The sequence below is a fragment of the Melozone crissalis genome, unplaced genomic scaffold (assembly GCF_028551555.1).
Source record: "Melozone crissalis strain CALT ecotype California unplaced genomic scaffold, PUWL_Pcris_2 ptg000027l_1, whole genome shotgun sequence".
Taxonomy (NCBI): Eukaryota; Metazoa; Chordata; class Aves; order Passeriformes; family Passerellidae; genus Melozone; species Melozone crissalis.
The window spans coordinates 2,506,721-2,792,766 of NW_026535805.1; the positions used below are offsets into that span (position 1 = coordinate 2,506,721).

The following is a 286,046-nucleotide window of genomic DNA, read 5'->3' on the forward strand; positions in this document are numbered from 1 at the left end:
CTTCAGAGTGATTCAATCATTATGTGAGATCATAAAGTACCCTGATATCAAAATAGTAGTGGTACTAAGGATCTAGTTACTAAAAAAGGGGTATTAAATAAAAATTCAGTAGTAAAATCCTGTTGACAGATATGACAATACCAGTCATCAGATGCCCATGTTTTCTAGCTCCATACCAGTTCAAAGTCACATTTGTCTGTCTCCACAGGAGAAGGACAAATCAAAGAACCACCTTGGATGGGAGCATTGTTAGTCCCTTTTGACCTTTTTTTTGTTTGTTTTTTTTTCCAGTTCCAAGTTGTTGTTCAAATGGGGTTGGCCTGCTGACTGAAGAACAATGCTGGTGACTCTTCTTCAATAAACAATGACTTCTTCTCAACAGTGCTGGTGACTTCCTTTTCAGGCAGCCAAAAGGGCAAACTGCAGTTCTGCCTCTTCTGCATTTTGCCTATAAGGCTTCTTGATCTGGACAGTGACAAGTTTTCCTCAGCAGCTTCCACAGCTGTGTGTGTAGACATGTGAGCATGTGCCTTGGGAACACATCCTTACTGTTAGATTCTGCTGATGGAACCAACAACTCTCAACCTAAAGAAAGCATTTGCCTATTTGCAAAAGGAATAAAATGCTCCTGCACATGATCCCACATGAAGCCACCACAGAGCTGAAAAGTCATCCCTTATGGTATTATCCCTCCTCCTTCATATCTTCAGCTCTTACCACTGTGCCAGGCCCAAAACAGTTTCAGTTCTTTCAATCAGCTCCCCAACTCCCCAGCTGAGTTCTTTTTTAGCAGCTATTCTGTGTGCCTGAGCCCAAATGCCTATTCTTAAAAAGTTACACTGCTATGCATGGCTAGCAGCGCTATTAGCTGAGGTATCCACAGGTATCCTATTTATTGGCATATGGTTTTCTGTGGCAGAACTTGAATGAGTAAATTGGAATGAACAAATGTTGCTAGCAGAAGGGAAAAACTTTGGTCATAAAGTAAGCTTACTGTATGTACACATTGAAAAGGTCTTTTCTAAAGTTTGGTTATAAGGGAACCCTATATTGACAAGACCATTTTCCCAACAAGATACGACAAGGCAGTTACCTTAGCATGGGTGCGCATAAAGAATATGAGCCCTTTAAGGAAAGGAAAAATTGACCTGAATGTCATGAAATTTGGTTTGCCAGACAGGGACCCAGTTTCAGCCTGGAAATTTACTGATGTGAACTAAAAGCAGTTGTTTGTGGAATTTCTGCCCTTTTGGGCTGGTCAGGGGCCACATTTGTAAAATTCACATATTGTTCAGAGGATTATGAAGGAATTTCAATGTTGGGGATTTTTTTTTATATGTTTACAGACACAAAAACTACATAAATTTGGATTTTTTTTTTTTGTTTCATCTTCTTATTCTGTTCCTCCCACCTACATTTTGGGGCTTTCACTGCAGTGTCAGGACAGTGCAATGAATTGAAGTAAGCAGGTGACCATAGGTTGACACTCCTTCCTCAGCACCAATTCTGACACTGCTCTTGCCACCATGGTCTATTCTATTGTATGAAGGTTCATTTTAGCTATTTCAGAGAATTTCAGCAATTCCAGCCTATCTCTTGGGAGGCTGTTTGGCAATGTAACAGATTTTTCCAATAAATTTTTTTCATGATGTGCCCTAAGTTTTCTATTTCTTATTTTCATTCCAGTAATCCTTGTTGCACTTTACTGTACTTTTATATAAATCTTTATTCCTCCAGTTTATCAGTCCTACAGACCATTGCAAACCATTAGCTCATCCTGCCTTACTTGTTGTTTAGCTAAGCTTTCACTTTGTATCTTCAGGCCTTTCAACCTTTGTTTCAGTGAAGTGCTACAAACCTTTCATATATTGACTTTGCACATATAATAGTTCTTTCATAATGAGTTACTCCATCCATAGTAGTTTGCATGAAAAGTTAATAATGATGCTTTATCTTCTATTTAGAAAAACAGTCACAGTCACAGAATACTTTTTACCAAACTGTAACAAGCTATTTCATAATTTGGAACAGAGTGAAACTTTCCAGGAAGACAATTAAATGAATGTGAGGTTTTTATTCTATTTTTTGTTCTCTTTGAAATCTGAATGCAATTGATTACTTGTCTAATTAGTAGTATTTCCTGGTTCTTATCAGACAAACAGGGTTAGCACTCCAGACAGTCTCCCCTCTCACAGTTAAGCACTTACAATCTAATCCTTTGAGTCCCTCCATGCAGAGAAAGCCTCTGCCTGCTCTATGCATCACCTTTCTCTATGAACAGAATTCACTGCCCTAAAAGGCAATGTGCTGCTGGCATAGACATTTTTCAGAAAAGACAGTCCTCCCTTCCTGTTTGGTATTGGCCTACATTCACCCTCTTTCTTGTGGAGATGCACATTTTTGGAGTTTCTACAGTACATCTGAGAGAAGTCCTTGGTCTCTGGAGCTAGATGCTGTGAGCTCCACTGAACTCAATGAAACCTAATGCTGAGCAGAGAGAAGGCAGAAAGGACTCGGAGCAGAAGCTGAAGCACAGGTGAAGTTCCTTCCTAAGGAACCCATGGTGTTCAGGGCCTGACCCAAAGCTTCTGGAAATCAGCCTGCTTCCCTTTTTGATGCTGTTATTATCTGTGGCAGCAGAGGAACTCCAGTCCTGGACCAAGGCACAGGCAGAAAGAGGCTAACTGTACCTAAATTACCTTCTCTGTACTTAAATTATGCTGACGCTAAAGTTTGTTCTCTCAGGATCTTCCAAATATAGACATGAGCCCCTGTTTCCTTTGGAAAGCTGAGAATATCTCCCCTCCAGAAGGTTAGTGCTCCGGTTTATAACCTTGATATATTGTCTGATCCTAACCTTGTTATTTAATTAAGTCTGGGCTCTGGAGCGGTGCAATTCTGAGGTGCTAATACCGTGTTCAGTGAAGACGAGGACATTGCTCTGCTTATTTCAGGGGAAAGCAGCAGCGTAAGGATGAGTGTTTAAACACAATGCTAATTAACAGCCACAGGAATTACTTTTTGTGTTATAAAGCCTTTTATTCTTCTTTGCTTCTCATAAAAAAAGATTCAGCTAATTTAGGTACCTACACAATTATCTTTAGCAGTGATTAATGGATTAATCTAACCATATGGAATTAGTGTATTAGTCTCAATATTGCATCAGATGTCAGATTATTTTTCTGGCTTAGAGTTTGGAGAGTTCACTGTTCTGGTGAGTGGGGAAGGGTTTTTTCCACCTTTTTTTCAGGTTTTGTTCTCACTCTTTTTTGTTTAAGCTTTGGATTTTTGTCTTTTAGTACAGAGTACTATTTTTGGATTATGCTTCAAGCCTTACCTCTCCTCTCAGTCCCACCATACAGATTTTTCCAGGGATTTTTCCAGTAATATCCCTGTTAAGAGCTATGGGAAGGGCTTTTCTTGTATTTTTCCACTCTTTTTTGCCATTTATGGCCCTTTAAAATGACATGAAATAGGTTAGCTGAAGGTTGCTGACATATCCAGCATTTACTATGGTTAGATAAACCTGCTTTATGTATAGTGGCAAGTTGTTTTGTGGTTTTTTTAAAGGGAGCTATTTGATGTTGATCAGATCTTTTAAATGATAGAAGTGGTCCCAGTGGAGATGGATTAGTAAGCAGAGGGTAGATGAGGCAGTCTAAAGCACAAACTGCAATTTACCACATGGTCTGTGTAATTTATCACACAAACGTCTCTGACACATACATGGTACGTGTGTATCCTACAAGTTTGATTGTGTGGTGCTTATCTACTTATTTAAGATGTTAGCCAGCCTTCTCCCAGTCCTGGAAAAAAGGCTAAGTTGCACTGGAAGTTGGCTACTATTTGGTCTACAAAGCACAGTGTAATTAAGAAAATATTTAAAGCAGAAATTCTTTGTGCTGAGGGTCACCACAAAATTTATATTAAGACAGATGCTAAAAAAAAGGCTCTCCCTCAGGTTAAATACAAATGCACAAGAAAGAAAACATAACCTTAAGAACCTGACATAGGTTAATTTAATCAGAAAATACTCTGTGTATGCCCACACAACCTAAAGGCAGTACTGCATAGAGGTATCTGTGCTAGCTAATGCATAGAGATGTATTTTTCGTGGTCTGCAGATAGCTGCATGGATATTAATGAGATTCAGGCATTTGTGCTAGAGGCAACATTTCTCCTAGATCATTTTATTTGTTCCATATTGTTATCTAGTGCTGCATCAAAAGGGTTTAGTTTGCTGGAGTTTCTTCAAAAATTACATCGTGAAAACAGTGCAGGCATCATGCTGTGTGCACCTGATAATGTTCTGCACCATCAGTAATTCCTACAACACTTTGTCTTATTATAAAAACACTGAACCAAAATCAATTCTTTCATAGAAAGAGCCTATTGTTTAAAAAAATAACACATATATGCTCTTTTTTTTTCTACTAGGATTATAGATCCCATATAACTCCTTCAACAATGAGAATATTACCAGTAAATTGTGAGTAGTCACTGCTTCTTGCTTTCACTTATTTTTAAGTGAAAAATACATTCTCTACATGCTAAGACATGTGTTCACATAAAGAAAAACATGACAATAAGATACAAGTTTAAAGATAGATTTTTAGTGATGACATAATTTAGAAGAGGATTAATAACATTTTGCTATTTGTTAACATTGCCCAATTATTAATTGTAAATGTTTTTATGTGCAGCAAGGAGGAATTAAAAGTTCTAGGATGAAAAATATAAAATATTTTTATTGTCTGAGGTTTGACTAAAGAGCTAATACCCAAGACAGATCAAAACAAAATAGCTTGAAAAATGCATGAATTATTACAACTCTTTAAATACTTAGAAATACAATAGCGAAAAAGAGGATGACTCCCAAAACCTCAGTGGAGGCCGACAAGAGGATTTGTTACTTCTTTCTGTGTGTACATGAGCAATAAGTCATTTATCATCCCAGCTAAATTGCTGCACCTCATTCTATTTTGAAGGAATTACATTTTGCATAATGTTCATATTCAATTTTGCAAACCATGGGAAAGTTGGATTTTAAGAAAAAAATTCACATTTCAGATGAGTTTTGCTTTGTGGAATGTTATGAAAACGATGTATGCCAGTCAACATAACTGGATTCCACTTCAGGTTTCTGCATAAGCCAAAAGATAGATTCCTTTATGAAAGTACTTTTTGTTAATTGTGGTACAGCTTGAGCTGGATGCTCCTTAAGAGGTATCCCCCCCCCCCCCCCCCCCAAAAAAAACAAAACAAAACAAAAACCCTGGGCAATTCTACCTTTACAATCCAAGTTCCTTGCCTCTCATGCAATAAATTGGATGAATAGTGATAAATAGTGATATTTAGGTCTGGTCCTATATTCATTTCCTGTTTTGTTCCTAAGCTGTTCTGCCTGGTTCTGTAGTTACCTGTTCAGTTGCAGTATGGTTGCTGATGAACTGGTACTTAAGAAACCTACTACAGTTGCCAGAGGAAGCCTGTGACATGCTGTAAGTTTAATTATGTTCAATTCATTAACACAATTAGAGCTGTGAACAAATCTATCGACACAGCCAGAATCACTTAGAAACAGCTAGTAAGTCATAGATTACAGGGACTTGTTCTCCATCCCTACATGTCGAGCATGATTCCCTGGCAAAATGCATCAGTCAGTCATTTGGGAACATAGATTTGATGCCAGAGGTTTCCTCTTTTCCCTGGATTAGATTAGTCATGTTTCAGCAGAAAGGCCTAATAATGAAAAACTATGTGAAACCAAAGTCCTTAATGTGCACTGACATCATGCAGTTGTGAATGATTCCTTTGCTGGATTTACCTAATGGTCTGTTTGTTGATAAGAGGGAGATGCATTTCAGGTACAGTACTTGGTTGAAATCAGAATTCACGCATATTTTGGGGGAGCCCCTCTGAGAGCTTTAGTTTTCTTCTGAGCATGCGTTTGTAACAAAATCAGTAAGGTGACATATAGGGGATTCAAGGGGAAATGTATAGGAGAGGTGTAAGGAGAAAAAAAAATCTTCCTGAAATTTCTGTTCTGTATGTTTGCCACAGTACCAATCCACTCCCAAAAATTTCTGCAAGGTCAGAATCCTCTTTGTGAAAATCTTTTGATGCCATTGAAACTTCAGCTACTTCCCAGCAACCTGACTGCACTTGGGCAGGATTGCTTATAAATCCCCTGGTTGTTTTCCAGGCCCACTGTGATAAGTGAATCAAGCAGATGGAAGGAACTTACATGAAGTATTTTTGGGCTGTCTTCCCCAGTGTAATACCATTTCTCTTCTTTTCCTCCACCTCACAGGTTAGGAAATTTAGGGAAGTGAAGTAAGGTGGAAAGTGTATCTTCACTTTTGGCTGGGACAAGCTTGTGTGAAGGGTCCCGTATAATCGCATGTTTAGGAAATATGTTCAGGTCAAGTCTGTGTAGTGCCAAGTTATTCCTAAAGATTGTTGAATGGTCCCATTTTTGTAACTTACAGATGATGAAAGAATCGTATGCTTATTGATCTTTTTCTTCTATTTTCTTTAATATAGCTTTAAAAGGTCTTTCACTTGAGCTTCAGGGCGTGGAATAATATGAGATAAAATAGTATGTTTCACAAAGGTTTGCTTTTATCAGGCAGCTAGGAACAGCCTAAAATTCATAGCCACTGGAAAATCTACTTACAGAGGTGAGTAGTGGGACATTGCAGGCATAAAAATCACGTAAACCTTTTGTAGGCACTTACAATATGCTAATTGCAGAGATGTATATAATGATATAGTGGAACTGTCTGATCTACCTTAATTGCACTATTAAAAAACATATATGCTGTACATACACTATTTCCCTAGCAATCCATAGAGCAACTGAGGGCTTTTAATAGCTACCATAAAAATAATAATAAAATATGTAAAGGATAAGCTACCATGAAAATTGCAGAGGAAAATGATGACCCGTGTATTTTGAGATGAAGTATCTTACATGTATGTTGTGGTATTACTTACATTTATTAAATAGGTTATTGAAAGGATGCATTTGAGAGTTAGGTAACCTGGTGGGTTAATGCACAGGCTCTCACATCAGAAAACCAAAGCCAAATTTTATTTTGGCTCTAAGTGGTTTGGGTTTTGGTAGGTTCCACTTCTTAATGAATCTTTCAAGCAGCAAAACTATGATGGATTTTGGTATAATTCATCAGAATTAATCTTTCCTGCACAGGAGAAATCCAGGGTAGGTGTACCTGAGGCCATGAATGTGGTTGCAGTGGAAAAGCTGAACTGCAATCTGACCACTTACACCTCAATGTTTTTAAGCAAATAAAAAATAATTCACTGAGTTGCTGCTATGAGCATTATCCCAGAACCAGTAATGGCCTGGTGATAACAGGCAGCCCTTTTTAGCATTAACTGAGAGACTGGAGAATGTGATTGTCTGTAATTACACACACATCCCACTGTGCAGCTCCAGGAAGAGGTCCCAAGTCAACTCCAGGCTAGTTGGACCTGGCACTTTTAGGTGCATATACTCTAGTGTAGGATACTCTAGTGTAGGTTCATGTGTCTAATCTGGGAAGCAAAGCCATACTCTGTCCATGCCATCTCTGTTTGTCACTGCACTGTGCTTTCTTGGACACACCTGCCTGATTTGTTCATCTTCAGGAATTTCTTCTACAGCGCTAAAATGCACCAGCACGAATCAGTGGTGACTCTAGAAACTGCTGTACCTGGTTTCTTAAAAAAACAGAAGGCTAAAAATGTTTTATATTTCTAAACAAACCAAAGCTTTCAATCTGTAATTATGCTTTTCACTGTCTTAACTCTCATATATTTCTTCCCATTAGCTTTGTGCTTCAATCTGTCAGTGCAGAACAGCAGAAAGTCACTGTGGATCTCCCATTGCCTTAGCTGCGTATGAAACTTCCCTCTCATGATCAGGGATAGAGCTCTACCCCTGGCTGCCCAAATTCAGGCTAACCAGCCTCTTGCCTACAGCACAAGAACTGTGTTTGCTTGGAGTTTGCATCAGCAGAGTGGCTGAGACCAACTCGCATGCACAGAAGCTGATTGATGAAGCATGATGCATCCCTTAATTAAGCAGAAGCTACTAATAAAAATGAACTTACTGGATGATTTGTGTGATTCTTGCAAGGCAGCCATATGTGCTGCACACTGGTAGTGGGAAGGGGTGGTATGCAGCTGATGCTGGGAAACTACAAAAGAGGAAACTTGTTAAGGGAGGCAGTTTGGGTGCTGTCACTATTCAGGGCAGTCCATAATTAATGCCCTCCTCGCTTATCCTTGTTTCTGTGAGAAGTTGTCCTTTCCTCTCTCTCTCTGCACCCTCTCAGCATTAGTCCTTGCCATCACTGCTGCTCCCACAACTGCATCTATTTTTACTTCTTTAGCTGTGACTGCAGCATTTGGGGGGGATAAAATTCCTTGAATCTGCACATCTGTTCCCCTTACCCTGAGCCATAAGCATGTGTGTGTTTGTCTCAGCAAACCTTCACAACAGTCGGGGTCCAGATGCCTCTTCCTGTGCTTCTCTACAACACTTCACTACAGCATTTTCCAAGGGAGCTGGAATGGGAGCACACTTGATGCGTGGGATCAGGAGGAGGCTCCTGGAAGTCATTCTCCGTGCCACTGGCCACCTGCAGTTGCTTTTCCTAAGTATGCTGTTCACCTCTAAGATCCAAAGTGGTTTCAGTAAAATGGTACAATCTTGTAGGGTTGTGTTGCCAACTAATCAACTAAGTAACAGCCTAGAGGTCAGGATGTTGTAAAAACATGGCAACACTTCCTTGGTTACTGTCCATGATCCGCAAGAATTCCTGCTGCGCACCAGAGATACAAGCACAGAATTTAAAGGGAGAAGTGATGTGTGACGCTCGTATCCTCAAGCTCCCCACTCCATATGTCTGAGAATTAAAATATTCCTTCCAGATGTGCGTTCCTCTAACAGGCTGAAGAAAACTGACTCTTTCACCTCATTTGCTTGGGGGACATGATCACATCTTCATGCGAATAAATACTCTTTTTCTGCAATTGTCTGCAGTAAAAAACAGCAAGGAAATCCTTTCTTCCATGTAGTCAGTCAATTTTTATTAAAAGCAAGCTGGAAATGAGCTGTGTAGAAAAAAATGTGAATTTAGCACAAAACAAGATATGCTGTCCTTAATACAGGCCTTTCACTCTGCAGGTGCTAAGGGTGCAGCTGCACTGTTCAGTTTCCAATGCCATGTTTGAGAGAGATGTGATCCTAACAAAGGGAAACCAGAGGGTCAGAAGTCTAAATGGCAACAAAATGAAAGAACTGAAGTTCATTGGTCTAACAATTTTTTTTTTAATTGCAAGGATACATAGGAGTCATCTTGCCTCATTTGTAAAAGGCACCTGATTGGAAAAAAGAAAAAGGAATAAACTTTTCTCCATGTCCTTGGTCTATAGAACAAAAAAAAATAACAAGATTAGACTGGAGCAGTGTTGATTCAGAGTCAGGCATTAGGAAAAACTTTCAAACAACAAGGATAGTTAAATACCAGAATAGATTGCCTAGGGATGTTTTGGAATCTCTGTGATTGGAGCTTTATAAGAACAGGTTAGACAAACATCTGTCAGGAATGATTTAGGTATAGTTGATCTTGCCTTGGGGTAGGGGGTTGAACTAGACGACCTCTAAAGGTTCCTTTCAGGCCTCTTATGATTCTATAAAAAAAAATATAGGAAATGATTGCATGTAGAATTGAGTTTGGGACCTTTTAGTAAATCTCATTGTTTCTGCTTTTCTGTTGTTCGCTTTGCAGCTCAGCCATGCTGAGGACTCCAGGTTCCAACAAGAATCTTAAAAGGCTGTTTGATGCCAAATAGTACTCTGGTTCTTTTACACTGTTACATTTAATTAGGGTTTCTAATTAATCTTCTCTGTGTATTACACTATATCCAGCCATCGATGTTAATAAAATCTTCGCTTAGTTTAAAGATTCTCTGAAAGTTTTCATTTGGAAAGTCAGACCATCTGGCCTCTCTACCTCACTAGGATTAGATTCTGGGTAAGGCATACTCCATCTGTTTCTGAGATTCACATACATATTACACAGGAATGTGTGTTGGGGCAAGGCTGAGGAGGGATTTCATTGCAAAGATAACTAAGATATAGTCAGATCTGTCTAGAGAGTCTCTTTGATACTCTTGATGCAAAAAAAAAGCAAATTTCCTTTTCAAAATGTTCTCAGCATCTCTTCAGCGAAGGGTTATTATTGCTTCCCATTGTGTGAGGCGAAGTCCTCCACTGAGGATATACTTCAACCCTGAACATATGTAGCACAAAATACTGAAATGGTAAACCCTGTTTGGTAATCACTGGGGGGTCCCAGGAAAGATTCCTCAGCCTACCCTGGTGTCACTGAGGAGTCCCTGACATACTGAGAGCTGCGGAACTGTTCTCCTGGCCAGCAGTACAGCAGTGCAGATCAAGCCCATACATTTAAAGCCTATATATTTAAATGCAGTTTGTGAGCTAGGATGAACCTGATACCACATCCTTCTTCATTCATTCGGATCTTCCTAGCACCCATATATAGTCTCTGGTGTTTTTAAACAACCAAATCAAATGCCTTGGTCTACTAAACTACTTGGTGTACTCATCCTGTATCTGATTTGGTATTGAACCACAGACTTTACATTGATATGCAACAGGAATATCACTTTTCCAGGTCTTTTAATTCAAATTTTTTTTCCACATCCTATAGCCTGTATTGTCAGAAAAATGCCCATGCTGTTGGATTGTCATACTTCTTGACTGAAACCCACTGAGAGAAGAGCTTTTCAAAATAAAACCACTTCATTAAAAATTGCTGTGAGTATGTGGAATTTCTTCCTCTTTTTTAGCATGTCCTGGTTTTCTTCATGTGCAGTTTACCGAAATACACAGCCAAAGAAGCAAACAAAAACTAAGCAAGAAGCAGAAGAGTTTTGAAAGGGGAGAGTATGCCAATCTAGCTCCCGGATGCAAAGAACCATTGCCTATGGCTTACCTTCCTTAGCACGGCCATTTAGAACCTCAGCAGATAACAGTGACTTTCATTGATACTGGCAGATTTATGGGGCCATCATTAAAAAAGAGCAAAGTGGCCTTGATCAATGTTTTCAATGGATGAGGTACATACTTGCTTTCCATCAATATCAGACATGCATCACTACTTTTCCTGCCTGTTCTTTTTTTTTTTTTTTTTTGAGAAAAGATATAAATTGTGGCCAAGGGAACACTAGATTTTTTTCTTGAGGCTCCCTGCTATAGTTTTTCCATGGAACAGACAGAGACCCACACAAAAATTTGCTCTACTCTAGATGTAACTCTTTTCTGATAGGTTCCACTTCAGGTCCCCAAGTAAAGATTTGGACTATTTGGGCATCGATACTGGTATTTTGTATTTTGGAAAAAATCAACATGATTATCTTTGATGCATAAAAACAGAGAGGCTATCTGTCTTAGAATCCATCACTGACTAAAAAATACAAGCAGGCTTCATGATCAGAAGGGGCATCACTGGGATCTAAAGGATAAATAAAGTATTTTCAGCTTCTGATTACAGTTGACATAGAAATAACTTTTTCATTTCTATAATGCTGGGGCATAGGTGAACTTTTTTAAAAGTTTGCTCTGTCAAAAATTGCAAAGTGTTAAGAATATCTAATTTTGCAAACACTTTCAGCAACCCACCAAAGCATTATAATGGAGAGCTGTAAAACACACACCTGCTCCCTCTGAGGTCCAAGGTGTTGTTCATAGCAAGGGGTGGCAAACAGTGCCCAAACAGCCCAGTGAACCAGGGCAACCACTAGATTGGGGCCACAGACAGGACCCTGACCAGGGTTAGCCCCATCACTCTGACATCCCTTCTTAGATGGATTTTAAATCTCTCTTGTAAAGCCACTTTTTTCTACTATAAAATTCTGAGTAGAATAAAAATAAATTTTGAGCAAAATACTTTTGCCATCTTTAACTACTTTCTCTTGTTAGTGAATATTACTCAGTTGTTTCTAAGAATATTCATTTAAAAATTCTGCATAGCAAGTGCCAAGACTGATCCCTCTAGTCCTTGCTTCTAACTCCTAGATAGCAATAAAATTCTTAATATTTGAATTGATTTGCTAATTCTATGTGACAATCTGAGTAACAGATGTATCAGCTAAATGTGTTCTTGCTGTGAAGAGACAGTTTATCAACATATTTTGAGAAAACAGCATGGCCAGACTCCTTTTATCAGTGTAAAAACTGGGGCAGCCTACTAGTTCTCAAGCTCAGCAGAAGGTTAGTAGTGAGTTGTTCAAGGTGAATCTTCTCTCCATCTATCTTCATGTACATATAATGAGGACAAAATCTGAGTCTTCCAAATTTCAGCTGTTTATATGGGCTCTTCATATTTATAATAGAATCTGAGATTGCCCAGAAGAAAAATTCTCAAGAATTATTGCCACAGACATTGTTATTTTCTTCCCAAGTGGACATAAACCAACAATTATATTTTAAAAAAAAAGTAAATTATTATTTCTGCCTAGCTGCTGGACTTTGAGAAAAATCTATTAATAACAAAACTATATCAAATATTCACAAGACTGAAACCCAAGTTTCACTTTGTTCTAATTTCTTAAATTATCAGAACAAATTTTTTTCACCTGTTAATATAATCAGCTTTGTAAATAAATACTTGTACATCCTTTGCCAACTCTGCATCTGCTCTTAAAAAACCCTATGATGTAAGAACACATTTTTCCAGCTTGAATGCTCTCAACAAGAAGAGCTGTGAAAATCTTTGTATCTGACCACCTTTACAAGTTCATCTGTACCAGTCAGATTTCTGCAGAGCAGAAGCAAACACATGTAAGAGGTGAGCAGGTACCGTCTAAATCTTTTGATATTTGGAGAAATCATTATTGAAGGAGAACCAAAAACGTAAAAGAAAATTACAGGGGACAGAAATTAAGATACTCAAAATAGCAAGATTTTACATTTGTCATTTGTGGGGATCTCAAGATGGTATCAAGGCAGAGATTTTCAAAAATTGTAATACTGTCTGAATTCAAGCAAATTGTTGATGTTCAAACCCTCCTCACATATACCTTCTCTTACTCAGAGCTTCTAAAACCTCCCACAAAATGTCTGTGGTTGCACAATGTGCTTCTTTGCATTTTTAGATAATAGATAAGTAGATAAGTAAGCCTGCCACAAATATTTTCAGTCAGTGGAGACACTCTCCCAGCCCAGATGTGGTCAGCTACCAGGCTGCTACTGAACATCAGATGAACTTCCACATGCTATCCCTAACAAAGCCATGAATTTTTAAGTCCATGCATGTGGAACTATTGCAGCACTGCTACCTCCTAGTCGGCCACAGATTTATAACCTTTTCTTTGTTATCATCGCAGAGATGTAAATATGTTAAACTTTGGTGCAGCAAAAGTACCTTGTCCCTTTTGGTACAATTATACTGGAGAAGGGATCATGCAGTTTCCACTGTAAAAATAAAATGTTCAACAAGAATATGTGAAATCTGAAATCTTTCAAACATCTCAAAAATAATTATTAGACTGATTATTAGGTGATTTTCATGCCTTAAGTTTTAGCTTTCATGTATTGCAGATTCTGTACTACATTAGTATGTAACTCTGAACTTCTATAAAGTCTCTTCACAGTTTAGTTGGACAAAACAATCCTTTTCCAAGAAGAAAGTGCCCAAGAACCAAAGGCACTGTGGCAGCTATGGGCTCAAAAAGTACAAACAATGGAGAATTGAGGAGAGCAATCTGGGAGGATGGGAATTCATAACCTGAAGCTGTAATTGGACATTAATCCCAATATGTAAATGGAACAAAACTTATAAAAGTGTGAAAACTCCTGATTGGTTGTTCACCTTGCATCCGTCTTGGGTCCATCTTGAGTAGAGCCACAGCCAGGCTCTTGTACTGCCCAGGATGTGTCTTTTGAAGGCTTTTTAATTAATACCTACTTTTTTCTTTTAACACTGTCTAACATCTGCTCCAGGAAGCCTCTTAAGCATCAATTGCTTCGCAACACATAGGAGCTCTGAGAAACTAAATAAGCATATTGACAGTTTTTATGAGAAATTAAATACACCGTTATAAACACACCATCTCTGTTTTAACATTTCTAGAATGTGCTGGTGATTAAAAAGAAATAAAAACTTCAGAGCAACAGGAGCTCTATTTTTTTACAAGAATCATAACTTGTTATTGTAAATGACCAGATCTCACCGTTTGATGATGCATTTGTATAGAGTCATCAAAAGCCTTTCCCGATTCTTGGTGTTCAGCAACAGCTGTGAGATATATGACCATGAACAGAAATGAATGAGAGCTAAATCATGTGTTAATCATTGCCAGAAGTAGGTCAGACAGAAGCTCTGTCTCGATGCTCACAGACACAGCTGTCTGTCACGGTCATCCTCCTCAACTGTCATCAGACTGCCAGTGACAAACTAACAACTTGCAGGAGCTGTGGCACCAGGCAATGGAAAGTGGCCTCAGTCAGAATTCCTGCCTTCTCATGGGCAGCATGACTTTACAGTGAATTCCTTACTCCAGAGATCTGGCTTTGAGTGACTGTGCATAGAATAAGAACTTTATTCTTATAAAGGCATTACTTCCTTGCACCAAGCCCTCTGTGACTCACTCCACTGCCCAGAGCAGTCCTTTCTCTTCCATTTTCCAGTTTAAAGCCTGGATAAAGTGTTCCCAGTATTTCCAATAAATGTCACTAGCTGGGTCTACATGAGCAAGATGGTTTCTACAGTTCTTCCAGTCACTACTTGCTTTGCTCCTTTGCAATGGCTCTCAAATTTCTACTCTCTTTTCCCTTTTAATTTCTTTCCTTTTTCTTTTAATATAAACAGGAGCAGCAAACAAGAGGCTCTATTCTGAATAAGACACATGAACATTTGTGAAACTGTAGCAATGTCTGTCCCGATAACAGACCCCTGCAAAAATGTAATGGGCAGAGAACTGGACAAGCGTGTATGGCTATAAACATATATACAGACATATATGTAACACTAAACCAAACCATAACCCTAGCCCTAACTCCCAGTACATCCCAGGTGCTCTCAGCATGATCAGTCCCAATCATCCCAGTTGCCTCCAGCACACACCCACCATTCCCACCTGCTCCCAGTATCCCCCAGTATGGTCCCTGTGTTACAAAAGAGTGTTTGAGCTCATTTAAAGATTCACCAATGAGGGGATTGGTAAAAACCTGATTTAATATTAAGCAACAGCATGACAGAGCTCGTTGGAAAGGTTCGCTCTGCTACTTATGAGATGGTTTAGGCACTCGGAGGGAAAAAAAGCAACAAAGAAAATCCAGTCAATCAAAACAGAAATAAACTGAGAACTCAGTGTGGGTGTGGATATGGGTGTGTTTAGGTGCACGTGACAAAAGGATAAAAAGGGCAAGGCCAAAAAGGAATATGGCCTAAAGGCTTAATGGCACTCAAAAGTACTTAAACTTGACTTAAAATTTAAATTTAACAGTTTAGCAAAGGAACACCCCTTAACAGCATTTAACTTAATTTATAACTTAAATTTACCTTACCCACAGGCCTAACTTACTTAGATAACTAAGGTACTTGAAAAATAAAAGTAATCATCTGGACTAAGTAGGATTTAGAATTATTCTAAATTTTAGAAAATACATAATAAAATACATAGATATATTCTGAGTGGGATTAAGATATAAACTTAGACTAAGGGTTCCATAATGATTATGTTTATGGCATCGTTAAAGGCTTTTTCTGGGGGAAGTCAGAAAGCCCCTTCTGTTCAAAATAAATGTCCAGGTTTTGTTTAAGAGCCACACAGACTGCTTCAGAATACTCCATTTGCTCTGCTGTCTAGAGCAGAAGATTGATGGCAAACCAATTCTCCTCTCATCCGCAGATGGCAACACTTGGTGGTGGAGGAGATACAGGATCTTAAGAGGGAGAGAAATATTGCAAACAGAAATATTTCAAAAAATTGAGCTTTTTACTCCCAGTTGATTTTAACTAACTTCTGTAGAACATTTTTTGTGCTGTTATTAGCATATAGTAGGAGTATCCTATGATGCAGGGGAAATGGATCCAGTGGGAAGATAAAAGCAAAGCTCAAACAAAGAAAGAAAACCATGGGGGTGAATGATCCCTAGCAGGTACACAAGAATCTTACCTATCTGACATGGATTTGAAAAATAAGAAAAATGAAGTTCAGAAATGCCTTCTGAAGGAAAGAGAGACCCATGTCAGCAACTCTTCGGTCAGCACCAAAACACAGGTGACTACTAGGCATGAGTGAAATTATTACAGCTGCAAAAACATAAAGTATGAGCAGCCTTTTTTTTTCTTCTTTCTTTCTTTCTTTCTTTTTTTTTTTTTTTACATGCTGTGCTTATTTTCTCCTTTATCAGTGATTCACTGGCCCAGATTTTGGTAAAAATACCAATGAGAAAAACCTAGAACAATCCTACTTGAGCAAGAGAAACTACATTAAGGGCACATTCAATAGAAATTTTGCTCCTGTTCTGCTTATGTATGAGTGATCCCAGCTTGCTTTCTTTTCTCTTTTCTTTTCTTTTCTTTTCTTTTCTTTTCTTTCTCTCTCACTCTTTTTTTCTCTCTCTCTCTATCTCTCTTTCTTACCACCAAGTAGCTCAGACTTTTTAAATCTGAAGAAATGTTAATAGAAGTTGACAGTAGGAAATGATCTGATGGAATCAAGTGAAGCATGTGGATGGGGAATCACCACTGTAGCATCCTACAAACTTTGAATAAGTGAAAAGGGGACTAAACTTGGCCTCACCTTCTTCTCACAACAGTATACAAGATGTATCTCTCTCAAATTTATAATCACTGTCCCTTCATAAAAACTGGGCCATTGTGAGCATGTCCAGACTGCAAGTACCCCTTATTTGTACCATGACATAGAGAATGTAAAAGGTTGGGATTTTGAGATTGATGAGTACCTTCAGCCAAAACAAGAACAACTGTAATTTTCATTAGACAGCAAAAATAAATTAAGTGTAAGAAACAGGGTTCAGTTTGGGGTAATTCTGATCTAGTTTGTACATGTTTTAGCTGTTAAAATAATCTAAACTTGCATTTGAGAGTGTGAGAATGTGGCCATGTCACATGTACAATAGCACCAGTAAGTGGATTTTTTTAAACTAAATGATGTATACATGGAATCTCAACATTTTTCTTGAAGTGGCTGAGTGATTCATCTCAACAGATTTCTGCACTTGGGATTTTCTTTACTCAAAGATGCTCAAAGGAAGCAGTTTAATGCAAACTCTCAATATGTCACATTTTGGCAGTGATTGCTTAATGCAGCAGTGCACAAATGAATTGCCCCACTGCATCCTCTGATCATGAATATGAATCGGAGCACTATAAACTGAACTCAATGTACTGATAAGTGACTGCATCTGATTGTGCCAGCAGCCAGATGATTTTCTCATTAATGAGCTGAACTATTAAAAGATGGAAGAATATGAAGCCAAGCCAGCATTGCCTGAGCCTCTTTGCTGTCATTTTTCCAGGCCTACCAGAAAGCTTTGCCAACCAGTGAAGGAAAATTCATCCCAAAAAATGTTTTATGAATGAAGACACATAAAAGCTTCAAGGCTGAAATTCTGTTTCAGATTACATGGATGTGACTCCCTTGTAGTTGCAGTGTTTCTGTTTTAGTATGGGGCAATCCAGATTTTGATATTAAGGAATTAAACTCCTCCTTTGCTTTTCAGCCTCTGCTATTTGTGTATAGCCCATGGCTGCTAGGAAAAGACAGACAACCTCATTCACCTAAGCAGAGCTTCTAAATTCATTAAACTGAGCGACACAGATTCATGGAAGACATGTAGCAAACACATCCTCTGCAATAACAATAATCTGTTAGAAATATTTTTAATTTGGATATTTTCAGAGTGTTATTCAATGTCAAGCAGTGATGTATAAAAATCCATTATTGTTTGCAAGCATCACCATGTTGCTTTTCAGTTTAAATATGGCCCCATCTCAGTTGGAAGCACCTTCAATACAAGTCCAGAATGAGGTATGTAAATCACTTGGATCTTTTCTCCTACAGAAATGTGACATGTGGCTAAAAAAAAAAAAAAAAAATAGAAAAGTAAAGAGCAGGTCTGCAGGTGCAGGCACCACCACTGCTACAGCAAATCTGCCTCTAGAGGGCATTGCAAGCCAAATGTTTTCCCTGACAAGTGTTGAGAACCTCTTGGATCAGCCCAGAAGGCAGTCCTTAACTTGCCTAAATTAAGAGATTTTGCTGTGTTTACAACATCAGCTATGTAGCAGTCAAAAAAACTATTGGGCAGCAACAGAGAAGGATCTTCAATCCACTGAGCAATAGAAAATATTTTTGGTAAGAATAGATGTTACCACACATTTTCTAATTTACCTGAAGCCTCTCAGGACAAGAGAGGCTGTAAGCCAATTTTTGCACATAACTCTTCCCTTTTAATGACTTTGCCTTCATCCTTGTACGAGTGCTGCCATCCCCACAGTGGCTGAATCCAAAGATCATTCACTGGTCATTAGCAAGGAGGTGCAAAGAGGCTTTGAATGCTTAGCACCTGGAATGTAGGCCAGTGCATCTGATACAAACCAAATAACAGTATTATTTGACTCTCTCAAGACCTATGATCTGTAAAACTTGCTGAGATATAATTATGTTCCAGGCTTTTTGTATGTAAGACAAAAATATCTAAGTGACACATCATGAGATGGTAGGGAGCTGGTAGGATAGGCTCTTCCCAGTATGGGCTGTTTTCTAAAGGACTCATTGAGCCTCTGCAGACATGCAGAAGGAAAAATCCAAACTTTGTTTTTTTGTCCTCTGTACACGTGAACTAAATCAGTTCAAATTACAAAAACTACTTTTCTGCTGCTGGAAACCAAGGAAAATTCTTGTCTTGCTGCATGCTGAAGGCAATATTTTGTCATTGCAGAGAATAGCAATCAGGTCCTTTGCTATAGTTTGGCTATGGATGTTTAACTATTCACATTTGTTCAACTACAATCAACTAAAATACATTCAATACATTCTTCTTTTTCTAAAGACTGATATTTGTCTATTTTCCCTACCATGACAGTGATTCTTTTTGGTTTTTATGTACCACTGTGAGAGTTTTGCTAAATGTCATAGTGAACTACATTACTAAGAGGCTACAAGTCTTGCAGACTCTTCAAGGTCCAGGAGTCCCTTACAAATTTTCTGAGTCCTCAGCTCATTTCCTGGTGCCATTCTGTGTGTTAAGATTTTGTACAGTGAGAATAGATATTAACATCCCTTAAAAGGCAGAAACGTCTTCCCTGAAACACATAGCATGCTATAAAACAACAATTTTAACAATAAGGAAAACTTATTGTTAAAATATAAAACGTTAAAAATATAATAGTTAAATATACTAGAAAAAGCAATTTGATAATTAAAACAGAAGGGTAAACTATATCAGGAAGAAAGTTATACAAGAGTAAAGTAAAACCACTTACACAATCAGTATTTTTACTGACAGTTGGTTACACAATGATAGCATCAAAATTCTTCCTGTCTTGTTCATTTTATTACTGCCGTGAATAGAAATATCAAAATTTCAGCTTTAATGGGCTTTGGCTGAAACTGTAAGTTTGCCACTTGTAAACATTTTGATTTAAGCAAGACAGCAGAAAAAAATGGTCCCTCTAGAATAATTATCAAATGGTTTGTGTAAATGTAAATAAATGTTTGATATACTTAATGAGAAATGAAAGGACTCTGGGATTATACTGTGGCTACACAAAATAGTTTGGATGCTATATATCCATGAATGCCCTAAATTCTGTTTGAACTCCAGATACAAAATATTGGATTCCATGTGAAATGAAACTTGAAAAAGACGCCCAAAATCCAAACCTCACTTTGTGGATGTTTATTTGTCTAATAAAGTAAACAGACCTGGTTTTGTCTAAGAACATTTCTCGTTATCTGCTTAGAAACAGAAAAGTTTTGGGCTTTTTTTTGGCAAGAGGAGGAAAAGCGTGTGTGTATCAAACAATTCCCATTGGAAGCATTGGTTTTAATCTCCCTCTGTGCTCTGGCCCCTCAGCGATGAGCACTACCACCCTGCAGTACAGGCTGCATGGGAGGCTCAGCTTTGTCCTGGGGGCAGAGACACTGAAAGGAAGAAAGAGAAAGAAAGATTAATCTGATAAAGGCATTGCCATTTCTAATCGGACTGATGGGAAACTGTGGTATGAAGTTAAAGAGGCAACGCAGAGTGAATTACTGTGATGAGCTACCTTAAAGCTGAAGCAATCAAATAGATAGCTCTCACATATAAAAATTACTGTGCCATCTTTATTCATCAACAGTTTTGCACAAGTGTCTCATGTTCAATCCCTTCCAGGAACAACTAAAGCACTCTGATACATTGCATCAGATTAAATCTTATCTGGGAAACTCAGCCACTGGGGTTGCTGCTTCCCGCTTCCCAGACTTCATTTCTCATAACAGAAATAAACCTTTTAAAGCTTGAGAATAACAAACTCCAAAAAGTAATACCAGTACAGCACAGTGCCTGCTCTTGCAATATGCTCGAATGGAATTGGAAGGGCTTTTACTCTGGTGTGTGGTAGCAGTAAAACTTTTTCACAAAGCCTGACAGGTGAAAACCTAAAGAAAGGAAATTTGTGACTCCTAGTTTATAGAATCAGAGAAAGGCTGGGGTTGCAAGGGACCTTTAAGATCATCCAGATCCAATGTCCATGACATGAGCAAGCACACCTTCCACTAGACCAGGTTCAGAAAGTATTCATACAAACACACATGAAGTTTTATTCACATTTATAGGGGCCATAAGAATCACATTTAAAAAATAGTACTAAAAAGCCTACCACTGAGTGACAGATAAACAATCAATATCTGATTAAAATATAGTCAAATGATATGAAAAGCAAATATGGTATCATAGAAAATTCAGCATACAATTCCTGTAAAAATCCACTCACATGATTTTAAGAATCATCTTGTAATTTGATCTTTAGATATGCTGAGATCTTCCCGTGATGCTGAATTCTTTGAGCCTTTTGAAGTGGATGGGCTCTGAGGATACTCAATATTTTGCAGGACTGTTTGATAATGAGCAGAGGAAACAAGCATAAGTTTTGTGCGCTCAAATGTGTTCTTCTGACCAAGCATCACACAATTTTGTACTCACAGCATACGGGACAAGGAGTTAATGCACAGGTACTGATAAAGACAATTAAATGGAAATAGAAAAACTGACCTAGTAATAAGGCATATATGTTATCAGAACTTTTATTTTTTAAAAACTGAAGTTCTTTCCCCCACAGAAATGCTAACAGGATTTAAAATATGTTATCTTCCATTTAATGCCTATCCTGCACTTCTGAAGTCACAGATCAGTCTAGCCTAACACTGAAGATGATGAATAACAGTGATGAACCAGATACATTTATTGTTGTGAGGGGAAAAAAAGAGATAAATTTTACACTTTATCCCTTTTTTAGTGTTAAACTCACTTACAAATGTGTAATAAATAAATGTGATTCTGAGTATTTTAGTCTGATTTTGTATTCTAAATTATTTATACTGAAATAAATACAGGTTTTTCAGAAATTATTACTTTAAGATAAAACTTTTTTTTTAATTCATTTTTGATAATTCTTGGAAGCCATATTGCCTAAAGTTCAAGCAAAATCAATTAAAACTACTTCAGACACAGTATCCATCACAAAAAGAGTATTTTATGGAACATTTAGTCAACATACAGTTGTATATTTGCTGAAATGTATTTATTGACTACTTTTCATGTGTCTCCAGGACAAACATACTGCTGTATATTTGCTGAAGTACATTTATTGACTATTTCCATGTGTCTCCAGGACAATTACAGTATTTGCCCAGTGCTGGAGTAAGTTTTTCCAAACTTTTCGAAGAGAGCAATTGATGAAAACAGTGTTTCAAAGTCCTAAAGGAAAGAGAGAAAAAAAATTGTTACGCTTAGGTGGGGTTGGCTTTTTTAAAAGGTATTTTAAAGTTTTAAATATTGTCTTCTAGTTACATTTAATTATATAGATAGAATGCAAATTATGCAAAATAGTGAATATTAAATATACATTTTTACATTATATGAATATTGCCTTGAAGAGGAGCAAAAGAATGGATTTAATTGAAAGCAAATATGTATTTCAAACTCTCAGCAACTAGAAGAACTGCAGAAATTTCTTGCTCTAGAAATTATATTTTGCAAATCATGGTATACAAAAGTTTATTCTCCTCCCTGGAAACCAGGCAGGTTAAAGAAAGCACAAAAGTCTTGCTATATTTAAACTTTTCTACCCTGGTTAACATTGAAATAGAGGTATTAAAACAGCTCCATAGGAAATATTTTCAAAAAATTAATACCTATTAATTAAGCACTAGTTGCAACAAATCGATTAGGAGAAGCAGGGTGATTCCTGAACATGTTTTTTTCCCCAAGGTAAATTTCTTGCTTTTTACATTCAATTTTTTAGTGCAAATATTTAAAAATCTAAATTGAATAAGGGAAACACAAGTGAAGCTGTGCCACATAAATTCAGCCAACAAACAAGATAGTAAAACAAGTGTTCTAAACCATATTTTTATTTGTCTACTTAGTAAAAAATACTCAGGTAAATGATTAGCAAGTCCATGGTATTTAAGATCAAGGTTTTAAAACCTTCTTAATAAAATTATTTCCTTGAACCTGAAGTACTGAGGATAGTATAACAATAGAAAATACTTGGTTTGCTTTAAAATGGTTTTTACTTTTAGAAAGTAACATGCCACAGATGAACTCTCAGCATTCTAGGATATGATGATTCATTTTTAAGGAGTTGTTCTGAATATTTTGTACTGTTTTCTATTGCCAACATGTAGCTCTGTGAAAGTGGAAGAAATTGAAACATCTTCATGGAATGTTTGAGGCCATGAGTTAAAGAAAGGGAAAAGTTTTATCTTTTCAACACATTTCCCAACCTGAAAGGTTTCATTTCATCTTTAAAAGAGAATAAATTTTTTTTTTTAAGGACATGAAACAGAATTATCACTGCCTGGACAATTTGGATTTAGCTGCTTCACAGAGCACAGTTCAGCTGTACCTCTATCAATAGAGCACCTCTGACTTCGAGTAAGCTTCATGCAAACACTGACTGGGCCCACCTGCCTTTCATCTGCATTGTACTTTGCCAAACTGAGAACATATAATTTCTTACATCTCACATTTAAATTTGTTTACTATGATTCCTCCAAATTTCTGGTGCATAAATCTTAAAATAGCAAGGTAGGCCTACATTCAAAATTAAATAATTAAATAATCCGTGTGTGGTGTGAAAGTGAGTACTATCCCATTCCCAAAGGATTCACAAGATTTACTTTTTAATGCTTCTCTATGCCTTATACTGGCCAATTTTTTATTCAACAGAAATAGCCTATTTGCATATTTTGATATTAAACTTTTAGAATGGCACAATATTCTAATTTTCAGTGTCTATTCAGCATCACAAGCAACTTCTTACCATAAGAAACTTTGTCCATATAATTATTCAAATAAATATTATAGTATCTCCAATACAACTGCAAATGGTTTCCTTCTAAAGCGAAGCTAGATATATTTAATTCAGTAAATTAACCAGACTAATTCTGTTCATGGGAATGGAAAAATCAACAAACCAGCTCTAGTTGCTGAGAAAGCAAGCAGATAATCCAGCAATAATTTAGGATTAAGCAGTAATTCAGAGCAGAACATGGTATCTATTATTTTTAAAACAGAAAGTATCTCATTAATTTACATGCAGGACAGTTACGTACAGCTTAACAAATTGTGAACAGTTTAGCAAGTGGTGAGCTTTGAGTGAGACAGGGAAATCAGTGAAACCTGTGCAGCCCCTATCAGGATGAAATCAGGAATGGGAAGGCTGAGCATTGCAGAGATCTTTATTTGCTGGAGCAGACGGCTTTTGCTATTAGGATTCCTGGCCAAACAAAAACAATTGGCTGCCAAAATTAGCTCCTTGGGACGATTTAGGAGCCTTTGAAGTGAACAGTGGTTTTGAGCTGGAACTAAGCCCAGGTCCAGCTTCAAACTCAAATCAAAATGACAAAGAGGAAATTTTTTGTGCCACACACCCCCTCAGTGTAAGATTACTTTGGTTTGGCAGCTGTACTGTTTATCTTGTTATTTAAAACTATTCCACTAGATACTCACAACTGAGCATTTAAACAACTGGCTCTGATTATGACGACAGCAGTTATGTTTGACCACATTTAGGGAACATTACAGAGTCTGGTGGATAAATAAAAGCATTCTTGTCTTTAGAGTTACATTAATTAAAGAAATTTAGGAAGTATACTAGGTAAAAATTGCATAGCACGCATTTAAATTCTAAATATATTTTGGGAAAAACATCTTGTTTCTATCTTTTCTGTATTTGAAGATAAAGATTTTAATCAGATTTCAATAGAGAAATAAAGTAAGGCCTGAAATCACCACCTGGCCTTGCAATATCTACCTCACATCACAAAGGGAAAGGAATTGGAGGCCAGGTTCTTACATCCATCTAATGGAATGGTGAAATGACCACTGAAAACTTGAAGAGAAGCATAGTGATGCACTGCTCATTGATTCTGATGGGAATCATCTTGAATTTAGGCTGTTTGGTACATAGCATAGAAGTTATGAAGTTATGTAAATAATCCTTTTGAAGAACATAGGTTGTGAATGGAGAAAAACAGGCTTCGGCAAAATTATTTTCACCATCAGTTCCTCTCTGTTGGTAGCTGGAATAAACAGACTTACAAATATAAATTCACACATATTGGTGAGCTCAGTCTACAGTTTTGCTCTTGGGAGCACAGCAGCATAGAGCTGAGCTTTATGGAATTTTTCCACAATGCATTCTTAAATCATGCCATATAACTCTCAGGATCAGAGAGCTGAAATTCTCAACACTGAGAACTACTTTGAAATTCCCAAACAAAGTTGATATAACACTTCCTTTTTAAATTTGTCCAGCTTTGACTCTTTTCACTCTAGTAAATTGTGAGTGACTCAAGTTCAGCTGACAGAGCTTCACAAGACCCTTTCAATGTATTACACACTTGAGCTTGTGAGCTCATCAGTTCGAAACAATGGAGTCAGAAAAGGTGGCATAAAGCCACCAAAGATTTGTCTCAATCAGCACTCTGATGTCATAGATTAGACTTGCCAAATGGTTACATAGTCTATATTTGGAATGTTATTAAAGCAAATTCCAAAGACATTTTTCATCTGACTATGCAGACTTACATAAATACAGATCACGAACAAATGCTGGCAAATGAACAAGACCTTGTAGACCTTCAGATTGGTTTGGAGGCCCTTGAAAATGACTTCTGTGATATTCTAGAAACAAATTTGTACTAACAGTGTTTCTTTCCAAGCAATTTTGAGAGTACTGTACAATATCCTGTAATATAAAAATGCAGTTTAAAATGAGATAGGAATTACCATTGAGTATCTTCTTGGAAATTTAATGAAGTAGAAAGTAGCTGCCTCAGACAAAGGCAAGAACAGACAAACAGCAGTAGCAGATTGACTCTCAGATTCTAAGGCCAGAGAGAACTCTTATTACCATTTATTCTGAGCTCCTGCATACACACTTCAGGGTAATTTCACTTATCAAATCTCTCAAGTCCATAATAATTATGAAACTGTTAAGTGTGATAAACTTGGAACAATAAGTGTACAATAAACTCAAATTATCTGGCTTACAGGATAGGATAGTTTTTCCTTTCTCTGTAATGACCAAACTTGTGTTTGCTGAACAACTAAAGATTTGGTTGCATGAACTGAGACTAAATTTGTGTTAGGCTGTACAAATATAGAACTCCTTCATGGGTTAGTAGAAGCAACTTGTGCAGAAGTTTCAAATATAAATTGCCTAATGACAAGCATTCTCTGAAATGTATAACATTCCATCAACAGCAGATATTCAGAGCAGTGATTCCTCTTCTGAGTCAATTGAAAAACACTAAAGGGACAGTGTATAAATGCATTTATCTCAACCATGGCACCATGTGCTGTGTAAAAGGCAAACCAATCCATGAAAAGTTTGCATCTGAGAAAAACTTTTTTGTAGTGCTGGAATTGTATCTGTTGCTCTTATAGGGACATTAGGCCTCTTCTGTTCTTCTCTTTATAGAATACCTATTCTGAAAGTAAATTCTGTTAGGAATTAATGGCAGAAGGAATAACTGAAAAACAGGCACAGCTGCTGGAATAATAATTCTATCTTCATGCTACTGGGTAGCAAAACCAGGAAACAATACTTTGAAAGTAATATCCACAAGTACACACCAAGACCTTATAGGATGGGAAATTCTGTACAAATGTCCCTGCAGCAGGAATGTTCTTAGTGTAGGGTAAACCATTGAGCAATCCTGCTTTCCCACAAAGTCAGGAGACATCCCATGTGCACAGCTCCTTTGGAAACCAGGCAGTACTGCCAAGTGTCACTGCTCAGCTCTTGTCCACAACCCCACCTGCTAAACACTAAGTGGTCATATTTAAGAGTTTCCTGTGATCCTAATGCTTGTAATAGTCAAATAAAGTTTTAAATTGAGCTGTCAGAGTAAGCCTCCTGATCTGCTAATATCCACAGAGGTCTCTAACATGGAAGCAAACCAGAAACAGCAAGCTGTTAGACAAGTAAAATGTTGATCCAGCTAACTTTTATTCTCAGCAAATTTATCAATACTGGTTAACAATACTTCCAACTAGTATAGGGCCCTCTGACATGATAAAATGAATGTAACAACCCATTCTGTCAATACAACACAAATGTCATTTCAAGTACTCAAAACCCACTAAGCTACCCTAAAAAAGATTGATTTATCTGCTCCAGTATTTCTTTGGGGCAAACTTTTCTCACAACTGAAACCAATTAGTGGGCCTGGCACTTGTAGTGCAAAATGTAGGTCAGCATCAAGTAATAAAAAAGTATTGACTTTTCTCTGTCTGTAAGCAGCATGAAAGGGGTGCCATGGCCTTGTCGTATATGAAAAGAGCTCCATTAATTTCACTTATTTCAACCAGGCCTGTCAAATACTAATGCTTCTATTGCACTTTTCACACAAAGTACATTGACACCAATCCTGGCCCCAGTGTAACAAGTTTACAATATTTCAGTCAGTGAAAGAGGTACTATAATTTTTAATTCTCTGTTGTACATTTAGTCCCTTTAAGCAGCACTGCTCATAAGACTTACTAAGAGATATGAGCTGGGACATTAATAACAGCTTCACACTACTTCCCATGGGCAACAGAACCTATTTCTTGGGCACAGCTTAAACAGCTAATTAGCCATTAAGTTCAGGACACAGTTGTTTGGCATAACTCTGTTTCTGTGGCTGGTGGGCACAGACTGCCAATTTTACTTTCTGCTGTGAAGAAAAAAACCCAAAATCTAGGAAGAGGTCTTCTATGACTTGAGGCCATAAAATTGAAAAGCTAATGTGTTAACCAATTGCGTCAACCAGCCCCTTCATACACGAGATAATAACAAAAGCCTGGATCATGCCTTAGGGACTGGATCTCATTGTGTCAGCACAGGGGTATTGACTCCCAGGGAAAATCCTATCAGGGCTCCTGCCCACAGCTGACAAGTAACCACTGCTGTGATGAAGGGAGTAGAACTGCACCTTTCCCTATTCAGCTTGCCAACACCATGCAGAGGAGGAAAAGGAGGAACTAAGCTCTGCCTCCTCCTGCAACTGTCCACTACTGCTACCAGGATGAAAATCTCTACATTTTGTTCTTTCTGGTAGGAGCAATAAAGTTTTCATGGAAGCATACATGAGTTTCTCCATATTGTGGATAGACACAGCAAAGGTCAAACTGACTCAAAATGCTATGATCCTGTTTCCCTCTAGTCTCTACAATTTGTCTTCTAACACTGATTTTTCTTTTTTTCAAGTGAAGTTTTATGGTTCTTGTTGACAAGCTTGAGGGCTCTGAGTGTGATGCCTAACCCATTCCTTAATTACCTCCTGCAAATGCAAACATCACCACCAACAATAAAACTCTTTGATTTAAAAAGACTGGGTGACTATGGTAAAAGGCAATTTTCTACTTGCTTTAATGACTTTGTAAGCCTTACCCTTTGAATCAACTTGCTATTAGATCTTAAAATAAAATGATATTGTATAGCCGTCATAAAAGGCAAATTTATAACCTTCTGTGTTACGCTTACATCAGGCAAGTTTCTTTCTATTTGTTAGTTTTAGTCTTTTATTGACATTATGATAATGTGTTGTAAAAAAGAATCAGGAAATTATGTTCACAGTAGGAAATTTAACAACACTGTTTTAATATCCTATCTTCCAAACAGAAAGAGAAAACATTAATTGCTATTTAATTTATGTAACAAACATTTCATTATTTTTACCCTTAATTTTTCATGGATATTTATAACTGTCACTGACTCTTACATGTTTTTATTTTATGAATTAAAAATGAGGAAGCCAAACTCAAACAGCGCTTGCTAGAAATTGTGGAAGATTTCTAATGGAGTTTGAAAAACCACTGACTTGATAATCACATGGGTTTAAATGCTTTTTTGTGGGATGTGTCAACTACGAGCAGCACAGCCACGTGTGCTCCCTTGGGACAGCCAAACATGGAAATTATAACTCCATTCCTCCCTTTCTGGAGTATTGGAGAAAGGAGTGTTCTGCTGCTAATCTGTGCTCACTGAAGTTTCCTTTCATTGCTCTGCATCTAAATTGTGCTAATTTGTGCTTTGGAGATAGTTGGAGGCAACTGACAATCAAGCTCTAAAACTTCTTGTCCTCATCTGTGCAAGGTAGGAGAGGATGTGTTCTAGGCTTGAAAAGAGCCTATTTTAGCTCCTGCATGGTTAGAAGCAGTTCAGAGAAAGGAACAAAAGTGTATCCCCTTTCATAGCTGCACAAATTAAGCTATGACATGTCAGAAAATAATGATGCTCTTCAAAATGCAATAGTTTAAGCCACTGTACAAGGAAAGCACAACTATTCCTAAACAAGTAAGATATTCTGTGATAGCCATGTTCATTAAGGACTACAAACGTGTCAACCCTTAATGTCCTTTCTCACAAGCAAATTATCTCTGGGATCCAATGAAGTTCTGCGTAAGGCAGGACAAAGGAAAAGAGAGGAAGGACTTGGTCCAGTAAATTATTTTTTCCTGTAAGTATTGCCTCTGTAAAATTAACCTGGGATCTGAAACTAGGCTGTCTTTTTGTCATGTGTAATATAACTAGCAATGAAGATTTGTGGTCCAAATTTGCATTTGTTACATTTACTTAGTACCCTGCAGTCATTGTGGTTGCCCAAGGGGAAGGAAGGGTGGAATTCCCAGCTGTACCCTCTACCTTCACTTATTCCATTTATTAATGATCTGCAAGACAAGGCACTGTCTGGTCCTTCCTCTCAAACATGGACGAGCTTTGCAATGCTTTAGAAAGAAATGCAGTCTCCCTTATAAATAACTGTTCAGTTAATTAATTTCTTTAAGTGTATAAAGCTAACCTACAGAAGAAGAATAAGTCACCTTGATGTAGACACTTTCCAGGTACTTTGAGACCCGTTCAGAGTCAGTTTCAACATTACAAGTATAGTTTCCTCACAAAGATACAGTGCATGCTCTACCATACTTTAGGCAATGTTATAAAACAATATCACCCAAATTCTATTCTGAATGTCTGTATATGAACCAAAATTGCCAAAGATAATACTGTATTTTTTCACTATGTAGCCTTTTTTTTACAAGTAAATTAAATTAAGAAACCAATGTGAGTTTCCCTGCAAGCTATTTCATACTTGGATACCCTTGAACTTTACTGAATCTGGGCTAAAAAACAAATGTGCAGTTGAAATAGTTCAGTAAGTATTCAGAATCCCAAGAGGTGTTTATTTGCTATTGTTATGCAAATATCTACCTCTTACAGTGTATTTTAACAAAATATCTCTGAAGAGGCGAGTAGAAGTTAATCTTAATCTATTTAAGATTTATAAATAACATTGTCAAGAACAAAAACACTCTAATGAGAAATATATCGGCATTTAAAGAAGTTGTTAAATCTGAGGTGGAGCCTAACACACATTCCTGTGTACAAAAAACCCACAGATTTAAAAAGCATCTGATGAAAAAAGCAAAGGACGTATTCTTACAACAGTATTTTTAAACCAGCTTCTTGTCCTGTCCATCACACACACTCCACTAGCAACAAGACTTGCATGAGAAACTACTGCACTTAGGGACAAACATCTTGACTTAGGCCATTTGTAAGCTGCCCCCTTCATTGTCTAATCTGTTCAACTACCACATTCTCTTTTCAGCTGAAAATAAGCCAGTGCCAAGTGTTCACTGCCAAGAAAAACTCAGAACCACTTTTAACCTGCTAGACTAAAGCCAGAAAATATTTAACCTGCCAAGATCAAGTTGCAACTCTACATAACTTGACAAAATCGTGCCACCAGGAGTTAAGAAGGAAAAATTCTGAGTTGAAATCCTCAAATGAAAGTATTTTTTATCTTATTTGGCTTCTGATATGTGGCAAAACCAGTACTTCAGCTAGACTTAATCTGGTTTCCCATGGTTCTGGATGACACTTTCTAACCTGATTATTTTCTGTGACTAAATTACTAGATATGCAGATCAAAGGAGAACAGTGGATGATGCTTTCTGGCTGAGCTTTAACAAGGCTTTCAACACAATGTCCCAGTGAATCCTTTTAACCAAGCTGGTAAATTATAGTCTAGATGTGCAGACTAATAGATGTAATTGCTGCCTGGAGTCTCAGATTCAAAGGGTAGCAATGAATGGCTTCTCCTCAACTGGACCTGGGTACCAACATATTTCCTCAGGTGCTGTCTTGGGGCCTATCTTAATATCTCCCTCAGAGACCTGGAGGTGGACATGGAGTGCACTCTCCTCAGGTTCCTGGATCACACCAACGTAATGGGTGCCATGGAGACACTGGAGGGCTGTCACTCAGAGCGATGCAGACAGGCTGGAGGAATGGCCTGACAGAACCCTACAAAACACAGGATGGACAAATTCACCTGGCACAGACTCATCCTGGAGGAAAGCAGGCTGGAGGCTCACACCCTGGGCAGCAGCTCTGCAGAAAAGGAGCTGCTGGTCCTTGTGGATGAATGGCTAAACATGAGTCAGCAGTGTGTCCTAGCACTGATGAAAGCTAAAGAGAAAACCAGCTTTTCTCCTCCAGAAATACAAGCTACCTTCAGAAGAGATAGAAATGATCAAACATGAATATTTCCTCATTTTGCAGGAAGCTTACTTTGCAGATGGGCTAACACTAGAGAAACTACTCATCTCTCATCCAGTGTTTACACATGCTCTCATTAATCAATAAAATGGGAACAAAAGCTTTTAGACTAATACCTATTGCTATTTTTTCTGTCTGTATTTACTCTTACATGATAACATATCTTCTTTATGTGTCATGTTTTCAGTGGCACTTCTTCTTCTGTGTAAATCCACCAGTTCTTTGATACAGTTCAGGAACAGCATCACCTACAGTGATTTTTTCACTCCAGTGCCGCAGACTTGTTTTGGCATTGACATGAAGTCAGTTTTGAAAACTTGCTGACTAGGAGCTTTGGGGAGAAGAACAGCTAGTATTTATAGCCAAACATTGCTACAGATTCAACATTATTCAGAAAAAATTACATGGATTACACTCATTGGCACAAATTTTAAAAATAGTTTGCTGAGCAATTCAAAAACTAAAGTCATGCTGCCTTGGTTCTGACATGAATACATGTTACGTAGATATTAAATGCAACAACTTGTGCAGCAACAGTCTGCGGGGTGCGTAAGCAAGTTTGTTTCATTTTTCAGCTGGATAACTTCTGAACTAGATTCAACTCTGCTGGCCATGCTGAGGAAAGAATTTAGCCTGAGATTTTAATATCTATGCCTTTAATGTCTATACAGAACTTTCAATGTATAGCTGAGTATGATTATATCTTATAAGTGAAGAGGAACTGGGAATTTTTACAATGTTTTATATGCTAATTTATTCATTGACAATGTAGTAGCAATGTAAGTTATACTGTAAAGTTTCCCACACTTCTCTGAGGACTTCAGATTTGAACTGAAGTGTGGAAATTCTTTAAATAGAAACACATTTTGGCCTTCCTTTTGCCAAAGGCTTGGGCATCTGCAAAAACTACAAATCATGCCAAACCCTTTGAGTGATATATGGAGGACCACAATCCACTAGGAAATAAGCTAAGACGAAGTCATTAATTTCATTTAGGTCTTTCAGTGGGATTTGAACCATCCAGTCCACAAACCATGTCTCAGGAGATTGCAGTGTACATCCAGCCCACAGTAATAATGATTCATATACATATATGTGTATATGCTTTATTGCTACCTTTAGCTGGATTAAAAGCAATATATCAAATTTTACATTTCTGCTTCTTTTATTAGCTTTCTAGCACTTGATCAGCTGATAGAGGCAATAATGAGAGGTTTTTTTATAAACTGGAGTTTGTAAGTCCTGTCCTGAGAATGCAATATTTCAAAAAATAGCCTAAGCTTTGGGGAAAAAACCAATTACAGAAACAGCATTAAAAATGCCAAGCACTGGGCAGAAGCAATTCTGGATCAGTTTAAAAAAGTGATTGATGAAACTCTAATCTGAGCTGAAGGAACAGTTTCACAACAAGCTGTGACCATTCCACACACTTCATTAGCTGCCATAATTAGCCTGGTGTTTCAATTTGTTAGAACTGGTGGGGACAATTTTACTCAGAATGCAAACATCAAAAAACAGGGTGCCTCAGACTTCAGAAGAGGCTGATGAGAAGCTTTTCTAGTCTTTGTTAACTAAAAGATTAATTACAGCTGATGGGAGGCTGTATTCTGATTGTCACTCTGTCTATGTGCATTACTTTTAGCATTAGAAGAAAGACATGGTTGACACTACACTGCTCAATCAAGCAGCTTTGCATTAGTGCACAAAGTCTGTTAATATGCAATGTTTTCATTATTTCTCCTTTTCCTTCCCCCGCCCCCAAAGTTTAAGGCTCTCACATCTAATGAGTTATTCTTTAAAAGAGCAGGGTGTTTGGTTGGTACATGCTGCCATTCCTTAACATGACCACAGGTGAGAAATCCTGACATGTCTCAAAGCTATAATCCAGGAATATTATTACTTTTTATTACCACAATCAGAATGTAAATACCTTCTCAAATAATCTCATTATGAGAAAAAAACCCATAATCTCATTATGAGAAAAAAACCCAGGACAGTTGTGAAACTGGTACTGTGTGCTTCAGCCTTTGTACCCTACCCCTCTACCTCAGGTGTGGTTACCTCTATACATTAACTCATCAAAGCTTGCAAGGCTGTTTATATGGACGTGAAGTTCGAATTTGAACTCCAAAGGTTAGTCCTGAATAATTCCATAACTTTCATTCTAGAACATTAACACATGGCAAATCACCTACTCATAAAAACACTCCTCATGTGGATATGCCTTTTACTTTCCCTACAAACATTATCAACAAAAGCTGTAACAGAAGAAATAATACAGTTTATCATGGTAGAATATCCTTTTAACCTGAGTTGGTAAAGGGCATGTTGAACCCAGCCCTTCATTGCATTAAATTAATAAGCACTGAAGCGTATTCCAAAGTGGATATCATTCCATGATTTAAAATGGGGCAAATTAGTCCAGAATTGATTCATAACATAAATTTTGAAGAAAGAAGCAGTAGAATCTTATGTCAAACCATTAAGACAACAAGCAGTCTGTACTACTTCCCATGTCTCATTCAGTCCAACATAACTGCACAAGCTGTGACTGTGGTTTTTCCTGTACAAGGAATGCAGGTTCCTCTAAAATCCATTTTTATGCACTGAAGTCCTACTGCTCTGAGAATAATGTACTTTTGCTCCCTAGAGAGAGCATCAAAACAAACAAAAAATGCGCAAACTTACAGACTTTCTTTCAACCTGGGCTCATATCTGGCATAATATCTTAGAACACCAGTAGGTGTTATTAGCATTTAAATTATAAAACTATACAATCATAATGAGTCAGTGTAGCAAAATCTCTAATTCAGACATAATTTCAAGATGCAACAGTCTGAATCCTATGTGAACCTGTTGCAAGAAAGTCATCAAAATATGTGTCTCTCATCTTCGACCTCAATTTTTCAAACTCACCAGCAATGTATGTTTAAAGATGAGATTTTACAAGTCAACTTTTCAGAGAAAATAGGTAACACCATTTTTCCTAGAACATTCTGTCTGAATGGCATGAATTTACATATTATGTTCATTATGGGTCAGATCCTTATCTGATGCCAATTGGCCCAGCTCCATGGATGTATCTCAGTTATGCTAGGGCTGAGGACCAGCTCTCAAACCTGAAGCTTTCCACAGTAGTATGGCCCATGTAATTCTCAGAGGATTGTGAAAAGCTTTTGGCTACTCTAATTTCAACTCCATTTAACAAGCACAAACAAGGTCTCGGTGAGTATTATCAAATAATAAGTAGCTTGCTTTTGCAGATAAATTCCATAAAGAATTTTAAGTGATTTTGAAATATAGCCTTTTTGATTCAATGTTTTGGCAAATTGAATTGAGTTGAAATACATTATGTTTGACATACATATAAAAAAAACCTACTTAATTCCAAGAATACTGAACAGTCTATGCAAAACTGATATGAAAAGGCAAGGCCATAGAATTCCCAGTTTAGTGTATGGATTTTGAACTCCAACAAACAAAATCATATCCAAACAGTCAACACCTAAAACCAATATAAATAAATTAGGTGTAACTCCAGTATCTACTGTTTCTAGATTAACTGATTTTTTTGCAATTTAAAGCTGTGCCACAAATTATTGTAATGCACACTAAGCATATATTGAAGGAATTGGGCAAGATACTCTATTTCTAAAGTGTTTCTGATTAAATAAGAGGCTTTAAAACATTTAAGCAATGTGTATAATGGGAATTATTTATAAAGCTTAAACATACATACATCTCACTCACAGAAATACTGGTTAAAGTTAACTCTTACTAAAAAATGCGAGGTTTTCTTTTATACCACTAAATGCAAGTTACATTATTAAATGAGGAAGGTAGGCAAAGCAAGACATTTATCATCCAACAGACAAATGACAGAGGATTGCTAGTTAGACAGTATAATAAGTGCCATCTAATTTTCTCCTTCGAATCAATTTATTCTTCAAAGCCTTGGATCATCATCAAGGGACTGCATTTTCCCGCTGAGAAATTACAGAACTGAAAATCAGGTTTTATAAAATATTCAACTAGTTGCCCACAAACCCTTACAAATAACCACTAGAATGGATTTGATTAGACTAGTGGTGACAGTATCTCTTCTTATGCAAATAATTGAATGGTTTGACTCTTCTTAGATACTACTTTGTAGCATTACTTCAAAATCAGACCTGGGTCTGTTACTATGCAATGTTTATATTATTATTTATTATTTTTTTATCATTACAAAATGATATACATCAGACCCTGTGACTCATCAGCAACCAATAGAAAGTTTTTTCAGCCTTCCAGTTATGCACAGATTCTTTTCTGCATTTAGTTGAACATTAGCCAAGGGTACATTTTGCATGTTTTTATTTGCTTCACAGTGTTTACCATCTTTCTACAACCAAGAATATAATTTGAAAGCTCAATGATAGTTAATAATAATTATTAATTGTATATCAAGAATAGCATTTTTCAAAAACAACACAACAGTGGTGATCTTAAGGATTTTCAAAGGAAACAATATACAACTCAGAACCTTTCCCGTGAGAGCTCTGAAAGTGATCTTCATAACAAAATGTAATTCTGTAAATAAGTCAGAGTCACAAGGAACCTGGAAAGATCATTATGTAAACTGTCAGAAGTAGGAATTGTCATTTGCTTTCCTGAAAAACTAAATGGGTGCATCTTATAAGATGCAGATTCATTCCAGCCTGTGAATGAGAGGTAATGTCTGCTGTTCCCATTTTTGAACATGGCACACTCCCGCTTCTGCTTTCCTCAATACCTTTCCTTCTCAACAGTACATTATGACATTTACAAAAAAATTAAAAAGAGAAAGAGATCAGAAGTAGAAGTTGCAAAACTGACTTTTAGATACTTTTTGTTACCCAGTTTCAAGGACCACCACACTGCTCTTTTTCTGTACTATCTAATCAGGGAGCCAAACACCTGAGCTCCACAGAGCTCACAGCTCTAAAGAGTAATGCTGTTGAGGGAATCAGCCTGTGTGGAGGAAGGTAATCACTATTTACAGCAGCATTCTGGCTCCAAGTAGTTCTTCTAAAAGCAGAAAATACATGTTACAGGGTAGAACAGACAGACTTTTCATTAATAGTACAGTATATATTGTTATTGGACCAGATCCTTAGATTTAAATTATTTGTTTTGGTTCAGAACTCAGAATACCAAAAGAAAAGTGAGAGAAATCAGTGTTTTGTTGGAAGCAGATAGTTGATAACTCAAACTAAGGGTCCACTTGGAGCATCTGAATAGATACATCAACACATGCCAGCAGTAATAACCATACAGGAGCCATGTCATGGGCTGGGGGCCACTGGAGTGCATCCCACTTTGGCAGCAACCCTTATTATCCCTGACATGGCTTATAAGGAAACCAGAATTGGGACAAGCAAACTCTTAAAGCCCATCTAATAATTCCCTTCTGGCTGCCACATTGTGTGAGATCTGTATTGCCTAGGAAAACACACTGAGGTTGGCTGGAGAACTAGGAATCTGATATTCCAAATATGTGCTAGCATTTCTTGTGTACATTAGTAACTCCTATCACAAAGCACACTGGTAAATATGGCCTTTAAAGTTTTAAAAGGTAATAAAGCTGACAGTTCAGATGCACATTCATTAGCCAGTACCACATCATATTAGAAAACGTTCTTGAATAATAGCTTTTTCTAATTAAAATGAAAACAAGCAAATTCCTTTGATAAAATGAAGTCACAGTTTGAGCAAGAAAGAATTTAAGACTTCACACAAATCATACCTATGATCTCAAGTCAAATGACTGGGAGGTTAGAAAAATGGAGTTAAGGTGGAATTTAAGTAAATTTCAGTATACACAGCGATGGAAAAGCAAAAATAGTGTATCAAAAATTCTGCCTCATAATGACATCATCCACTAGACATGACTGTTTTATGTGTTGGCCTTGCAAGAGATAAAACTAATTTTCAAACAGACAAAATCTCTTTCCCCCACTGTAAGAATTTTTTTCTGTTTTCTCTATTAACCCAGATTGAAAACCTGTCAGTTTTTGGACAAAGAGCCAAATTTATGCCTAGTGTAAAGCAATGAAACTATACTTTTCATTATACTTATGTTGTAACATTCTTTATATAAATTCTGGCTTGGAATATATAGTCGTTTTTATCTGTTATATGTGTCATGATTTAATTAAATACTTCTGCAACTTCATGCGATCACAGTTGAAGGCAATCACTGTTCAACAAAATCGACTGAAGCTTTTGATTGTGCCTTTATCTACCCTGGCTGAATCTGAGCCTGTAATTCACTGCCTCTGGTGACAAAATGGAAGAGATATAATTTATACATGGAACAACTATTGCCTGCTCTAATGGCTACACAGTACAGTGTGAAAATGCCAGCAGTGCTGACCACACTCCTGCTTCCATTGCTCCACCAGAAGTAGAATTGTGTTGGTGGTGAATTACAAGAGCTGTGTTTCCTAGCCCAGGCAAGGCCATAATAATCAGAATTATTTGAAGTTGATATTTGATTAATGCTGGCAATATCCTATAAGTGATTTCCACTCAGACAACATCTAATTATTTAATTATTTCCCATTATTAATGAAATGAAACAATTCAAAACAAACAGCTAGAATGAATGTTTTGTTGGAAGCTCATAAACATCAATTCATACATGTAGAAATCTTACTAAAATTATATCAAGCTGGCCTGTTGAACTTGAAAGGCATATTTTATCCCAATCAATGCATAAAAGTAAAATTATCTATAACTAAGGCATGTTTCTCTGCTGTACAGTTCAGCTGTAATGATCCCCACACGCTGCACTTGCACATCAATTATGATAATCATAATCACGGTCGTTAAGCTGAATGTTCATTATTATCAGGATGCTGGTGACAGCAGATTCAATCACCGGCTGCAATGGGCAGGCAGGCACAGTCCCACCCAAGTTTCTGCAGACAGCGTTGTGCCACATTAAATCTACGATGTGTTCCACATCCCACTCCATTCCAAAAGCTGTAGACGGTAAAGGTCAACTTTATGTTCTGTGCAATATGCTTAGGTTCTCTAAATTAATTCTTTGCAGTCCTGGGTATTTTTATGCTTTGTAGATAATAAAATCATGTTTCGGGCCAAAATGCCTGTGCAAATAATGAAACTGTGATTCACTTGTACTGTAATTCACCTATAATAAGGCATCAGAGGGAAGAATGGAACATCTTAAACTATCACTTCCTGATTTTCACAAATAAGAAAACATTAAATGCTGTCATTAAAGTCAGTTTTCTAAAATGCATATGCAAACTGATTCCAATACCGATTAAAGACTGTAAGTTATTATTTCTGCCTCAGCAAATACGAACATATGTGAGTGTTTTGATAGCTGAAAGACTATAGTTAGTGTATTTGATCCCTTGGCTGTCCATCTACACTGGAACCTATCATTGTACATTAAAGGCCTAGTGACTAGCAAATTTTTTATATTGAAGCTTCTTACATTAATCCTATCAGAGGCATTCCAATGTATTTAGATAGATGGTGTAAAATTTAAAATATATAAGCAGTTTTATGTTTTAAACTGATTTACTGAGGAAATGAACTAGATTCAGTTTCACTAAAGGGATAGTATTTCCTTCCTTGTTCATTTATAATGAAGAATTAGAACAGAACATTTTTTCCCTTAACTCGAACTTCTTTGAAATGTAAACGGAGTGAGATAAAAATTTTCAGATTATAACTAGATGAAAAAAAACTACTAACTTTTCCTCACACAGATATGGTAATTATTATGTTTAGAGGAAGCCTATGCTAATATCCTTTCATTTTCCGGAAGAAATGTAACAAGGTAATATTTTTCATTGTTGTTCATTTTGCTTCTAAAGTAATTATATAATTTACATACTAATCTTTTTGTGACTTGAATTAAATTGCATAGTAATAAACACATGAAAACCTCTGGAAAATACAACAAGGATGTGCTCGTGCACACACACACAAAGAAACTTTCTGTATTCAATATTAAAAAAGCCACCCAATATCAACTAACATTAAATAGTACCTCAGCAGCTCAGACAGGTCACTGATCAACTGACCACTGACTTGACTCCTTGGAAGAACTTACACAGCCTTGCCAGCAACAACACAAGAAACTTGTGTAGCATAAGACTGTCAGAAACTGAACGGAGATCATGGCAGTGTAATCAGTTATTCAGGTTGTAATAGAGGCTGCATCCACAAAGATATAACCTTGTGGTAAACTCAAAAGAGGGTTATGTTCAGCAGACAAGCTATTAAGCAAAAATCCTTTTTGTTTTCTACTATTTTTTACATGCCCGCCAGTCTTGTGATTCATTAGAACAGATAATTTTGTTCATTGCATTGATATAGGCAAAGGTTTCCTAGAGTTTAGAAATAAAAAAGTGACACAGAGTTCTGTCAAATTTAACAGTTAGGAAAGTATGACCTCGCACCTGCCTATAGGCCTTTGTCCATTAAACTGCCATGAAGAGCTTGAGGTTTTGAGGTTCTTTTTTGGGTTTTTTCCTGATAATAATGACCCATTAAAGAATTAGGTATGTCATAAATAGCCCTTTACTCCTCTTATCTCTCTGCTGGGGCAAGGGGCCCCTAATGGAAGCCTCATATTGATTTAGAATTGGGGTTGGAATGCTCTGTGTCATGTTGGGTTAATGTATACAGCTATTCACCACCAGAGATTTAGGTTGGTATCTATCCAAGATCACAAGTAAAGTGAGTTTTTTAGCTAAGCCCATGGTTTATATATGTGGGATATGATATACAGTATAAATATCATCATCTGAGCCTGAGCAAGAACTGCTAAGAACTGGAAAACAGTCTTTACAGGACATACAAGTCCCAGAAATAAGACATGTAGATAGTTTTTATGTATCATACTTATACTGTGGGACTTCAGCCAGCCATATCTTCCACTCCTTAACTTTAAAATTCAGAAATATTTTTGTTTGATTTTTGATGTTTTATTTGCAAGGAGATACAGTTAACGCATGTTGAAATACCAAAACTTTACTCTGAGCTCATTTTTAAACCTTAAAGTTTTGAGGAAAAATCTTTTCAAAATGTTCCTTTTCAAACTAAGATTCCTTGCAACTTGTTGTATATTTACAAAGGTTAAACCTTCTCTCAAGGAAATAATTAATTATATCTTACAAAATTCCATAATTGTTTAGGTAGGAAGAGACCTCTTGAGATCACCCTCTATAGCCCCTCTACTCAGCTAGAGCAGGTTGCCTAGACCATGGATATATCCAAAGATAAAGATTATCCAACCTCTTTGGGCAACTTGTGCCAGTCCTCTGTCACCCACACAGAAAAAGAAGAATAAAAAAAATAGTGTTTTATTGTGTTCAGATGGAATTTCATGCAGTTAACTTGTGTTCATTGACTCTTGTCAGTGGACACTATGAAGTCTGAGAGAAGTTTGGGGTCCTGTTCTTCCTTTGCTCTTATCAGGTGTTTTTGCACTTCAATAGGATCTCCCCTGTGCCTTCTCTTTTCCAGACTGAAGTGTTCCACCTGTCTCAGCCTCTGCTCCTACAAAAGATGCTCCAGTCCCCTAACTATATGGGGAGAGAGTGCAGCACAAAGCCAAAGTCCATTACCCTTTTTGTACTCAGAAATTTTAAAGTGAGATTAAGATACCTAATACAAATAGGAGTAATGCAAACACTACACAAACTCGTGTTCTTAGAAAAATTACCTCTTACAGCACTACAAAACCAGACATATATGAGATGCTCCTGACAAAGCAGGCAATTTACCAAGGTCTTCTTAAAATTAAAAACAGCTATTCACAAGTTTTAACATTTTCCCAAAGAATGTAAGCACTAAAATATTGTGCTGTTTTAATCAGGTTTTCCTATAATTTCCTGAAGTTTATCCTAATGTGTAAGATCAAATATACAACCTCTCTTAAATCAGAAAAGGCAATTCAAGCAGAATGAAACTTAGGAAAATGCATGTAACTGAAGCTTTACTTAATCAGGGTCTGTCTTAAATCCTGATCTTGTAGGACCAACAGTTGTTGAATTTCCTCAAATTGAATTTACCAGAGAGTCAAGGAAATTTCACATCTCATCACAGCTCTAACTACATGATTTTATAACATGCTAGAAAGAATCCTGTTGGACTCCATGATCACTGGATCATACTGAAATTCACTTAGTTCTAATAAAACATCAATGTAAAAAAGTAAATAAATTCTTGACTTTGCAGTGACTTACCTTGTCTGCTATCCACTTCTTAGGATATACTTCTCTGAAATATTTAGTTCCATAAGCTTCTTGGCCATATTTGCCTGATGTAAAAACTGATGGCTCATACTTCTCATGATTTTTATGATATGATGAAAATGGCAGAAACCTGAAATTCAAGAATATTTTTTAGAATCAGTTATGCTCTTCTCTAGATGCCACAGGATTCATGTAAATCAGTTCTGCAGATGTACATATGTTCATGATATTTTTCACTATCTTCTTATTGTTCCCTCTCAGTATTGTGAGAGGATTACTGCAATTTCTCCTCTAGCCTTTTGTGGAATAAATTTGGAGCAAAGAGACAGTGAGTTTCAACAGGATAAAATGAAGACTTTGTGCACAAGGATCTAACTTGGTTCACTTGCATGAGTAGATTGTTACTTTGTGAGTATCTGCACTGACAGCTGGTGGGATGTGTGCAGGACGACCCGGGGCCCCTTTGCTGGGAGGTGCCTGCTGATGCCTCAGGTCCCAGCAGAGAGTGCAGCCTGTGCCAGCTGCACTCCCCATGCACGGGGACAGACATCACCTCTGGAGACAGGCATCCTTGCTTTGTCAGAGCCAAAGATAAATAAACCATATTCTCATTAGCAGAACAGGAACTTCCTCATGTTCATAAACCACAAAACAGAGAAATTGTTTCTTCATAATTCACAGATTGTGTACTTTACTCTTAAGTTATAATTATGTCCTAATTAGCAATCTTTTTGGGCCAGGTTCTTTCATTTTCGGTGATAATGATGATGGACTTGCTGCTTAGACAGTGCCAGCGAACAGTGCAGCTCCAGCTACCTGCTGGATGGGGTTTTCAGATGGATGTCCCTAACTGCCAGGGACAACCACAGGGTTTTTGGGTAGGTTCCACAGCAAAATGTATGAAGGAAAGTGAAAAAACATCTTGTATATAGAAGATCTGCAAGACACCCTACAAACACATCTTAGTTCCATCTATTTCAGTTTCCAGGAGAGTCATGAGAGCAAACAAGTACATGTTACTGTACAGCAAAACACTGGAAATGAAGTTTATCATTGCTGGTATTCTGAAAAAAATCAACATGTGTTCTTAATTCTAGCAGTGCAGGAAAAAATAATTCTTGGTAAAATTAGAAAGATATGCTTCAGAAGTCAAAAATATCCCTTTTAAATCCTATGACAAGAAGTGTAGTTAATTAGAACCCTTCCTCAGCTGAACGCTTTTCACAATCCAGAGTCCCCATAAGAGTTAGGTAAACAAAGTTTTTATAAAAATGAGGATTAAAATACTCTTCTTTGTCTCTCAGCTGATACAGATGCAGAAAACTATTTATTTTGATTAACTGATTTATCAACAACTGTTTGAGTGGTTTTAAAAATTATTTTTCCTACTTTCCACCCCATAAAAAGAAATGGTTTGAGAATCTGTCCAGCTGTATCAACTTCTTCTACCACGTGCCACAAACAAATGCCATGTAAAGTTAGTGAAAGGAAAACCCTGAGTTAGCAGACTTTTAAATAATAAAAAGCTATAGTAGCATGTGTATACCCATGGGAAAGGACACCCTCACACAAGACAGATTAGGGTACTTGTAATGCTAATTTGCACATGGGATGGACATCACACACACACAAAAATTAATGTGGCCCCAGTGTCCCAGAGAATACATCGAAGGTGCTGTGAGCTGGCTGCTCCACTTGCAGTTTTTATCACTTCTGAATTGCATTTTAATAGTACATTTTTCTTTTGTTCAGACATGAAAGAAAATTGGCTTTCTCAGGGGATTGGATAGCTGAGAAGACAAGGCTTGCAGTTTTGGGATTTACCCATATATGCACAGAATTTAGTTGAGCCAGAGCATTCATAATTTAATATGAATACCATGTCTGTAAAATGCATTACAGACAAAATAATTTAAATCTTAAGGAAAGTAGAAGTAAATTATTATCATTTTCCTAAAATAAAAAATTCTACATAGAGGTTTTGATTTTACCGTGAATCAGTTAAACTTTGTCTTTTGGCAAAAAAATTCTCAGAGTAATGTAGGTTCTATGATTCAAAAAAAACACCCCAAAATTACCACTTTGAGACATAACAAGCAGTATTTTCTTTTAAATGAAAGAAAAAATATAATAGAGGATAATGGTATCAAGTAGAAGCTTTTTCTTCTGTTTAAAGTTCTGCTCTCAGAGTCAGGGGGCAAATCCTTAAAGGGATGATTCTCTAACAACATGCTTGTAAATTCAGTGTCTGCTTAAAGTAAGTGAGAATTTACCTCATGTGAATAAGTAATTAAAAGATTATAACAATTTTTTGTCTTAAGTAGGGTAACCAAATTAATGGGAGTGATACCAAACTCATTATATCCCCCAACCAATAATAATAACAACAAGAAGTAATAGCACTGCAAAACACTTCAGTAATGTTATTATGTTCTGTACCTCTTTTTATACACTTGATACATCTTGTCCCAAAATTAATGACAGTATGTGCTCTGAAAGTGACAGAAGAGAGTGATGGAAGAAGAACATTAAATTCAGACCAGGACACCATTATCAACTGTACAAGTTTAGATTTCCATGGTTTAGATTTCAAAACATTCCCTCATTATTCCTGCATCTAGTTTTCAGCTTTTCCCTGTGATTTAAGTGTAAATTCAGAAATTCTTAAATGTTTTCAGTTAACATGACAGAGACAGAAGTACCAATCAAAGAAGAATTAAATTCTGCTTTGATGTTTCATTGGTCTATAAGAAAAAGTCAGTATAAGCTGAGACTTCCCAAAAGATGACTTAATAGAAGGTGAACTTTCCCTAAATAAATATATTGAAAAATGAAAAATTATTTCATATCAGCCTGAATGAGAAATTTGTCAAAGTATACAATCGAAATGAGGAAAGGGTTGGAACCAAAAAAGATTGGCAGTTGGAACCAAAAACAAATGGCAGTATTACTCATACATAACCTGAGAAGGATCAGGACCAAGGCTGGCTGTGTCACTGGTGATGAAGGCCAGCTGCACTGCTGCCAGGACCCCAGCCTAATTAGCCTAAAAAGACTTAGAAGGCTTCACTTAGTAGCCAAACCAGGACCTGACAGCTGCTAGAGGCATTTCAAAGACACTACAGATATTTGTTGCTAACAAAAATAAAAATGTTTTTATCTCTCATCCTGTCCTGGACCTTCCTTCTACTATTAATTTCATCTTTCTAAACCTTTTTTCCCCTCACATGTTTACACTCCCCCTCCACGATTTTGTTCCTACATTCCTCACCTACCATTTCTCCCCTTTAGTCTGCCCCTTTTATTGCAATCTACTTGGACAGGAGATGGAAAAGACCTTTTACATGCTGAAGGTTTTTGAACTGTGTTGACAGAGATGACAGGAGCAGCAGCAGGAACTGGTTTCTGGTGTCTGTGGCAGTGTGAGAGGAGCACAGCAGCGCAAGCAGGAAGGAGAATTTCCCAGGTCCATCACTGACTGCTGGGCAACAGTGTCCCAGTGATATATGGAACCTACCAATAGGACACAGGACAGAGGCAGTGACTTTTTATTGAAATAAAAATGTCCACAAAAAACCAGAGTGGCCCTCAGCATGTTCTCTGAATCTGTCCAAGAGGCAAAATCCCAGCAGTCTAGTGGAGCAAGCAGGTAATCCTGATCCCAGAAAAGCTTCAAAACATTCCCAGGGTTCTGAGAAAGATCTGCCAGATCTACTGCTGGACTGCCACACATGCTGCACTGCCAGGGCACAGTTAAAAATATAAAACAAAAATATAAAACATATATGTTACATGGCTTTTCAAACTTTTACATTTGTATGTACTGTACATTTTTGTAATTTAGTAGGAAAAATGCCAGCAAAGTATTAGTTCTATGACATTGCTAAATTTTTATCTAAAGTGTTTTTATACAAATTGCTAAATTTTTATCTAAAGTGTTTTTATACAATACCAATTCAATTCTTTGTTGTTTTGATTTAATTCAAATTCATCTCGCTTTGAAGAATACCATGAACAATTAGCTCCAAACAAGCCACGCTTCTCTATCAGGAATCTGTGAATATTTTATCTTCATCTTTTTCTTTAATAAAACACGACATTAATTTCAAGCTTTCAAATTTGTATTATACCTGAAGTAATTTTTTCATCAAATCCAATCTTTTCACTTTGGGAACAAAGAAGGAAGCATAATGGTTTTCCATAGCAAAACAACTGCAGCAGGGCAGACATTATTTAGTTTATAATGCATGTATATTAAAATCAAAGTGTTATATACAAGAATAAAGATGGAATATTTTATTTAGCATATCTAGTGACATTATCTTTAGTGTACTGGTTTTGCCATGAGAAGCCTATTTGGGTGTCTTAGTACAAATATTGTTTCTGGTAATATACTAAATGCACAGTTTATTGAAAATGTATCAATCACTTTGATTGTAACATCAGTAAATCTAAAAATTCTCTGGCCATTTTTATTTAACCCCTGTCTGCGATAATGTAATGTGGCAAATAAAAGCACAGCCTAGTTCCTGTAGGAAGTAAAAGAGATCTCTTCTGCAGCAAATTTCGGAACTTCTTAATTATACACAGACTTATTATCTGCATTCCCAGTGTTATAAAGTACCAGAACTTCATTAGAAAAATTAAGATGGAAAAATGAAGGCGCTACTTTGTAAATTTCCAGTGGAAATTAGCTGGAAGAAGCAGAGGAATACTGGATCAAAAGAGGGTAATCATGCTTAACTGTGCCCTAGAGCACCCGCATGTATAATACGATTTGCACAGTAACTACCTCTCCTATTACTGCTTGTTTGGAGTATTCTGTGTTAATGGGGTTAGCTAATTTAGTATTTTAACTTAAAAAGACTCTGCTGATTAATAAATGTTGCACACTGTGCTAGTAATTAAAATAAATGGAAGAGTTACAAATAGAAGTTGAATTGTTAAGAAAACATTATCTGAAAATATATGATAATCCCTGTTTATCATAATACAATAACAGTCCGGAAAATATGCAAATTGCTGAAGTTGCAAAGCATATGACAAACTAAGTATAATTTGAAAAAAGTTTTCAGATGTGCTGTGTTTGTATGACAAAAAATTTAGTAGCCATTTTCACTGCAGCTAAGTCAGAGATACAGTAAAAGATTTTATAACTCTAGAAATTAAAAGATTTTTTAAAAACTCTAAACCTTGAAGTGGCTTGTATTTTAAGTTTTCCTACAATTAATACCAGGCAGCTCATAACATTGGTGCTCTCCAAGTACAGAGCTTATTTAGGTCACTAATTTCTCTGCAAGTGTATCTGTTCTGCCCAGCACAGGGCAGCACAACAGCACCTCAGCTGCTCTAAAGAAAACCACAATCTTGCTGGAAATAAGTCCATGAGGAGCTGGATGCTGCTGTATTCACACAGCACGGGAGAGGCAGGATGTGCAAACCTTGCTGCACACCAGTGGGCCAGTGTGACCAGGACCAGGCTGTGCATCTTCAGCACAGCACTGAGCACAGACACAGCCAGAGGCTGAGGTAATGTTTCTAATGTCACACCAGAAGCCTACAATAAATTAGGAAACCTAAGCCTTACACTCTTGCTATCACCACACTGCATTTTGTTCTGATGTTTGCTGACTTCATACAGATGTTTAATAGTATACTTTGAAGAATGAGGCATATTATATGAGACAGATTTCATCAAAGTTCATGAAAATAATTTACATTTTTGTTCTCTGGAAAATTATGCCAGCATGCGCCTGCACACAACTGAGGAGAGAACTTTTTATGCTTCATCTAAATCTGCTGGATCCAGCAGTTGTTGTCTCAAACTAGACACTATATTAAGTGGCCATCCCAAAGGAATGCAATTGTCATTCTTATCCAAGTGGAGGGGGAAATCACTTCATTTGTATGAAAAATAGCCCAATAAGGTAGTAACAGCTTCAATTATATGAGAAAAAGGAATCATTTTTATTAGGCTGGATTACTCAGTTGCTTTTCCATTACAGAAAAGGAAATTCCAACAGATGCTTTAAGTGAGAACAGTATATTCTATTTTGGTTTCATTTTTACTGCTTCTGCCTGCCTCAAACTCTCACAACTTTTCCAAATATTTTGTGCCTTTTATCAAAAGGAAGAACTTTCTCAGAGCTTGCAACACTCATCCTATCATCCTGTAAACAACCACTGATAATTAGAGGTTTGTGAGAATTCTGAATGTTGCTGAAAATTTCAGGTACATGCCAATAATCTTTCTGTCTTGAGAGACCCAACACAATACCTACTCTGGAAATATACATATCAATGCAAATGTCATTCATGCAAACACAAGCTTTCTCAATAAATGCCACATACTTCTGCTGCTCATTCTCTCTTTATTTTCTAAAACAGAAAAATAATCAGCATAGGAAGCACTACCAGGAAGAAATAAAGTCCCAAAGTACACAATTACATAGCAAGAAACAGAAATTTGTCAATTCATAATAGACACTGCTGAGAAAAAACTACTGTAGAATCTGAGTAACTCTTTGCTGGCTCCTCCCTGGAGACCAACATCCCACACAGCAGCTGCAGCATTACCAGTGAGCATTAGTCCTGGTGATGACCTGCAGCTCTGTCATCACCTTTTCAAGGTTACAGATGTGACCCTTGCATGGCTGGTTGAATAAGAAGCACAAATGGAATGATCACAGCCTGAAAATGTATAATCCACTCTGCATTTAGTGTGCATGAAGCTGAGAATCATTGATTATTGGGACATTGCTTCTGTGCATTAAGGATGGCATTTAATGCTTCCTTACCCATAAGGTAAATAAAGACCCACATGAAATAATATCTACCAAAACTGGAGGCTTCAAATTCAAACTGTACAAGACCAAATCTTCACAATTCCCTCATGGAAGAGTCAGTGAAACATTTATTGCAAGGTCTGACCTTCTGAAAGTGTTGACACAGTAATGTCTGGGGTAAACTTCATCAAATAAAGACTGGGCAATGTAGTCATGCCTATAAGTGAAGGACATCATCTAACCTCAGTTGAAATGCATCAATCACAACTAATTCAGTGAAGAAAACACTTTAAATGAGAAGTAGAGTATTAATTACTACCTAGTTATAGGGGTACTTTGAAATTTCACCAGCAGAAATTTTATATAAAAATGAAAATGAAAAAAAACCAGAAATTTACGTTGAGATGTGAAAATTAAGCTGTTTCCTCCTCTACACAGCAGTACATGAAAGCATACAGAGAGAAATAGAAAAGGGGAGAACATTTGTACCTGGAACTGAACTCACTTATGATTTTAGTATGAAATAAATAGTGTTATCTCTCACTAAACAAACAAACAAAAAAACACACAAAAAACCTACCAAACAAAAAAAACCCCACCAAAAATGTCGTCCAAAAGTGAAAAAGGTAGCCTAAATAAAATATTTTTTGAATTTCAAACCTGTTTCTGAATAGAATTTCCTTTCAAAGGTACTATTAATATTAAATTGAGGGAAATGGTCCAAAAATAAAAACATAGAAGTTAAACCATGTAAACACAATTGATTCTGGCACTCTTAAGTCCCAGTCCTGAATCTGACATATAGCAATATGGAGCTGATAAAAAGGCATGAAACAGATCAAAGATAGAAAAACATCATGTGCCAGTGACCACAGGCTGCTCATGAGGAAAAGTGATTCCCTTCTGTCCTGAATTTTGTATTGAAGGGCCAAAGGATTGCCAAGAGCAGTGAATTCAAGGAAAAGTTTGGCAAAACATAATTCTTTTTCTAGTTAACTACAAAGGCAGAGAAAGTGACTTAGCAGGCTTTTATTATGATTGGATAAAACAGTGTTTAACAGTCATCATGCTAAAAAAAAATTTAAAAAGGAAATATTTTGGCAACAGCCTTAAATCTTTTGAGACAGAAGCTTTAATCTTTTGTAATGGATTATGTCTGAATTTGAGATTTTATGGAAAAGAACTGGCCTGTTACAGGCACTATTACAGCTGCCATGGCTTAGGAAATCAAACTGCTTCAAAGATTATTCTAGTTTCTATGTCATGTTCTAACATGCAACATATGCTCCTTCCCCTTCCAAATGAGCTGTGGTAGAGAAAACAAGTCTTATTGGCATGCAACACCATTTTTTCTTTCCATAACCAGTAAGTTTCCAGAATATGAAGACCGAAACAGTGTTTTTTCCTTGGCAAGGTGCATGTGGCAAGACAGAATTTGCATTTGTTTTCTTATTCCCCATTAAAGCCATCTGTTGCATCACATATTATTACTACTACAAGTTCTTTTAGACACTCATAGATACGGATGGCACATGTCACACAATTACAAGATAGGGTCTCTGCCCTGAGCAGTTTATAATCTGAGGACACAGAATTTAGAAGTATATACATAAAATGTTTTCTAGTAAGCTGTCAGGTTTGACATTTCATTTTGTCAGGCATGAAAGGTTTCTGAAAGCAATGGAATAAAGAAAACATTCTCACAACAACATAAGAAGAGCCAAGAACTCACTGATTGTCATGGATGTGATCTCTCCATTCCTCCCCTCCTGTTGGCTCTCTGGCCTTGGGGGGTGATGAATACATGGACTCTCTCACTCGCAGGGTTGGTTCCATGGGCTTGTAGCGCTGCTGCAGCACCTCAGCGGGATCGCGGAACGGCCCCTGAAAGGTGCAGGAGAATACAAGAGCTCTGTTTGGGCTTACACTTCCTCTCTTTCTCCTCTGTTATTCATGACATATCACTGATGAAACAGGACACAGAATGTTTGGGAAGTGTAGCAAGACTCTTCTCCCAAAATAATCAAAGCTATTCCTTTTGATAGAGACTTACAAGTAGCATAAAGGTTGATAGCCTACTCTAAAGCTTCAAAGAGAGTGCACTCCAAATTTATTTACCTACTAGTAAATACTTAAAATTTTAAATAAATATATTGTTAGAACTGATAGGGGAGAACTTTGTTTTTACTTAGAAAAAAGTATTGGTGAAATAAAAAACAATCATTAACTATATCTAAATTCTGCTTAAGCAGAAAACTGAAGTATTTTACTTTGCATAGAACAAACTTTAAAGAGGATGCTCTTTTCAATGTAACTATAAACCTACCTTGAAGGGAACTTTATGCATGGATTAAGACATAATTCTTCTACACAGAATTCAAACACATGACTTCAGTACTATAGACACATAGTCCATTTCTAAAAGATCAAATTTCACATTAACTTTGTAATTCTAAAAAAAATACACATATACGTCTTTTTTTCCAGAGTATATTGTTTAATAACTGACTGTATCAGTATCTACCATTTAAAAACATAGATAAATAGGAGGAAGTCCTCTCCTGTGCTGCTGAAGTGACATATCCTATATGTCACACTTCTGGTATTAACCCTTAAGAACTTACCTGGAACATAATTAGTGCTCATGTCACTCATGGCAGTTTTATAACAAGCCTGAACTTAGAAGTATTAAAATTAATTTTTATTTTCATCATTGTTGATCTTGCAATGAACTAGTGAAACCTTTTGAAACTATGAACAGACAAAGAATCCTAATCACAGCCTTTATTCTTAAAGATATCCTTCTTTAAATAGGTTATCACTAACAAGTCACAGCTGGAGTTACTGCAAGCACTGAGTGAAGACTGTGGGGCTAATAAAAAGAAATGATTCACGCCTCATTTATGTTCACTTATGTTTTACATTAATAGAAACCAATAATAGGAACCAGTTACCATAAAAGTCATGGACCGTAAATAACACAAATGGCAAATAAGTATCATCTAGTACTTTTCACAGCTGGACAGGAGGATTGCTATATTTAAAAGTAGTTAATGGATTTTTATTGGAACTTTACTTTTTAAAGGCACAGCACCAAGATTTTGAGATCTTTTTAAAGGTCCCAGTAAGCAAATGAGCATAATATTTACACTTCTTGCAGATATTTTCTTCCTTCTTTTTTCATGGTCTGCATGAAAAATATGTTCATTTTAAAAGAATACAAAAGTCTGAAAACAGAATGAAAAGTGCTACTGCCCATGAGAGACTACTTACTATTAGAATAGGTCATTGAAACTAGTCAACAGTGTTCTAGTAATACATAACCTGATGATCAAGTTAAAAAAAGTTTAAAGTTTATAATAAAAATTGAATATTCTGTTACAAGATGGTTGCAGTAAGTGGATATATAGAGGAAGGAAGAAAGACAAGTACTATTACCAAATAATACCAAGAAAAATATGTTTAATTTTAAAAGAAGTCTTACAGAATATTGTATTGTTTCTTCACTGAAAATACTGACTCATATAATCTCCAGGATAAGGGCCAGATCAGATATCCAAGCAAGGAGTTTTCTCCATCTTTAATTTCTGAGACTACTAATGGAAGGAGAGGGAGAAAGGATGTAACTAAGTAAAGGTAGCTCAAAGCAAGGCTATGACATCACTAATGAAAGCAGAGTATATATATTAGAATACTGAGATAATTCTAAACATTCCCTGAAGATTTTTGTGTTCCTCTGAATCATGTATTTGAAGAAATTTAGTTAGCAATAGGGACCTCAAAAATGTATCTTAAAAAAAAAACCTCTACAAAGTCCATGTATCTATTCCCATTTTACAAGATTAAGATTCTGGAAACTCCAGTAGATTGGTGTTTAAAAAACGTTTTCAAATTTACAATGCTTGTAAGTGTTCCAGGTGTCCTTCTTCAAAATGGAAATCTTTATGGGGAGGTCAGGCTTAGAAAAGAATGGTAGGAGTTGACCAACAACGTTTACCCTGAAGGAAACTCACACAGCTCTATGCTCTATGTTTGGACTTTGTACTGAGCAGCATAAGTCTACTTGATGCCAACTGGTTTGCCAAATAAAGATTAGCAGATCAGCATTCTTACTACTTTATCATAACATCAGAAACTCATAATAAAAAATACAATCTGCATTAAATTACGCATTCCTCACTTTCCCCATTCCACAACAGATAACAGCATGCAAAAGATCCAAATGGTAATGTGCATTCTGTTATTAACGCCTTTTAATGAATAGATGACTAATTTTAGCATTATCTGTTTCTATCAAACTATAATTCTAGTTAACTCAGTAATAAAAATGATCGATCTAACTGATGTAGAAGCACCATTAAAACCTTTCTTTTAAATACACTATCTTACATACACAGACCTTACCTATTAAATGCTAAATACCCATTTCCCTAAGAGAAAACTGAAAGATAGTTAATTTTTTTTCTTTTAAACATATATAATTGACATCCTCATATAAAACATCCAAACCTAGGGGCAATAAAAATTTTAGATACCTGAAAAAAAGTAACAAGTGAGCCAGGCAGATATTAGAAAAGGAAGCTTGGTGCCAAAAAGTGTTACCACAAAGAATGAGGACACAGAGTATATCTAGTAATTAAATTTCTTATGGTCACACCAGACAACTTTCAGAATGATGTGTTCTGGTGGGTTTTCATTTCCAGCTGTTTCATCAGCTCAAACCAGTGTCCTTTTCTTAGACATACAACCCTAAATTGTCAAAGTGTTGTGCAGGGATTTAGCCGTGTGACTCCCATTAACATCAATAAGAGTCGGGCAGCTAAATCCACGCGCTGTGCTTTGAAAATTTACCCCACAGTGTACATCCCAGGGTGCTGAAAGGATTAAAGTATTATATAGTAAATTCCCTCTTTGAGGTGCAGAAAATAAACAGAACTCTTCTGGTTTGTTCTAAAAGGCTATCTGTGCATGACTGCTGTGTGTGCATCTGAACTTAAAAAGGTCTATAAAATATTCCAAATCCAAGCAGAAGCTCATAAGATATTTTGTGTAAAGCAATTTTGCAAGAGCACCTTAACAATGGAAGAACTGTGAATTCCCTATTTAAAAGCCTGATTCCTCACCATGCTCACAAGGCAAAAGCTTTCCTCTTTCCTGAGAGACAATGCAACCAGCCACATCCTGCTCAAGGACTGTCATAGCCCCTTGGTCCCAGAAGGTAAAGCTATAATGTCATGTTTATGTCAACTCCAAACTCCCTGATCACCCAAACTGCCTGTTGGCTCACACTTTGTCTCAATTCTAATGTGAGTCAATGAGGTCATTCTATGAGGAGTCTCAAAGCAGTCAGGATAGGGACAACGCAAGGAAGGAAGGACAAAGGTGGAGAACTGCCCTGAAGTTGATTCTTACTGTTACAAGCAGTGGGCTCACCTCTGCTTCTCCAGAGGCATTCTTAGAATTACAGAATCACAGACCTTCTTAGAATCATAGAATCATAAAGGTTGGAAAAGACCTCCAAGATCATGGAGTCCAATCTTTGACCAAACACTACCTTGTCAAACTAAACCATAGCACTAAGTGCCATGTGCACTCATTTCTTGAACATTTCTGGGGATGGTGACTCTACTGGCTCCTTGGTCTGCCTGTTCTAATGCCTGACCACCTTAAAGTGAAGAAATTCTTCCTGATGTCCAGTCTGAACCTTCCTTGGTACAGTTTGATGTTATGTCCTCTTGGCCTGATGCCTGGGAAAAAGAGACCACCCCCCACCTGGCTTACAGCCTCCTTTCAGAGACTTGTAGAGAGCAATATTGATTCAGAGGAGTAAAACACCATTACAGATATTTGTATATATACACTGCTTATTGCTCAGGTTGTTACATTTCTGCAGATAGGTGATAGTTTCACTGAAAATTGCTAAGAAGGACTCATTTAGAAGTATTGTCTTTCTAAGCAAGATACAATTAAGGAAATTTAAATACAGAATGGAGTACTAAATGGAAAAGTGTCAGAGGTTCTGAAGATGTTGTGTCACTCATGATGAAACCAGCATGGAAAGTGTATGTGTTAGCTAAGTAGAAGATTCAGTAGACTGGGAAAACTGAAAAATTCTTCAGAACAGAGGGAAACTCAAAATATTTCTATCCCTAAAGTACTTGTATAAGGCACCTACTGGCAAAAGCTACAATTCATTGTATTATCATCAAGTGTGGAACACAAATTTCTCAAAATTTTTTTCTGCTGTATATATTATTGGTCACATTCCCAGCAGGTTTTGATAATAAGGGAGCAAAAGCGGTTTTGCCATCTTGTGAGACATTCGCTTTGATGCATTACCCCACAGATGTCCATAACTCTACAGAAAAGGAAAAAATCTACCTGCCAGATACAGTGACATCAGCTGAAGTTAAAATTGAGACTATGACAGTTAATAATGGAAGCTGGGCAAATTGGTTGTGATGGAGCAGAACATGTAGAAATCTTTGTTATTAAAGCTCTCACACATCTAGTGGACACAAGAGAGCAGGAACTATTCTGAACTGAGAGGATGCCTCAGTCTTCATATGGAAAAAAATTGTAAACTGAGGACAAAGTTATCAACAACTGCTTAATTTTTCCTATCACCTTTAATTTCTCCCTTTTAAAAATGATTTAAGAATGGAAATTAAGAATTCTAGCTCTAATTAATCATAATATTGATACTCAATTATATCAGGTCATACCTTTGAAATATCATAAATTACACTTTTCTTCCCAAAGGACGAAAACAACATACAAAGAATTAATATTTCCCTGTTTCTACGTAACACCTAGATTTCTTTTTTCTTTAAGTCAAATCTGTGTCAAAGACTTTATATCTTCAATGCAAGCACTAGATTTATATTTTAAAAAAACATTCACAAAAGGGATATCCAGACTTGGTGATCCAAGTCAAGATATTCTGTGATAATCTCTGACGAAAGATGAGAGCAAAAGCTGCTGCAGAGTCACTGGAACATGTTACCTGAGGTTTCTGTCTGTCAGCAGGTAGCACAGGCAGTGATGCCACAAAAGCTGGAGGCTCTTTACAGGTTGGCCAGCCATAGAGCTCATCAGCAAAGGGACTCTTCCCTTGCTGCTTCCTGTGGGTCAGTGGCTTTGACTGCCGTAGCAGCAGCTCCATTTCATCTGGGGATTTCCTGAATGGCGAATTGTAGACACCTGGAATCTGAGCAGAAAATGGGATCGCCTTTGACTTCAACTCATTTAAATTTCTACATAAACTATGATCAAAATCAGACAGTGGCACCTGCTGCATTTTTAAAAGTAAATCAGTCAAGTTAGGAGAAATAGTTAAGGAGAAAGAGAAGAGAATTTTTGGAATATCAAAACAAATATTTGCTTTTTTCTCAACAAAATGTCCACAATAAATTCCTAAATAGCTATTACAATGTGTTTACACTTAACAGCAGAAAACATGCAAAAAACAAAAATTTAGCGCAATGATTTCTAAATTCTGACTAAAATAGAAGGGTTCATTTGCCACTGATTTTGATTTTTTTTTCTACATCACTAATTGTGGAACTAGTGTGGTATAATATAACAATTACTGACATAAAACACATATCTCAAATTCTGTTTTAGCAATCTACATCATTAACAATCTGTGAATATCTGGCAAGTCAAAATTATGTGACAATTGTTCCCAAATCATACCTATATATGCAGGCATTTTATCAGTTGTATATAAACAATTCCCAAATAGACATATGTGAGTTTACTGAATTAATTATGAACTGTTAAATATGAGAATTACTTTTCCATATTGCACAAAGCCACTAAATTTCCCATAAAACAGATGACAAATTATTAAAATATACAAAAATTTATTTAAAGATACAGGGTTGTTTAAAGATAATTATATTTTCTACAAAGGTATACTAAAACTTTTAAAGTAGACTACTCAGTTAAAATATATTGTCCTTTGCACTTATCATAATTCTAATTACTAGAATAAACCTTGAGTAAAAGTAGTAGGGAAAGAAATTGGTTTCAAGATGAGGGAAAAGTTAAAGAAAAGAGTAAATGTTTAAAATCTTGTATTGCTCTTTTGGACAACTACTGAGGACCCATGAGAAAACTGTGTGGGGCATCAGCCTCTTCACAAAGTATTAAACTCTTGGGGCTGACAGAACAGAACTCTCCCCAATGAGCTCTAATGCATTTTTCATTAACATATCCTACTGGGAAGTTCCAGTTTCTTCTGTCAAAGAATTAAATAAGGTACATATAAAACATATGGTCTAACAGATACTTTTTTTAAAAAGTATTCAGCTTATTCAAAATAGTGTTGGGCTAATTAAAATTTTAAAAGCTACATTCTTCATCTCTAAATTGTATGGGTCTAATGACAATTTATTTTGGTCCTCTGTTATTTGTTCCCCTCTTAGAGTATACACTAGAAAATATTTCATTAGTGGGTAAAATGTACAGTGGGAAAGAGGACTTGAATAGAGGTAAGTTGTGGAAACACAAGTATGCCAAAAAACCACTGGCTGTTCCTTCAGCTCCTCAGGATGCTGAATTAGAATGGCAGGGATCCATGCTTCAAACAGTAGGCAAGAGAATACTGGAGTGAATGGGAAATTCCAGGTCTGTCTCTATGATCTGTAAAGTCCAGCTGCAACTTAATCTTTTGTTCTGCAGATTTGGCTTGTACTCATATAAACATCTCATAAAGTCACAGATTCTCCTCATGCTGTTATTATTTTCATAGTACTTCATGCACTGTTATATTGCAATTTTCTTATCAGCCCAGTAGAGTTTTGCCTGTGACCACTCAGTGATCTGTAAGTGCTACATAAAGAGAAGTTTCATGGGCTGTCTGGGAATTTATTGCACTCTCCCACACTTGTTGAACGCAGTTACACCATATACTTTCTACACAAGTTCTCTCAAATATAAAATGCCACAGTCAATACAAATTCCATATAAATGGAATGCATTAGAATCACACAAATAAGATCCCTTGCTGGAGATACACAAACCATCTCTATGCCATGGTCATTGTACCACTTCACTCATTAGTCCTACCACAGCCTTTGGATCTGCCTACATTATGACAAATTAAGTTTTGCCTTCATTATGTTGATGACAGTAAATAGAAAAGTAATAACTTTTTTCACATATTCCACTGAACTGTTCACTGTGTTGTTGCTTCATTTTTCCACCCCTTCCTGCACCATCCATACTCAGCTGTGGAGATTGTTTTCTAGACATGCCATGAGTGTGCAGAGGTTCCCAGCCATGGGGAGAGACCCTGCTCTCATGGTATGTCTGTGAAACATATTTTATAGAAAGTGACAATGGCACTGAAAATTTAAATATTATCCAGAAGAGAAACATCTCCATGCTCATCACTGAGAATCAGGGTGATCTGGAAGAAAACACTAAGGCATAATAACATCTCTCTAAAGTTGGCAGGGATGGATTTGTTGATTGGTAACAAATCTTGATCAAGGCTGAGTCTTCCCATAATTTAGACCCCTTTTTAAGCCTTTTCTTAAAAAAATATTAAAGTATGCTGAAGAGCAAATTGAGGAGGAAATATTTAATTTTTTTAGCTGAAAGAAAAAATTAATTGTTCTATTATTTTGATCTACATAACACAGGTTTGGGGTTTGGGTTTGTTACTCCAAAGTCTAAAAATACAGTATCTGAAATAATTTAAATGTTCTTCTTCTGGAGAATGAAATGCAAGAATAACTTTAAATCGATGTTCTTTCTAGGTTACTTCTTTTAGTCACACTGAGAGATAGTGTGTCTCCATGAGTAAAATGGCTTTCTGAAACTGCATTTTGCAGTCTCTATTAAAACACTGTGTATATTCTATTTTGTGCTTCTTTGATTAAATGTTTGGTAGTAATAAAAAACTATAGTTCATAAAGGGTTCAAACACTGTGAAATGCTACTGAGTATTACCAAGAGTACTAATAAAATTGGCTTTTAGCACTTTCAATGAAACCAAAATTAGCCATAATAACTGTGGAAATCTATTGATTCAGTGTCTTTGGAATTATTATTGCTGAAAAGGTGTCTTAACAAAGAATCATCTTTTGTTCCCCTTTTTTAACATACTCTCATATTAAATGCATACAGATACCATATCAACTGTGAAAATGGATTTGTAGTTTAGAGAGGCCAACCAGACACTTTAAAAGTTTTTGCTTCTTCTACAGGTGAAACTCTTTGTAAGATATGGGTCAAAATTGATTACAAAGTGTATATTTAAATAATGATTTTTCAAGCAATCCTTGTTAATTACTTTATATTTTAATTATATGTGTTGAAGTATTCAACAAGACACATAACAAAGCAATCAACAGAGTTAGTATCTAGACAGATAAAATTAATACTAATTTATTCTAAATTCCCCAAGGTTTGTGGTAAGGTTCGCCCTAGATTTAAAATTGGTAAAGTATGATAGGAGAGACAAGAGGATGAGTTTGATTCTACTTTCCAGTTTAGATCAATCACTGGAAAAATTGCTTCCATTCTTTCTTAAAAATATCTCTCCAAGTTTTAGTCTTGTTTTTGGAATTTCTTGTGTTGTGCAATGTGGTGATGAATACCCTATTCATTCTGTCCTCTGCAGGGAGCTGGCAGTCCACAGAAATCTAAAAATTTCGGGGATCAAAGCCTTTGGTCCTTAATATATTTCTATATCTTCTTGAGAAAAATACAATGTATTGAAAGCATTGCTTTATTTTCTTTCCCTACTTTAATAAAATACTCTCTCAACCACAAAACCACATTGTACTTAATACTGCTTTTTCAATGGTAGAAAAGTATCTGTCTTGGATATTACCCCATGCTGTGATTTCAATATTTCTCCCACCTTTAGTCCATAAGAAAATATGTAACACTCCAAATTACCATAGATTACAAAAAAGTACCCCTGGTCTGCAGGGAGAATAATATATTTTTCTGTACCCATGCTCTTCAACACTAAGAAGGGCCTCTGTCAAAGCCAGATTTCCAGGCTTCATTTCCAGGAACAATTTTCTAAAGTGACAAACACTATGGGGAAATCTGCGCTAACTGTTAAAAAAACTTACAGCTGAGTTATTTGCAGTACTGTCATGCTAACTTCCACCTCAATAAGACCAAAGAAATCTCAGGAGGGTTTTCTGCTAATAGCTTCTTACTGACCTCCTTACATCAGGCCCTTCTGGTGAACGGTGGCCCAGTGGTGAATATGGCAAATGAGGTGTGAAAGCAGAGATATATTTTTTTTTAAGACGATGGTTTTGACTCGTCAGGGAAAATAAAAAAAAAAAAAAGGAAAAAGAAAGAGTGAGAAAGAGAAATGAGTTATACAATAGATATATTTTCCCCTAGAATTCTCTGCCTCAGACCTTCCATCATGGAAACCCAAGCGTGAACTGGAATATTAATTGCGTCAGGTCAAGCATACTGGCAAATGTACCATTTGTTACGCAGTCATCCTTAGCATTACATTAATATTTTGAATCCTGCATTTCTAACACTCTATCATTTAGTTTCCTCCCAATAATTTTCTTATCTTTATAATTAATGCTCAAATATAAAGGAAGAAAAAATCATAAGGAAACAAATATTGATTTAATAAACATTAGCAAGAAAAAGATTTAGGGATTTCATAGTCTGAATTGCTTCCACCACTAATGCTGTATTTACTCAGTGCTAAAGAAGACCCATTTTTGGCTTTTCCTGTTTATGATTTTGATACAGAGAGTAAGAGTTAACTCTTTCTGTCTAATTTTATTTTTTTTTTCCGGAATAAAAGAAAAAAATTATTAAGAAGTTGTCTTGAAAGCTAACTATGAATTAAGGCAGCAGCAAAAGAAATTGAAAGAAGGAAGTAACAAAGAAAGGAAAGAAAAAGGTGCAGGTAGAAGGGGAAAAACAAGGCTGTGTTGACTATGCTGGACAGTACATCGGAAAGGAGGTGATCCCAAGTGGTGTAATAAATCCTGAGCAGTTTAGATTCTGCAACTTCAATTTATTAACTATTTATTTATTAGTCCTCTTTCTTACTTCTTGGCTGAGCTTTTGAAGTCTATGTAAAAAATTGCAAACCAAATATGTTCTAAGATACAGCATAGCTATTGTACTGCAAATAATAATACACATGCAAAATTAAAAATTGACAAAGTTGAGCTGAAGATAAATTGTAAGGATTAAATCAATAGAAAGTGTGTCTGATATATTTACATATTTTTACTGTAATTTAACTAAGCAATAATAAAGACATGCTCTGTTTTAATTACTTTTTTCATACCAACTCTGAATGACTGAAATAATCAACATATATCATGAATATAAATGTTTAATTTAACAGTCATTTAATCTTGAAAAAAACGTCTTTGAGGGAGGAAGCTTGTGCAAGTGGTTGTCATAGTAAGAACCTAAATAAAGTGCTACTTTCTCACTCTGGTCTTTTAATTAGGAGTTAAATGAGAAAGAAAAGACTTCAACAAAATAGGCACTTAACTTGAAAACCCTTTCTTGCTCCACTCTATTTTGTAAAAAAACCTAAGCAAGCTGAGAGGAGAGGTAAGAGATCTTTAAAAGCCATAAAAGTAAAAGCATGAAGGAGAGCTGTGAATGAAATATTTGCTAGAGATGGGATTGCTGAATCAACACTGACCAGTGCACTTCATCATAATTATCAGGACATACTACTGCCAGGGGATTTATAAAAATCCCACTCAGCAAATAATTGCCCTGCTGTTAGGAGATAGTTGGAGTGTTAACACACTGTCACAGTCCAGCGTTTAGTAAGATATTCAACATTCAATTACTCTTGCTGAGAACTAAAAGGAAACATGATCATTTCTCAGCTACTGCAGTTATGCTTCCACATGAATTCCAGTGAACAATCCTGTTAATCCCCAGATATAGTTTTTCTAGCAGGGAAAAGAAATACCTAAAACATTAATGATTCACAAGGAAATAAATGTTTATATAATGCTGCAAAGACATCTGTAAAAGAGAAGGAATTTAAATTTCTAAATAACTAGCTTTTTACAGACTTTCAGAATATTTCATATTTAGTGAAAATAAAATGCCAAGACTTTATATGAGATTTGTTTTAGAAAGAATATCTATAAAAAAAATCTGTAAACACTGTTCTAGCAACAAGTAAAAGACTATGTCCATGAATTCAAATTTGAAACATCAAAATATTTAAGCTTCAATATAATGTATTCTACTAGCAACAATCTGCAATTCTTTAACTAATGTGAACAGAGTTTTGTATTAACAACTAATAAATACATTGTAAAGTTTATGCAGATGTTGGAAAAATATGGTTTAACATTCTGGTTTGAGATAAAACTTCTTTACCATGCCTGACAATAGGAAGAATTTCACCCAGCTTTATAAATGTAGCTTCAGTTCTCACTGAGCTAATGCTACTCCTCAGGCCTGATCCTCTAATCCCTGAAAAATATACTCTCAGGAATTTCATCTAAATAAAAACCAGAGGACCTAGCCTGTTATTGCACCTAAGGTATTTTACCTTTCTTTGAGATACTGCTTTTATGAAGAGACTGAAGAATTCATAAATGAGTGATGAGTAGTGTATTTTCTTTCAAGTGGGATTAATTACCTGTCTTCTGCTTAATTTATATTCTGTTTAAACAGAGTAATAGAAACATTAATTATTGTTATTCTGCCTTCAGAAAAGCTTGGTTCCATCCTTTTCATCTGTGAAATGTTTGCTTGATATCAAAATAATAGTGCAGTCACAGTTTAAATGCACTTGTATAAGTAAACCAAACAGCAATTTTATGGACTGTACAATGAGGTGTTAAAGGAAATATTCAAGTCCAGTATCCTGGCCACAGACCATAAAACCAGCCTCTAAACATGCAAGGCACTAAGTTCAATTGCAGGAAACAACACTGCAATTGAGTACCCAAACAGGTACCAACTGCTTGGTCATTTAGGTATCAAGACAAAAGAGAAACATAATCTTCGTTTACTGCATGAAATATTGTGGCACAATATCCAAAACACAGTAGCCCAGCAGATGCAGAGGCATCCCAAAAATGCATCCACCTTTCATTGATCGTCTCTCTGACTGAGGCTTACTCTGTCAAATCTAATTCTAACGCAGGCTCTTGATGACTTGACTAGATCAGGGATAATAACGCGAATGAGTGAGTGATGGCATGGGAAACAATACTCTTATGATAAAGACACAATACAGGGACAGCACTTTCAAAGTTCTCTTACTGTCTTCTCATTTGACTTCTGATTTCAAAACAAGCAGAAAAATACACTTTAATTGCTGAATGGCTTTATTTTAAAAACAGGAACAGGAAATTTCATTTATTATTAAAATTTTCTCTTTAAGAAGTGCTAGGCTGAATATGGGATAACATACAAATTATAAGAATCTCTGAAAGAAAGCTGCTTCTATAACCACCTTAACTAAATGGGAATTTAAGACCTTAGTCTGAAAAATAATCTCTGAAGGTGAATTTATTCTTCTGTGTCTCAATAACTGCCTGTAAACACACAAACAGTATTGAGGCTACAATAATGTATCTTGTGAGAAATTTTCAGAGCCTTAAAACACATACCTACATATGTGATATTACTTACATCCTTAAAATTATAATTCCATCCATTGTCACAATGGATTTTTTTTCTGCAAAAAAATCTACTTGCAATTCACTCCTTTTCTAACTGGATTGAGAAAAATCCTTATAATGATACCATTTAGACTCTTCTAATTTGTAACATCAGAAGTCACCTGCAACATATCAGAAGAGAGAAGAAGATCTTTGTATCAGGTAAAGATGGAAATCATATGGAGATTTCCTTTGTCAAGGACATAATTGCTAAATAGAGAATTGTTTTACTTCTCAAAACTGCATAGGTGCAACCAAAACAATGTAACATTCTTTTCCTTGTGCCTTATTTCTGTTGCATTGTGCTAACCTGTGAGTATTCCCTCACAGACATATATGCTGACAGATTTATTAAACAGTAAATCTATGGGATTAAGCAATGAGTAAAAACTCAGAATGCGGTCAAATGTTTAACAAAGCAGCCTGCAATCAGACCAATAAACAATGAGGGGAAGTCGTAGTATTGTATAGGGAAAGAATAATGAGGGAACAGAAGCATGTGAGCCTGATTACTAAAGGTAGTCAGAAATTAGTAGAAAAGATTGAAATAATCAGAAAAAAACCCCAAAGATGAGGATGTTATTAAAAGATTGTTGAAATGGAAAAAGTGAAAACAAAGCAAACAACAGACAGAGGGAGATGTACAGTGTTTGTGATGTCCCTTGCAGGACAGACACAATTCCCAAATTAACAGTGTATATTAGATACTAAACAAAAGCACGGAATATTGAATAAACAGTGGAAGCAATGAAAGAACTTTACCATTATGCTATTCTGTTGCGTAAGAGCTGAAAAACAAAAGAACTGCTGTGTGCATCACTCATCTTGAAGTCTCATTAAAGCACGGATACCATCAGCACCACTTCTTAATCAACAGGAAGGTTTGCTGTTGAGACATGCATGGTGTTTTATCTTCATGACTTCTCCCAAGCCATTCCTAACTTCTCTCTTATGCAATTATCTCTTACTTAGCATGTACTTCTCCTAATGTAACAGGAGAAAAAAAATTACCTGAGCAAGACCATAGCTCACACCAACTTGGTTAAATACCAGATGAACTACTATGCATCAACAAAATTTACACCAGTAACTATTTCAAGAATGTCAGTGGAGTTCCATCATTTCTGAATGTAGCTTTGTGAACTATTTAGCTGATGTTGTGCTGCACTGTGATTTCCGTGCAGTATAGATTCTTAAATGCTTTTACTAGTTTTTACCATATCCTACAAACAGCCAGCATTCAATATATGACGCATTCTTACTGGCTTTCTGACCCTGCAGCAATCCAACCCTTTTGCCATCCCAATTGACAGTAATACAGAAAATGTGGTCATGTTTTTCTAAGATCTCAGCATGTACACTTTTTGATAGATCGCACAGCTTGTCCTTTAAACTCTGCTATTAATCCTACCCACAGGAATTGAGTACAAAGTTTGTTGTCTAGAAAAAATCCACACAAATAGGGATTATGCAATTCAGATGCCGAAAAAGACTGTTTGAATGCAGGGACCTTCTAGCTAGTGGATTTTTAAATTACTAAGGTTGAAATGATCAATGCTATAATACATGGTAGATACAGAGATGTCGCTTTGCTAAAATATCAAGCTTTGTGTGATATGGCTAGTAACAAGCTCTTAAGAAGAATCTCAGAAATATTGCCATATCTACTGGGACAAATCTTTAAAAACTAGGTTTTCATAGGATCAATCAGAAAACAGCACTCAAACTTTACATTGTATCATGTATTAAGCTCTTTCTAACAAGAGATTAATTTTTTGTGTAAACTCTCATTTCTTTGAACAGTTAACCAGTTATCTGAAAAACTGAAATGATTTTATAGCAGGAAGCCTTTAGGAAAAATAGAGTTTACAATACTGTCACAGATAATGTTTGAAAGTTCATTCACGGACTATCTTTAAGGAATAGGAAGCGAGTATCTTGTTTTCTAGGTAGTGAGACAAAAGGAGAAATTATTGAGTTCTGTTGGAAATATTTTCACTTACCACTTGTGCTAGGCTGAGACTTCAGAGAAGAGTGAATGGGAGGGAAGTACTTTTCAGTGACACTGGGAAGAAATACATCTGAAATAGTTCACATCCATGCATTTTGCATAGGAAATAGGTTATGGCATCAGCAGACAGCACTTCTTCCATCCTCTAACCACAGTTACCCATTTCTGGGCAAGAAGATCACCACACTTACAATCTTAGTTTTGGCTTTGACTGTACTTGTCCTCCCTAGAGAGATAACCACTATTTCCTGGAGAACAAAAATGTCTGATTGAAAAGAATATGAGCAAAACTGGAAAATCTATGGAAGTTGAAAAGTTTGTCACTAAATTATTTTGGCTGTAGGTGCACCAAATAGATTCTGCAGGTGTATTTTGGCTTTCAGCTCTTTCCCTCTTTTTTACACCACCATGATAGTGTGTTGAGTAGCAGAATTACAGTTCTATGTTCTCAAGATTCGTTATCCTGAAGTGCAAGTGCTGGACTCAGATTCTAAGAGAAATAGAGATTTTTGATTGTGTGTGCAAATCACTTAAAGGTCATTTTTGGAATTTTGAGCTGACATTCAGGTACAATGTCTTTCAGAATCACAAACAGCTCAGTTACTGTCTTCTTTCAGTTTACTTTACTTTGTCCTTTTTCTGGCAGAAACATTAAGCAACACAAACTGAGATCCCTTCCAAGTGAACTGAGATGGTGTGGACGGTGCCCCATGAGGCACAAGATTGGAATGATTTTTTCTATTCACAGTAATGCCTGTGAATAGACTGATACATCTGGCTTCCAATGGGAAGTGAATACATGAGGAAAGCTTGCTAATTGAACATACCTGTCACAAGTACTGTCAGAAGGATATAATGCAAATTGTGAACATTTTGGAAATCATATTTTATGAAAACAGAATACTGCAGCATGAAGTGCCTCACATACAACTCCAATTTAAATGTAGCTGCAAGCCTGCCTGAGAACTAAGAAAGCTCATCCTCTTTAATTTAAATAGGATTTTTCATGGTACAAGCTTTGGAAAGTACTCAGAAACATCTGACTACTTGGCAGAGAAATGATGAGTGGATATTAAACACTCATGGATAGGTAGGGATGTTCATTGATTGGGGCACCTAGAATAAAAAAAAAATTGACTATTTTAGTTCATCTTCAAGAAGTATTAGTACTTATAATGAATGATAATTTCATCCCCTGAATGTTTTAGAGACAGGATAATAAAATTACAACAGTAAAGAGGGAGGAAATAAAATGTAAAAGGTAAGTGCTAATTCATTCTTCATGCTAACTCAGTCCTTGGCCTTTCCTGAACAGACACTGCCAATAGTAACAAATTATGTATAATCATTTTGTGATGTGGACTGTTCACTCGAGACTAAGCTCAAATGACCAAACTTGCAGCCTTGTCTCTTAAACTGTGGATCTGGAGATCAAAGGCTAGGGCTTTATCCACTGAGTCCTCACCTTTATAAGAATAAAACTGCCAGCTGTCCAGAGACAGAGTGGATGTCAAACAGTGTCATTTCAGACCAATTGTTTTTCAAGTTCTTACAGGACAGCACATTAGGTTAGAGGCATATTAATCAGTTGTGTCTCCTGAATATTCATTAACCTGCTCCATGAAGGATTTTGTGGCCTTTTTTCTTTCTCACTTAGAACATGAGACATTTAGACCTGAATAAGTGCAGTAACTTCAGCAGAATTAACTCCTGATTTCCAGTAATGTGAAAAGAGGACAAAGGCAGTCAGCATAATGTTTATGAATTGCCATCTCTGTTGACAGGAAAAATTCAATATATGACTACTTTAGCATTGAAAACAATTTGAATTTAAAATATTTTACTCTAGGAACTGACAAATGCTACATAATATGGAGAAATTATAAATAAATATGGAAACAATTGATAAAAGTGATATTTTGAGATCTACAGTAAATACAGAAAATCAAAATGAAACTGTTCTTAAAAACAAAGGAGGTTTTTCTTCCTTTATATTCAAAATCCCTAATACAGAATCCAGAGAAGTTTGCTGAATGGTTCCCATTAAGCTAAAATGGAATTGCTTATGGAGGTACACAGAGAGAGTAAAAATGGAAAATTTTGGTTCTCATTGCTGATATTAGAACTTTTCACTGTTACTCCCTTAGAAGTAACTCATAGCAAACATTTCCTTCTTCCTCACAGAACATTATTCTTAAGGTGGGGTTTTGGGGCTTTTTTTTAACATTTTCTATAGTGCTAAACTATTAAAGGGGTACTTTCTCACATATTCATATCTCCCTGGAAAAGATCATCTCAGTCAAGACTAGTTCCATTCAAAATACTTTCTTATTTTACAGCATCAGCTATAATATCCTCACAAGTAATTCTTTACAAAGCATTATTTCAATGGCAATAAATGTGGGCCAGTATCAGCCACATACTAGCCTTGACTCAACACACAGATGGTGACACACTCAAGCAGGCACTGAAAACCAAACTACTGTGATCCAAAAAGAGAACTCGTGTCTTGCTGCTAAAAGGAATGTCATAGTTTCTAAAACTTCTACAATGAAAAGGGCCTAGTATTACACATGGACTTTGTTCTTCCCTTGCAGGTCTAAATTACCAGGATCTTATGAGCAGTATCTGTTCACAAACTGCCCAAGGACATCAGGAAAAACTGTCACCTTGCTAAAGAGGGCTGAAAAGTGATGGACTTCAGTGTTGCTCAGAGTGGCAGAGGCAATCCCCAGAACCAGATGAAATTGTGGAGAAAGAATAAAGCACTTCACAGTTGCATATTCTCCTGTGGCAGAATATCAGAGACAGCAAAGCTGTGAAATGAACATACATGAGCAAAACAACACTGCAAGCAGAATGAGTGAACCTGATCTTCCAAGGAAGCACAACTTCAGAGCTAGTGTTTGTGCCAGATTTCTTAACCCACTCTCCCTGACTAGGTTATTCCTTCTCTTGGTATTTGGAGAGGCAGGAATGAAGGAATATGGAGGGAAAAAAACCCCAGCTAAATATTACAATAATAGAAAGTTGCACAGCTAAGAACTACAAGTCCTTCAATTACTGTTCCCTGGAAACTGAGAGAGTATTCTTGACAGTAATTATATTGCCCCATTGCTCCATCTTATTCCTCTACCCTAGGCCATGCTGTTGGCCACTGTCAAAAATAGGATGCTTGGCAGAAAAGCCTTAAGTCTGATTCAGTCAGGTCTTCTAATTGGGGGCCAACAGAAAGAAGATGCTATACAAAAGTCAAGAGTAGATACACACATAACAGCATGATTAATTTTCTAAGGTCTCAATAGTTAAAGCATTCAGACAGAACAGAAGCTCCCAGAGAACGGAGGAGCAGCATTAGCTCATCTACTCTCAGCATAATTTATCACAGAGCAGGAGGTGCAGCTTTAGAAGAGAGGCTGTGACTCAGTCTACCAGCCACAGCAATGATAAGCTTAAGTGATGCATGTATAACATCCCACTATGAACAATGTACAAGTATGTTCTTCAATTGTGTGACAAAGCTTTCAAGTTTTTGCAGATCAAAAGAAATTTGGCTTCCTGGACTAATTGTACATTTATTTTGTATGACAAAAAGTAATTGTGTTTATCTGTTTAGAAACAAAAGAGAATTAAAACTCTTTTTATCACCAGCACTGTTTGCTATACAGTAAAAATCTATAAAGGGGAAAAATCTGTTGCTCTGCTGCTTCTCCAATCCTCTCCTCAGTGACAGGAGAAAATGTAATAGCAGAAGGCCTTTTCAGCTGTGGCACTTGGAACACAGTTTCCACAGGGCTCTTCTCCTGAACTCAACACTTCACAGGACACCACTTCTGCTCTGTATTTCAGTTACCGCTGGCTTCTGCTCCCCGTCCCACTGCGGACTTGCAGGTGCTGGTGCACCTGCTCCCACTCACAGAATCACCTCAGCACTGCTGCTTGCTCTGCCAGCAGATACTGAAAACAACACAGGTCTGCATGCTAGCTTGATACTGGATCTCTGGATTTAGACTGTCATACTCCTGACTCTCATCACATTGTAAGACAAAAACCAACTTCAAAATTTCTTGAAAGGCTGAAAATATCAATGACAGGAATCATGCAACTACATATTTCAACACAAGTGGGCTCTTTATCCCCATTTCTGCAAAGTGCCATGAATGTATTCAGTGCTTTTCTCTGTCATTGACTTTAAAGGTCATTTGTCAGCACTTGGCAGGGGATGGCCCTCACTACAAATGTTGGCCTTGAAAATATGACAAAGAGCAGAAATAAGAACCTGTTAAATTGTAGTGAAGGTTGTTAATACAGAAAAAGGAACTACAGGGATATAGAATAATAATCTGCATAGGTAAACATGTTTATAATGGAAAACCACAATTAATAAGTAGTTTATTTATTAATGACAGTTTGGAAAAAAAAGGGGATCATTACCACTGTAGTGGAAATAGCATACTGTGATTCTGGACTAATAAGAAAAACTTAATTATTTTAGGTTTAATGTGTCAATAAGAAATCACAATTCAGTTCATGATAAAACAGGTAAAAATGATGAAAACAAATTTTTTTACTGATAGGAAATTATGAGATATATTCTTAACAAAGACTTTTTTATTATGTTCATCATAAAGTCAAAATTTATCAGCCTGATAAGGTAAAAAACACATAAGAAAAGGATTGTGTTATACAAACAATTTAACACCAGAAATACAGAGAATCCTATTTTTAAAATTGAATTTGATTCGGAAGTCACAAAGTTGTCACCACATAGAATTATTCCTTGCTCTATTTTACATAGGAATCTCTTGCACTAAGCAACCCGAAAGTGGTTTTTCTTTGGAAAGTAACAGTTCATGAAAGAAATAAATTCTTGAATAATAAGTTAACTCATGAAAAGGACAAAACACTAAATTAGTCATAGGCCACGCTATTGCATCCATACCAGACACCCCTGTACATCCCTGACATTCACCAGCTTTACTTCTTGAAAGTGAAACAATGTTAGCAATTAGGAATGGGCACACCTTGTATATAGATAAAGATATAGACATAGATAAAGATATAGATATAGATATATAGATATATAAACATACTTCTGAGATGTTGTTGTGGGCTTCAGCTTGGGAGAGAAGAATGAAAATTTACATGACTTTCTTAACAAAAATTGAGGAGCAACAACTCCTTAATTATTTTCTGTCAATAAGTAAACACCCTTTTCTCACCCTTTTTGCCTCTATTAAAACAAGAATATTCCAAACTATAAGACATATTTGAAACAATTATTGCAAATAGAGATTTTTCAATGCTGTCCATATAACCTGCCTGAACACCTGTAGCCTTGATGCATGAGGAGGCTCAGCTCCATCACTGAATCTCAGTGCATATGGCAGGAAGGGGAGGAGAACCAAACTTTGGTAGGCCATCTCTATAGCTTACTGGGCTCTAGGGAATGCATGACTAGAATAAATCCAGCTTATCAATGTCCTCTTTTCATTGGCTATGTATCCTACTTACAAATGATATGTTTTCTTAACTCACTCCAAAGTGTTGACTTTTGCTGCCTGTTTCTACTGAGATGTGAATGGTCCTTGCTCAGTAATTCAATTAACTGTTCTTTAAAAGCAGCAAGATGTAGCTATAGCTAGGTCAGAAGACCAGACATTTAGAGAGAAAAATATCAGGCACAAAGCATCAAACCAGTAAATTCTGCATGAAAATAATCTGCCCTGTATCTTATCAAGATATCAAATTCTACAACTATGTGGACTTGTGGAATACAGACTTTACAGTAAGTAGTTAACTTCAAATATATCTTTGATGATTTTCAAGTTGTCTGTAGGTTTCACATTGATTTACATTTACTTAAGTTTTGAAATACTACCTGTAAAAGAAGACAGCTCTTGGAGTTCAGTTCTCTCATAAAGAAAAACTTCTGTGTGCTCTGAGTCTCAGTATGCACAAACCATCTCAGCAACCAAAACCAAGAATTTTTTTGTTCTGCTAGCTGAATTCTAATTCTGTCAAATTACTAACCGAAATTCATCAGACCATAAGAGTTACTGCTGCCCTCTACCAGCAGTCCTCCATGGCTGAAATGAGGAATGCCATTCCTTAAAAAGTGTTACAGCTTGCTAAGCCTGTATTATTGAAGGTGAACTGAGCTTACTAAAATCATACTAGACCACAAGTCACTCCATGTCTCCAACCTGACAATTTTTGTACTCCAGGTAAGCATATTGAATGCATGTGTTTATATAAATTGCACTGTTCAAAACAAGAATTCTCAATTTTCTACCGTTTAAAACAATATAGAACACTGTGCAGATTATTCTTAATATCCTAGATCTACATGTGGAAAAATAAATTATAGTGAGCTAATTTCAGTCATTAACTAGCTTCCTTGTCTAATAGCCATTGAGAAAACTTTTTAAGCTATTTTTTAATTATATTATGCTATGCTTTAAAAACAAACAAAACTTAAACATAATTTACACATCAAGTTTTCATAACTGAGATCTAGTTAATCAAACCACATTTCTATCTACAGAATATATCACAAATAATTCCCAAACAGAAGGGAAGACTAAATATTTTGTCATTAAGTGTAATAGTATTTTTCCTGCATTCTTTAGGATTAGCAGTTCTTAAACACAGATTATGATTAACAACTTTAAACAAGCAAGCATTAAGTTCATACTAATATTTCATGTTAATTTCATATGTGTACAAAGAACAATCAGCCATCAAACACTTATGGAGACAAAATCCTTTTATTTTTTATGAAAATTTACAAGAGGGGACTAAAAAAAAGGGCAAACCCACAATCTTTTACCAATCATACCAAATTTATATTAGATATATTTACTGGTATGTTTACCTGTCTGTTTAAAGAAGCTTCCATAAGAAAGCTTTGAATAATATACCAGTAATACTGATACAAAATGAATTAATAATAATATTTAAGATATATTAGGCATTTTTGAGTGAAAACAATCATGCTAAATAAGCTGATTCAGGCAGTAATAAGAAAAGCTTTAACTGAAAATGCACATTTACAATCTCTCCTAAAAACAAGCAGAACACTGCACCAACCTAAGCATTAGCTCAATTAAAAAAGGGGGAAAAAATGAAATCCCTTCTCAGCTTAATAACTTGTTAGTTCTTGACAAGTGCAACAACACAACAATAAGCCAGTCAAAATGAGTTTTTAAAGCGAGGTTATGCCCTTCATGTTGTGTTATCACAGTGGCAGATCAAACTGCTGACTTGGACTCTTTCTGCCAGCAGTGCTGATGCTGCCTCTATGAGCTGCTGTCACAGAATAGTCATGGTACCTGCTCTTGCCTATAGAAAAGCACTAAATTGAACTCGAAGTAGTGTCTTTGTGATATCTTTTCAACAAGTCATGTCCCATTCAGCCTGCTAGTTTATCTCTGTCAGGCTGGGGGCCCAAGTGGTTTGCATGAGCTGTCAGGGACAGGTCTACCAACCTGCTTAGTGCTAAGGAGGTAATGCATCTTTCGGGCTTGATATTTCTTTTCCTTTTCTTTCTTTTCCAGGTCTTTCATTTTCTCTTCATTTTCCTTCATATCTGCAAATTCTTGAAGCTCATATCTGTAATAAAATAACTCTGCTAACTATGTTATAACAACAAAAGACATGCTAGTCTTTTATTTTACTTTATCCCTTTCATAGCTTCACAGTGTTTTGTTCTTATATATTGGCAGTATACTGACACCACTGGAATGTAAAATTACTGTTCTTTCAGTTCCATAGCAGTAGGATATTACATGGATATAACTAAGAAGAAACAGGATTCAAAGGATCAAAATTAGGAGCAGTATATAGGTTCACATTGCTTACAGCTTGATGAAATAGTATTCATGCAAGTCCTTTTATTTGCCTTTAAGTGTCATTTTACTTTGAATTTCTCTAAGTGGAAGCTATTGTAATATGAATATGGGTTGTTCACTTATGTTTCAACTAGTGCCTTGCAACACCTCCTGATCTGCAGACAGGGGAGATTTTATGGAATGAGAGAGGATAACAGACATGGGATAGGAGATCATATTCACTCCTGGATCCTTGAGTAAGGCTGAGAAAAAATGGCACAGAGGAAAACGGGATGGGAACCTTTCATGCACTCAGTGTCCTTAGGAGGAGTTTCCATGGCATTGGGCTCCTTGCACAGGTAATTTCTGCTCTGGTTTGATGGGAGCTGCAGAGGCCACCACAAGAGCCAGGAACTGAACTGCTTCATGAAGCCCTGCACAACAGAGGTGTGCAAACACACAGAGCCATCTAAATGTGTGAGTCTGTGCAGAAAACCCGTTCAACATAAAAGAAATATGGAACTATATCCAACACCAGGTTTCAAAGAATGGAGAAAATTCATTATTTCAACTGAATGTTTACAGGAAAACTTGCACAGAGAATGGGCATAGATTTCCAAATCAATGGTGGGGTTTTTTTTTCACAGAGCCAGGCTTGCCATAAATTATGCAAACAGCAGAGTGAATTAATGTTCTATAAGAAACAAAATTCTGTGCTATTGTGCACAGTGCACGTGTATAGCATTTTGTGACCCAGTTAAAAAAGGTTAGTTTGATTAACATTTGTTAATTTTGTTATTACAAAATGGCTAGTTCAAATTAACCTGTGTGCCAAAGAAACCAAGCATATTTAGTCAAGCATTAGGATTGCTAAAAGGTTTAATTAGGTAAGTAAATTCTAGTCTCTATGTTTTCTAGTGTGTGTATATACAATACAATAAAAAGAAAAAATATTAGTCACACAACTAAATATTCATAATTAAAATATTCCAGCAAAACAGATTATTTAGAAGTCCACATTAATAGTCTCAGTTGTTTCAATGAGTACCAAATAAGATACTGGGAGGACATGGGTCAAATCATGTCAAAATATGCACATGGGCAAGTTTGCTGATATGAATGATCCCATGTAAAAGTAATATTGCACCTAAAAGTCTTTTTTTAAGATTGTTACTCAGACAATAGTTTAGTTATCTTTAATAGTTATAGTTAATAATAGTTAATAGTTAATAATAACTCTTAATAGTTTAGTTATCTTTAAATTAGTTCATCAAAATATATGAAAGAGCAATAATTGGTTTACAAATATGAACACTTTGAAATCACATTCTTAAATACAAGTTGCAGTGTAGAACTTATATTCATTTCGTGCTATCTTTCAAGATTTTATCAATTAAAAAAAGTAAAATATTAGGTAATTAAACATTTTATTTCAATTGTAAAAGAAAAATAGAATTAAAAGGAAATACAGATTAGAAAAGATGCACAGGTATTTTTGAATCTCTGAAAATATTTTTTGTAGCAGTTTACTGTTAAAGGTTGCTAATACGATATTTCATACAAGGTTACTTATGAAGCACACTGACGTTTAAAAATCACCATGCTATGCTTTTGCAGCAGAGTAATTTTTTTCCAACATAAGATTAAATTGCAAAATAAATGAATTACTTAGAGTGGCATGGCCCCCATTTTGCCACCCTTCTCTTGAAAATTGCTTATTAATATGAAAAAAGAAGTTGGAAAATAGCCTGTTTTACTTTATGCATAGTGTTCTGGGGCCTCAAAGCCTGCAGAGCCGGAGTAACTGCACATTTCAGATTGTGTTGGCAAGCAGGGACGATGACCTTTCTGACCTGCATCTCAAGGCTATTATTAATCGCTAAGTAACCTGGTAAAGCCAAACAAATTTGTTTCCATTGAAAGGATCTCTATCTGTGTCTGAGAATTTGTGCTGTACCAAACAAACCTCATTAACTGTGTCCATTTTTGACAAAGAACTAGGAGTTGGAGAGATTGGCGACCTTTCTTTGTCCTCGTGAGGTACAGATTTCAGAGTCACTACATGTAGGTACATAAGCATTTTTTACTAGGAAACTCTTTGTTCCATTTCCATCAATCACAAACAAATGAATAAATAGACAATACACATGGTATCAACTTTGTTCTTTTATTTTATGCCTCTTTACCTTCAATGTCAGAGTGTATGATCTGTGGTTTACATATTTAATACTATTCCTTTTTGATTAAAGAGCCTTCTATTCAGCTTTAGTACCCCTATCTACAACTAGTGAAATAATAATCAACATTCTTATATACTGAGGTACTTCTTCCTAACAGTGAATATGGAAGCTTTTTGATTTAGAACACAACTGGTGATAAAAACCCACAAATAATGTCAAAGATATAGATTTGTATTGCAGAAATAATGATAATGGGATGCAAAATGTTTCCCATTGTCATCAGTGGGAATTTATCAGATTGCTTTGAATGAATTATTAATAATCATTACTTGCTGTAATTAAATGAAGTCTAAAATACCTGTTGAAGTTCCATGTAATTCATGATCTTTTTAGACAGTGCTTTCACGATGATCATTCCTGAATATCACATATCCTCAGTAATATTTGTACCATAATCCATGTAAAAGTCTGAGATTTTTTAAGCAGTTACAAATAATTTTCAGCATACTTTTGCAGCAGACACATTTTGTCAGCTGTTCTAAAATATCTCTATCAGGCACTATACTGCCCTGTACAGTCGTACAGAACATGCAGACGATTCTGTCACAGGGATTATAGCTCCCAGGATGATTCCCTCCTGAGAGGCAGTACAAAATAAGTGGTATGTAGCAGTTCAAACATTGCCTGACTAGAAACATAGATATTTTAGCATAAATATAGGTTCAAGCTATTTGAACCTGAAACTTTCAATTCTTTTCCCATACTTTCAAGCATTTGAAAAGGAGCAACAAAAGCAAAGAATCTAAAGCAGTTAGATATGAATATACTATTTCACACATTAGCAGATTAATACTAGCATGTCATGCACTGTGCAGGTGTTTCACTGTTGCCATACAGAAAATGTGTAGAAGTGATTCCAACGTAAACTTAACCTTCCAAATACAGCTAGAGTTCCACATAGCTTACATGGAAATATGTTCATTGGGAAGTTTCATGTTTGGGCTCTTCTACACATATGTCTCCCCAGAAAAAATAGATCCAAGTTCTATTAAAGTCAATAGGAAATCATTGGAAATTAAATGATTTTTGGATTAAATTAGTACATTTCCTGCCAGTCTTCTCTTTGTTTGCAAATATGATGGGTTCATTGAGCAATATTTTCTTGGGATATATGGGTATCGTCTCTGTGACATGAATACTAGCTGTGATGCATGACACTCTGTGGATTCTGGACCAATTTTGTATAAGGATGAACCTTTCCTGGTTCATGGTGAAGTGGGAGAAGGCAAAATGTTTGACTTGCTTTTTTAAAGCTTCAATAAATTTTGCAGGAGAAAAAGAGTTCTGTAACTGCAAAACATGTTTTAGGGTATTTGATCATCTTGTTCTATTTTTGCAAGCAATCTGTCTGTTGCATAGTTCATAGTTGCATACTTTTCCAGCAGTACTGGAAAAGTGCTGCTTATTAAAAAACTCAAAAATTGGGTAATTATTTTAGCACATAATCTTCTATTTATCTTAAAGCCTATCTCAATATATTTACAGCACCTATTGCATCTTCCTACAAACCTGGCTTTCCATTTAAGTTTAGTCCAATCAGACTTTTTTCCACACATATTTTTATGGAATAGCTTTGTAGGAGAATTATGTGGATATTTTAACAAATATAATGTTTTATCATGGTCTGAAAATTATTAAAGAAATCAGAAGAATATCAATGTTTACTACAGCAAATTGAGGATGCATTTTTTTACCAAAAACATGAATATAGTGGCTAACACAAAGTGTGTTGTCCTTGTCATAGGGAATTTTTCATGCTTTTGAAAATAGGGATAGGATTATCAACACATGTGCTCAAAATACAAAATTAAAAATGATCTTGTGTAACAAATCTGTTAAGTACCTACTGAATTGTTAATGGTAAAATTACTTGCTCTATATAGTTCGAAAATAAAAAAAAATTCATCTGACAAGGTAACTTATTGTTATTCTGACTCTTCATTATGCAGTAGGCAATAGTGTTGGTTCCTGCTATGAGATGCAAATTCAGTTGACAGTGCTCCTGCTGTCTGTATAAAGGTTAAGAATACACATATAATATTGTTCCTGGCACTTTTGGAAAGGTCTTCAAGTGATGATTTCAGTACTATACAGATTTTAATAATTCTGCATGGAACTTCATCAGTTTAGAAATTCACATTAACCTATATTTATTAAGTTTATTGCATTCTGTTTGCATTTCCATTAGCATTCTGTAGTCCTTTGGCCAAATAATATCACAAAATTATTACATTAAGTAAAGGAAAGGGCATCCCATAAAAACTAATAATCAGTATAGTTGCCTAGAGTATCCAGAAAAAGCATTAAGTTATTCTGATTTTAAACAGTTCAGACACCAAATCATAAAATTCCTGCAACAGAAGCAGTAGGCAACCTTAGCATACAAGGAGATAACCTAAATGTATTTAATCTTCCTGACTATATATCATTCTCCCTGCTCAAATACAGAATATGAAAGGTAAAATAAAATTTGTGAGACAATAATTTTTAGTATACCACTGCATGCCACTGGATTTAATGTCATATTGGTGTAGGTGAGAATGGAATATAACCTGCCATGATAATATTGACTTAATCAATTAAATTGAGGAAAAAAATGAAATATATCTATAGACCAGCCTAGGATGTAAAAATAGTTTAGAGAACTCTGTACCTTTAAGGAAAAATTTTAACAGAATACACATACTACACACTTACGTTAGCTATGTACCAGTATGTATCAGTCAGCTTGCTCATCCTCAACATTTTTCTCATGTTTTAAATGAACCCCTTCAGATTTAGCAAGCAAAACAGGTAACTCTCTTGTCCTCTCTACCATGATGTATAGTCCTGTGTGTATCCTGACAGAACTCCTTGACCAAAATATTTTATCTCAAGTTGCAGTTTGATAAATGCTAAGAGCAGCAGTCAATTATTAGTGGTACAAGGTATCTTACTGCCTATGAGATCTACCACAAATAGATGTCCAAAATTCTTACTAATTTTAAATCTGAATGTTTACATGAATTCATTCAACAAATTATTCCTGACACTCTTTTCAAGATCTGGATGAATATTATTGCTCTGCAGCGGATGTCCCTGCAGTGCAGGGACTATGACTCCTTAATATGAAAAAATTAAAATAAATAAAGCCAATGTGTAGACATATGAAAATACCCTTTATCTCCTATTAGTATTAATTTTACAGAAAGAAATCATAACACCTTAAAATGCCATTATAATTAGTGCATAGTAGCACATCATCTGTCCATCTCCCCTAGTCACATAGTGTACAGTGCCAATGGATTAAGTGACACACCAGTTCCACTGTCAAGGTCCACAGTGATCAATACACAACGTCGGAAATGTGATGAACGTGGTGGTGAAGGGCACAGAGTGAATGAATGCCTTGTGCAGACCAGGAGATCAGGGCACAGCATGTACCAGGCGATAGGGGAGAACAGACGGATGCATCCTTCTTATCCCTCCAATTTCCACGGCTGCACAGTTACTCAAGAGAGTGCAACAGCCTTTCAAGCCACTGATTGCACAGGCAGCTTACAACTAAAACCAGACTGTTTTCCTAACCCACTATTCAGATTCTTCTAATTAAGGTTTCAATAACTACAGAGTTTTTTCCTCACCTATACTAAAAACCTAAATTGTTTCATATAAAGTCTCTTAAGATTATTCTATTTCCCCAAAATGTGTAAACTTCTTGGTTTAAATGCTTTTCCCTTGTGTATATATATCCTTAAGGCAAATTTACTTTACCCTCATTGGCAGCAGAAAATGCTAGAAGTTAAAAAAATATTTGTAAAAGGTCCAATCTAAACAATGATTTTTCAGCTTAATTATTTTGATTTAATTAAACTGCAAACCCCACCTATTATGGATGTGGCATAAGAGTAACTAATCACCAAAGCTTCTGTTGGCAGAGGAACCAGATCCAAGTATGCTGGTTCAACTTTATTTATGCCCAGGTCTGTACTGAAAAACCTAACAGGAAAAATGTTTTCACTCAATGTCTGTTTGCTATTGACCTCCTAGTGAAAAATCAGCCTGATTGATTAGTTTTAATAGTGAAATTAGTATTTGGTGATTAGCTTAAACATTGAAATTAGTATTTGAGGGTAACAAAGCCGATCTGGCCCAGAATGGATAACAAAGCCCCAACACAGTTTATTCTGACAGCAGTTTAGCAACAGTGGTCATTCCCAGCACAGTGTCAGTGCTATGCTGCTAAGAGAGCAGTCATGCTCCTAATTTTTCCTGCAACATATAAAAGAGGATGTCTAACCACAGCCAAATACCATTGGAAGTTTTCTATTGAATGTCATGTGAAAGTATCTGTTATCTTTTGGCACTGCAATTCCCAGAAGACTATATATGCTACCATCTGCACAGTAATAACTAGAGGAAAGCTCACTGCTATGTTTTGCTACAGTTAAGCTGTTCCCAGTACTGGAATGAACTCATTTAAGCTAACTGTTATCTCTCTGCTGCAGTGCACTACAATGTAGACATATCTGTACTTCTTTTACTTTAATATATGGTACTTGGCAACATTTACAATATTCAACATTATGTGATTTAGAAAGCAAATATGACGTTATAGCTTCTAAAGGTCATCAGCAAAGTTGATTTTCCTTCTCAGAGTACTATGAAACAATTTGACTGAGGTCTACTCACTAACTCACATCCCTCACTTACTTTCACATAAAAGTCTGCATACATTGATAAATAAAATGGTACACTTTGTCTATATTAAAAAGGTTTTACAACAGCAAGACATGGAGAGCTTTTATGTAATGACCTATTGCGTGTGGCAGAGCAGCAATGCCAAGACTCACAACTTCACAGTGATTTTTGTGGTACCTCATGTTTTTCTTATTTCATATTCATGGAATGGTGTTACCACTTAAACATCTATGATGTCATTTTTACTGAAGCATAAAACATTATGACAGACACAGTAAATTAATAGTTTTATTACATAGCAATTGTAATCATTTTGGGAGAGATATGACACATTTTTTTTAATACAGCATTACTGCTTGTTAGTATGTGATTTCACAGCAATGGCTTATTGCCAAGCTGAAAATATCAATGAGATCCCAATTTGCAGAAGCGTTAGGAAATCTTATCTCTTACTGTCTTGAAAACTTCAACTTAATCAACACCAGAAAAAAAAAAATCAAGCATTTTTAGTATGCCATGCAAGAAATCACACTTGGAACTGAAGCCTGTTCTCTGAAATTTTGGTTCTACCTAATAAAATGAGACTACACTTAATTATAGATTTCAACTTCCAATTACACATGTCTAAAGAGTACATCCAATATATTCTGTAGCCTACACTCAAGCACATTAACTTCTGGTGAGAGTACTAAATCTTTCCTTAGGGGCCAAACACAATGCTGTAGATGCTTGTGAGGCCTCCCCACCAAGTACAAGTAGGCAAATGAGTGCTGCATGCATTTGGGCGACATGCAAGCTGAAAGAATAAATTGCTTTGATAGCAAACAGTTCATTAATTGGACAAGAATAGAATAGCCTACTTGGAGAAAAGAGGTGGAAAATACTGCTTTCTTGCAATACTTTGTTTCTTGATTTGGTTTGAAGGTAGCAGGAATTGTGAAGTTCAAGGTAAAGCATTGGGACTTAGCTTCAGAGTCAAGGATAAACCAGTTAATGGACTCCTGCAATTATCCCTACAAGGTGAAGAGTCTAAGGAATTTGAAAGGGGTATAATAATAAGTAAAATTTTCTCACAGTTTAAGGAAAGTCATGCTTACAATGTGAAGAAATATGGCTTTTAAATCAGGAGTCATACATATGAAGAAGCTCTTTCACGTGATAGAAAGCATTCATACAAATGAATGCATAAACTGACAGAAGAAAAGATTTTTTTAAATTTCCTAGTCATCATAACTGAGTTCTGATGCTTAATACTTTAAAGGACATTTGAAGGTCTGTGCAAAATGGTGATAAAAATTATTTTAAGCAGAGACAACAGCTTTCACTGATCTCTGTTGTTTATGTCTAGCACACTTTTCAGTCTAGTAGAGCTGAATATAACAAGAAGTAATGGTTCAAAGATAAAATGAAACTGTTTCAGTGGGGAACTATGGGACATACATTGAACACCAAGGGTAATTAACTCCTAGATTAGAATTAAAAGGGCACTTACTAAACTTTGATATATTTTGATGTTACTAAATCAAGACTAGATTGTTCAGTCAAAGCTTAATGGACTTTTTATAGATACTGCTATAAATTGGATATTGAAAGACATCATTTGGTGGTAGATCTGAAGTCAGACAAGATCATCTGATTCCAAATAACATTGTTTTCATTATTACTAGGAAAAAAACCCCAGTTTTTTGTAATTACACACTACTGTACTAGACTGTAAAAACAGAATACAAATAGTCTTTCTGTTTTCTTCTCTGAGTGACCACTCCAGAGAGTTAACTCTTCTTAGATAAGAGGAAAGTCTATAATGATTTAGAGAATCAAAAACAAATAAGACAATTTTTTATGCCTTTTTTTTCCCCATGTTGGACACTCTTTCTTTAAAACAAAACAAAAATGTGCTCATAAGATACTGTATATTGCTTTTTATCTCACGCAATTCTATGATTTCTCATGGGACATTATAGGATACACCAATATAAAGCAAAGGGATGTAATTTTCCACTGTAAAAAAAAAAAACTGAAATGCCAAGGAAAGATCAACAAGCTTTCACATCCTCAGACAAAAACTAAACCATGAACTTGGAAAAAAAGCAGTGTATAGTCACCACACTTCCAAAAACAAAAAACACTGAGATGTGGCTCATTTTAAAGGTCTTCACTGCTGTAGTTTCTATCTCTCTAACATAAATGGGAAATGATAAAGGGAGTCTAATCTCAAAAGCCTTTCACTGCATACAGCAGTGCCAAAGAACACTTTATTTTGTTTGGCCTTCCTTAACATTCTGATGTCTCTGAGCATTTTGCTGAATTGTGAGTAAAGCTACTTATTTGATAAAGAGTTATGAAGTATGGGAACAGTAACTGGCAACTTTCTAGCAGCACTCAGACACAGGATTTCACATTATGATAAAAAAACAAAATAATGATGTTAGATCAAATAGGCTGTTGTGTGCCAACTAAGGAAAAAAACATTCCTGTCTTTTGATTTTGATTTTTTTTTGTTTTTTGGTGGGTTTTTTTGTTTTGTTTTGTTTTGGTTTGGTTTTTGTTTCTTTGGAGACCTCAAAAATAAGCTACATTATAGCATGCTCCGGAAAATACAAATGTGTAAATTAAGTACTCAGTGATGTACCTACAGATAAACTCACATATGAGCTGGAATACTTGGATAGCATAGAGCAAACGTAGTTATATAATTGTATATAAAGTGCTTCTACAAATAAATTAAATATCCAATTTTCTTATGTAACACCTAAATGAATGCATTTAAATTTTATGTTTCATTATTAAAATGAAAATAGCACAACAAAAAGAATCATCACCATATTTTAATAACAATAGAACTGCTTAAGTGAGTTGAGTTAATGGCACATAATATTTGTCATACTTCTAATGACCTAAACAGCTGAAGTGACTATGGCACATGAAAAATATTTATATACTTCTTCAGGAGTCTTTAGTCTTCAAGTGGTAGAGCCCTTGCCTGATAACCTCGTATAGCCTGTATATAGATGGCCTGTCATGTCTCTACAATTAGATAAACCACAACTGCTATAATGTAATCAGTTACAACCTGAAAATTATATTTTGAAAATCAAGTTTATTAATATGTAATCTTTAGGTAATCATATTTATCCTCCTAATTTACACAATATTTATGATAGTCTACATGTCCTTGAAATAGGGAACAGGGACACTACACTATGAAAAAGTGGTCTAGCTGCTGGAGTTCATAAATTTTGTTCAGCTTTGGATGAGTTCAAAGAATTGCCATGTAAGAAAAGCCTTACAGAGGGAATTTATCTGATTATGGCAGTAATAATTACCCAGCTGTTTATTGCAGATAGAGAAATAATTCATGTAGGCAATAGGCCGTGGTGGCAATGACACTCCGCATTTAGTAAATATGCAAACTGTTCCTTTCTAATTAACCAAGCTAGAGGATGCCCTTATTAAATGTATAAACTAAAAGTGCCTTCCTGACAAGTGATGAATTGTTACATTGTACAAACTCTTGCCACAGAATTACTGGAGTGAACTTGGGGCTTAACTTCATTAAGAGATCTTGTGGGATAGTTAAATGAGGATGGACAGCATAACAAGACCTACCTGACAGTCAATGATATGTTAGAGCTTAATGAAACTGTACCTCTTCCCCTTTTCTACTTATTTTACATTATCTACTTATTATTTTACAGTGAAGATTCTTCAGACAAAACAGAAGACTGGGAAGTCTGTCTCTGTGAGACAGTTTAAAAGGCCATGATTAGTCAGTCTTTGTCCACAGAAAATTTTTTATGAGCTGTCAGTAACTCTAACAGATCTCTTACAAAATAAAATACCTACAGCACCTTCAAAGCTCACAGGTACAGAACTATTGTTATCCTACAATACTGTGTTGTCACATCTGTTTTATTCATCAAAACTAATAACCTACACCACAGACTATTTGGTCCAATGAGTGCACAAAGTGATCTCAGATTTCCTTCTACATATTCAGATTCAAAACCCAAATTTCTTTGATACAAATGAAACAAATCTGTTGATCCTAATGGTGTATTTAGTGCTATATAAAAATTCAGAGAAAATTCTGCCTTCATGTCACTGAAGACTTCCATTTAAGCAGCAATTTACATTACTTACAGAGTTCATGTTTACTGCAAAACTTCAACTATTTACACAGAACTAGCTAAAAACAGGGTAAAGGCTGCTTCCAGTCCTTGCTCAAAAAAGACATGGACAGAATAAATCTCATGAGGGATGTGAGCTGAATCTGTGTTGGAAATTCAGCTTCCTGTGTAAACATAATGGTTCCTACCTTAACCTCTCAGTATTTAGAAAGTGTTTTCCCATGGAGTTAAAACAGGCCATTGACTGCTCTATAACTTTAGACACCTCATTTCAATTTCATTATCAACTCCAAAAGCTCATTTTTTATATCTTACCTATCCTAACAGCAACAGGCTTTGTCTACAGAAGTACTCCAGGATCCTCAATAAATTGCAGTTTTAAGATTCCTAGAAATCTAGCAGTTATGCCTAAAATCCTCTGGAAAAGGCATGGATGTCCTAAATTATGTGACCTACCAATCCAAATGAATATTTAAATATGAGAAAGCATATTTGGCACTTGTCTCTCTTTCTGAGGCACACAGAGAAAGCTGACAGGGTAACCTTACATCCAGAAAATTCAAATTACAGGTAAGAAAGTGAAAAAGCATAATGTATTTCCTCTCCACATCTTTGAAGACAAGTAAAAAAAGATGGGTTGAAGTTAACGTGGTTGATTAAACATCAAGTGAAAGACAACAATACAAAAATGAGGGTTCTATTTTTGTAAGAATTCTAAGGAACTGTCTGAAAGGGTTTGGCACTAATTGAAAATAGACTACAGAATCAATTGCTTCTGCACTCAATAATGTGGAACACTTTAATTGAATTATAAGACAATATATACATTCTTCAAAACACTTTGACACTTGAGAAAATGGCCAGCTCCTGGACTTGTCAGCTCCCCTTTGATTGAAAGGAACTGACAGGTGGAGGCTGAGAGAGTTCTCCTCATATTACTGTGACAAAGAACAATTTATTTCAAGCCCACTCCATGGAAAATAGCTATACCTCAAAAGTTTTAAGATGCCAAGTACTTGCCATGTTAGAAAATACACTTCAGAAATGGTACTGTAATCTAGAACAAGATAGACAACCTTACTTTTTCTCCATACTGCATCCTCAGACATATTTAAAGAATAGCTAAACATTGGAATAGATCACCAGCAACATGTAAGTACTCTTTCATTTCACTCTTCATTAGGGTTATAAAAAATCAAGCTGCACAAATGATTCATGAATACACATATTGCCAAAGAAGTGATTTTTATTGCTTTGTATTATCTATTTCCTGACGTGTCTTGAAGACCTGGAGGTTTTAATGATGGCTGTGAAACTAGATCTGCTGATAGAACAGCTAGTCAAACTTGGAACAAAGCCATACTCTGCAGGGCCACTCACTACTAATGCCAACAATGGAAAGAATAATTTGGTGTTGATCCTGCAAGTGTGTGAAATTCCTGATTTATAAACTCAATAATGTTTCTGTAAACCATGATGCTTCTTGAAGTTAGACTCAGGCCTTAGTTTGCTACCTTTCAGTCAGTGTTTATTCAGTAGCCAAAAAAGCTGAACTACCTGCTTTGATTACATAAGAACCTCAATGCCAGTATTTGCCACTGCTTTGTTAGTTTTCTGATACTGCTTTCTTTACCCAGTTCTGTGCCTAGGGAAAAAAATTAAGTGGTGCCATTCATCAGTAAATGGACCAATACATCCCAAAATCTTATCTCTACTTGCACACCTGACATGTAGCAAAGTTCCTGTACTAGAGTTTGTAAAGGCCAGTGTGTAGATAACCTCAGGCAAAGAACTGCAAGTTAATCACACAGTTGGGCGACTGACATCATCCATAAATTCTTCAGATATAATGGCACCAGCATGCTAATTTATGTGAACTGATGTCCATTTGCTTATCACAGACTGGAAACTGTTTCACATAAAACAAAATTCTAATGCATCATATGGAGTTATAGCCTATGCTAATTGCTTCTGGCATATTTCCCCTTGTAACCATTTAGCCAGCTCTTGGAGATGGTAAATGCAGCTTTAAGAATGTTTCAAAAGAAATTATTTTTCCTTAAAGTTAAATACACTAGCTGTCCTGAGAAGTAATGAAATTTACTTTCATGCATATATTTATAAATTAAACCATCCAACTAATCTATATTGAGATAGAATACAGTATATATTGGTACTTAAATACAAATGAATGCTACAGATGAGGATTTATTACTAAAATCTAAATAACAAAATATAGTCAAATAAATATTTAAGAGCAAGGTTCTTACTTGCTTCATTAAGAGCTTCCTATATCTTTTAGGCAAAAGAGAACTCAGGACTAATTTCATCACTACACCGAACCTAAACTGTACAAATGTTAGAGTCTGAGTATGCCCTTATGTAGACAGAGTTTAGGGTTCAAAATTCTTTTTCCTCTCTGAAGGGATTCTTTCAAGCACTTCTCAACATAACTCCTAGGGACTTTACTGGGGACACAGCATCCATCAGACCTAGTGGTTCTGTAGCAGTGGGAAGTAATAGGAATGCTGGAGGAATTTAGCCAATCTGGGAGCTAAAGCCAAGAGTTACCTTCAGTTTGTACAAAGGCAGTGCCTTAAGTCTGTTAAGTCTAACAGTGCCATAACCAGTCTGTTAAGTGAGTGGAAACTCACACATAATATGACTATTATTATTTAATTATATTTTAGGTCAATTTCTGTTAAATCAATTTCTGTTAAACTTAATTACATTCCTCTATGGCTTTAAACTGGGGCAGCTTCTATTAAGTTTACTTTCTCCTGGGGTTTTCCCACTAAAGACAAATGATAAAGGTCTGGCTACTAAATGAGGGCAGCTATTAAATAAGGACAGTTTGTATTAAAGCTGAATGGTAAAGATGTGGCTACTGGTTGAGAAAACCACTTAGTACAACAAGTGTCCTTTATTTAATAAAAAATAGCGTAAAGAAGGAATGAGAAGAAAACAAACTTTGGTCAATAACTCTTATTCTCACAAGAAACTTAACAGAATGTCCATAGATTCATGAGAACTTCCTCCAAAGTTTCTCTTAGAAATGAGTGAGGGATGATTTGATATAGGCTCTTCCTGAATGAAAAAGGAGAAAATTAGGTACAAATCCTGGCTCTGGAGTCCAAAAGTTGGAAGGACTGGCAATATGATTTTAGATAGGTGTTGACATATAAAAATTTTGCCAGTGTTACTCTAGAATAGATAAGACAGAGAACTGTACAGTGTAGTTCAACTAAAAATTACATTATAATTCTAGAAAGAACAAATTGTAAACAAATTTTTGAAATTAAAAATATGCTTTCTTTGTGTGAGAGACAGGGGCCAGTTTCATGTATTCATGGGCATTATGTCATGTTCCACATTGTGCTGCTTTATGGAGTTCTGGAGATGTGAAACACTCAAAGACAGTCTAATCTGAGTGCACAAGTGTATCAATCTCTCTGTCCATCAACAAGTAAATTTCCATAATGTTGATGTTTTAATAAAACCCAGTCATTTCATAAATACATTCCTTCTATTTTTGACAATTCCTTGTGTTTTTTACAATGCACAGTTCTAATAATTTTTATATGCAAAAATGTTTGTGAACAGTGAGGTTATACTTGTCCAGAGTCAATGTGATGGCTAATGAAAATATGAGGAGAATCTTTCCTCCACCTGGCTCAACATTCCACATAAGAAACACAGTGGGCCACCTTGGGGCCAAAGTAGTTGGCAGCAACTTAGCCCAATGACAGGAAAAATCTGTTTGGCTGAGGGCCTACACCTAATCCTCACTAAACATCTGTTACATTTCATAAGAAGAATGTTGAAGGTGATATACATATTAGTTTTCAAATGTACCCCAGTAAAGGGATTACTGCAGTGATTCTTGATTGCACTTGGCAACTCATGCATTTTAAAAATTGAAACAATAATAAGATCCATTTGTCCAAATTAGCTCAACAATTAATTTTTAACTTTTTTAAACTGAAAAGATGGATTTTTTTTTTCACCTGAAAGACACGTATTTCTGTGAACTCTGGAGTATAGGACTCAAATTAGCAAAATATCAATATATCAGTTGCCAGATAAGAGCTCACACAGACCAACTTTGACATATTTTGATGTACCTGAAGTCATACTGCTCATCTTACCTGTTAAAGAGCACAAAAGTATTTCTTGGTTAAAATATCTATGCAGTGCATAAGCTTTATGGTTTTAAATGGTTTTTAATCTAAACTAAATACTAGGGAATTTGATCAACATGTCAAAGTACTGAAAACCAAATATTTTTGTAGTCTTCCAAAGTAAGGTATACCCAGAAGAGATATATAGTGGGTGTGGGGAAATAAAATACAAAGCTCCAACCAATCCATGTTCACAGTGAAGCAGGAATACCACTTGCGATCTTGTTTTGTTGGCACACATCAAAGGTCCATCTAAGCAACAAGTTATGAGCCATGGTCTAGGTTTAGGCAGGGAATGAAGAGTGATAGAAGGATTATGAAAAGAGAAGCAGATTCTGGTTTTGCAGTTCATCCAGTGATACGGATTTTAAACCAGAGAAGTTGTGGCTTCACTTATTTTCCAAGATTTAGTCTAGTCTTCCTAGGATTCTACCTTTTCAAGAAGAGCGAATATTTAAAGGATTTCAGATCAAGACACCATTGAAGATATAATAGAATGTTTAAGTCTGGCTTTGCTGAGTTGTGACCTAACTTTCTGCACAGAATACACTTAAATGCATAATAACGACAGATCAGAGGTTGGTGACTATCAGTATGGTTCATTATAGGTGACAATGTAATGCACAAGAAATAATGTTATGAAAAAGAGGGTGTAGTACCAGCTGTACTTTGGAAGAATAATATACTTATTAAACAGCATAAAAGAAGCTTGATCATCCTGGTTTTTTCATGTATAACTTGCATATGCTGCTCTGTGTAGCAGTCTTTGACATGTGATTAGACAAGATTTCTAGAAATACTGGTTTACTAGACTCCCTTATATTTCTGTGCTTGAGAAAGCAAAGATTTGTCTGAGATGTTCTGAATGGCAAACCCTGCATGGATTTTGTCCAACAGCTTTCATTTACACTGAGAGAGTAATGATCTTGGTCACCCAGCAGTTCATCTGTTTGTTTCCACTGTTATCTGAGTAATGGTCATGGATCCGGATATCAAATCCACCAGAGGGAAATAATTACCTCTATTTTAGAGAGGTTTCAGCTTAAGTACAGGGAAAGACAACAGATGTATAGAAGAAATAGAGTAAGAACATAGAGTAAGAAAAGTTCTAGACAGAAACCTGACAAGCTATTGGTTCTCTTCTGTAACTATGAAAAGGATCTGCTTTATTGTATCCACACCAGTATCTTTCCCAATTAATATTCATAGCATGCCTCGCGCATGAAACATAAATCCAAATTTTCCCTTGCATTCATTGTCAATAATCCATATTCAAAACAAATTATAAAAAGAAAATTTTGGTTAGCTTGTGTATACTGGGGGAAAAAAATCTAGTTCAACAAACCCTATTTAAGGCATAATAACCTACAAGTTCTGAGCGTGGATGAAGAGCCAAATCTGTTTTTCTTAAACTAGTACAAATCCAGAACACACCTAATGAATTAAAATAAATTATTCTGAATTCATAACAGTGTAAATGAGAACAGAATGTGGTGCAACATGAATAGGCATAGGATCAAGAGAATGATAATTGATAAATATATTTGATAATGGAGGGGAACCGACACTTAAAGAAATAGTTTATTTAGTGCCACAAACTTTCTGCAAATAAAAGAATAGTAAATTAATGCTTTACCACATGGAGCTTTTATCTTTACCTGACAAGCTCGTTATTCACAGAAACAGCATCCAGGTATTTCTTCAGTGCATAAAAATTATGGATATACTTCCGAATGTAATAGCCTCGCCACATTTTCTGGATCTGTAGGAAATAAATACTTTCTTAGTATATCTCAAATCAAAATTTTGCATGCATATCAGATATATGTACCAGATGCCAAGTACCTCTTTCCTTAAAAGTGATACCAGGTAGAAACGCGGATAAATTTCAATGAAGAAATTAGGGTAAGTTGTAACATATTGTAGCACTGAGTGACCCCTTTACCAACATCTACTGCTACACTTTCACCTTTGGCCTCTGCAAAGGTCTAAACTGAATAAAAGCCTTCCCAGGAACTCAATGAATCAGACTTTCTGGAAAGTTCATAAATTGCAGTTCTTTCATCTCCAATGTAAAATTATTCATGTCTATTTGTTCCACATTAGTTTCATTCTTCTCAAGAAACACTATTCTCTTGCATAACAGAAAAAGACTAACCTAGAGAGAGCCTAACCTGGAGAAGAAAAGCTCTTTATCTGTAGCTAGTTATAAAGTTGCATTATGAATAGAAATTAGCATCCTCCAACAAAAAGGGTTAATATTTTGGTGCATTATGAAAAGTATCATTTGGGGGAAAAAAAAGGACAAAGAAAAAATAAAAGAGGAGAAAAAAATACTTAGTCTACCCAACTTTCCCCAAGAACAGATTTAAACTGAAGGTTTCAATGTTTTTAAACCTTCTGATACTTGAAAATTCTAATCATGATGTTTCTGAAATCATTACCTGTTTACCAGCTATCTGCTTTTTGGCATGGCAAAGTGAGCATTAAGAATGGACAATTAAGCATTGGAATGGGCTGCCCAGGGAGGTGGTGGAGCCACCATCCCTGAAAGAGTTTGAGAAACAAATGAACATGGCACTTAGTGCCATGGTCTAGCTGACAAGGTGGTGATCAGTCAAAGGTTGGACTCAATGACTTTAGAGGCCTTTCACAACCTAAATGATTCTGTTATTCTGTAATTAGGTAAAAAGCTAGCAGGACTGCCATTTGTTGAGTTATATTTATCTCTGTGCCACGACATGCAGAGCTGAAAGATGTAACTTGCTCTATTCGGCCATGCTGAGGGCTGCTCTTGCTCCTGATTCTCCTCGTCATAAGAGGTCAGTGTACTCTGGATGTCTACATCTGAAAAACAGACTAACCATCTTTTCCTCTCTTCTCAGGGTCTAGCTCCTCCATATTTAAACCCATCCTTGAGTTTATTATTAATTTTCCGGCAAAATATTCTTCACTTCATTGCGTTTTGTCTCCTTTTTTCTCAATATTTTTCTACTTTAATATCTAATTTCTATCTTCTAGTCTGCAGTAGCTTCATTTGCCACAATATCCATCTCTTTGACCTTTATAGCTTTGAAATCTTAAAAGACATAGCAGCTGAAAGGCAGAATCTACATTTAAAAAGCAAGAAGTTGGAGGTTTTACTATCCAGAAGCAAGTATCATCTGCATCCCCTTATCTAAATGCATTGAAAAGTAAAATGTTGCAATGTACTAAGAGCTCTCCTTTTCCTGTGAGCCCCTAGCTACCAGACTTCTCAAGAAATTATACACTTCATTGTATCTATAAGGAACATTTTTTTTTTACATCAACCTTTCTCTTTCCAGAACCAAGGGATGAATTTTTAAGTGGAGTGAAACCCATGTTTGTGCTATTTTGCTTTTTTTCTTAGCCTACCTCTTTCTAAATATGCACCTTTTCTTAAAAAATAAAAAGGGGAAGGAAAACAATGTCATGGGTTTTGCGTTTGATTCAGGAAGAAGGCAAATTAAAAAAAGCTGCCAATTGCCCAGAGTATCAGTAACCATTGCACTCAGTAATTTCAGAATATTTATCATCAAGTCTTGGGAGTGCTCTTCAGTAACAGGCAAAACTCTCTCTGCTCCTACCAGTTCCAGCACAGTCCAATTCTGTACCACTGTGACAACCGACAAAAGCATGCAATTTTTCCACCTCCAGACTTTCACCGGAGCCATCTAAAATGGCAGGGCTGAAAATTTCATACTTTGGCACCATTTTGCATTCTCAAACCCCCAAACACTATTCTTCAAAGTAAAAACCAACATTTGGCCTCAACTGATGGCACCTTGGGGTACAGTTATAATTATTCTTTTATGCAAGATTTAACAAGAGAATAAGAATTACAGAAAAGCTCTCAGTAATTCTTTATATGTTAGTTATTAAGAATAACAAAATATTAACTTCCAGTGTTAAAATGTTCTTCTATTTCCCCTTTGTGCATCAGCATGGAATTTCCTCCCTTCCCAAATAAGACCTAAAAGGAATTCCAAAAGTTGGGGTTTTTTTAACTACGTGTTGTTATTTGTTTATGATTGGCTTTGTTTGGTTTGGGGTTGGTTTTTTTGTTGTTGTTGTTGTTGTTTTGTTTCATTTTGTTTCTGGGGTTTTCTGGTTTTTTTGGTTTTGTTTTTTTGTTTTGGTTTGGTTTTGGGTTTTTATAGTTTTGGTTTTTGGGCTTTTTTGGGATTTTTTTTTAAGTGAAAGGGGTTTGGACCTCTATTGTTATATATTCATATTACTATAATATGAACATATGGTTCATATTATAAGATGTTATTATAACATTATAATATGAACATGTATTATAACATGTTCATATTGTTATAATATGAACAAATAAGAGTTCTGGGAACAAGAAAGGTTCTGGACATGCTGCTTTGCACTAGGTGATAGTAAATTTCATATTCTTTGCAACACTACTTTCTCATACACAAGCTTATTGGGTTAAAAAGGAATAGAGAAAGAGCAGAGAATGAGTATGCCTTCAGAGATCTGGGATTAAGCAAAATCCTTTGCATGTGAATAAGGATCTTAGCTTTATTTTTCTGTTTGGCTTCAAAATTTCTCAACAAGAGCAACTTGGCTCCCTTATAGCCATGTGCTCATTAATGCAGGATTATGGTCCCTTTGAAACTCTTTCTGACAGTCTTCACCTCACAGTTATAAGTGCAGAATTGGATATTTCTGGGTTAAAGGATCAAAACTCTAACTGAAAGACAAAAGGCTCAAATAGTATAAAGCTATAATTACCTCCAATGGGCTCAGTGTACCAATTAAATGCTGCACTCTACCTTTATTTACACCACTCTCTGTTTAGAATGAACTCACTGATTTCAACTGAATGAAGCCTAAGTAAGAAAAACTACATTGTGTCTCAGATTATTTTATGCCTGATTTCTGTTTCCCTAATACTGTTTGTCAGTAATCCCAAAACTGATGATTAATCTTTTTAGAAAAGACCATTTTTAAAAAACCTTCTGATGACACTCATATTTTCCATTTGAAAGTTCTAAATGTTTGCTTTTATAAAGAAGTATAATGTTATGACTGCATTTCTTTTTAATTCCAAGGTGAACGTTTAAAAAATTCTTGAAAAAGAAGAGACAAGTGTGTGTATGCCCTTCAAAGTAATTAGCAAGTTTCAACAGTGATTGGTACAAAACAATTATTGTCATTGATCAGCACTGAACAGATAATTTTAAACAAAGTCATTGTGTGCTCAGCAGATTACAGCTTGTTAACGGGCAAGTTCTAAATGACCTCTTAAGCTAGTCAAATCAATGATGCATATTCCTCATTAAGTAACATCAAAATGTAAGTGGTCTTATAAATAATGTTTATTTTAAGCACTAAAACAAATGGCAAAACCTTGATATATCAAAAGCCATCTGCTCGTGGAATTTTTTTTTGCCGTAGGATTACTTTTGTTGCTGAAAATTTACAGGAACCTTAAATCTTCTAAGAGAGAGAATCATATTTTGCCTCGAAACTGAAACCAATTTAAACAAGATCTCTGATTTAATTTTAAAAGGTTAAACTAATAGCTCTGATTACAACCAAATGCAATCCAGAAGGACAAGACATGTAGACTGGCTTCAAAACTATGAGCATGTGTATGCCCTCGATACTTCAAATGCCAAAATTGAAACTGCCTTTCTAAAGAGTGACTATAAACTGAAATAAATATCAATAACACCATGAGACAAAACAAAGTGCTTAAATAGAAAAACATGCACAGTTATATTTTTAGAACACTGAGTTATATTAATCATGAATCAAGCTCATGATGAGTGAATATAAGGAACTGTTGGCTTAGGAAGCCTGAAGTTTGAGCACACATGATCTGTGCAGAAATGCAACAGGCCTGATTTGCTATTGGACCTTGATTAGCTCTTCAAGAAACACAGGACAGAAAAAAACCACAAAAGCATTCTGTGTTTCAGACTGGTACCATTTAATGTCTCCTCTGCAGATATGGCTGCACTAGATTTAGATACAGGAAAATCAGATTCTGACATTTGCAACTAAATAAAGATCTGTTCTATTGTTTTCTATTGATTTAAATTTCCATTAAAGAAAAGGACACGACTGAAAAAATGGTACTTTGAAGATTTATATCACCTAATGATTCAACATTATATTTCCATTACAAATGAATGGGAACACATTCAATTTCTTTTAAAAATGAAAGACCAAATGCGAAACTCCATTTGACTAGAATACATAATTAGCTCTGAAATTTGGTCTTCAAATATCTTCTGGAAGTACAGAGGCAACTTTTAAGAGCTGGTTTACATCTTACGTTTTCTCACTGATCTCAGCTGCATGAGTAAATAGCATTTATCCACTGTGGAACACTTTCAAACTAGCTAAGTAAGGAATGAACTATAACAACAACAAAAAGGTACATTTGTGAGGTATTAAACTGTTGTTAAATACCTTCAGTTCTTTAACATGCACCAAATGTAAAATTCTACTTTGGGCATTTGAGAGAACTAGAACTAAGTAAAACACCTGATGAGTACAGGTCTCTTAACTATGAGTCATTCTGGACTCAGAGAGGCCACAAAATTAAAATCCATCCCAAGAATCTTCTTACTCTACACGAGTTTCCCTGCGCTAATCCCTGGGTTAATCTCCATTGTCACCATATTCCTGCATTTGGTAGAATTCAAAAGGTAAGGTGCCTGGCTTAAAAAAATACAGGCTTCTAAAGTAAAGCAGTTGTATACCACAAAATAAAAAAAAAGGAGCAACATGAAAAGACTTAATCACAAAAATTATTTTATGTTTTCCCCATATTTGTTTTACATATTTGTTCAAGTGTAGTTTCAAAGTTCAGGAAAAAAAGCTAGTTTCTAGTTAAATATGTTTTGCAGTTTCAACCACAACAAACTTCATTTGCTGTAGATTCATTGAAATTTAAGGTCCGTTTATACACTTCTTCATCTAGCAAAATTCACTCTTAATATCATCAATGAGTTCAGTTCCACCTCTGCGTTTAAGCAATGAAATTGTCCTGTGCTCTCTAACTCTTGAGATCCAATAGAGCAAATGCCATACACTAACAAGAGAAAAAGCATGGCCACATCAACAAGCTTTAAAGCCCTGTAGTTTTTCAGAATTGCAGATACATGTCTACTTTTGCAGAACAAATGTTCTTACATTTGTAAGAACACTGGCAGATAGAATGTTGGGGGGTTTTATCGGTATCATACATGATAAGGTCCAATGGGCATTTAAATGGGGCAGACACATTGATGTACCTCAAATTCAGCTACAGTTTTCAAATACAACCCTGACGACTCAGTGAAACTTTAATTTTTAACTATGTACTATTTCCTGCTGTTGCCATCAGCATATCAATCAAGTGTATATCATTCTGCTTTGCTCATTTTATTAAAAGCAAATTCGGAGTACAATTGACTTTTCATTTGTTTAACAAGTGAAGAAATATTTACCCTGACAGCCATTTCATTGTAGAATTTCTCCTTCTTAATAAAATATGCTCTCTGTGATTAAAAAAAAAAAAAAGATGGCACATATTTCAGTTACACAAAGACAGTCCTGCTATTTTTACATATAAAAGATAAGAATCTTTATACATAATACATAATAAGAGTTCTAGGCTAAGAGAGAATAAAATAAAACTTTGTATTGAAGAGATAGGCTTCCTAATACATAATGCAGGCTTAACCAGAAAAATCTATGGTAGTCAAACTAGGAGCTAATGGAGATATATGATCATAAAATGCTCTCCGCTGAGTTTGATAATCAATGGTGCTCTACTGAGAGTAGAATAACAAAGCAGAAATATTCACAAGTGCTGGTGACATGTAGTATTGTATGATTTATTCACTGGGGTTCTTTTAGCCAAAACTCACAGAAACATAAAAGGAATTCATATTTCAAGATGTCTGGTTTAATGAAAAATTCAGAGAAATGCTGTCTTCAGTCGAAATCGTTCAAGGATACGGATGCAGTGATGGAGCAAAATTGTGCCTTCCAACCATCTGTACTAAATGTTATGTACTTAGCTGCCTCCCGAGTAATCGCTGGGAATTTTGTTTCATTTAATATGCATTTCAACATCATAAAATCATAAATACAATGATACCATGTTACAGTGAATCCCCTGATATAGAAAACATTTCCTGAAGTCCTGGTTTCCTTCCAATAAAGTAGAATTCCTCTCATAGTGAACGAATCCCCTATTATACTAAGCAATCACTTGGCAGCATAGGTTATTTTAATGGATACATCACTTTAAACTAAGCTTTCACATCTGTTCCGCCCTCTAATTACAAATGCAAAATGAACATAATTCACAATTGTATCATAAAAAGTAAAATATAAGTACTTTGAATGCAAGAGTATGTCCTTTATTTAGCACAACATGCAGCTTTTATGTGTTTCTCATGTTTTAGACACAAATCAAAGGCAAAAGTGCTTTCCCCTGATATAGTGATTTTCTCCCCCATGGCAAACAGGAATTCACTATAAAAGGGTTTCACTGTAATTAGTGTTATTTGAATTGCCTAGTCTGATCCAAAGCAAATTGTCTGTGGAGAGCAGCAGGACTGGATTATTTATCAACAGTCTGGGCAATTAAGAAACAGTTGGCTGCAATATGTTATTTACAAATGAACACAATGATGCTACTTCATTTTAAATTCTCTTTCTTCATTACATTAAGCAAGGCATAATTCCTGCAGTTTAATTAAGGTGCATTTTAAATGCTCACTTTAATATCATACCAATCTACTAATAATGGAAACAGTACAAAAGATATTTCTTATATGAAAGAAAATTGCAGAATTGTTAAAGTTCAAAGAATTTCACATGTACATGTGGATGTGCATACATACACATAAATATATCCATATATATATATATATATATATATATATATATATATATATATATATATGTATTCAAGGGAAAATCTACCCCAAATGTACAAATTAGAATAAATAATGGACTGTCTCTCTCCCCTTTATTCTCCATAGGTATTTACTGAGTGATACTAACTGTAGATAGCTAATAATGGACAGAAATAATGGTTGCCTGACTTAAGTATATCCTAAACTGCTTGATTAAATTGATGCAATTTTGGGTTGCAGCTCATCTTTTCTTTCTTTGGAAGGGAACGTAAGAGTTACCACACTACCAAATAGATAAAATACATTTTAATGGAAGCTTAAAATGTTCCTAAGCTTAAAAACATTCATCAGATTTCTGTCCATCAGTGATTAAAAGAAACAATTTTACACCTTTTTGTTTATTCTTCTCATATTTGAAAGCTGCAAGCACTTAGGTCTGAATGCATCCCATTTCACTGAAGAACACAATAAATTGGACACCTTACATCATTAATGCTCTTTATATCATCCATACTGAGAGACAATGTGGGACCACTTTGACTCTGAGCTTGGCCAAGTATTGAAGAACTCCCCCTACTATTTACAAAAACAGTCAATGGCAACCAAGGTTTGATCTTGCACACCCCTCACACTAAGGTGTGAGGAATCCAGGCCTTACCTTACCACCACTTAAGAGGGTCACCCAAAACAAGAAGGAAGTTACACATTCTTGCTTTTACTCAACTCTTGCTCTAAATCACAAGTCTTTCCAATGCAGAACTGCTCATGCAACTGTCCTTCAACTTTTTTCTTGCACCAAAAGCCAAAGGCTGTGTCACCATCTAGGTTCTTTTGCAAATGCATTTGCCCTTTGTTTTCTAATCCTGATTCGAAAGTTCTACTATTACAAATGATATAGAAGGTGTTCATTGCTATTGACAAAAACAATGTGTCATAATTTAGTGTCATAATTTAGTGCTTCAACACAAGTCTACATTTATGTGCTCTCCTAATAAGCAAAAGATTCTTTCCAGAACTGGGGCCTGTTTGTCCAAAAGACACTTTTCTTATTTTTAAGTGGAATTTCATGCAGTTTAGCCCATGCCCTATGGATTGCGCCTCATTTTTCACTAAGTGCCAATTCAAATGTGACACTGCCTTGTTGACCCTCTGGAAAGAATTACTTTCCCAAATCATCCATTTACTGTCTCTACTTCTTAGCCAAGATGTCTTTGTCGTCAATTCTGACAATTAGTATACAGGCCTTCCTACCAGCTTACCTTAAGTGTAGGTTTTCAAAACATATTTGAAGCCTTGTATACACAAACTTTTGTATACTTTCTCACAGTGTATTTAAAAACGTGCTTGGGGATCATCTACAAATGATGGTGTCTTCTTTAGTTTTAAAGAGTTAATACAAAATGACAAATTCAAAGAATTTGAGGAACCAGGGATCTGACTGAGTTTGAGAATGAGATCGAGGTTGAGAGAAGGAAGCAACACATGGTCTAAATTGTGAATGTGATCATGGTGTATTTTGGGGGGGTTGTAGAGCAAATAGGTATTTGCCTAATTCCTATTGGACTGGAACTATTTAAAACTGGTTATTGACTTGAAGGTAAATCACTTAGGGTGGTGCCAAACTACATAACATAAAATATTCACTTTTCTCAACTGCATCTCCTTACAAAGTAAACTGAAAATATGGCCATCATGCATGCCAGCTTCACATAATAATGAAATGTTACAATTCCCCTTGCTTTAGCAAATGATTCCTTGGCATTGAGAAAATAGTAATAAAGAAACAATGATGCCTAGTTTGTTTCATGTTCTGGTGTTTGCCTGGTTCTAAAATTCATACCTTCCTGCAGGTCATGCAAACTTTCAGAATTCAACGCAATCAATGTAACCAAGTTGTTAAGAAAACTGTAGGAGAGCATTTCTTAATTTTAGCTTGAGATTAATTAGGAAACAAAGCTTTATATCAAATCACTTTTATTTAGAATAGAAAGGCACATAACTTTAATCATATAAGTGCCATCAATAGTTGCAAGTTTTTTTAGGTTTTTTACCAAATATTTCTCTTAGCAATCAAAGGAAGAGGCTCTGGAGGAGAAGCAAATGAAATACTAGTAGTGATGCACATATGGACAGCCAATCTGATGAACCTCAGCCTTTGTTATTTTCCGCATCAGTACCATTCACATTTCACAATTTTGAATATAATCATTAAAATGATTTATTATCAAGCAATCATGGGTATTTTGTGCATATGTTTTGCCTTGTTTGCTGGCAGCAGATACCAATCCAATCATTATCAGCTGACAAATTTTAAAGTGACCAGTGTATTTAAGGAACTATCATGCCAAATGCATCATTGTCTTTCATAGTCAGGAGTCATTACAACAATTACTAGCAAGAGTTCATTGCAAACATTGCCTGATCTTTTAACTTGAAAATTATATTAAGCTGCCAAGATTTTGCTTTTTACATGTTCCGTTAATTGAATAAAGATAGCAAAATAACAAATATAAGGTATTAACTCACACTTTATATTTAAGTCCACCCCAAAAAACACTGAATACAGCAGTCCAAAGGGAGTAGAATGTGCCTTTTTATCTCATACTTGTGTGGTTCTCAAGCTGGCTTCCAATCAATCTGTTCTGTTTAGTCTTCTCCAATCAAAGTGATGGCAAAACAAAACAAAATGTAGTGTTTGAGAGGAAAAGATCATTTCCTGTGCTGATTGTTGTAAAATTTGTAAGCTTTCTAATGAGATTCTCCTTCTCTAGAGCCCTGGCTAGCACTGGATAAGTACTGGAATCCAGAACTGGATGAATTCATCATCTGATTTAGAACGTGTGTATTAAGTTGCAGAATTTTTTGTCCTACATTGTTCCATGGACTTCAGATTTGGCCAGAATTTCAGTTATGTCTGTTTGAAGAACTAAATATTCATAAGGCTTTATTGATTAAAGACAATTTTACTTTTCAGAATTATATTCAAGAACAGAAATCTGAGGAGAGCTTTATGATGTTAGCTCTCTCAGGTCTGTGATTACAGGCAATCTGATCACGTTGATTTCTTCCTTCCCTTGTCCCAGTGACTGCACAGATCCTTTCTTTTCATTAACAAATTTTTATATAGATTATCATGTCCCCTACAGAAGCTTTCCTAGATTAAACAAACCTTCCTTATACTCAGGAATAATATTCAGCTTAAGTCCTACTTTTTTCAAAACAGAACCCAATGCAACCATGCAGCTATCTGCTCTGTATTCAAGAATTACTTTTAGAAGATGAGTGAAAACCACAGACTGAAAGGATGGCTCATCATTTATCAGTTAAGCCAGCTAGTACGTTGGAAGAGGGAAAATCTTTACATAGATTATTGATAGACTTGGGGAAAAAATAAATGATCTTTCAGGTACGCGAGTCCTGATACTTGAAAACATAATTTAGTAGGGTGTATGAACTTTGGTTGGTAATATATGGTTTATTTTAGCTCTTTTTTTACTTCTTTAATCATCTGTTTTGACTTAAAAGCAGCAATTTAACAAAATTAATCAAGAATAAATGACTAACAAGTCTAACAGTATTGTAAAACATTAATATAAATTGATAAATTAGTGAAGTAAATCACATATTTTATGTTAAATTATTTTCTTCTTAGTTCCCTAAACCTTATAGCAGAGGTTTTAGCTTGTGTGCTATCACACACATTCACTCTCTTCAGGCCCATCACAGGAATTAGATCGACTACAATCTGCTTTGTGCCTTAAGGCAAGACCTCAAATACTTCTAGGTTCATTAAGTAAGGAATTTAAACCACTAAAACATAAAATAGCAATGTGTAGACACATTGGCTTATTTTACTTTCAAAATTAAAAGTTCTGCCAGAAAAAAGAAAAAAAAAAAGGAAAAAGAAGAAAAAAACCAGAAGCAGCATCTTGTAAAACTCCAATCCTGCAATTAGTATCATGTGGGCAGACTTCTGCATGAGCAGATCTCATTGCTGGTTTGGGGACCAACACTCCAGGGCTGCAAACACTTAAACACTGACTTATCTTGATTGTTAAGCGTAGGCTTGCTGAAATTAATGGTGCTTTTCATTGCAGTACAGTTAAGAGTGTGTCTGTGTGTATAAAAGATGGAGTTTCAGCTTTTTAATTTCATGATGAGCAAATGAATTATTCATACGCATTCTACAAAAAACCAAACAAAATTTTAAAAAGTACTTTTCTACCTCCACTACTTGTATGAAGCTTTTTCTTCTTAGATAACCTCTCCACCACTTCTGTATCAAAGTCGCCATTTTGCTCAGATATCTAAAATGAAACATATTAACAAAGTAATTAGTTTTTCAGACTTAAGACCCATTAAAATTTCATGATAATAAAAATAACATACAGTGTATTATGCATCATACAAATGACCACTACAAGCATACTTTATGCATATACATGTATATATATACATATACATATATACATTTACACACACACACAGACACACACAGACCGTTATATACATATATTTATTCATACACACATACTTTTGTTTTTGGAAAACATGGGTTACTGTAAACTTACCTGTATACTATTAGAAAAGATCAATGCAAAAGCCTTACAAATTTAATTTGCATAATAAATTGTTTTGTTTTCATGGTTTTAACCAACAAATCTGACCAGTTCAGAATTTTTTCTGTCACAAGCAACATTTTCACATACCATTACACCATTATACTATTTCATTATACCATTTTTAACTATTTGACAAAACTTACTGACACTTGAATTTTTAGATACTTTTTCACTTTTAGACACCTTTTTGCTTTTATAAAATTACATCTAGCTTAATTGTGAATGTTTACTTTGTCCTTAATTAATTAATTTTTATATAGACATATATGTTGCTACTAAAAAGTTCATAATTGATGTCACATAAACTTTTGCAGAAAATTATTGAATCATTACTTTGGGAAATGGAAAAAGCTTTTATAAAATTACATCTAGCTTAATTGTGAATGTTTACTTTGTCCTTAATTAATTAATTTTTATATAGACATATATGTTGCTACTAAAAAGTTCATAATTGATGTCACATAAACTTTTGCAGAAAATTATTGAATCATTACTTTGGGAAATGGAAAAAGCTGTACAAGGGATCATTCATACCACCTAACAATGGACATCAAAATTATAAGCCTGCACTGCACTCAATGAAGGCAGTCTTTGGATAATTCAGAACACTGAGAATTGGCGACATTGAGCCTGTGGTCCTAAGAAAGCCAGAGACAATCAAAGAATTATAGAATCAATCAAGGTTGGAAGAAACCTTCAACATGATCTCGTCCAATTGTCCACCCAACAGCACCATAATCACTCCTAAATCTTATTCCTAAGTGCCACATCCAGATACATCTTGAACTTCAGAAGATGGTGACTCTGCCATCTTCCCATGCAACTCATTCAAATGCCTAATAATTCTTTTATTGAATTTTTTTTCTAATATCTCATCTGAACCTCCTCTGATGCAGCTTAAGTACATTTCTTCTAAGTGTACATAATGACTACAGCCTATCTTCCTATGGGGTAAATATTGGCCATTAAGTAGCAGATGTTATTTAAGCTAATAATTCTTCAGGTTTCATACAGTAGGTCTGGATGATGTACAATTAATTCCAACATGCAAGAGGTCAAACTAGAAGGTGTAACAATCCCTCTCCCTCAACAGCCCTGTTTTATGAAAATACAGAAGTTTGAGCAGCTGAGTTTAGCCAGCTTGGCTTATAACATAAAAATGGAAGAAGGCTTTCTGGGAGAATGGACCAACCACAGCTTCAAGGAAATTTCTAACAGTGTTATAAAAGCATGGAATCACTAAGGTTGGAAACTACCTCCAAGATCAAGTCCAGTGTTGATACAGCATTTCCCAGAACAAAGCTGGTGAAGGGCCTTGAAGGTCACTTCTGTTCAGCCTGAAGGAGACTGAGAAGAGACCAGTGCAGTTCACATCTTCCAACAAGTGGAAGCAGAGAGGCAGGCACTGATTCTCTCAGGTGACCAGTGACAAGGAGGCAGTAGCCTGAAGCTGTGTTGGGAAGATCTATGTTGGATATTAGAAAAAGTTTTTCACTCAGATGGTGGTTGGGCACTGGAACAGGCTTCCCAGACAAGCAGTCACAGCCCAATTCTGCCTGAGTTCAAAAAGCATTTTGACACTGCTCTCATGCACATGGTATGACTCTTGGGACTGTCCTGTGCAGGGCCATGAGTTGGACTTTGAAGACACTTGTGGGCCCTTGCAACTCAGGATATTCCATATTTCTACATGAAAAGTCTCTGAAACGGCATATCCAGGGGACATCTAGTTATTTCTTTTCCTCCTACTCATAACAAGATTTCTTTAACAATACTGTGTATCTATTCTGAAGATAATTTCCGTGCTTTCTAGCATCATGACTTTTTAATTGTATACAGTTCTAAAAGCCAAAAAATTGTTATTTCTTACAATGACACAGCACATATTTAGTTCTGTTGAAAAACTGGGTAACAGTTATTGCCTTTTTTTTTCCAAAACGTTCCAATTTTATTAAAATCAAGTAATACCACGAGAAATTTTGAGGAAAAATTCAATGCTGAAACATGGATTACAATAGGCTTGATATACTACCTCAGATAGGCTCGGACACGGCACGCTCGAAACCAGCGCTGGATCCTGACAGCAGCTTTGTACTTTATTATTCTGTCTTCATCTATAGCTCTGAAAAAATATAAAAGTAGTAATATTTCTCAGCACGGTAATGTAGAACCAAAGCAAAAATATTATTCTAAATATGTTTTATTGTTGCAGCTTGGGATCATTTTCACCAGGTTTTTTCACTTTCACTTAATTCTACATCAGTGCTAGTGCAGAAAAATTTAATTTACATTAGTTGTATAGCATGCAGGTTACAAAGAATATTGCAGCTTGTAGAGGATGTAAGTTTTGGGAGTGGGCATTTCTTATTCCCATACAATACTTAGATACATGTCAGCATGTAACATGGACTTCTTCCATTGTAGGTGAAATATGTGGATAATGCTTTAATGATAATTAGGCCTGAGTTACAATAAAAATCACATAACTGTATAAAATTGCGAATCTACAGTGTTTGTGACAAAGCTAAAAGTCATGTAAGGAAGACTATGAAACTAAAAGAGATTAAAGAAACATATTGTCAGTCTGGAGGAGACTTTTCAGAGAGTTCAGGAAGAAATTGTTATCATTATGAGTTTCAATGCTGAGGGGTAGAACTCAGCTATGAGATCGCCTCTAGCTTTTATTCTTCTTTTGTTTCTTTTAAAATGTAAGTAACTGACAAGTCTTTGAACTTAAATTTAAGTTTTAATTTTCATTGATTTTTATTCTTTCCCATTTTTATTAGGAACATAGTCACCAAATTCTTTAATTTGTTACTTGACAAAAAATAACGTTTAGGTTACTATTAGTCAGTTTTCTTAATAAGCTCTCCTAACAAAGTTTCATGTCAATATTAATTGCCTCAGTAAATACCATCAAGATTATTGTTTATCTGATAAATTAGGATTATCCTCATTATATGTCAGAAAATGAAACAAATTGCAGATTTACTACCAGAGATCAAAAAACATTAGCTCCACTCATTTTATATCATCTGGTGCAGCATGTGCTGTCAATCACATTAAAAATGGGCACAAATTTTCACTGCCTGATCTTCATCAGACATTCTCAGTGCCTGAATACCCTGGGAAACAAGCTTCTTTACCTAAAAATGAATAGTTTTCAAAACTAAGAGTTTTCTTGTTCCTTTCCTGCGCAGCTTCCTAGTCTTCAACAAGAAGCAGACACCTGCAGAATACTTTTCCTTAGAGGAAAATTATTTTGATCAAAAGGCTATGAGCAATTTGGGCCTGGACAGGCAGCCACAATTACAGCTTGGAAATGAGGGAGATATGGGACTGGCCACGTCAGAGGTGCCAGCTCCAAACCCAGTCTTACCCACTTGGCAGTGACAAGAGTCTTCTGGAAGAGCAGAAGCCTTCTCCTCTCTTACTCCCTGATAGATTTTTCCTAGTTGCCATTCAGTCTTGCCTGGCCAGGACAAGAGAGATGTCCTTGTAAAGTTTATTGAAGCAAACCAACAACAGAGTTGTTTTTGTCACAGGATAGTTCCACAAACACTCCCAGCTGCCTTGCCAGCAGAAGTGTTTTGAGGTGGAAGTTTCTCAAGCAGATATCTGCCCTTTTGATCAGATTGCCCAGTTGTCATACTGCTTGAATTAAGCTCTTGAGAGTCACACATACTTCACAAAAGCTGTACCGAAAGTTTAAAAGGCCTACTCAAGCACCTGACATACAGATACTACAGTAAATAAAAGTAGGTTCTTCAATGAGTAAAGTGATAAAATTGTGTAACACTTAAAAGAATGAATTAATGGAACTTGTATAATTTTATCCTTATGCTAAGGGTATTTCTCAAAATGCAAGCTCATGGTGTTCTTGCACTGTGGCATCACTGGGCAAGTTCTTCCCTAGAAAGGTGCTTGCCCTAAATAGCCAGCTTAGGACACCTTGTATGTCTCACATAAACAGAGTTCTGCATAAAGCACAACAGGAATGTTACTAAGATCAGAAAAACATTAGTAAGACTTGTTATTCTGCTGGACTCTTTGAATGCTCTCATTTGCATTCCCAGCTGCAAATCTGAATTTTCTGAAAATAACGGATCATAGCCCATTCTCAAAAGGGAAATATTGGAGAGCTCTGCCAAAAAAGAAATCCCCAAACAACAAGCATGCTGCCCTCCAATGGATTTCCAAGTCTGGCTCAGACTGCTCTTTCTAACCTGAAACATGTGAAAAACAAGCATAGCCTCCTGCAACTGACATGTGTTTAGTGAACTGCTGTGTGTACAGCCACAAGAGTATGAGTGAAAGTTCAGGCAAAGAGCAGAAAAACACAACACTGTACATGCAGGCAGGACTTGATCTCTGTAACTTTCAGTGATGTTCAGGAGCTTTGTTATTCATGCTAATGATGTTGTAATTAGATTCAAAAATAAATGATTCATTAATTAGTGAAGAAAAAAATCCACAACTGGGCTAAACATGTTTGGTGGGGTTTTTTTAGGTTTGAGCTTTTTCATTACAGATACAGGAACAGTGCAGCTGAATAAAAGGATTTATGGGACAAATCTCTGCAATATTTAAGTAAGTCTTACAACTTTCAATTTCCAAAAACCTGGTCTGGGAAAAGTTGGCCACCACCATTTTGGGAGTCAGAAAACTCGGCATAAACCATCCCAGTTGCTGAGGACAAGGGTAACAGATCTGATCCGATCTCTTTCAATTAACTTTCAATATATATATATTTTTAAAAAATATATTAAAAAATAAGTAGTGTCTTTGCAAGAGGACAAACGTCCAGGCACAGTCACAGATGTGAGCCAAGAGAGCAGGGACTCAGCGCTGGGTCCGCATCTCCAGGGATGCTCAGGGAATAGCAGCACCTCTAGGGAGGGGCAGAGGCGGGAGGCTCCAGAGGCGGGACGGGGGAAAGGAGCTCGGCTCCCGAGGAGGGAGAGGGCGGAACTTGCGAGGCTCGGCGCGTTTCAGGATTTTACAGAGGCTCCTTTTCCCTCAAAATTACCGTGGGGCGGGGAAGAGTGGGACACTCAGTGTTTTCTGTGTATAAACGGGCCACCTTAAAGAAGCTGCGCTGCGGCCACCAGGTCTCATCGGATCGCTGTGGAAATATTGGGGAAAAGGCGATGGGTTGATGCTCTCGGGAGGGATTCTAAAGCGAAATAGTTTCACAGAATCGTATAATCACAGAGAGGGTCAGGCTGGGAGGGACCACAGTGGGTCATCTGGTCCAACCCTCCTGCTCAAACAGGGTCACCCCAGGGCACAGGGCACAGGATTGTGTCCAGACCGTTCTTCAGTATTTCCAGTGAGGAAGACTCCACACTCTCTGTGGTCAACCTGTCCCAGTGCTTGGTGATCTGCACAATAAAGTTGTTACTCATATTTAGATTGAACTTGCAGCGCATCCAGTCTCTACCCATTGCCATTTGTCCTATTGCTTGGCACCGCCGAGAAGAGCCTGGTCCATCGTCGTCACACTCTCCCTTCACATACTTAGAGACACGGACGACGTTCTCTTTTACTCGTCTTTTTTCGAGGCTCAACAGGCCCAGCTCCCTCAGCCTTTCTTCGTAAGAGGGATGCTCCAGTTCCTTAATCATCTTCATAGCCTTCCACTGGACCTTCTGCAGGAGCTCCGTGTCTCCCTCGTACTCAGGAGCCCAGAACCGGACAGTTTCCAGGGGGGCGGCCTCCATCGCGTTGCCGGCGGAGAGCGAGGCCCGTCCGCCCCAGCCCGGCATAAGACGGTGCATCCCGCCCCACCACCGGCACGGCCCGAGTACCTGTTCGTAAGGAAATACTCCTCCCGGAGTCCCGCCAGCCTCTCCTGAAGCCGGGCCAGCGCGGCCATGCTGGCTCGCTCCTCCCGCCCGCAAGACGCCGCCGCCATGGCAACGGGACCGTCCCAGTGCGCTCGAGCGCGGGGGTGTCGCTGCTGCCGGCGGCCCCGCGGCGCGGCACGGGCAGGGCTCCGGCGGCAGCGGGCGCTCCGCCGGGCTGCACCCGACCCGAGCCGGGGGTGCTGGAGGGAGCGCGGCGCCCCTGGGCAGCGGCCGGGCCAGGGAAGGGAAGAGGCGAGGTGGTCGCGTCCGGCTTCCTCCGCTGCTGCGGCTGCTTCCGGGCTCTCATCATGGGGGACTGAGGAGCAGCGCCGGCCGCCCGCGCCCTCCCCGCCCGGCCCGAGCCCTCCCGCCCTCGGCCCCCGCCCGCCTCCCCTCGCCCAGTCTCTGCGAAGCGGCGCCAGCCTCCTCGGGGAGCGGCCGGGGGAGGCGCCGGGTTCATGTTCCGGGTCGCTGAACCTACCCCGACCCGAGCTCAGGCGGCGAGGAAGAGCTGGTAAGCCCTGGGGGGGGACAGACGTGCCCGCCGCCCCTGCCCGGCCGCGGGGCCGCTCTCTGCCGGACGGGGTCCCGACACCGCCCCCGCGCCACGGGCGGGCCGAGGGGGGCCCCGCTCCGGCCGGGCCTCCCTCCCCTCCCCGTGCGGCCCTTTGGCCGGGGGAAGGTGATGGAGCCCGCCCCGGGCCCCGGGGACCAGGCGCTGGGGCTCCGAGGAGTGCCGCTGCCGTGTCGCGGCGGCTGGACGTGTTTGTGAGCGAGCAGCGGGCTGCAAGAAGAAACTTGCACGCCTTGTTGAGAAAAGGAGAGTGGGGTAAAGATGATTCAAAACTTTTGTCTCAAGCTAAGTTAGGTTTTCCTGTCTGTGCTTTTCCAGTAGTGGTAGACTCTCTAAGTCCCAAAGCCCTCGCAGCGTGTGCAGCTGAGCATCCAGGGCGGTGTGTGTTTCCTCCTCTAAAGCTTTCCTGCTGCAAACCAGGAATCAACAAGTGCTGCTATAGCCATCGAGCAGGGAAACTATGGCTAGTTCTCCTGCAAAAGAAGTTCCTAGATTCACTGTTTTATGTAATTCCTTATGCTAGCATAGCGACCTCAAAAACCATAATTTTTTTATTGTAGCACTGTAAAGAGGGAAGGCTGAGTAAGAAAATAGAAAAGCTCCATTCTGTTAGGCTGTGCAGATATAAAGACTGGTAGTGGAGAGACTTGATGGAAGCAAGATGTTCCAAGCAACCAGCTGGAAACAGTTCATTTTTTTCCTGAAATCTTTGGTATCTTGTGATATATTTAGTATGAACTGGTGTATGTAGCTTCTCTCTTGTCACACTTATTAATGGCAGCAAGGAGGATTGTGATGGGGTTTTGTTTGGGGGGTTTTTTGCAAAGGCTGATAACATCTTTTAGAGGCTATGTTACCTGCACAGATACCTGCTGGTAGATTTCCCAGCTGAAATAGACTTGAAATAGATTTCCTTTCATCTTTTTCTTTGTGCTTTTCTGGGGATGGGGAGGATGGAGGGAGGGAAAGGTTTAGTGCTTCATTTCTCCTCCACTTTTGCTGATACCACCTTTTTTTTTCCCTGTGGGTATTTTTTCTATGTTTTTCTAAGTGAGAAAACTTTCAAAGAGAGGTTTTATTTGCCCAGCTGCTAATTGTTTGCTAGAACAAGTTTTCTGGTGTTGCTAAGCATCCAGATTTGCCTGGTGTAAATATAACAACTTCTGTTGGTGTAATTCAGAATGTTTCAGAGAACGAGGTATACTCCAGTGGTTCAAGTATTTTTTTTTTTTGAGTATTAATGCTGCATACAGTGGAAACATTGCCCAAGACATTCCAAACACATATCTGTGTTCTGTCAAAGTCTTCACTATTTATTTGACCTGTCATTTGTCTTCAAATTTTATTATTTTGTGTCTACATAAAGTAATTTAGTTCCAGAGGCTTCTAGAGTAGCCCTCAGCAGCACGAGGTGTAGGCATATTTTTCTGTAATTGTCATCATACAGTAATGATATTACTTATGCTAGTACACTGCTCAGAGGAATTCATTACAGAGGAAAATATTGAAATTTTGTCCATTAAAAATCTGACCACTCCTCAGAGCTGCTCTCTTATTTTTCTGCACAAGTTATTTCAGAAGCTGTCTGTTAAAGGAGACCTGTTTGAGTGGGATGCAGGAAAATACTTTTTACAGTGTCTAATATTTGATGTAGAAAATTAAGAACTTGTGCTTTCTAGAAACATTAAGATCCTAAAGAGGTGAGTAGGTTCAGAACAGCCACAGAGTAAAATTTTTCACTTTGGGTGGTAAAGCTCCTTCAAAGCAGAATGTTTTTTTAATTGTGAGTTCACATGGCAATTTAAGAATAGTTTGCAGTTTGATAGTTGCTGGGCACTCTGATTCTTTTGATAATGACTGTGGTGCTTTAGTGTATTACCATGATTTGACAGGTCATGTGGTTTGGCTCCTTGGCAATTAATTAATGAAGTCATACTTCTGAAAAGGGCAAGCATATCAGTAAATGGCAGCAATGGGATTGCAAGAATTGCTCCCTCTCATGATAAATTGCTCCAAATCTCATTTCTGGCTGACCAATTCATTTGTGTTAGAGCCTTGTTAAATGTAGTTCATGTCAGCATCTTTCTGACTGTATGCTATTGCTCTGTACTGAACACTTTTTCACTGTTTATATGGGTAGACTGATAGTATTTATTGTTGTGCTTTCTGAGATCAGCAGCAGTTTCAGAAGAGTCAGATGTAATTACTGCAAGTTAGCCTGGTCTTAATTTTTAGGGGGATCAGCAGTATAATAGGTGATAAAATTCCATCATTCCTGAAATACTTTGTATTGTATAGGACAGAATTACAGAAGTGGTCATCTGGTCCAACCTCCCTGCTCAAGCTGGGTCATCCAGAGCACAGGATTGCATCCAGATGGTTCTTCAATGTCCCTGGTGAGGGAGACTCCACACTCTCTCTGGTCAGCCTGCTCCAGTGCTCAGTGCCCTGCACAGTAAGGAGGTTCTTCCTTGTGTCAGGAAAATCCACAAATGCCAGAGGCTTGTGTCCACAAAGGAGATGGAGGAGTCCTGCAACTTCCTTCGAATAAAGAGAGAGAGGAAAAAAATGTGTACACCGGGGCACACACCCATGGCATTTTCTAGAGGTTTTGGAGGGTGCAGCCTCCTTACATCCTCAACTCCCTTGCCCCCTTCCTTTCCCCATTGTCTGAGGCACTAGGAAGGCACAGCCTTCCCAAACTGCCGACCACATATTCCCCCCTTGGACCTACTATTTTACCCCAAAGTTCAGAAACTCAGGCTTGTGCAGACCCCACTTGTTTGGCTCAGGAGCCGAGCTGCCTGGGCTCTGCAAGGAACCTGCTGCCCACAGTTAGCAGAGACACTGAGCCCCTTTTCAAAGACGTTAGCATCCACACCTTCCCCCATAAAATTGTAAAGACAATAACTTTCCTCTCAACCTCTCCTCTTCTTATTTCTCAGTTTGTCTTTACAAACTGTACCTTAACCCTTTCTAACAACCAGGAACATTTGAAACACACCCTCCCAGCTTTTCCATGTCTTGTTTCTGCATCAGGTGTGGCAAGTAAATACAGGTAGCTCTTATGCCCTGCAGTGCTGGTTGATATAGAATGGAAAGGATGGCTTTGCATTCCTGCTGGTCCAGCAGATAGTGCCAAAGGATATAACTAGGTGTGGATGTGGAACTGGATGCTTTGTCCTCCTCTTAGTGATGGCTTTTTAATGACAGGGAGTTTACATAGTCTAGGCACAGCTTCAGTTTCTGCTCATAGAATCATTAAGTTTGGAAAGACCTCTGAGGCAGAGTCTGTTACTGCAGCACTGCCACATTCACCACTAAACCCTGTCCTCAGGTGCCACATCCACACGGTTTTTGAACTTTTTCACCAGTGCTTCCACCACTTCTCTGGGCAGTTTGGTTCAATACCTGACCATTCTTTCCTAATTTTTTTCTTTGTAATGAAGAAATTTTTCCTAATATAAAATTTTTCTAAACTTCCCCTGGTGCAGCTTGAGGCAATTTCCTCATCTTGTTACCTAGGAAGGAGGGAAACATAAACTGTGTAACAGAGGTTTATCAGTGATTTCATCATCTACCATAGTCTCTTGCCAACTTTTTAATAATTTTTACTTAATTGTGTTGCTTTGTTTTGCTTCCCCCTTTGTGTGTCCCAAGAACCATGATAGTTCTCTCTTTTGAATATGTAAATTCTTCAAGTAAAGCAGTGAGATTTATCATGTGCTGCTCTCTTCCAAATACTTTCACCTCTTCAATCCAAATTTCAGTCACACTCATTAATAAAGCAGAGCTCTCAAAATCAGTGCTTCTAGGGCTTTGTGAAAATAACTTCTGAGGTGGAGAAATGGGATTCAAATTAGTACCTATCTGAAGATAAAGGTAGTCTGTGGGTACAGCTGAGACATCAGAGAGTCTGTATGGGCAAAGATTATTGGGAGTCAGGTTTTTTAATCCCAAGGTTGAAGGAACTATTTGATTTCTCTTGTGCTTTTAGCTTGTGACCAAGGTGGTTTGTGAAGGAAGCAAAACTCATGGTTCTTCTTGGAATTGATGAAGCACAGATGCAGCATGAATTTAGCTGCAAGAAGCCCCAGTCCTGTTTAACAGGAAAAGGTATAGAACTAGAAAGTAAATGTGAATTCATCTGTGGGTTTGGCAAGATGTAATGCCTCTTAAGAGTTGTGCAACTAAATTAACTTTTCCATCAGTGTGTGTTTGTTAAATATTTTGTAAGCAATCAGAGCTCAATTGTTATGTGCTTTAGGTGTGAGGTGAACACAAATGATTCTTAAGTTTCACTGAAGAAGTGAGTGCCCATTATTTCCATTAGGATTTTTGGTTTGAGTATTTATACTGAACAGAAGCTGTGTGATCTGTTTTGGAGCAGCTGAAAGCAGTCATGCTGTTCCCTGCAAACAGGACTTATATGGTCTATTCTCGTAAGGGTTAGAGAGGAAATGGGTCAGCCTTTGGTGAACTACATTAAAATTGCTTCAGATAAATGTAAAGGTCACTGTAGGCAAACTAGATTTTCTTGTAGTAAAGTAGGATTCTCTCCAAGTGAGGACATTACAGTTTATTGCTAGCTGTGGGCTGTTGCTGTAACAGCATTTTTATAGCCTTATGTGAGTCGTGCTAAACTGTGGCTCATCTTAATATTTTATGTACCTCAATATGTTGTTCTACATTCATTGTTACAACCTTTGAAATTTCTTATCTTACTGAACGCTGCTGATACTCACTGGTAATGTCCTCAATACTTTTTGTAGTTATTTTTCAACTTGTTTCAAATGCAAATATTTTTGTTACAGTCCCATCTGCAGCAATGATTAAAATTGCTTCATAGGCTTGACAGCTGGTTTCAAAACTGAGTTTGTCTGATAAATAATGCTATAATAAAAATGTGCTCCTGAATTTTTGGAGATAGAACAGTTAATCTGAAATCTATCTGGCTGCTGCTACCTTTGGGGGTTTTTTTTTCCTTCAATTATAGCAGGAGAAATGAGAGCACCAAAAAAATTAAGCAAAAGAGATTTTTTGGGTTTTCAGGAGAAGGAGTTTTAATGTGGACCACTGGCATGTTGAAAGTGGAATGTGAATAGAAACCTGAAGTGGTTTGTATTTGCATTCTCAATCTATTGCAAAGAAGCTTGCACTGTCCCAAATTGATCAAGTAATTTTTGTAATCATCCTAAGGAAGCATGTTGAAATAATTAAAATATTAATTTGTCTGATCTGTGTAGGAGGTGATGCAGTTATGATACATTTATATTGTACATTGGACCATGGCTGCAGTTTTTAGGGCAAATAAGGTCACTGTACAAACCTTAATTCAGGAGTTTCAATGAAGAGACTTGATATTCAGTAGAAAAGATTAATGGCAGGAATGCATAATATTCAAAGTCATAGTCTGCTGGAAGTGAAGTCCCTTTACTGTTCAGAGTCATTTAAGAATCTTGTTATCCCTTAACTTCAAAACACTTGAGGATGTTCACTTTTCTTGAGTTTTGTCTTTTGATCTGAAACCATCTATATTGCAGTATTTTGGGCGGAATACAGGGCAAGTTTCATTCAGGTATAAAACTCAGAACTGGATATATTGTGTTTGATCTTGAAGTATTTTGGAACTAAGGCAATTTTAACCACCATACTCGTGCCATTATCTGGAGTAAATTGGTATGTCCACTCTAGGAGCTACATTGATTTTAGTGACATAGTTATCCATACAGATTAGGGATACTGAATTGAAGGAATTAATCATAAATTATAGTGCAAGGCATTAGTGTCCCTGTCTTCTCTTTCCCTTTTGCTTTGTGCTGCAAGATGACTAAGAGAATGGGCAGCAAGAGATTTATATAAGCTAGTTCATATTCTGGCAGGTTAGCAGAAATCTGTTCATTTGGAGAGCTAAATCTGGGTTTAAGCCTACAAGTTCATGTTTTAGTGCACCTCCACTTCTATCAGTTTGCCATAGATGCAAAAGTGTGTGGCTTTTGCAGGAAGGGCTGGACAGGTGTTTGAGGGAATTGGTGTCTCAAGTTAACCCAAATGTGCTGCCATTTGTCTGTTGAGGTGTTATGGCTTCTGTAAAAGGGTGCAGAAAAGCCCCTTACATCTCTAGGGCATGTCACTTCTGATACGAGCATCTCTGGGGATTGCCTGTCTTCATGGGGATTTAACAGGAGGGCTGAAGGGGTGAGTGTCCCCCACTGCAGCCACAGCCATGGGGAAACATGGGGTAGTGCCTCTGGTTAAGCATCTTGTGAACCAAATGGATTAAGGAGAAAGTGTCACACTTTTCCAGAGCTGTCTCACCATTTACAAGACAGTATAATTCTGCTGTACCAAGAGCCAAAGAAAACATTAAGAGGGAGTAATATGACTAGAGGTTACATGAGGACAGGAAAAGAGGTATGGGAAATAATGCAAGTGACACAGCTGTTTCGAGAATTCAAAATAAACTTGTATTTCTACCACTTTCTGTGCTTTTATTGTTCCTGCAATTGAAATGTTTAAAGTAAGTATTTCTGAAAATGGTTTAAAAGGAGAATATATAACTTCTTTAGGTAAGATATCTCATGAGCATTTGGATTTCTTCTTAAACATGTTGTTCATTTCCTCCATTAATATTTAAGACTGCCCATCACCATTAGTACCTTTGATGGTGGAGTTTGTGCTACGTGGCAGGGGGAAGCTGTCTGTGACCTGTCTAGGTTTTCTCCACAGCACCACTGAGTATGTGTAGAAAACTTGTTATCATAGGTTCCTCCAGCCATTTATATTGTAAAACGAAGTGAAGAGTCTTGCTTTTAAATGTCCTCCGCATAATTTACTGAATGTACAATGTCTTCCACATGTATCAGTTTCTGCAATGTCGTAGCAAGCATGAAAATTATTCTTTGCTTTACTTCAAGGAAAGGGGTCTTCTGATGTTTTGATATGAAAGTCTGATTGCTGTGTATATGGAGAAGGTTCTCAGCCTTCAGAGAGGGATTAGAGTTCAGCAGCAATCATTTAATGTTTTTGTAATTACATTCATGTAATGCATGGGTGAACTTACTGAAGCATACTGAGTTAAAGATGTGCTAAATGCTAGTGAAATTTGAAGAGGAAGAAACAAAACATTAAGGCCTTAATTTGACACTGTGTCTTTAGGAATTTTTTTCCTTATGCAAGCATGGGATTCTATGGATGCAAGTGCCTACATGTGGTAGGAAACTTCTACATTCAATACTCTAGAATTACCTGTAGTTGGGTATTCTCTCAACCCAATATAACTTCATTGAATTGCTATTTTTTTAAAATCAAACAGATGTCAGCCATTTGGAAAGACAGACTTATTTGCTAGTAGGAAAAAAGTCATATTATCCAAGAATTGCTGTCTTAACTTCATTTTAGCATTTAGGCAACATTAAGAGATAATCATCCTTAAAAATATTTTACCATAATGAAAGTCTTAAGCTGAAGTCATTGTTATACATATATATATACAAGGAGAATATTATGTATTTCATTTCCCATTCTTAAATTTAAGATGTGTTCCTTACCTGCAGTTAGAGTGAATGCTCACTGTTGATGCTCTTGCCATGTGGGATCCCTGGCAGTCTTATAAGTGTGATGAAATTAGTTAAAACCAAACAACAACAGCGAGGCCACAAACCAGTGGGGGGAAGCCCCTGGCTGCCTTTTCTTTCCAAGACAGAAGTTTGGGAAGATACCTTTTAAAAGGAACACATGCTGGTGTGCTTCAAATTCATTAGGACTGGTTGGCAAGGTTTTGTCTCTTGGCAGAAAAGAGTCAATGGCCATCCTATAAAGATTATTCTGCTTTGCCTAAGGTGTCTAAAATGATTTTGTCTTATGAAGTTGTTGTAGTTTATGCTTAGCACTTTTAATTAATTTGTTGTTTTCTTGTGTGCTTTTTTCCCTTTGAAATTTATAGGCATTTCAGTAGGACTATGGAGGAGCTGGTTCATGATCTGGTCTCAGCACTGGAAGAAAGTTCAGAGCAAGCCAGAGGAGGTTTTGCTGATACTGGAGATCATTCTCGAAGCGTGTCTTGTCTTCTAAAGAGGCAAGCAAGGAAAAGGAGGGGACGGAAAAGACGTTCATTTACCACCCATCACCCCTGGGAGACAGGGCACTGCCTGAGTGAGGGCTCAGATTCCAGTTTGGAGGAATCAAACAAAGACTACAGGGACAATCATGCCACCAAGAAAGACCACAGCGATTCTGATGACCAGCTGCTGGTTGCTAAACGTAGGCCCTCCTCAAACTTGAATAACATTAGAGGCAAAAGGCCTCTGTGGCACGAACCAGATTTGGCTGTGGACAGTTTGGGAAACAGAACTTTGCGCAGGAGGAGAAAGGTAAAACGCATGGCGATAGATCTGCCATCAGAAGTCTCTAATGCACTGACAATAACTCAACAGCAGGATAACAGCAGAGATCAAGAAATGGACAATAACAATAAATCATACCAGCACCAGGAGTTTTCCAAGAGCAAAGTGAAGAAAAGAAAAGTATCTGCAGCTCGACAAGGTCCAGAAATCTTGGATGAAGGAGTAGTTATAGAAAATGAAGAAGTGAGTCAAGCAAATAAGGACAAAATGGAATATGAGGAGCAGAAAGGCTCAGATGAGAACATGAGTGACAGGTTATTCTTTGTTTTTCTTTTTACAGAAACTTTAGATAATATTTTTTTGCATTTATTACTGTTCCTTGTATTGAGAATCTTTAGATTTTTTGTTGATTCCAGAGTTTAAATTCTAGCATTAATACTATCTGTTTTAACAAGTTACTCTTTTTTTTTTACATCTACTATTTTTTTATGTATTAGTTGATCAAGTTAAGGAATTCTGCATTAAATAGTGATGAAGCAGAGGAATAACCAAGAAAACAGTTTAGTGAAGTAATACGTTCTAATTGTTTCAAGATCAAGAGTGACAAAATACACATGAATGACACAGTTTTTTCTGGATATTTCAACTGGTAACAGTTGTCAGATAAGAATTTAGTGTTTTTCCAATTTCTAGACATTGGTGCTTTGATTGTTATCTCTATTTGTCAGAAGGGTTGTCAGTGTTTGGAGTCACCATTTAGACAGTATGTTCTGGTGTGTCATGGGCATAAAAAGTCTGCAGGTTGCCAAGGATATACATCATTTACGAAATGCAAAAACCAATTTACAGTTCAGAAACACCTGAGCTTACCATTAGAAAAATGGAAGAATGATGACCCTTTGGCAGTACACCTCATCCATCCATTCCAGACAACAGTCATACTACAGTGGTAATTGTTTCCAAAGTACTATTTTGACAACACAGTAAGGTATAAGTCATTTTTCCACCGTACACAGGGGATGTTAACTGTAGGGCCTAGTAAGGCTGGTTTTGTTTATTCCACATGCCAGGCAGGTTCTGAATGCAGAAGTGTCAGCAAGACAGACACGTCTTCAAAGATATTATTTTGATCAGTTCCTTGATGGCACTGGTGTCCCTGTTGTCTTTGTAGGAATTTATCTATAAACTGTTAAGCCTTTTCCTTATTGGACAGATAGAATTGAGGTGCAGAGAGTGGTTTTGACCAGAGCAGTCAGATTGGTTACTGTAATAACAGCAGCATTGGTGACTAACTCCAGTTATGGTCAGAAAAGTCCTAAGTCTTTCTGTTATGTACTAGCTCTGTCCCTCACCTGTGAACAAGAAGGAGCTGGAAGAGCTGAATAAATACCAAACCTTAAATATTTTACCTTACATGTTAATTACTAGAGCAGAACTCATCCTTCAGGGTAGCCAGTGTAGGCATCTCCCTTTGACATGCAAGTTGGAGTCTGTGCTGTTAGGAAGCCTTTAGAAAACTTGTCTTTTCTTTGACAATACTTGGAGTCTGTTCCTCCATTTCTGGGACAGATGTTTAAAAATTTCCCTCACACTAGGAACCATTGCATAGCTTTTCATATGTCCATATTCTTGTTGCATTTCTCCTTTATGAAAGACTTTCTGTCCTGCTGTAAGGGTAACAGTTCTTCAACTCAAAAGTTCTGTAGCTAATTTTTGGATGGAGAGAAGAGTGTTCAATAAGGATATTCTCTTTTAGACTCCAAGAACCAAACTAATCAGGTCAGTCTGAATCTTCTTTCTCAAAAGAAACGTTATTGTTTTAAAAGCTGATCTTCCTCTTCGAAATACTTGATATTTTGTTACCCCAAATGCTGCTTTTGTTCAAGTCATATTCCAAATGCTTGTTGTATATGGCCCCAGTAAATAGTCTTTAAAACCGTTCTCATCTTCATAGGGTTTTCTCCTTATGCACACAGTTGAGATGGTCTGTCATTCTACTGAATTTCTTTCAATGGTCAGCTGTACCAGAAATCACTGAATTAGAAAACTTGCATTTCATAGTGTGGTTAGAAATCTGCCTATCTAAAGCTCTCAGGTGATACAGTATCACAATATTTCATATGTGCATAATTTTAACTTGTTTTAATCTAACTTTACTTAGATGCAATGGTGCCTTTATTAGAGATCATTTAGCTAGAAGAATTTGAAAGAACAAACAAACTCTTAAGAAAAGTCTGTTCTGAAAGTGAAAGCTTAGTTTTTAAAAGGGAAGATGGGATTGTACAAGATACAAAGAGCTAACAAAGCATCTTGGATAACACTTGCACTTCAGCAGCGCTTGCTGGAAGAGGAAGAATAAAAAGTATACAAAGTTGCTTTTGTTTTGTATGCAGTAATGTGTGCAGTAGTATTCAGTGCAATAGTTCAGTAATTCTTAAAAATAGGACTAATTTTTTAGAAATTTGGTTTTTAGAGACAAAACAAAGCTGATAATTTTTAATGGGAGTTAAATTGATTGGCTCTAAAACCAGTCAAAAGTTTTCAGAGTATACATGACATTATTAGAAAATAACGTGTTTTGGAAGTGCACATTAAAAATGTTAAATGGCACTTCTTTGGCAGTCTTTTATCTCTGTATGTGTGTGTTCAAACATCAAACACCAAAAACCAGATTTTAAGTGCTTGATTCTGAAGTTAAAAGAGGAGTCTTCAAACTCTTGAAATGTCAGCATCTTAATGATCCCAAAGATGAATTCCTGGGAGGATTGTTTTAAGCACTGGAAATGAGATTTTTGTGATCAGAGCTTATCCATCCTTATCCTCAGTGTACAACTTTTGGTTAGTTTCAGCCAAATTCAGCAGTGTGTGATGTTCTGGGTGCTATTCAATTCCCACAGGCTTTGGCACTTGTTTGTGTTTGAAGTGACTAAAGAGAGGTGAAATCTCAATTGCCTGTTTTGAAAGAGAAGCAGCAGTGAAGCTCGGAGGCACCACCCACTGTGGCTGGGGGGAAAACAGGAGCTGGTCAGGTCCAGCACAAAGCTCCCATGTCTCATAAAAAACCAAGGCACCAGGCAGCTCGCTAGTCATAGGAACTGCAAATTACAAGTATTTCTTCTTTATTTCCAGAAATATAGAAATAAAGATGTGAAAGCTTTTTGGATAGCTTAGCTGTTCTTCCAAATTTTTGCTTGCACGCACTATTTTATAGGACTAAAAAGAGTCTGTGGATTTTTCAGTTTTCATTGAAGTCTTACTGGGAGTGGAATTCTCATTATAAAGCAAAGGAATAAGCAGTATACTCTGCAAAATTATATTAAAACTGGAAATATATTCCATCATAGCAGTTTCATGTACTTATCTATCACTATATTAATTCCAGAGATTTTGAATTTATTCAGTGAAATGACTGTCATCTAGCAATTATCTCAGCTGTAATCCCTGCCCAATGTGACTGTGGTCTGAGGAGAGTGAACACTGTGGCTGCCATGGACAAGCCAGTGTTAGTTTGAATTATTAAATTTTTTTAGAATTTTTTCAAAAATTTCAAGTGATTATGTTTTTATGTGCTGACTAGTCCTTCAGTGAGAATTTTTTCACAATTCAAATATCTTGAAAAAGGGATGGAGGCTGTTCTCAAAATTGGAATTTTTGATTGGGAAATTGGCTGAAATATCAGGGTTGAAAGGATTTCCTGACTTTATTTTAAAACATGCAATTAAACAATAAGTGCACAAGAAGAATCTATGAAGAAGGGATGTTGTTTCCTTTTAAATGGATGATGTAAAATTATGCACAAAGAAATCTAGGGACAGTAAAACCATCTGTGTTATAAATAAAGTGAGGATGTGATGTTTGCTAAAAGGCAATTACTAGGACTTGCAGTATTAGAAAGTTCAAGTCTTGGTGTCCCTCACAAAAGAGGGTTCCATTCTCTTGCATGCATCTTGCTTTACTTCTGCTTAGGGCAGTTGTGCAAGTGCTTAAGTCTGTTCTGATTTTATTATGTATAAGATATAGTGTGAGTGTTGCTTATGCATCAAGAATTTGGATAAGCCTAAGATACATAAGATACAGCAAAGATTAAGGCAACTTAATCTTCAAACACAGAGCTATGTCTCTCTCTATATATATATGCTTTAAAAAACCCAAACACTACTTTGTGTCATCTGCTTCCATATTGTGTTTCCAATCTTGTTGGGATGCGTCCCAAAGGAAGATACAAAAAACAAATATATATGCTTATAATTAAATATGAATTAGATTAATTTTATATAGTTCATATATTTATACGAATAATTAATATATTAAAAAACTCGAGACTTGCTTTTGTAAGAAATTAAAATTTAAAAGGAAATAATTTCCTCAAGTGTACTAGTTATTTGATGTAAAGACAAAACTAATTTAGTATTAAAAAATAAAAATAATTGGAAATAGTTTTTTCAAGTATAGGACAGCATGCAAATTGTAATATGAATGAGTATACAAAGGTAAACAGACATGAAGTTCTTGTGAGTGACTTGTATGGGCACATCAAGAGTAGCCATAGTATTTATAAAATGTACTTGAATTTTTGTGCTGAAGTGTTTGAGTTTTTTTTTCAAGTTGTTCTACATCTCAAACTAAGTAAAATGTGATAAAAATTTTGGTGAGAATATTACCTCCATAACATAGCTACTCTGTTGATAAAAAGTGAAATAAAGGGTTTACAGAAAAGTCCTTTCATGTGAAACTCAAGAAGTGCTATCTGTGTTATTAAAAGACCAGTCTGATTTACTGTTTAGGGACACGTGGGTTATTGTATGTAACAATGTGCATGCAGCAAAGAACTAAATACCTGCTCGTGTCTTTTCATTTCGAGATGTGTGTGCATGTTGTATACACAGATTCTAATTTTAAGGCCATGCTGGAAGTCATAGCAAAGTAAACTGTGCCTTGTTTTTTTTGTTGTTGTTGATGATCCTGAATCATACTTACTTTCTTCAGGGTGACCTTTGTTTTGATTTAATTGGTTACCTTTATTAGAAACTTTTTCTGTTCTCCCTGAGTGGAACATCATGAAATCTTAAGCAGTATCTTTTCCAGAATATTTACAAATGATGTTCAGAAAGGTAATTTGATTTTCAGACTCTTATATTTCATGTGCTGCAGGAAGGCTTAGGCTGCTTTTGATTGAGACTTTTCCTATTTTATTGAGCAGTGGTGTTCCAGGATCAAGCTGAATTGCTCAGTATAAGAAGGGAGCAGTGAGCATTTGATGGAAGGAGATAATAAAATGCATCAATTGTGTCAGCACCTCGTTGCAGTCACATCTGGCTTACTGTCAGGGTACCATTAGATTCCTATGGTTTTATGTGCCAAAAATAATACGCTTTGTAGTTAATGGAACTGGGATATTTGCAGTTTGATTAAAAAAAATCATCCTATTTTCTCTCCGATCTCTGTTGGGCTTAAGTTCAATCTGAGCTCAGCCTTGTCTCCTTAAAATTTTACGACTGAAAGATCAATTGTTCTTTTGATCTGTTTCTCTCTTTCTCTTATTACAGTGAATCCAGCAGTCTGAGCAGCAGTGATGCTGGTTTGTTTACCAATGATGAGGGAAGACAAGGTATTGAAACAATCTTTCCCTTCTCCACCCCTCAAACCACATCAGTTGAAATTCTGTAAGCGTTACAAGTTATTTCATAGGTTAATTATTGTATTTCAGTTTCTATTACTGTTTTACTGAGTGGAAGTACAGCTTGCTTTCTGTTTTGTTTTTTTTTTCCATGTTAACAGAGGGTGTCTTGACTGCATGACTTAGTCAAAAGCTATGTTGAGAAACAGCCCCTGTAATATGATAAAGTTACTAAAAACTTGAGCATCTCCTAAAAATCATCTATATTAATTGCTTAGTTCCTCAAATTTTCTGACAGGACTCTGATTATAGTACTACTTCTCATACTGTTCTTTTGAGATGGCTTTTTTCTTGCTTTTCCTCCAAACTGGTAGAGTTTTTTAATAGTTCTTTTTCATTCACTAATTTGTTTGAAAAGTAATTTCAAAGTAATTTCAAACAAACTGCTTTTTCTGCAGTCTAAGACTGAGATTTGAGCTGTTTAACATCTTCCCTCTGAAAAAAATTTCTTTGATCTGAAATGCAGTGAAGATTGAAACTTTTGTTTTAGTACACGTAATGCTTTCACATGTTTTTCTGTGATAAAACTGTTGAGGATGGAAGTAAAAGTTTGGTTTTTTTATCAGCTTTAGTCTTTATTGCAACACATTTACCTATATTATGCTATGTTGGAGTAGAAACTTGCTATCTTTGACAGGATACAAAAATGAGACAGAAAACAGTCTCTCAAGGATTTAAGACTTGCTTTTCTGTTGGAAATTTTAGGTTAGTGGTAACAGAGGGTATTTTCTTACACGGTTTGCCAAGGACTACTTGAGTGTGTGCAAGGAATAAAATCCTGACCCATTCCACAAAACTAGGTTAAAGGAACATTTGGGGCTTTTTTTTTTTTCTTTTGTAATTTCTCATTCCATCTGTTTTTTGGGGGTTGGGGTTATCTTCAGTAGGGAGAGCATTTTTCCTACTTAAAACAGAAGTGTTACTTTCCTTGTTCAATGGTAACTTGTGCTACACAAACTGTACCTCCCAGCCTGAGTATCTGATTTCGGTTGTGCTAACTCATGTTTTTTTAAGAGTTTAGGTTCTCTTTGAGAATTTAGATTGATTTAGGTTGATTTTTGTTCAGTGCTACAATGCATTAAGTCTTTAAGTATGAGTCAAACAGATTTGCTTTTACTTCCCTATTTGAATTTCTCCTCTGACTTGGATTTTTTAAAGCATTTCTTCTCTACATTTATATGTAAGATGACCTGTCGCACTTCCTAATTGCACATGTTTTTCCAGTACCTTTCTGATATATTTCTATAAATATTTTTATCCTTAAATCCTGAACTATATTATTTAAATCTTTGAATAATATGACTGAAAACATATTGCTTTCTGGTTTTCTTATATATTTTGTGGGAAGAGAAAACAGGAGGGATCAGTGACCAACTGTGTTTTCTCAGTAGTATGGTGTTACCTTTTTTAGCATTGGTTTGTTAAAGCTGTAGTTCTTAGTTTTGTCTGATATTTGAATCTTGTTTCAGTTTTCAATTTTCAAACAGAAAGCATTAGACCTGAAAATGTATTCTCAAACACAAATAAAAATAAACCTTAAAAGGATATTGTCATGACAAAACATTTTTTCAATCTCTCCTTTGAACTAATAATTTTGTGGGTATGATCAGAAGACTGTTAGCTTCACAGTGGAATTCAGACACTTAAATCTGCATTATAGCTTTGGTTTTGTGAGACTTTTCTATGAAAGTACTATCAGAGATCCTACTTCGAAACCAAAATAGTTGATTTTCTAATAATGTTTATTCCCCCCAATAGTAAATACTAGTAATTTGTACTCTCCTTAATTGAGGTGAGGTTATTTTATCTCTGTGAGTTAATAGCTGAACTGAGACGCATACTAAATTGACAAGAATGAAGGAAGAAGAAAGTCAGTCCAATGGAAGCAAAGGAAAGGCCTAGGTGTGGTAAACAAAGATGGAAGAGGACAGGATGAAAATGTATTAAGGGAAGAAATTGCTGGTTTTATTTTGTAGTTTTAAAGCTAGACACGTAATTTCTGTCTAACCAGTGTCCCTCCTCCAGGATATCTATATCTTATATCTATATCTAATCTTTAACATCTCTGTATATCTACGTTCAGAGCATCAGCATCTTGACCTCATTTGTAGTTCAGATTTTCTGCACTTCTGACTTCAGGTTTCTGCTAAGTCAAGTGGAGAACCAGAGATTGATTAATGTTGCCTGGTGAAATACTTGATTTAAATGATGTGCCTGCCATCACTTGCAAGTTTGGGTAGCCAAGGACAAGAGGTTCCTTTTCATCTGGGCAACATTTGTTTGTTTTGTGTTTCTGAGATCAAGAACCACATCTCATTTATTGCAGACAAATAATATCTATAAAACTTTAAATTCCCAAATTCATCCTTTGGGGCACATTCTAGGAAAGTGACTAAAGTAGCAATTTCTTGGGGCATTTGACCAGTTAAATAAATAGTTGAGTATTTAATTATGAACTTTGGAGTGCCTGATCTTGTGACCTTTAATATTTTCCAAAATTTTTCAGAAAGGATATGGAGATAAATTTTGTTACAGTATCTAATTTTCTGTGGACAGAATCTTGGAAGAGTTTCAATTTTGATAATTTGATTAAAGAAAACCAGGTGTAGCTTTAATTGGGATAGTTCTAGATACATTTTAATTCTCATCAATTGCTATGATAAGAGAAAATTGTTGAGACTTGAAAATCCTCTCTTCAACTTCTAATATGTGCTAAATCTAACATTTTTTAAGACTTCTGTACTCTTTTCCTTTCTCTGTTCCAGTCTTCCAGCTTTGTTTGAGTTGTTTGGTTCCCATGAAGTCCTTATCTGAGCCCAGCCTTGCTTGCCCTCCTTTTCCAGGTTACCCAAGTGCTTACATTAGGTCATGTGAGAGAGCACAAGCAGCTCTCTTGTTGTGCTCTGTCCACTGTGGTAATTCCTTCTGGCAGAAGTAATTGATGCTCAGTTTTGGCAGGCCCAGTGTGGCAAATGTTTTTATTCTGTGAAACATTGCAAACCCTGAAGAGTTAGTCAGCAAAAGCTTAAAGGTAATGTTTTGTGATGGTACTGTCAGGGAAGAAGGTAGCTGCTGAACTGTTAACTAAACCTCAAGTGACTTTTTGTGGGTTGCATTTTCTTCAGAGGTTTCCAAATTGGGCATTTTAGGGGTAAGATTTAATAGATAGGATCACAGTATTTTTTCTATCAAGCTGTTAAATATGGAGGTAAAAGAATCTTCCAACAAAGTAATTGAAAGACCTAAGCAGCACTTGAAGCTTATGTATGAGAAATCCTCATGACTTCCCTTTTTTTTCCTCTTTTTTCCTTTTGTTCCAGGTTGTATTTTCTTGGCTGTTTTGCAGTTATTTAAAACTTTAACAATAAGCAGTGTCATGCCTGGTGTAGGAAAATTTTAAAAGAATCTTGAACCAGAATGTCTAGTTATGCATTGCAGCATAAAATAGCAACTCTGTGATAGGCCTAACTAGTAGCATCTCCTGCAGTTTCAAGGCACTGCACAGGTCAAAGACACTTTACAAGTTAAGCTTTCGACACAAGTTGAAAACAATATTTTTAACAAGATATTGTTAACAAAACTATTGTTATTCAGACACTAGTGGATGATACCCTGTTTTGGGTGAAGAAATAGTTAAATTGCAAGGATATTCTTTAATGAGCTTTATAGCTTGGGTCTAGCAGAGAAAACATAATGTGTGTTCCTGGTTCATCTATACTTGTACACTTGGGGAAATTCAGAGTTGACTTAAGACTTCTTAAATCATGGCATGCAGCACTTGAAATGTCCTTTAAGATTTAAGCAAGTAGGAAGGAATATTATGTTAATAAAGTGTTAAACAGTTAAAATTGGAGAAGGTCAGAGAATGTCAGAGTTCCACTGTGGATGTGGCTAAGCGTTTAAAGATAGCTGTTCATTATTTTACCATTAAACATATATTAATTACTGTGTCCTTTATGATGATGACCCAGCACTGATTCAGTAGAAGAATTCTAGTGAGGAACTAATTTGGACCTTGTACTGCATGTAGCTGCAGGTGACAGGGTGTGTTTCTCCATATAGAAAAGAATTAGAGTGTGCAATGCAAAGTGAAATCACACCAGGTTTGAACTGTTGTGGAAAATAAGTTTGTACTCTTCACAGATGGAAAAGAAATAAGATGAAGCTGTTGCACATGACCTGAGTAGTTGAAATCCTAAATATTTCTATAGCATACCTTTTATATGTATATCTTCTGTCAGGGTAGTTCTGTAAAGCACAAAGTGCAAGATGCAGTGTTCCTCTGTGAAGGGGTAACTTCAGTTTCTGTTTTCCTGAAACTCCTGGGATGTGTTACAGTGAATATCCTGATATTTCCAAATGATTATTACAGCTTAGCAGTGGGGTTTTTTTTACCTAGAAATAGATACACTGGTCCTGGAAATGACCCTGAAATCCCAGGGTATTCACAGACCCTGTGCTCTTGTTCTCTGTGTGTGGGTTGGTGGATAACAGAGCAGCACAGCATCACGTGGGGTTTGTAGGACATTGATGCCAAGCTTTTCACAGTAACCTCTCAAAGTGTGTTGTGATTGTTCTAGGCAAGCACATATAATGGCTGCTGGTGAGCCTGATCTGGCCATTTTGTAATAAAACAGAAAGGGAGGTAGGACTCTCTCTTAATGTGCGGTGGAAAGTTTGTTGTAAAACTGCACTTCTTTAGCTTAAGTATGATTCAGGTATAGTTTTTCTGAGCATGAAAGTGATAGTGATGCAGAAGGGGTCTTCATCCATAGAAAAACCACCAGAAGCTCATATAAAATAATTTTCTAAACTTTTTAAAGAAGAAGGCAAGGAATTTAACATGGGAGCGGTAGTTACATAAGTATGTAGACATCACAATACGGAGTGAACTTTAGGGAAACAGTAATTGGAGGGAGGAGATGGCCTAAAAATAACTAAAAAAAGTGTGTTAAGCCAGAAACTGGCCTGAAAATTTTAGGATTGAAGTTGACATTTCTGAGCCTCAAATTGACTTTATTGTACTGATCAGTGCAGTTATAATTCAATGTAAATTACTTTGAAGTAATTCTTTGAAGCATTAACCTTACACATAAACAAGTTTGATGTATTTTTAAAATGTGTTTAGGAGGATGCATGGGCTCTATTTTTGAATATCTGGTGGTTTTTCTACCTTTCCTGTACCTTGGAAAAATATCATAATTGCTGTAGTCCTGTGCTGAATCAGCATCCTAGGGGGAAAGGACAGTGTAGTGAATCTTTGGAAGTCAAAAATATTGTTTTCAGCTTTTAGTATGCCTAAGATCACATTTGCTATGAATACTGTGTTGCCTTTTGAGAGCTGCAAATTAAAGTAGGATGAAATCCAAATGTTTGGTTACCAAACTCTTTGAGTGGGGAGGCCTCTGTGTTTTATTGCCTATATGTATGAGGTAGGGAATGAATTAAATGCAGCGGTCTTCCCTGGCTCTGAAAGTGGCATCCCTTCAAGGTGAAACAACTGGTAAGCAAAATACCTGTGAGTGGTATCACCTGGATAAGAATAGTAGTAATAGGCTTATACTTGCCTCAAGGTGATAATATGATTTAAAATATTCAGAGGATTCAGAGTTGTTTAATTTCACAGACAAGGAAGCTAAAACCTGAGTATATCTGGATGCTGCTGTCATGTGGAAAAAGACTAAGAGGTTCAGATCTAAAGCCTGCCTTTGGCTGTAAGCAACAGAAGTGCTTAGGGAAGTGTGTAATAGTATAAAAATTAAGGTATCTTAACAGAAGATTGTTTGACATACTAATATTCCTGTTGCACAAAAAGGAAAAGTAATTTTTTTTTTTCCCCAAGAACTGCTATTGGGTATATAGCAAAGATATCAGTTTCCTTCCATAGCTGCTATTAGTCTTATTGCACATTCCACCAACCCAGTCTGAAATTGTAGCTTTCTTCCAAGGCTGCACTGCCTGCCTCTTGCAGCTTCTGTCCCTGAACTCATCTCGGAACCCCCATTTCAGAATTCTGTGCTTATCTCCATGGATGAATTATGAGTAAGAAGACAACTTTTGAGCTCCTGATAGTATTTCTTGTTAGTGAAGGCATCTGGAGCTCTCATGACAAATATAGAGACGAAGTTTAACAAGCAAAAGTTTGGAAAGTGTTTCCAAACATAAAGGTTTGGAAAATCAAAACAAAGGATTTCAACCTTAGCTCTGAACCACAGACCAATCTAATTAAAAAGTGTGGTTCTCCTTCCACCACCACCAGTGTCCCTATTAAGTATTCTTAGAGTTCCTCCAAAAAGCCCATACCTGGCTGTAACAAAATGAGGATGGAATTAATGGTGAATGCTTCTGTGAAATGTCATAGCTATAAATGAGGATTAGAGTGAATAGGGAGAGCAGGTAGAAATGCTTCAGGAATGCAAGGAAATTTAAATCTTTTTTTGACCTATGTATCTCTTCTCACCTTTGTTTTCACCTTCTTCCCCCTAAAAGTTCCTGTTCTGTAGCCTCTGCTAATTTTGCTTATAGTAGTCATCATTAAAGGTGTAAGGATCCCATTTCACCTGCAAGTGACCAGTGAAGGCCTTTAATTATTCTATATTTTCTAGAAGTACTTGTTCTGATTGAATGTTTACAGACATTTTCCCTTGTGCTTGATTTCAAATTTTATTTACATTGTAACAGTTTGTTTGGAGAAAGTGTGTTGGATTTTATTTTTCATTGAGTGACCGTGAAACTTTGCACAAGTGCATTTTTATTCTTGAAATCTGTGTCTCACAAATCTTACATTTGGATCTTGCTTAATTTATTTCCAAATAAAAATGGAAATGTCAAACAAATAGTTTATGTGCAGAAATAATGAAACATGGTTGGATAGTTTGAAGTAGAATAAAATGTATAGCACATACCTAATCTAAGTTTTGGGTAGAGGAAAGAAAATTTCCCATGTCTTTTGAAGCTGTTTTCTGTTCTTCTGAAACTAGATGGTGTGTATGAAAGAACATGTTTTAAAACAAACATAAACATTTCTTTTTAGTTGCCAGTGTGGTTATGACCTAATTTTAAGATCAAATTTTCAGTCTTGTATTTTCAGTCCTGACTTATTTCTTAATTTAAATCCAGGTATTTAAATTCTACATAGATAAATATTGTCAGTAAAAATTACCAACTTTGTGTTATAATGCAGTATAATTCTCAATCATGTGGTACTGTCAGTTTTCATTTAAAATCAACTTTTTCAAAACTTATTTCTAAATGAACTTAATCAGATTAACTTCATTTAGTCACATCTGTTCATGATTGTTTTCCCTTTTTACTAGCCATACAAATCATGAAATTAAGCTAATTATATATCATTATCAGCTGCAAAGAACCAGTTTCAGTTTTATACCTTTTAATTCCCTGCAGGAGATTAAGGCTTGTTTTTTTGTTAATATGTAAAGTGCAGTAACTTAAATGGATTTCCCCACAGTTATTGCCAAAAGGATTAACTAGTTTATTATTGTTTTCACTATTGTAAATTGGTTTTAAAGCATTACATTTTATGATGTTTCATTGATGGCAATGTTTGTCATGCTATTGAGAAACATTTTCCAAACAAAACTGCTATATAGGAGTAATTGTTATACAGCTATAAAGTGAAAGAAATAATAATCCTGTCAGAGTATTTATTGATGGTAACATCTGATTTTTATTTTCTCTGCTCCTCCCTCTTTTTTGGGGGTTTGGGGGACCCTGCCCTCACATAGGTGATGATGAGCAGAGTGACTGGTTTCATGAAAACGAATCAGGTGGAGCATGTGGAATTACAGGGGTCATTCCATGGTGGGAACAAGAAGACTCCACAGAACTGGACAGAGAATTGCCTGACCCAGTCTTTGAAAGTATCTTAACTGGTACTTTCCCTCTTATGTCCCGCTCAGGGAGGAGAGGTAAGTAGGAAATCAAGCAAATGCAAGCTGTAGAATCACTTGAGTGCAGTAGAAAGATATCTGTGGATTATACTAAATATGTAAAATGTGTACGAGTCTTGGAGTTACCCGTTTGTTTCCTTGAACTGTTAAATTTTTAAGATATTGTTAGAGAGAAATAACTCAAAGTCAATTATTAGGAAAGTCAGAAGATGCAAAATGGCTCATTTTGATGACCTGCTGTTTTTATTTCTCTCAATGTTTGCATTGAGAATTTTTCAACATTATTTCAAATGAAACCTGGTTTTCCATTTTGCTCCTGGCCTTTGCTGTAATGTATAGAATTCTATAGAAGTTCATTGATTTAAAGGCTGGAAAGACTAATGTGACCATCTGCCTTGCTTTATGGCCATGTTGTTTGTACAGAAGAGGGAAGGGTACTTCTGGAGCATGGATTGAGATTGTAACTTAGAAAATATCCTTTTTCTTATTTCTAAAGTACTTCCCACCACTGTGGATCCAGTGTTACCAATGGTAAATTCTACCAGTGTTCGACTGCATTTGCAGCTAGGAACACACTCTTGTCCACAGATTGAAGCTGTCAAACCTCAGCTTGCTGCCAGAGAATTTTGTTGTACCTTCCTCTGCCACAAGGATCTTCTTTCCCATTCAAATACAAATCTGAGCAGTGGTCAAATCACTTTTAAACTACTACACTGAATGTATTGAATCCTTCTGTGAGGATTATTCTGTAGACACTTGGATTGCTTTGACGGACTTGGTCTCTGCAGATTGGCCAGATTTAATGTTTCCTAGTGATAAGGAAGTTGTAAGTGATGCAAAAATCACTTTCTACTATAGTTCTGCTATGCTCTGCTTGTGCTGCCAATGGTGCATCGATCCAGGATGGCAGTAAGAATAGCTGCAGAATTTTAAATTTTCTTGATAATTTATTCTTTCCCTTACTTTTCCCATTCTGTGCTCTGTGTTTCCACTAGTAAAATGTTTGCCAATAAAATGGTTTTGTTTAACAGAGTTCATGTTGATAGATTGGTGTGTATTGGTGAATTTTATTGGTTCTATGGTCGAGAAAATATTCTTAAACAAACTTGTATTTTTTTGTAGGTTTCCAGAGTAGATGTAGTCATCTTCATGGAATGCCAGCAAGAAACATAAAAAAGGCTTCAGGAAACCAGAATGCACTGGTAGGTGTTCTCATTTTTGTAAGCTCATGTGCACTGTTCTGAGGGGATTTTAGAAAAGCATATTGTTCTTATGCTTGTTCCCTGACGTTATGGATGGATAATGGAACTGGAAGACTTGCTGCCACTGCTCCCTGAGTGTATGTTTACTTTTTAAAATATTCTGACATTCCACTGCAGAAGAAAGAATCTGATACTGTTTCTCAGTACTTGTTTTGAACTAAGCAAAGGAAAAAGTTTTCAGTGCAGTTGTGTGTGTAAGTTACTATTTTCAGTATATATATTATGTCTATATGAAAACATGTTTCACTTTTATGATGAAAATCAAATAAATTTCTTTTCTGATAATAAAAAAGCTTTCAGGATGCATTGTAGTGCAATTCAGGTCATAGTTTTTCCCAAAAATCTGTTTTGAAAAATATGTCCCTGTTTTCTTTTGTTTGGTTTACACCTGTGTGGTCAGGCGAAAAGGGTGTATACAAAAGAAAATTAAAACAGGTAATCCAAGGGCCTGCCATAGAGATCATGCATTTCTTTGTACTGAGCCTGTTCAAAGCTGGCACTACAAATGGGATGTTTGGGGTTTTTTAGTACCTACAGCCCTAGGAGCAGTGTTTATAAGTGGGGGAAAAAATTCACCTGTCTTTGCATTTCTGTGCAATCTAATACCTGGATTTTCCTACAACTTTTGTCTAAAATAAGTTTCTAATAAATTTTTTTTCAATTTTTCCTTGGAGAAGGGCATGATGAGAAGAGAAATTTGACTTTTTAAATTTAAATGCTAAAATGTATTAATTATAGCCCAGTCTATTTCTTTCTTATAAGAAAAATGTTTGGAAGGGCATGCTTGAGATCCTTTATCAGGTGTAATAAATATAGGCCAGGACAATAAATACTGCAACATGGATATTCTTTATTGTTTGACAACATTAAATGTTTTCAGATTTAAGTTGCCTAAATAACATAAGTTGCTTCTGAGAAATGTAAGAGTTATTATATGTGGAGAGAATAGAAAGGACCTGCTAGAAATTTAATTCATTTTGAAGAGGCAAGGTTTTCGTAATTGAAGTTCCTGTCCAATAATTGCCATTTGGAGCTGAATAAGATGGTTTAAAACCTTGGCCTGTGATCTCTGCTGTTAGTGGTCATGAATTAGATGAATGCTATCTAGTTCTTGGTTTCCTATCTACCTATTTTTATTTTTGGTTCAGTGCTTGCTTGAGCATATCTGGGATTTGTAGCCCATTTTCTAGGCTTATTGCAATTTCACTCTGGTATTTTATAGGAGCTATTATAACTGATAGGTTAGCTTCATGGTACTGATGATACATGGCTTAACTACCCTAAAACCTTCCTTTTCCTCTAAATTGTAAAAAGGGGATTAAATTTCAATTGATGAAGATATACTGTGAATGCATATATATAATAAAAAATCCTAATGTTTATTTTCTGCTACACTTTCTGGATTGTCCTTAGGAGTCCATTTTGTCTTCTACTCATGGTATCCCATATATAATGATGGTATTGTAGTTCCCTTTATAACAAAAATCCAAGCCAATCTGCTAAAGACTGATAATTCAGTTACCTCCACTTATTAAATATGTCATTTGCATGGTGTTGTGGAAGAAGGCTGGCATGTGAATGTAGCTTCTGAGTCACTATGTTTAGGCAGGAGTCACAAATGAGGGAATGAGCTGTTAGCTCTGCAGATGCAGCTTTCTGACCTCCTTAATGGCTGTTTATGTTTGTGGGCACATCTGCTGCATCTGTCTTTGCAAATATAAACCAGAGCTCGTGTGCTTCGTTTTGTCAGTGATTGCTTCTTAAACAAAATCTTCTTTAGATACTTAAATTCAATGACAAAAATGTCATTTAATACCTGTGACATCTGATAACACAGAACAAGAAGTAGTTACTGCTATTAGATGGTAACAGTGAAGAAGAGCAAGAATGCTTTAAGAAAGATTAATATCCTGAGGAAAGAACTCTGCAGACTCGAGTTATTGAACAGAATTGTGGTGTGAATGAATTCTCTTCTGGCAGGAAGGAGTCTGATGTCTGTATCACTGCTTTTACACAGACCTGAAAGGGAGACAATGTTAAAAAATAATAGATACAGTACCTAAAAGATACACATTATATCTTCTGTTCAGTCTTAGGGTTTGTAATTTGTATCCACAGAATGTGAGCATACAGTTGGCTTTTTGCATGCAGTCAAGGCTTAAGGTTTTTTGAAAAGCTTGGTTGAAGGTTCACAATTATAGCAGCCAGCAAAGCCTGGGTGAGATCACAGGTTTGGGGAAGGCAGAGGGAGGAGCTATGATAATGACTGGATATACCCTGATCCTCTCTCAGAAAGTGTTTAATGCCCAACTATTTGGGTGTTTTCTTGTAAGAAGAATAACAGGCTAAGAGTGGGAGTATTTCTTGCTGCAGACCAAGGAAACTGCCTGCTCACATCACGTTCACAGCATGGTGGGAGCTGAGGATCAGAGCACCAATGCTGCTCTTCATGGACCAGGCAGCAAACTTGAGGTAGCCACAGCTAGCGCTTAGAGTCTCTCCAGAAGCTCTTCCTGTGTTTCATGGATGAGTTATTGAATTTGAGCAAACTCATGGGTCTTTCTTTTATCAGGTGTACTGCCTTTGAGTCAAAACACTTTTTTAATAATCACACAACACTGGACAAGAAAGAGAAATAGAAAACCTAGCATGCATGTACTTTGAAAATCCTTACCTACTCCAATGTCCAGGTTGAATGAGTTATACAGCAGATGACAACTGAAAAGGCTGAGCAAGAAAATGAAAAAAAAAAAGGAAATATTCAATACAACTGGCTTACAGCCTTTCAATTGTTCAGTTCATAGACAGACAAGTTTTTAATGGGATCTGTAATTAAGTAGTTTGTAATGTATATATTTTGGGTTGCAACTGTAATGGTGGCTTTTTATGTCTTCATTGCTTGATTTTGTGATAGCATCAACTGTAGCTATACTTGAAAAGAAATAGAAAAGTATATGGTTTCTCTAATACCATGCAAAGTTGATAGTAGTAGCTTTGTAGTTAAAATTAGGAAAATTATGCATTTGCTTTCATGTTTAATGTATTCTTTTAATAAGGTGTATATTGTACCAAATCTTATTGTGGTTGAGTTGAATTGGTTGATTCTGAAGTTACAGATGACCTGATGTCCCAAGCCTCACATTGCTTTGTGTTAGGAAAACACAGAAATCCTGACATTTAGAGGTAGTGTTCCATGAATGAAACACTGATTTCTAGAAGGAATGCTTTTTTCTTCTGGTCTTCATGTGTGTTTGTAGACTTGGCACTCATCTAGTGACATACAGTTTATATACATGTCACTTTTCTAGTACTGTATCTGTGTTGATTCTAGCAAATTGCAGGTGAAGCTTTGGTATTTCGTAGAATAAAATCTAAAATCTAACCCTTTAGATGTGTTGGAAGTGTAAAGGTTTGTTTCTATGATGTAGAATGCTAAGTTACCTCTTTACCTAAAATGATTGTTATTTTTTTCTCAGATACATTCCTGGGGAGAGCATAAAGCCCCTTTTTAAGAAAATAAGAGTTGATTATAGATAGCAAAAACAAAGCATGACGATTTTCTCATTTTCTTCAAATTGTTTTGCCCAACTTAGTATTCAACTGAAAATTTTGACTTTCATTCGCAACTCCTCCGTACAAATGTGGAAATTTTAATAAGTTTGGAAAATGAGTGCTGATGTTTTAGCTACTCCTTGTGTGGTTCTAGGCACTGTTTCTTCCCTGAGACAGAGAGAAACATTCATTGCAGGGTTTTGTTCAAGAACTCTTCCGTGTCGCCTCTTCCTGCCTGTATTCCCTGTCTGGGCTGGAAGCTGGTAAGTGATTTCACTGAGCTAAAGTGCAAAAAACATGACCAATAAAAAAAGATGCTTTCTTTTGACTCTGCCAGTTTTTCCATCCATCACCTTTGTGTCATGGGGATTGGTTTCATTATATTAAAGACAGCTTGTATTAAGTTTTGCACTCCTGGATTGATTTATTTTTTTGCACAGCTGTGCTACTGAGCTTGACTATACACAGTTGTAATTATTCAAAATGTGTTTAAAGGATGAAAGCTACATTTCCAGGACCTGTTATCTGAGGATGTCTGGGTATTTCTGTCAAATCCTGTGACTTTTGTTTTAAAAGTTCAAAGAGAAAAGCTTTTCTCAAAAAAATTGTTGACAGATTAACAGTCTATTGACACTAGGAGAAAAGATGCATTGAGCACTTGTGCTGTTTTAAACAGCTTTCAAAATGTAAAATCAAATCAAACATTTCTGCATCTAAGTTTTTTTTAGCTGAAGAAACAGCCGGGTGTTTTCAGGAGCTTTTTTCTTGTCAAAATATTTTGGAAACAAAGTGAAATATTACTAGGAAAGAAACCTTGCTATAGATCCAAAGAATATTTCCTTAAAGAATAATTTGGGCACTGTTTTTACAATATTGGTCATAAGCCTCTTTGTGGATACTCTGCAACATTTGGAAGAACACTGCTTCTCAAGTTGAAGTGTATTTGGTGGTGTGGAGAATTTGTTTATGTTGGATGAGTGGTATAGTCAGATAATATAGTAAAGTATAGTATCAGTGAGGTGCACAAAAGAATTTATCTGTGGTGTATTAATTATTTTCTTCAGTTAATGATTTTCTGTCATTCGGAGCGATAGTCTCTATATCAAATTCTGTGGAAATGTGATGGTATTAGATTATAACAAAACTAAACTCTTGTTGAATTTCACACTTTGATTCATTCATGATGAGGAATATTAAGCCTCTGCCTGAGGATAGCATTTTGAAACCTTATGCTGCTAAAACTGCAAATGAATTTACCTTTAAACAAGTAGGAGAATAGGGTTTTTTTTGTTTTGTAATGGTTTTATTAAGATTTCCTGTCATCAAAAATACTCTGAGCTACTGAAAGCCTTTCTTAGTATGCTTTTCCCTTTTTTTTATTTGTAATTACCTTAAATTGATACCTATTTATGCAAAAATCTAGTCAATGTCATGCTCTTTTAATCCTGTCTTTAACTCAATACCTTAGTTTTACAGTGTAGAGGGATAAAACTTCCTTAAGGAGTGGATGGTTTCCTGCACCTATATGCTTCTTGCAGATATGTTTTTTCAGGCAGAAAAATTCAGATTGTTAGGAGAGGAGATGCTGCTGGGATGTTGGTGTAAGCCCCACCTTGGATTCTTCTTGTGTTCAGTAACTATCGGCAAAAATACTACAGTTTTCCTGAGGAATGAATCAAGTGGCACACTTCTAGACTTCGAAACATAGTCACATTGAAATAGCATCATTTTATGAGAAAACAATAGTTTCACATTTAGCAGAAGGTGTCCCTTCCCATGGCAGGGGGATTGGACTGATGATCTTTGGCTTCCAACACAAATCTATGAACCAAAGGGAAAAAAAGAATCAGTCAAATTTCAAAACCTCATCATAAACAATGTAGATTTCAAAATGAAATGTAAATGTCACAGACATCTTTTGTGAAAAATCCTTTCTTTAGGATTTTTCCCCTTTCTGAGAAGCTGTGGCCTCAGCAACAAAATGTAAACCATGGTTATCTGCTGCTGTGGAATGCAACAGGTGCGTCCGTGATTGGTCTTGGGTGAATATTTGGATTTACTGACCACTCGCGGCAGAGCTGTTCTTGCTTTCTGCCTGGACACAGAACTTTGTGATTCTTTCCTTTTCTATTTTTAGCTTGCTAGCATTCTGAGAACTTTTCTCTCTCTTCCTTTTAGTATAGTCAAAATGTAATATATATCATAAAATAATAAACCAAGTCTTCTGAACACGAGGTCAACATTCTTGTCTCCCTCTTCACCCTGAAAGACCCTTGCAAGCCCTGCAACAATGTAAATATTCTGGAAAATGCTGAGGTACCTGTGATGGTTTTAACTTGGTGTATCTATACATTTTTGGAGGAACTGCTCACTGTTATTACACCTTTTAATCCTCACCATGTATTCCACATCGCAAGAGCTTCTTTTTTCCACAAATTAATTTTCCAGTGCATTTTTTCTAAAGCTTTCACTTACACCAGTGCAAGCCTAATGTAACTTCCATCTGCTATGGGAAGCACCTGATGGAGGACTAAAGCTGCTTAGTGGCTTTCATAATGGGTTAGTGTACTTCCTCATTGAAAGGATCCTAATTACACCTGCATCATTTTTCATGGTAGGTCAGTTCTCAAAGTGGTTCTCATCACTAATAGCACCAGCAGTGGTATCCGTATGTAAGGCACAGTTGGTTTGTATGTGATTGTTCAAGGCAGACCACTGCAATTAATAGGTCAAGTTTGTCAGTGTTGATATCACTGTTATGAAGGGTTGTGATTTCTACCTATCACTTTTGAGATTTGTGGTTAAATAAAGTCTGCCTCACAAGGTGTTTGCATTAAGTGACAGTGATTTTTGTGTGACCTGAAATTGTCTAATGAAAATCTTCAATTATCATGGTGTCATCAAATCAGTAAAGAGACACAAATAATACCACAGCATTTGTCTCACTTGAAGCTGCACTTCATTAGCCAGAAAAAAGTTATTGGTGAAGGTGAGACATGTGTCTTTTATTCATTCTTCTGTACCACTTACCTTGTAAATCAGAGTGTAGAGTCTTGAGTTGTGTCCTGCCTTGATTCTTACAAAATCTGTGACTATCAAGAAAAAAAATAGTTTAGATGCATCAGCCAATTAATAGCTTTTAGGGATAACAATTGTACTTTGTCAACAAAATGTAAGTATCTTTTAGGTATAACCAGGAAAAGAGATACTCTGTGTCACAAAGCTCACAATGGTTTTTTTATTGGTATAGTTGACCTACAGTGACAATCAAAGCATACCCTTAAACTATCAAAGATTAACTTCTGTCTAGCTGAAGTGAATGTGGTGACTTAGTCTCTTCTTGGACTCTCAAGTATAGTGTCAAAACCAGCATCCCACTTCAGCAAAGCAGTTGCCCTCCAGCATTAGTCTCAGAAATGCCAAATGTGCTGCTTAGTTTTTTAGATGCGTTCTCTGGTTTATTCATGGTGACAAGTGCTATGAACTGTTAGGCTAAGCAGTATTTCTTGTAATTCACCTCACCCCAACTGCTCCAGTGATTGTCATCTACAATTTCACTTAAGTTTATTTTCAAGGAGGACAAATAGCATTATGATATCCCTTTCATTCTTCAGTTAGTGTCTGTCTTGAAAACACATTTAATACAGTTTTACAGCAGTCTTTACAGATAATAATGATTTCTAAAACCTCTGACCTCAAAATACGAAGCAACGTGATTATTCCTCTTGTTTTCTGCAGCTTTAAAGGAAACCCCACTGTTTGGTGTGTGACTGCATAAAATGTTTCTTCTCTAGACATTTGGAATTCGCTTGTTTTGACTTCTCAAGTGCCTATGGGTTCTTTGACATTTCATGTTTTTATGCAATTCTAAAGGAAAAAATAAATCCTTTAATTGTTATTACACTTAGTATCTTTCCTGCAAGAATCTCACTGTTGGATCTCTTTTAGAAACTTAATGTCTCAAGAGCAGCATTTTGAATAATTAAAGGTAGAACAGCATGCTGTATCCAGAGTCAAGTTAGATTTCCTAAATCTAACTTTAAATCCTGAGTTGGATTTCCTTGTGCTGAGCTTGATGGGGGGAGTTGATCCTTTAATGCTGAGAAGAGATAGTAAAGCATGTGTAATAGGCAAGGCACACCTGCACAGATACTCTGGTTTACCTGATAAGCAGCATCTCATTTATGTTGTAATAACATCATAAACATTAAGTAAATCATGAAAATCGTGCCAGTGCTTTCAGCTAACATGTTTTTTAACATTTTTAAACCGAAAACAAGTACATTTCCTAAACACTTGGAAGTTTCTTCTTATTCAACCCATAGTAACTCATTCACATGAATAGGTTTTTCCATCAGGGCTACTGATAGGTGGAACAACTTGAAAATACATTTTTATGTTGCCCTTCATATGGTGGTCATCTGTAATGAATGCAGCCACTTTACGTGTCTAGAGGTAAGCAGAGTATTTCCATCAGATATCCAGATTAAGCCTATTAAGTGACCAGCTAGATTTGTTCTAAGATAAGCAGGTTCTATTCAGATGTACTCATTTGTTTTGTTCACTGGTTCTGTTAGAATTACTTTATGTAATTCATATTCTAAAAATCTTGTGTGAAGTGATGGATAGCATTAACGGCTTATCTGTCTAATCATTACTCTAAGGCAAGGATGAGAATATTTTAATGTTGTTTGATTTTTAATAAAAGCAAAAATACAAACCCCAATTTATACTGTGGGGGCGTGGGGGGGGGGAGGTTATATGTTCAGTTTGAGTTCATATGGCTTTTACCCAAAGTCAGAAGTACTGCAAAAAGAATGAATTAAACTAGATCTGTAGTATTCTCTCCAGCAATTCATCATGGCAGTGCATATATCAAATTACATCAAAATACAGGACAGAAAATCAAGTAGGAAACATACATGATGTATTGTATTGAAGTTGAGTCGACCAAGAAAATTACTTGGCTTCTTTTCTGATGTGAGAGATTACACAGGAATGGAGAGGTCCTCTTCTGCCATTCTCTTTGATTGCTCTGACTTCAGCTGGATGTAAAGACAGTTTTCTGTAACATGTTAAACACAACCAGAAAGGACAGGAGCAAACCACAGTTGTTGTACCTACCTTACTTCTGAGTCAGCTGGAAAAGTGCTTGCTACTGTTTGGTTTCATGAAATAAGACAATCAAATGTCCATACTTAGAGTGTAGTTTTGAGAAGGCAAAAATTACTCAAAACTACTCAAAACTCTTCCGACCATTACCGCATGGTATTTACAGCAAGTAAGCATATAAGTGAATGCAGAACCTTTTCTTTACAGAAATGTAGGATTTGTTTATGTTTCTGCAACATGTTGAATTTGAAAACCTGTTGGACGTGAGCACTTTATAAAACATGTTTATCCAGAATCAGAGACAGCAGTGCTAACTAAATAAAATGGTGGTAAGCAATCCTAGATTGGGAAGGTTATTCCTCATAGATAATCAGTACTTAAAAAAGTTTCATGGGCTCTTGATGTGGGAAAGCCCTACATAAAACACTGGTATGATGTTTTCAAAAACATAATAATTATTGTTTTTTGTGTACTTACACCATTTGTCCAGTTGCTGATTTACATAGAGTATCTAGGAATAAAGAAGACAAAAAGAAAAGGTTTATTATCATTAGCACTTGCAGCTGGAGTGGTCCAAGAGTGTATTAGTCCTTGCATGTTAATTACTGTCCCTTCAGCTGCAACATAGCTGTGCTTTTTTAGCTTCTTTTTGAAGTGAAGTGTAAATGCTTGTAGCTGATCAAGTGAGCACTTCAGTCCAACAGTTTTGCTAACAGCTCAAAATCTGTCCCACTCAGCCCTTGCAATTAGACTCAGAAGACTTTTATACTTACTCCTGATCTGATTTTTGCTGTGGATAGTTTTTCTCATTACTGACTTGGGATAGGTAATTTGACAGGTGGTTTTAAATACCTGCATTCACAAGTAGGAGACTAACTTTCTCATTCTGTTGTTTCTCAGCTCTGACTTAGTATTCCTGCAGATCTTGGTTTTAAAGGTCAAGGAAGAAACTTCTCAATTCAGAGAACTGAAAGTTGTTTATTTCGGGAGTCATCTTTCCTTACTGTTAGCTGATGGGCAAACTCTGTTTCAACTGTATTGCTTTAGATGTGTATTTCTTTAAACACTCATGTAGTTCACTTTCAAGAGCTTTATAGAGAAAATGTGCCCCATTTTCCCTTTGCCCTGACCTGTTTGCTTTGGACAAGGCTTCTAAAAGCCTTTTTTTACAAAGACCTAAACAGATACGTACAGTATGTTCACAGTAGGCTGCATTTTTATTCCCTGAAGAATATGGTCAAACTGGAGAAAACCCTTTTTCCTGTTCTCTGTCACACTGTTATGCTATGGGAAAAAAAGCATTGTACATGTCACAATTGAGATTTTGTTGGCATACTGCACCTCTTGTGTTTTTTTTTTAAACCTAGGATCTACATTTTAGTATAGCTATAAGGCATTTTAAGACTATTTGTACTATCTAAAAGAATTCTAAGAATATTGGTTCTTAAAAGTTATTCTAAACTCACTTTTCCATGCAGCAAAATATAACATTAAAGCAAAACATAGGCAATGACTCCATAAAAAAAAAGGGAGGGAGGGAGTTTGTTAAAATAGAAGCTACCATTTCAGAGTTAAGTTGGGCATAAATATTATAAAATATATTGTTATGCCTTGTTCAGGGGAACGTTTAACTGTATTTTTTCTGATTGACGGTAAGTATTAGATATTATGTGACTGTTAAGCTTAAAAACTCTGAAGGTTTTATTGAAGTTTTCTTTGTACCCAAACCAGTATCATTATACGATTTCTTCCCCTATATCAGTGATGCAGATGCATATTTTCTTTAGTATTTATTGTGGGGTATTTTTTGTTTCAGGAGAACAACTTCATTTATATAGGATGTTTTACTGAATCTTATATTAAATATTACTAGAATGTGGAAAATATTTTTTAAATATTTGGAGGTTGATGGATTGGTTCTCTTCAAAGGGAAACAAAACACTAAATATTTCTAATCCTGCATTATTTACCGCATGGATGGTTAAATGCTACTTTAAGCCCCATAAAATTAAAAGGGAGAAATCTGCCAACTGTAGCAGGAATTGGATTTAGGAAGAGTGGTACAGAGCCAAAATATTGCTACAGAATTAAATGTCAAAAATCTTCTTTAATAGTAGATATATAGTTCACAGTGTCTGGTTATGATTAATACATTTAATCTAAATCACTGAAAGTTGCTCTCTCCTTTTCCATAAAATACAATAGGACACAAATCAGTTTTAGTGTAGGTGGATAACAATTGGAAAATAATGCATCTTCCCGCCCAATAAATTGTCAGTTATACCTTTTAACTAAAATCGATTCATCTTTCCAAAATTTATTACGATTTGTAATAATAAATCTTTTCAAATGTTTATTCATTTGCTTTTTGATACATTTATGCCACTTTTGCTATGGTCTAATGTTTTTTCTTTTGATTCATTGTAAATTAGAAAATCTATTTTGAGTCAATTTTCTAGTTAAGAAGTTAAAATCTATAACCCAGCCATTTTTTCATAGTCTCCTTTGCACATTTTAATACCCTTGAACTTAGATCCAATCCAGTAAATTCTGATCAGAAGGTGATTAAAAGACTTTTCACGGCAACTTCTTGACTGAGGGCCAGATTCGTAAAACAAGTACTTATGAGATTGTTAGCTGGGTTTTTCCTGCACATATCTCTGAGTCAAAGAGGAAAATTGAAACAATTATAGCAGATGAACAGATACATACATAGGTTTTGTCAAAAGTTTTTAATATGGGCAGTCAGAATTGTCCTTGTGATTGAGAACCCAAAGATGGTGTGACAGAAGCTTCCTTTTGTTGTCCCTTTATGGCAGCAATGCAATGGCAAAAGTGGTGATTGCTAAAGCATGCTCTGTGCACCATCATTTGGGGTGTCTGTAATTATCCAACTAGCCTCTTCAAGTGTGGTCACCTGCCATGTAATGTTTATAGAAGTAACACTTTTCTTAAGAACATATTTAAAAAGAAATTTCTCTGATGTTTGATATTCTAAAAATCTGTGAAATTCTGTTCACTGTTCAGCAGTTTCCTGCTCTGTATATAATAAAATATGACAGAGTGGGATAGTCTTATTTTTTTACAAATCTCCCAATAAGCATATTTCCTGTTATGATCCAGTTAAAAAATGTGATCTTAATCAGATTTCTGACAAGAATTATATATGAGAAGGTTAATTTAGTATGTAGTCATCTCAAATCTCTTAAAGGAACAAATATGTTTTGTTTCTAAAAGAAATGGGAACAATGGCAGAATAGAGGAAGAAGGCTAGAAAATGTTTGAAACATAACTATAATAAAATTACAGTTGTAATTTAAACTTGATCTACAGTATCATGTTTTGGCCAATTTGTGTAGCTGAAAGCATCTTGGGCTTTAAAGTGATTGATTTCAAAGTTAAAAAAATCATTTGTGTGGATGGATTGGAATTCATTAATTTTACTAATTACACAGTGAAGAAAACAGATGTTTTCTTAGGCAAAGATCAGGCTTTAATTACAGGTCTTACCTGCTTATCTAAAAATAGTGTCAATATGTTCATGTCTCTCAAAGTTAATTTCTTATTTTTATATGGAAATATGATTTTTTGCCCATTTTAAGCCTTACTCTAAATATGTACAAATACAAATCTTATACTTACAGTACTTATTGAGGGATACATATGTCATAATCATGTATTAACCTTCTTCAAGAGTAAGTTAGGTGAAAAATGCCCCTTTAAATTGTCAAAATCAGAACCACCTAGTACTACTCTATTTCTAATTGTAATAATGTGTTACAAAAAGAGTCAAAAACATTTGCAACAGAGCAGTTTCCAGCAGTGATATAAATCTCTGTGACCTCCCCTTAGGACTTTTTATTCTGAGCTATGTACTGGGTAGGACTACAGCCTACAAGAGAAAGGCAAAGAAAGCTGCCATAGAATTAGAGAAACATCAGAGGGTTTATGTGTGCTTGTTTTGCACTTTAGCCAATCACTATAAATGTTGTCTGTTTAAATTGCTTTAAATGTGTATTTGTCACTGCCTTGGGGAAGTGGAAATTACTTAACTAGTGCTAATAATTGGCAAGATCCAGAAAGACATGGTCTTCGAAAGGAACATTTGCAGCTGAAGATGCATGATCTATTACAATAATTTTTCTTGTGCCACATTTTTCTGTGTTTGGAAGAAGCACATGAGCAAACAAGCTTCAGTAAGTGTAACTGGTAGAATGAATATTTAATAATGTATACTGATGCAAGGCTGTCAACTAACTCTGATATGTAACAATTGTAAAATTGGAATCATGTGATCATTTTAACTCTTTTAAGTAAACTGTAAACATGTAAACTCTTTTAAGCTTTAAAATATGATTTTCTCTGAACTACATTTGTACTGTCATTTCTCAGGGTTTATAGTTGCCAGGACACTTTAGTTATTTCAGAAAGTGTGTATGTTGCATGGAAGAGAATTGTCATGTCCTTTCAGAAGAAATGTGTTTTCTTTTGGATTAGAACAGTGAGCACAACTTCTAAAACATAAAAAAGTATTGAGATGTGTGTACTGTAAAGCAACACAAAATAACAAAACGTAAGCAGTATCAGTAATGACCCATTAGTAGCAAACTTCAGTGGTTGTCCAGATGTTCCGACAATCTTCTCTTCCTTTCAGATGTTATGGGGTAGGGAAAGGTGCTTTCTGAAAAGCAGTCTGCTTGGGTGTACTTTCAAGATTTTGGTCCAGGGGATTAGGTCTGGGGGATTTTTTTTAGGGTTTTTTTATTATTTTTCTGTGGAGGGAGGTTTGTACCTCACTGCTTATTTCAGGGGAGTTACTGCTGGAGGTGGTATGATCAGAGCTCTTCAGCAGTCTTAGAGGGCAGCAGGCCCAAAATCTGTCATGAGCATGGAAAATTTCATTGTGACTACCTGTGTCTGGTTGTAGTGATGTATTGAGTGGTTGTGGGACCTTGGGGAAGTAGACCTTAATTATTTGGTGACCTTAATTCTAGGTTCATAGATATGAGACTGCTGTTCACAAATTTTGGTCAATTGCATCCATTGTATCTATAGTCTGCTAGTTTACCATGTAGTGATGAGGGAATAGAAAATATTTTCCAAGAGAGCTTTCAGTAAAAAAGACCCTTCAGTTAAGAGTTATTGTGTGGTTTTTTCTGTTCAAAATATTTGGATTTCTTTTGGATGTGTGTCTTCTACAGTTTTTCCATTAAATTAGTAAAGAAAAAAAACTTAATCTCAAAATAATTGAAACAGGAACATAGCAATGTAGAGAATGTGCTTGAATGAATAGCCACAAACAGTATTTGTGGTAGCTAACTGTTTTGATGGGATACTGAATGTTGTAACACCAACCGCTTTTGTTTCGCCTTTGTTGCCATGGAGATCAACTGTACAAGTATTATTCTTGAAAGGAGATTAATTCTTGCCTCCTGTGCTTAGAAGTGTTTAGGGAACAGGTGAATGTTTAGACACTCTTGCTTTGGAAGGTAAATAATATCCTTGAGGTATTGTACACTGCGGCTTTCAAAATGTGTTACCAAGCGCAACTATTTCTTTCGCCTTCAGAAGAAAATAAAACAGGCTCTGGTGTCTACCTTAACCTAAAGGGAGACAGAAAAGTGCCTGGAGATTCAGGTACATCTGGTGTCCCTTTTATTCCTGCTGTCTTGCTAGAGGAGCTGGAAGTGGCCAGCCGTGCTGTCAGCCTCCACATAGCCCAGAGGTCTCAAATGGCCTTGACTTGCGCAAAATAGATTGTTCCACTAGGGTGACAGAGCTGGTGGGCCGTTAAGAGAGCTAATCAGAGCAGACACAAACCCAAGTATAATACTGGTTATTAGAAACTCTGCTGGCATCAGACTAATTAAATGTAAACACCTAAAGCATTCATTTATTTCATTATCAAAATTATCAAACTGGTGAAGTGCCCACAGCTGGGGAGAGGTGGGACTTTTTGACCTCACTTAACCTCTCTAGTATAACTAAGAGGATTTGTCTTGGCAGCCCCCTCTCCAAGGGGAGATCATCAAAACCATTAATGATCCGTCCTTTGGCAAAATGCCTGGCACAAATTCTCTCAGAGCAGACTTTTTAAAGCTTTGTGTGTTTTTCTTAGCATACATCTTCTAACTGAGCATTCTCAGGAAGCTGGTGGTACTTGTCCAGGTTTGTGTATCAGTCTTATTAAAGATTTTTGGTTGTATGCTTTATAGAGATCAGTCTTCTTCATCCATGTGTCCAGTGTTGTTTAGTATGATCTAGATGTTGTGTGGCCTGGAAAACTGTATTGCTTGTTGTTTGATCAGCAGCACCTATACACTTCAGAACTTGTCTGATGAGCAATTTGGAGAAGGCTGGCTAACCCCAGGCACTCTTGAGTTTTCTCTCATGAAGGTGATAACCCAAAGCAGCAATCCTCATTAATTAACCCAAAACAGGAATCCTCATCAATTCTCCCAGTTCTGATTATTCCTGATTAAGGGTCTCCTGATGTTTGGCAGGGTCTCATCTGCTGTGCAGCAATAGTGAGATAAGGAGGAGGTTTTGGCAGGCATTGCCATGAGTTTTTGTCTTGTGCAGCAGGATGGTAGATTGTGAAAAGTTGAAACTGGGGAGAACGCATTTGAGATTGTCCTGTGTCTTGCCATGTGCTTTCTTTATTATTTGTTCAGCCTCTTTCAAGTGGAGGAAGTTGACCTAAGAACTATGGATTATACCAATCCTTGGCTTGTTATGTTTGTTTCTTTGTCTTCCAAGAGATATTCTGGCTAGGTATTGTGTGCTCTCCTGGCTGTGGATGTCTCTGAATTTCGTATGTATTTTTGTTACTCTTGGGAAGCACTGGCTTGTTTTTGTGGGTTAGAGTGTTTACTGTGCCAAATTTCATATGGCAGACTTTGAACATACATTTTCAACAGGTTGAAGATTGAATTGAGTGCCATGTTTGCTTGTTGGCAATATACAAAATGCAGTTACCAAATACAACGTTCTTTACCATCTCAAAGAGCTTTCATTTCTTAAGAATTTTTTGCTGCCTTTTGACAAAATTTTTAGCTGCAGGAACTTTTACTCCCCCTTCCCATTTTTACCGAACTCAAGTCTTTTTTCTGTTTTTGATGATACCCACAGTTGTCTTTTCATAGCTGTTTAAACCTGCATACATACATACAACATCATAACTGAACTGCCTATTTGAAGAGGGGCAGTGTGTGACATGAATTGTTCCAGGCTCCACATGTGAGTTGGCTGAGTTTGTGCTGATGTCTCCCAAAACACAACTTCAAGTGCCTGATTCTGTGTGGATGTGGAGGGAGTAAAATCCCTTCCAGTCTAAGCAAAGAGTAGATTCAGGATCACTGATGAAGCTGAACAGCCACAAGTGACCTGATGACACACATCCCAGGGATGGGGGAACTGACAGATATTGTTGCCAAGGCACTCTCCATCATATTTGAAAAGTCATGGCTGTCAGGCAAAGTCCCTAGTGACTGGGAAAAGGGAAACATTGCTCCCATTTTTAAAAAGGGGAGAAAGGAGGATCTGGGGTACTAAAGACCAGTGGGTCTCACTCTTGCATCTCCTCTGTTCAGCATTTGTCCCCTTTCTGGCATCTCCTTTCTGCATCCTCTTGTGTGTGTCTCCTTTTGGCTTTTGCCTCCCATTCCTAAATACTCTTTTCACAGAAGCTGCAGGGACTCCTGGTTCAGTTCTGGTGTACAGTCAGTTGATTTTGTCCATCACAGAGCCAACTGGTACCAAATGTGACTGGCATGGGCCAGTCCCTGACCACCACATACACTCTATTGACACTGTTAACAGGATTCATAGAAGCTAATATTTTTCATCCAGTCAAAGCCTAGTATCGTCTAATAGTGAGGTATCTCGGAGTAGTTAGTGCTAATGAAGTCTAAGGAACAGAGATTTGGGTGAGTTTACACTCATTAAATCTGGATTTCTCTCTATGTGGGTTTTTTCATATATCTGTCTTAATAGCGAGTAGCACCCTCTTTTTTGTTTGATAGGAATGCAGGAAGAAAATAATGTGAAATGCAAGTTGAAATTAATATGTATTGGGGTATAGATTATAAATACGGAATGATGTAGCTTCTTTTATTAATTTCAACTATATCTGTTAATTTCTAGCAATACACTGTAGGACCAACTTCTTAGTACTGTTTGCATGGATAGCAACAAGCTCTGCTGAAGTTCTTGATTAAATGTATCAGATTTTGAGCTTTGATTTGCAATAGTTTGTGAATTTACTAAAATGGATTCAAGTAGCATCTTGGAAAAAAAAGTATAATACTGTCAGAAGAACCTTGAAATTGAATTACAGCTTTAATATTCAAACTGGGGCATGTATTGTTATTTGTAGTATATGTAAAATGACTTTTATAGATGAAATTTAAAATCGGTGGCGCAGAATAGGGTTTATAGTGCATGGTCTTTGAGAAGAACAAGGAAGGATCTTTGATGTAGAGCATGTAGCAGAAAGATGCATATTTATTAAATAAAGGAATTTTTAAATGGGGGTATGTTAAAAGAAAAGGTTGTTCTTGCCAATGTGCTAGTCAGATGATAGTATTCATTGCCAAAGATAAATGCTAAGTGTTTCTCTGTGCTTAAGTATTTATTAAATAACTAGTATGTAGATTTATGTAAAAGATTAAAATTGTAAAATATTTATTTTATAAAACAACGAGAAATATCCTTTTCAAATCTTTATGCCCGAGACTCTCATTTCTAGAAGTCTGGTTCTTTGTGCTGTGTTGTCAGTATCCCCTGTGTTTCTAGCAAGGTGCCATGCGTTTCTTGTAGGCACACAGTTTGTGGTCATTGGGAGGGGGCTGTGGCCAAGCCTCATCCCTACAGCTGTGAGAAGCAGGTGAGCAGCATTGAAGGTAATGGGACCTGGAGTGCCCAGGTGCACTGACCAACCACCAAAGGGACCAGAGGGCACACAGCATGAGGGGTATAAAAGGCTGGGCTAAAGAACAAGAGGGGCAGATGCTTGAAGCCTTCTGATGTAGTATGGTGTTACTCTGTTTGGGGATGCTTATAGCTTTCTGAAATTTTATGGTGATTCTCTGTGTATTGTGACTGTCTCAACTGTGACATATGCTGTGACACTTTCTTGCCATCCTTGTCATTCTGCCCAAATTGCCAGACTTGGCCAGTTAGGCCTCTCTCTATCTGATTTAGATGTATGAATTCCAGATACCACAGGAAATCTGTGTAGTATTCCTTAGGACTCAGGAGACACAGGGGTGAGTAGAAGCAAGTGTTGGCAGAGGCACTGCACAAAGTGGCAGCTTGCTGGCTCCATTGTGCTCTGTCTAGTTCCTGTCCTGTAACCCACTGCATGCATTGATCACCCCACACCATTAAGCTTCATATATTTAATGAGAGTGTTAAGAGTTCTGTGTTGTCTAAATATAAGCCAAATATGTCTTGTGTAATTGTCTTATTTAAGGCAAAACATAAACCAGAATCTCCCTTCTCTCTTGTATCAGTCCTGCCTGGGACTGCGCTTAGTGTCACTGCAAGGGCAGGTCTGGAAGAGGGTACAGGGAAAACCACCTGCTGTATTGTCATATATATTGTTTCCTGGACTCTCATTTCTCAGAAATGTTTCATGGCATTTTCTCTTTGTGTTTTTTCCTTTGGCATTTACATGGCATTTTCTCATTTGGTCTTTTTGACAGCATTTTTTTATTCATCATTTCCTTGCTTACCACATTGTTTGTACTGGTTTTGGTAGTTATTTTAAATAAATTTTTTTTGTCACAGTAAGCCTAATGCTTATTTCTGCATTATCATTGGAGAGTGGTGACAGCAGAGACTGAAAAGCAGTAACAGGCTTTGCTTGGCAGTGCATCAATGCTGGAAACAGCACCACAGCTGCTTAGGAGCATTATGAACTCTGGTCTTCCAGAGACTGATTCAAGGCAGTCATCCCAGCAGAAGGAATTTACTTGGATTGCAGGGGATAGAGTATTGTAATCACCAACCCTCTCTCATTCAAAGGGGAAAATTCTTAATACTTTGATAAAAATCTTTGGCAGTTTTCCAGGAAAATGCAGATTTATTTTTTTTCCCCTACTACTCAAATTACTTCAAAAACTTTGTTATAGGATAGGTATGTAGGCTGAGAGAGGAATGTGGTTTTGAAGATAGAACCCAAATAATCAGGAAAACAGTGCAGTTATTTCCAATATACTTCTGATATTTTGTACTTTTCACGTCAAGTGATAAGAAAAAGATAAATGTTCTTTCTGAATTATTTAATCCTCTATTCATCTTAAAACCCTTTTTAAAGAACAATCATGATATATTAAATACTCTTCTCACTGTCTTGCTCAGGGATATCAAACTGGCTTGCTGGGGAGTTATAACAATGTGAAATTCTATTACTTGACAAGTATATTTGGGAGTTCTCATATTCCAGTGGAATATAGAGGTATCCTAAAAACACCTTTTCATTTTGTTATCCACAACCACTTCCCAGAAGCCATTTATGAACTTAGATTTTACCTTTTGATAGGGGTGAGCTATTAGACATTAACGTATTCCTGGTTGCTGTTTATAGGAAATGGGAAGGAAAAGAAATGAGAAGTATTTTCTCATTCTCTTTAAAATCCTTATTGTTGAAATCCACTTTGAATGATTTGTGTTGTCTCTTGCTTCTAATCTTTTCTGACTGTAGTCACAAGTAAAATAATAATCAGTCTTTTACCATTCATCACAAATCTAGCATATCACCATGGTGAATGAACAGTTGGCCTTATTAGCACTAATTTGTTATGATCAAAGTTGTAGTCCAATTTCAAATTACTAGCAACTGGATGAATTCATTTGCAGAAGCAGCTGAAACTTTGATTATATTCTAGGCCATAGCAAGGAGGGCAAACACAAAGAAGAGCAGTAGCACTGCCAAGAAAATTTTTGGTCTGTCCGAGTGTATGCAGTGAAGGTGACATCATGGTTTCTATTATATGCTATTATACTTTTATAAATTTAAGACTATGCTGAAATAATCTCTACTGTTTTTTCTTTTTTTTGAGACTGGTTTGTCTGCCTTTATCCTTTATCACTATTACCTTTCCATTGTAATGAACATAAAATGAGAATGATAAATAAGTATTATGGAAGAAATTAATTAACACCTCTTTAACTTGGGAAACTTGAGACTGTCCCAGCTTGCCTACTCCTTCTCCAATAATTACTCTGTCAATACATAGCTAATAGAATCCTACCTCTTCCCCTTTTAGTAAGGATTTCCTACCAAACATTTATCTTGAAATTTGCTAAAGATATATTTTGCAGACTTGAAAGCAAACTCATATTTTCTGTAGTATATTTTAATAGTAATAATAACAACAATAACAAGAACAATAACAACAACAACAACAATTATTATTATTATTATTATTATTATTATTATTATTATTATTATTATTATTAATCCTGGATATTTTTTCACGATATGGATACTTAGGTCCGTGTTAAAATGTGAAACTGAGTAATGGGTTTTAGATTTGCATATTTTTATTGAAAATTTTTTAAACTTAGTAAATTTTAAAATTTTTAAACTTTATTCTAAGAGAACATCTACTTAGGAAAGGAGATGAGGCAATTTTGAAGTAGCATGAGGAGAATGTATGGGGGCAGTATTATACCACAAGAAAGAAATAAGGTGTCTTTATTTACATTTGAGACTTCTAGATTTTTTTAATAACTCTTCTTCTTTTCTCATTCTGATACTTATTTTGCTGAGAGCTGCCTGAGTCTGAACTTTATGACAGTAACAAGTAGTTGGAATATATTGCAAAACAGAAAACTGAGAGTTTTTCCATGATGTCTTTTCCTTGACTTCATTAGGTAAATTCAAGCCATTGGTAATAGAGTTCAACATGTCCCTACTTTTAGCTAGTATATTTTTCAAAATGTTTGTGATGTTACTTGCATCTGAGCTTTGCATAGCATCCTGTCTTATCTTGTCAAAAGTACCCAACAAGCAAACCCCTCTGATTTGTATGTGCTAAGTGCATAGATTTACTGCTGCAGTTTCAACATTTTTAAATTAAAATATATTGCTTGTTCCAAATGTATTGATTTACACATCTCTTTGTCAATATTAAGTAGAGCAACTTTTCCAATATGTTAAAAAAAAAATCTGCCAAGACGGGTTACATTTAGTGGATTGGTTGAAGTTTATATTTCTGCATTTTACTTGTTTGTGTGTTCTTGCTCTTTTGCCCTTTATTCTCAATCACTGTTACAGATACCTGTAATGTCCCTTAACTGAGAAGAGATGCTGCCAGTTGCTCTCTGAATTCATACAAAGTTGTAGTCATTTAAATGTGACCCTTCTTAAGCTTTCAACTCCTAACAAGTGCTTATAAATGAAGGTTCTGCCTGAGGTTGGGGTTTTTAAAATGCCTAAAAGATCCTTACACAGGATCAAAGTTCTCAAGCTTAATGGTGGTGTAATAGTAGTGAATTGTCAGAATGGTTGTTTTTACTGTAAGTGCTCCTCAGTGCAGTGTTTCAGTTGTATCATTTTTGAGGAGGCTGTGTAATCTCCTTTTTTGTCCATTTCTAGTCATCAGCCAGCTGCTTCTGCAATAGTCATTTATTTTTAGAATTTGTGTACGAGTTACCAATGCAAACAATCTTGCTGCTGCTCTCTCATCTCAATTCTCTTGCACCTGAATGTGAAACTATTCATTTGTTCTAAGTAAGCAAATCAACAAGTGTGTAGTAGTTCATAGGCTATAGGAGCATTCTCTGACTGACTTTGTTAAAACCTTTGTCCATTTTTCTGTCTGCTCAGCCTGTCCTGCTGATTGCTGATCTGAAAAGCAGCTGAGATGTAAAGATGGGCAATAACATCTAGTGGGCATAAGCTTGCTAGGGGAACATGGGTCTGGTGCAGATTTAGGAAACATTGTAAATTTGCCTGGCTGTTTGCCTGTAGACTGAGGTCACACTTAAGTTCATAAAAATCTTTCCCAATGCCAGGTAGATCCATCTGGAAACTGACCAGTTTCCTAAAAACTGTTGTGATGTTTTTTGGTTTTAAGTACTGTCATTCCAGTTGCTTGATCTCTAGAAAGTCACCAAGAGATTATTTTTGGGGATGATGGGTGCTGAAAAAGAAATCAGAGGTAATTTTTTTCTCCTTTACAAAAGGTCAAAATTCTCTCTGAGTGGTCTGGTTGGTGTTTATCTCTTGGTATTAAACGTGCATGTAATTCAGGAAGTAAATACCTATTTGAATACAGTACTAATTTTTAATCTGAATACTTGCAGCAAGTTGAAAGAGTGGATTATGATAGTAGATGGTTTAGGAGTGGAAATGGTAGATTAAGGAAGAAAAGGAAAGTTGTAGAAAAGTTTTCATGTACTGTTACGAAAATCTTGATTGGAGTGACATTGGGCAGCTACATTGTAGAGACACTTAGGAAAATTTGGTGAATAATTTCTGTGTTTAGGACTAAGTTGAGAGTGATTGCCAGAGCCTCATAGCAGTGGAACATGTGAGGTCCATGCTGTGAGGTCTGCAGTGCTTGCGCTGTACAGAGGCAAAAAAAAATGTTTGTCCAGAGCTGCTGTATATCAGTAGAGCTAATATAACTTTGAAACAAAAAAAAAACCCAACAACTTTCTTTGTCTCCCTAAATGACATTACTTTGAACTTCTAGGCATCTTATCCTGTATTTTCTCTAATAATTGAAATGTACATCTTGATTTGTATAACCTCTATTGTTGATGATGCATTCTGTGGAGTTGATACCTCTGTTTTATCCACTGTAATAAATCTGTTTTGTCAAGAAGAGGGAGAGAGGTGTGTTATCCATTGTCATTCTCTAGTGGAAAGCCAATTTTTTATTGCATTTTTTTTACCTGGGTTTTCTATGGAACTCATGTGAGCTGTCATCACTTTTCTTTCTTCCTTCTTGCCTCATTCCAATACCTTCAGGAAATTCCAAGTTAATTTGACATTCCACTTAAATGTGACAGTCATTCAGATGTAAATGATTATTAAATACCTCAAGTTTTGTGAAAAGATGTAGCCAGCTTAAGTGACAAACCTAAATTTATTAACTCCCCTGAGGAAAGGCTTTTGGCATAAACTTAGTTATTAGCATGAGAGAAACCCATATGGGAGTAACCTTATAAATGCTTCAACATTTGATCAGTGTTTGTGCCTTTGTCAGCCCTCAAAGTCACTTAAATGTCAGGTGTAAAGTTATAAGAAACCAGGCAGAGTTGCTTGATTTTTATCCCCCCCCCCCCGTTTGCTTTATCTCCCTTCAGAATGCATCATGAACAGGTAGAGACAGTTAGAATAGAAACTTAAAAGCACTGATTTTATTGATTTGTTGGCCAGGTCATTTATGTTTAGTAATTAGTATCCTGTGTTATCCTTAATTATTTTAGACAATGTTATTTATATTTGAGTTAATTAAACTCAAAGCTTTGCTCCAAACAGAAACCATGCTGGTTTTTTTTTGGGGGGGGTTTATAATCTTGAGCTATGGCTGTAGTGACCTCTAAGACTTATTTGTCCGAATATTCTGAAAATGTTGTGTTTTCTTATTTTAATAGTGTCTAAGGTTAAATTTCCCTGAGGTACTGATAAAAGATAATGTCAAGAAAATTCTTGGCAAATTTTCAGGAAGGGTAAGTCCCTTGAGTTCCAAGAATGATGGGTCAAGGTGGAAGCAGACATTTGCGTTCTGGTAGCCCAGAATAAGAATTGGGTCTCTGCTAGGTTTAGTCATGTGAAGCACGAACAGAAATGACAGCAGACAGATTCTTTGAATTTGTACTGTATATAAAGCACATTTACATCCAAGAGCACTATTAACTAATAAAATAAATACTGTGCATGCATCTCCATGCTACCTATGTTTACGCATCACTTGGAATTTTAATCTTCAAAAGGTTGGTGATTTCATTCCTTACAATTTCTTCTTCCCTTATACTATGTCAACTGCCAATCCTGATGTTTATTTGGACCAAAAAAGCAAATTAATTATTAAAATGCTAAAAAGTTACTTGAATATGCTAAGTTTCTTCCTTTGGTTTGCATAGAGGCAGAGTTCATGGTTGAGTGCATCTGATCGTGAAGGAAAACTATGTTGTAGCAGTGTAATTCTGCAGGAACTTAACACTTTGCTGGAAATAAATGCTTTTCATTATTTAAAAATAATGACATTCAGAGATAATAAGGGGTTTACTCAAAATAAAATTTGACACAATCTGAGGGTTTTTCCCGTATATTTTTCAGTGTTACTAGCATCCTCAGTTAGAACTGCAAACAGTTAAAATTTTTTATCCCTTCACACAGGTTTGTTCATTCACACTGATTGACTTATGTCCTTTATATTACATTAAAAAAATGAGTGTGTGGGCAACCTGGACCACAGGAGGAAATTTTTTGCCAATTTTTTGTGTAATATTTGTTCCGTGTAGAAGTACACTCTTTGCATGTGTGTCTGTGTTTAAAAAGAAATTAATGGGGATTGTAGCCAATACTGAAGCCAAATTGCAGCCTGATAGATGTATCAGCCAAAATGAGTATTCAGTAAGAATTTCAAGTCTGCCCTTTCTCCCATTACTAAGAGTATTTAAAAAGATTTACAAAACAGCTGTGAAGTTAACTTCTTAAATGTCAGAAGTCCACTGACTTCATGCAGACTGCTTCATTTAAGTGAGAAATTTTTATGGTTTCATTTATTGCACTGAAAGAGTTCTTAAGAACTAAGAAAAATATCTCTAACATAATTTAATTGCATTACTACGTGGCATTCAGATAATTGAGGTTGAAGTGAGTTGTCAAGTTAATGTCACGTCAAACTCTTGCCTTAGTGGACTCCAATACTGGCTTTGGCCTGGTTTTGTGATTGGCTGGAAGGCTGATGTTTATAACTGCTACTTCAGGACATGATCAGAGCTACAACACTGGATTCTGTATACTATATTCCTTTCCCATCTGGGGTTTTTTTAAGTCTTTCTGTAGGGGGAAAAAAAAGCCAGAAGAGCAATGCTGGCTGTATGCTCTGTCATCTGCTTAATCCTTATCCCCTTCACATTGTCAATACTCATCTAATTCCACTTTAACAACAGTAATTGGCTGATGGAGTAGCAGATATAGATTTATTTTCCTGATGACTCCTTGACTTTTTTCCTCTGGTAATACTAATAGAATTCCAAATCCTTACTGGTGTGATCATGTCATGAGTAGGTCAACAGTCATGTCAAGGTCCTATTGGAAACTTCATAGCCAACATCTTAATTTAGACTTAGCTATCTTTTTCTCTTGTATGTGCAAGAGAATTGTAAGCAATTCTTTCAAGTATCACACTCATTCCATTATAACACAGTTTGTTTGATGCAAAGGGAGGCAGTTCTGCATGTGAATTGTTTACTGAGTGGTAGTGGGTCACACAAACTCAGTAAGCCTCTTCCAGATGCGATGCATTATCTGAATTATGTGGGAAGCTTGAAGGAAACAAAATATTGCTTGTTTGTTTTCAAAGTTATTTCAGTCTTTCAGTTAATAAGAATTGAAATGGATACTGTGGCTTTCTAATATTTAAGGAAAGCATGTCTGAGAATTTGAAATGTCAGGTCGCTGGGTAGCTGAGTTGATCTAGTGGTCTCCTGCCACTGGAAGGCAAAGGCTTGCTTAGTTTCTTGCTTTCCTTAATTCTATCCTAGCTCATAACCTACCTGCTCTAGGCCCTGTGATTCCTGTCCTACATTTTACCAGAGTTCTGAGTTATAACTAACTCCTGAGTTGCCTCGATCCATCATAGCAAACAGTAAAAAACCAGAGACTTTTCTTTTGAGGTTAATTTTGCCATCATCTTTGTGAGCTGGAAGTGATCTGGAGAAGGGGAGAAACATAACCTTTGAGATGAGTGTGGAAGAGGGTATGCAGGACAGCCCATTTTAGTAGTAATGACTTATTTAGGACAAACTGTTTCCTGGTGGGATTTTACCTTTAGTTTTTGATTCAGTTAAATTTGAGAAATATGACTATCAAGTTGTTTGGAAACCTGTCTAGGTTTGATGGACTAATGACCATCTTTCACATCGCCATCCAACTTTACTTTGTCTTTCCTATTTATCTGAGCCTTCATATTTTTTTTTTTGGCACTAGTGTGTATCCAGCCTGGAAATGGGAAGTATGCTTGTCTTTCTTGGACTTGAAGTAATACTGCAGAAGTTTTGGGGATTGACTTGAGTAAGAACAGAGTAAAGTGCCTACACTCAAGCTGTCAGAAAAATCCGTAACAACTGATTAAACACTTTTTGTCTCTTAAAGCATGTCAGACTTAATTGAGTGGTTAAGAACCGGTTTTGGCAGAGACTTAATCTCACTTAGTCTTTTGGCTAACTGAATAGTACTCAATATTGAAAGGGTGCATGCAGTCTCTTGATAGAGATTTATGCACTTGACCAAGTGCTTAAATTTTACAGGGAAACATTTAAATTCAAGTGCTTTGGTAGTCCTACATCAGAAGCAATGCCTATCTTGGGAATTACCACTATTAAATCAGCAAGGAATATTAACCACAGTCTACAGCCTGGCTTGACTGCCTTATCAAAGCTGCTCTTTTTATCCTCTGTCCAAAATCTTTATTCTGTGAAGCTGTTGACCAATTACAGGGAGCTCATCTACTAACAGTGTCTATGTCTAGTGTATTCGTTTGGCCTCTTAATATTTCTGTATGAATGATAGGTAGAAAGAGGAAGGAACAAAGATGAGAAGAAGTACCCCCAAACAGAGCATTTCCTGTGTAGTGGGGAAGTTATCTTCAGTATAAGGCTTCTTGTTGCCAAGCCATGCAGGAGTTTCACCTCCACTTTAAAGTGAGGGAAGGTCCCAAAATGATAACACTTTCTAAGAATTTGGTCTAGTATATTAAATGTGCTTATAGAAGTATTCCTTTAGTCTAAAAAACAACAGACTGCTTTTCTGTAGATAAAATGCATATTATTTTTTGAATTCTTGATTATATCAATTTGCTGCTTCTGGAAAAAAAGCCCAGAAAGCATAAAAGTAGTAATCTACACTTAACTACCTGTTTTATTAAGTTTTCCCCTGATGTGTAACTGAAGCAAAACCCAGTAGTTTAGGATGTTAATCTGTAGTTATAGAAACATGAATTGCATCAATATCTAAACTCATAATAACAGTGTTACTGTGTTATGCTAAGTTCTTGTACTGAAATATTTTCATTTCATAATGTTGTGTGTGTAATAACATATATTCTTAATGTATGAGCAGGTGAAACTTCAAAATATTTTGGAAGTACTGCAAATGCCACGTCCTTGCTCTGTTCTCTTTTTAATATACATTAGCTCCCTTGTTAAATTAATTTCATCCAGCCAGTTGTGAGATGGACAAGAGAATGTAACTGGGGCTTCAATAAAGTGACCAAACATATCTTTCATCCATATCATTTATTTGCATTTCCTCATTGCAAGTAAGTCAAAAATTAATATTTTTAAAAGTTTAGCTTTGTTTTCCCTTAAAATTACCATCTTTCTGTCAGTATATTCTCTAAAACTACTTAATGTGCATGTGGTTATTTAAAAATTTATTTTGAAATACAGTTTCAAATTAATAATACCAATAATGTAAAATAATTTAAAACTTTCATTATAATAATTCATCTAAACTGATTTATAATGTCATTCTTAAGGGAAATTTTTTGTTGTATTCTTTTCCCTAGTATATATTAGGTTTTCTTGTGGTTAAGCTTGTTGGCTTTTAGATTTCATTTCTTTTTTTGTTCAAGGTGGAATAGTAGGTAAAGCTAGCAGCATAGGACCTTGTTTCATTAAAGAATTTGCAACATTTTTATATGGTAATCTCCCCCTAGCAGCACCCTGAGGGTTAACAATTTATTCAGTGTCCTAAGTTAAATTGAACAGCCAAACTGGCTTAAAACAGCTTGCCGTCCCTAAAGGAGGGTAGGGTAAGAGGATGCACATCCTTGGTTGACCTGGTCTTTTCCACCTAATGAAGTAGTTGAGCATTTCACTGAAATTTCTCAGCTTGAATTTGTCCGCTTGCTTGCGCCATCCCATCCCACTTCTCAGCATTTGGGTGTGTTGAATCATTTCACTAAAATAAAAGAATTGAAAATTGCAAAGTTAGACCAAGCACTGTCTATAAAAGATAGCCAAGACCTTAGCAGATTTAATTTTTACTATTTCAATTGGTGTTTATAAGTTATTATACATAGCTGGGGATTTTTGTTCCTTGTGGACTTAAGTCTCACATACTTATACTTGTTTTCTGTTATTCTCACAAAGTAATAGGTACTTTCCAAATGTAAAAAACCACTGTTCCTGCCACAAGGAGATAAAAACATACATGCAAAGAGATTGAGGGAAGTAGTATGGCAGGATATGTGACTGTTGGCTGGTAAATAAGAATAAGCTGTTCTGTTGGGGTTTTTAATTAACTTGTCAGTATAAATCAGCTGGATTTCCCATGGGCAGCACAGCAGATGAGGGTCTTCCAAAGGGAATTCACTGGAGGAAGGGTGAAAGCTGTACAGATGAGTTTGTGAAAAATGTTCTGTGCACAAGAGACAGGAAGAAGCCAGGGAACTGCTAATGATATAAACATTTAAAAAATAGTTTAAAAAATGTGGAATCTGGTTTCTCTAACAAGGGAGGAGGAGGAGATGGCATGAAATAAAATGGATAAAAATGTCTGAGGGGCATGAAAAATGATGGAAGGCTTGAATTAGATTACTTGATACTGGTGGTAGAATTCAACTAATACTGTAATCTTCACATCTGCAATCTTTTGACTGAGATGAGAATAGCAGGCAAGGAAGCAAGGCTGGGCCATTAGTATTGCTGCTAGTCACAGTTCTGTAGGGTTATTAAAAGCTGTCTGAAACAGGAGCAAGAAGCAGGTGATTTGGGGTTTGGGTTGTTCTTTTAGTGTTAGACTGACACTGAGACACCAGCGTGAGGCTTCAGGAAAGGAGTTGGGATCTGCTTTAGATGAAAGCTGACCGCTGGAAGATGAGCACACTTGAGGACCATCAACCTGGATGCCCTGTGCTGCAGAACCTCAGCTGCCTCTGTTTTTCAGGCTGCAGAGCTAAACATCCTCCAGCATGCAGGCCTAGCTTGATGTAAAGCCAGCAGGAATTTGGAGTACTTCTCCATTTTATTACGCTGCAATAGAAAGTAGCTGAACACTGTTTGGAGAGAATTTTGAGTGTGTTGTTGAAACTACCTCCTCTTTCAATCAGGCAGAGCATGGGACCAGTCATGGGAAGACAGTGTTTCTCCAAGACTTTCTGCCTTTGAAGAAGTTCAAAGACAGTGGGTGTTTGAGCTCTCTGTCACAATGTAGTCGAGGTTATTGTATGATGTGCACAGTCAAGCTTTAACTGCATTGGAGATGGTGTCCAACAGTAGTGGAGGAGCTGGATCTGGGGAAGCTGTTTCATAGGGTCTAACTCTTAAGAATTCAACTCTGAAACCTCAATCCTTAAGCACTTGGTAAGCAGTGGGATTCTAAGAGTGACCTATAGCACTGTATGTTTCAGCAATTTCCTTTCTGTGTCACCATTCTATCCCAAACAAACTTGCCTCTCTCTGTTGGCAGGGGCTCTGCATTCTCTATGCAAGTAGATAGTCATGATATAAAATACAACCCTTGTGTTTTTGAAGCAACGCTATTTGGTTTAAGATACCAGCATTAAGATACCAGCATGAGCAGTTTCACTTTGCATGTATTTTTCAATTATTCTATTAAAAGAAACTTCTATTTCTGTGAAGCTGAGTCTTACAATCAAGTGAGTTTAGGAGCTCACTTATTTGCCTGCTTGAGCCTGAATTTGGTATTTCCTTCAGAAATCTCTTTATGAGTTTTCATACTGTCATAACATTATTCTGATTTCAAGCCTGATTTTTATGGTGGTATAATTAACAGACAGAGTATGTTGATACAAAAAAAGACATCTACTGCTTTTGACACTGAGAATTAATTATAAAATAAAAGACAGATTTGTGCTCAGGCTAGCATTAGCCTAGCAGTTCAAAATATAAGCAGTCACCTTGGAATCATGTAACAAAAAGTGACACCCTTTCTTTTACTATAGGCTAAATATATCTTGTGAACTTTAGTTAGATAAATCATCTGTGTGTCAGTTCTATTTGTTATTCTATTTAATTAATTTGGAAAGTAGTTGTTGCTTTCCTTTGACAAGCAGAAAGTTCATGTTTGTTAAATACTTTAAAAATGGGTATGCTTTTTGTATTGCTTTAGATTATTATCAGAGAGGTTGTTCATTCTTACTAGAAAAAGGTGACATTCAGCATATCATTGGTAGCCAGTTTTAAATGAAGTTTCAAAAGACTACATATAATACAGTTTTTCAACCCCTTTAATTAGTTTTTGCATGGAATGCTTTGCCTGAAGTGCTGGCATCATCTTTTACTCTTGTCCCCTACAAGTGAATACAATTTGGATGCCTTTAATGCAACTTCCCTTATTTTATGTCAACAAAGACTCCTCCAAATATCTCGTGCTGGTTAATACACAAGAAAACATTGTGTTGGTGTGTTAATCTTGAGTGCACAAAGAACCACCGGAGGATAAGAGGAGGGCATCTGTTGGATAAGCTTTCAATATGATGGGAATGATAACAGACCTAAGACTAGTGCAAAAACCAGCTAATCTTTTACAGTATGTGATTAAAACCAGTGCATATCTTCTCAAAATTTGTTTATTGATGCAGATGGGAATAGTAGACAAAGAAGGACCTTACTTTTGAAAAGCATGGTCATTCCAAGCTGCCCCAATTTGTACTGGCTGCAGTGACCATTTCAAGTTTTTAGGCCTATATGTTCTGGGTGGATTAGGCCTATATTTTTCTGATGGATTGTCATTGTGATGGACGATCCTCTACTACCTCCTCTATGTATTTGTCAGTACAATTGTACTTGTAGTATGTTTTAGGCTTCTATAGTAAGAATTCTTGGGAAGATCAAGAAGTTACAAATCATCTTAGAGTTTTGCATAACTCATGAAAAAGCTTTTGTTGCAATGAAGGCATGGTTATGAGAAAGAAAACGAAGATGCTAAGAAATTTGCCTTAGAAATGTGTAATTAAATTCTTCATTTGCTTCTGAGTAACAGGAGAGACAGTCCTTTGTGCATTTTATAGTTCCAGTGTAATTGACATTCTGATGCAGATAGGACCTTTTTTAAGAAGATTTAGAAAAGGCTTCAAACTATTCATGTTACTTTCAGAGAAGAGTTTAGCAATTGTGTCACTTATAAAGATGATTAGCAATTGAAGTATTTACAAAATGGCATGTAGTAGTATGTAAACACCTTCCTAGGCCATGAAGTATGGCAATTTTCAGACGTTTATGCTACCTTCTGCTTAGTTGGCAGTGAAGACACCAGCAGGTGATTTTTGACTATTCTCCAGACTTACAGAAACCACATGTAGAGCTAATTGATTGCTGCCAGGAAGGGTGTTCTTAGGTTTTGCACATGAGGGTTTAGGATGTGTGCTAAGGAGCTCTTCAGAGCTATATTCAAATGTTATCTCTTCCTTTAGGTTGGCAATAATTAAGGTGAGTCTAGAAATTAAGTTAGTGCCTATTCAACTTTGTGGGAAGTTAGTTCTGGCCCACAGTCCCTTCTTAAGTGCCAATTAAGAAGCTGCATGCATTACAAAAAAATTATTGTGTGTACATGTTTTCTGAACAGTAACCAAAGATAGACATGGCAACCTGGATTGAAGTGTTTGGGTCTCAGTTTTGTGCAGAAACTTGTTACATTTAATAATACTTCCATTTAGCAATGTGTAACATTTTAGCTACCAGTGCTGCTGAAGTTTCATTTGGACTTGACAGATATATGTGAATTCACATATTTTTCATAAAACAAAGGAAATTCGTGCTTCTGGTGTCAACTACAATAACCAAATTAACATGTAAAGGAATCAGGTCCTTGCTCATTAAATTCAAAAGGACCTGCTTTATTATTATTTGGCTGTAAACCAAAAAAAGAGTGGTTTAGTTTAGGCTGATGGGAGGGAGGAAATCACTTAATCAAATTTATACAGCTTTCAGAAAGTTACTGGAACTAAAGTAGTTGGTGATGTAATGTATGAAATCAAAGACTGTTTTGCTATGCTGGAGAAAACTAATGGAAACATTCACTTGGGGTAAGACAAATGGTATTAAATGAGAAAACACACCATGAATTGCAAATGGAGCTGAGTTAATTTGTTGCTACAGTAGTGTTGCCCTACTGTTAAATGAAGGCTGTGTAATTATCTTGCTGGCAGAGATAATGTCAAAACCTCATTTCTCCTTACATGCCTCATTTTTACATGAGGGCTAATTGAGCTGCAAGGTGACAACTGATTATATATAGCTATCATCAGGTCCTCTTGCTCAATTTGCAAATAATGTTATCTTTTTTAAGTGATGATTTTTATCACATGTCAAATTAAGGCATTAAAAAAACTTTTTATAGCTATTTTACTAATTTGTAGCATTGCATTTCTGTCACCATTTTATTTATATTTTTAGTATTGCTTAATTCTTCTTTCAAGATTCTTGACATCCATTTACTCACTATCCCTTTATTTAAAGCAGAGAGACATGTACTAGTCACTTTTTCATGCCTCCTCATCATCATGAATGAAAGAGCACCTCATAATCCCAAATACATGAAGTTTTCCTAAACTTTCTGTTGTGTTTTCTTGTTTATTGGAAATGCTGCCAAATAATTTTTGTTAATAAATTTCAGACTTAACAAATATCTTTTCCTTATTCCCAAAGAAGCCAAACAATACTGTAGCAGCACCATTACCTGCCTTGACACAAAATCACAGAGTGGGTCAGGCTGGAAGGGGCCACAGTGGGTCATCTGGTGCAACCTCCAAGCTTAAGCAGGATTATCCCAGAGCACAGGGCACAGGATTGTGTCCAGATGGTTTGTGAATATCTCAGTGAAGGAGACTCCACAGCCTCTCTGGGCAATCTGTTCCAGTGCTCAGTCACCCACTGTGAGGAAGTTCTTCATATTCAGGTGGAACTTCTGTGCATCAGTTTCTGCCCATTGCCTCTTGTCCTGTTGCTTGGAACCATCAACAAGAGCCTGGCTTCATCCTCTTGATACCCTCCCTTCAGATACTGACAGACACTGATGAGATCCCCTCTCAGTCATCTCGTCCTAAGGCTGAACAGGCCCAGCTGCCTCAGCCTTTCCTCATAACTCCAGTCCCTTAATCATCTTCATAGCCCTCCACTGGACTCACTCCATGTTTGTCATGTACCAAGGAGCCCAGAACTGGACACAGCATTCCAGGCCTCATCAGGGCCTAGCAGAGGGGCAGGATCACCTCCCTTGACCTCCTGGCAATGCTTTTCCTGCTGCACCCAGGACACCACTGGCCTTCTTGGAGATGGGCACTGCTGGCTCAGGGATAGCTTGTTGTCTGCCAGGGCCCCCAGGTCCCTCTCTGCAGAGCTGCTTCCCAGCAGGTCAGCCCAGCCTGTGCTGGTGCTGGGGTTATTGCTCCCCATGTGCAGCACTCTAAGGATGATACGAGAGACAATGTCAAAAGCCTTGAGGTCGAGGTAGACAATATCCATTGCTCTTCCCTCATCCATCCAGGTAGTTTTCATTATGGAAGGCAATCAAATTGGTCAAGCTTCATGATGATGAAAAGGCATCTTCTCTTTGTCAGTGCAGAATGAAAGCCTGGCATCATTTGCCCTGCAGTTTTTTCTTGGTCTGTTCAGCCTCTGATTTACCTGTAGGTGCAGTGCAGTCTCTTTCCAAGATCTTAAAGTTTTTTCACTCTAGCTACGTTCACAAGTACTAAAATAGAAACAGTTAATTTTACATTCCACTGATGTAAATAAACCAGCCTGGATTTCCATGTTCTTGCCCAGCAGTGCTGAGCTACAGAAGCAATATGTGAAATGAGCCTTAAGAACATGCTTGGAAAAAGAAAACTTTCAAAATATGGCACTAGTGCTGAAAAATAAACAGTTTTCACAACCCTTCACTAACTTCTTGCATTTTTTGGAAATGCTATTCATAAAGTATTTATGACATATCTGAAAAATAGGTGAGCCCTAAGTCATCTTACTATATTTGCTCATTTTCACCTTGTACACAGAACTTGTATTGAAGTGGGACACAAAAAGTTTGATATCCTTGCAATGACTATCTTGTGTTTCAGAGTAGTCACAATCTTAACAGGGAGTTGGTTGTAGTCTAAATAGTATTTAAGAACAAATTTAAAACAGGAAAATATTTTCATTTGTAAAATATAAAAATGGGCTCAGTTTGTGTTGCATTAAATAAATCTCAAAAATAAAGCATCTTATCTTCTAACTGGCTAACAATGTGGGACTCTCTTATTTGCTAAGGCCCTGTACTTACTCAGGATTCTCAGATCTTTTATTAAACTTCAAGATGTGGGTTTATATTTTAAGTAGATATACTTCTTCATTGGACATGAAGTACAGCCATGACTTGGCTTTTAAACAGAGGACATAATTATACAAAACTATCTAAATATAAAGTCTTTCATCTTACTGTATATTAGACAGTAAGAGAATAAAACTTTGATTTGACATGAAAAAGTATTTCCTTATACTGACACTCTTTTCCAGATTATTTGTATCTTGTCAGGTAGGAAAGATACCCTTCTTTATTGGAAACCTCATGACTGAGACCTTAAATCATTTTACTTTTTTAGATCATTCTGCATTTGGAAATTAAATAATGCTGCTCAGAAAAAGAATTTACTCCAAGACAATTCTGTCTCTTGCTTGTCTGACATCAGGGGAGAAGAGGGAAAAAAAAATCAGAGCTTCTCGTGGATGAAAGGAGTTACTTGAAAGTGAAATGTGCAAATCCCTCAGTGATATTTTAATAATGCTGGGTCATGTTGAGTTCTGAATAATTTAATCATTTGGTGTATGTTTGCACTTCTGTATGAGACTTTGTCAGAAAATACCTTTTTAATGACTGACTTGAATCCTGAACTATTTTTTTAATAACCTGAATGTTCATGTGATAGTTTTATAAATCTGAGTGTATAGTAAATTTATACTTATTAAATTCTTCATAAATATAGCATAGTTCTCCCTCATCCAGTATAGCTATTGTAGCAACTGAAGGATACTGCTGGTCTAACAATACCAGAAAAGTTAGGTTTTTCTTGGGTGTAGGCAACATATGTAGCCATTTACCAAGTCAAAATGACATTTGATTTTATTTTTTTGAAAGTTTTACTTTTTGAATGACTTTTAGGTAGAAACATTTCTGCTGTGTTTGTGTAGTACTTACTGTGACGTCCTGGTTAACTCTCTTTACTGGTGACCTTCAGCCCAGTTTAAGCCTGAAAAGAATTTCTGGGTTTTTTTCCTTCATCAAGCCACTTGACTAAAAGCTTGAATTTTTCACTCCTGCCCTAAATGATTGCCTGTAATGTATAGTAGAAGCATTACTCTTGGTTTCTATATATTGAATTCTAGGGGATTTTAAACACTGTGGATATCAGACAAATTGTCAGATTTTCTTATTGATATATTCATGATTGCCAATAGAAAATATATACATGCTTCACTAAATTTTCACTTGGATAAAGGCAATTGTTTTAATAATGGAAAAGAAGTATTGAGAGTATTATAATAAAACTGGGAAATATTTTTAGACAGCATTTGTCCACTTGAATATTTACCAGTACTGAAGAAAACATCAGCAGTGAGTAACCAGTTTCCCCTTTTAAAATATTTATATAATAAGGAACCTGTGGTAAAAGTACATTATTCTTTGCATGGCTTTATTTTCCTAAGCCACTTATTTTTTATTTACTTAACGTTAGCACATTACTCATCATGTTCTTTTGTAGCCTGTCTGAAAGGTACGCTCCCACTGTACTTAGATAAAATTATTTCTTTACAGATACATAAAGTAAATATTAGTTTACAAATACACACAAGTTCCAGCACTGACTCACTGGATTCTGAAGCAGGTGTAAAGTTTTGCTATGCCGTTAAACAATTGGAGCTTCAAGGATGCTCTGAGGCACAAGTATTCCATAACCACAAACTAAGTCTGACATTGCAAAACATTCATGATAGTTGCTAATACACCAGGAGTAACATTGCTGGTATTCTCTGCAGGTGCTCATGGGGACTTGCAGAGCTCTGAGGATGTGAGGCTGCCCTCCCTGGTGACCTCATAATTTCCAGAAGCAGGTGGAGGTGGCAATTATCGCTATGGCCACTATCTTGAACCTTCTGTAGTAGGTGATGAATTGTAAATGGCTGGACCCAGTGCACAACAATAAACTCAAATAAATCTTCAATGTGTAATAATGACAAGACTGAAAGACTGGCAGTTATAACAAGGCTGCTGTTGTCACCCACTTTACTGTAGCCTTGATATCCATCATTATCAGCTGGAGCTAGCTCAAGAGTCGGACAAGAAGGTCTGAAGAAGGATGAGTTGTTTGCGCTGAAGCGTCCAGTAGGTCCCATCTGGCAGAGAGTAAATGGGATTTTTTTGCCTGTTCACTGGGCCAGAGCTGTCCATCATTTTGGGCAGATATCTGATCACTTCATGCTGTGGGACAATATGGCTTTGTGCTGTTTGGTGCAGCAATGGCAATTAAAATAACTAAGTTTTTCATTTATTTCAAGCTTTTGTTTTATGTTAGCCAAAGGTGATCCGAAGAAGGGATATTTACATTAGAAGAGCTTTTTATTTCTTTGATTCAGGAAGTCAAGTGAGACCAGTCAATGCTAAGGTACTGAAAACTTTAAGGTAATAATGCAAAAAGATTTATAAATACATGCACAATGGACTTTTTTGTCTTTGTTTTCCCAGTCACATGCTTTAGAGTACCTGAAAATATCAAAATAGAATGTAGAAACTGGCAGAAATGCAAAATCATCTTGAATGCTTGTACAGAAGTAGCAGGGTTGCTTAGCCCCTGGCAAGTTTCTTGTAATTACTATAAATCCTAATTGTCTTAATGCATCTTAACTTGATACTTTTCTCTGCTAAGTACAACTCTGCTGGGTTTACATCACATGAGTAGCTTTCAAATGAATTTATCAGACAAGCATGAAGGATTATTCCCAAAAATGTCGTACACAAGAAATAAAATGTGAAAACTGAATACTGCTTAGTTTAACATGGCAGCTTATCTAATATTCATTTGATCTTTAGACTTTTCAATCAGATCATAGGATTAATCAACATAACATGTTAATCAGCAAATCCCAGATTGATTCACCCTGCCTTAGAGGTATAACACGTTTTCAACAGAAGACAACTTAGTTTATTGAATATTAATTTATGAAGTCAATATAATTGCACTTTGTAAATTTGTTTTCTACTTTTTGTTTTAAGATACCTAGTTGCAAGGAAAAAAACCCATCAGATGTCATAATTTTAAAATGAAGGTGAATTTACTGGAGGTTAGAATTTTATAGTATCTAGATTGCAAGCTGCTTAACATCAGTTTGTTCTGTAAAGCTGTCTTATTTTGCATTCAGGGTAGTTCTTACAAAGCTTAATCCTGGCTTTAAAAGATTCAGAGTTGTGAAGTGATGCATTATAGATATGTAGATCAGGTGTTCTTTTAATTTTAAAAGTATTAAGTGTGATGGGAAAGTGTTTTTCAAGCTTGTATGTTTTTTGTTTGTATTTCATAAGTGTTAAATTTTATACAGCTTCAGCTGTATGATAGTGGTTATTTTACAAACATTTTAATGTCTGTGATGATTAAAAGTCTATAATGCAGGTTCAGTAACTGATGTCCAGGCCAACTGACATACCATCATTCATTTTTTCTTTATTTTGTAATAAATCTTGGAGCCTGAAGGCATTAGACCCATGCAGATTTCCCTGCATTTTAGTGTCTTGACAGAATAACAACTTCCAAAATTGAAGTAGTGGCATATTGTATTCCATCTCTGTAGACTTAGCTCAAAACAGCGGTAGCCACATGAAAATATATGTCAAGAACACTGTTTTCTCATATTGGAATTTAGGCAATTTGTTTTCAGTCAGAGAGCTGTTTCTAACCTATTTTTGGAGCCCCTCTGTGGCCTGACCATACGTTCTAACATAATTTATGGTGGCACTGTAACATATGGACTTTTCATCATTGTCCAGCTGAAATCCTCTGTTGGACACAGATGCAACTCCATACACAGGCTCCCAAGGCGGGTATTTCAGAGTACTATTTAGTTTTGTGTAAGCTGAATTCATCAGTGTGTCTAGCATGCTGTCAGGGTTGTTTTGTGCTCTTTCTTTTTAACAGTAGTAAGAAAATTTCGTGTGTGCATTTTATCTACAAATTGTCAATTAAATTTGGAATTTTTAGCAAATAAGCTAATTCCTGAAGAGCATAAGCATCAGGAGACCCCAAAACTTCAGGTTCTTATTGGGTTGGGCAATACAGAAATAGAAAGCAAAAGCAGTCCTAAACCCAGGGAGCTTTGCTGTTTTAAATACCCAGAACAGTAGAAGCAGGAAGCAAAAATGTTAACTCCAAATACTGAGACCTTGTGACTGAAACAATATTGTGTTTGTAATGGGGGGTGGGGGGATTTTCTATTGCTTTTTGAATGGGAGAGCATAAATTAAAGGAGAAGGAAAGACACCAAGCGACTAGTGTTGGAAAAACAAAGGAAGGACAGTAAAATAGAATGGCAAGAATTTGGAGGCAGGTGACAGAATATAAATAAATTGAAAGACAGAAGGGAAGTTCTTAAGTGCTTTTGTTATTCTTGCATGTAGGAATTGATAAGGCTGATACTGAGACTTGACAGAAACTGGGAACTGCAAAGTGATAAAAATACTACTGATAAAGTAATACTTACTGTTGTTGTCTAATAGTTGTCTTTTAAAAATTGTTTGAAAATCTTTCTCCATACACTTGTGCTTCCTAAAGTCTGTGTCCAACCAAATAGAAGAACTGAGATTAAAAATAACTTACATTTACAGAAGGGTGGTTCTCTTAATTCAATTTTTTTTCTTGGTGTTTTTGTTTTCCATATCTAGTAAATCTTAATGGTGCTAATTAGAAGATGAAGATGAAGGGTGTTTTTTATCAACAGTGTGTCTCAACAAGATGAGTTTATTTTTCTTTTAACCAAAGACATACTCGTTTACCAAGAGGATATCAAGCCAAAGATGCCAACACCTATAAACTACACTTCAGTAAAAGCTTAGCTGGCTTTTGCTTGCTACAGGAAAACTGATGTTGTTTTCTATTAAATATTTTTGCGTGTGTTGGTCATTGGGCATTTCAATGCCAAGTCAAAAAGAAGTTACATACAAAAATATACAGAATTAGCAAATGTACAAGTATGACTGAAACCCAATTTTTTGTATTGAGCTTAGACACTTCAGGATGTAATGTCCTAGAAAGTAGGACTTGTAGGCAAGAACCAAAGCAAGGGAGGATGTAAACTTTAAACTCTTAGATTTCATTTCTTTGACTACTTCAGGGTTTATTTCCCATCACTCTCTATTGTAATGTGCATGTTTGTACAGTTATATACATAAATTTGTATTGAATTTATCCTTTGGTGAAAGAAATATGTTTTTATAATTATTGCAGTTTTGCGCACTAATTCAAGAACTGGAAAGGGTCTGTGTAACTGCAAAAGATCTAGCTTATGATCATGAAGGTGTGAAAATTTGTGATAGGAAGAAATTCCCAAGTTCTTTTTCAACCAGACTTTAAGCACACTTTATATCCAATTTGAGAAATAAAAGTAGTCTGGATTAATACCCTTAAAGGAGTTGCAGGCTTTCCTATAGCTAGTGCTCTGATAACCCTGCACCTTTTTGTTATCTGGCTAGGTTTTCTCATTTAAAAAATGAAACAAAAAACCCCAAAAGCCTACAAAGAAAGCACCTCTAAAATACTGTAATTAATTTGTCATCAGAGCACTGAACTGTAGTACTATTTATTAATTGAATCAGTGAGTGTATTTAGTTTGTAGTGAAATTGTCTTGTTAACTCAGTGGAGTTGAGGTGCTGCAGTGATGGTTTTGAGAACCTGTGTGTAAAGTGTCAGTATTCTCAGGATCAGCCCAATACTGATGGTTTTAGCAGTGTGTTTATCACCTGTTGTACTAGAACAATGTTTTTTCTCTCTTCTGCAGCTGCAGTTACCTGGTTTTACAGCTGCAGTTACACAGCAAGTCTTTTATTGTGTAGAGAATTAGTACAAGAAAACCTTAAAAATTCATAATTTTTTCGTAGACACCTACTGTGTAGCAAAAGTTGCAGTGGGACCAAAAGTCTTTTTAGTCTGTTCTTGGTGTTACAAGATACACACTTAAGTTTGTAGCAATTGCCTCAGTTTTTTTCAACTGTTCTGTGCTTGATCATCATGCTGTAAAAAAAAAAATAAACGCTCAGGGTTTTGAAATGTGATAAACATCATACCGATCCAAGAAACTTCAGACAGATGCACTCTTGCTTTGTTTGTTTACTTTGTTCCAGTAGTGTTTGTCTTTAGAAAGCTAATAATTCTAAACAAAGAATATATGGAAAGAGTTATGATAATACCTTGTTTGGCCCAATTTGTACAGATGTATTGCAGCTCACCTTAGTTTTTATTTAGTATGGTAGAGTAATATCTCTATACTAGGAACTATCTTGTAAATCTGAGCTAGTTTTATTATAAAGCTCAGACTCCTTACTCAGATATCATTGCTGATATTTTTAATTCCATAATTGCTCTGTCATTTCTACTGTTTGCATTTGCAGACAGTTTATTCTTGAGAAAAAACATTCCATCAGTTAAATCTGTGATATGAGCTGATTATTTGGATGTAATCCACAAGATAAATTCTGAAAGACTGTGGAATCTCTTAAAATGGTCATTCATCATTTGAGGAAAATTTTTAGAAAGCCTGTGTTATTACAGGATAATTGTATAATTGCATGTCTTAATTATTATATTTCTTACTTAACAAGTTATATATATTTGCACTAGTTATGCTACCAAAATGTTTAATTACTAAATTATAGTTGCATGTGGGGGAGACTAATCTGCCACCTGAAAACAAGTTTGTAGCTTGTATTCTGCAAGCAAAGTTTTGTTAAAATTAAATATAGTTTGGAAAAAAAGATTGTATACTATTGTGGTGTTCTCAGGTTGAACAGAAATAACAAATGGCTGTCTGAGAGAAGTATTCATAATTCTATAGCTGAAGACGGAGTAGAGATATACCAGCAGATGGAATAATAGAATTTAATGTGCTGGTTTGCTGTTTAATTATTATAGCAAAGAATAAAGAAAACCAGTTTTTACAACAAGTCATCTATAACTACTGTTGATACCCACATCACACAGTCCTTCACTCTCACCTCTAGTATTTCAGTATCCCATCTGGAGTGTCATTATTTTATTTTATTTTTTCTTAATATATATGGCACTCGCTCATTTAATCACTGTGGAGAATGCTCCCAGCCTTTGTCACATCAGTCAATAGTGAGTGTCAGCTTTGACTTAGCTTTCTTTCTAAATCGTGTTATTTGGCTGTCTTGCTAAAGAAACAACCTTTCTTTTTCTGTCTTTCTACACAATTTTAATCTTTTGCTCAGGCTCCCATCTTTCTATATTTTCTGTTACAGTTTCTTGTCTAGCCTTGACAAAATCATTTTTGCCTGTTTATATCCATTTAGAATGTGGTGACAAAGATGGTTTTCTTAGGTGTATGTCTTTCCAGTATTATCCTTCTACTGCTTTCCCTTTCCCAATTTTTTTTCTAAATTTACGGTGCTTTTCTTTTTCATAAGATCCTTTCAGGTTGGTTTGTTGCCAACAACAGTCCAGTATGGAAGGGTCTCTGAATTTAAATTGTAGTTTAAAATTCATAGGTTGCTTTTAGGGCTTTTATATGGGGTTTGGGTTTTGTGTTGTTTTCTTATCAATTGTGCCGTGTAGCTCAATATACAAGGTACTAAGATGATAATTTAATCCTCCTACATATTTTTTCATCAGTTACCCTTAATAATGAATGTAGTCAAACTGACACCTTAAAGCAAAAGCAAAACCAGTTTCTCCAATATGATGATGTATCAGTCATACTTCCTTGTACTGTCAGTTTACCTTTGGTTTCAAAACAAAACAGTTCTTGGGTGGTTTTCTATAAAGCTGAAAAACCTCCATCATTGCAGTCTCCCTATGCATTTTGCCACATGGTCCATGATCTTATCCTAGGAAAGTTGTTTTTTCATGTATATGAATCTACCTTCTTACAATCCTGAATTTATTACATTATTAGTAGAAGATTAAAATTTACATGGTTTCTTACTGTCTTTGAAGGCCTATATGTCATTCTTTCCCTCTGTGTCTTTCCCTCTGAGTCACCAATGTGGTGTGTGAGGAAGTTGTTATAGGAGGAACCAAATTCCTTTCACCACAGTTCAGTCAGTGTGCTCCCAGAGCACAGGGTGGGTCAGGCTGGAAGGGACCACAGTGGGTCATCTGCTCCAAGCTCCCTGCTCAAGGAGGGTCATCCTAGAATGATACCCTCTTGGTGAATTCATCAGTTGTTCCATAGCACACAACTTCCACTGCTTTTTATAAGAACCAACAGTGAAAGGCTGGAGAAAGCCCTCATGGGGGTAGTTTTACAAATGTCAGTCCATACCCTTGAACAGGGTTTTGATAAACCAGTGTTCTCTCAGGAGGGGAGATGGGAGTTTAACAAAATAATTCAGAGTTGGCAAAACCCAGCAACCTCTTCCAAAAGGACAGCTTTAGAGCTGTGAAAGCTTGATTTGTCTGCACTTGCCAGAGTTAGATTGCCTATGTTCTAGTTGCTATAACTTAATGGGGTTTCTCAAAGCTTTGCATTCTTAGCTTTTTGCTCTTCAGTATCTTAATCAGGCTCTTTGTGGAGTGCTGCAAGGAATATGTCTATTGGAAAGAGATTCCCCATCTGTAATTATTTCTGAAGATGATCAGCTGTGATTTTAATCCATTATATATACTATGTGGTGTATTGATTTTTGACTAATGATAACTTTTAATAGACCTGTCATGGAGTATCAAGTCAGATTCTTTAGAGAATTCTTTAGGCTTAGCTGTACTTCATAACCTCTATATGATGCAGCAAGTGTAGTCACCTTAAAACAGTTGTGTTATCTCAGTTGATGAGACTTAAGACACTCGTCCAAGCATGTCAGATGGATCACTGTCACAGCTCTGTTTGTTACCTAAGAGATGGGGTCTTGCTCCAAAACCAAACAATAAGCCTCACTTTTTTTCCCCACAAACACCATTCAGTTTCAGTAACGCTGTGTCTGATGGTGTGTTTGCTCAATTTGTTTGATTAACACCTAAGAGAATTCAGAGTCGGATAAAGGAGAGTTTTATTTTTTCCAGAGAGATGTGTATGTGTTCTGTGAGAATAGGAGACTTCTGAGTAGGGGAGGTAAACAAATGATCAGTTTTATTTATCCTTCAGTTTCACTGAATGGATGTAGACAAGTGATATGTCCTGATAGTGAGATTCTTGGTCACAGTTTCCATGGATGAATTCTTGGTCCTTCCTGTACAGTCATTGCTAAGAGCTGCTTACTCTTTGTTTCTCTGAAAATGTATTTTTCTTTCAGTTCCTAACCTAGAGCCTATTTTCACTCTGCTATATGAGTGTATGTTTATGGAACGTGTTTTCTGACACCAATTCTTAAATGTCTCAGTTTGTGGTAAAGGAAGATGTTTTTACAACTTTGAGTGGTTAGGTAGTTATCTGATTATTATCAAGAAAACTTTAAAGGATCTGAGAAAAAAAATAACCTTTTGTTCTTAAACATTTCCGCTTATGACTACTGACATTTTAGTTTGTTTCTATGATTGCATGTTCCAGTTTTCAACTGAAATATTTTTGTCTAATAATAATCTTCTGTTCATAAGAAATATGACATACTTTACATCTAAATACATACTTTCAGAAAAAGGAATCTTCCTTTTTAGAGAAAATCTACAAAGACATATATACACACCTTATGCACAAACATCTTAATTTCTTTTTTCCTTTTTACGGTTAACTGAGGTAACATCCTAGTATATGAAACAATAAAAATATCAATATATGAGATTGTTGTTAAATTCACAAAGTTTTGCCAAAGCCATGTTTTGTGGAGGATACAAATCTGAAACAGAGTGTCAGAAAAACATTGTGAGACTCTTCAGATACATTGTGCTTTAATTTATAATGTATAATCTATACATACTGTATAAACTATATAAAGAATCAAGCAATCACGTCTTTCAGTGTTATCTATTGCCATCATTCCCCATGCATTGAGGCTCTCACTATAGCTATTACTATAAAACGTTCCCTAAGTACATAAAGGCTCTAATCGTTAAGATTTTTATTACCAGCCACACATACAGAGCTGCAAATTGCCTTGTTTCAGATTTATTATGTATTACTCTAGAAATTCTATAAAGATCAAAAGAACTGATTACAATGTTGACCTTTGCATTAACTCATCTGAATTTAAATTCAAGTGTTTGATTTGGGAAAATAAGTCCATTTATCATAGGTCTGCTACTGAGGGGATTGTGCAGCCCTGATTGGGAGTGCTGAGACCAAATTTATTTATTGAGCATGGGCTTGAAAATTGTTTGTAGGACAAGAGGAACGAAAGTTTGACCTGCCATTGCGTTGCACCCAGGGAACAATGTGGCAGCTGCCCTTTTCAAATATCTAGCAGTTTGTTTTTGCTGAACAGCAAACAGATATTTATAGTTTAAATACTTTTAACTGCTTCAAAAAAAAGGAAGCCAATAAGCCTTTTCTCCTCATGAAAGAATTGACTGTTAAATACAAATACTACAGTCTAGCAATGTGGAAGGGAATGTGACATTCTAGATCTTGGCATTTCCTTTTTCAAGTCCTTTTGAAGTTTGCTGTCCTAGAAATATAAATATTTATTAGTGCACATTTTAGAATCGACTCCTCAGCTGGTAGAAGGATGGTAGCTTTATCAATTAATTACTTGTAGCTCATTTGATGTGCATATCTATATCAGCTGAAAGGCCAGTTCCTTCAGAAAAGTAAATAAGTGAAAGAAATTAGAACTAAGAAAGCTGGAAATTATGTATCCACGCAGACTCTCTGTAGTAGTGTTCACTTTCTGAAGTGAACCTCTAAATGTGGGGATTTTGTCAAAGAACTGCAGCTTACACATTGAAAGGTTGGAGTTGACAATTTTGTGGGATTAGTCTGAGGTATTCATGTGTGAGAAACATAATTTACTACTTAAAGATATCTCCCCTCTGGTTTGGAAAAAAACTTGTTATATTCAATATAAACTTAAAGTAATTAAATTTTGATAAAATACAAGTCCTTACTTGTTCATCAGGTAATGATAGCAGGTGTACAAACAGGGTGCCATGATGCATGAGATTGTCTGTAAAACAAGACATTTGTTGTTTGCATGCTTGCATTTTTACTCAAAAGCTGATAAAAGCATTGATGCCACACTGATAATGTCAGGACATTTATTACTGTTTTATTTGGGGATTTTTTAGGGTATAATCTTAAGGGAAATGTGTATTATAATCATTTCACCAGAAAATGCTTTAGTTAAACTTCAGTATGTCAGGAATATGTTGATATCCCACCTTTCTCCTCAAACTATTCAGTTAAAAGGAGAGACAAGTGGAGATGAAATACCATTTCTGGTATGGAAAGAGGCTTTTCTTGGTATGTGAACTGCAACACTTTAGACTAAAGTCACTCCAGAGAGCCAGCAGGAAAGGAAAGTTAATATTTGTTACCCTCCTAAAATGATACATCCAGATCTGTTTAAGATGCCTAACCAAGTCTGTGTTAGGAAATTATTGTTCAAGGAAGGCATTTTTATTTTGAATCTGAGTAATATGGCTGAGAAATTAAATACATTTAGTGGAATTGCATTTTTTATCTATTAGGAACAATCCAGCATTTCAGATACGTATATCATACGTTAACTAAAAGTGACACTGCTGCTTAGGGTTCCTAGGGCTTCCCACTTTCAAGTACTTTAAAGTTTACCCACCCTATAATTGTGTTGCTGCATAGCATCTTTAAAACTTCATGTTTTGAACTTCAGATTTTCACTTCTAAGAGCTGAATTTGAGTGATGATCCAATAATAAATGAGGATTGCTGTAATGCATGCAAAGGGCTGTAAGGTCTGTAAGCACATCCTGTCCTAACTAACCTTGAGTTTTATGGTTTCTGAAGTCAGCAAACTTTAAAAACATTTGTGAGGGATATTGTCTCATCTCCAGTGTTTATTCTCTTTTAGACACCTAAAGAAAACCTGAGTGCTCTATTAAAATAAATGGCTGCAGCTTTGGGGAAATTAGTGGGCTTTTTGTTTGGGGTTTGCTAGGTCTTTTTAGGCTACTGCACTGCATGTTATTTGCACCATGGTCTGCAGGTTTACATTTTTGCTATGTGAGGAAATGTATTCCAAACTTGAAAGGAAAGTGCTTGATTGTATTAGGGGTAAGATTTCATTCTGCTCAAAAGCTGATAGACATTTATTTAATAAGGATTCCTGAAGGACTCTGCAAACTTGAACTTTTAGGAGCTTCTTTTCCAGAATTGCTAAACTGGGAGGCAGTGGGAAACTAACTTATCCCAAGTGTCCACTTTCTTTACTGAGGCCCCGTATTTGTAATGTTTTACTTAATTTCATCAGTGGGAAATTTGTAACTCAGCCATAGATCTCTCACAGTATTTTATCTGGTTTAAAAAAATAAGTATCTTTTAATAGAAATCAAAGCCTTTTGAGAAGGATGCAAAAAAGGGTGTTTATTTCTGTATTGATCAGAATCCTAAAGCACTTCTGGGAGAAAATATTGTTCATACAGAGAAGAGTACTCTTTTGTCATGAAGGCATTCATTGGTTGACTCTGTCAGATGAAGGTGAACACTGAAATGTTTGGCTTTTAAAAGTGGCTCCTTCATTTAAACTGCAGTGATTTCCAAGCATAGTTTGAAAACCTGTGTTACTACAAATACACCTACAGAGTCAAAACAGAATCCCTTGGTCCTCCTGACCCTTGGTCTTTTAAATTGTAAAATGGTAAGCCTGTTGGCATGGTAAAGAAAACATACTCCAATTGCCTGAGGATGTTCTGGAAGGATGTCGTGTGTCAGTCTTAATGTAATCAAGGGTTTTTTCCCCTCTATTCTCTCTTTCTGTGTTTACCATTTGACTTCAAACACTAAACCTTGAAGATAGAATTCTTCCTAAATATTTTTAAATGGCAGAAATAGCACAAATATTCAGGTTTAACAAACCACAATGCTACAGAATTATTGAATCAGCCCAGAGCACTGCATTGTGTGATTTATTTATTATGCCTTTCAGTAGATATGTTTTTAACATAGTGAACTATAGTCTTACCTAAAGATGAATTAAGCCTATTCAAAGAATTCCAGGGGCATGGAAGAAGCCCACTATAAAAAAGAGGATTTTTTTCATCACAGTAGAATGGTGCTGTAATGATGGATCATACAAAATTATAGGAAAAAGTATCAGAGATTTTAAGGTAGTATAAAAATGGAAAATGTATGCTTGCTAATTTAGCCTCAAAATGTCTCTTGAATAGTTTTATATGAAAGCTTCTGTAGATGATCGGCTTTCACTTTGAATCAAAGAAAACAGTAGTACAATCCCCATATCTTATGATAGAAGTAAGTAGGTATTTGGTTAGAGCAGAAGCTTCCAGAGGTGGTCTCTCAGATCTGCAAGTAAAAGCAGGAAATAACTCTGAATTCCTGTAGTAGGCTGAAGGCAAATACATTTCTGGAAAGGTTTCATGGTAACAGTAATTTACCCTGTACCAGAGATCAACTATTTAGCTGTGTAAGGAGATGAGGCATATATTTCTAATGGTGTCTTTAAAAAGAAAACAGAGGATTTCTTTGTGTACTGAGTTAGATGAATATGAAATTTTCAGGGTTCAGGATATTTCACCATGTCTGAACCTCATTTAGTTGATGTTATGGATGATAAGCTAGGCAAATGATGTATATCTGCATCCCTCAATTTAAGAATTGGAAAGATGGTTTAATTTTTTTTTCCCTGAAGATTGTTGTGTGTGAATGTTGCTTTTCCAAGAAGGTGCCTTGAACCATGTGACTAATGCCGTATTTTCCCCCACCCCACGGAACAGGCACTCCCTCACTATGCGCCATCTTTTGATGGGCAGATGACCTCTAATTTAGTAGTAAGATGCTTGATTCCTTATGAATATGAATGGCTTTGATAACTTTCCAGAATTTTCTGTAAGTTTTCTCTTTTTTTCATTCAGTATTTTCCTCAGTACATGGCTATATGCCTGAAGAAGTTGAAAATGTTCCCAAATACTTCATGGCACTTATGGCACCTTTTCAGTGAACATCTATTTCTTGCCAGCAGCATTCTGCTCAATTAATATAACACTGTATTTTTATTATTTTTAAAGTAGTTTATAAAATGTCAAAGTTTATTTTGTTTTGTGCTGCTTAAACATTTGTGGGTCATAATGCCAAATTCAAATTACTGTTTCCCTAAATTGTTCTTGGCAACCTACACAATTTAATGCTATTGGGCATATGATACATACAACAGAGTTTTCTGCCAATATATACAATTTAGTGAATACTACCATCAAATGTAATTTCATAAGAGATTCAGCCAAAGTTGTGGATGGGCCTGGGGTTTTTTTCCCCTTGAATTGAGCTGTTTATAAATTCTTTTTAAACTCGGAGTTCTTCTGACTTTTTATAAATGTTACAGTTTCCAGTTAGTTTTGTGGAATGCAGTATTTATATGGTTGGTGTCCAGTTAGTGAGTGAATAGGTGAGCTTTATCTTGACCATCAATTTTGATTTTTTTATTTGGAGAAATCTGAGCATCATATCAATAGTTTGGAGCGTACCATGTTTTCTAGTGTTAATCCTGCCTGCAAACTAAACCAGGCTTAATAATGTGCCAGATTACCTCGATTCAGCCTCTATTCTGCTGTTTAAACTTTTGGTTGTTTGATAAGAAATGGAATAGTCTATCAACATAGTATTGCTTCATTACCTAAATTAAAGATATCGATGCTGAAAGTTGCATTTAGTAAGCAAACATCACATGTATGCTTTGTCAGCAAATGAAATGAAAACTTAATAACTCACTTCAAAAATTTTGTACCACAACCAACTTGAATGGCAAGTGGTGGATTCAGCAAGGCTTTGTGTTGGTGCTATTTACTCAGCCATCTTGGGGATGATAGAGAACATGAATATGATTATAATGACCTGATGTCTTTGACCCTTGAACAAAGCAGAGAGATTCAAAGAATTCCTCAAGCATCATTTACAAAGAGATCGTTATTGTTATCTTTAGACAGTATATTAGTTTTTATCTTACTGACGATTTCTGTGTAGGTGTTCTTTTCCACATACTGTCATTTTTCGTAGTAATATTTGCACACTAAATTCATTCTGGCCAGTTTTCCTATTCCTTCCCTCCCAAACTAAAATCAAATATGTATTCCAGCATCCCATGTGAAAATGCATATTTTTGGTACTGATGGTAAAAATACTTCCCCTTGAGTGAAAGTGTAGTTTGCATCATGGAGATAATCAGATTATACCATGAATAGTCTGTGAAAGCCTCTGGACATGTATAAATTTTAAGCAGCAGGGCTGTCCCTCATAAATAGCTGCTGAACACAATGTACTTCCATTTCCCTGTCTTGGATGTTGTTTTGGTGAGTCATGTCATACTGCTTTACAAGTTGTAATTTTTAAGGACAATTTGTCTTTATTAGGGACTAAGTTAGCTTGAGGTGTTTCTGTAATAACATGCCCATAAAAACATCAAATGTTGGGGTTTGGTTCAAGATCTTCTCTGTATAAAGACTCTCTCTTTGGTTTCTCTGATTTTTTTTTTTCATCCCTTAACAATAGAAAATATAATCTTCTAACTCCTCAAGAGCAATTTAGGTTTTCCTAGGTTTTGCTGGGAGTTGCTGATAACCAAGGGCCAGAATTCTATGATGTATGATGTCTGCCCTGAGGTGGGTAGAAAGGCAGCCCTCTCCAGGACCTGGCAAAATGTGCTTTACATCTTTGTGTCTGAAAAATAGTGTTGTTCTCTGTGCCCTGCAACACATTAAACACTTGCAAGAGAGAGAAAAATGTTCTTTACTTGATCCTCAGGACCCAACAAGCCAGGTACTCCTTTTGTTCTTGTTTCTACAGTGATGTTTTGTAAGTAGGAGATATGGTTTTGGTTGGAAGGTATTTCTTGTACATGGTCAGGAATTTCAGACGCCGAAGGCAACTAATGTGTTGTAGAGTTACCAAAACCTATTCTCATGGATCTGGCCAGAAAAGTAAAATTGATGCTGCCAGAGTCATCGGGGAGAGAGAATTGCCTTTCCCCCATGTAATTTCCAGGAATAGAAGAGCCTGTAAATGAGAACAGTGCCCTGATTTCTGGCCTGCAACAGAGGCAGCCTCTGTCCTCATTCACACAGACACACATCTAGGGAGCACTTAAACTCTGTTTTCTGTACATTGTTTTAAATTTTCTACGAGACCAAAAGTTTTTCACATACTGAACACAACTTTATGACAGAAATGCTCTAAAACTCCCATTTCCTTGATAGCACAAAACCAGCAATGCTGCTTCATCTTGCTGGAGGAGAGGATAGCAAATAGAAGCAGCTCTTTGCTCCTGGAGCACAGGCTTCCCTTCCTTTGTGAATTAATATTGTGGAATAGTTATCACTGTAATGCATTACAAGTTTAAATTACTGTAAGGAACTCGGCTCTCTTAAGATCATACTGTGATGTTTTCCATCATACAGGGCTTGATACCATGCAAAGAGAACTTCAGAACACGTTTACCGATAAGGAGGGATTTGAGAATAAGACAATACAGTTTAGTCTTTAAATCAAAGTTGATGATGACTTTGCACAATCCATCCATGACTTTAGCCATCAGTAGGACAGATCTTTGGGATCTGCATTATGTTAGAAATTAGGAAATGCAGTGCAACCTTATTCAAGTGTTGATACCTTGTATGGCGCTGCTGTTAAACCTAAAAAGTTTGAGAGTTTATTTTAAAATGTATGAGTGGAATTCCCACTTTTGATTCTTTTTTCCTATTAGAACCTCCTGGTTTCCATTTCTTCTATAGCAGAAGTTATGAATATTTATATTTGAAGACAAGGTAATGGAAAAGCTAGAGAATGTCTTGCTAAGAAGAATTATATTTATTGTAACATGTTTTAAACTATGTTTTATTTGTCATTTTGCTTGGTGAGAAAATTTGAAAATATATCTTAGGCCTGAATTTAGCTTGACCTTAAAAATGCCCAATGAAAAGTTGATTTCTGAGCTTCTGTGTTCTTCTCCTGTTCATCTCTACTGGCGTTAACAATCTGAAACAATGGTTATATGTTAGAAGCTCAGATGGCAGAAGTGGCAAATACAGAAGGATTTCTAAAATTTGTTCATGTAAGCTTGTAGTGTGAAACATTTATGTACAGATCAGTTCAAAATAATGAACTGATAATGAGATATGATAATGAGAAATGTCATCCACATACAACAGTGAAACTGCCCACGTTTGTGACTGAGGCTCCCCTACAGCCTTTTTCCTGTTGTTTTACCACTGTTGAGAGCCCTTCTGGTGAGAATTTCACTTGAAATGAAGAAAAATAGTTTTGTGGGCACTAATTATTTAAATGTCATCTAACCTGAAGGGCAAAAGGTCATGCTTCTATTTTTGCAGTTCAAATGTGTAAATTTCACATCTGTTATTGATCAAACTGTATGTATTTTGGAAGGTGTTTTATTCCAAATCTTAGCAAAGTGTAACCTTTTCATCCACAATCTTCAAAACTGTTTTCTTCACATGGGAAATTTTTCATACTGCTATCAGCATTCTCATGTGCTCAGTCTTCTTATCATGTTTTTCCCCTGGTAATAGTTCGGGTACTGCCTGGTTTTTGTTGTCCAGGCTGTAATACATCTCACTGGGTGCCCTTTGGCAAAAGCAGAAGGTATTAAGTTTTTCATGCAAATGAAACTTCAGCAGTTCAAGACTTATAAATCCATGCAGGACTGTAGGTGTTATGACAGGAAACCATTTGGTGGCTGAGGGGAAGAGGAGAATTATCCTAGCAGGTCTGTTAGGGGTCAGTAAACCTCACTGTGGTATGGAGAAGATGGTATCTCGCTGTTCTTCTGTTTGCTACAAGTCCTTTTTCTGGAACACTGTGGGCTTCAGTGCAAAACAGGCAGTGAGGCATTCTGTTTAATTGCAGTGATTGGCCATTTGATTTCCATTTCATTCATAAGCCAAAATCCTTTGTCTTTTTTTGTAAATAAAAAGGCATTCCCTGCAGGCTGCATTCCCACCAGCATTTTTCATCCGTTTTCTGATGATAGAATCTAACATTAATACATCTATGTCTAAATATGTTCATAAGTGTATAGATTAATGGAACTCATGTCAGCATGTGTAAAGTGAGTTTTAATGTGTAAGTAGAATGGAAAAACTTTAAAGCAAATTATTTGGCTCAAAGCTCCATTTATATGGTGTATATTTCAAGCTAATAATCAAGGGCTTGCTGTGGGTCAGCATGTCATATCCCAGTGGTGTCTAGTGAGATGGAGGGTTATCTTCTATGGCAGCTAGATAACCCTGTGAACAATTTGGAGCAGAGGAGATAATGGGACTGATTTTTGAAATGAGGTGGAACTCTGAGATGGGGCACAATTCAGAACAGGAGCTGGAAATATCAGGAAATACAGGGCTACATGGGAGCACCATGCAGCTGCTCGTGAAGGCAGTCACCTTTTGGCGTCAGCAGTCACTTGTGTTTGACAATAATCCTTGATATCCTACAATTAAAATGTGGGGGAATGGCAAATCAGGTACATATTCCTAGGAAAAAGAAAAGTTAAGTTAAAAAAACCACTTCCTTGCTACTGGCTCTATCTTTATTTGTCTAAGGTTTTTTTTTTATTTATTTTGATACAGAGATTGCACAATAATCTAATAAGTATATTTGCCATGTTTTGGACTGCTTTTCTCTAAGCTGTGTTGTTCACAATTATTGTGGTCTTTAAAAAAGTTAGAGTTTGTTCTCCTTTTATTCTTCACAAAATATAACTTCTATGTGCTTGGAGGAAATTGTAGGTCATCTTTGTGGTAATAGACATATTTTCATCCTTCAGATGTTAATATTTTTTTTTAATTTCTCTGTATTTTACTGATTTTAATTTTATGTATAAGGAAAAGGTCAAATCTGTTTTACATCTATGAAGAGAATGGTTATGTAGTCTCTGGTTTTATATGTTTCAGATGATGCAGCAAGCTTTCTATTTGTGCATCTAAATCAAACGGTTGATGCTGCAATTGAAGTAATTCTGTTCAAAATGCGTAATTTATATGAACAGATTATACACTAATTGAGTTTCAAGTTTGTGTCCACCTTAAGAGCTAGCAAAGTACATCCTGCTGAATTCCGCTGCCATTTTGGAAACTGGACTGCTGCATGTGTCTGTTTGCAGCATGTATTGGACAGGTTTGGGAGCAGTGGTATTAAAGGCATTTTTCCTGCTGGCTGTTGTATCACCCACCTTGTGTTTGCCGTTTGCTTTTAGCCCCAGCCCAAGTGAATGCTGCAGCAGTGCTGAGCATGTTCCTTCTGTTCCATTTCTCCCCACACTAAAGGGTAACCTCAGCTGTGACTTGGAGCAGGAGCTTGGTGACTCCTGTAGCCTTGGGTCAGCCAGTAGAGGCCACTCACAGCTTGCGACTGACGCTGGGCGCCACTTGGAGCTGGGGGTTTTGTTGTGTGCTTGGGGTTTGAATCCACACCCAGCCAGCTCAGGCTGCCATGAACTGGCTTTGTACAACCTGCAAAGGCCTCTGCTAGGAGCAGTTCTGCTCCAGTACGGGAATGAATTAAATAATGATGTTTTTCTGTTTCCTCTAATAACTCCCACGGCAGCAGGAATAAAAATCACCTTCTGTACTTCAAGCAGACTCAAAGCAAATGCTTTGATGACATCCTTTGTTGTTGGTACAATCTTTACTGTCATTATATTATATTACTTTAACAAAGTAAGGAAATACTGTTACAGAGCCCTTTTGGGGGAAGGGAAAGGAGGATCTTGTTAAGTGTTTTTTTCCAAATGTAGCCAGCATCTCCTAGATCAAGGCTAGTTGCCTAATTGCTGTTCTGCTACTTCCTCCTTCCTATATTACTGTTTGGGTAACTTACTTATTTATAATTTTACAAGGTAAAACATTATTTCAACATTGTAGATTATTCTTAACTAATAAAGGTACAGTCCCAACACTACTGAAATCAAAATCCTGCTGATTTAGTGAAGATTTCACCTAAGAATAAGTTTTATATCTAAACAGACAGCTAGAATATCACCATAAAGATTTTATATATATATATGTATATTTATGTTTATATCTGTATTTATGCAGCATATTATTGCAGCATTTAATTAGTGGCTCCATTTCCCAAATAAGGTAAATCTGGTTTACTTCAGATTAAATTTGTTAAATACTAGTTATTTACAGAGTACCGAAGTTGCAAACTTCTGGCCATTGTTTTGTTTCACAGCTGCCCTGAATATTTCTCCTTTCCTGATATAAAATATTGAAATAATGGTGCTGTCTATTGTGTTTTTGCAGTCAGGAGCATCTTACATTTGCTTTTTTAGAAGGAGTTGAATTAATTTGAACATAAAAACTACAAATTTCTAGTTTATATTTTCTTCTTGAAACTTGTAAGTCAGTCCATTTTTTGCAGTGTTGTGAGCTATTATTGGAGGCATAGTGCCACACAGTAATATTTCATATTAAATATTAGGAATCTCAGAAGAGACTCCCCTACTGACTTCCTTGCACGTGGGAGACTTAAAATTCTCAGTTTACCATTGCCTGCCCCATAGACCATTTTTTTCTGTTACATTATATATTAGTATTATTTCCTCTAATAGCTCCTTCAGTGTTACTGTATTACACACCTAAAGACAGCAGGAATGCACTAACATATATTATTACAGAGCATCATTAAACTTACTCTGCCTATTCTATAGTGTGTAAAAACTGGTTCATTTGACAAAGATTCAGGACAAAACATGGTGTGTGATATTTTCTCCTAATGTTACAATTTAAAACAAACAGAAAACGTTACACCCAGGCGAGTCTATTTTCAAAAAATTACTTTTTTTGTTTTAAACTTACATTTATTTAACTTCAAATTCATGTTTTGTCTTAAAAATAGCAGACAAAAACTGTGAAATAGCAAAAATTTATAAAGAAATTCTGTTCTTTGCTTTTATATGTGGGATTTAAATTTCCCATTTTTCTCTGAAGTAGCTCGGTTCAATAGTAGAGTTTTCTTCTTTTAGTCTCTAATATTCTCATGGTATTCCTTTCCATCTGTTAATCATTCAGTTGAAAGCTGTATATCAAGAGATAGAGGCAGTTTGATCAGTTGTGTGAAAAGAAATGTAGAGAAAATTCTTAACAGTGTGTGAAATCACTGGAGAGACTGGGGAGCTGGGACATACTCTGTCATGCCAAGAAACTTGCTAATTCTTACTTTCTTTTTTCTTTTTTTTTAAATGCCTTAAGAGAAAACAGTAAAACATGTACAGGGAGGTGCCTGTTTGCGTTAGGATAAAAATCCATGTCTTTTGAACTATTTTTCTTTTCTTTTTTTTTTCTTTCCCTATCACTCGCATGTATTTTGTAAACAGAATGGCAATGATCCATTGATTTTTGCAACACTGCTAGTAAGAGGCTAATTTTAAAGAAATATGACTAGGGTAGCAAGAAACTGGTATAGAAATACTCTGCCAGTGAGCCATATCTTCATGGAGACTTTGTAGAGTTTGACTGAGCATCACTTAAAGGTAATCTGTACATTAAAGAGATGCTTCTCTGGAATGGTCAGTTTGGGCCCTTCAGCAAGAGTATGCTTTCAGAGGGAATAACAGTGTAATGGTAATGTCAAGGATTATAGCACTGTTCCAGTAATGTATACTGTGAAAGCTATTTTTGTTTTCATCATTTTCTGTATTGCTCCAAGTCAAATGTGCATCTATATTTTTTTAAAGATGTATTTTAAATCCAGAACCTTGTTTAGTGTATGTACTTTCCAAGGTTGCTAGTGGAGAGGGGGTAAAAAATGAGTAATACTAAATAGGTGCCGAAAATAGTAAGGTATTGCTTTTAATCAGTGCAATAAAATGGGGAGAATAGGTTTTAATCTATTTTTTCCCTTGATATAGTTTGATTTAATTTCCTATAAAGTGACAGTTGCAGATCTTTGAATTATGAATTTGACACTGTCATGCTGTAATTTCCTGCAAAATCCCATTCTCCAGGATTTGATTTTAGTTGCATTTCATTTTGGAAAACAACTTCTGTGCTGAAATCCTGCCTGAGAAAATTGGGTTTGCTATGGAACTTTTTAAGCTGTAGTTGATCATAGCAGTTAATTTACAGAGCAGAAAAAGCAACCTGTTCTTTCATTTAGGACAGCAGCAAGCTTATTTGTGTAGTTAGTGTCCAGCAAAATTTTACTGAAATATTACTGGTTTTACCTGCTATGAATGTGACATATTGTGATGACTAAGCTAAGCTTTCAAATCAAATACTTTCATAATTATTTATGTGGCTTTTTAAAGCACATCATAGACTCATTTAGATTAGAAAGGACATGTGAGAAAGATCGAGTCCAGCCATAAACCCAGCACTGCCAAGTCCACTAAATCGTGGAAAGGAAATAACATCCTGTAAAAAAGAGCTCAGCAGTATCTTTTCATTGCCCATGCTATGGAGTGCTTGGCATAAAATCTAATTCAAAAGGCAAAAATACCACTTTCAGTGTTTAAAACCTACTTAATCTGCAATAAACTTACTTTTTAAGTAATGGAAAATATATCTCAGGAACAGTTATCAATAGGACATAGTCTGTGTTTTTTCAAAAATATTATGTGCTAAGATAAACATAAATTATGAACAGGGAGTGTATTTACTCACTTGATTGTGTGGTAACATGGGAAAAAATAAGCGACAAGAATGGATGAGCGTGCACATTAGGGTTGTTTATACTATTTAAAATACTAAGAAGATATTGAGTCTTGAACACATCCATACTTGGGAGCTTTGTATCATAGATGTCTTTAAAAAATAATTCATGACTTTTCATGGGCTATTCTGTAACTGAACATTAAAATATACTTCAAATGAAAAGTAAGCAGAATTGTTAAGTGCAGTGTAACATTTTTGTTGTTCATTAATGTGTTGTGGATTTTTCTTAGTGCCCGGTAGTAACTTTCCTTTACACTACAGCACATGTAAATTAAAATAGCACTTTCATATTTAATTATGAGATGCAAAAATTGATTATTTTTTATTTCTCCAATCTTTGACACCGTTTAGCCTGTTCATATAAAGTAAGTGGTGGTGTTCAAGCACCCTGTGACTGAGCTGTGGGCACTTTGCTCCTGGTCCCTCAGTGGTGTGAGCCTCTCAGAAGGGGGGATGATCTCGCAGGATCCAGCGCTGGTGCAGCCTCCCCCCCAGTGCTGGGTGCAGTTCTGACTCCACAGTTGAAGGAGGACAGGAAGGTCCTTGAATATGTCCAGAGGAGAGAGCAAGGCTGTTGACAGCCCTGGAAGGCATGTCCTGTGAGCTGTGGCTGAGGGCTCCAGGCCTGTCTGCCCTGGAGGAAAGGGGACTGAGAGGTGACCTCTTACAGCTTCCTGAGGAGGGGAAGTGTTGATGGTCTGATCTCTTATCCCTGGGACCAGTGATACCATGTGTGGGAATGGTGCAGAGCTGCTCCAGGGGAGGTTCAGACTGGACAGCAGGAAGCATTTCTTTACCAAGGGTGTTTTCAAACACCAAAGCAGGATTCTGAGAGACTTGGCTGATGCCCCACACCAGTTGGTGGTTTTGGACAATTAACAATGTGCCCCTTTGTGTCCTTAACAATTGCACTCTAAATTAGTCAGCCGAGAATTGGTCAAGATGCTCACTGTAGGTTCCTTCCAGCCAAAATGCTCTATTTTCTATTATTGGTATTTTAAAATGACAGTTGAAGTGCTTAATATTATTTTAGCCAGAGTGAATTCCTCTGACTTTCTTGTCCTTTTTGTGTTTATTCCCACCATCTTTCTTTACGTCACTTCTGAAGTTTGTCACGTGTAGTATCTCGCAGGGGAGGATCAGGTTGCATATTAGGAAAAATTTCCTCACTGATGGTAGTTAATTGGAGCAGGCTGCCCAGGAAAATGGTGGAATTGCCATCCTGGGAGGTGTTCAAAGAATGAAACGTGTCACTTCTTGATAGGGCTTAGTGGGCATGGTGGTACTCAGTTAAAGGTTGGACTTGATGATCCTGGGGGCCTTTTCCAACTGTGATTTTGGGCAGCAGTAGATGGTGTTGTGTATTCTGAGGCAGAGCCCCTTAGTGTTGAATACTTTTTCTTTTTTCCATGTCCTTGAGTTTAGGTCATAATTTTGCAGGCAAAGAAATCTTTGCAAATCAGGAATACTTTGTCTCTGATTTGGAGTACCCGTGTCTCAGGGATTCTATGAATAGGATGCAGCCATCACCTTGTCTTCTTATTCAAGCAGTGGTGAAAGGACTTGAAGCCAGAAGAGAATAAAAGTTTCAAAAATGACCCTGAACTTTATTAATATTGAAGATTTTTGTAATGGTGAGGTAGCAGATGAAGTTGGGCAATGAGGTTTGGTTTAGTTTTTTATACCCTCGGTACGTTTTGCAAACAGGAATTAATTTGCATTAACATATTGGGAATCTTAGAGTAATTAGCAGCAAGTTTTATGCAAAGGTCTGTATGTGTGTACCTTGTGAGTTTAGTTTTACAAACATTCTGTGTCTGTGTGGTAGCTGAAGCCATCTGGGGTGTGCAGTAGAAACCTGAACACTGTGATCACTTGTAACTGTATTCCAAGCAAGTTCATATTCTCATAAAAATTGGTGGAAAAACCTACTTCTGTGGTTTCTGTATTATTTTAAAACTGGCAATTTATCAAGTGAATTTTCTTGAAATTTCCATGCTTATTAAATTTCAGATTATGTATTTTGAGTAAGCTGGAAACTTAAACTTGTTTCCATAAGTATGGCTGCAGGTAAACAACCAATTTTAGTGCAGAAAATAGCTTTTGCTTCTGTCAACATGTTGTTTATTTTCTCCCTGAGATAAAAAGTTCAGTTTTCTGATATTTGTACCAAGATAAAGTCTGTAAACAAGATTAATATAGTGTGGAAAAGGTTGTCAGCAGCCCTGGCAAAGGAAATAAGTTGCCTGTACACAGAACATACTGTAAACTGAATAAAAGTGTCAGGTCCACCATGAGATAATGTGATCATGAACCTCTAACAAAGCATGACATAGGCACAGTCCGCTTTTCTTATAGCCACAGTGTAGAAAATGGATTACTATATTCCAGGGATACCCACTGGAATAGCATGAAAACCTCATTTTGAGATTAATGCAGGATACAACTCTCAAGAGCTGAGCTGCATGTTTACCTGTAGTTTTAAAGTAACAGTTTAGTTATTAATCTTAAAATTTGGAAATTACATATTAAAATACTGGCTTATATTTCCAGGTCTGTCATTGTGAATGGCCATTTCTCAGTTTTAGTATTAGATGAGCTATGGCATTGAAACAGTAGCATTTTGTCAGTGTTTTATTATTATCCCATGGCTGTGTAAGGCCTTGATCAGTCTAGTAAAGCAGTAAATTCCAAAGGGGAATAAAGCAGTAGGTGCTGTTCTCCTATGTAGCTGTCGTGATTTCCTCTATTATGATTTGTATGTTTGCATAGATTTTTCAGAGGTAAGGTATTACCAATGCTTTTTTATCCCCCTCAGCCAGAAAAGTGACAGCACTTTATTGTTTCTCAATTCAGCCCAGAGTGACATCATTCTTCAGGTCAAAGAAGCAGATTTTGGTCAAATACTTTAACCATGTGGAACTCTCAAATTATTCAGTGAGCATTCTTTGAAAGTCTTCCAGACTTGGAGCTCTGACTACCCTGCCTTTTCTCCATTACAACACCAGATTAATAGGGAGGTTTTACTTAAAGAGTTGAGCTCATTGTTCTTATAATAATGAGTGGGCTGTTTTTATCCATGAATCTCCAGCTTATGTACTTCTGGCAAGCCTGAGCCATATAAATGTATTAGCATTGAGTTTTTGTGGTCTCCTGTCAAACCTGCAAGAACATCTGACTTCATTCCCTCCTCTGGTCATCTCCTGACCGTAAAATTATCTCCAAGGAATGGAAAGTTTGCTGCTTCATTCTTTCCATCAGGAATAGTTTACCTGCTACTCTAGCTCCTTGAGCCTGTGCATCATGAGTTGTCTCTTATTCTTCTGCTTTTATTTATCCACATATGCACGTGAATTAAGCATATTGCAAAAATAAAAGCAAAGCTGTTTGAATCCTTTCTTTAGCAATATCAGTATGTTATCACCTGCAAAAGTCTGCATGTGCTCTTGTGCATTCTGAAGATCATTCTTCAGCTGAGAATAGCACATATTTCAGGTTACAGTATGTATAAAACACTAGACAAGGACTACAGTACTGTTTGGTAAAAATAATTTACCTTTGCTTTATATCCTGTGTACACTTGAATTTCAAAAGCTTTGTGTTGGGAGGGTTGTTTTTTTAATAAATTTATTGCTGTATGAGCCATATTGGCTATGATTTTCAAAACATCTAACTTTCCTTTTTTGCAGATAAAATGGACTTTACAGAAAAGTAGCCTAGGTCCTTAAAATCTGTAAATGTATTTATGTCTGATGTCCAATCAAAATTGTTCATAAAGGGTTTTCCTTAATCTCATATAGTGCTTCCTGCACTCAGACTTTATTGAAAAATTGCAGATATTGCTGATTGCATTTACTGTATCTAGTATACTGTCTCTATTTTGTATTTAATGTTTTTGATGTATTTTCTTAGTAAGCAATCATTTTGTGCATATGCTGCCCCATTATTCAAAGACTTCTTTTTTCCTTCATGTTTCCATTAGATAACTCCAGGACCAGGAGGTAGCAGGAAAACAGTTCACTTGTCCCAGGATTCTCTTCACCACGAGTGAGTATCAGTGATGGGAATTACAATTTTTTTTGTTATTATTAGCTTTACAATGGTACCTCTGCCCCAAAGCCACATTTTACAACTGCACAAACATCTCTTGTAACCTCAGCTCAGTTATGTGATGGTCTTTATTTAGTAAGAGTACTTACAATCCTTTTTAGTTAATTTTTTGTTTCTTAAGGAAACATGAAAGTCAGTGCTTTGTAAGTATATTTTTATTAACTTCCTAAATATCCTTTCCTAAAACACAAACTTGTTTAAGGCTGGATAGCAAAAATGGGATGTATGAAAATATATAAGCATCACATCTTCTAGTCTTTCATGTGAGGAAGAAGTTTATAATAATTTTCACAAAAAGATATTGAATTCATTGTTTAAATACCTGTAAATAGGGAGTGTAATTCATTTTGTTTATTTACTCTAGTGTGTCATTATTGTAAACTCTCATTCTCTTCATCTGACAACACTTAACAGCATTATTTATTTTTTACATCTTTTGAATACTTTGAGTATTACCTTTTCCTTTATTTTTCAAATCAAAACTCTAAAACACAGAGAAACATAATGAGGAAATAGTATATTTGGAGATACATTTATGTGTTCTAACTGCTACTAAATATATCATCCACAGTTTAAAACAAAACTTGCCAAAGCAGAGATGCTACAGACATCAGCTCCTCAGTACCAGCTGTTTTACACCACTGATCCACCTGTTTCATCTCATAACTTGATAAAGCATGTGTAAATTCAAGAGGTTTTGATTTCATAAGTTACTTCTACCATAACTTTTTATTACCAAGTAATAATTCAGCTGGGCTTTACTTTTGCTTATTTTAAAAGAAACAAGCAGACAAATAATATTGTAATTAAGGGAATGGGCAAAAAGTTTAAAACTAGTGTGATGTATCACTTTTCCATTTGAAAAGGTCTTACTTTTTTTGAAGAGTTTTTAATATCTAAATGTGAGGCATATTCCAATTACTTTGGTGTATTTTTCACTAGAAATGTGCTTTTACTGATCATTTAGTCTGTAATCAACTGATTTGGCACAGTCCACAAGAGTTTATGTGGAGGATGCCCCAGTTTGCTGCTCCTTCTTGAGCATTTGCTGTTCACACTGGTCAGAGACAAGACAAACATCTATGCAGAATTTAAATTAACTCATTATATTCTGATTTTCATCAGCCCCTGGACAATTGTGACCTTATTTGTTGAATCACTTGCAAATGTGATGTTTTTACTTTCCATCCACTACCAGCATCAAAGTTGTGTGTATATAGAATCTCCCAATTTTCACCAGATTTTGAGCTATTGAATGCAATTGATGAATGTTTTGTGTCCAAAATATGTAGATGTCTACTTTGTCTCAAGGTATACTTTTGACTTTATTGCTGTAATTCCTTTTTTATTTCCAACTCCTTTTCCTTAATCACCTTAAAAGCAGAAAAAGCAGTATGGATGTTCTGATCTTTTACGCAAGAATGAGAGGGTTGACTGCTCATTATCAAACTCTGAAAAGCTGAGTGACAAAAAGCCACAAAATTTTTAGATTTGTGACTTGAAAATAAGAGATTTAAACCAGACAATTCCATGGAATTAGAATCTTCTCAGTATACTAATTAAAGTAAAAATTTAGAGTGTCATTATGTGGCTGTTTAGAGGAGAAAATTGGACTAAATTATATTGAATGGAACTGTTTCAGAAGAAGCATCGCTAGGTTAAGCTGTAATCTTTGGTTACACTTCTAGAGGAACATGCAAGCATAATAGCAGATAGTGGGGATGTTCTTTTCTGTGCAATATTGTGATGGATGGAATTATTTTATCCTTTGACCAAAACCTATTGCTTGCTTAATCCAAATAGTATGTGGATACTACATGTAACTTGAGATCCGCCTTGTTGTAGGTTTTTTTTTCTGTCTTCTTTTCATTTTGCAAGGGTGCAGGTTTGTATGATGCTTGCTACAGCTCCATTCAGATGGTAATTCAGCTCTTTGTGACCACAGTGTGTATGTGAACCAGTATTATGCTTTTACTGCTGTTGAGGGAAAAGGCACATTATGGCAGCCCTGTGTGTCAAAATCTTACTCCAAATTTCCATCTCTGTGAAATAAGGCTGCCAGTAGTCACAGTTTTGCAGTTGTATGGAAATATGAAGCCACTGGGTTTTCAGACTTGGCATTTTGCTTTAGATTCAATCTCAGACCTCAGTTTGTGAAATAATACATTAACAGGTAGCAGGTAGTCCAAACTACTTGAAAGTCTTTTCAGCTATAATCATTAATAAGTACCACTTCAGTACTAAACATGGAATTACTCTAATTTATGGCATGTGCATTGTAGTATATTAAAATACCATCATTTACGTATTATTTTAGCTTGTTTGACAAAATATTATTACCTGCAAAGCCAGCAGCTACTCAGAAGTGAAATTGGTGATGAATTCTTTCACAACTGTTACAAACTTAGGGAGTTCAATAAAAATAGCCCATTAAAATAAACCATTGCCAAAGGCTGTGTTTTCCTGGCAGGCAATAAAATACCCAAAAGCACGCACAGACTGGTCATATGACAGCATGTGCTTTGTTAGTTATATTGTTAAAACTGTCTTTTCTTTTTCTCCCACAGTCACTGGTTTAGCCCTGGGGCTAGGAAGGAACATAGCCAGGTAAGAACTGCTTTGATCAAGACCAATTTACTTGAGATATATAAAGAACTTTAACTACCTCTACTCCAGAGGTAGTGGGCTAATATTTTAAGAAATTTCAACAACAGAGGTATAATTTCATATCTTCTTGGAAACAAACATACAGCAGTGTATTTCCAAAATTCTCTTAGTTAAAACTCTTTAATTAGTCACTTAATTTCACTTAAATATTCTTGAGGTTTTAACATTCAAGTGAAAATTCTGATTTTTTTTTTTAATAATTTTGTCAATGGTGGTATTTCCAAATGTTACCTTTTTCAAAATGCTGGAAAGCAAAACATTTTGCTGCGAAAATCAAGAAACACAGAACCAGTTACACAAGTGGAGAGGCTTCTACAGGAAGATCTTCAGTTCCAATTTTCTGCATTTCATTGGTTACAATGACTACAGCAGAAAAAGAGGAGCTATTAAATCTCCATCATGGTGCAGATATTGGTGAAAATACCTTATTAGTTTGACTGCCCCCACAGTGCAGTCCCTGGGAGATCCAAGCCTAGAGATGTAGTTGCAGGAATGTGAAGCTGTATTTATTATTTGATTGGTAGCATAGCACTGAGTTCTTTAGCTTGTCTTCAGAGATGGAGGAATACCTTTATGAATGGTAGAATGGTCTAAACAGAACTTACTGTCCAAAACTATAAAATGTGAAAATAAATCTGGTTTCATTTCACAAATGTGTAGTTAACTTCACCTATTCAGTAAAAGTAGCTGAATATGTCATCAATGCATTGAAATTTAACACAAACGTTCTATTTCTTTAAGTTGGAAAAAATCTATATAACAGTTGATTTCCTTAGATCTGTCCCAGTTTGCTGGTACTTTTGCAGATGTAAACAGATTTGAAACTTCAAAAGGAAATAAAATCTGAAGAGTCCTTGGAAGGTTAATTTTAGGATTATCCATCATGAATACTTGTAGCTTATACTTAAGTCATAGTTTAAAACTTTCCTGTTCCCTCCCCTTTCTTTTGAACTCCAGAGCAAACAATGCTGCTTACCCAAAACTGCCAGAGTAGATAAAACATAGCAGTTTTAGCTGTAAATTGTGAGATTCCAGCATGTTACAATAAGCTGACTGACACTTGAACTCTAAGTAGACAGCTTTATATAATTCATATTTAACAGTCATTATTTTGAAATAATTTTCCTAGTTGAAGAAACACCTAAAAAAGAATTAGATTACTACGAGTTTGAGTAATCTTTTAAATCTTGATCGTGTCATGTAATGGGGTTAATTGAAGTTGTACTGTTTACTTCCTTAAAAGATTCTAAGCTGAAAAATAAGGAAATTCCCGAATGAGAAGTAACTTAATGTATATCATACATGCCAGCACTGATTTTCAGCCTAGAAGATGAGAAATGTCTGCTTAGCTGGTATAGAATGAATTAATCAATTTTTTTCAGATAATAGTGAATTTTAGGTAATTTTGTATTTTACATGGATTTTTTCATCTTTCCTAAGAGCTGTGTTGTCAGAGGTTGTTGGAAGTTAACTGAATTTGTAACTTACAGATTAATAAGGACTTGTGAACTAAAGCTGATGTTATGAGTTACAGATGTTACTGGTGCGTAAGGGATTTGAGCTTTTTGGTAAGACAGAAGAAAAGAAATGATGTAATGGTGGTGTAATGTAATTTTGACAACCAATGAAATTCTCACTAAATTTATTTAAGTTATAAACTATTTTACTGCATCTGAGAACAAGATAGTTGACATGACAGGAAGCATTCCTTGTATAGGAAGGAAGCTGTAGAAAGTGGGGGAAAACTGTTCAGTTTTTCTGACTGGTAGCAGTTTTTGGAGTCTATGCTCACTTACAACATGAAGGTGAGGTTGGCCGAGTCTTGAAGTTGATCATTTCCTAACTTCCATGGGATTTTGTAGTGTCTTCCTGTGAATATTAGGTCAATTTATCTCTACTTTGTTTCTCAACAGTCTTTCATTCTATTTTTTCTTCAATATATGAGCCATTTCAAACATTTGTGGAGGTTTTATACTGTCCAGTTTTAATTTTTTTAGTATAGTATTCTGATGGTTGTTTTTTTACTTAGTGCACCTGACTCATCTGACAAACATCATAATGCTGGAAATAGACTTTAGAGTGTTGGAGATAGTCTGAATGAAAAGTCTTACTTGTCTAAAAATAAAGGACAGCTTGTTTCAGAAACTGAGTCATCATTTCAGTTAAACAAATCCTTCACTACTCCTACTTCCTCACTATTACAGGAAACTTTAATACTGTGTTTTTGTTTATTCTGCAGCTTGCAAATTACTAAAGCTCCTGGGGCTCAGAAGAATTTATAACTGTTTCATAACTGCTTAGACACAAGTGCTAACTTGATTGGTTTTTTGTAAATCAAGTGTCCTCCAACACTTCTAATTATACAACTTCAAAAATTTAAATTGAAATTGTGAAAATCATAAAATTTTACACATAAGTTTATTGTGAAATTGTGAATTGCATAACTTTCTATTATGTTTTGAAAATGCTTTGATTCTTACAATTTCAATTATTTAGGCATTTTAAATTAGTTGATACATATATATTTACATATATATATATATTTACATATTTACTAGTATTGTAAAATTCTATTAATATTAATCTCAAAAGTCATGGATGAAAGCTATTGACAGATTACTCAAGAGAGGAAATAACTGCATTGTCCATATAGCAATTCTAAAGAGCAAATAAAGGCATTGTTTGTGAGAGTCTTCTGAATTTATTTTTTTTAACAGCTTCAACTCCTGCGAGACAACCGCTCAGACAGGGGACACAAGAAGAACAGCTCTGTAAAAACAGCCAGCAGGTAACTTAATGTGGTATTTGCCTTTAGTACAGTTTAGGAATTTATTGATTCCTTAAATCTTTATGTAAAATTTACACTATTCTTTTGGGGTATTTCCAGAGGTCTGGGATTTTTTGTGACTTACTTTCATGAATTTTTTGCATGGCATAATCTTTGCCTTATATATGAGTATTAGACCTTTTTTGTTGACTATGCAACTGCACTTTTATCTAACTTAATCTCTTTAGAACATCAGAACTAAATGGATGCCAGAGTAAGGTTTGTGCTTCTGGCATGTAAGTTAAGCACTGGAAATTTATAAAATTCTATTATGCATATCTGAAATCAAGAGGATAACTCAAATGCTATAATACTTTAATTGTTCTTGTGTTTTGACAATAAACATTTCATTGTGAAGACTTAATAAAAACAAATCTAATTCTATTCTCCATCTTCTTTCCTTCCTCTTAAAAGACAAAAATTTCAAGACTGAACTTACTGGTCTAGGAGTCTCTTTCTAGAGGGGTTTTTTTATGTACAAGTCACCTGCTGAATCTATTCTACCAAATAATTATTTTAATTCTAGTTTTTCTCAAGTGAGAATCTACAGAAATGCTTGTCTTGCTATGCACAACACCTTACAGAATTTTTATGTTATCCTGTAAAGATGACAATGTGCTATCAAATCACTTTCATCAAAAAGTTGTAATAAATTTATATCAGTATGTAATTCTGTGGTACCACTTGAGAAAATTTCCTGTCAGGCAGTTGAATTTCAGTATATATATGGTCACCCAGACCACAGTTTTTAATATTTTTAGGTACTTACCTTGATGATTACCTGGAAAAGTATACCAATATTTTTTTAATATAATTTTAATACAAATGTTTCATTGTATGCTAGTTCTGGTTACATGCTCTCAAACATAGGTTACAGAAGTGTCAGTCATTCATCTATAGAAATTTTGATTATCTTTGTCTACCAAACTTCTTATATTAAAATTCTGAAAATTTCTGCATAGATTTTCTGGCAAGTTTACTTGTTAAATGATATTTTCACTCTGAATTTTTGAATTACTTAACTTTAGATAGAATTTTCACCATAAATGCAGTCTTACTATCAGACTGCTTACACAAAACTGAGAGTTTAAAGTGGTTTTAAACTGAGCAGTAAGAAACAGATTGTATTCTGAGTCTTTTAGGATCTTCTTTATGCTGTAGCAAAATAAAACACAGTTTGAGGAATTCAGAATCATAACTTATGTGTTTGTTATCCTGACCAGTGAAGCTCTTGGGAACTGATGTTTACCTGCAGAAGCAGTTAGAATAGAGACTTGTAAAATGGCCTTGAAAACCTGAAGTGATCTTTAAACACTCTTCACATCCAGTTAACAGTACCTTAATAGACTCTTATCCCAATAAATATGTGGCAGGTTTGTGTACAGGTAATAGGTGGTAAATTCAAGACTAAAGATTAGCATTTTCTAAAAAATATCTGCATTGTTCAAGTAGAGCTTAAGTAAGAAACTAATATTACAATGTACATAAAGATTCATCCAAATGAGTCAAGTTATTTCAAAATAATTATTTGTGCTCTTTCAGAAAACCACAGTTCTCTCTGTCTGCCATGGAAACTTGAAGTGACTTTAAAAAATATTTCAAACTACAAAATCTTGTTTTTAATAGGCCCTATGCTGTCTTAGAATCTCAAAGCATGGAGTCTTGTTTACAAGATAGATAATAAAAATATATGAACACCTTAAGCTAATTCAGATGAGTAATCCCCTTGAAAGATGCATATGAAAAGCAGTGGGTGTGACCTTATATTGCCTTACTCTTTGTTGCTAAATGCAGTGAGAAACAGCAGCAGTGGGAAAGTTTTGGACATTCTATAAAATTATTGTACTTATCCAGAATACAGTCTAATCTGATTTTTTAGCAAGACTGAATTTCTCTGGATCTTTTTTGCATGGTTTTCAGATATATGTATTTCTTCTTTGTTTGCCATTCTGGAAGAGCTTGTTTCTGGTTTTCATATGTGTATTGAGATATGTACATATACACAATTTTCTATGCTTGCCTTGACTTTTCTTACCCCTTTTGGATGGCTGAACACGGTTCTTGTTTCAGCATGTGGACATTACATTAGAACAGTGACTTGTGGAATCATTTACTCTGTAAATACATCAGAAAGGTGTGGAGCTCTAAGCGTGGCAATGGTCTGCAGCTGTCTCATGGTGGAATCCTACTATCTGGGATGAGTTTTACTGCACTTGCTTTAATGTCTTAGGTTTCTTCTGTCAACATTAATGATAATTGTCTAATCCTGTACAAACTGCTGCTAGTGGCAAGATAATCAGTCTGTAGAGAACTGTTGATATGGCTACTGAGGGACAGATGTTAAGGAGGGGGACAGTCCTGCACCACGAAACTTAGAACCAGAATAGATTATATTACACATGATGATACAATTCAATATATATGTCTATTTATTCTGAATACTATCTATACTATGTACAGATAGTATTTAATCTGTGAATATGTACTTTTCCCATTCCTTTTTCTAAGTTATTAACAGTACCAAAAAATACTCTTTTAAAAGCTGCATGTCCTTCTCCTGTAGAGCCTTGAAAAAGTTCTCTGTTTACATTATCTCTCTACATTAGGCTGGGAAGAATCTCCTCCCCAAAGCAGCTACACTGCTTAGAGGTGATAGATAATTCTTCTGGCTGCTTTTTTTTGCCCCCTATTCTTTTGCCAGTAAAGAAGGGTTTTTTTCTGATTTTTTTAATATGCTTTGGGCTAAACCAGCCTGGCTAGCTCAAGTCACCTATTTAAATTAAATTGGCTGGTTTTGTACAAACCATATTAAGGCCTGCTCACATGATTTTTTCCTCCAGCAGAGCTGTGGAGATGATAATCTCCAGCAGATGTGTGATAACAAATAGCTTGGGATAGTAATGTCTTCATCTGGCGCAGTTGTTAGCAGACCAAATGTCTGTCTGTAGCCCGAGGCAGTGGGCAAACAATTGCACATGATTGAGTTACGGGGAGTTAACAAGTTGCTGCTTGGCAGCTGAACTGCCAAAGCTGGTCATGGGCTCTTTGCCTGCTTCCCTCATAAGGTAAAATATGTTTTCTTAAGTCACTTCCTTAAAATTTTACAAAAAAAAAAAAAATTACCTAAAAACTTATCTGAAGGAGATTTTTCCGTGGCTAAGAGATTCCTTTGATTGGCAATGGGGACAGTGTTGAAGGATATTTTGCTGAACTGCTGTAACATGATTTTGAACATGTATTTTCATTGTTTACTGTGGGGGTGGACCTCCATCACACAACTGTCTCTGTCTTTAAATACATAATGTACTTTTCGTCACAATGCCATTATGAAGAGGGGAAGTACCTTTGTCCTCATTTGACAGAATAACCAGAATACTTAACCACCTTTTGCCTTTGGTCATACAGTTGCTGTGATAGCTAGGTAATTTATGCTGAAATCTGGAAGCAAGAGAATTGCAGGTTGGGAAACCCACGGACTGTGAATAAGTTACTCTCATGTAATTATTTCCTTTACATAGAGGTCTTGTGTTATATTTCTTTTGTAGTGTGCTGCTGTTAACTACCATGTGTTATTTAATCTACATATTTATTTTTTCTTACTGTATTGTAACTATAATTTGATACATGCCTGAATTGAGAAACTGAAAGGAAAATAGCACCCAAATTCTTAGCACTTAGTAATTTTTTGGGGTCGAATCTTGATGATTCTGTATTGGCTTTCCACGTGCCAATGTTCCCCCAAAGACCTCTGAAAAAGGAAAAAAAAAATCTACTTTTAGTTCCTATGCAGTTCAATCCTGGCTTGAAAGAAGGCTAAGTCATACTTATGAAAGGTTTCAAGGTGGAGTAGAATTTTACATGCCGGGTTTCACCGACCTAACTGAGGCTGTTTTAAGAATTTAATCAATGTGTGCCAATCCTCCAGTGATCACATGAGCTGGCCAGAAGTCTTTGAAGTCTTCTCCTGCCGTGGTGAACAGCACAGTCTGAAATTCTTCATGGTTTTTTTCTACCCTCACTTTCCCTCCTTTCCCTAGTTGTTCTCAGTCCAGTTTAAATTTGTGCCTTGTGCTGATACAAGAGGATGACTCTCACATGTTTTCACTTTTTATAACTGTGTTCTCTGTGAATTAGTATTTAAAGAAAGCTTGTAAGAGAAAGAATTACACCAAACCTGAGGAGAGCTTTTCAAAAGTGTGTCATTATTTTGGTTAAAATTGCAACTTTCTGTCTTTCCTGGTTTTAAAGGATAAACCCTGTTTGTGCGTTTGTACAGCACTTGTTCATCTCCATCTGATGATACAGAACATGGTAGCTCTTTACACAGATGTGACAAACAACATTACAGCTGCTCTTTATTTGATCTTCTAAAGAGACAAAGATGTGCAAGGATTCTGCCTGCTCCCACTTTCCCATCGTGTCATCTGTTGTTTGGGAAAGAGTCCTAATTTGCAACAGATACAAAACTATTTGTCGAGGTGCAGGTTTGCCAAAAATAAATGAAACCATTAATTACTACGTTTTTTGAGCAGCTGTTAATGGATTGGGATAAGAAAACTGTGCATTAGACTACTGGTTAATTACAAGAACTGTAATTGTTTAATGTGGCTTTTGCGGAATGAAATTACAATACCAGAGGAGGTGAATTCAGCCAGTTTTTGGAAATTATACGCCAAGATGTGCACATACTTACACTGCAGAAAAGCAAAGGAATGCATAGCTGTTTTATTAGGTGATTTGCTTATGCCATTGCATGAACATTATGCCATCATATTCTCAACAAAAATACTTTAAAATAAAGTCATATTTAAACATGCCTTTTAATTCAAGTGTAAAATTATTAAAGGTAGTAAGTTAATGTCTTATAACCCCAGAGCTAATAATGCAGGAGATTCAGATACAACATTAAAATCCAAATGTGTTTACATCATTAGAAATTAACAACTAAGCAGTTTTATCTCCTCTTTGGAGTGCCATGAAGCAGTAACTGTGCTGTTATGATTGCTGCTTAATAATATTTGCAGTTCCAGATTAAATTATGTGAATGTTTGAGGACACATTGCTTCCCTCCCTTGCTGTCACCCTCAGGGACAACATTATTCCATCAGTTTGGTATTCTTCTTCCCTGGAAAGGGTAAAAGATGGTGCTGTTTTGGGAGAGGGCAATTCCTGATTGAGTTTTCTCTACCGTGGCCTTATTTTTAAGGTGCTGAAAAGATTTTCACATGGGAGAGGAGGACAGGGCCATGACAGTTTAATTGTTGTTTCAAAATGTAGCCAGTGTGTGATGCTTTAATTTTATGGAAATCTTAGAGCCTCGGTAGTGGTTCATGGATAGCTTTAAAGTATCTATTGAATAAATGCTGATTAGTCATCTAATGTCCTGAAAGTATCACCTTTTAATTTGCATAATGAGAACTTCTGTAAAAATAGCAAAAATTTTGAACTGTACTCTGTTTTGCAAATACGTTTCTTCGTGTGATCTGAGCAGATTTTTTTCCATCTTTAACATAAAACTACTAGCTGAATTTTGTTGTTCTTGCACTAAAATCTTACATACTTTATAATAAGGTACATAAACAAGCTGCTAAATGGTACTGAAAATTTGTCATTTAAAATGGAGTTCCAGGTATATGATTATGTTAACTAACAGGAAGTTATGTTTTCCTGATTTTAAAAGCATGTAAATTAAAAAGCAAAATCAGATAACCTCTAGAAATTATGTAACTCTGGATCCTTCTGATGTACTATCTGGATTGAATTTTCAACCTGAATAAACTGATAGCAAATCTCTCACTTTGAAGTGACCAAATTTTAGCACATGGTGTGCTTGTTTCTCATGTTCCACTGCGTTAGATGCCGTGTCTTGCTCTCTTGTTGCACAACTTTGTGTTCCAGAGCTTAAACTTTGTCTCATCTTGCCTGTTAAAATATTAATGGCATAAGGATAAAGTTAATTTATACTTCAGATGTCTGAAGACCCTTCCTGCTGTGTAAGGTCTGAGGAGGAGCTGTGCACAGGGGCTTGCACTGTCATCCCACAAACTGTTTAAGCTGTGGTTGAGCAGCTCTGCAGTGGAGGTTGTTTTGCTCCCTGGTTTTCCACCTCTCATTTGTCCCATCATCTGCCCCACTACAAGAAATTTGGTTTTGTCTCTCTGCATTTCTCCACAAAGGCACATGGAAGCTGGCTATTGTAAGGTTGAAGATGAATAGCCATGCGTGAAGGAAGGGTGGGTTTCTCTCTTTCTGGTTTTATTGCAAATTCTGCAATAAACTAAATTCTGCAATTTTTGCATCAGGTTCCTACTAATCTCGAAAGAATCCTTGAATATCATATGTGTAAATCATTATCCCCTGGTGCATGTTAGCTAAAATTCTGAGGCATAAGCACACTGACTTCTATTTAGACTGTGATTTTGTGTGGTGAGAGAAAGAGTTTAGAAAAAAATTTAGATAGTTTGCTTCAAATTACATAAAAATTCATTTTCGTCTTCCATTTTTGTGCTACTGTATTATGTACTTGAATTTTTAATGTTGCTTCTTATTCTTTACCTATTTTAAAAGATGTTGAACACAACACTAATGCTTGCAGTAATTTAACTTAACTCTATATGGCTGTAATCCAGAACTTTAAAATGTGTATTTTTAAATCTTTCCGGAAAAATACATTTGTTCCATATTTAGGTTATTTTCATTCTTGGTAAACAAATATGTATTCAGAAATATCTGGAAGAAATAGTGTAGCTGAGTACATTAGCAAGTCCTTCCATTAAAGTATCTGTTCAGATCCATCTTTACTGCTCAAGTCATAAAGATATTTTCTACATCTCTACAGAGCTGGACTGAGGCCCAAATCTCTCAAATAGCAACAGTGTTGTTGCAAGATGCAGAAGAAACCAAAGAATATTTGCTTTAGAATTTGTGAAAAAATAATGTCCTGTAACAGGTTGATGTTCTATTACTGCAACCTATTTTCAAACTACATTTCACCTTTGCATGAATGTGAGCTTTATTGTTATCATGTATTTCTTCACACAAAACAATAATGGAACTTGTCATCAAAAATGTTTAGAAATATTCTAAATTAATATGAAATTTATATTCTGAGCTAATGTAAATATTAATTTCCTGTATTGAAAATGTGAAATCATGTCATTTGTTGAAGAAAACGGAAAGTTTTTGCTATCTAATTCTTGACAGAAGTGTATTTTTTGGGTTTATTCCTTCAGTGTTCCTTGGTGACTTGTTTGTACACCAAGATATTGGTTTGGATTTGCCTTTGTGTAATTCATATACTTTTGATCAATTCCAACTCATGCCCAATTATATTACACTAAATTAACATAATTCAACAGATGTTGATATTTAAATGTTTTCTGGCATTCACATCTTGGACAGCTGTCTTTGAGCTTGGGGAAAAGGCAAACATTTAGAGTTAAATGCTGAACATATGCTTAAATTACTAATTAGAACCAAGAAAAACAATGCATTATCCTTTCTGAGGGCAGTAGGCCTCTACTACTGGACTACTTTTTTAGGGTCTCTTTTCACAAATAGAGTGCTTAAGTGACTTGAGTGTGGGTGTCAAATTATATGGAGTGATGCAGGTTTTTATTTTCCATCATGTGCACTAAAGTTATGCCAGTGTGGAGTTGAATGTGTCAATTTGTAGTGTTCAGATAAATTTTGGACAACTATTGTGTCTGAATGAGAAAAGTCCTGCTCAAGAGAGCAGCAAGGAGTGTGTTAGGATATAGTATTTATTAAGCAATAAGGTAATCTCATGGGCCAGGGAAAGATTGTATTCTAGTCCTAATGGGACCCTCAATAATACAGGTATGTCACCCTTATGCTTGAAGTTATGTTGTGAACAGATTGGGGTTGTATGAAAGGAGTTAGAGTTGTATGGGCCTATCACATCTTTTTAAGATGTATTAAAAGGGAAATAAAGTGCACAGCTCTTCTGGTTAATGTAATGGTTTTCACTCTTGCAGAAGTAGGTGAAGCAATCTGTTGTATAGCTGATGTCATCCTTTAGACAAGTTTGAGGAAAAGCTTTACTGTTTGTAAAGGATGAGGAGGAATCAAGCATGGAACTAATTTCACCTGAATGTTGTCTGAGAAAATTGAAAAGAAAACAAAAGAGTAAAAGAAGGCAGGTGAACAAGGAACCATCCCTCTCTAACTGTCCATGGGACACATGCATTACTGCACATGCCACCCTTCTCGGGATGTTCAAGTAGACACTAGGGGCTGCATTCATGCTTTGACAAGCTGTGTACCACAACGGAAAAAAGGATATCTTTCCTTATAAATTTGCTTAGCCATTGTTTTTCATGTATTTTCCTTAGAAACAAATGTGCCTTGCATATTTCAGTATACTATTATGAAATCATCATGCATCTTTTCTGTGGCTATATTGATACTCATGCCAGAGGCCTTTGCCTAAGTATTAATATTAAGTATTCATTATACCTAGATAATACATAATAGTCTTCCCAAATTTACAGCCCCAGTTGCTTAGTACGTATATTTGGAGTGATACATTTTAATTTAATCCATTATTCTGGAGACTCAATCAAAGGGGAATGTAGAATTTCATGTTCATCTTAATTTAATTAGGTATTAGTGTTATGAGATGTTTAGAAAGACATATATAATAGGGTTTTAATGGTGTTTACCTCTAAACTTACCATAAACTGTTCCGTTGACTCCAGTGCTCTTGAAGGCATCTGTCTGCCACTTGTGGTGATTTGAGAATGATCTGTAAGAGTTAAAGTTCCTCCAGACTCCCTTATTTAAGCAGCACTAATGGATGTGTTCCACTGGCCACCAGATACAGCAATGTCTGCATTTTAATCCATGAAAAAACAAGATAGGCTTCTGTGTAAGGAGAATCACTTATGTGATATTTTTGTGTAAAAGATACTTATATAAGAGGAGGTTTGCTCAGAGTATTTTTGGATTTTCATAAAGTTGAGCTGTTCCACACATTCAATTTTTTAATCATTTTATTAGCTTGTTTCTCTGAGTTCCACAGAAACAGAATTGAATTCTGCTTTCTCCATCCTTAACTGCTGCTGTGAACATTGCTTCACACTCTCCCTGCTCGTTTCAGCTTGTAAGAAATTGTCAGGTAATTTCAAACTTTAAGTGAGTGAAGTTGTCCCTACCACATTCTCTCTGCAATCATATCCATATGAATATCTATTTTTTATCTATATTTTAAGACTGAAAACTGAGAGTTTCAGTTAGATTTCCCTTTCAAAATAATTCTCTCAAGTCCCTTCTAAAATACAAACCAGGTAACTTTTTCCTTTTCGTGATGTCTTGCGAAAAAGTTTGCTTAAAAACTTTGATCAGGCCTCTCCATTAGCTGAAGCATCCAGTGGTGATAAACTTGCAGAGTTCTACAGCCATCTGCAGGAATGCACTGATACTGTGGCAGAACGGGGTGTCACTGTTTACTGTGAGTTTCTTCCTCAGGTGGGAGATGTTAATAGCATTATTATGGATAGGCATGTATTGATCTTTACCAATTCATCTAATTATAGAATAGAAATCAGTCTTCTTGAAAACATTATTCATTATTACACCATAATAATGTGCTGTATCTGATTTTCCAAGTTAGTGTACAGAAATGTGATAAATGCTGTTAGATAAAAAACACTGTTCCACACCTGCCTTCATTAGTAAATTTTGTTTTGTTTTTTTTTAACACCTGAGATGATCGTGAGTACAGAAGCAGGTAATAAATCAGAGAACTAGAACACATGTTCAGGAGTATCTGCTGTCCTATAGCCATCTTATTGTTCTGTTCTTAGTGACTGGTGAACTTTTAACTCTAATAGTGGCAAGGGTGAAAACTACCAGTGAAAGAGTGAAGAACCCATTGGGTCCTCAGTTGCTCAGTAGGTTTACTGCATTTAAAGCACCTTAGCTTGGCTCCCCCACAGAACAAGTTGTTTCTTTGGAGAATGTAACCACATGGTCCATAGACTGCAGAGGTCAGGGTGGACAAAAATTTGACATGACCTGTTACAAATATCTTGGAGAGGTGAATGTGTGTAACTGCTGAAAAGGCATTCACCAAAAATATTTGCCTGTGGAGCTATGAAAATTATGGAAAAAGGGATTGTGTTGTGTAGGCACAGATATGTTTGGGGAGCTGAAAGAGACAATTCTAGACATGTTACCATGGTAAGGGAAATTATCTTAACTACCTTGAGAAAAAGAAATGATAAAGCGACTGCCGCTATTTAAAGAGGAAATAGCAAAATTTCCGTCAGAGGGAATGTTTCACAAAAATGCATAAATGCTTGTGAATTTCTTTGCATGTCATCGCATCTATAAAAGGGTTTGCTCTATCAAATCTGTGGGATTTATTTATGGGATTTAATAACTAAACTTTGTGGGGTTTATTTACTATTTTAATAGCTTTTTTCAGTTATTTTTGTTATTGCTGCCTTCCCAGTCTGTCTTCATTTTTGAGACTCTTATTTACCATGTAGAAAGGATAATCTTGCACTATGTGCAAGATGAAAAATGAATAAAAATTGACAGCAGCTTTTCCAGTGTTTTGCTTAATACGTTGAGGCATGACACAACAACAACAACAAAAATTCTTGGCATGCTAGTGTAAGTTCACACCAGCCTGGCTTTTGCAGCCCTCTTGTTTCCCTCTGCCACAAGTTTGCCGCTGCTGTGACACTTGCAGGCCTGCTCGGCCGTGGTGCAGCTGATGCCCTGTCCATGCTCATATTTTTCCTATTGACAGTGAGTGTTCTTGCCAAACGCCAGGGACCATAGTCACATCTGTTTGTCTCCCAAGCTTGTCTGAGGCTGCTTGGGAACACTTTTTATCCAGAGGGCAGCTTTAACTAGGCCTAATACTCTGAAAAGCCTCTATTTGTAAATGCATACAATGAGGCGACAAGTTCCTGTTGTCTTTCCTTAAAAATTATTCCATTTGACACTGCTTGCTCCAGTCCCTGTCACCAGCACGTCAAAAGCCAGGTTTTCAGGCAAGGTGGTCTTAACAAGTTTTATTTTTTCCCTAATAAAATGCCTAGCTCCCCTCCAGAGCACTATTTATAAATGATAGCTGGAAGCAAGCTAGGGGTAAGTAGGAAGAAGGCAGGCAAATAGCTTTCTTCCTTTCTGTAATCCACTCTCTTCTGATTTAATGCTAAGAAACATAATGCTGAACCTAGCCTGATTGAGGGTCAGAGTTCTCCCTACTTTATAATACCCCCATTACAGGCATTTCAAAATGTACTGTGCAGCTTCACAACTCTGCTTCTTTTTGTCTAACCTGCCAGTTCCAGAGCAGTAATAGTTCTTATCTGATCCTCTCTAAATAAATAAATTAATAAATAAATATGAGCTTTTTGTTTTGCTGTGATTTACACTGGCAGAGCATATCAGATGTTAAGCCCTGGTGAAGGCAAATGCAGCTTTACAATCACAAGCTGGCTGAACATTTCATGGTAGCGGCCATCAGACCGGGTTTGACAAAGCTTAATTGGTGCTCCAGCATATTGTTATTTATTTGTGGTGTAGGGAATTTTTGACAACAACAAAGAAATACCCACGCTCACCTTGGCTGGTGATGGGGTTGTTGTGATCGGCAAAGGCAAATGATTCATTTATGCTGAAGGAACAAGGCTGCCTTTCAGATGTTCATTGATTTTAAATTAAAAAGTAACTGCTGTGTTCTACATGAAGGGTGACAACAATAACAAAGTAGTCCTTACTTAGTGTTATTTGTTGCAACTCCATTCCCTGTGCCTGGAGGAAAAGTGGGGAGACCCCAGTACCATAATCTTACAGATCAATAATCTAGATATCTCAATGTAGTGTAACAGATAATCAATTCTGGTAAAATAACTCAAATGCTGCTCACTGTTACTGCTGTGGCTCAGGTCTTCAGGTTCAATTGCCTGACTTTATTAATTTTTATCTTTCATCCTACTTATATTCCTGCAGACTTTCTCCCTTTTTCATTCAGAAAACAAGAGTTTCACACTGTGGAATATATAATTTATGACTATCACACAACTTATTCTGCATGTTTGATACCATTGTTAAATACTGATCCACTGCTGATCAAACATCTCAAATATATTTTCTGTAGTTAATGTTGCCCCCTATTGTATTTAAATATTCATTTTCTTTATCATACAATCAGTTATGAAAGGGTTACACTTCTTGATTTCTTGCTAAATTCAGAACTGAAAATTATCATCCTGTTGGTTTACTAGTCCAACTGTGTTGAGTTCCTGATATTAAATTGGATAAAATTTCATGTTGGAATTGGAAGGAAAATGTGGCTTAAAACAAAGGGAGAACAGTGTTGAAAAATGGGTTTGCTAGGTGAAGCTAGAGTGCACTTCTCTGTGAAACATAAGTTTCTTGGAATATTTTATTATTTAAATACAAGCACTTTGCTACTTGTTAATCTACTGTATCTTCTTAGAAGAAATATGCAGAGCATTGTACATTGTCATCTTACTCATCAAGGCATTGTTGTCATTCTTTTACATTATTGAGCATATCTGAGGTCTCTCCACAGTATATGACCATTTGTTATTCATTTAGAAGTAGCCCAGCTTTAAAATGTTTATAAATGCCATAAAGGGTAAGTCATATATCCACACTGAAACCAGATCCCATGAGTGACAGTGTTACTATACTGCTGTAGATTGTCAGATGCAATTTTCAGCTTGTAACTTTATCAAAATTCACTACACTTATGTGGTAAGAAACACATTTCTCAGTAACATTTATAGATACATATTAAAATTACTGCATCCTCCCCCCCATTCTGTTCTGGTTCTTTAAAAAAGAAAAGTCAGCTACATATATTCAATTCTGCAGGCATTCTATATTGCTTTAAGAAAAATAATAACTATAATTGTCCCTTGAGATTCTATTCCAAAAGCCAACACTTGAAAATACCAAATTTACCATTTCCTGTGGTACTGACTTCTAATAGCTGGGTTTAATGCAATAGCATTTGCTTGTTTGCCACCCTCTGCATCTCCATCAATTTTCCAGCCTCCCAGTGCAAGCTCATAATTGTTCAAGAAGCCTAACAGATATTGTGCTTCTGTGATATTCTCACAACTTGCCAGTGAATTAGAAGAGGATAAATTGTTATGCTACAAGTTTATTTCATGCACCTTTGAAGAGTTTACTGTTTCATGTTTTCTCGTTCATTCTTCATCTTGCCTTAAAAAAATTGATAATATTTTCCATGTAATAAATGTTGCTCTGACAGTAAAGCATTACCAGCCAATTGATAACCTACAAACAGCATTGTGATCTCTTTAGATAATTAATCTTAGCTATTTTCCTGTCAGGAGCAACAGTGTTTTTGTTTTATGTTGAGCTAGACAGATTGCCAGTTTTGAAAATTAAAAAGCATTCCCTTTATATTTATATTTATTCATTCCAGTAACAATTTATGATGCTGCATTTAGATACTGAGCGCTTGTCAACAAACATAATTATGTTTCGATATAAACAAGATTGGTGGCTTGACTGTGCAGCTTCATCTTGGTTGAGAATGTTTTGATATAGGTTCAGATTATACAAGCTGCGTATTTATGTGGCAGTTTTCTTCCTTTGTTAATAGTTTTCTCCTATAATTACTTGCAGGCAAACCAGTGTACATTTAGGATCATTGTGCATGGGAGACATCAAGCGGAGAAGGAAAGCTGCTCCCCTGCCAGGACCCACAGGTAACCAATTTCCCTGGGACAGAGCACAAACCACAAGATGTTAAATCTCTAAACACATAGCAGTAGGTCAGTGACCTGGGCAAAAGCTTGGTAAATTCAATAACTTCCCATATAACTTCAAATATGTTCTATTCTTATTTATTAATAAAGATTAAGAAATAAATAGGCTCCCTCCACTCTCCTGCAATCATTGCCAATTTCCAGTCTTTTGTAGCACAGCACTTCTTTAAAGACAATAATTCTTTTTTCATATACTGAGACAGCAAAGATTACTGCTTATGTCCCTTCAAACATGACAAGGGAAGAGACCTGAGGCATCTTGTTTTCTGCATATGAATGCTCTAAATACCCTGCACAATAAAGTTAGGATGTGAATTCTTGGATAAACAATCGAAAATATGGTGATAAAGCTGTGAAACACAGCTTTAAAATTAGTGCTGTAGATTAACAGGAAGCCCTTGCAAGCACATTTCTGAAAGATTTTTACAGATGCGAGGTCACAACCATTGGATGCATTTTGCTGATGTCACAGCTGTGAAATTACTTTTTCAATACTTAGCAGTGATTTATAGGACTCTCATCAGTTTGTTGTATTAATTATATATGTGCATACTAGAAAGAGTAGGTTGTATGTGAGCCTTTATATATATTTCTAATCTAGAAATCTGGACTGCGTGTCCTAGTCAAACATAAACTACAGCAGCAATATTTGCAATATATAGAATTTTCAAATATATTTCAAGTAGATGTCTTTAGAGATGCCTAATACTTGTGTTCTAACTGAATTCCCCCCCCAGAACTTCTTTGTTTCAAACCTCAGTGGCAGAAACAGACCAGGAACAATATTAACAATGTTATAAAAGTACCTTAGTGGCAGCAGTATGAAAAAAAGAGAATCTATGGGTCAGCTTCTAAGACTCTGAACATATGTGAACCAAGAAAGAAAAATACTTAATGGCTGAAGAGAGAATAATGTAATTATTTCTACAAGGTGATTTTCACTTCACAACTTTCAAGTACTAGAGGATGTCATTTTGTACCGAGAGGTTATCAAGTATTGTGAAATTATTTTATTATTCACTTTACTTAGGGCTTTCAGTGTTCAGAATTTTATTTTACAAGCTGGGTCCTCTGCGTAACTTTTCAAAGCCAATATTTTGATACTAAGGCAAATATGTGGTCATTCAATGTCCATGAACTCACAGTTTTAGAAATTGTTTTGCCCTAAAGTTTGCCTTTATATGAAGAGCAAGAGAGAATAATGGTGGATAAAGGTATCATATAAGGTAATTTTTAACTGATGTGCCTTCTTTTCTTTTCAAGTTCAAGGTAATCTTTTCAATTTTCTGTGATTAGGAGGATTGATTTTTTTTTTTTTTTTTTGTGGTCTTAGAAAAGTTGTTGTTTTTCTGCACTTCATCCTTGTAAGTTTTTAAGTAAATAGAAGCTTTGGTAAACATTGAATAAGCTTGTAACTATGTATAGCATGCTACAGATTATTATAGTTTTCTCAAAGGCTAACCTTTCTACAGCTGAATTCTTGTTTGTCTGTCACAGGTCTTGCTTTTTGTCTGTGTTCCATAAGGTTTTACGAAAGAAACAGGGTTTTCTTTTAGAATGAATGTACTTTTGGAAATTGGGATTAAAATAAGAGATTGCTTATTTGATTATTCTTCTTTCAGTAGTTTTAGTTAGCTAAGATATGGGAAGAGAAGGGTTTGATTTTATGTGGAAGAATTTGTGAGCTTCTTTCTTGAAAGAAAAAAATACAGAAGTTGTTTAGATGAGCAGAAGTTAGAAATGAAACAAACGTTCTCCTCATAATTGTTTGTATTTGATATCATAGTGAAACCTGAAAAGCTGTCTGTAAATGACTCCTTTACTGCAGGTGTTTTCTTACATGGACTGTAAATTGGCAAAGTTTGGCCTGAGTCAATGTGTTGGTAAGAGTGTTTCCTAAATTCCCATTTGCATTTGGAAAAAACTACTTTGGTAAATTAACTATTGTGAAAATCTGCACAGTGCTGAAAATGGTAATTTATGCCTTTAGGTCCAGTAGTAGTGATGAGAATGATCCTAACGAGGTGTTGGAACACGTTCCCTGGGTTTGAGTCTCACAAGGGTAGCACCTGCTACTTTCAGACACCTTACAAAGCCACAGACTTCTGTAGCAAGCAGTGTGATTGGTTAAACATTTATTAATTGTGACAAGAACACCCAATTTATTTCAGTACTCCAGCTTATTTACTGCTCTTTCACCTTTGTATTTTGTATTGAAAAAGTAAAATGAATATTGATAGAGTTAGATATTGATTTCTAAATTTATAGCCCGTTCTCAGCCTGCAGTCAAAGTCACATACCAATAGGTTTGTGTATATTAGTAACAAAGGATGTAGCTTTACTTGTACAGCATTGAAGCAAGAAAGTTGGAGCAGCACAGTGCATTTTATTGTTTCAAAAATGTCATTTGTAAAGGTGAAGAAAAGATGTGTTGAATAGCAGTGAAGAAAATGGGAGATAATACAGGCATGGATGGGAGGGAACTGACTGTACTGATACAGGAGTATCATATTCTGTCTTTTTTCCTAGAATGAATTTTCTATTTTGTGGATGTTTCATATATCCCATATGTGTATTGTTGAACCTAGATAGTTAATTAATCAACAAAAAAACTGATACTAGTAAAAATTGATAACTTCCCTCAACTGAATTATGAGATATTGTACCTTTTAAATACTCTTTTTGGATGACTTCTTCCATGAAACCAATATTATTCCAGTGATTCTGTTCTCATGTGAGAACAGGTCATTTTCAATGACCTTCTCTCCCCTCTGACTACCTGAGTGGTAGAGCTATTTCATGTGACACCCTGACATATTTCACTGCAGCAATACAGTGCTCTCAAGTTTGTAAAAGGACCTCTAAGACAAAAAAATTTATTGTCATGGAATTAGCCCTTCTAATACTGGGTCCAGTTTAATGAAAGTGATAATAAAATAGCAACAACAACAAAAACTTTGCTAGAGAAAGAACATTCTTTGCAAGGTCGTGTTACTACTTGAAACACATGCACTGGGAATATTTGCAGCAATTTCAGTCTTAGATTATCTAGTTTAAGTCTCATATCAAACCAATAGGTGCTACATAATTTTAGATCCCATACACTGAATATGCATTTATCCCAGTTTCTTTCTAATTGGCTCTTCTGTACAAGATTTTTTGATTTTTGTCATCTCCTGTTAAATCTCTGAGATATTTTAGATTTTTTTTTTTTTTAAATAACAAACCTCCAAGTCTTAAATGTTGGGGAAAAAATCCCAAATTCTGCTTCACATCTCATATTTGTATGCCTTGTAAATAGTAATTTATTTCTATTTCAAAACAGTCTTTTTTCTCTGGTATTGCATAGTATGGTTTACAGTTTGAAGCAGTGTTAAAAACCTGCAAAAACCGATTATAAGAGCAGAAAACTATTTTTTATTTAAAATGTAGAAAATGTTTATATAAAATAGATAAATTACTATGCATGTAATGGGCACTTTAATGCTTACCTTTTTACAAAAACAAATTTCAGATGTCATATTCTTTATCTAGTTGGCATGTTGCATGCACATGCTATACTTCAGGCTGGTCCTGATTGAAATGACCAAGTTAAAAGTCTCATTTTAAAGAATGTGTTTTAATGAAAAATATGACAGTTTCTTAATTACAGCAGGAATAGTGAGCACTGCTATAATGCCATCATGACTCACTTTAACAAGGTAATCAAAAGGGTACATATTTTCATTCCTTTTTAAAAATTGCCAATGGAACAGCTAAGCAAACTATTTTGCTGATGCTTAATATGTCAGTGATTAAAAATCAGACCTGAATATCTGCAGAACCAAAACGATGATTTGAAAAAGATTGTGATTACAGTGTGATAACAGAGGTGGCTGAGGCTGAGTTTGTGGTGAAGGTCAACTTAGTGCAGTAGTTTCAGGGAAAAGGTAAACTTTGGGGTACTTGGATGAACTGACCATAAATTTCCAAAACTCTAGACAATAAGCCTATTTTCTTTTAACTTGATTCACTGCTTTTCTGTCTTCCAAATGTACAACTCTATAGGCAGAAATCCCTCGTCACAGGGCAATTCACAGCATTGGCATGTTGTGAATCCTTTCCCGTATTGCATTGCACCATTTCTTACCCTCAGTCTGCCAAAGTCCTTCCTGGCATGCACTTCATGCCTGCTTGGTTGTGCAGCCCATGGACTCTCATTTTTCTTTGGTTGGTATCTAACTTGGCAGCAAGTTAAATTTTAGGGACTTCTTTCTGTTTTTTGGTTCTTCTACCATATTGTCTCACCAAACTAGAAGTTAAAAGATTGCAGAGTGCCATCCAGTATTGGAAGCTGCAGTCGCTTCAGAGCAAAAGGCTTCCTGTGTTGAGCTTGAGGTGGCTGGTTCAGGCAAGGCATCTTACATACAAGGACCAGAGTTCAGAAAGTTCAGTAACAAACTTCAGAAGACCTACAATTCAACCAGGACAAGCTTATCCTGCAAAATTACTGATGGGTTTCTTGTGGTCTAGAGAGAAGACAATATTCTACAGGCTGTACACACAGCCACTATAAAGTCAAGAAGAAACATTCAGATTGATAGAAGATGACTGTGCCTGTCTTTCTACAGGCTCTTATCTTGTGAAATGTGGAAGCTTCAAGAATGATTCCCTGAATAACTCTGGGAATCTTTCATAAGGTAGCTGTTTCTGGTTATGGAAACCGTTCAAATTGCCTCTACTGCGAGCTGAACTTTCTGGTTCTTATGGGTCCCTTCCACCTTGAGATGTTCTGTGATTCCATGGATTTTTTGGCTTCACTTTCAAGAACCATAAACCAGCTTACTGGAGAATATAACCAAAGAGAGTGCCCTTAATATAGTGAAAATATGGGGGGAAAAAAAAACTAAACCATTATTTTCAAGTTTCATTAAACAGTTGTACACTTGAGGACTGGCTTTGAGTGAGGCGGAGATGTCAGTAGGGAGACTCATCCTCAAGGGCAGTTATGTGCTCTGCAAGTTCTGCACATTCTCTGCCAGATATCATATTAAAGTGGTTCCCCATGGAGAGGAGCCACCTCTTTTTTATGTGCAGTTTGTTAGAACCATCACCTTCCTCAGATGGGCAAATGGATGTCCTGTAGTTTTCCTAGACCTCAACCAATAAAAGAAGTACCTGATATTTCTGTCAGTCAGTTTTAGGTTGGTAATTGCAAAGGATTTTTTTTAAAACATGGACAGTTTTGCAGTTAAAACATGTCGTTTTCCCTCAGTCAGCATTATTTCTTATCCCATCTCTCTACAACAACCTCTCAGTTGTTGGTGACTAGTTTTTCTTTCTCCTGAGGGAACAGGGAGCACTGCTGCAAACAGTCCCTGGTATTATGCAAAAACCACTTTTCTTAAAGGTTTGTGAGCATGTGATTCACTTTCTGAATAAGGAAGGTCTGTGCATAAACCTGATAGATTTATGCTGAAAGTTTTGGCACTTCAGAGGAGTTTACCATGCGAGGAAATAAAATTCATTGATCAGATTTCCAGTGCAGGCAAGATTTCTGTCTTTTTGTAAAAGCCTTGCAATTGGTGGAAAAGTTCCTAATAAAATCTGTTGTACATACTCTGGGTTTCACAAAGAAAATTTTTGCTTTGGATTTCCCCTGGGTTTCATTGTAAGGCTGCGAGTCTTTCTGTAAAATGAGAGAATGCTTATCAGATGGGATTCATTTTGCTGAATTTTGGGGGAGTTAAACAGAACTTTGCCATGTCCCCTGCTGAGAATGCTTCTTCCAAAGTGCCATCCAGTGACAGTGTTTCTGTCATCAAAGACAAGGCATAAAACAAAGACCTTTGGACTGAAGTGAAAAGATAGTCTTGGATATTCAAGAGATTCCCCTTACAGAGGGATAAATTGCAATCTAAAAACACCAACTCTTCCAACCGATTTTATAGCAGGAAAGACTGAATGGGCAGGAAGTTTTACTCCACATACAGTGTAACCCAGTAAAGGATGGAAGGAGAAGAGCACCTGAAAATCCAATTCCTAGTGATCTGTGTTTCTGGATAACCAGTTGTACCTAAAATTCAGTGTCACAATCTTCATTGGTGTGTGGATTTATGTTTATATATTCAGGAGAGTTGAAAATAGATTGAAATCTAGAGCCTGTGCTTCAAGATAGGGTGTGTTTACCCAGGCCCTTGAGATGGAGTAGTAGGAATGAACTATGGCAGTGCAGACATCAACAAAATTCTGCTGTGGATATGGGATAAATACAGAGGCATCCAGCACCTGCTGAAGTCATAGCTATGTCCTCCCTGCTATTCTTATCTCTCTGTTAGAATAAAATTCAATGCAAGCAGACTTACTTGAACATAATAATTCTAAAGCTATTCTTTAGATAGTCTTAGATAGCTCAGTGTGAGGGATGTGTTAGTCTGGTGAAATAAAACAGTCTCAAATATTAAACTAAACAATTTTCATAGCATTCTCATAGCTGAGTTGTTTTAGTTTTGGTTTGGTGTTTTGTGGGTTTTTTAGTAGATACACAGCCATATGTACTGAATTTTGAAAATCACTGCAGGTACTGGGTTTTAAAATCACCATGCAGCTGGTGACTGTGCTTCTGAAGCTGTGTTTGTGCAATTATCCAAAACAATTTTAAGAACATAAACATCTAGGCAGTCTGATTCCCATTTTGCTAGTTAGAGAGAGCTGGCATAAAAAGACAGACTACAGCAATGTATTTTTCTGATTGGTTTCCTTGTGTATCAGGATCAGTCCCTACTGCTCTGAGCTCATCTGTCTGGTGAGGAGTCAGAAAAGAAAAAGAATAGATGAAATATTAAATGCGTTCAGAAAATGAGGGGGAAAGTGCACCAGCTTTTAAAGAGAATCAGCATGTATCATTTCTGCTTCCATTGGCTGTTTATCCAACATCAATACAACACTTTAGGAGCCAAATTACTAAACAAGCTGCCAATTAGGCTTGCAGTCAGCTGGATAGATTAGTGGCTAAGAGAGGCAGATACAAGATTTTCATCTCTTGAGCCAATTACACAAGTGAATTACCATCCACAATGCTCCTTGGAAGATTTGAGGTAGAAAGACTGACTCTGCTGTGATAGACATAAGTGAGATCCAGGGTAGGGGGTAAGGGTTAGCAGGCCATGTATTGCAAAAATTACCCAAGCAAAAAGAGATCCTTCTAGGAAAGGATTTAAAGGATTTAAGGCTGCTGGGAGCGATAGAAGAGGAAATAATAGTTGTGGTATGCTCTGCGAAGGCATTGCTGTTCTGCTCACAAGTCTTAATCATACAAAAGAAAGATGAAAGGGTAAGACTATATTTATGTACAGTGCCATTTTCTCAGAACTGTTTAAAACCCCGTTTTCTTAACATCAGAAATAGTGTGGTGGCCAGAGATGAAATTGCTTCACTATGCCTTCATTTGTTTCTTACAGCTTGGGGGGGTTGAGAGGAAAAAAAGAGAAACACAACAAAAAACCCACACATTTTCTTAAATAAGGTTATCTGAGAGCTTGATCCTAGCTGTATTCTGGTTTTATTCAGCCCAAATATAAGCCAAACATGCTTGATGCTAGTCTTATCCAGCAATTGGACCTTACAAATAAATATTGTGACAATAGTAGTTTATGAGGTCATAGCTCCTTTATTATTCTGTAATAAATGATAACTTCAATGTTGAGCTTTGAATTTGTAGAAGCATTTTGCAAATAAAATGGGTCTGTCAGATCAAAACTGTTCATAGGCTCATTTGTTTCCTGCTGACAGTGTTGTACACTGGTGTAACATTGTTTCTTAAATAGGAAGCAAATTTAAAAGCTGAACTTTTGCAAGCTGCTGTATCCAAAAATGATTAAACAGATGTGAAGCCTGCAGCAGCATTAGACCTCTGATCTGATTTTAGCTTACAGATGGAATTAAATTAATTCATGGCAATCACTGTAAAATCAAGGGTATGGCACTGAATGCTAGTGTACTGTTTAACCAGGACATACCTGTCTCAACAGCTGTTAAGAAAAAATTACATACCTTTACTTTTCACTGAAACCTGCCTTTAATGCCATCATAAGTATCATATCAAAATTAAACAAATGTGATGAGTTTTTTGCTTTCCACTTCCCAGTTTTGTCACTTGCTACTCACTGACTCTATATTCCATGTATGTACGGTCATATGCATAAAAAATGTAGACCTTGAAGTGTGTCTCTTCATATACACAAAGATTTGAGAATTGTCCTTTTTTCTTTCAGCTGGCAGTATTGCAGAGAAAAGGAACATAAGCTGAGGGTATTTTACAGAGCTGTCTTTTCAAACAAGTTAATATACCTTAATGTTTTCTCCTCTCTCATGTAATGGCAGCCTCTTCTACATGCAGACTACTCATCTGGTAGATCAGGAATCAATTGTTAGGGTTGCTAAAAACATTTTCTGTCTGTAGAAAAAAAAAAAAGGTGTACTGCACAGGAGATTCCTACAAATTATTAGTGCAGAGGCATCCTTGTAACATCTGGAAACCTCATACAGCATTAAAATTGGAAAAATGTATCCCCACTTTTTTTTTTTTAATCGATTCTGCATAGTTATTTTTTGTGGGACTGCACAATGGGTTGGTTTTGCTCTTGCTCCTGGGGGGGTCAAGACTGAACACGTCCCAGAGGTAGCACAGCCCTTTTCAAGGCCGTGTGCTTGGACCATTCTCTCTAACAGGCCCTACTGGCTAGTCCAAGAAGTGCCATAGGCAAGAATTAAAACTGAACTTGAAGATGAATATTGCAAGGACAATTACTGCTTTTAATTAGGAAATAAAAGCCCAAAGCACAGATATGGGGGTCAGGGGAATAGCACACAGTGTAGCATGATTTTTAAGAGCTCTCTCCCATCATGCAGTCTATCAGCAATGCAAATGTTGGGATTTTTTCCAACCTGCTGATTGCACATGAAATGGAGGAAGAGGGCAGTACCACTATCCACATTCTTTGGATTCAAGTAAAATATATTGCATTACAGATAAATTTTTCAAGTGATTGGTGAGAATTGCAGGAATGTTAAAGGCAGACATAGATAGTATTCATATAAAAACTGTACTGCAATGGAATGGCCAGGGTATATTAAGTATTTTTCACTATTCAAATAAAAGCAATCTGAATTCACCTCATTTATGAGAAGGAGTAATTAGTCAATTAGTAATATAGGCAAGGTGGGTGGGGTTTTGGTTTTGCTTTATTCTTGTAGTACAAAGCCTTCAAACACATTATCCTTTGGACAGTGTATGTTGTTTGATTGTTTGCCCCAAAAGTGGATTGTGAAACCAAGTTTATGGTGGCTTCTCTTTTCTTTTTCTTTTTTCTCCTTTTTTTTTTTTTAATCTGATGATATGCAAGAGTAAAACAGGACTCTTAGGGAGAGCTTATGTTTTAATAGGAGATATAAAAGTATGTACAGTGGAGGGAAAAATAGGTATCATATACACATTCTAGCAGTACTTATATGTCTTTAAAAACAAATAATTCCAATTATCTTGTCAGGGAAAAACAGCATTGAATTGCTTCAAAAGATATCAAAAATAGAAGCGCTAGTTTACTAAATAACATGTCAAGGTACAGAGTGTTCTTTCTTATATCTTCTTTGTGGGGTTCCTCTGGCTGTCTCAGGAATTGAAATTCATATAGAAAGGTACATCTGTTACAGGAAGAGCTCTGTGGGTTTTTCCCCTGAATAGACTAAAACAAAAAAGCTGTTTATGTTGTCTCAGGCTATGCCTTGCATACTGTTCCAGCAGCATTGCTGCCTCTGCTTAGGCAGCATTATGAATGGTTTCATGTTTCCAGTTTTTAGGTGTCATAAAATACACTCTTGCGTTTGCTCTTTCCTGCTTGGCAGGTCTGTTGGATCTCTCTTCTCCTTGAAGTTTTCCCCTTAATTGTTCCACAAACATTTACTGGAATGATTCTTCATTTTCTGCCATCACTTTTTACAAAAAGTGGACCAAAACACAGTTCCAGGGTTTTACCTATGAGGTTTGCCAGAATTTTTGTTGAACGGTACCCTTTCTTCTTTCCTTTCTTTTTTTTTTTTTTTTTTTTTTTTTAGCTAGAAAGTATAACTGGGAAGGTTACAAAGCCCATGTTATGCCAGGCAGTGCCAGGGACCCAGGGACTCATTTGTATGAAAATTGCCTCTGCCTGTGGGGGCCTGAAAAGAAAGGAAGTCTTGGACATTGAATTTTGTGCTGGTCAGTTCAAGAAGAACCCTCTCAGGGACTGGAGGCTGCTGACTTAAAAGCCTTTATTTTAAGCCTAGCATTAAGCATAGCTTCAAACCAGTATTAAAGGATGCCTTCCCTCAATGCACTTCTTTTTTTCTTTGACTCAGGAACTGAGATACTAGAAAGCGGTCTGCCTTTTATGTAGCCAGTGTTTTACTGAATATGAACAGATCTATAGTGGATAATGCTGGAGTACTATAAATTCATCATCACAATCATCATGAGGTTTTCAATGTGCACCTCTCATTTTGAATTTCTCTCTGTATATGCAGTTTCCACTGTGAGACCTTGCTTTTTTGCGTGTGTAGGATAAATTAGGCTTTTTAGAAGCTCATGTTCAACTTTTATGTGTTCTTGTTTAGTAAGTTAATATAATGATAAGCCAGCTGCTTGTCAATATTATAGTCTCCAAGAACTCAAAATCACAGGCTTCTACTACAGTATTTCTTAAAAAGTAGCAGGCAGAATAAATAGGTAGAAAATCAAACAGATAGTTTTGAAGCTGGGCACATTGAGGGGTTTTTTTTATTTTGTTGTTGGGCAGGGTGATGTTGAATAATGCTGAAAACAAAATCCAGCTGTCTACGTGCAACTGCTTGTGTTCAAAACCTTCAGTCCTTTTTAAATTGTTTGCATGGTGAAAGTTGATAATTTTTAACACAGAATCCTGAAAGAAATATCCCTTATGCAAGATACTTACATTTAGAAGGCTTATCCATGCATTGTCTCTAAACGCTGGTTTGGGGAGTCTGGAAAAACTAGCTTTATTATTTTGACTTCTTTTTTTTTTTTAATGATGTATTCAGGGGGGGAAAAAACCTTTCTTATAAAAAAATTAATCTGTTATTGTAACAAGTATATACTAACACTTGCAATGTTGGTACTCTTTTCTGTGGTATGTATGCAGCACTTCTCAAAGATCTCAATGCTAAGGAGAAGAGAGTGTAAACAACACTTAGTAAAATTGAAAACACCAAAAGTAACCTTGGACATATCAAAATTCACAATGTTCAATAAAAGAGAAACAGTAAAGGTATAGATGAATTACAGAGTGGTTGAGCATCTGTCTGTACTGTTTCTGTAAGAGCTATAATTGTTTGATCAGAACGTTTTTATTGGGTTTTCTTGAGGGAGGTCATTGATAAATATTACTAAGAACAGAGTGATGGTCATGTTACTATGATGTGTCTTTCCTTAGTAACTGCATAGGACTAGAAATTCATGTGATCTTGACAATATACTGGTAGACATCTGCAGGTGATTTATATTCTTTGAATCTGATGTGAAATCCACCATATTGGAATATAATATTTGTCATATGTAAAAACAGAATGAATCCTCAAAAGCATTAAAAATAAAAGCATTAGACTGTATTATTTAGAATCATATGCAGTCAAGAGGTCAACATGTGCAAAGGCAGCCTGTTCTAGAAACCTGTTAGATGAATTAGGAGAATAAGAAGGTTTAAAGCTTTAAGGGAGATTATCCTGCTCTTCTCCACATGGCAGGCAGTGCTGATTAATGCTGTGTATTTCTTTAATCTCAGGGTTTGTAGGTGAAAACACCCAACCAATCCCAGAAAGCAACATTGGAAACAGAATGCTTCAGAGTATGGGCTGGACCCCAGGCACAGGTCTCGGACCAGACGGCAAAGGAATAGCAGAGCCCATACGAGCCATGCAGAGACCCAAAGGACTTGGACTTGGATTTAGCTAACAGAGATAAAAATAAAGCTCAAAATTAATTAAAAAAAAAAAAAAGAAAGAAAGAAAAAGGAAAAAATGGCAAACATATTATTTGTTGTGATCGGCAAATCCAGTTTTTCTTCTCTCAAAGATGGCTGACGTCAACGAGCTTCACACAACTCCCACCAGCTGCAAGGTACAGCCGCAGTGACAGAACCGGCATTCGAGTCTGACTTCACAATGGTGCTAAAATGTACAGAAACTTCTACTTTTTTATTTTCTGTGGTCTTAAGGTTTGTATTAAGCATAAAATTCAGTGTACTCACTTTTTTTGGTAAAAGCTTCTGGCACTGCAGGTTTTAGTATATAAGGAAATTTTGTTTTGTAGGTATAATTTCATCTCAAGAGCCTTGATAAGATTTGTTGAGGAAAATGGAACTTTTTTACAGCTATTGTGGCTTCTCCCTTTTCAGGCAAAATTTCCAAGCCTGGTATTTGTAGTGTTTAACAATATTTGAGTATAAGTTCTCATTATGGCCATAATACATACATGTTTCCCAGTGGAAGGTGATATGGTATGCAATTTTGTCTAAGAGCATGAAAAACAGCTTTGTTGTCATAGGAATCTCATCCCAACACCATTTTCTGTCAATGTATTACTGTCTTCCACATTCAAGCTGAGAAGTAATGCTTTTATACTTGTTTTTATGTTTACAAAATTATCTTTCCTCAGCAAATACTTTACAGAGTTAAACTTTACTCCAACTTTGGCTTTCCCTTCATATTAATGATCCTCAGTGTTGCCACATTTAAGAATAGTTTGAGCTTTGAAACAGGAAATTGCATTTCAGGGATGACTGTGTTTCAGTGTTTTTCTGGGGTTTGGCACATTTTAAACAATGCAGTATTCAACATGGTGTTAACGTTTGGTTTGTGACCGAGCTGTTGCCAATGAGCCACAACCTTTAAGGATCATGAGCAGAAAAAGGGCAAGGAGAAGCAGGATTAGGATGGAGGAAAGGAAGGAAAAAGATACTTTGATGGCATCTCACAAATCTAAGCTAGCAATTTAAAATCAAGAGGGATCATTAAGTGTTTTAATCAGTATCCTAATGTATCTAATGTCAGCAGAAGCAATTTCATTAAGCACCAACCAATCAAGCTCCTAGGGTACTTATTAGTCTGCAGGATAAAACAAATTCCACTTTAAAATTAAATGATAGGGCTGAAGGAAACTGTTTTTCAGATGGACTAAGGAGAAAATCGTGCTCCTCTCACCACCCATGCCTCTAGTAGCTGGCAACATTTACCCTCATTGCAGAGAGAACAGGATTTGATTCTGCAGTCTTTTTTTTTTCTTCAAGAGGAGGATCTCCCTTCCTCACCTCCCAGGCTGCAGAGAAAAATACTTAGTTCCAGATGCTTGCAAAGATATTTCTTTAGCATAAAAAGAGCACAGTTTTGCTCATGCAACTGTGAAATATAGTGATTAATTTTAAGACGTGTTTTTATTACTTTCCTTTTTCTCTCAGCTTCACCCATTTTTCCAGGAAAATAGTAGCAGGAAGAGGAAAACCAGCAACATTATAGCATTAAATTTGCTTGAAAGAAATGTTCATATTTTCCAGTGCAATTACTGTCAGTTTGGGGATGTTGTTTCAGCATACCACCATAGTGTAGAGATTACAGATTAGTAGCTGATGTTGTTTTTATGATAGTTGAATGCACATGTTCTTTGAGTTTCAGGAAGACCATTTATTGCTGTTTAAATACTTTATATGCTTGTGTAGTTTTACTTTTTAAAATTATAAGAAATTTTAAACAGAATTGGGATTTATACAGCAAAAGATACGTTTTATTGTAAGGTTTTGGGGCATAGCATAATGTGAGTTTGCCACTTCAAATATCTCTTGCACAACTGAATTTGGTTAAATACATTCCATATCCAAAGAATTTCAAGGCCACATAGTTACAGAGGGCCAAGAGCCTGGAATTCTGCAGCTGGCAGAGGTGCCCACTTGTGTGTTATTCCAAATAATGCATTTCTGTGGCCTGCACCTGTTCTGACAGTGCCATGTGCTCCTGAGAGCAAGTGAACTCTGACAACCTCTTTGTTTTGTACGCTGCAATCAGAAATCCCTTAAAATCATTTTCAACGTGTGAATTGCAAAAGTGAATCTTTTAAGATCTGTTTGTTGTAGCTCTATCTGTAAAACTGTAAAAGAATACTCCGTCTGTTAAAATTCCACTGTTCTGCTTTAGTTCCAACACCTGCATGTCTTGGACTGGAAGTATGGCACCTATAACACTTCTTTGAAGTATTTCTGTGCAATTTGTCATAGAAGTAGTTTCTCAAGAAATAAGTATAGAGCCCCAAAAGTTCTTGAAACTGTTTCCTGTTTTTAAAAGGTAAGAGGGAAATAATGCATACATATTGAGGAAAAATATCTTTAGCTCATTCAACTCTTTTTTCATGCATTCCTGCAGATGCAGTGAAGCAGCCAGCCTAGTAGACTGTCATAATGGACGAACTATGTAATCAGATTGAAAACCTTAAATTTTTTTGTTCTAAATCAGCCTTTTAGTGAGAATCTATTAGACATTAAGGTTAGTTAAACTGGTTTTGATATAGAGATAGATGCACTTTGTTTTCCCCAGGTATTATCAATAGATGCCTCTGCTGACAGTACACTTTATCTGTTAGAAGCTGTAGAACAAAGTGATTTATTAAAATATTTTAATGTAGTGTTTTGAGATATTTTTGGTGCAGTAAAATTCCCATTCTGGCTCACACTGTGGTTTCATTTTCATTTTTCCACATCTCACAGGAGTGGTTTTAAAGATACTCCAGCAGTGTGATTTCATACAGTTAAAACTAGTGTTAAGAAACAAAACAAAAATTAATTGCAGATTTTTTTTTAAAGCCATTGCAATGTTATTTGGCTTTGAAACAGGTCAAAATACTTGGATTTACTGTTTGTTTTCTTCAGATCTTTCCTATGTCTAACCTGCAATCATACTGTGATACCTGCTATAAAGCTGGAACACATTGTTTTAAACTACGTATAGAAGTTTTTTCAGATAATAATTCTTTATGCCTGTGACACTGAAGTTTTTTGCCTACATAAATAAATACGGGATCATCTTGTATCTAAAAGTTCTCATCCATCACTTGCCAGATTCTTTCAATTTAAATATTTGAATCAGTAGCTCAGCTGTTACCATGATATTCTTCCTCTGAAGAATGTGTAGTGAAGAGAAGAGATGTTGCCTATTATCAGCACTGTGTTTTGCTACATGTTCCATGGTGTCTCCAAGTTCTGTGAATTGAGCCATTAACTGTTAATAAAAGAAACCCACGAGCAGTATCTTATTTCTAAATGAATATTTGTCGAAGTCAGAGAAGCATTATCAATATGCTCGTTTAACAAGTTTGTCCCTGCATTTGTCTTTCTGCAATTAGGTCAATAATGGGTGTAGAACAGCAGTAAATACCTAAACGCTTTGTATAGAATGCTTTGCTCTAACAACACAAATGCAAGATGGAATAAAATAAATAGACTCAATTCTTCATGGGCTTTGTATGTTCTTTTCTTTAAACTACCCTTTTCAGTAGTGCTATTGCACAGGTGAGTACAAAGGCATGCTGTTTCTGGAAATATAATTAAAGTGACTTATCCCATGTACCAAGTAAACGCATACTAGATTAAGCTATTACACTGCCTTTTATGTACTTTTTTGCTAGTACTTCTTTCCTAGGCTATTATTATCCTGCTGAAGAGGTCACACCACAATATCAGGAAATGCCTCGTTTAAGATGTTTGCAGTACTTTTGTTATCATATTCTTCTAAGACTTGTTACAAGTCTAAGTACAAGTTCCCTTCACTCCTTAGGTATGTGTATGCTTTGATAACCATGACAGGGCCTTGTGCTTTCTCTTCCAACAGTTCTCCAAAATTGTTCCTCCAAGGAAAACTCACACAGTCTTTGTTTTATTTTCCCTCTCCCCTGCTCCCAGGGCACTTTCAATGAAGGCATATCAGAAATGGGAATCCCTCCCCTCTTAATCAAGAAACTTTCTAATTACACTTCCATCCCTAGCAGAGTATTCAGGAGCAGTGGAGAAGCTGCAAAAGGGTTAGCACACATTTACTTGCAGCTGATCACATTAAGTTTTTTGGGCTTCTCATGATTCTCTTCTGTCCTAGAACAAAACAGATAATGGAACTGTTTTGACCATGTTGCTTGTATTTGAGTATTCAATCATTAAGTAATAAATTATGTAAACTTGATCTCCCTCACCAATGAGAACTGGTTTTTAACAGCTATGAAAAGTGGTTTAAATTAATATGAGGTATTCTGTCTATAGAAGGTTGTTATTTTGGCCTGTTGATGACATTCCTATGATGAATTTAAACATTGGGGAGTTTGACTTCTGAAAGTGTGAACATAAGTCATTAGCCTCTGAGGTATGTGTGTGTTATTGTAAATATATGAGCTTATTAAAATGTCATTCAGAATATTTCATCACAGATATGCTCATTTCAGTTGTGTCTTGTCTACAATGTTGTCTATTTTTCTGAAAAACTGCAGCTCTGTGTGTGTTTTTAAGTGACAATACCCGTGTTTCCTCTCTTGAAGCATAATCTCTTGTATGTGGCAGGCCATTCAGGATTTTCTGTGATTTCTGCTGCTCTACAGAAGTTCCTTTTCCATCCCCTTCCTAAGCCAGTTTCCCGAAGGGCCACATGTTGCCTTCATCAGTTGTAAGAGATTTTGACACTGAGAACTTGGGATTTCTTTGTCCTTGATGAGGCTGTTGTGTGGGTCCCTGTCCTTCCTGTGGCCCCGAGTCAGTGAGAGATTTGCAATACTTTGTCCATATATCTGCCATTGGCTTCCAAATGTGAAGTACTGTCTAAAAATACACAGCATGGAAGAATTTGCAGACTGAGGCTGTGACTTTCTTCCTTGTAAAAGATACAGGTCCTAAATTTTCTATGGCATCAGAGTTCCCTCAGGTCCCAGCTGCCTGTTTGCAGGATTGTGCTGGCTCATCTTTAGCACTGAGCTCTTATAGAGCTGCTCTTTGGCTGCAGGAATGTACAGGTTAGCAGGTGGGTCATGTCAGTCTGTCTATCCTTGCAGTACCCACACCAATACATTCCAGCATTGTGGGGAGTCAGGCTGCCATGTCAGCCTGGAATATCTTAATTTTGCAGAGCACAAAATAAGGCACAGTAAGCCACTCATATATAGGGTTGTCAGTTTAGTGTTCGGGACGTGATTCTGTAGGTAGGATGGGATCTTGTCAAATCAAAAAGAATATAGGAGAAAAGTAAGAGTTGCAGATAATGGAAGGGAAGAAAAATCATTTCTAAAGCTGTGATACAGTGAGAAGTTGGAAATTTCTTAAATTTGGGGGCAGATGAGTAAGGGAAGTCATGCATCAGGTACGCAGAGAAAGAAAACGTTAATGTTCCAAGTAATATTTTCTTTAATTTACAAACAAGATGTTAGTGTTTAGCAAAACAGGCTCAACATTTTGACCCACCACTGAAGAATGCTGGAGGTTTTAATGCCTGAGATAAGCTAAACTTCTCATGCATCTGCTACTATGAATCCTACAAACTTTCTCTGCAAGTCAGCTTATTCTACACCTGTCCACACTCCATCTTTCTCCATCTTCTCCTCAAGCACTTTATTGTTTGTGCTGGACCTCAGATTGCTCCCTGCATGTCCATTCCCATGAATTTTGTTTTCTTTTTTAATGAGGTGTGATTTTTTTAATCCTCTTCCTTGGAAGTTGCCTATAATGTTGTTTTAACTTACTGTCCTAGAAGGTAGATTTGAGTAGTTTAAGGAGATTCTTTGAAGAATCAGCACAAAGAGGTTCTAGTTTTTCCTCCCATAAAATGTTTCTACTTTTTTATGATGTCTTTGAAGACCCCACTGCTATTCACCATTGCTTTCTCTCTTGCACAAACTTGATTGTTTTCTTACAGAATATTGTGGTGGAGAGTACAAGAATTTTTCTGATTGCATTTGCAAGTGTGCAGATTTTCAATTTCATGCCTTTGGTTTCAAGTCCTCAGAACTGAGTTTGAATTCCACACTTTTTTTTCCCCCAAAAGTTCCAGGTTGTCCAGATGTTCTACCTATTGTGAAGAAAGTGGAATGTTTATCTAAAATTTTCTAGATGCCAGATTCTCAGTCAATGTGGCACTGGCTCACTCTTCCTCTAGTATCAAATCTGATCTGCAACATCAACCATACATATGTAAATACAAGATGCAAAAGACTGTTGAATGAAAATGCCAGTGATACTCAGTATGTTAATTTGGATTAAACTCAAACAGTTCCACTGTCTGGAAGAACAGTTTACAGATTTCTTTTTTATATGCTTTATTACTGAAATAAGAGATTTTGAGCGTGAGCCTGTAATGATTTTAAGGGTTTTCATAATGTGATGTAAATAATAAGTAACACAATTACCTGGTTGCCTTTATACTTACTGTGGTGTGTAAGCTGATTTATTTTTCATCTTCTTTTGTCAGTGAGCATGTGAATTGCAGTTCTCACTAACAGAATTTGGGCAATTTCTATCCATTGCCCATGAAGATAGGTCAGCTGCTAAACAGTAGCTTTTAACCAGGAATTTTATAGAACAGAGATATGGGCAGGAATGATAGCACTGGCAAAAGTGTTGGAATAGAGAAGATCACCTTTCAACCTCTATGTTGTACCTACGTGAAGTTTTCCCAGTAACCATTGGATCTTCCTTAGTAAAGGTTCACTAAGAAATTGTGTCAGGAATCAGACCTGCAGCCTGGAGTCCCAGGATTTGATGATACCTGTTTCATTTTTATTGCTAACATTAGAAGTGTTCCTCCCACAGCTGGCTTCCCTCTGAAACCTCCAGGGCTGTGAATGGACACCACTCCAGGAGAGCTGCTGGAAGGGGCACTTTGCAGTGGGTGGGGTGCCTTAGGTGCTGACTTCATCTTGGGCTTTCCTTTAATAGAATAAATCCTGAATTTGCACTACGGTCAGCCAAATCTGTGACTTCAGAGGAAAACTATCTGCTCCTTAGGATAAGGGTATTTTCATATGAGATCTACATCTATATTAATCAAAAAAGTAAAACTTTTTTGTGTCAGATGTTTATTCAGCAAAATCTAGTGGCTTGTGGAATTTTCTAGTAAACTGCAGCCAAGACACAGTGTATTCCATGGGTTAGTCAGAAACTAAGTTACCCCAGTGTTCAGTTCTGGGTTACCAGTCCTACTCCATAGGGTCAGGTACAGCCTCCCTTCTGGAAGATGAAAGAACCAGGAAGCCTTGACAGTTTGAGGCCCCTGAAACTGCAGAGAAGGTCTCCCAGTGTCTCTCCAACCTTGAATGCTCCCCACCAGAGAGCAAAGAACTGCAAAACCTGAAATCACCTTGTGGTTTTTGTAGTTCTAGTGTGGGTCAATCATTGGAGGGTGCCCTTACAGCAGTTTCCATGCTTCCAGCTCAGAGGATGTGTTTTGGGAGGCTGGGGAGGCAGGGATGGCCAGGCTTCCTGCAGGGGAGCTCTAACTGGGCAGGTCTAGAGGCTCCAAGTACGCAGCAAGGAGCACCAGCTCAATAAAATGTGATTTGGACAACACATTCTTACTCCTCACCTTCTTTTGGAATTGTTGGAATGTCCTATGAAGAACAGCATCCAAGGCAAATTTCACTGCAGGCTTAAGGAAGGGCTGGCACATCTTGGTTTCTGAGAGCATTCTGAGTTAGCAGTAATGTCCTGGTAAATCAGTGTAAGTACAAGTTTGGACTTCCCAGAAGGGTCAAATGTGGTGATTGTGGAGTTTGCAGCCACTGCTGTAGGATTTTGTTCCAGGCACGGGCTGCCATCTCACCAGCCGTGTGAGAGGTTCATGCACTTCAGTGCAGGATTGGTTACACATGCAGATTTTTAGGCAGTGGTTTGAGAAAGAAATCACTACATGACTTAATTATACTGGCCCATGACAAAAAGGTTGCAAGAGAAGTATTGGCAAGAGAAGTGTTCTGTTACGATTTTTGTCACCATCCAGGATAGTGGATCTTTGAATATTTTTGGCCAGAACCACATCCCTTTGCTGTGTTTGGACCAGGTAAATAAAAAGAAGCAAAATTAAAAAAAAAAAAATAAAAATGGAGTTTACTGTGTAATTGAGAAAATTTTTTGCCTGCATGAGTTTACACAAACAAACATGTATGCATAGAGGTGTAGCTCTCTGCAAAGAACAATGTCATACATAAAATAATGGAAACCATGGTTAAATGCTGGGCCATTTGGTATGTGGCCACCCCGTGAACCTCACAGAAGTGTTACAAAACCTCTGGTTCTGCTGAGCCTGCCTGGCTTAGAGGAGGTGTGTTGGTTGCACAAAAGTCGATAAATCTGCAATGTATTGTTTCATATTCTGCCTTTATGTAAACCTAGCCAGGTTTTTTAGTTGTCTTCTTCCTAATCAGTGGTAAAGTGCATTTAATAGCTCACTTAAGGTGTCATCCATTACTATGAGTTACTGTTAGAACTAATTAATAGAGCTGAAATTATTTTGTAATGAGAAATTGAAGTATTGCAGTGTTGAAAAAAAATTACCATTCATAGCTAATTAACGTTTAACAATGCAAATAAGCTGATAATTATTTTTCAAGCCATAGAAAAATCCTGTGACATTTTATATACTACCTTTGTGATCTTAATTGTTTCTGAAAAATACCTTTAGAGATGAATAGTCTGAAGAAATTTCCCTGGATAAAAGGCGTATTCTGAAGTGCACAATGAATGAAAGCTCTCCATTGGTTCATGTGGGGCTGCATTCAGCAGCTATTTCTCCCTGTAAGCACTGATGAAGTGAAGGAAAAATAAAGGGTTCCAAAGTCAGGTGGAAGAGGAAATTATGTGGTCTTGGGGAAACCTTTCTGGCTGCTCCAAATAAGTCATTGTTCTCCTTGGCTGATGTAGATACCATAAATGTGGCCCCAGTGGGCTGAGATCTTTTGGATCCTTCACAAGAGAAGATGGTAAGAAGTGAACACAAAATTCACAACTGCTTTTAGGTCATATATGTGTTAAAGGAATGCAGAAACCAAACAGAAAACTGAGTCTTACCTTGTGTGGCAGCATGTGGCATGTGAGATCACAGTCCCCTGGATGTCAAGATGTTGGTTCTTCCCAAATTTCATCCCTTAGATGCTACTTGAAGCAGGAGTTTTCAAAGGAGCATTGAATTGTCAGTGTCCTTTTAGGTGCCCAGCCCGGTGCCACAGGCATTGCCTGCTGATCAGGCAGGAGCCACTGCAGGCACTAAGTTTTGTTCCTTTCTGTGGCATTTTTCACAGTCCCAAGGCACCATTAAAATCTGTGCTGTGGTGGCACAAATGGCCATTCTTGTGACTGCTAAACTTGATAAATGAAATATACTCTTACTGTGCCCTGATTTTTATCCTAACTTTTTAAACTTTACTGTATTTTAGTATGTCACTTTAATGCACCAAAAACTTTAGTTTTATCACAAGTTTTCCTGAAAGTGTTCAGGTTTTGGTGGTAGGGTTTTTTTGGAGTAAACTGGCAATAAATAGTTACTTTTATTTAGCAAGTAATATAATCTGCTGGCAAGTGAATTGCAGAGGCTCCTGATTGTGTCCTACTAAACACACACACATTATGCACTTGGTGTTTTTCAGTGTATCCCAATTTCTCTTCAGCAGGATGGTATCACCAGCTGCCAAGGGTGTGGCCTACTCTTAGTGATTTTTTACCTTTTTCTCTATACATTAGAGTCATCTTCTGCCTTCAAGTTGTGAAATAGCATCAATTATCCAGACACCAATCACACTGCCACAGAAGAGCATTCCTTGACAGTTCTTAAATTTTCCAACAGAACACAGGGTGGTTTTTGCCATCCTGCTCTCAGATGCTTGTTCTTCCCCCACTGTGAACTTTTTCTTTAGGACTGTCCTTTTTAATGTTGAACTGGTATCAACCCATCTTCCTTAGAAATGGATTTCAATGTTTGTGTTGGTTTAGACCTCAGATAAGGCCTTGTGGTCATGCCCTGTATAATCTGGAAAGTTTCTGTAATACCAGATGTATTGCTGAAAGTCACCACTTCTGTTTGTATATTATCCTGCAAAATTTTTACCTGGAAAACCTATAGTCCAATTGTGTCTGGTGTTCCTGTGCCAGAGGAAAGGGGAAAGAACAGTGAAGGTAATGTTTTATTTTATTAATTTGTTTAATTATTTTTAATTGAAAATATTGATTGATGAAAGACAAGTTCTGAGTCAAGACTTCCAAAAGTTTAGTGTTGACAAAATTGATCCTGTGAGCCAGGTTCATCCTTTGGTTGGCATGTGAGTCATGTAACCTCTTAAAATGGGGGAAATGCTTGTAGGGCAGTAGTAGGTTACTGTGCCAAGGTTTTCCTGCCATCAGAAATGTTTGGAACAGCACTCGATGCTGTTTTCACCATTCTGTATGCTGCTTTAATGATTAATATACTAAACTCATTCCATAGGTAAGCCTGTCTTTGGACAGTATTTTATACAAGTTCATAGTAAGTGTTTATTAGCTGGTGTGGTTGAAGGTGTGACTTTCAGGCTGTGTGGCCAACTTTGATTCATGTTATTTTTTTTAATTATGAGGTCCTTCCTGGGTGGTTTCCATATCCATTTTGAGCCATCCCACGTCCTGCTTTTTGTTCCCTCCAGTACCAAGCACAGAGTTGTTGGCCACCTCTGGTAATCATTTTTCTTCAGAGCAGTTATTAATGATGGTTTGAGCACCTCTTGGTGTAAACTTTGTGGGTACTTCACAATTAAACATTTTTTCATATTTTAATAGATATTTGAGAAATGTAGCGTGAGAAGTAATGCTTTCAGCTTTTATTCTCATCAGTCTCTTGTTGTGTTTATCATCTTGCAATGATGGTGTCTGAAAGCCTTCCCCCATGTGTTACAGAGCAGTGAGGCAGTTCAGAGAGGATTTCAGGGCAGCTCGTAGCTGAAGCACACAAATCTTTGCAACCTGCACCTCTATTGCAGCCATAGGATATCAAATGTCTGAAGGTGTGGGCTTAATTGCTGCAGCTCAGAGTGCACACCACAGAGCCTGGATGCTTTCAAACACTTTAATTTCTGGAAGACCTCCGTCAAAAAGGTGGGGGAAGGCTGAGAGGCTTTCCTGTAGCGGCTCTCACGCCGCTTGTGTTTCTCCATCGCGCCCGTTAACAACTACACGAGAGAAACAAGCAGCAGATTTTTTTTTCCACTCCACAAGTAATTGTCTGCACAGCAGTGACAGATGTGCAATATAGCAGCTTCTTCAGGAAAAAATTAACAGTTTGTCCAGCATGTCAGCTCGCTCTTTTTAGTGCTTCGGAGGTCTTGGCCCCATTATGGATGATTTAGAAATTGAGGCAAGCTAAGACCAGCTGCCTGGGTTGAAAGCCTTAGTTAGTAGCCCTCATCTGCATTCCAGTATTCACTTACATCTAGAAATTGGTAGGGCCCCTCTGGCCACGAGATGAGTATGGGCTGACAATGCCTTGATTTGTTGAGAGAGAGAATAAATGGGTTTTTCAGAAGATGAGGAAATATCACCATTACTGGCCAATTTATAGCATTTTATCTGTTCTTCAAACATGTCACTTTTGTTATTGTTGCATGGTAATTACATAGTGAAACGGAAAGAAAACAAATTCTGGTTACATATTCAGATGGATTGCAAAATCATATAATCCTGATAAATGCCCATTTATGATACACACGGATGAAAGGTTCATTTTAATTTTGAATAGCTAGCACAGCCATAAATAGGATATAGGATTAGATCTCACAGAATCTGATTACCTAAAAGCAAATAGTATTTTTCTTCACTTTTTTCATAAGCAGGAAATTCAGTGTGTGCAGGGTATTTAAATAAGCAGGTTTTCCACTAAAATATATGAAGTATATAGTTCAATAATTTCTATATTTTAAATATAATAATTTAGGACTATTCAGCTAAGTCTTTTCTGAAGTACTTGTAAAAAGACATCAATCCACCAATACTGCTGAGAGAGATATCTCACAGCTGTACCCTGTTGCAAGCCGTACATTTATGACAAATGGAAGCAGCTTTGCTTCTCAGGTATCAAATGCAACAAAGCAAAAGATGGTCAATGTTGGACATTTATAGGCAATGGCAACTGTTAGACCTTCATAATTGTTTTAAAGAAAGTTTCCAGGCAAATCATGACTTTTAAAAAGCAAGTTTTGACAAAACACGAGGCAGCTGCAGTTTTGGCAGTAGCTTTTACACTAGAAATAAAGTGCAGGAAGCTCCATTTTCCCCAATGGAAAGGCACAAGGAAAGGAGTGGTGTGAAAATATATACAAAGATTAGCGGAAACCTGTGCAATTGATTCCTGATCATTAAAGAGAAGAATCTGCTTTGTAAAGCTATCTGCTTTATAGGCCATTGGTGTCCAAATTATCTTCATGAGATGAGACTTCGTTTTCCCAACTTTAGGGAGGGTTTATTACTGCCCACGAGCAGGGATGGCAGGTCCCAGGGTTCTTTCCCTGTCTCTGTCCCTGAAGGGCAGCCAGACTCGGGGCATCCTGACAGATGTGGCACAGGCTGCCTGAACCACCTGTAGTGACCTCCCTTGCAGGAATGGCTACTACAGCTTGCAAGTGCTTCCAAGAGGGTAAATATTTGAAAGCTCCAGGTTTGGACATGTCTAAGTACAGTGCCATGTGGTGCCAGGCCAGTCTTCAAGTTAGAGGTTATGTTCTGCAGCAGAGAGTTAATGAAGGTGGTTCATCAAAAGGAATGTAATTAGGTCCTACTAAATGTTCACGTGTAGCAAAGTCTAGCCAGAATTTTTTCAGCTCTTTTTATTCAAATCAGAAGTGTAAGTAGGTTGTAGCAGTCTGAGGAAAGAGACCTCAATTGGATCTGGTCTCAAACAATGACATTTCATCTGCCTGAACATGTAATCATTTAAAGGTTTATAGTTTGGGATCAGTTGTTACAGTTCAGTTTATGACTGAAATAAGCCTGATGTTATCACAGGTAAATGTGACTTAAATGACTGGTATTGTTGTCTTTCTCAATCTCACACAGTATTTGTAATAACTTTTCCTTTCTCTTGGACAAGGCTGGTACCAATGGGAGATTTCAAAAGGAAGCTTTAGTTTGAGTCAACTTTCTGATAGTAGGAGAGGGAATATATAAAAAGCCTGGATAGTTGGTCATCACCTGTGAAAAGACTGTAGTTTTTCCATAAGCAAAAATATGAAGAAATCTTTATTATTATTATAATCTTGAGTTTTGTAGTGTGCCTGAACCTTCCATAATATGCAGCCATCTGGAACAATTGCTTCCAAATGCAGCCTTACATTTAATTGTAGTGTCTGGAACATCAGCCTGTAGGAATATGCTGCTAAAAGCATCTTCCCTTATTGTCTGATGTGAAACAAATGTAGGATGTTGCAGTTTATTCAAAAGCCCTGGATTTTTATAGCCTAAAATAGGTGGGATTGTGCAGGTGGTACCCTAAGAAGTCACTGAGAAAGCCACACCAAATTCCAATAAAGCACTGTAAGGATGTGGATGTACTTCATGTACAATTAAGATGAAGTGCAGTTATCTCAAGGGTACTTCAAACCACTTGTTGATTAAAGAAAAAAAAAAGCTCTTTTACTGGGAACTGGTGTAAGGTCACTAAAATGAGATGCAGCAGCAGCAGGAGTTAAAACTATACCATCTTCATGTTAGTAAGAGAACAGACAGTATCAGCTTTCCAGCCTCTGCCAGGTCCTGCAGAGAGAGGTCTGGAGTAGGCAGAAGGAAATGCAAGTCTGGCAGAGTCCCCAAAGCTGGGAAACATTGATTCTGCTGCTGCTCCTCAACCTGTGCAGCAGGACAGGGATGCTGCTGTGCCCTCCAGCCCTTCTCCTGCAGCAGCCTGCTTGGAGCAGGTTGGGAACGTGTCTATATGGACAGGTAAAAGGCTGCAGAATAGTTTATCTCTATATAATGCCTAAGGAGTAGCCAAGCTAACAGCATACAGGGATTTGCATTCCTGTTCTCAAAGCCACCTCATTTTTGCATGGCTATCATTGTGTTCAAGGTACTGCTCCTGAGTTGGAGTTCACACCAGGCTTTCCCTGGCACCTTAGCAAAGGCATTTAGTCTCTGATACTATTCTTCCATAGAAAACCCAGATTATTCCTCTGTGTTATTTGTCTGTGTAGCCATTTGTGTCTCATTTTCTGTGACAGCTTCAAGGTGTAACCTTAATCCAGCCCAAATACAAGAGCAATCCATGGGTTTAGGTCAATCCTGATTTCCATTCTCCCCTTAATATTTTCCTTTATATATGTCAACATCAAGATGTTAGGAGGAGATGTATCTTTGCAAAAGTCGGGAGCGTGGTGGTCTAAAGGAACCGGCTACACTGTTCATAGCAGATGCTTCTGCCAGGTAAGGGGTTAATGGCTAGTCCTGAAGTCACAGCTTGTTTTGTTTGGAACTCGTGTCTTCAACCTGCCAATTGCTCTTCATTTCCTCTGATATTTTACTTACACAGTTAGTCAATAGGGCAGTTTTTAATGCAAAGCCATTTTCATAAATTATGCGATTAATCCAGTGTAATATATAAAAATATACACGTGAAATACAAAACACACCAAAGAAATAGAAGTGCTGTTAAACTAGAGTAGATCATTGTGCTGCCTGGTTCCCAAGTCCTGTGTGCCTTGTACCAACACCCAGAGCCTTGAAAAACCTTGTCACCAGCCTTGAACAAAGACAGCTATTTTCCCCCAAGGTGTGGACTTCACATCCATGGCTGGCATTAGTTTGGTTACCCTGCATGCTATTCTTCCTCCTTATGTGAAATGTTTTGGTTAACAATGTGACCTGCTATTGAATGTGAGACCTAACACCCTTCAGCCTCAGAAGGAAAGAGAAAATAAACCTTCAGAGATCCCAGAACTTGCCAGGTGATCTCAATGGCATGCCTTGGAGACAAATAACAAACAACACTCGTGGGGTCTGTGGAGCTGCTGCAGTTGCAGATTTTTATCTCCTCTGCTGTGCATGGGGCCATGTCCTCATGGTAAGTTCTGGCAGAACTCAGTGAGGCTCCTGTGGCAGAGGGAAAGGGGGTGCTGGTGGTGGGGGGCTCCTGTCAGCTCCCTGCCACCTGGGTGAGCACTCACTGATGGAGACAGCTCAGCAGCATCACATGCTATTTAAAGAATAAATGCTGCAAGCTCATTTTTAAGGGACTGGTGCCTGGAAGAACCCAGTTCTCTTTCCATAATAGCAGTCGTCTCTGCTGGTGACAGATCACAAAACTGAGTGTAAGCAACAGCTATTTTTCACAGTGTCCTCTGCCATTCCCTCCTGTAAACAGCAGGGCCTTGTATGTTAATGTTTCTATTGTTTTAATATTCTTATTTTCCTCATTCATATTCGAAGGTATTATTGTTAGTGTCAACTCACTTGATTTATTATTTGGAGCAAGCATTTGTTCAAAAAGTCAGCACTGGATATTAAATGATGATTGCTTGCAATGAATTTCTTCTTAACATCTGCAAAGACAATTTTTCCCTTTTCTTCTTCCACTTAACTCTAAATGAGAGATCTTAAGCATAGTTAAATAGGATTCATAATATCATGCTGACTGAAAATCATCTTGAAGTGGGAACTATGAAGGCAAAAAGTTATCGCATATAAAGTCCTCTTCCCTCTGAATTTTAAAATGAGAGGCAGGGGCAGAGTGTTTGTTCTGGTTGTACATTGCTGCTCCTGGTAATGGATGTAGTGAAGAGAGAGGAAACTCCAGGGTCAAAGCCATGGGTGTGCTGGAGGTGCAGGTCAGAACCACGGGCATCCTGTCCCTTTCCCAGGTCTCAGGCTGTTGTATGCAATGCTTTAGTGTGTGATTAGCAATTGGGAAAACCCTCCATGAAATAATGCAAGTATTTTTTATCCTCTTAACTTACAGGCTGCCGAAAAATACAGCTAAAGCCCAGAGGATTCAGGAAACATTTTCCTTTCATTTGTGTAAATGTATCAGGTTAATATTCAGCCAACAACTTTTTGTCATCATTATTTTTTGGCCCAGAGAGTAACATCTTGGTAACTTTTTCATTAGCATCAGCATCATGGTAAAGAACTAAGATAATGCTTCCATATTAATTATCATATTAATTATCATTTTTACAAACCTTCTTTAAAAACTCTTGCGCAAGCCGAGCTGCTGAAGGCGCTTCATTTCATTATCCTTGAGAAAGAAACATGAAAGTAGCTGTAAATAAAGGTGCAGTCTCGATGTTCACTGCTACTAGTCAGGTTACAAAGCTGGACAAAATGAGAAAAAAAGATAATTAAATTACAGATTTAATTCGAGATTACCATCGAGGAGGCTGGTAAAACAAACAAGTATAGTATTTTATAAATGTCCCAACATGAAATGTATGAAGAGACTGAACATTTTGGCAATGCTTTTGGCATTTTTGGTTTTTTTTAATACAACTATTGTTCCCCAAATGGGAAAACACTAGTGGATAGCAACTGAATGCATTGATGTCATACTTTTCCATAGGGGAAAATTTTTTAAAGCAGCTTTGGTTTAAAATAGTTGGCTCCTTTAAAATATACAGCCACAATAAAACACTGAAGCAGAAAATAGTTTCTGGCATAGGATGCAGCATTGTATTTCTGAATATATTATTATGAAGCTAATTGTCACAGAATTATGTTTGAATTTTATGACACATCCTAACAACAGTTAGGACATGAGCTGCAGAGCAGGCATTTCTTACATAAATATTTTGCCCCCTTTCCCTTTAGACTGTGACAAACAGCAAAAATAACTCCTGCTGCAGCACACTTGGAAGCCACAAACAGATTGTGCTCTCACCTTAAGCCTTGTAGTTTGATTACCTTGCTCTTCTGCTAGATCTTACATATCCGCTAGAGAAGGGGGAATCATCTTCATACAAATTGATTTGATACGTGGTAATTATAAGGGAATCAAGAAGGGCACAATAATAGAATATTAGCTTAATTTTTTCTCATTTTATTCATAAGATGTGGTTGTTTTATTAAGTACCAGCATGCTTGATAGTGTGATGTGACCTACAGTATCTTTCAGCATTCATTACACATGGTTTTCTTACCAAGAGGAGAATTCAAACCTGCCACCTAAGTGTTTTTTTTCTGAACCATTATGTATTCCACGTAGGCCATAGAGGTTGCAAAATATTATTCTGCAAACAAATTATTCTGTTGCATTGGCTTTTCTTACATGTCTCTTCATACTCCAGTTTGCCTTATTTTCTAAAGGCCATATTATGGATTTTCAAGAAGATAAATTGATAACTAATGTATTTTAGAAGTCTCTGTGATTACTTTGGAATGGGTAATTCTCAAGACTATATGTAAATGTGCATATGAATATAATTCTTCTTATCTTGATTTCTAGAGAAATTTTTAAGCTGTGATGGGCTGTCATTGGGGGAGATGCTAACAAGCCTGTATTTAAATCTCAGTGACTTCAGCTGAAATGTGTGCCCATTAACATTGTCCTGAGCAGGAATATTTACCTGACCTAGGACTGTGTGGAAAAGATGCTTTAGAAGACAGAGTCCCATAACCTGACACGTTTATGCACCTGCACTTTTGGGACTTGGATATGGATCCTTGGCCCAAGGTAGGGCCTCCGAACGTGCCATGCTGGGAAGGAGCAGCTGGCTGCCCATGGAACCACCAGTGCAATTTCTGCCCAAGGCAGGGCAGGGCTGGCAAGGGCTGGGCAGGGCTGGCAGCCTGGAATGGGAGCAGAACGTGAGGCTTGGTGAGAGCTCCTGGGTGCTGAGCTGGACAAGGGTGTGCAGGGACATGGCTGGGTGACACCAACAAGGCTACAGAGATTATTGATCCCATGGGCTACAATGGCTCCTTCTGAGCCAGCAGAGATCTGATGTATGGATCTGGAATTGGGGACCCTTAAATAAACTCTGTGAATCACCTGACAGGCTAAAACTGCTTCCAAAGTGATGCAGCAGTTGGTGGTGTAAATTCCTAGTTCTCAGATGGCTGAGCATCACCTCAGAGACTGCCTCATACACCACACCCAAGAGCTGAAAACATTAGTGTTAGTGCTAGGGTTTGTGATTTCCTTACTTCATGTCACTATTGTCACACTTTTTAAACCTCTTTTTTAATATGGTCAACTAACAGCTACCAAATTAAAGAACTGAAACCAGCTGGAGATTTTTTTGTCACAAGAAAGGGAAAACCTTCATAAACCAGTAAGCCCTTTAGTTGTGTTCTGTAATTTAGAGTTTCTGCGTACACAAGCTACTTTTTTCTTTTTTGTTTTCCTCTTTATTTTTCCTTTTTTTTTTTTTTTTGTATGTTTTTCCCCCTGTAGTGCTTCTGGATCGCATCTTTGCATATGAAATTTCAGCCTAGAGCTAATTGTTACTGTTGATGAATTATAAACTGCTTTAAAATAGATTATAAAGAAATTCTGGCACATTCTTCAGTACAGTAGCATGATCTTGCTTCCCTGGTACCAAAATAAGCCATATTCTCCTCCTTAAATAAGTTCTGTTAAGTCATCCACAGTTTTCAAATCCTCATGCATTTCTTTCATGATTCCCCTGTGGAGTTATCCTTGTGGTTTTGAAAAGGATAGTCTCAAGTCTGAGCCTGTACTTCCAAGTCCTGCTCTCTGTTGCCTTAGGAGCATACAAAGGTTTAGATTGCATCTTTTCAATGCATTATGGCACTGCAGCCTAAAGCCAGTGCTTGTTTTTTAACTGGCAACCTGCCTGTGCGAATGGAGGAAGCAGATTGCCTCTTTGCTGAGCACTTAGACAAGGTACTGATTTAACAACAGTGGACAAGCAGCTGGGAGCTGGGCTGTCAGCCTGTCACACACTGACAAATCTGTTGTTCATATTCAGGCAGGATGTTCCAGTTAGATTGCCATCAGTATCATCCATCTACCACGGGCGCGCCGGCGTCTCCCGCATGCCCACAGACCAAATGCTGGTGATTCAGCTTTCTGGGGAACCTCAAGAAAACAGATAATTGCCCCTTTTTTTTTTCTTTTTTCCTTTTTTTTTCTTTTTTTTTCCTTGCAGTGGTCTCCTGCAATAAGGCCAGGAAGGCAGCAGATTCAATTTTTGCTTCTCTCTTTGTTCCCTCATTTGGTATGCTGGAATTATGTGTGCAAATTGTTGGTTGCTCCGATTTCATGTCTCAGGCATGAAAGGAAACCTCTGAATGGAGCCTTCCCACTTTTGATAGAGCCATGAAAGCTTTTTCAAAAGCCAATTCAATAAAAAGCAGTCTAACTAAACCAGAAATAATAAAACCAAAAATGGTGATTAATAAAGATACACTGAAATTTCATTGTTCTGGCTTCCAGACTAATATTTAACATATTTTCATACAGCTGCTAGATTTGTAAGACTAAAATAATACAAACTCCAGAATTGTTTCATTCTCACAGTCAGGCCTAGTCTGTGGGTGAACTCTGGGCTAAAACCTGTCTGTTTTCTGTCTCTCAATTCATGTTAATCAGTGGAAGTTAATCTCTATTGGCTTTGTGTGTAGGAGTGGGTGAGGGGAAGGGGTGATTGTCAAAGCTGTAGAACATGTGCTGTAATAATTTTATCACAGACCTATACTTGCCTTTTTCTTTTTTAATTTGGAAAAGGTGCTTTTAAATATGCTGATTATATATTCAACAGATTATAGTTTTATATTATCTGTCCTTATGTCAGTTACCCAATTTGTGGCCCTGTGTGCCCTTCTCCTGTTCCAGCTCCAGATCTGTAATCCCAGAGCCCACAAAAAGAACTCCTGAATTTAGCTAGGGGGGGAAAACTGCTACATCTGTAGAGTTTCATCTGAATTCGTCATCTGATTTTGCTGCTGCCCTTCATCTCCTCTGAGTGATAGAAATAACCCACAGCTTTCTCTGGGAGCTGACAGAGGAAGGACTCCAGTTAACTTGATGCTTATTCTCACAGTGGTATAGACAATTTTACATTTTTAGACAAGCACTGATGTAATTTAAAACAGCAATGTCTCTGAAAAGTGCTTAGTTGAATTCTTACTATTAATCTATGTCTCTTTACATGTTTCCTTAATGCTGTAAAAATCAGAATGTGACATACATTGACATAGTGTGCAATTTAATCAGCTAAGGTCTCCCAGTGCTCTTCCCAACCTCTTCAATGTAATACCTTTTCTGGTCAAGACAGCCATTCACCTTTTTGTATTTTTCACAGTAAGGTTCAAGATCTTCTGGAAAACACCAAGTTCGTGAAGATTAGTAAAGTCGTCTGTCTAAAAGGGAAAGAATCTTGCAATTTTTACCACTTTTGTTTTTGAAGTATGGTTGTCAACAAGAAAACTTGTAGGTAGAAAATCGTGTAGCACAGATTGCAGTAAATTTTCACACAATACTCAAAACAATCTAAAAAGTCAGTAAAAACATGCATAAAGAAGGCAGATGGACAATAATCTGTATTTCTTATATGGTGTGCTGTTGATTCTTCATTTTTAGAATTAGTTAATTTCATGTAATCTTTCTTCTCTTCCTTAAAAGTCTCAGTTATTATTCCACACATAAAGATGTAAAATCTGAAATCTCTTTATATTGGCAAATATAAATGTATGAAAATATAAAAATCTATATGTAAACATATAATTTTAATATTATATATATATATATATATATTATATATAGATATATACAAGTTGCATTCCCAAATATGAACATTGGAAAGAGTTTCCAGTTGAAGATGCTTTTAAATTCAATAAATTTGGTCCTGCTTTCAGTCGTATTGAGATGAATGAACTACATAGCAGATTTCACAAATGGTGAGCTACAGCATTTTGTAATTTGTTGAATTCTACTGATTGGTTTTCTAAAGCAGCCCTACAAATTCATCAGTAAGCAGGCAGAGAAAGCAAAGTATTTCTAGACTCTTGTTTAAAAAAATAAACTCTAAGGGAATCAAGATGCTTTTGTGGTGGAACATGAATAAAAAGCACTCTTTAAAGTCTTTAAAGTACATGGCCACATGTCAAGACAAAGCTCCTACTTCTCATACACAAAGGCAGCAATATCAGTTCCTTGTGTTTATAAAATCTCTGGTTGTTCTTTGCTCAGAAACCTCTGTGATTTTTGATTGACAGAAAGATTACCTAATAAACTTTCACCACAAACTAATTAATCACTGTGAATACAACATTAAATTGGCAAGTATAAAAAAGCAAATGAGATGGGTGTTAAAGACCGATTTCAAATGACCTTAGTTAAAAACCAAGTGCAGATTGTTGAAAGCATCGATAATACTGCACTGCTGGTAAAGTTCCCTCTTTACCAGAGCTGCCTGCTTACAGGAGGCAAGGCAGGGTGAGATTATAAATTGCACCATTCAAGACTGCACAAACCCAGACACATTTTGGTGACTGGGACCACAGTGAGAATGGGCACCACCTCTGCTGAAAGGACTTGGGCAGGATGGGGATCTGGTTTCCAGTTCTTCTGCACTCCACTTGCAATTATTATTTGCAAATATTTTTCTCAGAGAAAATATATTGTTGTAGTATTTATCCTAATGTAGAAATGTCACTGCATCCTTGGGCCAGGGTTCAATTTTGCTGCACGAGGGTGGCACATGGCAGTGCAGCAAGTGGGGTCACAGTGGCTCCTGCAAGCTCTGAGAATGCATCTTCCCCATGCACAAGTTTAACAAAGATAAAGTCACCACAAAGTGATATTGCTGACAAGTTTATCTAAGTCTGAGGCTTAGGTCAATATAAGATCTTAGTTCTCTGCTCTCTTTTTTCTTTCCTGATGATTGAATACCACCACAGTCTTATTTATGGCTCAGGTATAGGGTATACTAGCTTCACCACAGGAAATACACTTGTCAATTTTTTAAGCCTTGAAATTAAAGACAGGAGAAAGCCCTGATGGTTTTTATCCTACTCAGATTGTAGCCTCTATTCGGGGAGGCTAATATCAGGGATTTTGTTCTGGCAGTCCCTGCCAAGGTTGAGATCCACAACCCCCCCAGGAATGCATTGCCTTTGATGGAGCAGCTACCTCTGCTGCTAATTCACCTCCCTGTGGAGGGGCGGCCTGGCTCACGGGGACAGAAGGGAGCACAGCACCAGCCATGGGGGGAGAAAGAAGCCCCTCAGACACTTAGAAGTGTGAAGGAACGAAAATTAAAAAAAAATTAAATGTAAATTAAGAAAACCAAAATAGTGGGAGGGGTGCCATGAGGTTTTTGGCAGATGAGAGAAGCAGGAGTCATGTTTCTGTCATGTTTTCACCAATAATTGCAGCCTGTTAACCTCTGTTTCTGTATCCTTTCAGCTGAGATCTGCTGCATATCCCAGCTTAAAATCAGTGTTGTATTGCATTAAAGTGTTGGTTTACCCATTCATCCTAAAAGAGGGTGAAATAGCCTTTCTTTCCTGCAATTTTCCAATTATTATATGCACAGCATCTCAGTGGCTTGCTAACTTTTTGCTTCATATCTTCTGCTTCAAAAATTCTTATGTAAACTAATGGAGAACGTTTCTGCGTGCCATCTATCTGTGAGCACACTAACTTCAATTCAGCTGGTACCTCTGCGTTTCCCATTCATCCACTTAACTGGAATTCTGCTCAAAATAAAAATTTCAGATAGTTTGGTTAAGATTGCTTCTTGTTAAGGCTTTGGTTCATGATTTAACTGGCTTCTAAAATTTCTTGTTTTGTAAATTAATCTAAAATCCTAAGTAGGTTGGTGGTAAGGGAATAGATAATCATAGAGTCATAGAATGGTTTGAATTGGAGGGGACCTTAAGGACCATCTTGTTCCAGCTCCCCTTGGTATGGGCAGGGAACCTTCCACTAGACCAGGTTGCTCGGAGCCCATCCAGCCTGGCCTTGAACGTGTCCAGAGATGGGACATCTGCAGTTTCTTTGGGCAATCTGTTCCAGGGCCTCACCACCCCCACAGTAAAGAATTTCCTCCTAATATCTCACCTGAGCCTGCCATTCTTCACTCTAAAGCCATTCCCCCTTGTCCTATCACTTTGCAAAAAGTCCCTCTCCACTTTTCTTGTAGCCTCTTTAGACACTGGAAGGTGCTATAAAGTCTCCCATGGGCTCCTTCACCTCACAGTGCCCTAATGCACACACACCCCTCTGCTCTCCAACCTGCCAGAGCCCTGAAGTTCAGCCCTGCACCTGCTCCATCTCAGGAACTAAAAGTGCAGCCAATTTCCAATGTTGCATATCTCCAATTCAGCTTTGGTCGGCTTCAAACAAAGCATAAAAGGAATGGTCTGAAGTGAGTTGCAAGGTTGAAGCCAGGGAGAAATTTCAAACTGGGTCCAAACAAGCATCAACCAGAGCTGGAGTGTCAGTTTTCATAACAGCATTTTCATCTTTTGTCCCCTCCCAGCTGTCCACGTTGTTTTTATGAGAGTACAGGGACAATTTGTGCCCGCACTTGCCCTGGCAGTGGTGGCTGCGTCCCGGGAGCGGAGTGGTGTGCTGCTGGTCCAGGATGGGTGGGAAATGCCTGCTCAGCTCCCAGCCTGCCTGCTGAGCTCCAAACACAACATGGCCTTTCCCAACAAGCAGCAGTCACCACTATTCCAGGGATTTTAATGAATTGGCCGCTTTTCTCCAATCCACTCATTTGCCTCCTGCAGCCCCCCGCCTCCCTGTGCCGGTCTCCTCCCTCCCCGCTCCCATCCTGGCTGCTCCCAGGCACAGGGAGAGAGGAATTATTTATTGTGTGCCTGTTGAAAATGAAAGGCTTTTACATTTTAATGAGCACTAAATAGGAGCGAGGAAATATTGTTCATTAGCTGTAATCTGTGGAATTGCTTGAGTGAACTTCCTTTGGAGGCCGCTTTAAACGGCTCACTCAAGTAAAGCAGTTTGTATGGTAATTAAGGGAGCATTTTTCTGTCAACATCTGTGCTGCTATTTATAACGCCGAAGGTATCTTAGTGCTCCACCAGAGAAACATTAAAAGAGGTGGGCAGAGGGGAAGCTGGATTTTATATATATGTGTATATATATAATATTACTGTTTTCTCTCTTCAAAACCCCTCCCTTCTCCTTGTTTCCCTTTTTGCTTTCTTATTTTGTTCTCACTCTTCCCACCACCACCTAATATGTGAAGGGAAAAAAAATCCTGTCCACTATTTCCTGATAGTAAGGATTATCATTCTGACATCTTTTCATTAATCACACCCTTTGCTCAGCAGCCAGGCAGGGACACTCAGCTGCTTGGCAGGAACAAGTGTCTGTCTTTGGAAACCTTTCCTGGTCCCACGGAATCCCCTCTGTCCTCCTGGCATCCCTCAGGTTTCCCTGCTGCACTAACACCAGCCCAGGCTGCTGGGGCTCTCCAGGGAGGGCTCTGAGAGGACACGGAGGGATGGGGAGAAATAACCTTTAGCATACTCAGCATTGTTCTGCTGCTTGAAGTTTGAAGTTGGTGTTTTGACTTTTGACAGCTCTGCTGCTGTGAGGAAAAGGATTTGGGTCTAATGATAGAACCTGGGTTTTCCGTACAAAAATAGAAGGATTTTTATTTGTTTGCTTTCATTTGATTTACACACATAATTTTAACTCTGACCACCTACACCTTGCTAGGGCAAACAGAAGCCATCACCAGATGTAGTTTCACCCTTACTTTTCCCTCTTTGATTCCCCTGTACTAATAATAATGGTGTTTGCACCCTGCAGCTCATCACCTAGGGATATGGGAAATTATGTCCTTTAAGAGCTGGAATTGCTGAGGAAGAGAATCACTTTATCCAACATTTCCCAGCAACTTCTCCCAGCCTTCATAGCTCTAGGTGACTTCCAAAAACCTGCAAGCCATCTTCTGTCATGGATATGTGCAGTTCCCACTTTTCCAAATCTTTTCCCCATCACGTCTTCCTCCTTCTCTTTCTCCTGTTATGAGTGTTTCATTTATGCTTCTGCTGGTTTACTTCTCCCTATCACATGATTTTCTCCTTCACTTTAGTCCACCTTTAGTTTGAACTAAATCAAAACTTGGGGTGCTCAGATGGGTTTTGCATTGGTGTTGGGAATACGTCGTGAAGATTTTACCATTTTTACTAAAAAGAACCTCACAGTGAATGTGGAAAAATGCACAAGGAGAGGCAAGAAGTAGTGTTGAGCTTGCTTGAGTGCCCCAGATACATGGCTCTACAGAAATTAAGTATGCTGTGCCAGCGCCAATAACTTGTATAGATTTTTCTCTACCTGTAATGAAGGAAAAACATAAATGACTATCATAAAAAGTAAACATTAGAGATGGAAAATCCCTTTTACAGCATTCAGTCCATCTTTCTGCCAATAACAAGTTGTTCCCTGTAGTATATTTTTCTAGTGATTCCTGCAGTCTGATGTTAAACATTTCAAGTGATGGGCCTCCCTGTTCCCCTGAGGGATGAGCTGAAAGCTTAGTGCATTTCAATGTCAGGAAGATTTTCCTGGCAACTTTCATTTTCTTATCTGTATTGCTTCCTATTGGTCTTGGGATATCCTTATAATTACATATATTCCTTTGAATCTTCTGGTTGGTGCTGTTTTGGTGTTTTCTCTATCACCGTTTCATTACCCTGCAAAAAATATTCCAACTCCACAATTATTTTTCATTCTTGGCTTAGAGTTTAATGAATCAGTAAATTTTCCTCAATGTCTGCATGGCATTTACAGTAAGAGAGTTTATCATATTACCAGGCTCACTATCACTGTTCTTTTATTTTAATGGGTAACCAAATCACGAGACCATGACATCTGCTATTTTTGGTAAGGGGCCAATATGAGTTTTGGAATCAGGAAAGGGCTTCCAAAGAGAAAAAATTACAAGTAGACCGAGAAAAAAAAATAATGGAGAGCAAAACTGTAGAAGTAAAAGAAAATCTAAAATTGTAAAAAAGTTAAAAGAGGTCAAGAATGAAAGGGAGAGGTTTTTCGGTGGAAAGCAGGTGAGTGATGGCCTCTGGTACAGAAATCTGTGATCTGCTGGGGATTGTGAAGATTTTGTAGCCAAGAAGCCATAGAAGTGTTCCTGGCCCCATTCTGAAAGGGTTACAGCACACCTGGTGTGCACCCACCCATCCAGGAGAGCAGGGGGCTGCCAGCACCCCTGTGCTCCCAGCAGAGGATGTTCAGGGTGCACCCTCTGACAGACTGGGATCACAGCAATCTGTGGGGTGAGGGATTTGCTCAGCAGTTGGAGCCTTTCCATTAAACCACTGGCAGGAAAGGCAGAGGGTTATTGCCATGGTCCTTGTGAACACAGACCTGCATCTTTCAGATATGGCAAGAGGGGAAATGCAGTCCAGATTGTGGCACATCAGAGTGCTTGAAAAATTCAGACTCTGTCAGGACTTCCGTATGTCTAATTAATTGTGTGATAAATGCTGGAATGTGGATCCTGAAAAATTTGTCTATCCATTTTTTGCTAACATTTGGAGTCTACATGAAAAGCCTTTTTTGGAGGCAATTGTGTTTGGAAAATCGTCTCTCCCAGAGCATCTGAAACCCCAACAGACACAGTTATATCACAGGTAGCGCTAGGAAGAGACATTTTTAATGTATAAGTTTGACACAAAATGTTTCAGGACCCAGCCACCTTCGGATGAACATGATGCTGCAATTGTATGATCAGCCATTAAAGGACTAAGAAAGAAAACTTCCTAGTAAGTAGCTACTTATGTCCCTTACAAGATGCATTTTACTTATTCTTGATAAGCAATTTGTTCAGTCCAGTTGTCAAAGAGGCCTCTCAGGGAAATGAAATAGCCTAGTCACAAAATGCAGGAGAGGAGGAACATAGACTGTGCAATGAGTTCACTTTCTCCTCAATTATATTTTTAGATGAGATGCCAAGTGAAGAAACAGCTTACAGCATATGGAATATTCCTATTTTTTGCTTCTATTAAGGTAAGCAAACTGTATTTTAGAAACATCTTCCTTTCTTACTTGTCACCAACTTGTTTCTCCCAGCTCTTTAATGTGTAGCATTCCTTGGCATCAGGCAGAAGGCAGCTTTACAGACTTTACAGGCTTTTCAGCATGGGTGCATTTCCTTCCAACAAGAAGCCCACACGAGTTCTCATCTTTAGGAACATGTAACTTCTGCTGGAGCTCAGTGGGACCTAAGCACATGGAGAAACTGTAATGCTTTGCAGAGTGGGAGTGCATTTTAGTTTATGCTCAAGATTTTCTCAAGAGGCTTATCTATGCATAAGACTTCTTGAAAGGCCCTTCTGAGCTAAAAATACCTGAAGTTCTTTCTAATGAGGATCTATAGCATTCTGCTCTAGGTAATCAAGATTCAAGTCTTGAATTTCGAAGTCCTTACTGAATGAAAGAATAAAGATTTGCACTAGATAAAATAAGCACAGATTGGAGTGAAATATAAAAATGGAGGAGGGAAATAGTAAAGCAGAAATGTGTAGGCATCTCTTACTGAACTACTTCTTTCATAACCTTTCTTAAGCTACACTCTATTTAGCAATTATCTCTTTAAGGCAAGGATTCATCATTCTGCAGGTACTTGAGAGGTTGCTCCTGTTGTTCAGGGTGCAATTTAATATTTAAAACCAGATAATTTTCTATGGGTTTTATAGAGTTTATTTGCTCTAATACCATTGTGTTATTTCTTGAATATTTGAACAATAGAATAAGCACCGACAGGCAATTAAACGTAATATTTTACAAAGCTCAGAAACATTCTCCTCAGTTTTTGGAAGTTATTTCTGAGGCTTCCCAGGTAGTGCACCACTGTAATATGGTATTAACAGGTGACAGGACATGTTTCAGAGGTCCACTAATACACAGTGTGGATGTGCAGCCTCATGCATCCAGTCACCAGAGGGGAGTATTAATGGACCATTAAAACATGCCCAGGAGTGTCTTAATGCTATTACAGCATGGCTCTACAAATTTTAATTCAATTTTTATATAAAACAATTCTTTTCAAAAACACCTTTTTTACTATCCTGTGAAATCTATTAAGGAAAAGAAAAGATTTTGTGATGTAATAGTATGGGAGGACATGGATTTAAATAGCTTTTTTTTGCTACCATTTTAATACATTCTCTTTTGATTTTATATTGTTTTATAAATAGCATAGTCCTAAGGCCTGATTCTCTTTTTTTTCCCTGACCTACCTTTCCACTGCTCAGGAAGGGTAAAGGAGTATTAAAGTGCCATAAATGTAAATCACACCCCCGTACTACTTAGCTTGGTTGCTAATTTCAATAGACATTTCTAGGTTTCCAGGTGAGTAAGACATTTAAGCAGCTTTGGGCTTTTGTTGAAGAAGCAAAAGTAGAAATCCAAGCAGTTTGCCAAGTAAGTTTTGTGTTAGAAGGGTAGGACTAGGGAAGGAAAAACTGGGTCTGTCACTGGTGGTCTTACTGTCTATATTCTTAGTAAAACTTTGTAACTGACTACATCAGTGTCACAGCTAACCCTCAATTTAATTAACTCTGTAAAATAATGTTATCATTCAGTATTGTAATTTATTGCAGTTGTATACCAATAATACAGAAGATTTTGCTATGCTAGTACAGCAAACAATCATCCATGATTTCATACTAAACCCTGTGTGAGCACATACAGCAAGATGTAAAAGAAAACTTATCCTTCTATGTCAGCCTCTCATTTAAAAGTCAGGAGCAGCATAAAGAGCTGGGAAGTACTTGAGCCTGACGAGAGAAGATGTCTTTAATAAAAGTACTTTGAAAGAAGGCCACAGACCTTCAAAAAATTTACCATCTGCCCCAAAATAAAATGCTGCCTCAGGTTAATTAAAAAATTCTATTTTGTTTTTGACTTTATTTATTTATCTATTGATTACTCTGTGCCCTTACACATAGCTGAAGGCAGCAGTCATTCTGAAATGGAACACTGCTGCACATTGTTCAAAAGAGACTATAATTAGGTATCAAAGCTTTATTTTTCTCTGTTTCTTTCTAAAAACCATTTAAGGAAATTCTTTGCCTCTTTCTGAGTTAGTTTTCTGATAGAAAACACAGCAGTGGAACTCAGCATTCAGACTAGCATCGCTCAGGGCTGTGTATTAATCATCATTATCATAATAACAGCATTACACTGTTATTACATATCACTCCTCCTCTGAAGTGTAGATGGCACAGCGAGCTGCAATTTGTAAATACAAGCACTGCTTCAGCTGCACTTCTCGTTTGCAGTGCTGCAGGAGGAGCACCAGAACAGTGCCAGGTGTGGGTGCAGCAGCACCAGCTCAGAGCATCAGGTGCTCAGCCGTAAGTCCCAGCTGCTGATCCATGTGCAGGTGGAAGGTCTGGAAGGATACATGGCTGGTAGGACAGTGGATTCATCTGGGACTCTTCTTCTCCTGCTGTTTTTCCAGGAGAGCTGTGGTCTCTGCCAGCCTCAGAGCAGGAGGATCTGCTCAATGTGACCCATTTGATAATTTAGAGCACTAGAACAACAAGTAGGATTTGAGAGCTTTTTCTCTGCTCTTCCTGATTTTGTCCACTACACTGATTTCAACTTTGGAGACAGAAAGGCTTCTTTAAGAAGCTCTTTTTGAAAGGAAGAAGAAGGGATGGGAGGGCACTCGTCTTTGGGTTTTGGGGATTAGGGGGATTTGACTGGATGCGCTGCTGAGCTCCTGTGTCTGCAAATACAAAGAAAGGAAGCTCCTATTGATATCCCTGCCCGTGGCCATACCCTGCATGTTCATAGCCCAGTGATGGTGATTCAGCTCTTACCAGGGCTGAGAGGGTCAGTGTCTTGTTGTGGTGCTCAGTAGCCATGGCAGTGTTGTTGTTGACTATTGCTTTCCAAGAGGAGCTTGTAGCCTTTCTTGTAAATAGATTTTCCAGTTGTAAAGGAATCCCTCAAAACTACACAAGTGCTGAAATAAAGCCTATTGCATGTTTTCTTTGAGGCTGAAATCATATATACATATAATCTCCAAATGCCTTTAAATTATTTGATCCAATTAGAGCAAGATCTATGGTTTGGACCAGGAACTAGAGACAGTCCTGGTTAGGCACTGCAGTTTTTAACTTTGAAGGCTGTGGCTGCCAGAATTTAATCTAATTCAGCAGCTAAACACCTCATCTTCCTCAATAATTTAGGTCATATGTTCCCAAACTGTTATCCAGAAAGTGAGAGCCTAGAGTGAGAAATCCAGTAGATTTAATCAGTAAGCAAAGAGCTGTCTCTAAATTTATGGCACATTTACTTTAGGGCTCTTCATGAGTGTGAAAGAAGGACTAGGATGTAATGCTGAACCTGATTATGTGAGGAGAATGGGACTGAGAAAATGAACCTAAACAGAGAAGAACAGGATAGGGAAAAGGAGGGTCTAAGAGGGAACAGGCTGAGATTTTCAAGCATGGGGAAGACATGCAGAAGCATGGATCCATTACTGCCTGCTTTCCTCCTCTGCCCACAAGGGCCTGGATTTTTACCTTCTATTTTATATTCTTATATCTTTTATGTCTTATATAGTTATATCTTGAATTGTATATTTATTGTATAATTTCATATTCTATTATTATTTTAATCTCATGCATTACTTAAAAGAGGGTCATTGCTATTTATAGTCAGGACTCCAGGATCCATCAGTGATTTATAGCTTATACAACCTTAATTTACTCCTTACAGCCTGAAAAGTATGTACAATGTGGTTTTACCATAACTAGCACAGTGATGCTGCTTCCAATATATGACTTTTTGGAGACTGCTGCTCCTTTCCTGAAAGGCAGTTCGTGCAAGTGTCAACTTTTAAGATATTTGGAGTTATACATAAAATAAATGAGGAGAATATTGTGCATTTATTGGTCATGATAAAGTCAGGTCATAATTATTATAATCAATAAACAATGGAATAAACAAATATTTGTTCAGCAGTTTGAAAAAAATCAAGACTCATGAAAATGCACTGTACAGTTAACTAAGTACTGGGTTTAGTGTTATCATAAGTGATGCAGGTACCACACTCCTCAGCAAGTGCCAGTTATCTCTAGAGCTGTTTGAGGGTTATTTTGTAGGGTTTTCTAGGCATGTCAGGAAAGAGAAGCCTTTTGTACAGTATGACACAGGAGATACCACTGCCCTTATAGATGCTGTGCTGCCACTTCAGATGACATTTCACCCATGAGCCACAGGGCTTCCTCCAAAATGGTCCCACACTCGTTGCACCACAGCATTGAGACTGAGGCCAATATTCAAATAATGTCTTTTTTACAAAAGTAGTAATATCTAAAATGTGGCACTGTTCAAAATTATGTTGGGGGTTTTTTATATATAAAGGCAGTTCTGAAAAAGAATTTGGATTCCTACCCTGAGCTAGAATTGAGTTTTAACTTTCCAAAAGCAACTTTCCAGACAAAGCACATTTGTCCTAAGTCCTGTTTTAATCAAAACATGAATGCTAGAAGTTAATTACCAGCATAGGTGCTTCTCAGAAATTCTGCAGCTTTTTCAGATTTCCAGATGAGGGGGTAGGAATTTCCAAGTGGTTGCATTGAAATGGTTTTCCCTGCCCACTTTTGTGTCAATTTCTGTCATGAAAGGAGAAGATGGGGGAAAAGTACATTCAAGTCCTGATTACAAAAAGCCACATTAAAATTTTTCTAAAATAATATCCCATGACATGCTCAGAGATTGATGTATGATGGTAATGATGCATAGAGCAGCTCCTCACTTTTTCTCTCAGAGGCTCTGTGATTGCCTCTTACTGGGAGAAGGATGTCACTGATAGGGATTGGAGCCCCTCCTGGCAAGCAGTAGCAGCAGCTGCTTCAGACATGGACACGATAGACTGAAGGGAAGGGATCCACACCTCAAACAGAATTGTCCTGAACATCACTCTGATGCAAAGTTTCAAAAGAAATCATTCCACATTACTTGAAGTAGCATCACACTGTGATATATATGCTTTCATAGCAATGACTTCATGAAGAAATCATTAATTTAGTCACTTGCTGAAAATACATTATCACTTTTTAAACAACACAATAACAAAAATAATCTTTAAAAATGCATCACTATAAGACAGATGTGGGGCAGAAGTATAAAACTAGACTGGGGAGTATTTAATGAGTTATCTTGAATACCACTGCTGTTGCTGTGGTAGCATTAAAATCCTGTAAAGTGTTCCTGGGAAATTTCTTCACTGGCATGGCTTTAACCTGCATTAAATGATCTCATGATGGACACTGCCACTTAAGCAGCAAATACTAATGGAGACGAGATGGGTGGTGAGAAGGGAAAATCAGAGTATCAGTGCACAAATGCTGGCTGCCATCTGGCACAGATGTCATTTACTGCTGTTCATGAATCAGGAACCAGTTAAATTTAACTGATTTAGCAGTCCATCTATCCTTGTGCAATGCTGGGTAATGCAATAATTATTCTTTGAAATTGCAAATTGTACAGTTCGTTATTTTGTGAACAGAAAATCTGGAGGTTTTTTTAATTAACATCATTTTTAATAGTTTTTAGAGTAATATTCTAAATATACAACATACAAAATCTAACAGCAACATAAACATTTAACAGTAATCTTTCAGCTCTAGAATGTGTGTGTTTCCAGGCTACTTTTTGAAAGAGAGCTATCAGGATTTCTAGCTGAAGTACGAACTGCTGAGTAGGCAGGGTGTTCGATCTACTGCATTAAAAATGAAAATTTTGGGCTTAATTTTTTTAGAAAAACTCACGCAAATTATTTTTTTCTAAGAAACGTGGTTATATTCCCGAGTATCTGTGAATAAAGCTTTATATAAGGCATTATATAGCCATGCATAGGTTTTTAAAATATATTATATTACATAGTACTAAAAAATGCATAGCATAATTTCAAATATTATAGGGTGCTTGCATTTTATTTTTTCTAAGAATAATTATATGTTTGCAACCCTGCCTGATTTAGTTAAATGCCCTCTGTCCGACATTCCCTTATAAAAGCAAAGCTGAACTCTTGAGCTCTTTACAAGCTGCAAATTAATATTTTAAGCAATCATCATTAGCAATGACAGCCAGTTTATTTTGCTTATATATTGGGTAACAAAAAGCAGTCTATATTGGTGACAAAAGAAGTTCTTTTTATTAAAGCTTTAGAAATTTCCTCCATCAGCCCCTTGGACTCTTAAATTTGATGCTGTAACTGGGTGAGACAAAGGTGTTTTCAGAAGTTTGCCTAGGCAGCCAAAGGGTGGGAAACAAAATGACAATGTTATTCAAAATAAAACTGAAAATGTTGTTTAAACATGAATTCTGGTCTGCAGATGAGAAAATTGCAAAAAGCAGGGAAGTAGGGAAGGAGTGAAAGCAAAGGGAAGCAGAGACACCACACCAGTTGTAAAGCCTTTTTAAAACATGGTTGCTTCTAGAATTATACTCATAGCATTAACTACTCTGCTAAATGTAATTTCAGAGCAGGTTGGCTATGCTGGGACCAATAATGTTTCAGCAGATGTTAACAGTGAGGGAATTTAAAGATTACAGAGTTTCATGGGTGTAGTAAAGCTGCAGTGGGAACAGAAATATTGCAGTAGCTGTTATGTTCTGAGTGCACCACATTTACTGACAAGTAATACATGAGTGATAGTGAGGACCATGGGAACACAACTTTATACTTACTGGTCAGCAGCCTATAAATTCCATAAATTAAACAAAGTTTTATGTATTTTTCATTTCTTTTCAGAATGATCTTCTCTAAGAGCCTCTGGTTCATGCTAATTCCATCCACAAAGAGTAGCTCTGTCTCCCAGCTTTTTTCACAAGGGTATTCCCCCACATGCATGTTCCTTTTTCTTCCTCCCACTACCCTCCCCTCAGAAGGTTTTCCCAAACAACCCTTTTTCCCCAGAGATCCTCCATGGGCCAAGCCTTCACAACGAACTGCAGAGCCACAGAGGGCAGCTTCTGTAGGAGAGAAGTAGACAAACCTTTTCTCCAAAATGAAGCCAGGCATCCTGTGCATGACTTTGGACAGTCTCCAGGCAGGGAAACAATCACCATGACCTACTGAGACTGCTAGATATTTATAGAGATTACAGAGTCGATACCTTTTTATTTGCCTCCCTAAAATATTGAAGTTACAAGCCTCAAATGAGCAAGACAAACTAGAAAGGTTGTGGAACCATGTAACAACATCCCCTGCAGCACAAGCAGTAAGCGGAGATAAATAAACTGGGCAAACATTGTACACAGGTCAGACACAAGGTGTGTGTTGGCTTGTGGATCTAGCTGGAGAGAGAGCACAAACCAGGGGGGCACTCCAGACTTAAACATGTGGAAACATGAACTGCTCTATCCAGGCTCCCTTACCTAAGTATAGATAAAGTGTTAAGATTAATTAAAGAGTTATGTTTAGTTGATATTTAGCTGATATTCAGGTTCTCATGGTCATGCTACTCAGCAACAGCATGGCTTACTGCTCAAAGAATAAGAAATTGGGCTGTTCAGAGAAACAAAGAAAAGGGATAAAATTTATTCTCTTTTCTATCAAAAAATAAATCAGATTATAGTTTAGAGTGATTGTTTCCTGTGCAGAAATGAGGCCAGGGGCAGATAATTAATATATTATTATAATTAGCATAGTCACATTTTAAAGACACATTCTCACAGTGCTTGCTGACTCCTTTCCTACTTTCAGGTTGGACAATAGTAGGAAAGGAGCAGCCTTTAGTCAGCTTTTTCCATCTCAGTGTTCACTACAAGGTGTGCACCACAGTTGTAAAAGCTGCCTTCCCATGCTGCTGAGTGTGCAGAGCCCGGTGCCAGAGCTGTCCTGCCCCAGACCTTTCCCTCAGTGAGCTGGATGTGAAAGGAGCAGCGCAGCCCCAGCACGATGCTCGTCAGGGTAGGAGATGCCAATACAGCACAAGACAGAGTGAAAGCCTTTTTATTTTGATGGCAGCCTTTCACTGTCTATCATAAACTTAGTGAAGCAGGCTTTCTCTATCCAGCTCTCCTTTTATTGGGCACAAATCACCACTGACAGGAAGTTTTATGCCTAAATCCGTTTACTGTCCTTGTTGGTAGTCTTTAAATTAATATTTATAAGCTGAGAGAGGCTAAAAGGATGCAGCAGTAAAATATCTAAATGCTTCAGTTTGGCTTGAGCTGAATTTTCTCCCTCTTGACCACTGACATTCCTTAATTACTACTGACCCAGGCATGCATTGTCTTCCCTGCTCCGAGACTACAAATCACCGCCCTCCACAGCGCTGTGGCTGACAAAAGGGGAGGTTCAAAGCAGACCAGTTTGTATGATATATGGAAAGAATAGATGTGGGGACAGGCAGGGGAGAGAAAAAGAAGTAACCTCAGACAGATGCCTTAAGTGAAGTAACTTTGAGCTGAAACAAATGACTTGGGTTTGAAAAAGAATGAAAAATGTTTGAATTGGCAAAAAGACCAGATTTAGCTGCTGTAATTTTTTTTTTAAGTGAAAACAAACCAGAAACAAACCAGAGGGCATACTGAGCTCAAAAATAAAAACCCTCAGTTGAGCATATTCACATCTTGACTGGATGATACATAGCACACCCTCAGCAAAATGACCATTTTCATTAAATCAGTATGAAGGACAGTTCTTTTGCATATTAAAAACTGTTGGGCAAGCTGAAATTAGAACAAAGCTGATTAGAAGTAAAATTTTGTTGCATTCAATCTTTTCCTCCTTTTTGTCACTGTTTTGATCATTCTGTTCCTTGGTGTCTTATTTCTGTTAAAGTAGGCACAGGGTGTGCAGCAGAAAAAAAGCAAGTATAATAAAAACCAGATCAGCTATCACCACCTTAGTCCATAAGCACTTAAATAATGAGGCAAGATAGACTGAAAAAAATTAGAGATAACAAATGGTGGGGTCTTTTTTAAAATGCTATTCCACAGAAAAAAACCCCAAACCTGTAAAAGAGAAGAGGTACAAAGGATTCTAACCGGCAAGATGTGAACCTGCACTCTCTTGCTGATGCAGTTCAAGTTTTGGCACATGAACTGTTTTATGATTGCATGGGAGGATTCCCAAACAAGAGCAGATAGGTGTCCATAGCAAGGTGTAATAGACCCAAATCTCCACTGTCTGTACATTGTGGGAAATCTTTTTCATAAGGAATGAATGAGAGTTTTATGTATCCCAGGTAACAGTGAAACAACTGAATAGTTTGTAATAGAACCACTGAAAGATGCAATAAAAATCTTTCTAATCTACTATTCATGTCTTTGTACCCATTAGGTCTCTGCCTAAAAGGAAGGTCTAAAAGATGGGTTAATGCATAATTGTTTCAATTTGGGAGTGAAGCCATGCATCATCCTGTTTTATTTAATCTGCAAAGACTAATTTGAGGACATAAATGATACTTATTTTGCTCAAAACCTCTGTGGACTCTGTACTGTATTTGCAGATTTGATTTTTTACAGTTGGCCAAACTTTCTTTTCCATCCCTGACTCCTGTACCTCTGAACCTGTTTGATATGTTGATACATTGAAAGAAGACTGGGAAATAAGCCACTAATTCTGTAATGCCTCAAAACAGCCATTCTTCTGTGTTCAGAGGGTTAAACTGTCCCAGGTAGTCTTCAAACTTCTTTATAAACAGCGCTCCTGCCAGCTGAGGTAGCTAATGAATGTAACAAGCCTACTCTCACAATTATAAAATGGGCACAATTATCTGTTCTATTGGAATGACTCAGATTCCCCCTAAATCCTATTCTTCCCAAGCAAGATAAAGTTATAAAACTTGTAGAATGAACCAATCGTATGCTGATGGCAACTAATTCACATATAAGTCTCCCTGCTCATGGGTAATCAAGCATCCAAAGTGATTCATTCTAGAGCTTAAAGGGAATTGGCATTTTGACTCCTGGGCCACTACCCTGCAACTCCAGATGCAGACACACATGTGAAACTTGACATACATGATGGGATATGTGTGACCACAGAAAAAGAGACATAAAAGGCAGGATGTTGCCAGACAACAAATGTAAATTCAAGAAGTGCTGAATCTGCCCATTAACTCTTAACTCACTATTTTCCAGCCTCACTCATCCTCATTCTAAGAGCACGAATAAGCTGTGGTAGATAAGGTTGAAAAGGCAAATCATGGCAACATTTCCCTTTGCTTCTTTTTCTTGAGTTTTACTTGGGACCCCTTCAAAATCATGAGGCATATCATGAGCACAGGGGCACATTTTCTTTGTGTCACTGGTTCTCTGTGCCTGCAATGAGTTATCCAACCTTCCTGGACACGGTGCCTCCATTCTAGTGAGCCATAGTGACCACTTACCAGGGCTGAATCTCTCCTTGGGCCTTATAAAAATCAAAACTTTAGCCTCCTTTAGTTCAGATGTTCATTTCTAACTCAGACCAGTGGACTGTCTAAATTCAAACAACTTATTGACGCTTCGCTTTTTCAACATCTTTAGGGTTATTTGTCTGGCTGGTTTTGTTCATGCTCTTTCTGAAAGATAAACACATAGCTGGAGCACTAAAGCAGTTTGCAAATGCTTCGAGAAAAAAAAAAGGTCTAAATGCCTTAATTTTATTCTAGCTGTTCAGCAGTTAAAATAACACTGTTAATAAATACATGTTTTGTTCTTTCCATAATCAGGACCAAAGGCACAATAGTCTTCAGTCATGTTTCCTGAGGCTGGCCTGACAGCCACTAAACAGCACAGCAGTAACTAACAGCTCTTACATATTCAGGGGGTTTTGTTTTGTTTGGTTGGGTTTGGGTTTGGTTTTCTTTTTTTTTTTTTTTTTTTTTTTTTTTTTGTACAAGGAGATGCCTGTGTGGAGCTTTAGCACTGAAACTTCACTAAAAACTCCTTGCCTTTTAGTGATGTTTTTTCTCCAAGTTGGATAAAGATCAGGCGTGCCCACAGCCGAGCGAGCGTTTGTGGAGGGAATCTGTGCCTATGGCTGAGGGATGCCTGCTAAATGGACTGTCATGCTTTCTAAATGCACTTTCCCTGGTGCCTCGACCTGAAACAAAGCCCCATGGCAATCATTTTCCATAGCTGAGAGACCTTTAAATTGAAATGTTTGGAAGTTGCCTTTCCATTGGCTCCAACCCATTGTTCTCAATAGCCCATTTACTGTAACTTCCAGCTGTCCTAATAGGGACGGAATAGTCAGTTTCCCCTTCCGTGCTGTGCTATCAAATGCCTCCCTGTGTCCTGGTGTGCAAGCTTTGCTCCTTTTGGGGAAAATCCTTTAGAAATTGAGCATTTCTGGTCTGCACACCAGCAGGCTGAATGTCTTAGCCAAGATGTAAAATTTCTGTTAAGTTATTTAGGCTAGTAAGGAAACAGCTGTGTCTGGGCTTTGCATTGGGAATCCTGGATGCTGGTCCTGATGTTATGGAAAGTACAAGAAAGGCTTTTTTCCTTTTGTTTACTGTTCTGCTATGTCTCTGCAAGTGGCTTGTTGTCATCTTGTCTCGGTTCTGTTAACTTCCCATTGCTCTTCCTCTGCTTTTCCACTCACTATCCAGAATTGGATCTTTCTGGACTGGATACAATCCCTTTCATTTCTCCATGTGTATCTTTCCAACTCTTTTACCTCACAGCCTTACTGCCACTTCCCTGCCTTCCCTCCCTCTCATTTCCCTAATTGTTTTTTTGGCAGGGGAGGAGGTCAGGGTAACAGGACTTATTCCTATGACCTGAGACAAGGCAGTATTTGTTACCAGTTTCATGTGTCCTGCCTGAAACAGAATTTTCTTCAGCCCAGGGACTGCTTTAGAAAGGAGATGGGATTTAGGCACTTAGATGCCTTGAAGTCTGATCCTCCATTCCTTCTTCCCCTCGGCTAAGAGTTGAAATCTTGTGGTACTTTGCCCAGTGAGGTCTCAGTACTGAGGCTGATGATGTCCTCAGCCATCTGTGTTTGGCCAGAATTATGAAGGGCTGGACGGGAAAGAGGCTAGAAATAAAAGGAAAAGGAAGGAATCTTCAGGCTGCATGAAGGCTTTGGATGTCCACATCCAATCTGCTCTCTAACCAAACTCCTCTGAGGGTTAAAGCCATAAATAAGGAGCTCTGAGCTGCCGCACAAGACTTCAGTGCTGCCACATCAACAGCTGTAAATCTGCTCTCGAGCACTTCTTGCTTACCCTGTAGGGGAAGCACAATTCTGCCTGGATGAGGCAGGAGCATTTGGCAGTAGCACTCTGGCAAACAGATTTCCAGATGTTTGATGAGAATGACAGCCTCAGAGTGGGAGTGCTTGAGTGTGTGCATGCGTGCCACTTTTTAAAATTCAAGGCTAGCTTGCAGCATTATCAGGGAGTGAAAATGTCAAAAGAAGACAGTGTTCATAGCAGGCATCGCATTTCAGGCCTCAGGAGAAAAAAAAATGAGGGAAGACAGCAATGAAGCAATTTAAAACATAAAGAAGCAGGGGGGTGCTGTAGTAGTTAGAACAAGTCTGTGAAATGTGGAACAGACTCTTACCCCCAGTCCAAACCCATCTGCCAGCACTTGTCTGGCCTCATTGTGCAGTATTTCAGATCTCTGTGCCCATCACATATATTTGGTGCCCCCACACCCTTTCCAGAACCCATTTCCTGCTACATTGCTACATCCACTACTGCTGCTCAGGAAACTGGGCTCTCTGTTCTTCCCTACAATGTCTGGCTCTTGGCTCTGACCTTCTCCCGACTTCAACAAATGTCCTTCACTGCCATGCTATTCCTGCAGTCCCCTCTCATGCTTCTGGGATTTTTGCCTTCCACATGTCCCAGTTTCCTCTATCCCTGAGGTTGTGTGTCTTACTACCATCCATCACCTGCAAAGTCAATGCCATTGCACAGCACACTCTTACACTGTATCCTGTTCTCTCATTCTTTGTCTATTTGGTCTATATATGTTGTATGTACAATAGCAATATGTTAACCTGATCTGATTTTTTTCCCTTTTCCCATCATCTGGAATGCCATATTAGATTTTCCTGGTTTATTACACACCTGAGTGAAAGAATACATAGATAAGGAAATCTAAGTAGCATTACAATTTGCCTCTTTTTTTTTTTCCAAGCTGGAGAGTTAATCATGTTCTTAAGTATCTCAGCTGCTGTCATTTCCATATTGGTTTATTTCCTTCTGATGAAAGCTTATGAAAATTACATACTGACACCATGAGAATTTACTTGTAAAAATATTTTTGCATCCTCATTCGGATCCCTTCCATCTGGAATTCCTGCTTTTCAAACTACCTCATGTATGTTTCTCATTGCACTCGTGATCTTTGCAAGTCTATGCATTGTAAATATGAGCTTTGCCATCCCTGCAGAAAGGCAAACCTTTTGCTTCACAAATAAATATATTACAATCTCCTTTCTTTTTCTTCCACTTGAATGTAAATCTCCTGTAATATGACCTAGATATTGCAAAGAGAAGAATCTTGGTTTGCTTTTGTTTGGAAAGAGATTTCAGGTGGATCTGGCAGCGTTGGGAAAGGTATCTAAGGGTCACACTAGCCCAGTGCAGTAATTGCCCCTTCTGTGTGAGCCATGCTGAACACAGGTTTTGACAAAGTGCTCCTACATGACTCTGATAACCAGCTGCCCTTCCAGGGAAGCATCCACACTGCGCTGCTGAGGGGAAGGGAGCTCATGGCTCAGTGCGCTGCTCTTATTCCAAAGCCTCTGCCATCTTCCCTAAATAAACACCAAGGACTGATGCTTCCCCTGGTGTAACACCACTGACCTCTCTGAAATTACACCAGGCATGAATTTGATCAGATTTGTCATCAAATCCATTTTGTACCAGCAGGAGCACAGACGAGTGAGGCAAGCCATCCCGCAAGTCCCATCCAGGGCTTTTCTGTTGCCCCTGCTCTTACCCCAGGCTCCTTCCCCACCTTAGGCTGAAGGGAATGATAAGGTCCAACTTGTCAGGACTTATTACTTATTCACAAAACTATCACACCTTTGACACATCTGTCAGTTTTTATACAAAAAATGAATGAGCAAGGATGCTGAAGTTTCCTTTCAGCGCACTGGAGGGCAGTCCTTTTTACCACACCCTTAAGGCTTTCATGTCAGGGCTTAGTTGCAATGACAGAGCAGTGTGAGAGAGCTATCATTTCGTCTGGCCATACTGTGCTTTCCTCTGGACAGATTATACTTGCCCCCTGGTAGTTAAGAGAATTAAGCCTTCATCCTTTACATAAAATATAAATAAATAAATGTGCTGCATAATTGTTATAAATATCTATCATCAAACATCCTATTTATGTTAGTTATGGATTAGATGAAGATGAATCCTTTTTCTTTTTTCAACACTTCCTAAAATAAATTTGGCTCATTGCCACATCATAGAGATCAGTCTTTTTGCAAGAGCAATGGCATTTTTCTCCTTTTTATTTCTTTTTTCTTTTTTTTTTTCTTTTTCCTTTTTTTTTTTTTCAAAAAATATGAAATCAGACAAGAGAAGCACAGAATAGAGCAGCATATTTTCTAATGAGTTTGTGGTCAGATCTGTAATTTAAACTTGACAGTAGAATCACAGAATTCAGATTATTACTGAAGCCACCAGGGATCTCAGGAAACATTATGTTCGATAGAGTGTATGGCTAATGGTTACAAAGTACAAAAGATATGGATAAGCATGGCTGATTTATGAAAATTCTGTCTGTATACTGAATGTATTTATTCCAGCATTTGGGCTTTGGTTGCATTTAAAATGAAAAGGAAGGCTGCTTATTAATTTTACATGAGCTTTTTTGGCTATCTTATTCAAGGCCAAGTTCCAAGTGATTTGCTGCATCCTCCCCTACATACAGTCATTATGTGGCCTGAACTTCAAAAATGGTTCTAAGTTTCCAATGGTTTGATAATCCCGCTTTCACAGTTCCCATTTTCTGAAAATCACCACAAGTAGGAACAATGCCTTGTAATGCTTCAAATCATTAACATTGCTGCAGAACAGAAAGGAAAGGGCCATACATGACAGAGTTCTTCAGTGCCAGCATGCACTGCAATGTAGTCTGAGCTTTTCTTCAGAATCCATAATGCATTCCAAACCTGAACTTCACAGACTTGACTTCATGGCCCGTTCCCATGCTGGCAATGAGTTTGTCGTTTCTTGTTGAGCTCATTTGGCTTATCTCTGTTGCAGTTCTCATGAGTGTTGGTGACTTCTGCTTTACAAGAGATGATGCCAAAAAAGGGCAAGGATTAAGTGATAGTATTTTCCCTTTGCTTTTACATGTCATGAAAATAAATATCTACTGGTGTCGTATGCAATTGGGAGCCACCTTTCATAAAGGGGTAAGGCTCATTCAGTCACACAGTTTGCATGTTTGTGTATGTAGTGTATTTAACATACATTTTAGCATGTGTATAGTTTAACCTACTCAGGTTTTAATCTCTTTGGTGGTTTCAGAGAAATTTGGCAGAGAAATAACCTTTAATACTGAAATAAAATTCTGTACTTGTTGTGGAAGGATAGAAGGAGGAGGATGGTGAAGAAAAGACACCAGATAAGGAGCCTGCCTAACAACAAGACTGCAGAGTGAGTTCATGCATTATTAACCATAAAGAATCCACACAGTATATCTATCTATATATTCCTCAGAGAGTGTGAGAGATGGACCATATGTGCCCCATCCCTGGGAAAAGATTCAACTGTAGCTCACAATTAATTATGAGGCACAAAGCTGCAGGAACAGGGCTTCATTAGTTCTCCTCTTGCAAAAATTCTTATTTATGTTTTTATTTTCCTTCCATGACACTTGTGAACATAGAAATTGTGACAATTGAATGTACCCCAGGACTTCTTTAGCGAGTTATTTTGCTACCACTTTTCAATCTGTGGTAAAAAAGAATGAGCACATACATTAAATAACATAAATTGAGCAGAGTTATTCTTCCTTGTGCACCTATTGCTCTCTTTGTCCATACCACCTCTTTAGTAGTAGTAACAATAACAATAATTTTAAAACCCTCTGTGATGCCAGGGGAAGTCAAGTTGTTCCAAATATTAAAGCTAAAAAAGCCGATTCAAGAAAAATAAAGTGGAGTGTGGAGTGACCCCCCCCCCCCCCCCCCCCCCCACCACACAGCATTTCTCAATTTGGATCTGTGTATTAGCACTTAAACAGGATTCTCATCATCATCCTAAACAGAAATGAAATTGAACAGCCTTCCTGACTCTCACTGGTGTTTGGGTGTGGATATGGAAAGGGTGATAATTGCAATAAGGCAATAAGGAACATCTTCAAATGAGCCAGAAACATCGTGTGAAACAAGCTCTTCTCCCTGCTTTGTATTCTACCTTCATTTCCCACTTATTGGAGAGATGAATGAAAGCAGCATACAGAGAGAATAACAAGATGATTGTAAAACAATTACATCATCAAAACTAACGTCATATGCTATCTCCTAATAGCTTAAAAAGTCGTGGTCCAGAAATTATATCTTAGTTCCTTCCTCAAAGTGTCCCGACCACAGCTGAAGTGGGATGAATTTTGAATCAGCTAAAGCCTTGTTACTGTGCTTTTGTTGCAGAAAAACCTCCCTACTGCACTGTCTTTCCCATCCTTAGACAACTCACTCCATGTACTGCTGCACCACATCTGGAGCGTGATCCTGACCCAGCTCCCACTGGAGACCACAGCAGGACTCAGCCTGACTTCCACTGCAGATGGATCCAAAGTGGAATGGGAATGAGCAGATAGGTTCTGAATGCTTAAGGAATGTATTGACTCCCAGGCAACAGTTTTGCACAAAGCAAAAGGAAGATAATGGCAAAATAATGATTGTTGTTTTGAAAAGAAGAGCACAATGGGTGAGGTAAAAGAGCAGCTCTCTTTCTAATTATATGACAGATACAGCAGGATGCAGAAGTGTGTGATGAGGCCCTGCTACAGCCACGCAGCTAAGCACAGGCTAAAAATTAGGCATTTATTTAAGGGTTTTGCTGAATAAGGATGAGATCATTCACATACTTAAAGTTAAATGTATGCTTAAGTGCTTTGCTGAATCTGGGCCCAGATACATAAACCATTAAACAATCACTTTAAGAAAGCAGTGGAAACCTGTTATACAATTTCTAGACCTTTTAAGTTACTTCTCCTATATTTCCCCCTACCTTTCTCTTATTAGCTCAAGGAAGAGGTTTATAAAGCTCCAGTTCCCCAAAAAAGATACTGTTCATTGCTACCCAATTGTAATTCAAATTGCTTCATGCAGCCCCAAGCATGTGTTCAAACGTATAATCAAGCAAACAGGAGACCTGAGACTTGCCAGTTGGAATACTGTCAGTCACAGATGCCAGATTGTTGTTGTTGTTGTTTTTTGTTGGTGGGGTTTTTTGTTGTTCTTTTGTTGTTTTTTGTTAGGTTGGTTTTGGCTTTGTTTTGTTTGTTTTAAGCATGAGGGGTAGAGAAGTTGATAAAAGCTGGCCTTTGCTGTCCATTTTTGGCGCTCGGTTTCTGTGGCTTGGGTTATTTGGGTACATGTTGCTTTGTGTCTCTGAGGGCTCTTTTTTTCCTCTCCCTCTCTCTCTCTCTCTCTCCCCTGGTCAGAGAAGCTGTACTCATCACCTGGAGTGAAGGCTGACAGGAATGAACATAGGCAGGAAGCAGCGTGACACACACATTGTCATGCATGACTGACCAGCAGCCATCAACAGCAATTAAACATTGAGAGCACTGGATCCTTTTGGACAGGTTCAAGTTTCCTGGCACTGCTGTGATTAGATGTTTTGCACTGTTTCCCTGTAGTCAGTATGTGACACATTCCCTTTTGCTTGCTCTTTTCTGATATTTATTTTTGCACTGTCCTGGTGTTAGCATCTTCACATGGAAAATTAATCACTTAGAAAGGGATCATTTTGAAGGAGACTTGTGAGGTGGGGGAAAGATAAAATCGATATTAAAAAAATCAGCTGGGTTTTTTATTTAAACACAAAATTCCCTGCCTTCAGATGAACACTGTAGTGTTTGAGTAGCTATAGGTGTGCATGAGAGAGAACTCTGTGAACAGCAGAACCCAGCAAAGAACAACACGGGCCTTTGGGTTCACCCAGCTGACTGCAATTTTACTGTAATTTAAGACGACAAAACACAATGCGCTTAAAGGCAAGGCTGAAGTGAAGAGCAGCTGCAGTTGTGCTGGGCTGTCACTCCTTGCCCTCGTTTCAGGGCTGAGATCCAGAGCAGCCCAACTACCCGTGTTTAACACCGGCCCAGACTTCCAGGGCAAGGTCTGTGGCTTGGCACGAGGAGCTGCAGCTCCAGAGGCTGGGGCGAAAGGCCTTTGGCACGCAGCGAGGTCTCGTGCCTAATTGAATAGTCACAGGGTCCAGGGCCAGAAGGGCTCATTAAGGCTCCATTCTGACCTCGTGGATTGTCTTCCTCTCCATTCCCCCGGATTGTGTCCAGCAGCTTACATGTGAGTAATTAATTGCTTCTGTTAATTTGCACTCTCCTAGTCTCTGCGAGGACCAGGGAGGTCCGCTGATAAGTTGTAAGGAACTGCCAGACGTCTGTGTAGGAAACCTTCGTGCCTACACCCTTTCCATCCTTCATCTTCTGTGTGGAAGGTATGCTCCAAACCCTGTTTTGATCAGTTGGAGTAATCAAATGAATGAAGCAATCAGAATGGTTTCAGCATTCTGCAAGGATTAACGTGAGAGGGCAGTGTGATTTAAGTGGGCTGTGCTCTGCTGTGCCCCCACCAGCCCAGCCAGGGCTTGGAGCCAGTCAGCATGTTAGGCTTTTCCCCTGCTAGCTCCCTCTCACTCAGTTAATAGGGGTTGCTCCAGCCATGCATCTGTGTTGCCTTTATATTCTTGTACTAGCATTTAGAGGCCAGAGCAACCCTGGGGCTTTGATACTACTGCCTTTCATTGATAATACAACTCTTAAAGAGCTTTTTTCCTCAAACAGATGCCTGGGATCATGAGGGCAGGTCTAAGAATTGCTGTGAGAACTGGTTCTGAATTTGTTGCTCCCAACAATCATTCCAGATTGACATATTTGTTAAAATAATTCCAGTATTTTGTGAAGCATTGTATATTGATAACACTAAATAAGCCTCAGAAGAACCGTGTGAGGCAGAAAATGTAATTACTATTTGTGTAATGCAGATACAGAAACAAAGGCACAAAAGGGATGAGTGACTTGCCCAAGGTCATACAGTAAATCAGAAGTGTAAATATACCAGAACCCCTGCCACATCTTGTTTCCTTACGGTGTGGGTACATTCAGGGAAAAATAGCTGACTTGATTCCATGATCTTTTGCAGTCTTTCAAAGTCTTTCCACCTTTCTCTTTGTAGGCTTCCAGGATGTCCTGATAGACCAACACAGGCACTTCCATGGACTAAGGAAAGAGCATCAGGTGGTTACAAACTTGTGCTTGGATTCCAAAGTAGATGGCAATCAAATGGACTGGGCACCCAAGCCTGGGATGTCTTCTTTACCCAGGAATTAGATTTTGGACCTTCTGCTCATGTCTTGGCAAACTCACTGTGGCATAAACAATGAGGCTTTGGATTTCCAGCCGAGGGGAGGCATTGTACAGGTTCACAGACAACTGTCCAAACGAAAATGACGATGAGCATGAAAAGAGCGTGAAAAATTGAATATGCACTGGAGAGACAACACTTATTTCATTAAGTAACTTCAGCATTGACTTCTTTAGCTCTATGAGTAAATTCATTAAATCACAGCTGAGATGCATCAGGTTTTGCTCTAAGAATTGGAGCAGAGATATATAAGAAGACAGCAAACCAGAAGATTAAAAAGTAGTACTGCATAAGTCAACTGCTAGTTGCTGACATCAATAAAATATTGTCCTTTATTATAGTCATTAGGGAACCTTTTAACAGTCATTAAAATTTCTTAATGCTGTAGTAAAATTTTTAGCTGTTGCCTGGAAAAAAGAAGGTACTCTGAACTATATGGCATGCAAATATTTCAAACAAATGCTGTCATATTGTGGAGGCATTAACAAGTGCTTCTTAAAGCTGATGGGCTGTTTTTGGAACACACTCAGGAAAAAAATATATATGAATATATATTATATTTAATACAAGAACATTGAGATTTTTCTGGCAATGATATAGGAATAAATGATTTAAGCCTTTTACAAGAGAGCTGAAACCTATTAATTACAAAGTTCTGATATATACTGACTGGGCTTTAGGGTTGTTTGAGGTCCTAGGTAGTGTCCTCCTTTTTTCTTCTGCATTCTGCTTGAAAAATATGAAACCATGAAATTAAACTGAACAGTTTCACCAGCTACAGGAACTGTATGATGATGGCATCAAACAGGGGAATGGTGTAGGAGCATGGCTATTAATTAGGAATGTCTTGGAAAAGCGGTGGTTTAGGTAGATAGAAGGAATTTTTTATTATTATGTAATTAAATTTTGGAAATAGATATTCAGTGCTACCTATGTGATGTTTGCACTTCAAGTGCAGGCACACAGAGCCAGGACTGCACTCTTAATACAGTAATGGTAGCAGTGTTTCTCTGCTTTGTCTGAAGTTCAGTTCCTATGAGCAGCACAGGATGTGTGAGACCAACCATATGATTTTTTGATTCAGAAAGACAGGGAGCTTAGAGAAGCTTCCTACCTGCTCTGTGTGCTGCAAAGAGCCCGCTGTGACTACAAAACTGGGTCATATTCTGGTGTATTTTAAATCCCAACTGGTAGGAGAAGGCAAGGGGAGGCACGGCGCATGGAACGGCGCCGGCGAGGATTAAGGCAAACAGAGCATAAAGTCCTAAAGCAGCATGTTGGCTGGGGAGAGGGGTAATGACTTGAGCCTGGTTACATCCTCCGAGACCTTTTACAGCCTTAAGCATTCAGGTTACACACCAAGGGAAAGAGATCACTTCTGGAGCTGCAGTGCCCCTCAGGACGGAGTGGGAGGACTGATGAGAGGAGGAGTGACCAGCAGCTGCAGAGCTGTCAGCAGGTAGTTTCTTACCTGGGAGTACCGAGAATCTCTGCCCACTGCTCACAGCTTTGATTGCAGAGGGTCCAGACACTCTCAAACTTGCAGTATCTGTTTAAACAGGCTAGCTTCTGGTCTTTTAATCTTATCTGGAACCTAAGTGAATCTAAAGCACTTAGTAAAAATTATATCAAATACATTTTCTTTCTCATAGCAAACCATTTCTATTTAAGTGCACATTCCACAGATTTTCTCAGTTCTGAAAAATCTCTGTGATTATTCAGATCTGAAGTAAAAACTCAACCATTTGAGGGAGGAATTCTCATGACACCCTCAAAGAAACAGGTGGCATCCAAGAATTATTTTTTTCACTTTGCATGAATGTTCAGTGATAGATCCAAGCTGAGTGTGATATACCTGGTTTCAATCGCTCTTATTCAGCATCTAATTTTCATCAACTTTTTGCAGCAGCCAAAACTCAAAATTTAAGGTTTTGGTTGTATCTGCAGCACAGCTTCATGCAAAATAAGCAGGTGGAGGAAGACCAGTGCTCTGCTACAGATCAGAGAATGGGATAGGGATTTATTAAAGTTGGAGTAAGCACAGGGTCTTAAAATGTACTATGTCCAACAAAATTCATGTATCAGCATGTCCTGGGTGTTCACCTTGCCCTTTGCAGTTTTCTGTGAATGGGTGTTACAGTAGAGTGGTTTTACAGAGGATTTTCAGGGGAAACCTCCTGATTTGCCTTCCTTAGGACCACCTCATAACTGTGATTTTCTGTAATAACTAGGAAAGTCACTGTGAAATTTCTAGGGGGAAAATTTCCAGAATATTGGATGAAAGATTTAAGAAAAGCAAATAGGGTTGAAGGATGCATTAGCCCGTTTCTTATAATTTTAACTCTGTTTTATATCCTCATGGCACATTTCAGCCTGAAAGAATACTCTGGGCAACATGGAAGATCACAGTGCTCAAATAAGGAAAAAGAAAATTGCTACCCATGGGCAGAGAAAACAGAAATTTAACTTAGGTCAGTGTTAGCGATTAGCAGTGTTTTGTCCACATCTCTGGCTCACCAGTAACCACCATTTGCTGCCTGTTGCCACCAGCTGGTGCTTGCCCTGTCCCTTCTTCTGCCATTCTGAGACTGTTACAGACCTCAGGAACATGGATAAGGCTATTTTTTCTTCCCTCCTTCCACACTGCACATAACTGGGAACAGCAGTGGGGCAGCGGTGCGGACGAGGATCCCTTTCAGCTCCAAGGGCCGCCTTTGCAGCGTGGGCTCTGTTACTACCTAGTTTAATTAACATCTGTGCCAATCAGAGCAGCTGCCTATAAGATAGAGAAGGTTAGCCGAGCATTCAGGAAGATAAATGAGACAAGGGGTTGCCAAGGGGATGGTGTGTCAGACACGTGCCATGGCTGCAGCGAGCGTACACACCCCCCTGAGCTGCACTGCTCTCCAGTCTGGGGGCACAGCTAAGGCTTTCAGGCAGGGATGGTACATACTTTAACTTCACATTTTTTATCTTTAAAAATGGGGATACAGATGTATTGGTGATTCCAAAAGGGTATGCAACCCCATTGGTCAATTTTAACCCTGTGTGAGTAGAGCACTAAAGCAGCTAATAGAAACAATTAAACATTTGACATCTGTGGAAGATTTCAGGACTATGTATGGTGTTCCTTCAGGACCTCTAGGAATACTAGAGCTACCTATGTTCAAATGCCACAGTATCTCAAAAACCCTAATCTGATAAATTAGAGTTCTCCATTCCAACTGCATGCATCATATCCCGGAGTCTCATGACCCAACTGGTGCTGTAATAATACGGAAGATTCTGAGCTTATGTGCCTCACTAAATTAGAGTGCCTTTCCCAAACCTTAACAACCTTCAGTATTGTTTTTTAATTTTTCAGTTCTTTTTACCTGTTTTTTCTTTTAAATTTATTGGGAAAACAAGCGACACCGAGATCATCGTATCTGGACGTATTAGCTTCAGAATGATTGCAGTAAAATCTTTATGCCCCAGCACCCTGACAGCATTGTAATGCAATAGTCAGAGGGGCTAGGCATACAGTGGAATAGTTTTGCCATCACGATCTTGCATCCAAATGGCCTGATAAGAAAATCCCTGTAGACATGCAATGAAATCCTTTCCTCCAGTGACAGCATCACAAACTCTAATTGTTAGGCATTATTCTTTCTTTGACATTGACGTGAAATCTGTACTACAGAACACAGATCTCATGCAGGTTTACATTGCATTAGCACACTCTATTATTTACCTTCGTGCTAATTATTCTTCAGTTACACCGAACTTACACAAATGTTTTGGCTTCTCAGTGTTTTCCTGGCCTAGGCACATTACAATGGTTGTGTAGAGAAGAAAGTCTGTTCATCCAGGTTTGACTAGGGAATCCTAGCACTGGTCCTGAAAGCATTCAAGAAAAAGCTTTGCAGTTCTACAACAGAAAATTGTTTCTCCTCTTTAATTTTTGTTTCCCCCAAAAATCTAAATTGTTCATAAAGGAAGTAATCTCAGGTTTACTGACTGCAGGATTTGCACTCTGCTTTTCTGCCTACCCTTTCCTAAAGAAATCCTTTACAAAGTGCTCGCCAACACTGAGGTAAGACATACTGTGCACCTGTCTAAAGCTTTTTCTGAAGTGACAAAGAATATTAACTCCTACTTTCACTTATGCATCTGCAGCAGCAATATAGTCACAATAATTTATAAAGGTGTGGGATTTTTAAAAATATTTCTAATTTCCTCTCAGCATTTCCTCAAGAACAGATGATTGGTCTTGGAAGCTGAAGCACACAGAGGGTATTAGTGTGCTTAGCTCTACTATTGATTTTCAGTGTAGTCACTTTGCTTCAGCAAAGGTTGGGCACATCTGTGGTGGGGAGCAGAAGCCTCTGAGGAGACAGAGGATGTATGTACAGAAGTGGGCAAAGACAGATATTTGTTCTGCAGCAGATGTGCAGTCTAAGGCAATGCTGTTTCTAAGGATAAAAACTGAATGAGGGAGCCATCATGGCACCAGTCAAAACATAAAATCCTTCCTTTGTTGGCATTCTCATCTGCTTTTGTGTGTACTCATCTCAAAAGGGAGGAAGGTTGGGAGCCACCCTAGCCGCACAGGGCAACCTGAAGAAAATCTCTTCTCCTGTGAGTCTCCCAGGGGACCTTGACTGGTACCTTGGAGAAGACCAAGGAGCAAAGATTCATCATAATGGAAAAGACCTAAACTTCTCATGGGCAAAAGAATTAACCTTCTCCTAGGAGATAGTGGGAAATCACCCTGGCACCTCTGTACAACCTGGGCAAGGCAAGAGTGTCTGGAGACGTTTGCTTAAAACCTGGAGGATGCTGGTGGCTGTCAGTGGAGCCACACCTTCCATGAGGGAAACATGAGGATGCTTAGCTCTAATGCAAGATTTTGCATTTCTGTAGATTTCCATCCACATAAATCAAAGAGATATTCACACACTGCCTGTGTGGTGCAAGCTGGAGGCAACGAAGATGGTCAAAACACTTTTGCTGACATCTGGACTACGTTTTGTTGGGCCACAGCACCAAAGGTTGCGTCACCACCAAAGGTTGTGTCACCAGCCAATCTAGGTTTAAAACACTTAGTTTTCCTTTTTAGTGAACAGGCAGATGCTAGCAGAAATCAAGACAAAATGCAAGCCTGTTTTTAACTACCAAATGAGAGCGAGGGTATTCCACCAAGTCCACTACACACTTGAGCATCGTTGTTGATTTCACTTGCAAGGCACTACTCCAGCAGTGCTGAGCAAGCAATACAAACCCTCTAATAAAATGTCCTAATAAAGAAAAGTTCCAGTGAGTGGCAGGCACTTAGGCTGAAATGGGAGTGTTGGTCACATGGGAGTATACGGTAGAAACAAGGGTGTTGGCAGATGAAGATAAAAGAGACACTGCCATCACTCTCATGGTGAAAATGGTGTGTTTTCATCTCAGAATAAGGCTACTATGAAGGTTTTGCACTTGAATATTTTCACCCAGGTAGAGGAAAATAAGTCTTTTCATTAAAGAGTCTCCATGTATTTGAAAAGTGCTTTGGTACCTTACTCTAAATTTAATGATGCGAGTACATTTGCAGTGGACTCACTTGGGGTGCATGCATGCATACTTTGTGGATAATGAAGTCATCAGCAGTTGCTTGGCATTACTGGATAACTAAATAGGTACTACAGCATTGTTGTGAAGAAGCTAAAACAGCCTGGGGCAGCTCTATTTTATGCATCTGAGTTTTCCCAAACTAATTCTGCATTCATGAACTGTTGCTATTTGTATCTGGAAGGATGAAGCTTCCAATTTTTTACCCTTTTCTCAGCCTCTTTGGAAAAGTTCCCCATTTCTTCTGTTCAAATAAATGAAGTGGGAGTTGCCCTTCATGTGAAGATGCAGGGAGGGGATGATGTATACATGAACACAAAGAGTCCCTCAAAGGGCAAATCACTTCTCAATCTGTCATATGGTAGAAGCACTTTTCAGATGAATCATTACTAAAATACAGCTTCTTGTGTATCAGAGTAACTCAGTTGTTTAATTCACTAATGTATCCACTTGATGTCACTGTCACTGCCCAGTAGAATTGCTAATGTCAAAGGGTTTTCTGGTCACAAAGACTTTGTGACTGAGACCAATAAGTGACTGAGCAGCACAGTCCACCTTTTGGATCCTTCCAGGTAGCTCTACCCCTGTGACAGTCCATTTTGTTGATGTGGGCATTTCTACTTCCTGATTCTCTTGATTCATGTTTTGCATATCCCTGAAACAAACATACTAGTTTTCAAGGTTGTCTTTTCCTGCATAGAAACATTCAATCATTTTGTTTTTCTTGAAAGTATAGAAAAACCTTGTAGAATTACTGTAATGGTTTGATATTTCTCATTTCTTAAGGATAAGGACAATTTTTCAGACATTAGTGAACAGCATTTTTTTGTTAATTTAATTATTTATTAATGGCATGAAGCTGAATCAGTGCAGGTTTAGGTTGCATATCAGCAAAATGTTCTTCACCCAAAAGGTGGTTGGGCACCTGAAACCACTCCCCAGGGCAGTGGTCACGGCACCAGGCAGCCTGACAAAGTTCAAGAAGCATTTGGACAGTGCTCTGAGGCCATGGTGTGACTCCTGGGGTGTCCTGTGCAGGGCCCAGAGTTGGACTCAATGATTCTGATGGGTCTCTTCCAATGCAGCATATTCTGTGTTTCATCTCTTGGTACTCTTATCATCATTAGATTTCGTAGTTTTATGATGAATGAACTAGATTTTGCAGTTTTCCTCTTTTTCCCTTTCCAGCATGCTTTTTTGTCTTCCTGCCATCTCCCATAATTTTGTTTACCCTCACAGAAGCAAAAAGGTGATGTACATCTATTCTCTCTATATTTCTTTTCATAATGAAAATAGATGTTTCAAAAAATATATAAAACCCAATTTTTAGCTATTTTCGCATCCCTTTCTCCTCGACTTATCAGATTGAGAGATCATCTGTGAGGGGGAGTAGAACACTTAACCACTTTAAGCTGGGATTTAGGCAATCATCCACAGCAAAACACAGCTATTGCATGTGAACTGTTCCTTGCCAAAGCCCGTTGGCCAGGATCAAGTTCTCTGGGGACAGCTGTATCCTGGTTTAACAGGCCTTGATCCTTTCACTGTTGTCTTCTTTCTGCTCAGGTCATAAACACTTTCTGTCAGTCTGTAGCTCTGTCTTCAGTGCCAGAATAAAGATCTGACCCAACAAAGCATTGTAATTTGCTCTTTGCTTCTTGTTCTGGGTGTCAGCATCTTAGCTGTCCTCCTGCCCCCTCTCTAATGCCACTCTGTTGGAGTCCTTGGAAAGGCTGGAAAGCTGGAGAACTGGCATGTGGTTCTGCATATTTGTACACGAGACTTTATTATTTTTGTGCACGTAGGTATTATTGTGGAGGCTGGAAAAGAAGATTGTAAGCATTTCATGGAAACATGCACTCAGAGCCAAATCCTCATTAAAAACTGCCTTAGCATCCAGGCCAGGAGAGAATTGCAGGCACAAAGATTATTTGTGTATTCTGCACTTTCAGAGGGTTACTGAGATTCATGTTCCTCTCTACAACATCTCAGACAGTCAAGCTTTGCTCTAAGAGGAATAGCCAAGATTTTCCCCTGTGGAGCTACAACAGCTTTACACTGCCCCAGAAGACCGAAGCGACCTTAAAACTGGTGAAGCAGGAAATAAGAGGATTATATTATTTTGAGAGACAACTTAGAGATGGCATTCTCAAAATCAACACCTCACTTTGCTGCCAAAACAGGATGTGTGGCAGTGGTGCTGCCTGCCCCAGTTCACACACAGCTCTTGCACTGCTGCCCTCTGGGCTGTTGGTAGCCGGTGTTATTTAGAGCTGTCCTTCTGCTTGGACTGCAGAGCACTTGCTTGGCAAGCAGCCACTCCGGGCTCTGAAGATAGCAGAGGCCAATGCTTCTGCCCTGAGCTGTGCACTCAGGCCGTAGCAAATGATCAAGATCAAAGGTTTTGCCTTTTTTTTTCTTTTCAAAGCTCTGGGGTTAAACTCTTTCCTGTGTGAGGACTCCCTTCAATATATTCTTAAGGGCTGTTTTAAAGGCATTTTGCTCCCTCCCGTGGATAGCAGTAATTACCAAGTTGTGCTGAACTGTAATTTTGGAATAGACCATTAGTGGATGGCAGTAGTAGTACACCACCATTCCTACAATTTACCCTTCATCACACAAGGTGAATAAGAGAAGGACCCACATGAAACAAACTCAAGTCTGGCACTCTTAGGTGAGTGTGATTTCCTTTTTTCCCTCAATATCTTAATTCTTTGTAAGCTATTTGTGGCCTTATTAGCATCCCTTTGCACTATGTGAGCAGCCCAAGGTTGCTGGCTGTGGAGAGTCTGGTTCATTGCCATGAACAGGGCAGCAGATGTAGCACTGTCCTCACAGCAATCTGCCTTGCTGCCATGTCAGCCAGCAGCAGCTGCAAAGATGGCAATTCTCCATGTTTCACCCTCTTCCTCACTGAAGTGTGAACTTGCACACCCAGATAATGCTGTTAAAATGTTAGTAACGATAGGGTTGGGATTTATTCCATTACGCTTGTCTCTACAGTCTTTTCTGTTGGACTGAGGGTGAAATAAGAGGTGAAATCTGAAAAGAGGAAAACTTATTTGTGAACAGTAGAGTGAAGAATGAAAAAATGAACCCATTTTAAAATTTTATTCATGTTTGTTGCAAAATTGCAGGAGAATGAAACTTAACACAGAACAAGTCAAAAGCCAGTTGTACACCAAATTTTATAGACCACATGTTACATCTATTACATCTGTCATCCATTACAGGTTTCTGCATGACCTGCATCACTTTGCTTCTCAATGAAAGGCCCTGACTCATAAGTCTGACAAATCTTCCTCCATGGAAAGTAAATTCTTCAAGGCTTCACCTGCTCTGCAAGGCCCAGCCCAAAATCAAGGAATAATAGACAGGTTTTGAAAGTTATGCTTATAGAGGTGCATCACATAGTGTTTTGTTAACACCATCAATTAATTTTAAACATTTGTTCAGTTTTTCTTCCCTGCATTGATGGGATTTCAGAATACCCTGCTAATAACACCTTGGCTGACCCCAAGTTCTGACAAAAGCTGTATAACTCTCAGCCTAATCTTAGAGATGAAATAATGAGTTTAAAATGTTATAAGAAAAATGAGCTTTGTACAGATTTGGATAGAAAAGTTTCAGCTGGATGTTAACATACTTTGATAGCACACTGTCTCTACTGACCCTAGCAGAGTGAATGGCTGCTATTAGGAGCTGGACACAGAGATGGAGTGTGTTCCTCTATGCCTACTGGAAAAGCTTCTCAACTGAAAGGGCTGTCAAGCACTGGAAAGGCTGCCCAGGAGTCTGGTTGAATGACCAGCCCTGGAGGTATTTAGAAGACATGGAGACGTGGCACTTTTGGACATGGTTTAGTGCTGGGCTTGCCAGTGCTGGGTTAATGGATGGGCACAACGCTCTTACAGGTCTTGTCCAACCTAAATGATTCTATGGTTCTGTTCAACTGACTCCATCCACAAATAACACCAGCTAGTCTTTAGCTAGTCTTGTCTCTTGCATGTTTATCTCAGACTTCCTTGGTGCTGTGTAACCACAAAATATTTCACATGGTCTCCAGCACTCCTCCATCTGATTGCACTCCAGGTGTTTACAGTTAGAAAGGACACTCATAAATCCGTCTTTAAAAATCTGAAGGGAGAGTAGGTAGAATAATTTTGGTTTGTTTTTTCTCCTTATGCTTTTGTGTGAGAAATGAGCTGCAAGGGGCAGCTGGGAGCATGCATGAACACAGCCTTGAAGAAGTGATCAGAAATATTTTTTTTCTAAATTGTAAAAAAGTTGTGTCCATACTACTGATCAGTCTTTCACCAGTCCAGCTTTGATTCTGGGTCCTAAACTGGTCAGCAGGTTTATGAAAGCAGCAGCTGAGACACTTTCTTTAAGCCAAGAGCAGTCTCAGGAGCTGCAGATCTCTCCAGCTTACAGCTGCTTCCATGTAGATTTTATTTGTTCCCTGAAGAACAAATAAAACTGAATCCATTTCTTGTTCTGCGAGACAACAAAGGTCTGTGTGCTGCAGCATTAGGCATACCATGAGGAGAAGAGGAATTTCTGCTTCCAAGAAGAAAATGCTTGTGAGTGTCTGAGCCAGGCCAGAGAGAGGTCACTTGGATCTTCAGGTTCTTCTTTCATCGATTTCCTTACTTTGAAAACTTTTACAAAGCAAGACTTTCTATGCTGATAGATCCTACTGGATAATTTGAATTTCTGAACACTAGTTTATCATAGCTCTTATGCTGTATCAGCAAAACATAAATGCAGATTCAAAACCAGACCAGGGATAGCAACAGTGAAACAGTACTGCAAACAAATGTCTCATGCCCTATCCAACAAACATACATGTCCTACAGCCTCTGGCACCAGAGGGTGCAGCAATGTAATGCAGCACGGGGGGACTGTGACACTGTAAGAGCCAGCGAGGCAAAGCAGAGTGTGAGGGGAGTAAGCTCACACCCGGCCTCCCAGTGGGTGCCTGGATTCTCAGCAAGAAGGACATTCCTGCATAGGGAGCCCCCTCTAAGGTAATTTGTTACTGGAAGCAGGACCAGGCAGCATTTCTGGGACTACGTCTGCCCGGTGGGCAGTGCCCTGCTGGGTGAGTGCACAGCCCCTCAGGGGCTCTGGGAAGGCTCAGACAAGCTGTCCTCGCTGCTCAGGCCTGGCCAGTCCCCATAAACTCTCTCCCACAGCACTTCCCTGCTGCAGGAGCCCTTTTCCAGCATGCCTTCCCAGGACAGCTCTTCCTGCTAGGCAGAGCCAAGCAGCTGCACCTTCAGCAAGCTGCTTCCCAGCCACCTGCTGCCCGTTTTGGTGGTCCAGCTGGGGAGCATTCCCGGCCTTCACCCCATCGGCCTCTCCTTACCCCCGAGGGGATGACATGTTCTTAGAAGGGGCCTCAGACCCGTGGCTAATGAAGCAAATTGTTCTTGGAACTATTTCCTGAATATTGGCAGCCTTGTTCTTTTGCATCTTAAAAACAAACCCAGATTTTTAATATCACTGAGCACAGTTGGTGAACTCAGGACAACTCTTGCATGTCAAAGGTGGTCAGGCTACTACTGTATGACACAACGAGTTTTTCTCAAATCCCCACAATATACTGGAGTTCCCTAGTTTGCTTTAAACACCCTTCTTTTTGTCTCAATGCCCTAAATAAAATATCTAAACAGTGGCCAAGCCCTTTCTAAGGTAATTCTTTGCCAGTTTCCAGAAAGCAGACGTGAGGACCTCCCACCCTGCAGCCATTGTCCCCGCACCAAGCAGCATGGCCCCATGGCAGAGCCACTGCTCCTCCTGAGGGAGCTCAGCCTGGAGAGTGCTCACCTCACTGCCCACACATGAAATGCCTGCTCTGGCCATTTTTGCTTTTTACATACAGCCTCAGCACCAGCTAACTGCTCTGGCTGAGAAGTGGCTGCAAATCAGGGCTAAAATCATTTCAAGTGTTTCAACACAGATTGGGAGGTAAATGTATGTAAGCTTCAGCCTGCTTTTCTCCATCCTGATCAGGTGCTGTTTAACGAGGAAGGAAAGCCTTTCTGATTAAGCTGAGCCATCCAGGGTGGAACCCCTCTGCTGCCAGCAGGTAAAGTCTCTCCTGAAAGTGTTCTTCCAGTCTCCTCAGAGTGAGACACTACACCAAAGACAACCCCTTGTGCCCAGGCTGCTTAACTGGGTTGTGACAAGTTTGTATTTTGCGAAAGTTATTAAGGTAAGCAGAATGGCTGGAAATTTTTCTTTATTTTGTAGTCAGATTTTGGGAAGCCTATTTAAAAATCTTGGTTGTTTTCTTTGCTTCCCCTGTTAAGGGAGAAATGCGTGTCCCCTTTGGGAGAGGTTGTGAGGGGATGGATATTTTGCTATGGTTCTAATATGGAAAATCCAAGGTTGGAAAACATTATGCTTGACTCCACAAGTTTTGGCTTATGCTTTTATCAGAAAATATACTTTTTTGCTGGACTCTCTGACAAAATACAAACAATGTAAACTATACAAACAATGTTTTTTCTTGGCTGGCAAATATGTTTGCGTTGCTAAGTAGCAGGACCATGGATTAAATCCTGGAAAACATTGTAAACTATTAGAAGAAAAAAAAAATATTTTGCCCAAGATACCCTAAAGCCAGGATTTGTTTAATTTTTACCTTCCAATTTTGTGGGTAATCTGAGCTTTCTGGCTAACTTTGTATCTTAGTTGTGCTGATCTGCTCTGGGTTGTTTGGGTTGTTTTTTTTTTATTGTAGTTTTAGTTGCTGCTTGAGCATATTAAACCTCTAGCATAAATCACTTATTGTATTTTGAAAGTTGGATAATGTGTTTAATGCACCCAACATTGAAAATACACATCTGTTTTGATGTTAGGTGCATCATGGCAGCAAATAGCATCATTTATCTTAATACTTTTCCCTTCATATATAAATGAGTAATGAGTTTACATCCATAGAGGCATTTGTAAGCTGCAGGATTTGGTGGGAATTTTTTTTTCTTCTAGGTTTTTACAGCACACTGTTACAGATAATTTTTTAAAATATATTTTTAGGGTTTTTTTTTAATTTCTGGGGGCTCAGTAGCTTATCTCTGCTTTCCCCCAGTACAATGTCTCCACTCTGCCCCCAGTCAGGCTGCATTTTATACTTTGTGCCTGGCAGGGATGTGTCTGTGCTTTGTGGTGGAGCATTCTCAGTGCCCATCACCAAGAGAACTCCCTCTGTCCCTGGCCTGTGTGAGCCCAGAGCTGCCCCATGTGTGTGTATGTGTCTGCTGAGGGGGGAGCACGGGGGCATCTAGCCTGCTTTCCACTTCTTTGCTGATGCCAATACAGTGTGGGGAGGGAATACACCAATCTAGTTATTGGGTTAAGTACCAAAGCTGCAATTTTTATTGAAATACAATAATTCAGGCATCAGTGGCGCCTGGCAGATAATAGACCCCGGGGTAGTGAGTGTTCATAAAGCTTGAGGCCACCACATGCCCTGGGCTGCAAAGCAATGTGACCCTCAAGAACCCTGCCCCTTGCTGCCCTTCTGTCTCCCAAACCACAATATTCCTGTCAGGCTGTTTAACAAGAATCATGTTTTCTCAGGGTAGATTGTACCCATGCACTATTTTACACTCTTTCTCCTTCCCCCTGTGTAGGGATACAGGGCTAGGACAACGCTCTTGGCTTCTGAAACAGTCTGTACTATCACAGGTATCTATTTCATATTGTTCTGTTTAAAAATATTATAAAATATCACCACATCATAAGGTGGAACAAAAATCAGCTTGCTTGCCCTCTTGCTGGGAGACAGCTCAGGATTCCTTGATTTCAGAGTTTTAGAAACTTAGCTCCAGTTTGCAGACTAAAGTTATTTGGCCCATCACCCATTTCTTAATATATGAACACTGTCCTCCAGCTTAAGCAACTCTTTTGTCTCCCTGGTGTCTACTAACAATGACATGTTAGGAAGCATCATTTATTCCCACCCTCGCTCTCTTTTTCTAATAGACATACCAAGACCTTTAATTCCCACAAAGTGTCCCTGCTGTATAAAACTGAGTAAGAAGTTTGTGGAGTCATGCAGCACCTGGCCTAACATCACCACATCCTCCTAATTCCATGTCTGGCTCCTGCAGTACTGAGGAAGGTGTTCCTTCAGCTCATAATTTACTGCTAGCAGATAAATTCCCTGATAATGAGAATCTTCATCCTACTTTCAAAGGTGATTGTGAATGCCTCTCCCTGCAGAGGTAGTCCTCTCAGATCACAAACCAGATGTGATGCTAAAGGCACCATTTGATGTGGGTACCAACCCAACCATTACTATTTGCTTCCTAATTTTGGTTTTTACACACTGTCAGATTTGCATCTGTAATTGTCACTAAATTAAGAAAATTAAATTAACAGCACCAGACTGCGTGGGAAGGGAAAATAGGAATAGGATATGTTCTATGTCTCTTTTCAGTTGGCTTCTACTTTCTTGTAATTAATCACTCAGATTGTGGTGACACTTCTGGAGACCATCCCATATCTTATGTAGTTTTTATATCTATTTACATATGTGTGCGTATTTTTCTTATTTTCTATATATAAAATAGATGTCTGTATATGTATAGAGGGAATTAGAAGTTCTCTCACTGGCATCAGTACCTTATCACACGTAATTCATAGTAGATGAATGAGAATTAGATGATTTTCTGTCACAGAGACTGAACAGCACCAGACAACACCACTTCTATCCCTGTTCTCCCTGTACATTTTTGGGACATGCCATCTGGTAGTGACATCATCCCAGAGAATCCACAAGTACTCCTGTTGGACCAACAGACATCATACAGAGCAGATTTGTCATTACAGCCATACATTTTCATTTTTTTAACGGCTCAGTGGCAACATTTCAGGAAGGTCGCACCAATGAACCAGCACAGAGCTCCAGAGTATCCTGAAAATGGATAAATGTCAAGTTTATCTTTCTTGCTGAACTTTAAGGGCCACTGCACTTCCATGGGTTGGTGTTTCCAGTCACACAGGTACTTGCATCTCAGACCAGCTGGATTCAGGGGAGTGCAAACCAGCCTGACACAATGGGCACAAAAGCTCCCAGGTGACATGAGTTTGGATGACCTTGGTCCCCCATTGTACATGACCATATCCAATAAAACAGCAGTGCACTGGCACCAGCTCCTCACTTCCAGCTGTGGGAGGCCCACAGGGTGGAGGGAGAAGAAATTTCTGTCTGGGACCAGCAGTGGGTGGTGGCCCAAGGTCAGGAGTGATCCTTAGCAATGGGCTGGTGGATGTCATGACAACCTCCTTGTGCAGCTGCTCTCCCAATTTCTAATCTATACAAAAAGAGTGAAAAGGCTTTTTTTTTTTTTTTTAAGGTGCATGTTATTTAATGTCACCTCTTGGACGTATCAGTGACTGTGAGATCTGCTCTTGCAGCCAACAGCGTGCAGGCAAACTGATGATGCTCTGCCTGGAGCCATGGAGAAGTCCATGGGGCTCAGTGTGGACAAAGCAGCCTGGCCATGGAGTATATCATTTCAGGACCAGGGCCTGGAAAGAGATTTTTTTACATCTTTAATGCAATTTCAAATCTGCAAGTAAAGCAGAGTAAATGAATTAATCAGCTAAAGGTACCTGGGGATTCAGAAGTTGCAATGTGTCTCTCTAGCCCTCAATCAAAAAGCATTTCTGCACCCTTACATCAAACTAGGCAGATCAAAATAATATGATATTTTTAGTGGGGCTGCAGCACACTCTGCAACAGTACTTCTTCAGAAATGTGGTGTTGTGCATCCTGCCACTGTACATATGCACACTAATATAGATTTGCCTGGATCTTTTATTCTTCGTTAATGGATAGTGACTTCTTTCTCTATTGTATAAAAATGTCTCTTGACTAAATTCCTTGAGCTATGAAGCAGTTTAATTTTTTTTTTTCACCTATATCCTGATGGACAGCAAAATCCAGGGTGTGACAAATGGCACCTGACATCCAGGAAGGAATATATCCTTAAGAATAAATCCGTATCTCCAAACTCTCTCTAATTTTCTGGGACAGCCTTTCATTCTAGATCCATATCTAGTGCAGTTTCACAAAGACTAGATCTTATTTCTCAGTTCCTGTGAATTTCAAGCATTACAAAAGTTCAGTTACAAAACTAAGTTTCTGTTTACTTCAAAAACCTGGCTGAAGTTCCTGGCCATTCCCTTGTATTTTGTATTTAATTTCAGAATTCAAAATGTAACTTGTAAATATATCCATAATTTTTGTCAGAGAGCAAAA

At 37.2% G+C, this 286,046-nt stretch overlaps 2 protein-coding genes across 2 annotated transcripts; one reads left to right on the forward strand and one right to left on the reverse strand.

The window, feature by feature from the left end:
* Positions 1-21,673: 21,673 nt before the first annotated feature.
* SPATA17 (spermatogenesis associated 17) lies at positions 21,674-107,623 on the reverse strand. The gene is made up of 10 exons (XM_054280239.1): positions 107,517-107,623; positions 103,739-103,828; positions 101,310-101,391; positions 95,663-95,713; positions 89,840-89,943; positions 72,609-72,732; positions 55,448-55,651; positions 50,174-50,325; positions 41,648-41,786; positions 21,674-22,030 (listed from the first exon to the last, which is right to left on the reverse strand). Exons 1-10 carry the CDS (start codon positions 107,621-107,623, stop codon positions 21,950-21,952), a joined length of 1,134 nt encoding a protein of 377 aa, XP_054136214.1. The 3' UTR covers positions 21,674-21,949.
* Positions 107,624-107,933: 310 nt separating this feature from the next.
* Positions 107,934-227,125, forward strand: GPATCH2 (G-patch domain containing 2). The gene is made up of 10 exons (XM_054280332.1): positions 107,934-108,069; positions 116,075-116,788; positions 122,021-122,082; positions 129,897-130,079; positions 131,184-131,263; positions 192,188-192,252; positions 194,883-194,922; positions 197,700-197,770; positions 211,475-211,557; positions 223,431-227,125. Exons 1-10 carry the CDS (start codon positions 108,014-108,016, stop codon positions 223,598-223,600), a joined length of 1,524 nt encoding a protein of 507 aa, XP_054136307.1. The 5' UTR covers positions 107,934-108,013; the 3' UTR covers positions 223,601-227,125.
* Positions 227,126-286,046: the final 58,921 nt, after the last annotated feature.

Excerpts from the sequence above, each read along its gene's own strand:
- GPATCH2 (XM_054280332.1), top strand. The coding sequence starts at position 108,014 with ATGTTCCGGGTCGCTGAACCTACCCCGACCCGAGCTCAGGCGGCGAGG. Across the intron at positions 130,080-131,183 it reads GTCCCGCTCAGGGAGGAGAG|GTTTCCAGAGTAGATGTAGT; the intron begins GTAAGTAGGAAA and ends ATTTTTTTGTAG. Across the intron at positions 192,253-194,882 it reads CAGGATTCTCTTCACCACGA|TCACTGGTTTAGCCCTGGGG; the intron begins GTGAGTATCAGT and ends TTTCTCCCACAG.
- SPATA17 (XM_054280239.1), bottom strand. The coding sequence starts at position 107,623 with ATGGCGGCGGCGTCTTGCGGGCGGGAGGAGCGAGCCAGCATGGCCGCG. Across the intron at positions 50,326-55,447 it reads CTGACAGACAGAAACCTCAG|GGGCCGTTCCGCGATCCCGC; the intron begins GTAACATGTTCC and ends TGCACCTTTCAG. Across the intron at positions 22,031-41,647 it reads AGAAGTGGATAGCAGACAAG|GACTTTGAAACACTGTTTTC; the intron begins GTAAGTCACTGC and ends TCTTTCCTTTAG.